This window comes from Emydura macquarii, unplaced genomic scaffold, assembly GCF_026122565.2.
Source record: "Emydura macquarii macquarii isolate MOO-44397 ecotype Brisbane River unplaced genomic scaffold, CSIRO-AGI_Emac_v2 contig_2531, whole genome shotgun sequence".
Taxonomy (NCBI): domain Eukaryota; kingdom Metazoa; phylum Chordata; order Testudines; family Chelidae; genus Emydura; species Emydura macquarii.
In genome coordinates this window covers 1,119,626-1,407,983 of record NW_027132668.1, presented here as the reverse complement: position 1 = coordinate 1,407,983, position 288,358 = coordinate 1,119,626, and the positions used below count along the sequence as shown (strand labels likewise).

At 40.8% G+C, this 288,358-nt stretch overlaps 4 protein-coding genes across 6 annotated transcripts; 1 reads left to right on the top strand and 3 right to left on the bottom strand.

Moving 5' to 3' along the window:
- Positions 1 to 4,807: 4,807 nt before the first annotated feature.
- Positions 4,808 to 25,831, bottom strand: CNOT11 (CCR4-NOT transcription complex subunit 11). 2 transcript variants are annotated; one of them, XR_010922705.1, is made up of 8 exons: positions 25,179 to 25,831; positions 20,241 to 20,405; positions 15,324 to 15,476; positions 14,750 to 14,952; positions 12,719 to 12,921; positions 10,859 to 10,927; positions 6,424 to 6,520; positions 5,132 to 5,170 (listed from the first exon to the last, which is right to left on the bottom strand). XR_010922705.1 is itself a non-coding variant. In XM_067563571.1 (7 exons), the coding sequence occupies exons 1-7, from the start codon at positions 25,615 to 25,617 to the stop codon at positions 4,973 to 4,975; spliced, it is 1,458 nt and encodes a 485-aa protein (XP_067419672.1). In that variant the 5' UTR covers positions 25,618 to 25,759; the 3' UTR covers positions 4,808 to 4,972. The 2 variants fall into 2 exon arrangements, 1 of the variants encoding a protein (XP_067419672.1); XM_067563571.1 differs by lacking the exon at positions 10,859 to 10,927 and having other exon boundaries at positions 4,808 to 5,170; positions 25,179 to 25,759.
- A 24,599-nt stretch (positions 25,832 to 50,430) lies between these two features.
- Positions 50,431 to 121,933, top strand: TBC1D8 (TBC1 domain family member 8). Of its 2 annotated transcripts, none has more exons than XM_067563569.1 (20): positions 50,431 to 50,782; positions 66,769 to 66,879; positions 78,343 to 78,461; positions 80,791 to 81,019; positions 86,398 to 86,638; positions 99,769 to 99,976; positions 101,928 to 102,122; positions 104,664 to 104,843; positions 106,110 to 106,260; positions 107,224 to 107,438; positions 108,394 to 108,511; positions 115,426 to 115,711; positions 116,239 to 116,368; positions 116,644 to 116,742; positions 117,061 to 117,129; positions 118,143 to 118,383; positions 119,064 to 119,129; positions 119,831 to 119,920; positions 120,099 to 120,199; positions 120,976 to 121,933. In XM_067563569.1, exons 1-20 carry the CDS (start codon positions 50,656 to 50,658, stop codon positions 121,432 to 121,434), a joined length of 3,435 nt encoding a protein of 1,144 aa, XP_067419670.1. In that variant the 5' UTR covers positions 50,431 to 50,655; the 3' UTR covers positions 121,435 to 121,933. The 2 variants fall into 2 exon arrangements, with proteins under 2 accessions (XP_067419670.1, XP_067419669.1); XM_067563568.1 differs by having other exon boundaries at positions 66,769 to 66,924.
- Positions 121,934 to 122,724: 791 nt separating this feature from the next.
- Positions 122,725 to 129,280, bottom strand: RPL31 (ribosomal protein L31). The gene is made up of 5 exons (XM_067563570.1): positions 129,246 to 129,280; positions 128,465 to 128,581; positions 127,046 to 127,171; positions 123,499 to 123,611; positions 122,725 to 122,796 (listed from the first exon to the last, which is right to left on the bottom strand). Exons 2-5 carry the CDS (start codon positions 128,569 to 128,571, stop codon positions 122,765 to 122,767), a joined length of 378 nt encoding a protein of 125 aa, XP_067419671.1. The 5' UTR covers positions 128,572 to 128,581; positions 129,246 to 129,280; the 3' UTR covers positions 122,725 to 122,764.
- A 4,640-nt stretch (positions 129,281 to 133,920) lies between these two features.
- On the bottom strand, positions 133,921 to 284,832 carry NPAS2 (neuronal PAS domain protein 2). Its single transcript, XM_067563513.1, has 21 exons — positions 284,678 to 284,832; positions 222,674 to 222,727; positions 216,340 to 216,488; positions 211,472 to 211,563; positions 202,829 to 202,918; positions 188,366 to 188,486; positions 186,286 to 186,399; positions 169,934 to 170,052; positions 166,580 to 166,662; positions 164,876 to 164,982; positions 163,071 to 163,218; positions 161,592 to 161,673; positions 159,967 to 160,108; positions 157,305 to 157,414; positions 157,014 to 157,106; positions 151,935 to 152,081; positions 143,048 to 143,245; positions 141,277 to 141,464; positions 140,776 to 140,865; positions 139,663 to 139,843; positions 133,921 to 135,380 (listed from the first exon to the last, which is right to left on the bottom strand). Exons 2-21 carry the CDS (start codon positions 222,703 to 222,705, stop codon positions 135,207 to 135,209), a joined length of 2,460 nt encoding a protein of 819 aa, XP_067419614.1. The 5' UTR covers positions 222,706 to 222,727; positions 284,678 to 284,832; the 3' UTR covers positions 133,921 to 135,206.
- Between the last annotated feature and the right edge of the window lie 3,526 nt (positions 284,833 to 288,358).

Here is a 288,358-nt window from a genome sequence, read left to right as displayed (position 1 = left end):
AGGCATACCTGTCTCAGGAGAGGTTCCAAAATTTCTCATGGAATTTCAAGTCTGTTGTTCCCAAGCACTCCAAAGATTAAACTGTTTGATGATCTCATGTACTCAGGTCATGCTCTTCACCAGACTGAGTGAGATTTCTTCAATCCTGGGTACGGTCAGTTTACCATCCAAACAGCCACAGCATTAGCAATTAGTTCCGTTGAAGGCCCTTTCATCCCTTCATCAGTAGCTACAATTAGGCACTGTGTCAGGATGTGCCTTTCACTGATAGCTCCTACTCAAATATTAGTCTCCTATGCATCCACAAAGGGCTGTGATACTCATCTGGGTTGATCACAAATCCATGCACTCCTGTGGCTTGTTCAGATCACACAAATGTGTTAGAATTGAGAGCAATTCCCTTGGTTATTCCTTTGAGAAAGAACTAAACAGTACATTGACAGTGTTTCAGCGATGTACTATATGAACAGACAGAAGTGAGCAAAACCAAGCCCTCTCTGTCAAGAGGCCACATTGCTGTGGCAATAGTGCATCAATCATCACATAGAGTTGATAGCTCTACCTCTCCAATACATCATTCCTCAAGGATACAGTATTAATAAATGTTTCAAAACAGATTCTCAAAAATAGATTTTTGTAACCAATGACAAGCAGTACCCCATTTTGCTCTCAAGGAGGTCAGGGCCAAGATGCTCTAGCATCTGCGTTTCTAATCCCTTGGTCAGATGATCTACTCTACACATTTCCTTCCTCTCCTCTACTCCCCAAAGTACTAAGGAAAGTAAGACAGAACAAGGCTCAGATGATATTTGTGTCTCCAGCATAACTTCATCAATTTTGGTATGTAGACCTGCTGCAGCACTCTAGTCACAGCAACCTACAACTCCCTCACCTACCAGACATGCTCTCAAAATTCCAGACACATAATTTAGCCAGATTCAAAGTCTTTTCATTTTACATCTTGGAGACTTAACTTCCCTGGCTAGAGTGTTCTGATAAGATCCAGAGGATTATAATGGAATGTAGAAAGCCATCTACCAGGAAAACAAACACTACTAAGTAAAAGCTTTTCTTTTGAGATAAACCAGGTTGTTTCCCCTACAAGCCTCTGTTCCATTAATTCTGGATGAATTTACTATCATTAAGCCAATCAGAACTATTGTTCAACTCATCTAGCTGCCATTTTTGCCTTTCATGCCCCTGTTCAAGGTTTTCTCCACATCCTACACTCAAGGGGTTTTTAAAAAGGATTATTGCACAGCTTTCCACCAAATAAGGATATTTCCCCTTATCATGAAATTTAAACCTAGTTCTCTCTTCACTAATGCAACCTCCATTTGAGCCTCAACTTGCTCCCTTCACTTTTTATCAAAATGGCATTTTTAATAGCCATCACTTGTGTGCAGTAAGCTCCAGGCACTTCTGTCCAATCCTCTGTGGAGTTTTCCATGCAGAGTAACTCTGAGCTTGCCCCAAATTTACTCCAAAAGTTGTCTGCCTTTCATATTAGCCAGTATATACACTTAGTGCGTTTTCAAAGACCTCATTCATCTCCTGATGAGGTAAAGTTACTCTGTATGTCTCATATCTTAGAGCAGTGGTTCTTTTTGTATTGGTGACTCCTTTCACACAGCAAGCCTCTGAGAGTGACCCTCCCAGGCAGCAGGGGCTGTCAGCCCTGCCATCCACAGGGTTAAGAGCCCCAGCCCTGCCACCTGGGGGCTGACAGTTTGTAACAAGGGTTGTGATCCCTGTCTTAGAACAGGACTAGCTCAGGAAATACTAGACTTTTTTTTTGCATATGGCCATGTTTCAAAGGGCAAACCAGTCTCCTATAAAAATTATCTAAACTGATTGCATAACATTTTTTTAAGAATAATCTACAGCCTCCAGCTCAAGTTACTGCTTATTCCACCAGATCATAAGCTGCCTCAGTAGTGTACTTCAGCAAGGAACCAAGTGCTGAAATTTGTAGAGCAGCAACTTGGTCTTCAGTGCATACATTTACCAGCTATTACTTGGTATCAGCCTCCAGAGCAAATGGGAAAAGCTGTCCTACAATCTCTTTTTAAATGAGCTCCTAGTTTCCATCTGAACTACTGCTTGTTAATCACCATGAGGGGGAGCCACATGCACAGGAATGCAAAGAAAACATTTACAGGGATCCCAGACCCACTCTCCATCCCTCACAGTTCAGAAGCAGACTCTGGGTAGTGAGAAGGAACTAAAGGGATGATCATGGTCATGGTGTCCTTTATGCCCTGAGGAGAGGAAGTGTGAGGAGAGGAAGTGTGCATTTGTGACCACTACTGGACTCTACTTTTGAAGCTTCTGAATTCCTGCCCTGGGGAGTGTGACCATAAAATCATAGAGTTGGAAGGGCCCTCAGGAGGTCATCTAGTCCAACCTGCTGCTCAAAGCAGGACTAACCTCAGCTAAATCATCCCAGCCAGGGCTTTGTCAAGCCACAGCTTAAAAACCTCTAAAGATCAAGATTCCACCACCTCCCTAGTAACCCATTTCAGTGCTTCACCACCCTCCTAGTGAAAAACTTTTTCCTAATATCCAACCTAGACTCCCCCACTGCAACTTGAGACCATTGCTCCTAGTTCTGTCATCTACTACCACTGAGAACAGCCTAGCTCCATCCTCCCTGGAACCCCCTTTCAGGTAGTAAAGGCTGCTATCAAATTCCCCCTCATTCTTCTCTTCTGCAGACTAAACAAACCTAGTTCCCTCAGCCTCTCCCCATAAGTCTTGTGCTCCAGCCCCCTAATCATTTTTGTTGCCCTCCGCTGGACTCTCTCCAACATGTCCACATCCTTTTTGTAGCAGGGGGCCCAAAACTGGACACAGTACTCCAAATGCGGCCTCACCAATGCCGAATAGAGGGGAATAATCACTTCCCGCGATCTGCTGGCAATGCTCCTACTAATGCAGCCCAATATGCTATTAGTCTTCTTGGCAACCAGGGCACACTGCTGACTCATATCCAACTTCTTATCCACTGTAAACCCCAGGTCCTTTCTGCAGAACTGCTGCCTAGCTCATCGGTCCCCAGTCTGTAGCTGTGCATGGGATTCTTCCGTCCTAAGTGCAGGACTCTGCACTTGTTGAACCTCATCAGATTTCTTTTGGTCCAATCCTCCAATTGCGTAGGTCACTCTATATCCTATCCCTACCTCCCAGGGTATCTACCATTCCCCCTCGCTTAGTGTCATCTGCAAACTTGCTGAGGGTGCAATCTACCCCATCCTCCAGATCATTAATGAAGATGTTGAACAAAACCGGCCCCTGGGGCACTCCGCTTGTGACCGGCTGCCAGCTAGACATCAAGCCATTGATCACTACCGGTTGAGCCTGATAATCTAGCCAGCTCCCTATCCATTTTATAGTCCATTCATCCAACCTATACTTCTTTAACTTACTGATAAGAATACAGTGGGAGACTGTATCAAAAGCTTGCTAAAGTCAAATTATATCACATCCACCGCTTTTCCCACATCCACAGAACCAGTCACCTCTTCATAAAAGGCAGGTTGATCAGGCATGACTTACCCTTGGTGAATCCATGTTGACTGTTCCTGATCATCTTCCTCTCTTCTAAGTGCCTTAAAATGGATTCCTTGAGGACCTGCTCCATGATTTTTCCAGGGATTGAGGTGAGGCTGTGAGTGGTCAACACCCTGAAGAACTAGAGCTATAAGATAAATAAACTTTCCTTTATCTGTCGATTTTGGAGCCTTAGAGCACTGTCGGTCGGCACTCAAATGGAAAGGATCAGTATGAAACAATTTCATATTAGGCACTGTAGAGATGTGTGTAGTGACCTGAGCAACTTTGACTTATAGTCAAGATATGGGAAGAGAGGTTCTTCCCAATTGCAAAATATTTGACCACTTATAATGCAAAGATAGCATGGCTGTTAAAAACCCATTCATCAGTATCAGTTGGTTCATCTTTAAGTCAAATTTTTTCAGTTGATCACCTTGTACATTTAAAAACACCTTATGCTTAGCCAGTTTGCATCTCATTTAGGTCATTCAGTCAGCAAAATGAAATAAACTTTTTAATCCTTCTATATCCAAATGTATCTAGAAACACTTAACTTTAACTTCCCATCCTTGGCATTCTTGAAAGATTAGCAACAACAACAACAAAAAAAAGATGTAGGGCAAAGCTCAACTGCAGAAGTTTTCCTATGATCTGCTATCCATCAATCATAATCACTCAATTTCATGCTTCTGTGCCGCACTGTGCTGCAGCAGGCCAGAGACTGAGGAGGAAGCAGACACAGTAGAAAGCCAAGAATTGTTGACCGAGTTACCCTTCTTGATCACTTTAAAGATTAAAAGGGAAGTGATCTAGTATGTTGCATCTGTATTTTCCCCCAGAAATGGAATTTTTTTATTTTTATTTTTTATGTAAAGCTTTACAGGTACCATGAGTTTATTAAAAAGAAATGCAGAATGGAATCTGGAGTGACATCACTCCCTCAGTTTCAGTTGGTAGTAGCAATTCTAATCTTGCTTAGTATGATTTGAAACAAGTCACTGAACGTGTTGAACATTCTCATCCTTACTCTCCCCTCCACACTTACTCATTTTGCTTGGATCTGGGCATCACAATTGTCCAGTGAAATTTAAGTCCATCTTTGGAAGTAAGCAATGCTTGCACTTTAGAAGATTCTACCATTAAGGGTTGATGTTCCTCAGGCTTAATGGAGTAGGGTCAGAACCAGTTAGCCAAGGACAGAAGATATGGAACGTCCAGTGTCAAAAGTCAAAACAAATTCAAGATTTTCTAGTATCAGAAAAGCAAGATTTATTGCCTTGCTTATATGCATAAAATGCTATTTATACAGTATTAAACCAAGCAATCCACTGATTTAAGTTTAAAATTTATACACAAAAAATTAATGATACAGAACACCATTCAGCTGATGGCTGTTTTGCCAGATTTTGAAAGGGTCTTATTTTGAAGCTTTTGTCTCTGAAGGATTTTCCCCAGTATCCAGTGTCTTCAGCAATCTGAAAAGGCCAGCTGCTTCTCGTATCCGACTGAACTCAATACAAAATGCCTGCACTTCTATAAACAAGTCCTGTACATTAATAATTTTGTTTCGGATCAAAGACTGGAGAAACACACAAACAAGACGTACCAGGCGGTTCTGAAACAGAAAAGGTCTGGCTTTAATATATGAAAATACAACCAAGCAAGTCTGTTAGAATCTGACCCTTTGGGACTTTGTGAGCGTCAATTCAACAGGAATTATTTACAATCAGTTAATCTATCTTTTCACTTCAAGATTTATATGATCTGCTTTTAGCCTTCTATTTTCCATGTTTGCTGCCCTATAGAATTGAGAAATGTTAAGGATAGGGAGCTGGTCATACGCTTCACTCCTGTCATCAGTATTTTTTACTCATTGCAGGAACTACGTCCTATCACTGTACAATTGCTTGATGTGTAGGTAGCATGGTTATTCCTTTAGGGCAAAAGCTTACATCCTAACAAAATTTCCCATAACAGAGTGACTCAGGAGAATATTAAATAAATGTACTAAGTATTAAAGGTAACTCTTAAAATCAGTCATTACCTTTAGAAAAAAAGAGCGCATTTTAAGAGTAATGTTTCCTTAAAGAAATTATTGCAGAATAGTTTATCCATGTGCTAGAGGAAGTAGTAGTTGCAGGGTTTTTTTTAGACTGGGAGGAATTTTAAAAAGCTGGAAGCCATGCCAAATTCAGGGCAAGAAGGTTGCAAACACAAAAACTTTGCAAAGGTTTTAGAAATACTACCAATTAGCCCTGACAGCAATGTTGTTTCCACTTCAAGTGTAATTCTTTTCTGCACAGCATCTCCTCAAATAGAATGCCTTCTGTTTGTTTTGGTTACTGTGGGCACTTCCTTTACAGTACTGAAAAGTGCAAGAGATTCTGGAGCATTTCTCTGATGGCAAAGCACATAGCTATGCAGAAACAAAAAAATCAGAAGTGGAAGGATCTGGAAGCTTGAGGACAAGCAGAAAAGACAAAACACCTAATGTGTGGATGGAGAGAAGGGTACCAAGTGAGAAATACCTCTGACACAATATATAGACCTGAATCATGTAATAGAAGCACTGTACAATTACTTTGCTACTGAATGCATGAAGTACTTTAGAGAAAATTAAGACTGTTACCTGTGCTCCTATAAAAATGCTGAAGGAACAGCTCCTACTTAACCATATGCTTATAAAACATTAGAATTTCATTAAACCACTATTTGCTTCTTGAAGCCACAACTTGTAAAGAGGAAATATCTGAATTCCCAGTATAGTCACCTTATTAAATCTCAGTACCTAAATATGCCTCCATCTTGCCTTTACCATTTAGAAACACCTAATTTTATTTCCTAACCAAGTCATTATCAAACACCCACCTGCATGTATTTATCCTTAATCTGTTCACAGGTAGAGATGCAATTGGAGATATATAGGTGAATAAATTCAGGAGGGAGATCAACTGCTGTAGTAAGCCTGTTTAACATAAAATCAGCTGATTAATGTATAGATAAACTAGGAAGTTAATCATCCATAGTACCATTAAACAATGGACAAGGACAGTTAACCTTATAATTCAAATTTGTATAGGATTCACCACCAATCCACCATAATGTCTAAGGGAATTGTCAAAAGCCCACAACTCCAAACATTTTAGTTATGTTCAATAGGTGTGTTGCACTAGTCAGACACCAACGCCAAAACGCAAATCTGTTTTTACATTGAGTGCAATACAGAAACTGGTTTTATTTAAAGTTACTCTCTCTGTGTCTTCATGCAGGAGGGCTACATTAAAAGCACCAATGTGATCTTTATTCCCTGTCTAATAAGCAGATACACTTGTTACATACTACAGGAGTTAGTGATAGGTACTGCTTGCAGATCAACAGAAACTCTGGAGTTGGTTATTTGAGTAGAGTGAAGATTTCATACTGTAGCAAGCTTCAAATGCAACTGTGTATTTCAGCTTCAGATATCAAGTCTAGAAGCTGGAGCATTTCTTCTGAAGTACACAACTGGAATAACATTATTTTGTGCTTCAAAACATTAATTTGCTTTAGTTTCTTTCAGGGCCCTACATTTAGAAGTCATGGGAATTAGAACATCATTAATATCTGGATTTCAAAATAAGTGCAGAAGAGTTTAAATGACTATACATGTTAATCACACCAATAGTGTGATTAACGAGAAGTGTCTCACCACAGAAAAAGGTAGAGAACATATTTTTAATATGCCAAAAAGCAACAGGGCATATCATAACCCATTAACATACTAACTTGTGCTTTCAGGAAGAGTGCTATAGACAGAACACCTTCAATCATCCAATACATGTACTAATGAATCATTAAGGTGTACAACTGCCATCTTGTTTGAAGGGGGCTTTCAGTGGTCTTTGAGTTGTTTGAATGCCCACATACAAAGTAAAAGGGGTATATGATTTATGAATGAGCTTGCATCACATTTGAGGTGCACCAGTTAGATGCCAACTCTACAAGATGCTCCAGCTTGCACTGGACTGCCACACAACCAGCATGGAAGTTGGCTGGATCACAAAGGTTTTGGGTTTTTTAAGGAAGTGGTCAGGAGCAAGTAGGCCAATAGGTGTCTTATGATAAAAAACCTCTTCCAAAGTCTTTTTTTTTTTAAATAATCCACAGGACATTTACTTTACCTGATCTCCCTGACCTCAAATTGCCCTTTTGGGACTGCCAACCATTTTAAATTTTATAAAAAACTCTTGCCTTGTATCTTTTGTGGAGAGGACCCTACCTACACCTGAACTGGTGTGATTTTCATTGTGCAGGGGGGACCAAAACACCTGTGATCTTCTGTGGTTGTAATAGACGGGAGTGGGAACCATTTACCTACTGCCATTCCTCCCTAAAGCAGAGCAAGGACTCCAGCAGCCTGATGGCTACTACAAGCACAGAGTGGTTGGAGCTGTCACTCTACAGCCTTAGGGAAGGATCTATTTTTCCTATGCTCCAGCGAGGCTTGGTACTTATACTATGCAACTGAGGCAGGATTCATCCCTATTGCAGAGAGGGAACGAGGTGTTGAACAATTCCTTTAACAACAATAGGTAGTTTCTTCAGCCTCTTATGAATAGTTGAAAGACCAAGGGATGGGGAGTAAGCTCCAACTACTTCTCACTTCACTTATGGCCTTTGGGAAACTTTCAGATTCAAGCACCTAAACATTTTACTCATGAGACTACTGCAGATCAATGTTAGCAGTTTTGGTTTTTTAAACATCCAGAAAAGCAGTCTGCTCAGTGCTGAAGTGGGAGCAAGAAGGTAGAAAACTACAGTATTGGCATGTGGGGAAGAAGAATTATGCTTCTTGTCCAAAAATAGTTGCTTAATGAGTGAACATACAAGCAAGCTAGTTGTCACTACAATAACATTTAATCATGGGTATGAAACCCAACTGGCCAATTAAAACAGATCTGGAAGTCAGCATCCAAGCCTATTATAACATACTTAAGATGTTTTCACATCACTATCTGGCAGTGGTTTATCTTAACTAAGCAAATCTGAGTGCATTGCTGATGCCAGAAGAAAAGCAGTTGTATTACAGCTGGGGCTCGTAGCATTTCCCATTAAGACCCTGTTTTCAGTTGCTTATAACTTTGCCAGTCTTTAATCTTTTGGGCTGAAATTTTACATGCTGGATGTCTACACCTCAGGTTGATTTTTTTGTAAAAATATTAACAAAAATAATTCAGTCATTTCCAAGAATGAGGCTAGGGAAAAATAAGTTTTGTCCATGTTAAAATACTCTGGTGACCTTTTCTCTGAAGAAACCCCATCTCCCTGAAATTCTTTGGAGCAGGGATTTGAAATTGTGGAAGGGGGTGGCCTTAATTTCACGGATGTGCCTCCTGCTGCCTCTGAAAAACCACCCAAATTTGGCTAAGTGATGAGTCTAAAAAAAAATTGCAGTTTGCACACGCTCAGTAAAGACCTGCTAGAGTTTAAGACCTAAAACCTCTGAATATTCCATCCTCACTGATCATGCTTCATCCCCTCAGAGCATCTCCTATGGCCAGACTAAGCCTGTGTCATTCCCAGAGAAACTGCGAATACTCCAGCTCAGGGCTACCAGGACAAAGCCAGACTTCTCCTAAAGCTAACATTACGTAAGTTATTTTAGCTTTGTCCTAGAACAGGAAATATCATACCAACTAAACGCTCCCCAAATGTAGGAAATTCTTTGCAACCCCTGTATTATATAAAGCAAATCGTATACAAAAATACCACAGTAAGCCTTTCACATAAACCAGAACAGGTACAATGCAGAAAACCCAGACATTTTTCAAAGCAAATCTCTAAAGAAAGATCTCATATTGTATATTACACACAAAAATCTAGATTGAAAGAACATTAAGAGGTTGCAAAGTCAAACATTCAAGAGTTAGGAAATGCTTGAATTAAGGTTGCTTATACAGCCTTAATTTAGCTCCCTTGTGTGTTTGCATTATGATACAGTATTGTTTTCTACAAGACCTCTGGTTCATTTAGTGCACAGGATTGATGATGCTCACTAAACGAGCAGCTATTCAATATTTTGTTTTATACTCATTGTTCAGTATGTGGCCCTTGGGCCTTAAGTCTTATTTACTGCACACTATTCAAACACTGCTCTGAAGGCAGAATCATAAATTTCCTCAAGGGCTTTTCTGTGGCGGACATCACTATATAATACGAGAGATTCGCAAACATTAACTTCACAACACCACAGTGACGTGAAGGGGGGTGGTATAATCCCTCTTTTACAGATGGGGAGTTGAGGCACAAAGACTAGACAAACACGTCCACTAATTTTGGTTGCTCAAGCTGAGACGACGAGAACCTAATTTTCAGAGTACTGAGCATAATACAATACGTCATATGTTCAAAGGAACAACTCCCATTGACCTCAGTTGCAACTGAATGCTCAGCACTTCTGCAAATCAGACCCTCGTGTCTCAAGTGTTTCTCATTTCTGAGTGCCTGACACAATTAGTGACCACATATGAAGGGTTTGGTTCAAGTGACTTGTGTAGCATCACACAGGAACTCTGTGGCAGAGGTGGTATACAATTCTCCAGGGCAGCATTCAACTACCTTAACCATGAGGTCATCCTTTCTCTTCACCTTTCCAGTTCTGCAACAAACGAGGCAGGGGTCTACTGATGGCCTCCTTTACTACACAACCCTGATTCATCCCCAGAGTAAGTACATCCTGTGCACTGAAGGAGGCAGGGATCCTGTAGAAAAATTGTATGTGATAGTCTTTATTTACATGATCAATGTACAGACACAAGGGGACCAAATTAAAGCTGCATAGACAACATTTATTCTGATATTTCCCAACTCTCAAGTGTAACTTCACAATTTAATATTTTTAAATCTAGTTTATGTGTAATATAAATAAAAGCAAAGAAATGCCTCTACATAACAGTTCTTTTGTACCCATCGTATGCAATGGAGCTTTTGCTCTAGACGTTTACAGCATCTGTAAGTATAGCATTATTCAGAAGCATCAAAATCCATTTCTATCAGGGTCTCTAAGTAATTTTTAAAAGTAACGCATGATCTAGCAGAACCTTCCATAAAAGAGTCACTGCACTAACTCCAAATAAAGGGCTTTTCCCTCTACGGCAGGTGGCACCACTCTACAGCTGACTGAATGAACAAAAAATGCTCGTTTCTTGCTGCTCTTGTTCATTCTGCTTGCTGCAAAACAGAAGAGATAACTACCGCGAGGGGAGGAAGAGGAGGGAAGGGATTTGAGAAAGTGAGAAACAAGGAAACGAGATCCTGAGTTTACCCTGGCAGAAGCAGTACTTCCTCAGAGCGTCACTAGTAGTAGTTTTGGATTAAAATACTCCCAGATTGCCTAGAGTTTATGGAAATACAAAGAAGTCAATATCTCACCCTTCACATGCTCTTCTTGACATCTTCTGATTCTTCCCTTCCACCCCAAGAGTCATTCCAGTTAAGATGTGCTGCTGTAACACCCCCCTATTAGTGCTTTCCCATAGGCCTTAGAAGCATCAGTGCAGTACTATTCTAAGAGGACTAAAAGTGGCATTGAATATCTGTCTTCAGTTTTAGTATTAAAAGTGCTCAGTTTACAAGTGAAGTTTTTTCACTCCTCCTCTACAAACTTAACCTAGACCATAAGTGTATGTCTACATAGCAACTAGACACCCACAAGTGGCTTGTGCCAGCCAACTCAGGCTTGGGCTGCAAGATGGTTTCATTGCTGTGTAGACTTCCTGGTTCAGGCTTCAGCCACGGGTGTCTAGTTGCTGTGTAGACATACCCTAAGAGAAAAGTTAAGTTCTTTATTATGTGCGTGCGCATACACACACGTACATTTAAAAAAAAATGGTCAGTGAGCTAGATTAACCCCAATGAAAGCAATGGTACCTGATGTAAGTAACTGGAATAATTCCGATGCATAACACGAAATAGAATTTGGCTTACTCAGTCTTACCTGCACAGGACTAAATAGTAAAAAGGTGAATATTTACCATCAGGTACAAGGTATACAAGTGGAACCGATTGTTAAATAAGCTAGTGCCATTTCGACAGTCTACTATGGAAAGCAACGATAACTAATACTACCTTCTAAACCTAATAGCTTCAAGACCCCAGAAGTGCAGACACTGTTCTGTCATTTTGTATACCCTGTAACAGATAATTAAGGCAATATTAAAAGTTTAAGGCTTATTGATTGAAATGTGAAAGGTAAGGGTATTTTTGTTTTTACATACACTCATTCATATGAGTGCTTTATTCATAGAACTGGCTGCTCTCTAATAAGGATGCTTTTGTATACTAGGCACGGTTATTAGGAAATAAAACATGTAAGAACAGTTTTTAAAAGGTTTGTGGTGATCAGAAAAGGTTTTATAAAGCTGTGAAGACTGAAAAAAGCTTATTCCTACTAAAGATGTTCTCTTGAAGTACACAGACAATATACAAAGAAATATTTACATATAATTGTCAAATTCCACATGAAAATGAGAGAAGCCACAAGTAAAACTATTCAAACTACATTCATTGGCACATGATCTGATTTACACAGCGCCTCTCATTTTAATGGCATTTCATGCAGAAGTGTTTATTAGCAATATTACGCCTTTCATATGACTAAACCCATAAAAGGGTTGAAACTAACTTGGCATACAGGCAGTTTTGAGTGATACTGCTCAGAATTCTTTTGCCAAGAGGCCAGGTAATTCAAACCTGCTGCACTGCATTTCAGTGAGTCTGCTTATACAGTATCAATTGATATATTTACTCAGATGAGCTCAGCATCTTTCCAGCCGATGACCATATCCTGTGGTCATGGAGTCTTTCCTGCCCCTTTCTTGTTTTAACAGGTCTGATTTGTGTGCACAGACCATCTTTTTCAGGCCAAAACCTATTTCAATGAAATTTGACAGCTGTTTCCTCAACTTCTGCCACCTTCTGTAGCCTTTAGGACCATAGTGAAACAAGCTACTTTTCAAATCTGACTATATCACTATGGATAAAGCCATGATCACTAAAACTCATCAGGCTCTCTGATAGTAACATTCTGCTTTCATTTTCTTTTTTAAAGACACATTGATAAGAGCAGTCTAGTGAGAGAACTCATGGAGATGAGTTTAGATTTAAGATGACAAGAAACACTTACCGATTTACAACTTCCATTGAATGTAAAGACATGTCCATGTTGACCAAGACAGAAAAATACTCTGTTATCTGACTGGACTGCATTAATTTAAGCAACATTTCTATAGCAACTAAAGGATTATTTTCCACCAGGTCAGGCAGTTTGGCAGGAGTGAGGCCTATGTGGTAAACAAGCTTGGGGTCCTTTTCTAATTCTCCAAGAAGCTATTAAAAAAACAAACAAACAAAAAAACATCTTAAATTTGAGTTAAACTGTACATGTTTGATCACAAAAGCAAGTGAACTAGAAACCCAACCTGGATTTTATTATGACCTATTTTAATAAGAGATGCTCTGCCTTGTGTGTAATTTCAGTGATACGAAGAACTACTCAAAGTTTCCTACAATAGTCAATAAGTTATGTATTTTTTATAAAAAATGCTGTAGCCTGCAAAATAAAAGCAATAATCCATCTAAATTAAACAAAAGGAGAATAATGCCACTTGGATTTAAGAATTTCTTCTTATACATATTTTGTTTTCTTCTAATACTTCTGTTTCTAATCAAGAGCAAGTGTTCCGAACAAGAAGCTAGAGTTTTGAAACACATGGCATTTAGTAGCCTTGTTCATTGGGGGAAAATTAAACCCACATAATCCAAGTTTCATTTTTGTGTCTTTCTCTAGCTCTGACATGAAGTTAATCCCCTTTCACTAAACTGATAAATACACTGTTAAACTGAGCTGACCAACAACTCAGACAAGTTATCTTAGACAGAAAGAGACAGATGTACCAGAATATCAACCTCCTTATACAGTACATTGTTAAGATTAAGGCCCACTGAAGTCAGTAGTAACACTCCTACTAACTTCAACAAGACAAGAGTAGATCCTTATCATTTTTAAATAACCATCCTATTGAACATCTCTGCCAAACCTGAAACAGCATTATTTTAACAAGTTTCTCCTAGTAGGGAAATACTGTTGCTAGTTACTATTCACACTTTGCATTTGTTCAGCTAATGTCTATCTGCTGTTTCTGCACATACCCCACCAAGTTTTAAAAATACTTTCCTTATCTGAGCACACACAAGCAAAGACTCTGGAATTTTGGTATTGAGACAGGACAACTCAATAACCAATATTAAGATGTTCCTAAATTTTGAGACCGTTTTAAGCAAGTCCACTCCTTGGCAGGACAAGTTTTCAAGCGTCCGGAATGCCCACAGACAGAGTGGTGTTCTACTCAGGAATTTATAGTTTTTTAATCTTTTAGTGACATTTCTACCTTAGCACCTCATACTGCAGTTTTTTCTGAGTCCCACCATCCTGCTTCACTGGCCTGGCTACGTGATTATTTTAATTTTATATAATATAATTAAGCTTGGAAGGATTAGATTTTATCTGTATATGAAGGTTGATTTGACCATAATATCAATGAAAAATATTTCCATCAATGATAACAGAAATGTACAGATAGGCAAACTAAGAACAATGCTGCTTGAGAATTTAAAAGTTTGATTTAAGAATATTTACTTTGTATATTTTGACATGTGATGTTGACAATTTGTTCTGAATTGTGTTGTGAATCTCAACATCTGTCATTAAATAAGTTCCAGAGGGGTAGCCATGTTAGTCTGTATACAGCAAAAACAACGCGAGTCCTGTAGCACCTTAAAGACTAACAAATTTCTGCGGGCATAAGCTTTCGTGGGCTGCAACTCACTTCGTCAGATGCAGCCCACGAAAGCTTATGCCCGCAGAAATTTGTTAGTCTTTAAGGTGCTACAGGACTCTCGCTCTTTTTGCTGTCATTAAATAATTGTTGTCTGACCCCAAATGTTCACAAACTACAGAAAATTATAAATTGATATAAATTGAAAAAAATGCTTAAAAACATACATATTGGTTGAAATTATTTAAAAAGTTGAATTCTGCCAAACCTAAACAGGTAATTCTCATCTTATTGTTTGACCCGTTTTCTAAAAATGTATGAAATAGAAGAATATATATTGTAAAGATCAGAAGGGAGGGCAGATGGCACATAGCACCCACCTGTGTTTGCTGTGGGGAGGACAAAGGACTTTTGAAAGCCTTAGCCATGATGCGTTTGATCTCCACTCCAGTGCTGTTTTTAACGCACATTGACTTATCCCACTGAATAGCATGATCCGGCTCTATTGGGTTTAGCCAAGCCAGCTCATCCTCACAAATATGAAGTGGAGGTGGTGGCCGGATAAATTCTGGTCGAAAGTGACCTGAAAGACAACATTGTGAAGATTTCTTTCAAAGGAAAAGAGAAAAGGTGAAATCCTTTTCATATTACTCAGTGAAAAATAATTTTAAATTTAGAAGGCTACTATACTGTATATTTTAATATAATGGTGACAACAGAAGTCCGAGGAGTGGTCCTCTCTCCTTCCCACCACTGTAATATTTTTGCAATGTACAATTAGATTAATTTGTTTGTATTTGACTTTTGTACTATCATGTATGTACTATGATGTATGAGCTTGGCCATATACTTTTCTCTAGATTGGATTGTAACTCAACACATCAGTTATATCACTCCTTAAGTAATTGTGCCAAAGATTACAGAAATGTAAGAATAAAACAAAGATGCACATACTTTCTATAGGGGGTTTTGGTCCACTCACTAAAGCTTCAGTGATCTGGGAGGCAACAGAGCTGTCAAAACCGGAATTTGAGGAATCTGGGTCAGGATCGCTGAGAATGCTGGGGAAACTAGCTTTGCTTTGTGTTGGCAACTCAGACTGACGCTCTGGAAAAAAGTTCAGTTAGTGAGTGATATTAAAAGCATACAACCAAAATACAGATGTCAGGATTACTAAAAGTAGCAGGAGACAATCTTTAATTTTAGAACAGTATTGGTTTAAAGAGACAGTGTCAACTTGAAATCTAGTTTAGGTTTGTAAACAGTGGACCATGGAGCACTTGCAGGTGATGTGCTAAGACTTGGCTGGCTACATGGTGTTGGCTCTCCTTTCCACCTCCTAAAATTGCATTCAATAGCTAAAAATACTAACACTTTCCCAATATTACATTATTGCAATGTAAATAGCAACTGTATTTGTCACGAAGGTTTACAAGATTGCAAATGGGAGCAATGCAGTGATTGACTGTGAATGGGAGTGAACATAAGTGATCTGTGAGAATCCACTAGCCTATGGAAAGAGTGAGAACCCTTCATCTAGTCAATTTCAAAAGATGAGTTAGAACTAGTTTTACATGCACTATTCCTGCCAATTGTGCATTTATATCAGATTTTTCTCTCCTCCTCCCCTCTGCTGCTCTGTGAAGAGTCACACAAATGCAGGCAGACTCCATAATGATGGGGGCCACATGAAAACCTAAATCAGAAGTTCAAGATTTTTCTACAGCATGGACCACATTTTTAGCATGTTGCATAAGCCAACTACCCTCCCCCATTTGTTGTCACAACAACCCAATACGAACTATGGCAATTGCTTACATGGAAAAATATTTCAGGTGTCTAATGGAAATTAAAATTAATTGAATGCAGCTGGAAGTGAACCAGCAGCATGGGACATCCAGCGCTATCAGAACTACAATAGTAAGCAAGAACAATTCACAAAGAGGTGGATAGTGCCCCTAAAAAGGCCAAAATATACAGCATAGGAAACAAATTACATAGTAATACTACTAAATCCAGTAGACATTCTTTGTTATTGCAAAGCTGGTTACAGAGAAAGGAAAATAAGTTTTAAACGCGTGGACACATTCTGAGAAACCATAACATGGCTTCTTTTATAGGAGCTTTCAAAGAAGCTGAGGACCGGGAGTGGCTGACTCTTTATTCCTTGCCCTAAATTTCAGGCTCCAAGTCTTATAACCTCTGTAGTACTGTGAGAAAATGTCCTTACCTCCTGTCACCCTGAGCAGTTCATTTAAAAATAGGTCAATCTTACTGCATGCAAGTCAGTAGCTGACTAGCAGATGCCTAGAGCATTGCTAATAGACTTCCCCATTGCAGATGGAATCCAAGTATGTGCTTATATATAGTCATTCAAGGAGTTTTCACACTTTTATAGGCATGCTCCTCAACAGTCTCAGTCTCTGATAATTTGAAGCTTAAAATCTTGGTCCCGTAACTAATGCAGCTCTTGTTTCAGGCCCAGTAGTCACTAAAGAGAGAGACACTAAGCTGAAATTAAACCACCATTTCATTTTCTGTGTAATTTAGCTTGTATGCTGCCTCTACCACACTGAAGCTATTTATACTTGCTACTTTTCTTAGAACCTGGTGAGCTACTACTCAGCGCTTTTTCTGCAGAAATGTTCTTCATGCTATTTATGGTACCCTAATTATCTAGTGTTCACAATTTTAACTGAAGCTCTTCTCAATAACAGACTCAATGTTAGATAACAGAATAATGGTAGCCTCCCGTGTCCGAGGGTTTTCTCTAGATGTGTTTCCTATGGCTAGCAAGGGGGCGAGGAGGTACCTTTGCCATCAAAGCAAAGGAATAAGCAAAAGGTATTTAATCTGCAAAGTACTCAGTGGTTTTCTGTTCTATTTTATCTGAATATTGACTGCCTGAAGGAAAAATATCCTACCAAGTTAGTTCAATGATATATATTATATACGTGATTACTACTTTAGCAGTTTCCAAGAAAAGATATTTGATTTTAAAAAAAATAAAATAAAAATCCAATTTCACTAATGTTCTAAATGCTTCTAATGATTTATAAACTGTTTAGAACTCCTGTATACAATCCTAAGGATAGAAAGATTTTTGTAATATTCTTGACCAACTCCTGCACATTACAATTAATCCAACAGGCCAAATGTCACATATAAAAGACCAGTAGCTATCATTTCAATCTGGTGGCACTATAATATGCAATTCAAGGCCATAGCTGAACAACAGTTGCTGGTAAATTGTAGGTTTGCTTTGGACCCTTCTACTTCCAGCCAATAAATTACCATCAAATATTAGTCTGAGATCTACAACAGGTTTAGGCCCCAGTCCTGCAATTCAGTGCACACAAGAAGACTCTTGGGCCTGCATGGAGCCTCAGCTGAACTCAGTGAAGCTCCATGTGGGCACTGCAGTCTGCCCACATGCAGAAGGTTACAGGATCAGGGCCAAATCGATCTTAGGGATCAGAGGAAAGCAAAAGGTCTATTTAAAGCCAAATCCTGAATAAAAGGGCTATAAGATGAATTTGTTTGTGGGAAGAGCATAAGCTCCTAAACCCAAGCCACTTACAGTAAAAAAGCTATTCAAAAGCAAGTGGTTGTTGGAGATCTGTTGTGGTGCTATATTTTTCCTCTTCTGTAAATTGAAGGAAGCTTCCTTTGATTCCTAACGGAAGGTGCTGCAATGTACTGGAAAAAGCAGCTTTGACTGCAAGCCAATTACCCTTAACCAAAGTAGTCTTCTATCAGGCAAACATTATTGAGTAAAGGCATTATTTTCCCAGAAAACTTCCTTTTTCCACCAGCATCAGCAAATGATATTTTTGGCAGAATAACTATCCAAACAGACAGAAGTACAACTAAAGAAACAGAAGCAAATAGGGCAAATTTTGCAAAAACGTTTTGCAAGTCAGCAGGTTGAGAAGATAATACTGAACAAAAAAAAAATCTAAACTAAGTCCTTATGAAACTGTATTCCTGCTCTTTAAAAAAGCAATTACAGCTACAAATCAAATTATTTGTATTTAAATTCTGATGGTTACTTAGTATAATTACTTAAAGATGACTAAATACTGGATACATCAGTTATCTTTCCCTTATGAAATTTAAGGTTCAAGATAGAATGCTTTAAAATTTTCTGAATAACATTAATTATTTGTGAGGTACCTTCTAGAACAAGGTCCAAACTTGTCCCTAAAATGAATCCAGGTATATTCAGAATAAGTGAACACCTTTACAGAAGCCATCAAGATTTACAACTCTTACACAACAAGATCAGCAAGAAAAAGAGGGACAAATATAAAATACAGATCTTACTTGCTTTTAAGTTTAAGCATTTTTGCTTCACTCTATTTATATTTTATGCTAACTTCTTTTCTATATCTTGGACTACTGGGAGAAATATGGACTTGAAACTAGTTATTTTATAAATGGAGAACCCAATCAAAAAGGTGATTCCTAGGTGTCAAGACTACAGCAAGAGGAGTTGCCTTCAGATGAGGCACAGACAATGGCAGGCATTTATTCCAAGACACAAAGCTCATCTCTCTCACCAACAGAACTTGGTCCAATAAAAGATATTACCTGACCCACTTTGTCTCTCTTATGAAAATGTCAGATCAGAGATAGCTTAAGGTCTTTATGTAGCCAAGTTAGCATGCATGTGATTTTGTTGTATCCACTGCATATAGAATCAGCATTGCACATTCACTTATTTTGAAAAGTAACCAATATTAATTAATTTGTTCTATTTTCAAAAATATTACTGGGGTTGTATTTTAATGATCAGACAAACAAAATGTATGGAACCTCCAACAAAAACAGTGAAGTTTAGTCATGTTGGAGTCTTAATTTAACACCTTCAAAAAAGGACCTGATTTTCAGATGGCAAGAACACAGCCCTTGTGAAAAATCAGACCCTTCAACGCATCGTAAGTTGGGCACCCAAAGCGTCAAGTCTTCTTGAAAGTTTAAGTCAAAGAATACAGAATTCACAAATATGCTCAGAAAGAGTCAAAAGAGGGAGACAGGGGACTAAGGCAGGAAAAGTCAGGCAATAGGTTTAACAGAACATTAATATTTGTCTAATTATCCCCACTACTTATTAAAAATGTAGTTCTCAAACAATGAAATACACCCAGTCTGGAAATCATAACCAATGGTTATCAATATCCTTATAAGGCCATACTTGGATTTTTGGTGCTCAAACTGGACCCCATTCACTATATCAATCTTTCCTATTGTTTTAATCAGTAGCTCCAAAAAGCGACTCCAAAAAGAGGAGGTTCATGAACAACACCCTTTTTTCTCCTTCTTCTCTGAAGTGGTCCAAAAGTATCACTTTTACTAGATACAACCAGCCAAATGAGCCACCTTTCCAACCTGGAGGCAAAACTTAGGCAGTAACAAAGATCCGAATAATCTTAGATGTATAAAAACTACCAAACAGTCAGTTACAACAGCTAGTCTGCCAAAATATATAACTGAAGAAGGAGGCTTAATGGCTGCCGGATAGTAAGTTATCCTGTTTCTGAATCTGGAAACATTGCACAAAATAGGGGATAAATCTAAGCCTAAAAACTGCCAACAGAATAGAAGAAATGTTTCATATGCAAAGACTTTTCATATGTTGTAAAAAGTGTCTTCACTGCCTCAAAGAAGAAAATTCCACGTATAAAACTTGCTTTTTTAGCCAAATATAAGGCAGTTAAAAAATGCCCTGTGCTTGCAGTTTCTACAGCCTAGAATTACAGCTTAACTCATTTTACACTTCAAAAAAAAAAAAAAAAAAAAATCTCACCTTTACTATTATCTCAAGGAAAAGCTGTCAGAATATACATAAAATAGTTTGTTATGTCTTACCTGCTAATGTTAGCTGAAGTCCACTTATATCCACTGACTGGGCCATGTTTCCTATATCCATTAAGGCAATCTGTCGAGGAGTCTTTTTGAAGAGTTCTCTAGGAGGAGCCAACATCAATTGGGAAAGGAAGAATTTTTCTGGTGGAGTTATGGGAGGTAAGAAACCTGTGAAAAACAGTTTTCCTCACTTGTTATATAGTGGCAATTAATACTTTGCACCTCTCTGTTATGAAGGAGCAATGTTTACCAAACAAATTATGGCTTCTTATTATAATGCATGAATTAGGCTGACACTAAGAATATTAAATTGTGTTAATATTTTAAATTAAATCAATGCCTCTGCCTATATAGCATAAATGTGGGCTATACAGAATAATTTTGCTTGAACGGTCTGCTGAACTAAATCCAAACAAGGTTTTTTGGGTTTTTAACTATTAAATAGTTTTATTTAGACTTCCTTCTACAGCCCTATGTCTGCATTTTTGTGTTCAAGGCTAGATTACAGCATAATCTAAGGGCCAAGAAAGCCATCTAAAATTAGTTTAATTATTACAATTAAAAAAACCTAGTTCTTCAGCCATGTGTTAGTGAAATGCAAGCCCTTATACTGCAATTGCATCCATGAGGAGACCCATGCAGTCACAACAAGCTCTGTTACACTTTGGGGAATAGTTTGAATTTGGATGCTACAGCAAAAAAGGCAATTTGATTAAAACTAGGCAAATACAAGGAAAGCTGAACATTGGATACAAATAGGCACTCAGGAAGAGAAAAATATGACAAAAGTAATGAACAGCTCCCAACCCTTCTCCACACAACTTTCTAAATTTGGTTTTGAATGTCAACCAGTCTAGATGCATCATTTTGTTTTCTAATTTAGCCCAATGATCAATCCTTAATGAATAACAGGCACAGCGGTAGTCTCAGCCATAATATTCATTGTAATTTGTAGCCACAGAATTCACTGTAGTTTGTGATGAACAAAGTTGTTATAAAAACTACAAATTATTCAAAGTGGAAAACTTTTAGAATTCAGTTTATCTATTATTATTTATAGTTGGCTTTGAAATGAAGATTGAAGAAATACAAATCACATTTTCTCTTTCAAGTTCTTAATGCTGCTGAGTTTGGGCTTCAGACACTGCAGTGGAATGTTTGTTTCAAAACAGGGTTAAAATTGTGGAAACATTTCTGTTAGTCTTGAAAATTTTTAAACAAAGTTTTATGAAACTGTATTTTGGGACCAAGTGAAAGAGACAGTGTCTCTTTACCACTGACAGCTATAATCTTTTAAAAACAGGCAAGTTTTGCTAAAAAATATTAAACAAGATCGCTATTTGTTGTTAAAGCAGAATTTACTATAAGTTTTGAATTTTGTACTTTTATTTACATTGAAAACTAAAAGGGCTAAATTTAAACTCAGCACATCCATCTTAACAAGCACAATAGTTTTAGTAGATTTTAAAATTTCCACTTTTTCAAAAGACATTTAAATATTTAAGTCATTTTGAAGCGTATTATAAATACTCTACTGAAATACATACCAAAGGACAATATTCCAAGTATCACATCAAAGATAAACCATTCCAATAGCCATCAGTGAGTCCATAGAATTTTATTTTCAGTTGAGGGGAAGTTTGCATTTGAGAATCATTTGGTCTTAAATGAGTGGAATACAGCAAGCTTATATACCCTCTAAATAGCAGAGTTTGCAAAGTTCAATACCCTTTACTCCACATTCTAAGGCCTGCTCTACACTTAAAAAATAAATTGAGCTAACATAGGTCGACTTACAGACACTGCTGTAATTACAACGGTGGCTGATGTGTCCACACTGCCCTCCTTGGGTCGGTGGAGTGAGTCGAGCTGAGAGAGCCATCGGCTCCCAGGTTCCCTCCCTACTCCCTGGTCCCAGCTGGGAGCCTGGGAAAGCCGCTGGGGACTTCTCCCCTTCCCTTTCCCTGCCAGAAGCTGGGGGAAGCGGCCCTGGGCTTCTCCATTCCCGGCTCTCTTCCAGAACCGGCAGCCATATCAATTTCATGGCTCAGCCATATAATTAACAAGGGTGCCCAGGTGGGGAGCAGGTGGAGAAGCACCTGGATTTCTCACCCTAGCTCCCAGTGAAGAGGGGAGACCAGCCGCCCTGGCTTTCATCAGCCCGGGGTTGGGCTTCCATGTCAATTTCACCGCTCTGAGAGAAGAATGACAGCCCCACACTGATGTAAGCCGACTAATTAAGCCGACAAAAGCCCTACACCTCTTGTCGAGGTGGTTTTATTTTGTTGAAAAAATGGGGGGTTGATTGCAGTGTGCACTTCTGTTTTGTTGACCAAAGCCAACATTGGTCAACAAAACTCTCTAGTGTAGACCAGGCCTAATCCCAACAGAGCTTGGAAAATATTGCAAAAATATTAAAGCAAACTTTTTTAAGTGTTCAAACAATTCTAATTTGACTCCGCTGCTTTCAGTAAATGTTCTTGAAAATATTAATGAGGTGAAAGTTTTGCCATAAAAGTTTTAAACTATTAAAACTCAAAGAATCCCAAATTCATTTGTATTTGTTCCAGAAGTCAGACACTAAAATTAATTCATCCAATCAGAGATGAAACATTTTACATGTGACCAAGCAACAGGTATAAGTAGTTCATGTTTTGAATACTCACAATGAGCTCTCTCTCTTTTTTTTTTTTTTTCTTCAAAGAAAGAGTAAGAAGTTCTTTGGCAAAAAATGTACTTTTTCCTTGTTTGTTTTTACATTAAAAATACAAGAAATAGCAAAGTTTGGCCTGTTTTTTCTAAAAACCTTGACTGGGTGCTTTCTCAGCACTCAAATGTAGCAAAGGGGGATCGGGAACTGAATCTCTCAAAGAACTTTTTTGTCCTCCCCAGTGTTTTTCATGAACTTAAATTAAATAGATGTTAATCAAATAACACTCCCCCCAAATCTCTTTCCTTCAGTTCCTCTGGTTTCAGAAGAGGTTCTGAAGTGATATTAATTCCTCCTATTCTTCAAAGAAGCAAAACACACCCTGATGATTCTCATTAAATCAAACTTAAAAATAAACCTTTCAGACCTTCTTTAAACAGCAAAAAACACCACATCCCCTTTTTCTTTACAGTGCAATTTCAAAGACAAAATATTTAAAAGCAACTCTCAACAGGGGTCATGAACCATTAAGCATACCTCACTCTGATCTAATGCCCCCCCAAACTGGGAACCAAAGAAGTGAGGTTTTTCTATCCCTTGCCCCCCCACCCCAAAAACAAATACATCCCTGGATCAGAGGGTCCCCTTTTGGCCTTGGATCACACAGAGGGGGCCCTATGCGCCAAGAATTTGTTTATACTGGAAGGAGGATTTGTAAGGGACCGGAAAGCCTCACTTCTTGCAAATTCCCACACATACAAACACACATCGAGCCATCTCTTACCTAACTTCAAACATCCAATAGCTCTCCAGTGTTGAGGAATGAAGTTGAGCATGCCCATTTCCCTGCAGTTTACCTTACTATCTGCTATGTATATTAGTTACCTGAGTCAGAATCCTTCTGATCTTGGAGTGGAAATTTAGCCTTCAGCACAGTCTCTGGGTTTTCATGGCTTTAATCTAATTCCCCCAAAACTGGGAGCCAGAGTAATGTACACTACCATTTGAGCAGAAAGGTGCATAGAGCTAGGCTGTTCTCAGTGGTGGCAGATGACAGAACAAGGAGCAACGGTCTCAAGTTGCAGTGGGGGAGGTCTAGGTTGGACATTAGGAAAAAGTTTTTCACTAGGAGGGTGGTGAAGCACTGGAATGGGTTACCTAGGGAGGTGGTGGAATCTCCATCTTTGGAGGTTTTTAAAATGCGGCTTGACAAAGCCCTGACTGGGATGATTTAGCTGAGGTTAGTCCTGCTTTGAGCAGGGGATTGGACTATATGACCTTCTGAGGTCCCTTCCAACTCTAATATTCTATGACCCCTGTTCAGATGTGCTTTTAAACTGAACTACAAAGGAAAATGATGTGTGGTATATTATGATGTGTGAAGAAGGTCTGAAAGGTTTATTCTGAAGTGTTTAACATGAGAATGATCAGGGTTTCTTTGGCTGCTTTGCTAGAGGCTGGTTTAGATGAGTGAAGAACTAAGGGGATAGGTACTGAAAAAGCCAGAGGAACTGAAGGAAAAGGATTTGGAAAAGAAGTGTTCTTTGACTAACAGAGATTTGACTTAATCTCCTGACAAACACTAGGGAGAAAACATCTTTGTGAAAGATTCAGCCCTCCTCCCCTCCAAATTTGGGAGTTGAGTGAGGACCCTCTCCAAGCCTAGGGCGGACGCTGGGGCAGACACACCAGGGGCACGCAGGGTTGCTGTAAGTTATGGACGGTCAGTTACAAAAAAGGAACAATTTTAACACTGTTTGTAAACACGTAAATAAATGAAAATGTCCATAAAATTGGGCAGAAATAAAATATATTGTATTTTGACATTGTCGTCGTTCAGAATCACTTCTTGCAGCCTAAAACTACACTGACCATGACTTCATCCATTTCCTGTTTTCTATTATTGCACACGCCCAACGAGCCCGCTTGATCAATTAAACTGCAGCTACGACAATTGCATCATTCCGAATTCCTGTGTACAGAATACGGCACGCCACGCCACTCTTTTGGGACACGACTGTACTGTTTATGGTATTTTTCATGATGTCAGTGAAAAGTTCACTGTGTCAGTACAACAAAAACAAAACGTCAACGTCAGATCTTCATGTCAGTAAAAACTAAAATGCCAGGCTGGCAACCCTGGGGCAGCGCGGAGAAGAACCGAAGCATCACTCAGAGCGGGCAGCCCCGAGAGCCACATCAAGGGCGCAGCCCCCCACCCTCCCCCATCGACCCCAGCGGGGCCCGCAGCTCGTCGCCGGTTACTCAGACGCAGCCACCCCGGTCGGTACCTGAGAGCGGAGGCCGCTCGGCCTCGTCGCCGCGCTCGGGCGCGGGGTTGAGCAGGTGGGCGAAGATGGCGGCGAAGGGGTTGGCCGGCAGGGGCTCGGTGCGGTACATCTCCCAGAGCAGGTAGAGCGCGGTGAGGCGCTGCGGGGGGCTGGGCAGCAGGTCGGGCTGTTGCAGCAGCAGCACCAGCACCGAGCCCAGGCGGAAGTGCTCGGCCTTGCCGAAGTAGTGGTGGAAGGCGCTGGACAGGCCCTCGAAGGTGCTGCCGCCCGCCTCCTCCGACACGATGCTCAGCAGGCTGGAGAGCTCCTTCGGCGACAGGCTCATCCTGCCCCCCGGGGCCGCCCCCGCGCCGCCGCCCGCCTCCCCGCCGCCGCCGGGGGCCGCCGCCTCCGCTCCCACCAGAGTGCAGGGCGCCGGGCTCCCCCCGCCCCCGGGCATCCAGCTCCCCACGCGCACCCGGGCGGCTCAGCACCGCCGCTGCCTCCTGCGCTGCGCTCCCCTCCCCCTCTAGTTCCCGGCCCGCGTCGGTCGAGCTCTCCCTCGGCCTGCTGCTGCTGCTGCTGCTGCCGTCGTAAAGTACGAGCCGGCGCGTGCCGGCTCCACTACGGCGTTTTTGCGACACTGTCGCTCAACATCAACAACACGCCGGCGACCGTTGGATAGGGGGAGGAGGGAGTTTGATATAGCGGCAGAGGATTGGCCAGCGGCTGGCCAATCGCATGGGAGGCGGCGGGACGCAAGGGATTGGTGGCTGCAGCCGCCCGTAGGCGGGGACCGGGATTGGCTGCTGCCAATGGGGAGGTGGTAGGAGGCGGGCTGGTCCGCCTAGGGTGGCGGTGTAGTCCAGTGTGGGGGGAGGGGCTTTGTACGGGGTCTGTCAGCCTCCAGCCAGCAAGGGCCCTGGGCCGGGCGGGCACGTTCTGTGCGCTGCTGGGCTGGGGCTGCTGCTGCTCTCGCGGGGGATAAACAGACTCGGGGGGGGGCAGAGAGACAAACACACTCTCTTCATAGAGAGAGATGGGTGGGGGGAGAGATACACACATTCTGTGTGTGTGTGTGTGTGTGTGTGGAGACAGAGAGACACACACTTTTTCTTCTGGGCTGACCACCAGCTGCAGAGCGGCTGAGAATCAGGGCATGATTTGGTCAGCCTTGGTGCAGCTGGAACGACATTGATGGGTTATTGCAACCTGGGATTGCCAGACTGGGCCTGAAGGACTTGAGCTCACCTTACAAATAACTTGGAAACAGAAACTAGGAGTCTTGCTTCACAGGCCCCTGGTATGGTTGTTAGACCACATGCCTGGCTGCCTTCTGGTTCAGAAGTTTGGGGGCGGGGGCGTCGTGGCTTCTCAGCGTTCATGTCCCGGCGCTCCACATCAGTACCGTTCCCGGGGCTGGAGAAGCTAATGATCCAACCAATGGGCAGACCAAATTTTGTGATGAATCCTAGTCACGTGCCATTCAAGGGTTGCCACCCATATGGTTTTTACCCAAGCAGTCTGGGTTTCAGCTTGTGTCCAGGTACCATTTGACAAGCCCCATTGTCTGTTTGTTTTTTAATCTGTGGCAATCTTAAACAAAAGGAAGGAGGCAGCACAGCAGCCAGAGTCGTAGCCTTGGGAGCCAGGCTGCTGTGAGGCTCATAGTGGCGCATGGTGTATAGGGGTGCAGCCTTGGGGGGAGAGGCAGGACAGGGCCTTGAGGGAAGAAGTGGGGCCTTGGGGTCTGGTTACTAGCCATTAGAAAGGTGGCAAGCCTAGGCACTTTGCACATATGCTAAGAAGCTCTAATACAAATGCCCACTGCAGACTAAAAAGTGTCATAGACAGTCTAGTTTGGTAAGATAACCCTTTGGCAACATATTTGACTGGTAGTGTAGTATTGGTTTAGTAATTTAAAAGGATGTCAATATTCCAGAACTCTTTCTAATTGTTAATGCCATAATTAGATCATGATACAAAGTATATTAGATTAATTTACTAACAGTAGGTTAAGCTAAAGTAAAAGCCCTATGACTTAATTGTAGAAGTTGCTTTTCTTTCTTTCCTTGCTAAAATGTTATTGTTTGCAACCACACTTTCAAATGAATCAGAGGACAAGGGAACAAAAATATCACTGGACAGGTTAGCCCCCAATATATTTTGCAAGGGAGGAGGCAGAAGAGAGAGAAGGAAAGAGACTGAAAAAATAAAATGTTATAGCAAGTTGTTTTATTTGCTACAGAGATTGTATTTTAGTTTTTTTCAGCAACCAGGCTAAATAATTAAAAATAGAAGAAACTCCCCACTCAATATTTTTTAGATTCCCCCATTTTATTCGGAAGAACATGCTCGGGAGGGGTGAGATTCACCCTACAGAAAAAATGAAATTAAAGCAATGCCAAATTCTATTATTCTCATGAGTCTTTCCTCTATAGATACAAATTCCTTTCCTTGACAGTTTGTGTTCCATCCCATTTGGGATGTCTTTATATAGTAACATTTATGGAACTGGAAGATGTCGTCCATCTGGGTCTAATCACACGTATCTTTCTAGCATTCATACCTTGTAATGATTTTTTCCTCTAAAAAAGGAAATCTTTCTTTCTCTAAAAAAAGTCTGTCTTTTATACGTTTTTTGATAAGTCTAAAACTAGACGTATCAGTGGCAATAATGAATGAGACCACTATAGCAGAAATAGATTTTTTTTTTAATGTTATCTTGAATTCCTCGTAAAGAGAAACATAGACATATTGGCATAGCGTCAATACTACCAGAGACACTACAAGCCTTACTGGATAATCATATAAAATAAATCTTGAGTTAGTAGTTAGTTTTTAAAAATGCCCGTTTGTACATTTGGCCATGACTCCAGGCCCAGCCATTATGGTACAATAGCTGCATAAGTGTGCTGAAAACTGGTTGACAGAAACATGAACACATCTACAGAGAGAGGTATTGTTGAGCCCACTAGCTGCTGTACATTTTAATGAGAGTTCCCTTTTTCAACCAATTTTCGAATGTCAGAAGTCCACATAAATAGGCGTGCTAAAATTCGTGTGGCTTTTCCTATTCACTTTCCACAGCATAGTAGACACCTTCATTAGGGCTGGAATCCTGGCCCCATTGAAATCAATGGCAAAACTTCCACTGACTTCAGTGGAGTCAGGATTTCACCCTAGATGGGTAAAAAACAATGTACAAGCTGCGTATAAGAAGGTCAATGATCCTTTATACCTGTCTGGTTACCAACCCCTTCTCTCACATCTTGGGTAAAATTTCCTCTAGAATAGGGCTGGATTGCGAACAATTTGCAAAAAACAATTCACTCAATTAATGTTTCCTTTTTTCTTATTGCTTAATCAGACTATGATTTTTACGTATTTGTTTGTAATTTTAAATGTTTTGTGTGAAAAAACTTCAGCATGTGGATTATTTGTGAACACTGTGAGCAATACTTTGAGTACTCAGTATTTGCAACTTAATATCTGAGCTGTACGATTGCTCATCTAAGTCAAATTGTGTTATTTCTGTTCCCCAACTGGATGACCTATCCTTAAAGGCTAAATTAATTTTGATCCATGCAGATCCAGAATCAGAGGCTGAAATTAATTTTGACTTTTCAAGAATCTTACAAACAAAATGTTGTTTGTATGGATGTTCAGGAAAAGTGAATAAAAAGGACTATAAATATGGTTGAAGGGAACATCTATATAGAAGCAGCCAAATTGTTTGTGAATCATTTTTCTCCTTATCTGCCTGACTCTGTTCCATAGTAAGGAAAACAGTTTTTCCTATTTGTTACTCACAAAACTAAGTAGCCTTCAAGACTTTTTTTTCCCTGAGCTATGACAAAGTGCCAAATTAAAAGGATTGTTTTAATAAGTATCAATCAATTAAATCAATGTGAAAAAAGTTATTGTCTGTCAGTTATCATCATGAGATGTCAATTTCTGCAGCATACCTTGAAATCCTTATTACTCCTTAAACTGGCAAAGAAGTTTTGCCTGCATAAGGACTCTATCAAAACAATATTTGCCGTTGAAAATTCCATTTATATATTTTGGTGCCTAACTGAACATGACTGTAACCGACCCCATATTTTAACATACAGATTTTGGTATCCAAGGAACTTCTTGTTAGGCACCCCAGCTATAAACTCAAGGTTTGATGCAGATGGTATTCTGAGTCTGTTTTTGATCTGTAAGTCCCATTCTAAGGGAGGTAATTCTTCAAAAATTGTACCTTAAATGGAAGCTTCCTCCTTCCCCATATAGTTAAGAAAATGTTAACCTTGGTGTAACTCCATTTTACTTCAGTAGAGTTACATCTTGCTTACACCACAGCTGATGTTGGTCCATAATGTTTTGTTGAAAATTAATTTGAAAAAAAGTCATCTCAATCCAGACAAAAGATCAGAATAAATAAGCAGAACACAGAGATCCTGTCCATGTGCACAATAGTTGTTCAGCTGACAAGGAATTTTTGCTTTAAAAACAATTGTTCCTATCCCATTCTCCATACCAGAAAGGGAATTTTATTTTTTCAGTATTTTATTTTTTGTTTAAAGGTTAAACCACAAAGTTCTGATTATTTATCTGCTATTTGAGACAGAAGAAGCAGTTTACACACTGTTTGAATCTGGGCCCCACATTATCACAAATGATGTCACTTTTCAACAAGGTGGTGACAACCTGGAAGAGGCTCTGAAATATTAATTTTTAAACTTGCTTTTAGGATTCTTCTCTGCAAAGAAAGTAAGTGTGAATGGTATTTTTAGATACACTACTTAGCATTGTGGAGCAGTAGTATTTATAGATCAAACAAAGAGAAGATGACAAGCGCCATAAGCCCATTTATAAAAGTATCTTTTAAAATGTTTTATTACTTTGTTTTCCTCAGCAGTTGGCTCATCTCCATTGACATGCTGCTGCCCTCACACAGATCTTTCTTGTTCATTTGATAATGTTTTCTAAGTGCTCTGCACACCCAGTGAATGCTTTGCTGGACATTCTTTTCAACTCCCTCGGAAGTTTCCCATTTGATTCCTTACTGCCTTTTAAGTATGCTGCACATCCTCAGAGTGTCTCATTATTCTTTCCATTTATGTTAAAAGCTTTTAAAATACATTTTAATGATGCATAAGAGCAACATGGTGAACCTAATAGCATACTATTGATTTTCATCCAAAACAGACATTTGAACATTTCAATACCATTTAGCAATGTGTATATTTAATATGATTTGCAAACAAGGAAAGTACAACACATTACTTTTCTACTAAAATTAGATACAAATTAAGTAGTTGCAGTAAGCTACCTCAAAAGTCTATTTTTTTCAGTGTCTTCAAAATACCAGTGTCAGTAATGATCACTGGTACAGGGAGTAGAAGAAAAAACCACAGGATTACTGTATTTGCACACCGCTTCCACTTATCTGCCAGTAACAGTCATGAACAGGATATTAAGAATTCAGACACCGGTGTCGCTGGTGGAAAATATGCTGTGTTAGATACTGTGATTTGCAGTTTATCTAGCTGTGTGACATCCCAATTGCTATATGGATACCTTCTGGGCAAGCCGTAGCCGGGCACAGAATAGACAGTAAAGCAAGATGTTATTTGGCCATAATTCAGACTCAGTGGGCAGACTAGAAAGGAAAACAAGAAAGAAGTATAAAACAGGCACACATATCAACATAAGGTATTTTTTTAAAAAGTGGCAAATCCATAGCAATCCCTGATTGCCACACAAGCTGGTAGTTTTGCCCTTTTAAATGTGCCATGTTCAGGAGAGGTTTACAATCAATTCCATAAGAAAACTGTGAAGCATCCATAATTTCTGCTAAGTATACCATGTGTCTAGATGCCATGAGGTAACATTAACAATAGTGTCATCTAGTTGCACCAAGTGATATATCACTGCTGCATCCCTTGTGTATTAACTAGGGGACTTTATGCTAGGGCTGTTACATCCTTTTTCCTGCAATTGTCAACCACATATAGATGCAAGCCCATTTTACACCAAACACAAACAACCCTATCCAACTTGGCCAGTCTTCTTTTAGTTTGCACACCACCTCTTGCATGCATGTAATTGCTTTTATCTGTACAGCCATTTAAATGTGCATGACACTTTGCAGACAAATGGGAGACATGGTTCCTGCCTCAAGAAATTTATAGTCTAGGTTAGACAGGATATAATAGAATAAAGGGAGAGAGAATAGGTAAGAGAGTGGGGATAGGAGGAAGACGTACACAACATAAGGTCTTAAATTTACTAATTTTCACATTATCCATATTGGTTTGTAACCACATCAATTAGCCAGGACCAACTAACAAGTAATGACTCAGACTAAACAGCAATAAAGAATAAGCAGACACAGGGCCAGATTTAGGGGCAGGCCACCGCCTGGGGTGCTGGACTTGGGGGACACTAGGCTCAGGGTACTGTTTTTGTTGTTAGAGACAAAAGGAAAAATAGAATGAAGTAAAATGTTTCAGATATTCTGTATGTGGATTCATTTTTCTCTAACCTCCTAGAATGTTCTGACCTTTGTAGAATCTTGTGGAACCTTCCAGATTTACTGAGAACTACATTTTCCTCAAACCTCCTAGAATGTTGTCATCCATGCCCTCGAGGGTATAGAAGGGATGGAGCGTCGCCAGTCAGTCAGTGAGATATAAGAACGAACTGAAGTGAAGTGAGAGCCCAGCTGCAATATTGTGAACCTTGTTTTACTGTGTAATTGTGAAAGTGTACTTGTGTTTTAAGATTTGTAGAGTATAAGTAGCAACTAATAAAGGACATATTTAATGAGATGCCAGAGATATTTATCGAACTCTTATCTATGCAATATAAAAGAAATACTGTTACTTCTTTTGCCCTGCTTAACACATAATGTTTGATGACTATCTAAGACTGCGGAACATAGACTTTTGTAATTTCCTCGGTTTGGTAGAGCCTCTTGGGAAATAAGACAATGTCATGCGTGAGCACCTATGTCAAGTAGCTTGTAAAGAAGCTATGGACCGTTACTGCAGTAAAACAAATCAAAACAAATTGATTGACCTTATGGCAAGGAAGGTCCTTGTTAACATATTGATGTGGTTCAGCAAAGCAGAGTATCACATCGTAATAATGGACTGCATTCCCAACATCAGTCAAAGTGAAAAGATGTCATTTACAGTATAAGATTTGTTGACAAAGAGGATGCTGTATCCAAGTAAAAGAAAACTTTATCTGTTTCCAGTCTGTGGACACTTTTACTGGAAAAGGTCTAAGAGAATTGTTTATGAACTTTTTGAATGAGAATAAAATGGAGTTTCAGGACTGCTGCGGCCAAGGCTATGACAATGGCGCGAACATGAAGGGAAGAAACAGTGGCATCCAGGCAAGGATCCTTGTGCTGAATCCAAGAGCTTCCTTCATGCCTTGTGTCTGCCGTTCCCTCAACCTGGTTGTGTCAGATGCAGCATCATTGTCTTTAGATTCAGTATCTCTCTTTGGAGTACTGCAAAGGGTATATGTCATGTTTTCAGCATCAACTATCAGGTGGAAGAGCCTCATGGACAATGTTACAAATCTGACCATGAAGCTGCTAAATGACACTCCCTAGGAGAGCCACATTGACAGCATAAGGCCAGTGAGATACCAACTGACTGAGGTTTATGACGCCCTGATGGAACTGGCGTAGTCAAGTAAAGCCAAGGCCGGAATCCAACACAAGGCGCAAAGCCTGGCAAATCAGATCATTGACTTCAAATTTCTGGTCTCAGTTGTGGTTTGGCATGATATCTTGTTCCAAATAAATGTTATAAGCAAGGCATTACAAACTCAGTTGATGAAGATCACGACTGCAACCACTTTGATGAAAAGCTGCCTTGATTTCATTGTGGCCTACAGAGATATTGGATTTGAAGATGCCATCACTGCTGCCAAAGAAATGATGGAAAACTTGAGTTGAGCCTGTCTTCAAGGAAACTCGTATTCAGGGAAAGAAGAGACAGTTTGGTTACAAGGGCAGAGCTGAGGTAATGGACAGCTTGGGAAAAAAAATTCAAAAGGGAGTTTTTTGCTCACTTGTTGACACTACTCGAGTTTCCATTGAAGAAAGGTTTGGATAAATGAAGCACACACAAAAGATCTGGGGGTTTTTGTATGGCCTTAATAAGCTGCAGGCAGACAGGAAAACACTCTTGAACAATTGTACAGACCTTCACCGGACGCTGATACAAGGGGAATGTTCAGACATCAATGATAAAGACCTCTATGTCAAATTGGACAACATCCGTGACATTTTGCAAAATGGGAAGCACTCTCCACTCCAAGTTCTCCAATTCATTCGTGATGCAGAGCTGAAGAACACTTTTCCTAATGTATGGATAATTTTGAGGATTCTGCTTATGCTGCCGGTCACAGTCACGAAGAGGTGCCTATCTTTGCTTACAATCCTTGGCTGGGAACCTCTCCCATAGAGGGTGGTTTATGTACCTGAGCTGTTATTGCTAGAATGAGTTATGCACCTACGTAGCTCCACACAAAATGGTCAGGTGGGGAAGAGGAATCCCTTCAGCCTACTGGTTAGGATTTTCATCTGGGCTATAGGAGACCCTAGGTCAATTCCCCACTGTGCCTGATGAGGAGAAAGGTTTGAACAGGGGCTCCCCACCTCTTAGGTGAGTGCTCTGGCAACAGGCATTGAGTAATTGTGATGTGGGTCTCTTTGGATCTCTACTATTAACATCATTATTATACTTAAATTAAATAATTACATGTTAATTGGGTCAGAAAAAGAGTGTGAATTATTCTGTTGTCCAGTGATTAGGGCACTCAGTTGGGCAGTGGGCAATCCCTGTTCAAATTCCTTCTCCTTATCTGGCAGAGGGGAAATTGAAGCAGGGTCTCCTGTGTCCTGGATGAATACTCGAACTACTTAGCTAAAGTTTATAAGAGAGGCATCTTCTGGCTACCTTGTGTGGAGCTAGGCAGGTGCCCTGCTTTCATATGGGTGCAAATAATGAGTAATGCTGTTGAAGTCAATGGAGTTACACAGGTATAAAACCAATATGAGTGGATACTCAGACCTTGTATTAGTGGAGGAGGAAGGAGCTACCACTATCTCTTCTTCAGACTAAGGGCTAGTTTACACTTAAAATTTACAAGAGTACAGCTGTATCGGTACCACTGTAAGAGAGCATGTGTAGCGTGTAATTTCAACGGGAGAGAGCTCTCCTGCTGACATCATAAAACCACCTAAATGAGTGGCGGAAGCTGTGTCAGCAGGAGAGCGTCTCCTGCTGACATAGTGCTGCCCACACAAGCACTTATACCAGCAAAACTTATGTCACTCAGGGGAAACGCCAAACAAGTGTTGTTTCTTTCAGTCTGAACAAAGAGACATTAGGAAATCTTTTCTACAGAAACCATCAAGGTATAGATTAACAAGCCTGTGCTCTCTATTATTTTCCTAAGCCCTTCTGATAGGAGAAATGGGGTGTGAGGGGGAACCACAAAACATCATGAAAACTATAGTGTTCTTTCTGGTCTGAGATAAAAGTGTAGAAAACAGAATGCTATTATGCGCTGCAGAAGTGAGAGAAAAAAGAAATAAATATTAATCATATTTATCCATATCACATTCACACTAGAAATTATTACCAGCATAAAACAGAAGAAGACTACACTAAAAAGAGGGAGATATCAAGTTAATCCACACTTTGCTCTAACTGTTAACTTAGAGGCCTACAAAATAAAATTCAAAGCTTTAATCTGCTCCTCAGGAAGGTCTCATCATAATCAAGACTGTCTTCACCTTGGAGAAGTATAAGATTTTATATCCTTTCAACAACTGTTTTTAGAGTTAACTGTTATAACCCTGGATATTCTTGTTATCCATATAATGTCCAGTTCCTCTCTGAATCCTGTTATGTTCTTGGCCTCAATGATATCCTGTGGCAACAAGTTCCACAATTTAATTACACGTTATGTGGAAAAAATAGTCCTTTTATCAGTTTTGAACTTATTCCTTTCAATTTAATTGAATGGTAAGATTTTGTACATCATCTTTGTTTTGTTCATAGTTATACCTCACAGATTAACAAACTACTCACAGAAACAGGGAGTGAAGTTAGATGTTTCACATCCTATAAAAACTTCTGATTGTGGTAAGCCAGAAGTGTAAGCTTAAGGTCAAGGAAGAAATAATAGTTCATACTGTAGGAGTAAGCGAAGGGGAATTTCTGTCACTGTAGTTATGCGGAACTGAAAACATTCTGTTCTCTACCTACTTGCCTTTTGCATTGTCCTTTTGCTTCCCCAGGCAACCCCTTTAGACTTCTTTCTGGGACATTATTATTATGATTATTTCTAATACAGTTGTGCTTACAGCCGCTCACAAAACAAATGGAGTAGCTCCAGACATGCTCAGTATCAGCAAATATGCTAAATGAGACAGTCCTACCTCTGAAGAGCTTAAGTTCTAAATAAGCAAGAAAGGCACAAAGTGCGAGAAATAGATACATAAGAACACACAAATGGCCATACTGGGTCAGACCAATGGTCCATCTGGCCCAGTATCCTGTCTACTGACAGTGGCCAGTGCCAGATGCTTCAGAGGGAATGAACAGAACAGGACAATTATTAAGTGATCCACCCCCTGTCATCCAGGCCTTGTCTACACTAGAAAGTTTTGTCAATGAAGGTTACATTGGTGATCAAAAAGTGCTGTACACAGCACTCGTGTCACTAAAGCACATCCACACTTGGTGCTGTAGCATTGACAGTGAGAGCAGTGCACTGTGGGCAGCTATCCCACTGTACAGCTCGCCCCCTTGTGCCACTAGAGGTTGTCAGAAGGCGGAGAGGATCGCAGTGCATCATGGGTTTGGGCTCAACATCCCATGACGCAGTGATTTCCATCCCGTCATTCCATGGGTTTCCAACTGTGCTTCATGGCATTTTTCAATGGCCCCAGTTTCCTGAGCACCTGCCATCTCTATATGAAAGGATGGATCCTGCACTGCTCTCCACTGTTGCTGTCAGTGTTTTGAACACATCGTGACTGGTTGCACAGTATATCATGAGCTCCCAGTCGGAACAGAAATCCCAGGTGGCTGACCTGCTGTGTTCCATGCAAACAAACAGCACCAGATTACAGTTTGCATTCACGGAGCATCTGCACACACGGCGCACCACCGCTTTTGGGTGCGTGAAACAAACACTGAGTGGTGGGATCGCATCGTTATGCAGGTCTGGGATGGTGAGCAGTGGTTGCAGAACTTTCAAATGCGCAAAGGCACCTTCATGGAACTCTGTGTGGAGGTCACCCCTGCCTTGCGGTGTAAGGACACCTGAATGAGAGCTGCACTCTTGGTGAAAAAGCAGGTGATGATCACCGTGAGAAAGCTGGCAACTCCAGACTGCTATCAGTCGGTCGCTAATCAGTTTGGAGTTGGGAAGTCCACTGTTGGAGTTGTATTATCGTAAGTGTGCAGTGTCATTAATGGAATTCTGTTATAAAGGAGACTCTGGGAAATGTTCATGAAATAGTGGATGGCTTCATATTGGCTTCCCAATAGTGGATGGGATTTCCTAACTGGTGGGGCGATGGATGGCACACATATCCCAATTTTGGCCCCGGACCATCTTGCAGCTGAGTACATCAATAGAAAGGGGTACTTCTCTATGGTCCTTCAGGCACTTGTGGATCACTGTGGGCATTTCACTGACATCAGTGTGAGTTGGTCAGGGAAGGTGCATGACGCAGGAACACTGGCCTGTACAGGAAGCTGCAAGAAGGAACTCTCTTTCCAGACTAAAAGATTCCAATGGGGGTTGTTGAGATGCCCATAGTGATTGTTGGAGACCCAGCCTGCTCATTAATGCCATGGTTCATGAAGCCTTATACAGGCAATTTGTATAGCAACAAGGAGCACTTCAATAACAGGCTGAGCAGGTGCTGAATGACCGTGTGTTTGGCAGATTAAAGTCTCGCTGGAGATGGCTTTATGGCAGGCTAGACCTAAATGAGGACAATATTCCCGTGGTTATTGTGGCCTGCTGTGTGCTCCATAATTTATGTGAAGATAAGGGTGAAATGTTTGCCCCTGGGTGGACTGCAGAGTTGGATCACCTTGCATCTGAATATGAACAGTCATATGTTAGGGGTATTAGAGGGGCACAACAGGGGGCCATTCGGATCAGGGAGGCATTGAGGGCCCATTTTGAGAATGAGAACCAATAAGGTGTTTTTGTGAACAATGCTGTGCCATGCCATGACTGTTATCCAGCTTGAGCTGTGCATCAATGACAGGTGCAAGTACCATACGCAACACAGAAATAGAGAGTCTTATGGTTCTCACAGCTTGTCTTTATTAAATGAAAAAACCTGACAACACAAACAAAAGACTGGGTTGGAGGGGAGAAAGCAGTGAGGGCGGTGTGAGCTATGACAGCTGGGTGTAAGTCCAGTCCAGCTGTCGCTCTCAGAGCTGTCTGAAGGGGTGGAGTGAAAGGGGTAATGAGATGGGCTGAAAGTTTGGTAGGAATGGGTGTGGGGAGTTTGGGCAGTGCATGGAAAACAGTTCTGTCGTTGCTGCGAGGGGGGACAAGCATGCATGAACTTTGTCTGCAGTGTTACCATTGTCTTTAGCAGCTCCATCTGCTCCTCCATGGCTCATGATGTGCCAGCACTCGATCATGGTTTTCCCTCCTTTCCCGTCTATCAACTTTCAGACACAGATTATCTCCAGGGCCTTTTTTCTCTTTTTTACCACCTCAAAGGACTAGAGGAGTTCTTGAAACATCTCTTCTTTGCTTCTCCGAGGTCATTTCCTTAGCAGCTGTAGGCTCTCTGGAGGTGGGGGGTTTTTGCTGTGAAGGCCACCTCTGTAGAAGCACAATAAACAGTGAATAGAAGCATTATTGTGGGTGCCCTAACACTATAGATGCATTGTTGTTAAATACACCTCTTTCTGACTGTCCCCTGGGAAGAGCACAGCTCTGTGATCAGCCTGCGCATGATGAGTTTTGCGGGGGGTGGGTCATCATACTGGGTAAGAGGTTCTGGGTGAGTGGTTGGTTGGGGCATAAATGCAGGTAGATAGGGATAAAATTTTTAATTGTACAACCATTTTCCACAGGCGGGGGCCATAAAAGCTGATATCTTGCTCCTGAGAGTACACAGGGATGCTAGGATGCATCTCCTCCATGTGAGCAGCTTCAAATCGAGTCCCTGTGTTGCTCACCTGTGTGCCGCTTTGGTCACTGCACAAGTGATTGCCAATTGGCGTGGGAAAGTGTCCTACTATCGAGGGAGAAACAAAGCTGCTCTGCCGAGGAATCTGAGACAGAGGATTGCCGAGTACCTACAGGAAAGTTTCCTAGAGATCTCACCAGAGGATACCCATGAAATCTTGGTTTGCATTAACATGCTTCTCAGCCGCGTTGCCTACTGCTCAAGGGAATCGGAAGCAAATGAAAACACAGCTACTTTTGTGCATTTCTACCCTTCAACTACCTCTATCATTTAACAAACCAAAGGACACCTGTGCCTCCTGTACACAAGGAGCATCGACTCTGAAAAACATTTACCAGAGCTCCACTCTCCTGCATGCCAGAGCTGCAGGGCTGGGACTCACTAGAACCCTCCGGAATCGCAAAGAGATCCTGGCTCCCCACATCACCAAATGACCTGGTCCCTGGCTCCGGTTCCTCATCCAAACCCACCTCCTCATCAATGACTACTTTGTTGGGGTTGAGTCTGGTATCTGCTGCCTCTGGGCATGCAGAGGTGTGCATGGGTGTCTTGGGGGTGGAGGTGGGATTGCCACTGAGGATGGCTTCCAGCTCCTTAGAGAAGCAGCAGGTCTTTGGCTCGCCACCACAGTGACTGTTTGCCTCCCTGGCCTTTTGGTTGCCTGCCACAGCTCCTTGATTTTTCTCTCAGCATTGCAGTGTGTCCCATTCATAGCCCTTCTCCACCATGGCATGAGAAATCTGACCATAAGTATCAAAGTTCCTTTAGCTGGAGCACAGCTGGGACTCCACGGCTGACTCTCCCCAAATGCCAATGAAATCCAGAAGCTCCAGTGTGCTCCAAGCGGGAGAGCTTTTGGTGCATGGAGCTGACGTGATCAGCTGAGAAGATGCGATGTGAGATCTCCACACCGACCAAGCAAGAAGTGGAATTTCAAAAATTCCTGGGACTTTGAAGGGGGAGTGGTGGTTGGCTGCAGAGCAACGGAGTTCAAACTGATGGCCAGAGTGGTCGGGATGGGCACTGTGGGACACTTTCAGAGGCAGTTATTGCAACATAAACAAGCGCGGTGTTTATACTGACCCTTTGTTGATTTCAGTTGTGCGAAAAAAGCTCTACGCCTCTCTTCGAGGTGGTTCTATTGTGTCGAAAAAGCAGGGCAGTTTTGTCGGCAGGGGAGTGATAGTAGTGTGTATACCAGCACTGTTTTGTTGAAAAAAGCTGACTTTGGTTGACAGAATAGTCTAGTGTAGACCAAGCCCCAGTCTCAGCTTCTGGCAATCAGAAGTTTAGGGACATCCAGAGCATGGGTTTGCATCCATGACCATCTTGGCTAATAGCCATTGATGGACCTAACCTCCAGGAATTTAGCTAATTCTTTTTTCAGTCCAGTTATTCTTTTGGCCTTCACAACATCCCCTGGCAATGAACTCCACAGGTTGATTGTGTGTTGTATGAAGAAGTACTTCTTTATGTTTCTGCTTATTAATTTCATTGGGTGACCCCTGGTTCTAGTGTTATGTGAAGGGGTAAATAATATTTCCCTATTCACTTTCTCCACACCATTCATGATTTTATAGACTTCCTTAGTCCATATCCCTCTTTAGTCATCTCTTTTCTAAAATGAACAATCCCAGTCTTTTTAATCTTTCCTCATTTTTGTTGTCTTTCTCTGTAGCTTTTCCAATTTTAATATATACCTTTTGAGATGGGGCAACTAGAACTGCATGCAACATTCAAAGTGTGGGCATGCCATGGATTCATATAGTGGCATTATGATATTTTCTGTCTTCTTATCTATCCTTTTTCTAACCGTTCCTCCTAACATTCTGTTAGCTTTTTTGACTGCCGATGCACATTGAGCAGATGTTTTCAGAGATCTACCCATTATGACTCCAGAATACAATGCACAAAAGGCAGATTGGGAACTGAGAGACAGAGGTGTTATGTGATTTGCATAATGTTACACTAGAAATCTGAGGCAGAGCTAGGAACCTAAAGTCGGTCTTCTGAGTCCAAGTCCTATGCCTTAACTACAGGAGTATTCTTAGTGCAAAAGGACAGCATATCCCAATAAGCTCCTCAATTTACTTTCCTCATGTGCAGTGTGGTAGATCACACAGCTACAGTTGTCATCAATTCCATTGTATAGATCAGTTGGCAAAATGATCCAGGAACAGAGCAGTTAACACCTGTCCCACATCTGGAAACAAGGTGTGTTAGATTGACTACATCCCAAATTTCCACTTGCTACAGGAGTCTTGAAGTTATTTCCACTTTCACAGTAAATGCCAAAATTAAGGACATTTTATGTCAAGTTTGGTAACAGTCATCTAGATATGATACATCAACTGGGAACTATGTTATGATAGTTTGATGTTATGGGAATGTTTCTGCAAACACACAGGATCTCTGTATCACTTTGTTGCTATTGTCATGATGATTGTCAGTAAAGAAGAACATCTAAGATAACACTTCTCTGACAAACAATTATATATGTTGTGTAACTGTAACATGAAGGCATGAGCTCACATACACGCCACAGTAAATAGCAACCTTGTAAAAAAAAGATCATTGTGAAATGCTGACGTTGTATCAGAAAATTCTGTATTCACAGTAAAAAGCTATATAGTTTGTTCATACAAATTGGTTGTGGTCAGAATATTACTTCTGAATATTTAAAATTTCTAATATTACAACTTTCTCAACAAAGGGAGAAAGCTACTTTTTTTACATGTGAAAGGGTGAAAAGGTGCAAAGACAGCCTGATATTTAAAAAGTAAAAACAATAATACTTAGTACTTTCCAGTTTTTTGAAGTGCTTTATAAACGTTAATTAATCTTCAGACCCAACTTTAAGATTGTGTTCAAGTAGTATCCCCATTTTACAGATGAGGAAACCAAGGCATTGGCTTAAGTGCAGAGTTTTAAAAAATGTGCACTGATTTTTTGTGCTGAACTTGATACCTTGAGCCGGACTTTCCAGGGTGTTGAGTACCCATAACTGACATTGACTTCAGTTGAAACTGAGTGCTGAGCACCTATGGAAAATTAGGAACTAGTTGTCTAAATTTACTCAAAATTAACAGATATGTCTGAAAATTTGCAGTGTGTTGACTTGATGTGTCGATATATGTCAGAAGCGATCAGTTCCTGAAAGAAATGGATAATTTTAAACTTCCAAAGCCTTTCAGTTTTGTCACCATTGCAGAGTAGCAAGAATGGAAACAAGATTTTCCAGATTTTAAGACAGCAATTGTAAAGTACAAAGCAAAACAAAGGAAGAAAGAGATGTCCAAATAAACACACTATTCTGTGCAATTGGGGTGGGAAGCAGAGCATGTTTCCAAATCATTCTACTTCTCTAATAAAGAGCACACAGATGGTTCTGAGGCATTTCTGTGAAAGCGTGATGAATATTTTCTCCCTGAAAAGAATATAAAACATGAAAGAGCATGTTGTTATCAGCATTGCCAAAATGAAGGAGAGACAACTCAGGCCTTTATTAGAAACCTATGTGAATCGCCTGAATACAATAAGCTTGAGGAGAGCAAAGATAGAAATCAGAGACAGATTTTTAGAAGGGATACATGAGAAACAGCAATTGACCATTCTTTCTTTTTTACTTTTTTTATTACCTTGATATTTTCTCTTGGAATCATATAATCTCAATTTCACTTTTTTGTGTCCACATTAAAAGAAAAAAGACCATATTGTTCATCATCACAAACAGGAAAAAAGTCTGAAAATTCTGTACAAATGGAGACAGTCAGAGACTTACATTAGACTGCTGCCAGGACAGGAAGAAATCAGACAGTGCTAGCACATAGAAAAGCATGGGGGTATAGTAATTGTAAGATAGAAACCGAAATATAGTATCCATCAAAGAGAGCTGCAAACACAACCATATGCAGAGTGATTGCTTGCCAGGAAAAACGGCCATGTGCTGAAAGTGTAAAAAGAAAGGCCATTGAGCTAGAGTTTGTCACATCAAAACAATGCAAGAAGTAATAACAGAAACTTTTTTTGGAGATCCCTAGAGTGTGAGAATGACTCAAAACCTGATTAGAAAATTATCTTAAAGGAGAGCCACACGAATATTAGTTTTAGCATTGACTCAGATGCTGCTGACACTTCTCTGCTATCAGAATTGATTTATGATACCGTTTTGCCACTCTGGCTGCTTCTGTCTACCAGTGCCACTTTGAAATCCCCAGGAGGTGTGCCACAATGCAAAAGGCAGTTTATTGAATGAGTGGAATCAAAGGGCAAGCCATACATTTTCCATATTGTTGTGGTCTGCAGTGACAACATGGATGTGAACCAAATGAATTTGAACGCTGTTCAGTATATAAAGATTGCACTGAAACCCAATGTAGAGTTCTATTGTGTACTGAGTATTACTCAGAGAATATCTGCTCCACGGCTGCCAAAAGGCTGGCAGAATTAGAAAGAATGGAGAGTAATGGTGTTATTGTGAGAATTTCTGAACAGCTGAGGGGTGTGTGCTCCTATTGTTTCTGTCATAAGGGAAAAAAGAGAAGATACAGATGTATGTTGATTGTCCATTTTGAAATCCAAAAATTCTGAGGAAAAAGCATATTTAGCATACACTTGTAAACATCCTTCAGAAGCTGGATAGGAGGTATGCTCAAGCCTACATGCTTCTAAAGGGTTGTGAGAAATCCCAGTAGAAGAATATTGCTAAATTAGGCTGTGATCCTGCATGTTCCTCTGCATAGGCATACCCAGAACCCCTGCACTGAGCTGCTTTCAGGATGGGGACATAATAGCTTGAGTGGATAAACAACATTTCATGTGTTTTCTATTTTGCATTTGTAATATGTCTGATATTTTTCACTGAGAAAGGGCTCAGCTATTACAAGACTCTAAGAGGGCGTTACTGTCTACATGGACGATATTCCGGTGTGTGGATGTTCAGAGGAAGAACACAATAAGCACCTAGAGGAAATCTTTAAAACAATAAGCACTTCTGGTCTGAAACTCAACAAAGAAAAATGCAAACTGTGCCAAAATATTTCCACTTTCTTGGCCATCAGATTAGTCAAGATGGACTTTATTCAGATCCAGAAAAAGACAACCATCTTAGAAATGCAGTCTCTTAATCTATGCAAAGCCACAAATAAGGGGCATAATAAACAATCTTGGAAATCTTTTTACAGAAGCACCTAGTTATTGCTGAGCCACTGAGGGACTCTTCGAGCTTGAAAGTCGAATGAACATGGGGAATTTGAATAAGGAATTAGTCTTGAAGGAAGCAGTAACTAGCATTGGGGGCTCCAGTCTGAGCTTTCTTTGATACTGCATATCAAATAATTGTGTGCATGGATGCCAGCAGTTGCAGTGCTGGGAGGGTATTACTGCCATAATGAGTTTTCATATTTAAGCCATTACCTTTCTCTTCCAAAACATTGCTACTGCACAGGCAATTGCAAATAGAAAAATGTCAGGCCTGTGCCTCAATTTATGAAAGCTTTCTTATTTCTGGACTTTTCACGTAGCCAAATTATTTATACCTTTAAGCCTACTTCTGCCACCATTCCTCATGATTAGTAGGATTCACTCATGTGAGAAGGTCCATTGATGTAAGGCCAGCTCACCATGAGTAAGGGAATCAGGTCCTCAGGGAAAAACAATTTGCAGTCTGTAACTGGATGAAAAGATATGTTAGCGTTAACGTAGAGGGTAAGAACCAGTGGAGCAAGCCAGCAGAAGTTAAAAAAAACCCCAAAAAACACTTTTTCTCTAAGATTTTATGTCATTGAGATTAACAAAGGAAATTTCAGAAGGAATTAAAGATGCCTGCAACTTGTTCTAAATTCCTTAAAGGATGAAGATAAGACTTTGCAGGCAGACTCTTTAATTCCTGATAAGAAACCAAACTTTAAAATTCACACACACAAAAACAACTAAACAAACCACTCTTCCCCCTCCCACCAAAAACACTCCCCTTCAGATTGTTGGAATTCTAGTTCTAATTTGGGGATGGGCTTTAATGTCATACTACACCAGCATAACTTCAGTGCATTAGTCCTATGTAAGCAGGATCAGAATCAGGCATCTAAAAGGAGGGTATGTAGTAGTACAATACTGTATTGTGTTTTTCCTGCTCGAACCAGTCCATTCACCACAGTGTCTTGGACAATGGTCAATGCCTTCCCCTAAAACGCACAGACTTGTGTAATTACATAATATGGGGGGATGGGAAAGTCAGACCTTGTGCCTAGCAGAGGATCACCTTACACCTTGAAACTTGATAGTATTGTATCCTAACTAGTGTAACAAGAAAATCTGTTATTTGAAGTTCTTCCCATCAAAATATAGAGATACTCATATGTATTGTACTGCCAGAAGGGGAAAAGCATGCTAGATTACTGGGCAAAGCTGTGAGTCAAACAAATTGAAACACTTAATTGTGCGATTTTCATAATTGCATTATTATGCATGAGTATTTCTATACTTTGACAGGAAGAACTTCTTCAGATAACAACATTTCTTGTTACTCTAGTTAGGATAAAATAAAAGGACAGTCAAATTTCAAGGTATAAGGTGATCCTCTGCTAGGCACAGGGAGAGTCTGTCTTTCCCATCCCCCATATTATGTAATTACACAGGTATGTGTATTTGAGGGTTAGGCATTGACCATTGTCCAAGACACTGTGGTGAATGGACTGGTTCTAGCAGGAAAAATACAATACACAACTATGCAAAACACAAAATATAATAGTTGCTGATCATACTGTAACGTTGTGGGTTGAGTTAAACCTTGTTGAAGATGGTGAGTGTAAAAGAAACCTTTCATTTAGGATAGGTTTAAAAAGCAGCTGAGTTCCTTTTTTAGAACCACATAGCTGAAGCAACAGGAGCACCACCTAAAAGACTTGACATGGCAAGACTTGAGAAAAAGCTGAACGATGTGGCCCATGGAGTTTCCCTGGGGACTGATATAGCAAATGCAGAGGCTTGGGCATTGATTGTTGGAGCTGTGAGTGTGAGAGTAAGAGCAAGAAACAACAGAGAAACTGAGAGAGAAGCAGCAGAAAGCCAACCAGACAGACAGAACAAGCATTAGGGGCATGGTCCTGAGAAAAAGACTAGAGCAGGGGTTGCCACTGGCAGTATTTGAGCTTGATGTCCCATCAATTAGCTTCACAAGACTTTTTAAAGAAGGTTGTATGTGAACCAGTGAAGCTTGGGTGTCATTGGCCTAAAGAGAGAGATTTTGGGGCAGAGTGCTGGCTGAAAGTGACTTGGAATTGCGAGCAAAGAAACTGTCCAACTGTTTGACTCCGACTGTGTTCAGGGAAACAGGATTTTATGTACATTCTTGGTAAATAAACAGGATTGCACCAAAGAAATACCTGACTCCATCATCAATGTCTCTCCCTAACAGAAACAACATGCAAGACCCCAAGTATTGGCTACCAGCTTGAGTCAAAAGGGATAACAAAATATACTTTTATGTTGTCATTTACAAAGTCATTGTTAACTTGATCAGAGTCAATGAACTCAAGCACTAAGATTTATTGCAAATATCTATGAGTTTGTTACTTCACTGGCGCAGGAGTGAAGATAAAACCTTGTAGAACGCTATAAATATGTACTTTGTTGTTAACTGCCATTTGCAATCTAGTCAGACATGACAATGGACATGTACTTCAGTCTCTTGGGCATTTCCACTGAGATCCATACAAGGAAGGATCATCCACATATGTGGACCAGGTCTGTACAAGCCTGAGTCAGTTGACCAGCATGGAAGGGAGTCTCAGGTCCCTTTGTTGCACTGTTTCCTTCACCTTCATTCTGGCCCCTTCAAACCCATGTATTTTGCAATAATAAGTTGATACAGACCTAGGTTTATTAACTTATTTTTGCAGATTCCCAAGAGCTGGTGTGGCCAGAGTGGAGGGACCCTGGCAGCATGGTCTCAATGGAACCAGAGCCTGGCTCAACTGATTCAAGCTTGCACAGCTGTGTGGCTAAAAACAGGAGTGCAGACATTCAAGGTTGGGCTGGAGCCTGAGCTCTGAAACCCAGAGAGAGGGGAGGGTCTCTTAGCCTGGGCTCCAGTCTGGGCCTGAATGTCTATACTGCTATTTTTAGCCCTGCAGAGCGAGCTTCATGAGCCTAAGTCAGTTGACTCGGGCTCTGAGACTTGCTGCTGCTGCTGCAGGTTTTTGTTTTTTTTTGCTGTGCAGATGTACCCAAAGCAAGTCAGGAATAGAAGATCACACTTACTCTATCTACATGACATATTGCTTGCCTTTACTGCCTCAATGTACAATGCCACATTCCAAGCATATTCAGGACCACTCCTTTTTGAAATTTTCCATGGAGCTCTTTGCTAATCCTAGATGCTTGCATGTAGTCTGAACTGCAAATTCAATATCTTGTGCTATTTGATATTTAAATCCAGAAATGATATGGTTGATCATAAATAACCCAGAGCCATTTTCAGAAGGCATATTTTGGATAGAAGGAACCCAGAAACCTTACTTTCTTTCAGTCTATTCCTTCCAAATAAAGCTTTGCCTTATTGAAAGTTACCTTCTCCTGCTTCCTGGCTTGACTTGAGCTGAGGATATTGAGTAATACAGTTTGAGATATTCCTATCCTTTTACAGAATTTATAAGAGAACACCTGCAAAGCTAATATATCTTCAGAGACCTCAGGCAGGTACTTGGAATTTATCCAGTAATATGGATGGATCACTATTTATTCCCTTTTTGTTTACCTGTGCATATCACCAGTGTAAGATTGTAGGTGAGATTCCTAAGAAAGAGTCTTAGACTATACAAGTCCCATTCAAACCTTGATTGCTGGACACAACCACTAAAGAATTGGTTATTTAGTTAGTTATTGCCTATAGCCAGCTGGTTGCCAACCAGAGGTGGCTGCATTTTATTTCTTGAGTGCTTTGAACTGAAAGGTGATGTAAAAATGTAAAACTTTTTCTTCTTGCATCATTATTTAGCCTTTGTCAGATGTCAGTGGACTCAACATGCAACTCTGCTCCTAGAAAATTTTTATTCTCCAGCTTGAAAAAGAATCAGATTGTTATTTTCAATTTATGTGGAATATTTATTACAGTATGTACCACATAAAACTTTGTTTTACTATATTGTCCTTGAGACAAGATGGGTGAGGTAATATCTTTTATTGGACCTACTTCTGTTGGTGAGAGACAAGCTTTTGAGCTTACATAGACCTCTTCTTTAGGTCTCTGATAGTTTTCAGTTGTCTTATCCTCCACAGCCATTTATAAATGGTGTTTTGTGTTAATTTCCTTCCACAGATTCCATATGCCAGAAAAACAGCAAATTGCACGTCTTCTGATTGTATGATTTTTTAACCAACTTTGATGTGGTTAAAAAGCCTGAGACTTTGAAGGAGTACTGTTGATTAGGCTCAACCAGAGGCAAGTCTCAAGGAATAACCAATAATGGCATGTGTGTATGATGTGATACTAAAATAGAAGGAAGCTTATTTTACTCTCATCTTGCTATCTTTCTTTAAATCTCTAGTTCTAGGAAAAGTTTTCCTCATACAGAAATCCCATTTTAAAGACCAACAACTCAATCAGTCTTCTTTTCAAGTACTGTTCAAATCACTTTTCACCTGTCAAGGGTGAGTATTAAAAAAAACCATTTTACGAAGGGAAAAAACACCACCCTGCTCACTACCTCAAATCATACTCTAGAATACCCATGTTCTGAAAGAGTATTTTAAATAACATCTTATCATTCAATAATTAATATTTAAAAAGATATTATTGCTCCTCCATCCCTCATCTGTTCCCTTTAATATTTCAGTAGTACATTCACTTTTTCCTTCTGCTTGCCATTCTGTTGTATGAAAACAAAATTCTGGCACTTGTGTAGATCATGCACATACTGAGAGGAAAATAAAGTTGAATAAACTACAGTCAGATTACAGTGTTTGGCCTGACCAACTATTTCATTGGTACCTAAAAAGCAATCAAAACAGTCATCTTCAGGTATTCCAAATGCCAGTTACCAATTACCATTGGCCATGTCATGTAGCTGGCTGCGGGTGTTGGAATTTTCAGAATTCAGAATACATATAACATCTTGGGCATTGAAAGCAGAGGGCCAAATCCTTTGTTTATTAATCAAAATGCTCCATTAATAGGGAACTTTGCCCAATTTAGCAGTATATGATTTAGTCCACATTGATTGAGTCTCTAGAGAGGGAATGAGATCCTGATCTCAGTTACTCCGCTGGTTGTAATGGAATCACTTCAGATTGACTATTATTTGTGATCAGAATCTGACCAAGAGATAGAACTCTGGACATGGAATTAGACATTCATATTTCAGTGGGCATCAGGATTACCAGTGTAAAATAATACCAGGCTTTACAGTAGTACTGCTTGGTTTTCAAAATCCTTTCTTTAAAACTATTTAAAATGACCAAGGGTATGCATGCCTATCCCACTGCATTTTCTTAACAAAAACTAGTGAAGATCTACCTCATCTGCTTAGCCTCCAAGGTTTGGACCTTCAATAGGGAAACCTCCATCAAGTTATTGTTTTGTTTTTTGTTTTAACTTCTGATGCCAGGTGGGTTTCACAAAGGTCAAAGAGATTTAGAGTGTAAACTGTTTGGGGCAAGGACCATCTTTTTAAACTATTTGTAGAGAACCTCACACAATGGGGTCCTAGTCCTTGACTAGGATCTCCTAGGTATTACAGTAATACAAATGATAAATAGTAATTTGTGTGTGCTGAGAAAGAATCCTAACACTAAGCCATTTCAGTCATGTTCAGCCAGCTCCTGATTTTTCTTATACTTTAGAGGATTAAGTGATAATCAAGTCCCTGATTCTGTAAACATTTACACAGTTACATATCTTTAAGCATGTGAATAGTTCCATTGATTTAAAAGTTAAGCAGGTACTTAAGAGTTTGGAGGCTCAGGATGTAAATCAGTAGGTCTGCACAATTGTGATCCAGAAAAGAAAACATTTGGTATTCCTTCCTCCCCAATCTTTTTATGACTTGTGAACATGAAAATTAGTAGGATCAATATGGAAACTATTGATCCTGCTCATGAACACTAATTATCTATTGTATGTGTATACAGTATATGGAACCTAGCAAGCAATCTAGTTGTTACAGCAAAAACAACGAGAGTTCTGTGACACTTTAAAGACTGCTACAGAACTCTTGTTTTTGCTGTATACAGACTAACACCGCTAACCCTCTGGAACTAGTTGTTACAGAGTGACTTTAAAATACGAAGGAACTTGCACATGGCTTGTATCTGAACTGATGCAAATATATGCCAAAAATTTGCAATACACTATGTATGAACGGCAGAGGAGGTGGCAGATATGGTATGCTAGTGCCCTGGCACGTTTAGGAGTGTTGACTAGGGTTGATTTTTGATGCTGAGAGAGGGCTCTGAGTTTCTGAACATCTCTCATCAGGGAGCAGTATGGTATTTAACATATACCATACTGGCCTTGCCTTCCCGGAGGGGTAAAAAAGGGAGACCTGTCCTGGAATGTGCAGGCCCTGTCTCTCTGAGGGGAACAGGAGGGGATGATGAGGGAAGAGGAGAACCTGGTTCCTGACTCCTAGCAGTGGGGATGGGTGGAGGGCATGGAGTGGATGAGTGCAGAGGAGTCAATGATTTTATTTCTCTCTCAGCAGGAATGAAGGGAAGGGGGGAGTCAGTGCTGGTACTAGCCCATTGGGAGCCCTGAGCAGGAATGTTTTTGCTCCACGCCCCATAACACATACCAATAATTACTAGGGGATCCCCTTGCGCTGCTGGGGCCCTAAGCAATTGCTGAGTCTGATGACTCGAACAAGGCTGAGGGGAATTAGTGACACCCCCAGGACAGGGGTGGGAGGCGCTGCCGCTCCCGGGGCAGGTTCTCTCTCCCCGCAGATGGGGATCCGGGCTTTTCTCTCTCGGAACCGGCTCTAAGAGCCTGATCCATGCGGGGTCCCGGGCGGGCAGCCAGGGGAGGCGCGACTGCGGGCTGGGGCGTGGCTGGGGACGGGGATTGGGGGAGTGTCTCCTGCAGCCCGGCACCGGCCGCAGCGCGAATCCCAGCTGCGGTGTGCCCGGGGAGGGAGCGGCGGCGGCAGCGGCGGCAGCTCCGCGTCCAGGCTCCTCCCCCGCGGCCGGGCCGGGTCGGGCCGCGAACGATGCGAGCAGACGGCCGGGCCGGGCGGCGGCAAGATGTGGCTGCGGCCCGAGGAGGTGCTGCTGAAGAACGCGCTCAAGCTGTGGGTCACCCAGAAGAGCAGCGGCTACTTCGTCCTGCAGCGGCGGCGCGGCCACGGGGACGGCGGGGGCCGCTTCACCGGTACCGGCCCGGGGCTGGGGAGGGAGGCGCCCAGGTGGGGCCCCCGCGCACCGCACCGCACCGCCCCGGGCTGGGAAGCGGGAGCTCCCCCCGTGCCCCACCTGCCCGGCGTCGCGGGGGCTCAGCCAGGAGGAGCGAGCTGGCTCCGGCCGGGGCCGCGGGGAAGTTGTCCGGCAGGGAGCGGCTGCTGGTGCCGGAGGAGCCCGGAGCAGGCTCTTTGTTCAGTGCCCTGGCGGGGCCTGATGGAGGCTGATGCTGGGTGCAGCGCGGAGGCAGGGCCTCCCTCCTCCGCCCTCCAGCGGTGCCCCTGCGAGCGGGCCGGGGGGCGGCTGCGGCGCGGCTCGCTGCCGGGGAAACTCCGGCGTCCAGCTGCGGCGGGTTCCTGAGCCGCCTGCCAGGGGCTGCACAGGGGCTCTGCGGGCGGCCCTCCCAGAGCCACTCACTGGGCTCGGGGTGGCTTGTTCTAGGGGCGGCTGGATAAATGACTGGCAAAATGCTCCTCGCTTCTGGAAAATCCCTCTCTGTAGGGTGAGAAAAAGTTTGTGAGGATGGTTGTGGGCCGGGCGCGGGCACTGAAACCGCGGGCCGTTTATTCAGCCGCAGTCGGAAGGAAAACAAAACAAACAAACAAAAAAATCCGATTGTCCTTTTGCTTCAGGAGTATCTCGCTTTATGAAGTGCTTGTTTAGCTGCGTTTGAACTCATGCGTACAGTACTGGTCACCCTGCTATCAGCATTTTAGTTATTGCCTTGAAGAGAAAGTGTGGCCTTTGTCTTCTATGAATGTTAGCAGGTTTAAATAATCCAGAGGACAAGGAGAGGTTAAGGAATTAGGTTTTTTTTTCTCTCAGTGATCTTCTTAAAGGTCATCAAATATATTAAGTCAGTGTTTAGACTCCGAAGTAATGGGCAGTGTAGAAAAACTAAGAAAAATGGAAGTTTTCAAAATAGGTGGATTAACCTAGAATGAAAGGAGAGGTGTGCTGGTCAGAAGAGTGAGCCAAAAACAACAACAAAAAACCCTCATGCTGTTCTTTTACAAGTGTTGAGTGAGAAAACCACACAATCATGGTGGTTTAAATTTCCTTCATGTGCATGTTGCAATATATTAAGTGCCAGATGATCTGTATTTCCTTTTTTAAATAAAGGATTGATTCTTCAGAGTTTGTGTTCTGACTCTGACGAAGAACTTGACACTTGATAAATTCAACTCAAAGGGAGCTGTACTGGTATAACAAAAGTGATATGTTAGCATTTATCTTAAAATTTCACATCTTTGAGCTACTACAAGTGCAACTTTAGTACAGACTGGCTGCAATCATTTTAATGGCCATGTTATCCAATTCTGCTTAAAGCAGGTCTAGACTTTATGGTGGTTAATATGGTGTTGGCCTATCTACTGCTTCATATACACACCAAAAGCAGCAGTGATAATACAGATGGCTGTAGTAGACCAGTTACCGAGAGCTACCCTCCGGGACTTCTAAAAATGAAAGGAGCAGAGCCCCTCAAGATTGAGTCTATCAATGCCCGCTGAGAACCGCAAATAAATCAGCAAAAGCCTTGCAGTCAGTAATAAAGATAGATAAATAAAGGAAATTCATGCGTGCTCTCTTTCTACATCTGTGGCTAGAACATGATTAACCAATGAAACAGGTGGAGTGTCACAAATCCAGGACTAAAACTGATTGAGTAGGACCAAGAAAATGATTTAGTGGTAGCTATCTGCATATACTTTCTTAACGTTCATAGGATTTCTGTCATCCTATCAATAAATATTGCGGAAAATCAGATTTAATAGTGCATTTGCTGCTTCGTATTTTCATTAAATAGCTTCCAATTTACCTTTGCATTTTTATTTCATTTAACTGTACAAGATTGTTTATTTAGCACCTTAGTTGTGCATAGTTTCTTTTAGAAGAAAACATGAAGACAGTAGACCTTACAGTGTAAATCTGGAGTAACTTCACTGGGATCAGTGAGTTACACCAGGTTAACTCTAGAGTAACTGAACAGAATTTGGTCCAAAGTCCCTGCTCTGAGAAGATTATAATCCAAATTGGACAAAAACATAAAGAAAATGATAATACACCATGTTGGGTATGGTGAAAGACCGAGGTAAGCAAAAAGAGGAAGGAATACTGCTCTTCAATGAGTCTGACTTCTGTAGAGAGAAGATTGTATTACACACCTGGATTTTTTTTAATTCAAATTTCTTATAATGGATTGTAATTTAAAGAAAGATGAGATATTTAAATCTCACAATCTTTTTTGTTCCTTAATAGACACTTTTAAATGCTACTATGGTTTATTTGATATAGCAAAGGTAGAATTTTTCTATGATTCTTGTCAGTACGTGGCATTTTATCTCCATTTTATCTGGAGTTTGCGCATGTCCTGGCTGTGTAGGCAGGCATTCACTGTTTGTCACTATGAAAGCTTAATTCTGATTCAGTAGACCAAGAGATTGGCATGTTCCAACTGTGTAACGTTCGTGAAATCTTGGCCCAGTTGAAGTCAAGGGGATTGGGCCAAGATTTAACCCCTAGGGTTTATATTTTGTTTTATCCCTCCTCCTTGTATGGAACATACAGCCCACTCTTCATTCCTTGATTGCTGGGATGAGTGAGATTAATTTCCACATCTAAAAATAGCCTCTACAGCTGTTAGTTTTAGGTCCAGGTTGATCATGTGCCTGAAATTCACAAATGTGAAGTCTCTGAGCTTTCCATGGCAGACATCTGCAAGTTTAAAATAAAAAATGGGTGTTTGCTGTCTAGCTAAATTCCTGGTTTATCATGTTGGCTAAATGCAGAAGCTAAATCTGCAGTGCGTACAGGTTTTTATATAAGGCTAGCATAGATCTGTTTTCTCTGACTAACTGAAAACACCCTTTCTCTTTCTATCCTTTACTTTTCTCCCCTTCATAACCTCTCCCATCTTAAGAAAATTAGACATATTTCTTTAATCAGCTTTTGTTTGTTGTTTGTACTGTATAAGGGCCTAGATGTTAGATACATCTTACAGATGGAAAAAAATAAATAGAAAAAATTAAGTGCACTTCATATAAACATAAAGAGAATTGTAACATTTTGCTTTACTTGGGACAGTAAAAAATGAGCACAATGTTGAGAACCAAAGTGAAAAAAAATAGTTAAAACCAGTGTAAAACTTTCAGTGAAAATGCTTGAAGTTCATTCAGTGTTGGGGAAAAATGGCTTGAAATGTCTAGGATTTTTAAAGTAGATTCTAAAAACAGATGAAAATCTCTTCCCATTTGGGTGACATTACTAACTACTTATTTTTTAGAGCAGGTGTCTGAGTCAAGAGTTCTGGGTTTTGTTTCTAGCTCCATCCTTAACTTAGTGAAAAGTGGCTTTAAGAGTGCCTACTTCACAAGGTTTGATAGGTGTTATGTTTCTAGATGAAAGATTCAATAAAAATGCAAAGTACTATAATATTTTTAGTTCAGTGCAAACCTACCAAATAGCAGAGACATCTTTGACTTTAAAATTCTATAACTGTGACCCCCCAAAGTTCATGGTCCTAACTTTGATAAATCGTGGAGGTTTTTTGTTTGTTTTTTAAAGGAGGGATCAGATGCCACTTAATACATTTTAATGTGTGCGAAGGAGTATAAGCCACCATGATAGTACATGGTGCTTTCACTGCCCCTGTGCAAGAAGAACTGTTTTTGGGTCTGTTCTTTATTTACTCACTCTTCCCTGCAACCAATTTCACCCTTCTTTCCAGATTAATCTGTCCAAAAGGTACAAGTAAACCTAACACAGACAGCACAGGGGAAGAATATATTTTGTTTAGGTATATTCTCATTTCATCCCCAAAGGATTGAACTATAGGGCAATAGTCTTTCATGTCTGTTTCTGTCATCAGGATAGTGTATTTGCATTGAACTTTGAACTGGTGTGTATATATGAGAAACATATAACCTCTAGAGTCACTTAAACTGCTAGCAAAGTTCACTGATACCAGTTGCGGTTGCAGATGGTGTGGAAAACTGGTCTACTGTCATACAAGAGAAGGTGAGGAGAAATCTTTAAATCATTGTCTATCATCCACTCTGCGTAATTGGTTTCGTAGACTCGTAAGGGACCTGATGCAGCAAAGCGCTTAACCAGATGCTTAACCCTGACCATGTGAATAATCTCATGGACTTCAGTGGGACTACTCACATGCTTATTAAGTGCTTTGCTGGGTCAGGGATATAGGCAGGAAATCTGAAATGCTTTCTGCAAAGCATATGTTTCAGGATGAAATTATTCACAAATTAACTTTTATCAAGATGTAATTCAGTAGCTCCGGCTGATTCTGGGGTTGTATATACATATAACTGAAGAAATCCTTTTGTAGTAGATCACTAACATTGTAGCTCTGCAAAAGGTAGGGAGTTGGTTGAACTTGTTCAGTTCTGTAATAACTAAGATACGTGCTGGTATCTTTCTATAGTCCCTGTAAGTAATCTGTGGTCCCCTTAGGTAAATGGTAATCTCTGTTGTCCATAAGAAATATAATCGAGAGTAGTGTCAAATCCTTCTAATTTATAATAATATAAAGTCAGAGCTCTTTTGTCACACAGAGTGAGGCTGTGACACTACTGTAATTTTGGGAGGCTGTGAATGTTGGAAGTTTCAGCCTCCTTGTTTGATTTGATTAGTGCTGTGTATTCTTTTCAAAGCAAAAGCATACCTTCCGCACTTTTAATGTCTAGTTTAACTTTTTCTATTTTAAGATTTGGACAGTTGGATTAATAACGTTCAATGCACCCTCGAGCCAAAAATAATGTCAATTATGATAAAATCAAGTCCAAACGATATCCTCATTCCTCAGAAACACCAGCCCTTATCATGCCTGTTCCTCCCCCAACACCTGGGCAAATAATTAGGTGTGTTTAGCATACTCCAAAATCCAAGCTATTTCAGACCAAAAGGGTGAGTAGGCCACAAAGTTGAGGGCCCCTCCTGGAAAACATTGTTCTGTTAACAGCCTCTTATGCTAAGGGACACCGTATTAAATGTCTCCATTGATTGCAGCTGTTGCAGTATGCCTCAGGGAGAGGTCTCGAGTAGGGAGGTACTAAGCCATCGAGGCTTCATAAGTCACAACCAACATCTTGAACTCAAATTGGGAACCGATGTGTGGATGAGACAATGGTATTCAGAGGAGGGATTTAGGTTTATTAGGAACTGGGGAGCCTTTTGAAAAAGGAGAAGCCTATACAGGAAGGATGAGCTCCATCTAAACCAAAACAGAACCAGATTGCTGGCATATTTAATTAAAAGGGTCACGGAGGGGTTTTTAAACTAAGGGCTGAGGGAAAGCTGACAGGTGCGGAGGAGCATGTGGTTTGGACGGACACATGCCTAGCGGGAGAATTTATTAAAGGGGGTTCTCTTCTATAGCCCACTAAAGAGGAGAGGATAGAAGTTGATAAAGTACAGGTAGGAGCTGAAGAGAAACAGTCAAACGAAAGAGTCCCGTTCAGTTACATCACAAAAAGGCAGACAAATATTGACAAATTTTATAAGTGCTTCTATACAAGTGCAAGATGTCTAAATACGAAGATGGGTGAACTAAGTGCCTGGTATTAAATTAAGATATTGATATAATAGTTATCACAGAAGCTTGGTGGAACAATGATAACCAATGGGACATGGTAATAACAGGGTACAAAATATGTAGGAATGACACTGGTGGGAGAATGGCATTATATGTGAAAGAAAGCAGAGTCAAATAGGATGAAAATCTGAAATAAATCAAACTGTACCATACAGTCTCTATGGATAGACATCCCATGCTTGAATTATAAGAGCATAGCAGTGGGAATATATTACTGACCACCCATCCGGGATATGGACGGTGATTGTGAAATGTTTAGGGAGATAAGAGAGGCTACAGAGAAACCTAATAATCCCCATATTGACTGGGTACGTCACCTCTGAACAGGATGCAGAGATAAAATTTCTAGACACCATTAAATACTGCTTTTTGGAGCAGCTTAGTCCTGGAACCCATGAGGAGAGGCAGTTTTTGATTTAGTCCTAAGTGGCACATAGGATCTGGTCCAAGAAGAGAATATAACTGAACCACTCAGTAATAGTGACCTATAATATAATTTAATTAAACATCCTTGGAGGGTGGAGGGAATACCAAAGAAATGCACCACAGTAGCATTTAATTTCAAAAAGGGGAGCTACACAGAAATGAGGAAGCTAGTAAAATGGAAATTAAAAGAAACCGTGACAAGTGAAATGTTGCCAAGCTGCATGAAATTTTTTTAAAAACACCATAATAGAGGCTCAAACTAAACATATACCCAAATTTAAAAAACAAAACAGTAAGAAGACCAAAAAAATGTCACCGTGTCGAAACAAGAGACTAAAAGAGGTGGTTAGAGACAGAAAAGACATCCTTTAAAAATTAGAAGTTAAATCCTACTAGGGAAAATAGAAAGGAACATAAAGTCTGGCAAATCAAGTATAAAAGTATAATTAGGCAGGCCTAAAAAGTATTTGAAGAGCAGCTAGCCAAAGAGACAAAAACTAACACTGAATCTTTTTTTAAGTACATCAGAAACAGGAAGCGTGCCAAACAATCAGTGGAGCTACAGGATGTTTAAGGTGCTAAAGGAGTACTCAAGGAAGAAGGGCCTTGCAAAGAAACTAAATGAATTCTTTGCATTGGTTTTCACTGTGGAGGATGTGAGGTAGATTCCCAGACCTGAGCCGTTCTTTCTGGGTGACAATTCTGAGGAACTGTGCCAGATTGAGGTGTCAATAGGTAAGGTTTTGGAGCAAATTGATAAATTAAACTAATAAGTTATCAGGATCAGATGGTATTCACCCAAGAGTTTTGAAGGAACTCAGACAGGAATTGCAGAACTACAATTGTGGTATGTAAACTAACCCTTAAATCAGTCTCTGTACTAGATGACTGGAGGATAGCCAATGTAACGCTGATTTTTAAAACAGGCTGCAGAGGTGATCCTGGCAATTTCAGGCTGGTAAGTCTAACTTCAGTAACAGGCAAACTGGTTGATCCTGTAGTGAAAAACAGAATTATCAGACACATAGATGAACATGATACATAGGGGAAGAGTCCACATGGATTCTGTAAAGGGAAATCATGCCTCACCAATCTATTAAAATTCTTTGAGGGGTGGTCAGTAAAGGTGAACCAGGGTGATCCAGTAGATGTAATGTACATGGACTTTCAGAAAGCCTTTGACAAGGTGTCTCACCAAAGGCTCTTAAGCAAAGTAAGCAATCTTGGGATAAGAGGGGAGCCCCCTTATGGATCAGGAACTGGTTAAAAGATAGGAAACAAAAGATAGGAGTAAATGGTCAGTTTTCACAGTGGTGAGAGGTAAATAGCAGGGTCCTCCAAGGATCTGTACTGGGACAATTATTTTTCAATATATTTGTAAATGATCTGGAAAAATGGATAAACAATGAGGGGGCAAAGTTTGCTGATGATACAAAATTACTCAAGATAGTTCAAACCAAAATTGACTTCAAAGAGTTAGTGATCTCACAAAACTGGATGACTGGTCAAGAAAAAGACATGCCACTATATAAATCCATGGTACGCCCACACCTTGAATACTGTGTGCAGTTCTGGTTGCCCCATCTAAAAAAACAATATATTAGAAGTAGAAAAAGTACAGAGAAGGACCACAAACATGATTAGGGGTATGGAACAACTTTCATAGAATAGGCTTTATAGTTATCACTACTCCCCCTCATAGAAGAAAATGATTCTTTCTAACCAATGTATTATTCAATTACTTAGGCCAAGTCTACACTATGAACTTACATCGGTATAACTATGTCACTCAGGGTGTGAAAAATCCACACCTGACTGACACGGTTATATTGACCTAACTGCTGGTGTTGACAGCACTGTGTCGACAGGAAGGCTTCTTTTGTTGATATAGGTACTGCCTCTCGTGGAGGAGGATTAACTACACCGATGGGAGAAGCTCTCCCACTGGTGTAGTAGCGTCTTAACTGAAGTGCTGCAGCAGCCTGCTCTTAGACTTTAATCAAAATGTTTTTGTATCCTTGCACACAACTGGAATTCAGATATCATATTTCTCTCCCTCCCTCTTATTTTGTTATTTAACTGTAACATCTTAAAAGGTCTCTCTTAAAAAAAACATGTTTTTCTTAAATTGTCCCAGAAGAAGGTGACCCCTCCATAAGTGAATTTGGACTGCAAATGACTTAAAGCATGTAATCACATGTATGAATAAACTCTCGATCCTCAACAAAGGCTGTAATATGAATGCCCAGTTCCTCAGCTGGACCACAGCACTGACAACATTTTGTGGTTTTGATGTGTGCAGGTGGCATTATCTATTTGCTTTGCCTGCTCTCTTCTTAGGCGCCTAAAGGTTCTAAAGCAAAATGGAACCGGCAAACAGCGTGGAGGAGCAGCATGTTATAAATCCCCGGAGATAATACAGTGATTTGTGTTTATAAATGCCTTGAAAGTCAAGAATGCACCTGCAAATCAAAACAGAGTTTTCTGGTTTAATGTTTAGCCTACAAGCATGGATGGTATCTGTTTAAATTTTGAACATCAGCTTCTTTAACACTGAAAATCACTTACCAGCTAAAATGAGATTGGACTAAATATAGAGGGAATACGTTTTTATTTGTGGCTATTGTATTGTAGTGGCCAGACTCCACAGAAAAACAAGATAGGTAATTTCTAAAGAATTTTTTGTGGTTACTAGAATTATGTAATACTACAAAGCTCCTAATAACTTGTTTGGACATTGTACAGAACCAACAAAACGTATGAGATATTCTTTTTAGACAGTATTCACCAGAATTTATATTGTGGCAATTTAGAGACTATCAAAGGCAGCATGTAAGTCTAATAAAACATATTTATTGGGTACATTAATTTTTAGGTTGGAAACTGTTTTCCTCGATTAGTAGTGTGACAGAGCTTTAGCTCTGTGGACTTTAGAACCAAGATGGGCTGCAGCCTTATCTTAGTATATCTTAGGCTGCTGTCATGCTGACTGCTGTTAAATAACATGACAACCTGCTGCAAGAATTATGTGGACAAAACGTACTCGGAAAAATGGCCTGAGGAGAAGAGGGGAGTCATGGCAAATATTTTTTCTTTCATAATATGCTAGGAGAAGTACAGTATGGCGTTTTAGGATGTGGGGAAAGCATGTGCACACTCCTTCCTTATTTCCTGTTCTATATCACATCCCTTTCACCCTCCTACAGCACTCCAGTGACAACAGATCCCCTGATTGTAACTTGAATTTCCAAGGATATTAGCTTTTGAAGCTTATGGGTAGCTAAACTTCAGAGTAGAATAAACCCAAAGAAAATGTTTAAAACAAAAAACCAAAAACAAAACAAAAAAACAACAACTTGTGAAAGAATACCATTAAAAGTAAAAGCTTACCTTGATGGGCTATAACTTCCAACTTCACAAAGAACATAATGCTGGATGCTCAGTTTAAGAAATAACACAAACAGTATAGCCTGCTATACTAAGTCCCTGCTAACCAGAACCGAGTTTTTTGCCTGTATTTAACCCACAAGGATAGGGGCCAGATTCTGGGCCGTGCCTGAAATGAGCTCAGTGCAGATCAGAAGTAGGGGGTGTAAAGATGCTTTAAGCCATCTTTACGCTTCTCCTGCTCCTATCCTGTCCTGGAGCTGGACCAGCCGTAGACTGCTACAATTAGTTATGTTCAGCTGCCTGTGAACCTAATGGAATGTTCTGACAGCTGGAGCTTGGCAGTTGAACACAGCAATTTCCATCCATATGCCTTTTTTCCCAGGCATATCACTTGTGCTAAGAGGTTCAGCTGGGTGGTATAGAGCTGGTAAGAATATAAGAATGGCCATAACTGGGTCAGACCAGTGGTCCATCTAGCCCAGTATTCTGTCTTTTGACACTGGCCAGTGGCAGATGCTTCAGAGGGAATCAGCAGAGCAAGGCAGTTATAATAGCTCTACCCCATCAAAGTGAATACTGAGCGGGGGCCAATTAAACTAACCATAAAGCAGCTAGAGCATAAGGGAAAAATTGGGATCTAGGAGTTGGAAGTTTTGGGTTCTCTTCTTGGCTCTGCTGAGTTTCTATGATAACAGGCAAGTTGCTTATCCACTTTGCCCATCTGTAACGTACAGATACCTGTCTACCTCACAGTGTATTGTAACTTTCTGATAGACTGTTTGCAAAGTGCCATGAGCTGTTCAGATGGAGGGAGTTATAGAATTGCAATTATTATGCAACAAAAATTCTAAGGTGTAGTTTGAGGAAACTAGGTGAATAATACTTAATTCCAGTCAGAAGTTATTTCATTGTTAATATTTATTTCTATAAAGTTTTAGAAAAGACATAACTTCTGTATTTTCTTGTGATTTTTTTTTTCATGTATTACTTCTTGCCCAAAGTCTCATCCTTGTTGTCTGGCATATAAAGCAGAAAGTGTTTCTCACAACCATTATCTGTCTTCCCGAATTTGAACCTCACTCATGTTGCAACAGGTGGAAGCATCCTGTTTTAATTCAGTGTATTTAGTGTCCTTTTTATAAACCGTTTTTTTACCTGACCACTTGTTTTGCTCTCAGATTCCTGTTTTGATTATGCTTATAAGCCTCTGGATGAGAGAGGATATGAGAAGCAGGGATGACACAGGGCACTAAAATGTTTCATGAGCCATGGAGTATGGATATATCAGAACAAAATAGTACTATTCCCTAATGCACTAGTGGAGCAAGAATTTTATAGCAAGCTAGGCTCTATTATAAACCCTTGAATCTAGAATCTGATGCTAGATTAGTTAACATTTTCAAAAGCACCTGAGGAATATGCCTACAGAGCAATCAGGAGGTGTCATTACAGCATGTATAGCCATAATTTTAATCGAGCTGCGTAGCTCAATACAAATTACAGCGTAGCAGCAGTCTGAGGGCACGTCTATGCTGACGGCGGCAAAGTTGCCGCCGCCAGATCGATCTTTCTGGATCGATTGAGCGGTCAGTGTAGACCCGCTCAATTGATCAGGAAGTCAACTGAGTAAAACCACGCCCTCAAGTAGCGTAGCGCTGCGTTGATGGGAATGCTGGTCCCGTTGGCACAGCACAGTAAAGACACCGCGCAGAAGGGAAGCCCAGCAGTCGACGTGAGTTATGCAAGCTACTCTGCGTAGTTTGCGTAACTCCCATTGACTGCCGCCGAATCTCCAGGTAAGTGTAGACCAGGGCTGAATTAGCTGCCCGAGTATATACCCAGGGTCCTAGATGGGATTGTACTGAGTGGCTAGTCCATGCTGCTGTGGTTATATTGCTGTTTTTTAGTGAGCTAACTCAATCAAAGTTAGCTGGGGTATGCCTAGACATGCTGCAGTCACACCTTCCCGTTGTAGTGTAGATACAACCTAAGTGACTTTCTCAGAAGTGACTTGAGCACTTAGGCTTCCAAGTCCCATTGACTTTCAAAAGACTCTTAGGATCCTAACTGCCTAGGTCACCTCTGTATATGGGACAAAAGCGCTTTTGAAAACTTTACCTTAGTTTTACATAAAGGCGTGTTAGGTGCAGTGCAGATGGACAAAGAGAGCCATTTGTTCTTTGAAGAGAGATCTTTGTGTCAGGTGCTGCCTGACCTGTTATAATTAATTACATCTTAGATGACTTCCCCAAAATCTTGAATTGACAGGTGGAAAGAAAAAATATTTTTTACAAACCTAGATTTCAAGTTTCTAATTTTGAGTCTAGCTTTAATTTTCTAACATCTAGTCTCTTAAAGTTTAGTGGAATTCTTCAAATATCACATGGATAATTCACACCATTTTAGAGAAATCTACATTCCTGAGAGTATGAATAAATATGTTTACATAGAAATCAGTGTTTCTCACTGATTTTTATTGTAATTGGTCCTTTTCTAGACTGCAGCTGTGAGTTGTGGTACACAAAGTATAGGGTCACATCACAAATTGCAATTTATCTTCTCTTTGAGGTTTCAGGTAAATACAGATTAAGCTCTAATGGTGGATCATACTTCTGCAAGTTTATTTGATAACCAGAAAGTGTTTATAAGGTATCCCTAATTTCCAAAAGCCCCCCCCCCCCCCCCCCCCCCCCCAAAAAAAAAAAAAAAACAAAAACAAAAAAAACCAAAAACCAACAACAACAACAAAAAAGAGTTGTGTTGCACACAGGATTGGAATTAACCTGAATAAAAACAACGAATTATGCAGTTATGTAGTGTGCTGCTTCCAAGCTGATTAGGTAGCAGTGTGATCTTGGTAAAGCAAAAATACTATTTGTCAAAGGATCTGAAAATAGTGCTTCAGTCTCCTGCTAGTTTGTACTTGGATTTATTTATTTATTGAACTGGTGTGCATAAAATAACTGTGAACTCTATAAAATGGATTTCTGATTTGGAAGTTTTATTGTAATTCTAATTTGGTTGTACTTTCCATATAAGGTATAACTTTGCAGCATTTGATTTGCAGTATTTAGGTTGTATAATATGTCCATAAAGGTAGACATTTGAAATGTAACTAAACAAAAATTGTAGTTGAGTGCAAATTTTGTCTTGGAGAGCTGTTCATTTCCATAATACAAGTAAAACATTTCCCCTCTTGCTTTGAAATCCCGTGTCCGTGTTACTGAGCACAAACTGATTTTAGAACAGAAAAGCGATTTCTTTCCCCTCCCCTTCATGCCCCCTCCCCCCCACTGTTGTCTGACATCCATATTGGACTTGGACCTTTACCTTGCATTTCTGCATATTTTGTAATCTTGATAAAATCATGAAAAGACTTGTAATGCTCATGAGATGATCTGTTACTGGACTCTGAAGTCTGACTAGAAAACCTGTGGCGGCAGCTTTCTATAGTGCAATATAAAATCAGCTGCATCTTATTCTCGGTAGCTTTATTTTTTCCCGCTGAAATGGTTTTGTGTTGTGTTTGAAGCTGAAAAATTGAGATGGGGCTGTCAGTATTATTGTTTAAAAAATGCAATGAACTTGAAAATCATATTTACTTCTGTCATTTTTGTTCCGTACATAGTATCAAGACAGATCTATGATTACTGTAACAAAGTTAGTAAAACATATTTTTCTATTTTTCCCCCTAGTTTGTTTATTTTGATAGGTCTTTAAGGATAGTAAATTTTGCTTTTTACTGTAAAAGTCAGTCAGTTTCTTCATGGTTAAAAAGATCCTTAAACATCAACAGGGGAGTGATGTATATTTTGTGTGTGTGTAATGTATAGGAAAAATAATTTAAAAATATATATGGACATGCTATTTAAAGGGTGCTCTATCAGAAACTTAAAAAAAAACCAAAACCCTAAAGGAAAAGTTAATTTTAAAATTCAAATTGTGTCCCTTTAGAAAGTTACTTTTTTTGCATGTTTGTTACTGGTTCCTTCAATGGGAAGCACTGTGCAGTTTGTTGTATGTTACAAATATTGTGCCGAGTTCAGAGTTTATATGATACAAAAAGCACTAGGAAAGCAGCACCATTTGAATCATTTAAGTAGATTTCATCCTTTCTTTAATATTAAACTTTTTACTTAATCTTCACCAGATTCATGTACAAATGTTGGTTAATGTTGCATAGTTTTTATAGATTTATAGTTAATTATTGAAAGACTTATTTTTGTTCAATTAAATTTCAAACTATGCTACTGCTGTAACACCTCAAAAACAGATGTGTTAAAGCATAGGAATTAGGCTACCTCAAAAAGATTATTGATATCCTTTTATGTCAAACTAGGAAATTGTTACGGCCTGCACTAAATATTTAATATTTTTCTCTTGGAGAAAATAATCAAAATATAGGTGTGAAACATGCATTAATTGCTTATTCTTCTTTACTGATGCACCTTTGTTTTATCGCTCTGGAATCAGCAGCATATATGTGAGATCAGAAATCTAGACCACACTCTTACTTGTAAAACTAGAAAGTGCTTTCCGTCCTACCCACATTAAAAATAGATTGGGGCCTAATCTAAATCCCACATAAATGTATGAGAGCCTTTTCATAGATACTAATTGAACTTCAGGCAGGCCCCTCATGTATGATATGGATTATGAAAATATAAAACTAATGTAAAAAGGAGACTTCAAAGATACATTCCAGTGAATCATTGGAGTTTGTGTATGAACCTGGCTCAGATTTTTTTAAAAAATATAATAGTATATTAAAAGGATTCTTCTGAGTTTTGGCATCTCAATATTTTGTCTTTATAATATTTAAACCATTGCTAACTTGGCTAATCAGAGGATGGGTGGCATTTATTATTTTAATTATTTCATACTTGTGTTTAGTTGGAAACTGTTCATTACAGTTAGTGAACACTATGGAACAGTTAAGCAGAAGTAGAGAGTGGAAAGAGGAATTGGCTGCTGTGATCAGTCATTCAGGGACAGAAAAGGGAATTTAATTTGCACAAACTGAGAAACAAGATCAATACCCTTCATTTTCCATGTACTTATATGGCTTCATTGTAGGAGTGCATTTCTTGTGTATTCTCAGCAAATAACCATATTTCACAAGTCTGACCTTTATCAGGATTTTCTGAAGAGCTTTAACACTTGCCAATGACTTAAATGGGACTGTGTCAGGCCTACACTAAATGTTTTAAAAAATTTCTTTTCATAGGTTTATTATCAGGATAAAAAAATTAGTCTCTGGGCTGCTGCTTTCTTTGTTGATCACATGATCTTCAATATTTTGAAATTTGCAGGCTAGACTGTGTTATGCCATTGTCTTACAGTTCCCTCTGATGACAGGATGTGGACTCATAGAGCGCTTCTAATTGTATTATTGTTGTTGGCAAAATACAGAATTTTAAGACCATCTTACAGAATTAGAACTTTTTATGAGGCAAGGAGGGAATACACATTTTAAGTGCTCATCTTTTGTAGTCGGAGAAATTTTGATTTTTTTTCCTGATAGTTTTTCCTAAATCATTGGAGAAGGTTTGGTATTTTCTTTGTGTTATATTTTCGCCTGCAAATCCATGACTTCAGTTCAAACAGTGAGCGATAATATGCTAAGACTTCTTTTACTCAGGAGCCAATTATTATGGAATAGAATCTGAGACACAATGCATTTGAGACTGTTCTAAATAATACATGTTTATGTATTCTAAGTATAGCTTGGGTTTCAAAGCTTCTGTCAGAGATATGTATATATGGCATGATAAACCATCTAGAAGCATAAAAACTTGGTCGTCTGTTTGGTTTGCCTGACCCTTTAGTCCAGTGGTTCCCAACCTTTTTGAGTGAAAGCCCCACTAGTTAACACTAGATAAACATGCAATCCCCACCCCGTCTGCCCCGCCCCCTCGCTGGCTACAAACGTATATAATGATGATGATAATGACATTAAATGACATAATAAATTACTACTACTTGAGTAAGAAGCTAAGCCTTCCCTGGTGTAGCCTCCACTGCATGCCCCGGGTGGCCCTGCCTTTTCCTATCCCTCATGGACTGAGGGTAATGAAGGTGGGTTCTGGCAGGTTGGCTGGGGCTGCTCCAGCTGGACACTTGGCTGGTAAGGGGCTGGGGAGGCTGCTCCTCCACTCTGTCCTTCATGGATCTCGGGGGGGGGGGCTGCTCCGGCCAGCACAGAGCTCGAGGCTGTTGTGCCCAGCGCGGAGCTCATGGGGCTAATTGACATCAATATTACTGAAGCCTCTTGGACCCTCTGGAATCTTTGGCGCCCCTCCCCCTCAAGGGGGTCCCACCGTCCCGGGCTGAGAACCATTGCTCCAGTCTCTGGTGCATTTGAATGCTTCTTCATTTTAAAAGCCAATGTTAGAGAGCTTTGTTACAGTTTTGTTCTGTGCTTAATTTCATGGTTTTAAATGTGGATAGGTCTGTTAGTGATAAACAGGTCTCTGAGAGTTGGTGCTGCTGTTATTAAAACATGTCATTCTCCTTTTTTTGTGTGTGTTCAGGTCGTTTGGTAGGTGCCCTGGATGCAGTGCTAGATTCTAATGCACGTGTTGCTCCGTTTCGAATTTTACTTCAAGTTCCGGGATCACCAGTTTACTCTGCCATAGCATGTGGTGAGTTATTGAATGGATCAGAAGTTTACTGGGCCATAGCCACTGGTGAGTTACATACCAATTTAAAAAAATCCCCAAAGCTAAATTCTGAGCATGCTCAGTGTCTGCATGTCCAAGAAGCTGAAGGTAACCAAAATTAGTAACATTTTGTGTGTGTAAAGGCTACTGGCTGTGCCTTGTTTAACAATCAGAATACCTGTTGGTTATAATTCCAGGTATTAATAACATAAGGGAATGTTTTCTTTTATTAAGCAGGAAAAAAAATCTGCCTGGTGCTGCCTTGCATTATTTTTATGTTTGTTGCAAAATGTCATTCTGAAATGATAAATATGTGAATGGAATATAGTAGCCTATGCAGGTCTCTTGCAGCAGGAGGTTTTTTGTTCTGGTCTTTCATCAACACGTATATCAGCAGTTAATTTTTACTTGCAGTTTATTTAAAATAAACAGTCTCCCAGCTCTTCTGATCACAATAAAATGTCACAGAAGAAAGAATTTTAAAAATACTGAATGTTTTAAAAGTATCATAGTGCTAGTGACCCATTAGTTTAGTACACTCTGAAGACTTGAATTTGGTAGTCTTTAAACTAATTCTTAATGCAGTGTTGCCAATGCTTTTCGAAGCTGAACACCCCTTCCGAAAAATAAACCAGTTGTAAATCTTAGCAACCCATTGTGTGGTGTTAAAGGCCTACCCATTTTAATGTATGCATTTTTATACGCTTTCTGTGCTCTCCTGGCTAGTCCATCTTGCTTCCTCCTGCTTTGGAAAATGCTAGTGTAGATCTTCATAAGGTATTTCCTCTCCTTTCTTACATGGATTGAGCAGTGAAATGGTTAACAACGTTGACATGTAAAATATCACTAATGGTGTTAGATTTAGTATTCATTGAAATTAGTGGGGCAGTTCACACATTAGAGTTGTTGTTTATGGCTTATTCATCAGCTGCGCTCATTTCACATTGTGAAGGTGCGTGGGTGCTCTCCATTCCTCTTCCTTGAGGAAGTGCACCATGCATTGGAGAATGCTGCCCTGTTGGGTGCCTAGCCGTATTGCAAAACCACTGTGATTTTTAGTGTATTTTGAAGATATGAGACTGGAGCGAAGGGTAGTAGGTCATGATTGAGTGGGGAGAGTCTGTTCTTTGTGTTGTTTTTGGCTGTGGTTAGGTACTACCATTTCCTCATTTTCATAATTGCTGTTCACTTGATACTCTTTATTTGAAAGAGAAGAACACACCACTAGAGAGAGAATGTTGTGTGAAGAGAATACTTCATGCTCTTAAATGTTGCTTTTGTAACTAAGAAAATGAGTTTGGCATTTTAAAATGCAAATTGAATATTCATCTCAAAGAATGCTAAAGTTCCTTGCTCAGTAACATATAGGCAATATTCTTCTTTGGGATTGATCATTACTCTTCTCTGTGCAGACTTCTTCAGTTTGCTAAGTCAGCTGTTGTCTTTCGCTTTGAGGGGAACCACATGGGTGGTTGGAATGGCTAAGATTTTTTTTATAGATGTTTTAGAAAGCCTTTAACAAATAACACAATACGTTCTTGAATTTCCCCCTTCTCCCAAATGGATTTTCAAGATGCACTATTTTAAGAAACAGTTAATTTTTCCAAGGCAGTAGAAGATAATTCTGGTTGTGTAAATCAATATTGCATTTATGTACACAATGTGGATTCAGCAGCGCTGGGGAGGGGAGGGAGGGGAAGAGGCAGATGTGGCGGCTATCCCGTTTATTGCACTGAATGCAGCATATATGATTGCTTGCCTTGTGGGCAGTTGATGTATGTGTGCATTTGGTGCAAGCATCTCGTGGCCCTCAGAGACCGAGTACAGGCTCTTGAGACCAGAGTGGCTGAGCAGGCTAAGAGAGACAGAGATGTACATAGACAAAACTTTCTGGGACAGAGTAGCGCAGTCCCACTCCCAGTCTGACAGCCTCTATGGTATTGAGGAGGATGAAAGTTTCAGGGAAGCAGAACATCAAGCTGGCATGGAGGGGAAACGATTGCATAGCTGGGACCGTCCTTCCAGATGATGTCATGGTATCGTCTCGCACTGAGGATACCCCTCCAAGGCAGGAGACTTATTAGGAAGAGACATAGTAATAGTAATGGGGGATTTGATTATTAGAAATATTGATAGTTGGGTTTGTGATGACTGGGAGAACCACATGGTGTATTGCCTGCCAGGTGCGAAGGTTGTGGCTCTCTTGAGACATCTAGACCGACTTATGTGCAGTGCAGGGGAGGAGCTGGTGGTCATGGTACATGTAGGTACCTGTGACATAGGGAAGGGTAGGAGAGAAGTCCTGGAGGCCAAACTTAGGCTGCTATGTGAGGGATTGAGGTCCAGATCTTCCATGGTAGCATTCTCTGAAATGCTTCCAGTTCCACACGCAGGGCCAGTTAGACAGGCAGAACTTCAGGGTCTCAATGCGTGCATGAGATGATGGAATAGGGAGGAGGGTTTTAGGGAACTGGAGATTGTTTTGGAAAAGGAAGAACCTGTACAGGAAGGATGGGTTCCACCTAAACCAAAAGGGAACGGGATTGCTGGCATGTAAAATTAGAGGTTTTAGAGAGTTTTTCTACTAAAGCTGGGGGGACAGTCGACAGGTGCAGAGGAGCACACGGGAGAATTCTCCTTACGGGAGAATCTATTAACAGGGATTTTCTGTATCCTACTAAAGAGGGTAGAAGTTAAAGTATATGAAAAAATCAAACGAAAGAGTCCCATTCAATTGCATCACATGAAGGCTAAATGTGAACAAATTTTATAAGTGCTTGTATACAAATGCTAGAAGTCTAAATACAAAGATGGATGAACTTTAGTGCCTCGTATTAAATGAGAAGGTTGATAAAATAGGCATCACAGAAACTTGGTGGAATGATGATAATCAATGGGACTCAGTAATACCAGGGTACAAAATACACAGGAATGATAGAATAGCCCGTTCTGGTGGGAGAGTGGTACTATATGGGAAAGAAAGCATAGAGTCAAATAAGATGAGAATCTGAAATGAATCAAACTGTACAACAGAATCTCTATGGATAGGCTTAAATAAGAAGAGTATAGCAATAGGAATATACTACCAACCACCTGACCAAGGTCGTGATGGTGATTGTGAAATGCTCAGGGCTATTAGAGAGGCTACAAACACAGAAAACCCAATAATAATGGGGAATTTTAACTACCCCATATTGACTGGGGGGGTACATGTCACCTCCAGATGGGATGCTGAGATAAAATTTCTAGACACCATTAATGACTGCTTCTTGGAGCAATTAGTCTTGGAATTGAGGCAATTCTTGATTTAGTACTAATTGGCATGCAGGATCGGGTTCAAGAGGTAAATGTAGCTGAATCACTAAGTAGTAATGACTGTCACGTAATTAAATTTAACATCCTTATGTGAGGAGAAAATACCAAAGAAACCCACCACAGTAGCATTTAACTTCAAAAAGGGGAACTGCACAAAAACGAGGAAGCTAGTTAAATGGAAATTAAAAGCAACAGTCACAAGAGTGAAATGTTGGCAAATGCTGGTATTTTTTAACAACACCATAATAGTAGCTCAAATTAAATATGTACCCCAAATAAAAAAAATAGTAAGAGGACCAAAAACTGCCACCATGGCTAAACAGCAGAGTAAAAGAGGTGTTTAGAGGCAAAAAGGCATCCTTTACCATTTGGAAATCAAATCCTAGTGAGGAAAATAGAAAGTGTAGTGCAAAAGTAGAATTAGGCAGGCCAAAAGTATTTGAAGAGGAACTATCAAAAGAAGAAAAATGTAACACCAAAGATTATTTTAATTGCATCTGAAACAAGAAGTCTGCCGGTCAGTGAGGCCACTAGATGATTGAGGTGTTAAAGGACCACTCAAGGAAGACCAGGCTGTTGTGGAGATGCTAAATTAATTCTGTGCCTTGGGCTTCATTGCAGAGGACGTGAGGGAGATTCCCACAGCTGAGCCATTCTTTTTAGATGGTTGATCTGAGGAACTGTCCCAGACTGAGGTGTCGATAGAGGTGGTTTTGGAACAAATTGAGAAATTAAACAGTAATAAGTCAACTGGCCCAGGTGATATTCACTTAGTTATGGTATTGCAGAACTACTAACTGTGATGTATACCTATCATTTAAATCAGCCTCTGTACCAGATGACTGGAGGGTAGCTAATGTAATGCTGATTTATTTATTTATTTATTTTTAAAGTCTCCAGAGGCGATCCTAGCAATTACAGGTTAGTAAGCCTAACTTCAGTACTAAGCAAATTGGTTGAACCCATAGTAAAAAACAGAATTATCAGACACATAAATGAACATGCATTTTTGGGGTAGAGTCAACATAGCTTTTGTAAAGGGAAATCATGCCTCACCAATCTATCAGAACTCTTCCAGGGGGATCAGTAAATGTGGAAAAGAATGATTCAATTGATATGGTGTATTTAGACTTTCAGAAAACTTTTAACAAAGTCACTCATCAAAGGCTCTTAAGTGAAGGAAGGAGTTGTAGGATAAGAGGGAAGGTCCTCTTATGGATCACCAACTGTTTCCTGTCTTTTAACCAAAGAGTAGGAATAAATGATCAGTTTTCAGAATGGAGAGAGGTAAATAGGGAGAGGTTCCCCAGGGTTATCTGTACTGGGACCTGTGCTATTCAACATATTCATAAATGATCTAGAAAAAGGGGTAAATAGTGAGATGGCAAAATTTGCAGATGATACAAAATTAGTCATGATAGATACATCCAAAGCTGACTGCGAAGAATTACAAAGGGATCTCTCAAAACTGGGTGACTGGTCAAGAAAATGGCAGATGAAACTCAGTGTTGATAAATGCACAGGAAAACATAACCCCAACTATACATATGAAATGATGGGGTCTAACTTAGCTGTTACCACTCAAGAAAGAGATCTTGGAGTCATTGTGGATAGTTCTCTGAAAACATCTGCTCGATGTGGAGCGTCAGTCAAAAGAGCTAACAGAACGTTAGAAGCCATTAGGAAAGGGGTGGATAATAAGTCGGCAAAAATCATAATGCCACTATAGAAATCCATGGTACACCCACACCTTGAATACAGTGTGCAGTTCTGTTTGCCCCATCTGAAAAAAAAATCTATTAGAACTGGAAAAGGTACAGAGAAGGGCAACATAAATGATTAGGGGCATGGAACAGCTTCCGTATGAGGAGAGATTAAAAAGACTGGGAGTGTTCAGCTTGGAAAAGAGATGTCTATGGGGCAATTCAATAGAGGTCTATAAAATCATGAATGGAGTGGAGAAAATGAATAAGGAAATGTTACTTACCCCTTCATATATCAAGAACCAGGGGTCACCCAATGAAATTAAGAGGCAGCAGGTTTAAAACAAACAGTAAGAATCATATAATAGAATATTAGGAATAGAAGAGACCTCAGGAGGTCATTTAGTCCAATCCCCTGCTCAAATCAGGATCAACCCCAACTAAATCATCCCAGCCAGGGCTTTGTCGAGTCGCACCTTAAAAACCACTAAGGATGGAGATTCCACCACATCCCTGGGTAACCTATTCCAGTGCTTCACCACCCTCCTAGTGAAAACCTTTTCCTAATATCCAATCTAGACCTCCCCCACTGCAACCTGAGACCATTTCTCCTAGTTCTGTCATTTACTACCACTGAGAACAGCCTAGCTCTGTCCTTCCTGGAACCCCCTTTCAGGTAGTTAAAGGCTGCTATCAAATCCCCCCTCATTCTTTTCTGCAGACTGAACAAGCCTAGTTCCTTTAGCCTCTCCTCATAAGTCATATGCTCTAGCCCCCTAATCATTTTTGTTGCACTCCTCTGGGCTCTTTCCAATTTGTCCACATCCTTTCTGTAGTGGGGGGCCCAAAACTGGACACAGTACTCCAAATGTGGCCTCACTAGTGCCGTATAGAGGGAAATAATCCCTTCCCTCGATCTGCTGGTAGTGCTCTTACTAATGCAGCCCAATATGCCGTTAGCCTTCTTGGCAATACGGGCACACTGTTGACTCATATCCAGCTTCTTGTCCCAGCTTCTTGTAACCCCCAGGTCCTTTTCTGCAGAACTGCTGCCTAGCCAGTCGGTCCCCAGTCTGTAGCAGTGCATGGGATTCTTCCGTCCTAAGTGCAGGATTCTGCACTTGTCCTTGTTGAACCTCATCAGATTTATTTTAGCCCAATCCTCCAATTTGGGCTGCTCACCTCTTCCCCATTCTGTGCTGCACAGTGCAGTAGTCTGGGAGGTGACCTTGACTGTGAAGACAGAGGCAAAATAAGCATTGAGTACTTCAGTTTTTTCCACATCATCTGTCAATAAGTTGCCTCCCCCATTCTGTAAGGGGCCCACACTTTCCCTCACCACCTTCTTGTTGCTAACATACCTGTAGAAAAACCCTTCACGTCCCTTGCTAGCTGTAACTCTAGTTGTGCTTTGGCCTTTCTGATTTCACTCCTGCATGCTGGAGCAGTATTTTTATACTCCTCCCTAGTCATCTGTTCAAGCTTCCACTTCTTGTAAGCTTCCTTTTTGTGTTTAAGCTCACCGAAGATTTCTTTGTTAAGCCAGGCTAGTTGCCTGCCATATTTGCTATTCTTTCTGCACATTGGGATGGTTTGTTCCTGTGCCCTCAATAAGGTTTCTTTAAAATACAGCCAGCTCTCTTAGACTCCTTTCCCTCTCATATTAGCCTCCCAGGGGGTCCTGCCCAACAGTTCCCAGAGGGAGTCAAAGTTGCTTTTCTGAAGTCTAGGGTCTGTATCCTGCTGTTCTCCTTTCTTCCTTTTGTCACGATCTTGAATTCTACCATCTCATGGTCACTGCTGCCCATCTTACCATCCACTTCTACTTCCCCTGCCAATTCTTCCCGATTTGTGAGCAGCAGGTCAAGAGGAGCACAGCACCTAGTACGTTCTTCCAGCATTTGCACCAGGAAGTTGTCCGCAACACTCTACAGAAACTTCCTGGATTGTCTCGTCTCTGCTGTAGTGCTCTCCCAGTAGATGTCAGGGTGATTGAAGTCCCCCATGAGAACCAGGTACTGTGATCTGGAAACTTTCACTAGTTGTCTGAAGAAAGCTTCATCTACCTCATCCTCCTGGTCTGGTTATCTATAACAGATGCCCACCATGACATCACCCTTGTTGCTCTCACCTCTAAACTTAACCCAGAGACTCTCAACAGTCTTTTCTCCAGTTTCATACTGGAGCTCTGAGCAATCATATTGCTCTCTTAAATATAGTGCAACTCCTCCACCTTTTCTCCCCTTCCTGTCCTTTCTGAACAGTTTATACCCATCCATGACAGTGCTCCAGTTGTGTGAGTTACCCTACCAAGTCTCGGTTATTCCAGTCACATCATAGTTCCTTGACTGTGCCAGGACTTCCAGTTCCTCCTGCTCATTTCCCAGGCTTCTTGCGTTCGTGTACAGGCACTTAAGATAACTAGCTGATTGCCCTACTTTCTCATAGTTACAGTACAAATTAGGAGGCCTCCTCTGTTTCACCCTCCTCCTTGCGCTTCCTCTTGGTGTCCCACTTCCCCACATACCTCTGGGCTGAGATCCCCCTCCCCCGGCGAACCTAATTTAAAGCCCTCCTCACTAGGTTAGCCAGCCTGCCTGTGAATATGCTCTTCCCTCTCTCTGTTAGGTGGATCCCATCTCTTCCTAGCAATCCTTCTTCCTGGAACAACATACCATGGTCAAAGAATCCAAAGCCCTGTCTCCGACACCACCTGCGTAACCACACATTTACTTCCACAATTCGATGGTCCCTACCTGGGCCTTTTCCTTCAACAGGAAGGATGGACAAGAACACCACTTGCACCTCAAACTCCTTTATCCTTCTTCCCAGAGCTACGTAGTCTGCAGTGATCTGCTTAAGGTCGTTCCTGGCAGTGTCATTGGTGCATATATGGAGAAATAGGAAGGGGTAGCAGTCTGAGGGCTTGATAAGTCTTGGCAGTAGTTCTTCACACAACGCACAGTCATTCTTTGGAACTCATTGCTAGGAAATGTTGTGAAGGCCAAAAGTATAACTGGGTTGAAAAAATAATTAGATAAGTTCATGAAGGATAGGTCGATCTATGGGTGTTAGTCAAGATGGCTAAGCCTATGACTGATGCTGTATTGGATGACGGGATGGATCACTTGATAAATCACCCTCTTCTGTTTATTCCCTCTGAAGCATCTGGCATTGGCCACTGTCGGAAGACAGGATACTGGGCTAAATGGTCTGGGCATTGGTCTGACCTACTGTGACCATTCTTATTTCTTAAGTGTCTTTTGTAGTCAAAGCATGTTTGTGGTTTTATGAGCAAAAAATCCATGAAGATATTAAGAACAATACAAATGAAAGGTGCTTCTAACTAATAATTCTCTTGTTGGGAAATGCTGCCATCAGTCGCTGGGGAAGAAGCAGGCTTCCTGCTAAGGCTGGCAATAGCAGACAGAAGCACAGCAGAACCCGACTTTCTTTAGCAGAGTGTTGAAATTTTCTAAGCTGCCTTTTCTGTTGTGCTTCTTTTCTTATCCTCCTTCCCCAATGGCTGATACTTGAACTTACTTAGCGAAGGGGCTGGGGAAAAGCTGCTGAGACTCTGCCTCTCCTAAGTTCCTACGAAGCCAGAGCCTTGGAACAGAAAAACAGTGTTAGGGTTTTACTGTAGAAACTGAGCGACTCTGCCTATTAATTTCTCCCTGCACTAGTGACATGCTGGAGGGGGTTCTCAAGATTCCCAAGATTGTTTTGGGTTGACAGGATTACAGGAAGTTTCTACTGCAGTAAAAGTTGGAAATGCAGGCAAGGAGCAGCTCCTGTGCCTCCTAGCAATCCTCATGGGAGCACATAATTTTGTGTTTCCACCATATTGCTGGATAGTAAACATACTGTTGAAAAATGGAATATTAATTATTAATGGTTCACTTAGGTAGGATCTGTTGGCTTAAATGGCAGCTTTCATGCAAAGACTATTCTCTACCTTTTCAGATTGCTTACAAGGATAATAAGATGGACAAATTGAAGGAAAGATGGGTGAGGTCATGTCTTTTATTGGATCAACTTTTGTTGATGAAAGAGACAAGCTTTTGAGCAACACAGAGCTCTTCTTCAGGTCTGGAAAAAGTCATCAGAGTGTCACAGCTAATTATAAGTTGGGGCAAATTGTACTGTGACTGTGGAGGTGTCAATTGCCCACTTCATTTTAACTTGTCTCCTACAACATGTGTTAACCCCTTTTGCTTAACAATCTGTCTCACCTTGTGTTTAGCTGTGTCACTCTGATGACTTTTTCCAGACCCGAAGAAAAGCTCTGTGTAGCTCAAAAGCTTGTCTGAGTCTCCCTTTCCGCAACAGAAGTTGCTCCAATAAAAGACATGACCTCACCCATCTTGTCTCTCTGATATCCTGGGACCAACATGGCTACAGCAATGCTGGAAAAAATACAAGGCAAGACACCTGAAGATGGTTTAGGAGAGGGTGGGTGTGGGAATTACTGAAGAAGTGGGCTCAAAGGAGAGAAGAAGAAGAGTGAGAGGGTGCTTGGCAGGTGGGGACGAGAGACTCTAGGCACAGGGCAATATTAAAAAAAAGAAAGCCATGAAGCAGTATGAGAAGGGGAAACAAAGGGAGGAATAAGGCAAAAAGATTGGGAAGAGCGTAGGGGGCATGAGGAGGAATGGGGGAGTAACAGCAGAAATGGAAGGGGTGAGTAAAATCATGCTTGTATCTGAAGACAAGGAGCTTGAATTTAGGGAGTAAGAGATGGGGAGATCAAGGAGCAGAGGGAGTCAAGAAGTGGTGAGGTGACATTGTCAGAGAGGAGGAAGATAACTTGAGCAGCATTTTGAACAGAGTGAGTGGGGAGACTCTAAGGCAGAGAGGAGAAGATTACAGCAGTCCAGGTGAGAGATGACCAGTGCGTGGACAAGGTGTCTCGCAAAAAGGAAAATGTGGCAACTACCGTGGAACACTCAATCCTTACTATGGTCTGTCATTCCAGTCTGCATGCACAAAGACAGCCTGATTCACCACCACTATGTTTACCGTCTATCTACATTGTCCAGGCTTAAAAGTCCAATTTAATAAATTGTCATTTCATATTAGAACAGCTCCTGTGAAGAAGTAGGCCTAGTGTTCTTAATTAATATTCTGAGCATGTGGTCCTCCTAAACATTAGCAAAGGCCATCTAAATGGCTGTCTTCTTTCGTCATGATTTCTTCTTTTTTTGTGTGTGCATGCCTTGATTGATGGTATTTATGAAGTTCCATCACAAGACCTTCCTGTTGAGGAAGTTAAATCTTGGAAAATTTCTCTGCCAGTTGGCATTCTTTGTGGGAAACCTAGCAGAGGAAGGTGGAAAATGTTTAGCTAAATTTATAATCTCTCCTGTGTGAGGCGACATGCAGTATCTTTGATGTTTACAAAACTCAGTTTTTGCGATAATGAGATTTGTACTTGAATTTTCTTCCTCCATGCTCTGTTCTTCCATTTTTGTTCACTCTCATCTTTCTTTCCAGCAGGGCACTGAAAAGAACACATCATGTCGTCTTTACCTGTTTAATGACTGACCCGCAGGACCTATCTTGTAGTGTGGCTAGCTTTTCTCCTAATAGTGCTGTTTTACGACTTGCCTCTATTCCTTGCCCTGGCCCTTCTGTTCTTATGTTGTTATGACACACAACTGCAGCTTTTTTGCAGCAGTGGAGCTCAACAAGCATTTTGCCTGAAGCAAACTGCCTGAGATTAAAATCCCATTTTTGGAGTTCATAAGTATTTAGTAAGAATTAGTTGTATCACTTTTTAAAGAAATCCCATCATGTTTCCAAACCTATTCTATTAATTTACTTCTCCCCAAAACTGCAGACATTCTCATTTTAGGCTTGTCAAGGAGTGTTAAAACAGCCAAAAAACAAACTCCTTCGTTGTCAGACATCTTGATTATTACAAAAGCCTTCACCAGCGGCGTACCAAATTAAAGTTCACATAACCTTCTCCCAAAGGCAGTACACCTGTGTGTGCATGAGAGAGAGCATGTGTTTGTGGGGGAGGGGAGGAGAGTTAAACCCTAAATCTGCAGTTTTCTTATTGCTGCTAAAGGAACATTATGGCAAAATGAGCCACCTCCTGACAACGCAGTAAGAAGCTTTGTTGTGTTTTTCGGCTTGAAAAGTCAGAACAGCATTTGTCTGCAGAGAACTTGTATTCAAATCTTGAAAACTAAAAGTACTAACAATTACTACTAAAAACATTACTTTTGTTTTCTAGTTATGCCTTGAAATGTAACATCTTACTGACCTATTTGCTATTAATAGTTTTCATTTGTGACATCAGAGACTTAATTTCTCTTAATACAGTATGTCATAAGTGCATTTAATTCCTTTTTTTTATTTAGAAGAAATAGTTTCTTTTGCAATGTGGGTTTTAATTAGCTCTTTTTTGAATTTTTAGGTGCCACTTTAGAGGAGATAAATCAACACTGGGAGTGGCTGGAGCAAAACTTACTTCATACTTTGTCTGTTTTTGACAATAAAGAAGATATTGTTAGTTTTGTCAAAGGGAAAGTAAAGGTAAGAAAAGTTGTCTTGCTTTTGTCTTTCCCCCGCCCACTGTTAAAGGAATTGGTAGAAATAACTCTTGATATTGTGAAACTATATCAATCTACCTGCTGTTCATGGCCATAATAGCTTTTGCCCATCTAGACACTGTTTTTGAGAAAATGAGGTGACTTCTCAGCTGTATTTATTCTGAACACAATTATATTTGTCATGAAATGTACATAGCTTTTTTTTTTTCAAGTCTTAATTTCCACATTCTGTATCAGTGGTCTCACTAGTTTGCCGTCGTCTAGCATTGGAAAGAGTTGGAAAGTATGTCTACATGGTATTTTCATCTGATATCCACATGACTAGGTGCCTCCTAGCTATGGTGAAAAATACCTCTTCCACCAGGCCTCAGGACGCTACGGAAATAACAGCTGTGTAGTCTGTCATGTACTGTAGTTAAATGTAACGTACTGCCAATCACCTTTCCATGTGTTACTTGCAGGGCCTGATTTTCAGAGGGGCTGAGCTCATGCACCTCCAGCTGAAGTCAGTGGGAGCTGCAGGTCCTCAGAACCTCTGCAAATGAGATGTTATAATGGAAGGGAGAAAGATGAAGTTATAAATTCTTTCCCATTCTGGCTTCACTCCAATTTTATTTCCTGTAACAGATCGTGATGTATTGTTTCTTGAGTTTTCTTCGATACGTATTTATTCTCTTTTCTTGATCCTACACCACACACGCATTGTGTTCCTGTAATTGTGTATATTCTCCATTATAGTCTTTTCTTTTCCTGCTTCCTTCCTTCTCCCCTAGTGTCTCTGTCTCTCTCATACTTTCTTAATATATCCCATTAGTCTCTCCTGTCCAGCTCTATCCATGCACTCAATCTCTCAGACCCATCCACTCAAGATTGGAAATTTTTACCAGACACGTAATTGACAGATGACTTGAACTTACTCGCACAAGACCCATGTAAGATGTGATGGAGTTCCACTGTCCAGGGACAGTGCTTATGTGAGAAGCCAGCCTTGATCCCACACACTTTGAAGAAGAAGGTTGCTTGGATTTCTAAGAGGGTACTGCCCCTGCTCAAGGAGCTCAATCTTTTAATTTGGAGAGGTTAGTCAGAACAGCAATGCTCTGACATCCTAGTCTACATGAATCTCTAACATCAGTGATATCATTGGTCCCATGGACTGCAGTTAGACTCTTGATTATCTGTGATGTTACAGAAATAGATAGCATGAAAAGGCATTCAGGTAGAATTCTAAAAGTAGGGGAATCTAGGGACTGAAGGCCATTCAGAACATCTGGGTTTAAAAGACTAGTTCCAAATGGTCTGTTGCTATATCTAGATTTTATCCCTATGTGGGAAAAAATGGCACCATCACTTGCTTGATCCTTGATGCAACATCTATACAGAGTGCACCTTGTTGAGAAGCTCTGTTTTTCTTTTTTTAAATTCCTATTTCTGGCAGTAGTTCAGTGATCTATCTTTCCTTTCTACACCCTGTACATCCAAGTGCACTGAAAGGCTTGAATAAAACTCACATCTTTTGATAATTCTGTGGCCATGAAAGTGAAAGCAGGACACCTAGAATTCTGCAGGTTTCATAATGAATAATGGGCCCATATTTTTATTGTCACATCAGGTCTCATGTTTATGCTATAGACATTTGGCATACGGGTTTACAGTATTCCAGTAGGACTAATTTGTATTTTGTAGCAGTTGAAGTAAATTTGCATTTAGCCAAGCAATTTGCATTTAACCGTCTTTCTCTCATCATTATTTATTGTAGAACTATAATGGAAAGACACAGTACTTAATTAGCTTGGTATAAACGTACTTCAAGTCTTAAAAACAATTGTTAAACGCTTATTTCAAGTTATCATATACTTTGCTGCACTGTTTCTTGGTGGTAGTGCTGATCAATATAAAAAATTGTTACTGTAGCTTTGTGCTGTGTAAGCCAAATAAAAGCTTCTACAGCCATCATATGTTGAGTGGTATTCCGGTAATGTTTATTGCTTTCTCTTGGTTATTTGAAATAATTGTGGTGATCGAAGCAAGCCATTATTGGTATCAAGACTTCAGTTATAAATAATATTCTGAACAATTTTTTTCTGAACATTTTTTTTCTGTTATAACCTCAGGCCAAAAAGAAGGCTGGGTTTGGAAGTGAGGGTAAACAGACTACAAATATTGTGTGAATGTCTGTGTAACTTGCAGATCAACTTGGATACCTTTCTAAGAGAGAATCAGGATTTAAAAAAAACGTGCTGACATCTTGTAATAACTAGTTTGGGCAAACTACCAGTATGCCATAATAAATTATCTTGTCGTTGAATCAGGCACTGATAGCAGAAGAGACCAGAAGTAAACTAGCAGAGCAGGAGGAGGATCCGGAGAAGTTTCGAGAGGCGCTAGTAAAATTTGAAGCCAGATTTAACTTCCCTGAAGCAGAGAAGTTAATTACCTATTATTCATGCTGCTGCTGGAAGGGTAAAGTTCCTCGCCAAGGCTGGCTTTATCTGAGTATCAATCACCTCTGTTTTTATTCCTTCTTCCTGGGCAAAGAATGTAAGTGTAAACATACCATATGCAGACTTGTAAACTTAGATATAACTTTTTGGGTAGTTTTTAAGTTGATCTATTGAAGTCTAATCTTATTCTATGACATTTGGCTAATGTAACAGTGAAGAGTTCTTAAACTTGCTATCCTGTTTAATTTGCTTTTAAAAATTCCATGCTTTAAGTAAAATATAAAAATGGATGACAAATGATAACAAACTCTTTCCTTACTATTGTACAAAAATGATAATTGCTTTAAACCGTTGGGTTTTTTAAGTGTGAAGTGGCCCCAGTGATGTTTGTCAGCAAAACAGTCTGCTCTCAAGGCCAGCATGCTAAATAGTTCAGATCCCAAAGTAGATCTGCCTTAAAATGTATCTGATGTGACAGATTCTTAAATACCTATTTTAATACAGAACTTAGTCATTCAGAAACAGTCCCTTTGCTATAGGTGTGCACACACGCACACATACAAAAATAGCACTGTTAGCTGCAGTTAGTGCAGAGACAGACAATAAAGGAAGTGTAAGTTGGCTAAAAACCTCTCTTCTTAGAACTGTGTGATATCATTTATATACTTTAAAGTAATGTGAGCAGTAAAAATAATGAAGCTTATATCTAATGCTCCAATTGACAAAGTGGAAGGGGAAAATCAGTATTTTCAACTGAAAAGGAATGATTTTTTTTAAGCTTCTGAACAAGTTTTACAAATAAGGGAGAGTTAAAACAAACAACCCCCAAATATCAAAACTTTCATCTTCCCTTTTTCAACCTTTAAATTTTTTACAGAGGTGACAAGTTAAGTTTTAAGAGTAGCTTTAAAAAATGTACCAGATAGTCACTACTAAGAAGCCAGTCCAAAAGATATGGTCTCATGTGTCCATTGGAGCCCCTGGGGCTGTTCTTATAAGATGCCCTCCATATTCAGTCTTGGATGATTGAAATTATAAATGAGGACAGCCTTTTAATTGTTTTTTCTTTTCAGGGTGTTTGTGTTTCTCATACACACTTACTTACTTACTTTACCAGGATTATACCTTTGAGTAACAATGTAGGGATTGCTGTATTTCCTACCATAACTCTAGCAGGAACAGCAGAATGAAACTTAGTTAGTTATACTCTAATGATCAGGGTGACTTTACCATTTATGCATAGGAGAGTTATTTTGTCAAGTCAAATCTGATTGTGTGATTATTCAATTATTATATTTATAGATTTAAATTAAAGATGAATTAGAGTACAATATAATATGCAAAATGTTAACTCTTAATTTCTACGATTAGCAATTAATGTCTCTTTTTTCCTTCTACTTTATTACAACCCGGTTTTCCTACTGCACTTGCAACAAGTGTCAATAACAGAGCTAAGATTTGAAGTACAAGTAAATTTGCTGCTGATTATAATACAGAAATTGCATATGACTTGGAAAAATGTAATTGGTATTTTGATGCATAGTTAGCTCAGTCTCTGTTTAAATATTGTGTTGACTGTACACTAATATATGATGCACATATGAAATCTTTTTTGTTGTGGATGACTTCCTCTCACCATAGTTTCCCACAGTTAAGTCTCAAAGTTACCTGTTATACAGTAACAGGTAGCGCACACAGTAAAATGGATCCTTACAAATCAAAGCAAAAAGATGCCTTAATATTATTCGCAAAGGTTCATTGTAATACTGGCGATGGCTAAAGGATAATGAAGGGACATGATCAAATATTATACTACATATCAAGAAATAGCCCCATATCTCTGTTAATAAGACTTTAGACTATTAAAGTGCAAAATTGAAATAAATCTAATTTACATTTATGCTCATTTTTCATCTTGGACCGTGAAAATAAACTGCTCATTCACTTTTGTTTATAGTCCGTTTCACTTCCTGGGTCTCATGCATTAATTAGTCCAATATTTGGGAATGTAAATAAAAAAGCAAAACAGTCTTCATTAACAGTTTTTCTCTTGAACTATATTCTGAACAGCCCCAAAAAAACCCTCAACACACCATCTTTCCTAAATTTTGATCCTAAACTTAATTGATGGTATTTAATGTAGATACAATTTTTTTTCTCATCTCCGATATTGGTGACAGATACGATCTGAACACAAATTATTTGTCGTGTTTGTCAATTGACAGTGAATTAATTAATTAATTTATAGTTGTGAAAGATTAATATTGGAGAATATTGACACTTATTGTGAAGCAAGGAATTTGTCATTCTGGTTTTCATGTCATAGTCAGTAAGGAGTAGATCCACAAAGGGAATTTAGTCTCAGCATTGCAAGGCTTAACTTAACTCTGTTGCCTAATGGAATGCACAGCCCTGAGTTAGACACCCAGGCTCCCTGAACGATGCATGGGGAGAGTTAGGTGCTGAAGAATGGGATCCGCAAAAGCCAGCGTGGGGGTGAAGAGCCGCTTAAACTAGCCAATAGGAAATGCCAAAGAGAGGCGTGTGACCAGTCCCCAATGGGATTTAAATGCCTAAGACTGGGTCAGAGGGAGGCGCTATCTCTGCTTGGGATCCACAGTCAGGAAGCCTGTCCTGGAGTTTGGCACCTAAGCCCTTCCTCACGAAAAACAGGAGGTGGTGGCTGCTTTTGGTTCAGAGCACTCAGCCAGTATGTAGGAGGCCTCCTCTGTTTGATTGGGAGCACGTCTCCCACCTCTCAATACAGCGCCCTAACTACTATGCCATGGGATATTCTGGGGTAGGTCTCCGTTTTCAGTGTTCCAATGACTAATTATTTGTACCCAGTGGAATGGCTTCAACAAGAGAGACATTTCATTGGGTACAAATAATTAGTCATTGGAACAGGGAATTGAACTTGGGTCTCCCACATTCCAGATGAGCCACTGGGCTGTAGAGTTATTCAGTCTTTCTCTTGCATAGTTCCCACTTGGGTTTAGGCATGAGTTAGGCACTTGGGTGTCAGGGCTGAAGTGGCTGTGCTTATTCCCTGCAGCAGATTTTTAGGTGACTAAAGGACTTTATTGGTGGAAATTTAGCTGCTTACAGAATTAGGCAGCAACTGAGTGGGAGTTTTGAGGATCTAAGTTTTGGATTCGGGCAGTTAAAGTGACAGTTGCGCTTGATCCACAAAAGGATGTAGGCACTTTAAGTAGCATTGCTGAAGTCTTACGACTTTAGAAAATAATGCCAGTGGAAACATGGTTCTTACACACCCAGATACAACTGCTAGGAGAAAATGATGCATGAATTACAAACCAGAAATAAATGAGTCTCGGTAGACATTTTAATTCTATTTTATTGAAATGCCAGTGCTGTTGGAGGCAAAGTGCTAAATCTTCTGGTTCTGCTACTTGACCAAAACATTCCTTAGATTATTTCTGGTCATGATATTAGTTTTATGTGAGGTCACAGTACTTTGACAAGAGAAGGGCTCTTTCACTGAAACGTGTTCCAAGATACTCCCAGAAGGGAGAGGTATGAAAAGATAATAGACTTTTGAAAAGATGGAATGTTCAGTTTCTTAAAGGGACACTGTCAGGTTTTCATAGTTCTTAATTAAGTGTTCATTGTTCCTAAACTCTGAAAATAAGTTATATTTTTTACTACAGGTTTTGACCATTTTGCAATTTGCCATGGTGGTCCTGTTTCTTACAGAATGTAAGCCATTATGGCATACTTGGCTGACTTGTTTGATAACAACTTTAATAATAATAATGTTAGCACAACTCTAGATAGTTAGTCTTTGGTTCCTTGGCTGTCTGGCTTTGCTGAATAAAAATATTTTACAGCCATTCATAAACAATTTATGTGACATTAATATGCTATATTTAAATAGAAAAACTTAAAATCAGGGAACCCTCTTGACAGGATTATAGTTATAGAATAACACAGTAAACTCACTTATAAATGTAATTAATTATCATGGACATGTTTTATATAACAAAACAAATAAAGGTAATGCTTTAAATTGCTGCCTCGTTATGACTTCATTGTCAACAAGAAATTGGCCTGGGATATTGATAGATTAGAATATTAGAACATAGAATAATCCCTATGTTTGTTGGCAAGGAGAGTCCTGGGTAAGCTTCCAGCAGTTGTTAACTCAGGTGGAAATCTAATATAGCTTCAAGTGCTTTTCAGTAAACAGCAGTCAGATTTGTTAGTCTTGGAACTTGTATAAAAGGCAAATGATCTCCTTCCATAGCCATCCAATATAGCTGATTCTTTTTCTCTTCTTCAGGTAGTGACTTACATGATTTAGCAGAATATCAATATCAAAAATGCTATCTTGTACTCTTTCTTAATTGTAGTTGGGCTTTGTAACGTGCAGTTAGATGTTTCTGGACAAAATGTACAGCTGTCAGTTATTTAAAAAATATTAAAATGGGAAGATTAAATTAATATGCATAGTAATTTTCTTCAGAGTTCTATTTATGGGTGACATTGCAGCCTTCTTCATATTTTCATGTGGATCTGTTATCTCGTGTGTGTGTGTGTGGGTGTGTGTGTGTATGTAGCTTTTGTATTTCATATGTGGTATTTCTCACTCTTCTTTTCTACCTCATTATACTATATAGGTAATAGAAATGGGTCTCTGAAACTGGACAGAGACAGAAAAGCACACAATTGTTTTCTGATGACATGGTCTCCACAGTAGTTAAACTAATTTGTGAGCCTTTAGTTTTATTGCTATTTTCAGCCTTGTTAAAGGGTGATGTCAGTCTCTTCCTCCTCAGAGGATACTTCTGATATGTAGATATAATAATTTATGTATATAAAACTGTTAGCTAAGTATTTATGCCACATGATAGTGTGAGGGGGACCATCCCATAGAATGCACTGATAAGTACCCTAGTGCAACTGTTTCCACATTGTGTTGCATAGTCATTCAGTTTATTTCTGTTTCCAGACTCTGGATCTCGTTTCCACCCAAATAACATCCATTACGGAAGCAAGCTAGCCTGCTGCTTCCCTGAAACTATCCTAAGTGAATAGGAGGCCAATTTCTCATGTTTCTCAAAGTCTTCTTCCAGCAGGGTAGATGGCCTTGGAACCTTTTGTCACGTTCTTGCCACCCCCTAATGAATGAAATATATCCTGTTTTGTGGGAGAAGATGCCTTTCTAGGTTACTTAGTGATTTAGCATCTTCCATGAAAACTAAAAGAGCCTTATGAGAGAAATCCCTCAAAAGAGAAGCTTTCGGTTTGGAACATGGGAGAATGAAGAGTGGGCACGTATTAGGCATTTATGGTTTTTGTGGTTTTGTATTTTAATATACAGAAAGATATTTTTCTTCCCCTTTGTACTGGTTTAAAGTCCGTTCTGAATTTTAATATGTTTGCATATTTCTGAAGTCTATGAAAAGTTTAAACTCAGTTCCTAAGAGGCTTGTGCTCTTTTTCAAATGGCAGTAAAACTTCTAGTTCCCTGGGTTGATGTCCAGAAACTGGAAAGAACCTCCAATGTCTTTATGACTGATATCATCCGCATCACCACTTCAAGTAAAGAACGAGACTTCTCCATGTTCCTTAATATTGATGAGGCGTTCAGGATAATGGAGCAGCTGGCAGATATAACACTCCGAAGGCTACTAGATAATGAAGTCTTTGAACTGGATCCAAGTCTCCAGGATCCTACTCAGATTACAAAGAGGTAAAAAGCAAATAATAGAAGTACATTTCCCATTTTTCAGTATTTTATTAGCTTGGTAATATTTAAATATAGAACAAACTGTGTCTTGAAGAAAAGCAGATTTTATAATATATTCAATCTTCTGAAATAGAATATTGCAATGTTTGCTCCTCATCTGGAGTAGGTATTCAACTCACACAGCAACATTTTCTGTGTTTTCTGAAGCAACACCACTATTTTTTTGTCTTTTAAAAGTACCATTTCACTGCCCAAAAGTAAATTCCAATAAGCAAGAATTCCACCTTCCTTGAACAAAAGCACTCTTTTTGTTATGCTCTTTGTTCTGTGTAAGCTTTCCAAGCGCTGATATCGCAGGAAATTATTGCTTGTGTTCACAGCTTTGTAAACATCTGACAGATGGAAAGTCCCCACTGCTATTATTCTCATAGTTGACTTAACAAGAAGTTCTGGGAATCAAAACACAAGACTGTAGTGAGAGATTAATATGCTATTGTCTGTACTACACTTTGCCTTTCATTTGAAAGAATCCCAAAATGTATAGTCTCCATGTGTATGGATTCCTTCCCCACCACTGAAATGCAGTTGACTCCTAGGGAGGGACGTGGTAGCCATTCTGTGCCGGTACCAACACACTCACTGACTGACTGTATGTATGTATTTTTAAGGAAAGTGAAAGTGCAGAGAGAATTTTAGGTGGGCAGAATATAATTACCAAAATTGGAATTCACCTAGGACACCCATGTTGACATCATCATGTCAAATACTTCTACTCTGGGGGGTCATTCCAGGAGTTTAGGTTGTGGTTTTCCCAATTATACATCCAAGCCCCTGGACCCTGCATTGAGAACTGTGTACACCCTCATACATGTAGATCACTCATGCTACATAAATGAATGATCTGTGAATGGTTTCTAGTTAGGGAGAAGAGGCTCTGCTGATGAGAATACAGGTGCACAATAACTGTGTTCCCTTATTTACATGCTTCAGTTTTGGTGGCATTTCTGCAATGGTGCTGAAATTACAACCCCTTTTCCAAACTCTTTGTGAATAGTGCCATAGGATTTAATAGCAGTTGAAGATTCCGACACGCTATTATTTTTCCCAAGCATTTTAAATTTATACTTAATAGGTGAAATCTTGGCTCTGCTGAAATCACTGTAGCTAGGATTTTGCCTATTATGTCACTGAAGAATATATTTTGGGCAGTCTTTAAAGTAATGTAGGAAGTAAGCAGTAACAATTATATACTCCTATTCTGTGATGCCAGAGGTTTCTTGAAACAGCTACAAGGTTTGGGCCTGATTTTTAAAAAAATGCTTAAAAGAATATTGTAGAGGTTGCTGGCTTAAAAAAACAACAACTTTGTGTTGGTAATCGTGTGTGCAAGCACGCTCTTACTTTGAAGAGTGAATTCTATTTCTAAACCCTCTTTCTGCTTTCCATTCACTCTTCTACCCCCTCCCCACCGCCTCCAAACAAAAACATCCTCCAATCCTCACCTTTTGGACTAAACATTTATTATGTCTTGAAGTAAAGAAACTAATGCACAGGACCTATGATACAAATTGCACACAAGGTTTTTCTGGGGATTCCTAATTTATAATTTTTTCAGTTCTCCTTTTCCCAGCAAAAAGACTCCTTGAATTAAAAATCTTAAGTGAAAGACCAGCTTAACACCCTCAACCCCCACAGATGTAATTATTAAACTTAACAGATGTCTGCAATACTGTTGCAGGGCCGTCAACAGAGTCAAAGTACAAATTATGTCCTGAAGCGAGTTTGAAAAGCAGTATGTATATTAATGAACCAGTAACAGGAGCACAAATCACCCCACACCTATAATCACACAGATTTTTCCCTCCCCTCCTTTTTATTATTATTATTCCTTTAAAGAAAAAAGAGAGAAAATATAGCTTGCAAGAGAATTCCTGAACCTAAACATGCTGGGAGTGGTAACTTGAGAGCTTGAACAGAAAGGAAGATACAAAAGATGTTGAAATCGCATTTCCTGTACACAGGTTAGACAGGTAGTGGCTAGACTGGTTGATAATTTGATGTAGTATGGTTTAGCAAGTTTGTAATCTGAATAGTGGATAAACGAGTTTCTAATACTAACTTTTTTCCCCCTGCTGTTGTTGTCATAGTTTAGGAAATACTAGTTCTCACTTAATTTTTCCTTGTGTTCTCTCCTCATAATTCCTGTTTGTGTCTTGGAAGCAAATATGCAAGTGTGTTATAAAATAATGCCAGAATCAATGTAAGAGGCCATATGAGGGTGGATACAAATTGATTTAAAAAAATAAATCTGATATTTTTCCTTAAATGTAAGTTATTCTTTTTGGAAAAACATTTAAGATTTTAAATGTAAAAATCTATGTTAAAGCCTACATTTACTATGATCTATTAAAATAATTTCAATTAAATTTAAATAATAGACAAGCTGTACATGTTTGCTGCCAAATCAAACCACTGACCTGGGGGAAGTCACTGGTTAAGCACTGGAACTGCAATTTGTTGAAGTTCTAAACCAGCTTTTGACAAAAGTAACCTCTTCTGCAGGTTTCGAGAGAATATTTTCTTCATTTAAAATTGTTCAACTAGTTCAGAGTAGTTCATTTGTAGTTGAGAAACCAATTGAGTGTTGGAAAAGGAGGGGAAGAAAGAAGCTTTTCTCCTTTTTTCAAACTATGAATGAGAATGAGATGAGAGAATGAGATTTACTAGTTCTAAAAGCTTGAAGGACTCGGTGACCAGAAACAACCAATTAGTTCAATTCACTAACTGCAGATACTTCCTTTGTTTATAAATCCATTAGTTTTAAATGCAAATCACATTTTGATAAACTGACTATTTTTCTTATGTATCCAGTACATTTAAGATCATTTTACTAATTAAATACAGCTGTTTTAAAATGCTATTTTTGTGCATTCCAACTGAATTCTAGTTTGCATCCAAGTGCAGCTTGACACAAATCATGAGTAAAAAAATTAATCATTTAGTAAATAAGATGTCATTCACCATTTTCTAACAGGAGATGTAAAAATTAAGCATCTGAATAAAAGTATGTTAAGCTATAAATAAATGTGCATAGATCCTGGTTAGCAAAAAAGAGGACCAAATTGCACCAACCAATGAGAATTAATCTTTCTTTAGGAAAAGAACTAAAAAGTATAAATGCAAAACAAGATTAAAATGGATATTTAAATCATGATTTCCTGTCTGATTTTTAAATCATGATTAAAATCAGTAATTTAAAGCATTTCTATTTAAATGAGTCCACTCCAGGCCATATATTGTAAAAATGACTCCTTTACCCCTCAGTTAGTATTGTTGATGGATTGGACGCTACGTTACAGGGAGTTTATAGCAATCTTTTTTAAAAGATGCATTTATTTATCTGAAAGAATGAGATACATTTGTGTGGAAGATCTTTATGTCCTTTATAAACTACACATGGAAAATAGAAGCTTTTAATTATCATTGATATTTCAGAGTCTCTTGTCATCTTGTTGAAAAATAATATAGGGCGCAGCCCTGAAATCCTTTACTCATGTGGGTAGGTCTGTAATTTCAATGGAATTACATGTGTAGGGGCTGCAAGATCAGGGCCATAATTTGTGACGAGCAATATTGGTGCCTTGTGTTAAAGCAGATAGTAAATCAGTTTCCTTCCTGCTTAATGTAGTGATGATGTTCATAGACCTGGATTTCAAATGGACTAATGGCCATTTAAGTGCCCTGAAAAGCAAAGTGAAGCTGAGGCATTTGGTAACCAAAAAAGCTATTTATTGCAAATGCAGTTCAATGCCATGACTGCACTATTACATACATAACTTTTTTACCAAGAGATTAGATTTTCTTGCTTTGTGAGGGTTTGAAAATGCTATTTTACTGCTTTTTTTGCGGGGGTGGTTTTCTCCTTCCATCTCATTCAGGATGTGCATAGGACAAAAATGTATTGAGGAAATTGCCTGCGTGGAAATGTAATTGAGTGTATGTGATGCCAATAAGGTTTGAAGAGGATAATAATTTCTCTGGGTTGTAACTGGCTTAAATCCTTTTTCTTGTTGTGTAATGATGGAATATCTAGCCGTAGAACTTGAAGCAAAATATTTAAAGCAAAAAAGTTCTTTTGATTGTTAAACCAGTGTCAAAACTGAATGGAAACTGATGAAATAGCTTGCATCACAAATGTTGCTTTCATCCATGTTGTTGCTTCTGACAGGGAGGCTCATAATATCAATGTTTTTTTAATAAAATGACAAACTTCTACAAACACTTCCCAGTTTATACGTTTCAAGTACTTCTCACCCTATAAGAAGGAAAAATAGTGAGTAACCTTTCTCTAAAAGTAAGATGTCATCTAGCTATCTACCAAGAGAACATTGCATTTAGATGTTTTATTCTGTAGCTACATGTTGTTTTAGTTCTTTGAATATGAACAGGCAATGTGACTCAACAAAGCTGAGATCCTGCCAAGATGACCCTTGTTGGTTTTGAAGTATAGAAAACACTTTTGAAAGTCTGAAGCATTGAAATACTGTCCAGGAATTGTTTTGTCAGCCATATGTGTATTATTTCCTTTAATCAAAAGCCTTGTTAAAGGTAACTTTTAGGTCACACATGGGTGATCATAGATCAGTCTTACTAGTCACTCACTGTGCTGGAAACAAAGATAATCCTAGAATCCAATAAGGTGCAAATTGGGAACCCATGCTAAAAAAGAGGGGGAGTAGTCTGCTGATTGTTCTGGAAAACAAGAGGTAAAACAACTTTTGTGTGGGTGGGTGGGTTTTTTTTCCTCTCCTTCTTTGGGGGGAATATTTTTCTTAACTGTCATCATATCTTCTCACTGGTACATATGAAAATAATGCTATTTGTTTCAGTCGCCTGTTGATTCATAAATATGGAACTACCAATCCCAAGAAGAAAAGAGGGGAGTTACTTGAGTTTAGCAGACCCAGCAGATTAGGACATTGCACTCATGTTTCAATGCTGGAGGGATTTTGAAACTCAGAATGGAATCTTTGGATTCCCCCTTTTTTATTTGGAAGGGGAAGATAACCGAGAGAGCAAGTTCTTTAGAACAGGGAGCTTATCTTAATTTGTCAAACACTGTTCATGCTCCTCTGTAAATAATAAACCTTGAATTTATAAGTGTCCTTTTTTCAGCACAGCTCATGCCTCATTGCTTGAGTCCACCAACTTAGATGAGTCATTTCAACTTGTCTCCAGAGTAATACCGTTTTTATTACTGACAAATTTACAGCTGATATCATGGGCCCATAGATCTCAATCCTTGCTGTATCGCATTTGAAGGGTTGCCTTTCATGGTTCAGCAACTAACTACAGAGGTACCTTTTTTAACTGTCATAGATATTTTACATGCTGAGTTTTGCTGGGATATATTTATGAGGGCATGCAATTGCTGAGAGGCAGAAATGCAGAGCGTTTCTTTTTGGGTAGCCGAATTCTGCTCTTCTGTTCCACTTTTGACTCTTTTTAATATAAGTTTTCATCTCAGCCCACAGTTAGGTGAGTACTGACTGTATTTCATTCTTGTGCTGCCACTTATTCTCAGTCTTTTCCAGGCCCCACAAAGCTGACATCTATCTCAGCACTTTTTTTTAGGGCAATAGTGGAGAAGGTGTGGCCTCCTCCGGTGCCACTGTCTGATCCTGCTTCGTGAGTCATTCAAAATAGGCAATTCCAGAGATGTTAGGATTGGCATCCTTTCCTAATGACAGGAGGCTGAGGCTGTGTCTATACTTAAACTGCTACATTGGCACATTGCAGCACTGCAGTTGCGCCACTGTAGAGCTTCAGTGTAGACCAGTGACACTCAGACCTCAGTGGTTCAGGAGCCAAATTAGCAATGAACATTACCCAAAAAAGCCACAGTAGTGTGAATCCATTGTTTCATTTACTGTAGTGCTGTATAGTCATATTTATACAGTATGATGGGAAATATTTAGTGGTTTTTATATAGATAGATACAGTATTATTCTCCCAGCAAAATGACTGATCAAGTATTATTATTTTATCAACTACAATTGGTTAATGATCTAGTAAAAGCAGCCTGATTAGTTACTAACTTCGATTGGTTAATAATTAAATCACACAGGGTTTTAATATCAAGCGCTGCAGAGAGCTGCAGGAGACCCATTAAAGAGCTACTTGCAGCTCCTGAGCCTCAGTCTGAGTATCTGTGGTGTAGACACTCACTACAGTGATGGAAGGGGTTCTTCTGTTGCTGTAGTTAATCCACCTCCCCAAGAGACGGTAGCTGCAATTCTTTCGTTGACCTTATGCTTGCTACACTCAGGCTTAGGTCAGTTTAACTATGTTGTGCAGGGGCCTGGATTTTTCACACCCCTGAGAAACGTAGCAAGGTCGACTTAACTTTTTAATGTAGATCTGACCTAATAATGTTACCTTCTTTTTCCCCTAAAAAACCTTCACATGGTGTTGCAGTGCTTGTCGTCATGCCAAAAGGAAAGCACTTACTTTGCGAATTTATATATATTTTAACATACATTTTTGTTAGCTCCAAGAGAGGTGAGGCTAATGAGTTAGGGTATTGTGGCAAAATATGATTTTTAGATACTTTTAAGACCTGTTCTGGCTGAAACATGATATGTATCTGTCTAGTGTTGTTACTTTACTAGCTATAAGTTGCTGTCCTTCCTCCGCAGTAACGGAAATCCAGTCAGATGAAAAAAAACTTAAAAGGAAACAAGCATAAATGTTCTTATTTTAATATAGCAGATATTGGTGAGCATCATCAGCCATTGCAAGATGCCGAAGTTACAGCAGTATTTTTTCTTGTTTCCTGTTCCATGAAATTCTTAAATGCATCAGATTATATTTCCTTCTTAACTGAGCATTGTCTGTACACGCCTCCCCCCACCTTTTAATTCTGGTATATTCAAAGATGCATCTGTGTCTAGACTAGAGAACACCCATATTTGACTTCTGAGAGGGAGAAAGGTTGCTCTTGTGAAGTATAAGACTAGGATTTGGGAGAGATTTGGATTCAGTTTCCAGTTCTGTCACAGATTTCCTCTGGGACTGTGAGCAAATCTCATAATTGCTCTCTATCCCAGTTCTCCATTGTAAAATGGGAATGATGATGCTCTCTTGCACAGACATGCTTCCCTCTCCCCCACCAAAAAAAAAGACAAAAGGAGTATTCAGAAACACTTGTTCTTTTGGTATAGAGAGGCCACTATATTCAACCCCTACTGAAAGTATGCTCATCGTCTAGTTCTAATGCATGTTGTACTCACCTTCTAAACCAGGTATTGAGCACCATTATGCCATATTCATAGTGGCCATGCAGCATTCAACCAGAGTTTAGGGGAGAGGGATGAAAATATGCAAAGCAGTGTTTGACAGCCAGTGTTAAACATAGCCAGTTTAAGATTTTCAGCATTTTTCTTGGATCCTGTCTGTAACATTTTATAAATGCTCAGAAGTCAGGTTTGTAGGAGACAAGGCACAGCACTTCTTAATCGCATGAACACTCCTCTCAGTGTGAGAAGCTCAGGCTTGTGCGCGTTGCTCAGAGGCAAAGTATTGCATATTCCTGAACTCACATCTTACTAGTATTGACATTTGATACTTGTCCCTACGCTGCCCACAATGCAGGGTGGAACTCTGTTTGTTTGTTTGTTTTTGGGGAACGTGTTTTGAAGAAGGGGAACAGTAAAGATCACATCTAGAAAACTGGTTCCAAGGCACTTCTCTGGTTTACGCTAAAGCAGGGCACAGGGAGCCCGTGTTAGCCAAAGCCTGATTTTAAAATGGGTTCAGCTAGTGCTGCCTTTTCCTTTGTGGATAAGGATCCTAATGTTCCAGGCATCAAAGTGGTCTTTGTTAAATTCCAAGGAATAGTTGTTCAGATTACAGCTCTGAATGAACATTTATGGTGTGTGTGTGTGTGTGTGTGTGTGTGTGTGTGTAAACACAGTTATGTAGTGGGGGAGTGCATATACATAGCTATATAATCTCTAAATACACAGAGACTGCACGCACCATGTAATACTTTCTCAAACTCATGCAATTTAAATGCCCCAAAACTTCATTAATACATAGTTAAGGTTGCCTCATGCCTATCCCTAATGTGGAAAGTGGTGGCTAAACTTCCAAAAATCAGGAAATCCAAAGTTAAGGTACCCTCAACCCCTGCAATGCAAATTTAACTCTGCCCCCTTTAAGCACTGCCCCACATACTAGCAATTGACCCAGTAACAGTTGCTACAGAACACTTGGGGAACAGAGCGTGTGAGCACTGTAGGACAGCCTAACACATCCTCTTTACTAAGTTAGGTTCATGTAGCTCTGAGCTCCATAGTTAAGCCAACCTAACCCCAGTGTAGATACTGCTAGGCCGATGGAAGAATTCTTTTGTCAACCTAGCTACCACTGCTCAGAGAGGTAAAGGTGGCAACTTCTAAGTAGAAAGAAATTAACACTTGATCACTCTGGACAAGTAACCTAAAAATAATGTTACTACCTGTTAAGAAAGAGAAACACAAATTAATTGAACCTGTCCCATGTGCCATAGGGTTTTGTACCGTAAATGTAAAAGTGCACTGAAGGTGCAGGGGAAAGGAGAAAGGGTAAAGGATGTAACAGCTAGAACTTGCCATTCAGGGAAGCAGTTTTGGGTTTGGGCACCCAGAAGGCACCAAAGGTTTTCAAGTACATTCTCCCCCTTCTGTCCATTTTTATTCTCTTTACTGTGAATGAGTTTTTCCAACAAAACTCACCTAAGGGGGGTGGGGGGGGAAGTTTTGTTCCACAGAAGAAAGGCAAAGCATGGGCTGACCTATGGAGTGTGGAGTTCCCCACTGCTATGCTTTGGCAAGCCAAGGAACAGCAGGCTTCCCTCTCTTTGGGTTACTTCGGAATAAAGGCTATAGTATAGAATCTGTTTCAATAAATAACCCAACTTCCCTTTTTATTGAATGTTTGACTGTAGAAAAAATGAAGCCCTATGAAGTGAGGAGACAGAGCTGGGAACAAGTTGGAAAAGGGGAAAGGAATCTTTACAGCTAGTAAACAATAGAAATGACCAAATGGATTTGACCAGTGTTTCTGACCCATTATCTTCATTAAGAAAGTTATCCAAGGAAAACAGACAAAAGGGTTCCATTTTATTAAAAAGAATACAGAGAAGCATTATTTACAAAGCAAGACAAAAGCGTTCTTGAGATCTAAATTTCCATAGCAAAAGAAACTCGAACAAGTGCATGCAAGTACATGCAAAGATCTGCTATTGTGACTAAGCTGGATCAGGATATGCTTCTCTTAGCTCAGCACAAAAATATTTTCCACTTCTGCACAACACAGCGGAGTGTTAATGATAACATCTACAGTCCATTCTATATAAGGTTGTTTTCTCCAGTTATTGTGCTGAGAAGGTAAGTTCCCTCCTGATGCTATCAGTTCTTATGCTTTGGGAATTGTTGTATTAAAGTATACTGTAGCAAAGTGACAGCTTTACTGTGCTTATAGCTGAGAGTTGCTTACTGTTTAAAAGACGACCTTTCTAAGTGCTCTACAATCCACATGATGACTAAGATGGTCTTGAAATTTCTTATGCTTCATGGAGATGAGAGAGGGTTAGTTGTCCAAACCTGGGGTCATTTGAGCAAAGAATTCTAGAGATCACAATCACCCTAAAAAAGCCAACATTTTATAAAATCACCTGGTTCCTACATATTTTCCACACACCTGGGGCTCAAACCATTACTCTAATCCTCCTCAAACTGATCTCAACCACCCAGGATTTATCCCACCTAACGCATGGCATCCACTGCCTCACAGGAGATAGACTGAAGGACACAGTTTGTAAATCCAGATGGGCATGTGCCAAACTGATGTGCCTAAAACGGTGAAATGTGCATTATGCAGCAAGCTTAGAGCTCGGTTGAAGCCAGAATGTTTGCAGGCAGTCTAGTCACAATAACTAGGTGCTCAGGGTAACCTGCTTGCGGTCACTGAACCTGAGCTGCACCCATGCAGCGTGAGTACAAGACCTACCAATTGGTCGTTGTCAGAGAATGTTTCTTCTACACATTCTTTGCTCTCTCCCTTCTTGAAGGTTTGCCCAAGACCAATATTTGGGGAAGAGGCCACCAAGCACCAAAACCAAAGAAATCAATTATTCTCTTAGCTCTAGTTCACATGGCTTAGAGGTATTATTTCAGGCCATGTGAATCTCATTCAGCTGCCATTGCCATCTTGAGATCAGCGAGCCCCTTCACGACTCCCTGAGCCTCCCGATGCAGACAGATGTATAGACCCCTTCCCCGTAAACTCAGCCTACATTTGGGGTAGGGACTCAGCATCTCCACTTTCCTCACCCCTCTCTGCCTCCAGCTGATACACACCTTCTTCACAGCCCCACCACATTCTCACCTCCCTGTGACCCCTCCAAACTTACCAGAAAAACCGACTGCCAAGGAAGGGGTTGCAGCCAGTGTATAGGGGTGCACAATACAGTAGGAGTGTATGTGTGGGAGCTTGGAGCGGTTGGGGGGGGTGTTACCTGCTCACTCTAGGGCACCACGCCTTCACTCTTCTGTGGGCTCAAGGCATAACCTGGTTAATTTAGGCACCCCCCATTTTTCCCAGTTGTGGCTGCAGAGAAGGACCTCAGGCCTTACAAGTGGGGGTGTTCAGAGCCAGGATCATGATAGAAGGAGTGTTGGAACAGTCATGGGGGAGTCTGAACAGTTGGAGGGAAATGGGGGGGCGTGTCAAAGCAGAGAAGGGAAATGTGGGGGATGTCAAAGCGGTGAAGGAAAGAATGGCAAGAAAATAAGGGTGTCAGAGCTGCACAGTGTGGAGTGCTGGAGAAGTTCATCTGTCCCTCAAAGCCACCTACATCCATGCACCCCCAATGTCTCTTCCTCCCCCTCTTCAAAACATGTTCCCAACCACTGCATGCTAGTCCCTGAATCCTCTTTCCAGCTCCTCAATTTGTGAGTCCTATGCCAACACCTTCTTTTCGGTGTGAAAGAGGGAGAACCAGCCCTGGTGTACAGGCAGAGAGATGGGAGAGGATTCAGGGACAGTGAAGGGACTAATATGGAGCCAATGCGTTCTGTGCCAAGATAATCATTGCCAAGGAGCTAGAGGCACTGGACGGGTACTGCTGGGCTATGGCACACAGTGGTGCTGAGATTTTTTTTTTTTTTTTAAACTATGGAAATTAAATGCCTAAAAACTTCATTAATGCATAGTGAAGGTTGCCTGGTGGTGGCTTGTGCCCTTCCAGAATGTGGAGAGCAGCTAAACTTCTAGAAACCAGGAAATACTAAATTAAGTAATATGGACCACCCCTGCAATGCAATCTTAACTGTGCTGCCCCTCTCCCACCTCCCAGAGATGGCAAGAACCACTGTAAGGAGGGTGCAAAGGTTAAACTATCAAGAGAAGTGGTAGATTCTTCATCTCTTCAAATCAAGACTGGGAGCTTTAGTCCATCACATATACTAGGCTCAATACAGGAGTAACTGGATTATATTCTCTGGCCTGTGTTATACATGAGATTAAGCTAGACGATCAAATGGTCTCTTCTGGCCTTAAAAATCTAGAGGTATACAATAAGTAGACATGAGGAAGGACAAAGAGCATCCACTGTTGTTTGGGTTGGGGTCTACAGATTTGAATCCCAGCATTTATCTGCATGCACTCCAGCTACATTCACTGTGCTAGGTGTAATTGTATTGAATGGTGGAGGGATTAGTTGCAGTAGTTTGACAAGAGTTGTCACTATGACATGAAGAGAGCCATATGTATACAGAGAGAGATCAATTATGCTTTATTTCAATCGTGAATTTTGTAGGTTGTGTCAGCAGAGGTGCACAGGGGTGTCTTCTTTCCCATGGGGATTTTCAGCAGTCTGACATACACAACAATGGTCTCTAGGCCTTAATAAGGGGGAAGTGAAGACAAGGTCTTGGGCCTGGTCTACACTACACGGTTAGATCAACATAACTCAGCTTACGTCGATGTAATTATGTCAGGGTCTACACTACAGCCTTGTCCCACTGATGGAAGTGCCCTACTACACCGACATAACTCCACCTCCACAAGAGGCACAGGGCTTATGTCAGTGTAGTTAGCGTGACGCAGGGTCTGTATAGACACTGTTACTTACTGTGGATGTTAGCTCTTTTGTCAGTTTCATGGCAAGAAAGCTGGAAGCGAGAGCCCAGCTGTCCCTGTGCCCCTTTCTCCCCTGGAGAGCTGGGTGGCTGGACCCTGTTCCCGACTGGAAGAAGAGATGAAAAAGGACCCCACTCCTGGCTGGGAATGTTGGTTGTCTTGTCAATTTCATGGCTCTGTTCTGGAGCCATGAAATTGACAAGGCTGCCCAGCTCCCAGCTGGGAGGAGGCTAGGAGGAGAAGAGAGGCAGAAGCTCCAGACGACTTCTCCCCACTCCGAGCAGGGAATGAGGAGCTGAGAGGTGTGGGCAGCCCATCGGGAGTCCAAGAGCCTGTGGGGTAGGTGGGCTCCCGGTAGGGAGCTGCCACAGAGCTCCCACACTGCCCCTCTTAGGTCTGTGGAAGGGCCCCACTCATCCAAGGAGGGTAGTGTGGACACGCACCACCACAGTTATTACTTTGGCTGTAAATCTGCCTAATGCAGGTCGACTTGAGCTTTTTAGTGTAGACGTGGCCTGAAGATTCCTTCTGAGGGTAAGGGGGCAGAAGTTGCAACATTTAGCAAATTTTGAGTGGAGTAGGCTCAGTGTATGAGTGTAGGCCAGAAGTCGGTAGCTCCTGTTTGTGACACTTGACCTAAACCCAAGTTTTGCCTCAGGCCACGCCTACACTACAGGCATTACAGCGACACAGCTACAACACTACAGCTGTGCTGCGGTAGCTTAGACATTTCTTACAGTGACGGAAAGGGTTTTTCCCATTGCTCTAAGTAATCCACATATAAAGAAATGGTTAGCAAGATTGCTGTGTGTAGCAGTTGTACTCTACACATGACTTATTTTTAATGATTATTTCTTTTTTAATGTTGCATTTGGAAAAGAAGCTCAGATGTTTAGGTTCCGAGATCTTTGATTTCCTCCCTCTGTCCCCCTTTTTCTGTTTACAAGGGATCTCGAAGCCAGAGCACAGAAGGAGTTCTTTCGAGCCTTCTTCAGACTGCCGGGGAAGGAGAAGCTACATGAAGTTGCTGACTGTTCTCTGTGGACTCCATTTAATCGCTGTCACACAGCGGGAAGGATGTATACTTCAGACAGCTATATCTGTTTTGCCAGCAAAGAAAGTGGGTGCTGCAATGTTCTCATCCCACTTAGAGAGGTAGTCTGCCATTTTATTTTAATTTTACACTGACTGGTTTTTGCTGATCCAAACCACTGCTGTCAATTAACTTAGCTGAAAACCAGTCGTTTTCAGTAGGGAGGAGATGTGCATGTGTGGAAGAGGGTTGCAAAACGTTTTGTTCTGGTCTTTGTTAGCAGATGAATTCCTATAAGGCAGTTGGGTGAGGCAACACAGTTCTCAAAGTAGTATTGCTGACTAATAGTGTGAGGTAACAAAAAGGTACTTTGCAAAACAAGGTATTGATCTATCCAATGAATGATTGCTATTGACAGTATCTGTAGCCCAAGTTCTCCCAATACTCTCAGTAGGCAGAGGGAAGAGAACTGGGAAAGTACCAAAATGGAAATATGGAAAGTGGGAGTGCCACTTCTATTTATTTTTATTTTCAATGGTAGCACCTGAAGGTTTCAAGGATTGGGACCCCATTGCTCTGGGTGCTGAACACGCATGCAGATAAGATGCAGTGGCATTTTGCCCTCCCATCTTGCAGGGATCTGAATCAGTACAGGAGTATAGACACATTCCATACACAGGCCTGGTCTACACTGCTGTGCCGTGTCAATGGGAGATACCAAGCTATGTACCGTAGGATGTGTATCTCTCATCGACTTAATTATGCTCCCTTACCGCAACGTCTTCACTGCGCTGCGCCAACGGGAGATGCCTTTTGGTCGATGCAGCGTTACTCTTTTCCGGGGGGTGGTGTTACTGCATCGAATGGAGAGCACTTCCGGGAGTATCCAGTCGATCCCGTTGTGTCAATCCGTGGAGCCCAGCCCAGCGGAATCAGTATAGACATACCCACAATCTTCCCTCATCAAGCCTGTGGGGATTCCACACACAAGTGACTAGTGATTAGCAGTGGATTGTCCGATGGAGCTGAGGGAAGTAGGGGCTCTGCAGGCAGTGCTGACACACAGGTCTCCAACACAAACACGATAGTCCAGTCTTTTAAATGACTTGTAAGTTTTTATCTAATGGAGATTTTTGTAGCCAAAATGAACTGCCTGAGACTCTGAAATGTTGACTCAATAGAATTTGGTTTCTGCTTTCAGCAGAACTAAGTGGCATTTTCTTCTCACCATAAGAAGTCTGGCCTTCAAGTATTATGAACTTTTCAATATTTTTAATTAGCCTTTGTCTGGCTTATTGATGGCAAGCTGCTGGTCACCTATTTTAAATGCACTCTAGTAGTATACTGTTTTGGTTTTTAAAGATCTTTTTCAATCCCTCTGCCTGCAGTTATGATCTCTTAATGACGAAGCTCTCTTTTCATCCTGAACCAATAACTGTGCAACTTCTAAATGATATCCTGACTCTAGCCGTGACTTGTAGTGACACAGTGTCTGCAGACTTTTAAAAAAACAAGTGGTGTAATGTACATTATCAGAGACAACAGCTTTTTAATTCATAACTATCGGAAATGGTTATGGTCACAGGGTAAAAACTGAATTCAGTGCTGTTGGGTAGAAACTCCTAATTTCCTCAAGAATTTGGTTATGTTGATCCCATTCCACCTCTTGTTTTAAATGTCCAAAACTATAGCTGGATTGCCAAGATTTTCAAAAATAGTGCAATGATTTTGAGTGCTCAGTTTCAGGTACCTTAATGGGTCAGAAGGTGATTGCTCAGATTTCCAAAAATCAGGACTCTTTAAGCTGTCTTAAGTTGAGCACTCAAAATCACAAGTTACCCTTGAAAATCTTTAGAATGAAACACATAAGGTCATCTGTCTAAAGTAAAGAAAATTTAATCAATCTTGATCTGTAGGATGTATCTGGCCATTAAGACAATCTGAATAGTCATCATTAAAATCTGTGCGCAAAGAAATGTAGCCCATTATGTACATTTCAATGCATGTGCAGTATATCAGGGAGCCTTTTTGAATGTGGTGAATAATACCTTTTCTGTCCTGTTTTTGAAATAGGTGGCTAGTATAGAGAAGATGGAGGACACCAGTCTCCTTCCCAATCCCATCATTATAAGTATAAGGAGTAAGATGGCCTTTCAGTTCATTGAGTTGAAGGACAGGGATAGCTTGGTGGAGAACCTGCTTCTGAGACTAAAACAAGTCAACGCCAGCAACCCGGTGCACTATAACTGCTTGGAAAAAAAAGAAACGGTACTAAACTTTTGATCTTTTTCAGATTGAATGCTGATGATGATGCTTAGCCATTTGTACTTTGTCCTGCATCTTCTAAAATCATAACTAGAGCAGAAAATTGGTCAGAAGCCTGTGGTTAAAGACATGATTAGAATTCAAAATGACCTTGACAAACTGGAAAAATGGTCTTAAATACATAGCATGAAATTCTATAAGGGCAAATGTAAAGTACTGCATTTAGGAAGGAATAATCAACTGCATAAATACAAAATGGGAAATGCCCGCCTAAGGAAGAGTATTGGAAAGAAAGGATCTGAGGGTTATAGTGGGTCACCAATTAAATATGAATCAACAATGTAATAGTATTGCAAAAAAAGTGAATATCATTCTGGGATGTATTAGCAGGGGTTGTAAGCAAGACATAGGAAGTAGTTCTTCCACTCTACACAGTGCTGATAAGGCCTCAACTGGAGTATTGTGTCCAGTTCTGGGCACCACACTTCGGGCAATGTGTGGACAAATTGGAGAAAGTCCAGAGGAGAACAACAAAAATGATTAAGAGTCTAGAAAATGTAGCTTCTGAAGAAAGATTGAAAACCCTGGATTTGTTTAGTCTGGAGAAGAGAGGACTGAGAGGACAAGTCTTCAAATACATAAAAATTGTGATAAACGGGGATGGCAAATTGTTCTCCTTAACCAATGAGGACAGGACAAGAAGCAATGGGCTTAAAATGCAACAAGGGAGATTTAGATTGGACATTCCATCCTTAGAGGTTTTTAAGGTGAGGCTTGACAAAGCCCTGGTTGGGATGATATAGCTGAGGTTAGTCCTGCTTTGAGCAGGGGGTTGGACTAGATGACCTCCTGAGGTCCCTTCCAACTCTAATATTCTATGATTCTATGATTTGGAAAAGCTTCCTAACTGTCAGGGCTGTTAAGCTCTGGAACAAATTGCCTGGGGAGGCTAGGGAATCTCTCTCATTGGAGATTTTTTAAGAACAGGTTAGACAAACACCTCTCAGGGATGGTCTAGATAATATTTAGTTCTGCCTTGGTGCAGGGGGCTGGACTAGATGACCTCTCGAGATCCTCGCCAATCCTGCATTTCTATGATTCTCTGATTTACAATTTACTAGTAACTTCTTACGTTGTAAGGTAACAAGCTGTGGTGTTTATAAACCACTAGCTAATGAAGTGTATTTGGTACACTATCTTTTCAACTAATCTGTAGTAAATTATTTTCTATTGTCTAGTGTAAAACCATCAGGGCACTTTATGCTTTGTGCAGGACCAACAATGCTCAGTATTTTAACCATGAAGCTAAGAAACCCTGTAGTCCTGCAGTGACGCAGAACAGTGACAGATAACTAGTACTTGCTGAAATGAGAGCATAGCTGCCTATATTTCAAAAGGTTTTCCTGGGACAGTCTTGAGGGAAAAAAGTTGGGACTCCAGAAATCCCCAGGGGGAGGGCAAGGCAGAGCATGGCATATTATGACATCCTTGAAAATTACAGGCAATTTCAATAGGAGTGTCAGTTCTCATGACCTCAAAGACTTGAGATTCAACTAAGCCGCCAGGAGCCCACTATCTTCAGGAAGTAGCGTTTCCACCTGGTCCCTTCACGTTTCTAGGAGGTAATCTCCCCACTGAGGAGTAAGGCTGTGGAGAACTTCCCTCTCCTCACATCAGGGGACCCTTCAGGCTTCTCCTTGGTAACTTTCCTGTGGTAATCCCTCCCCCATCCCAATCTCTTTGGTGGCTCCTTTCGTGCTCCTTGCACATTTCCTATTCCATATGTGAAAAACCTGTCTTTTCCTTAAAGTAATTCTCTCTCTGTTTCAAAAATCAGACCTCTTTCCCCACCCCCTCAATGAATTAAGTACTTGTTTCTGGTACTCCAAAAATTCACTAATTATTTGATGTGATAACTGACATATCACAGGCTGAATCCTGGGCTGCTGCTCTGTTACCAAATCCCATGCCAGCCTCCTCGGGCCTCACCATAGCTAACCTTCCACTACCTGCTGAATAATCCCCCTTGGAACTCAGCCCCAGGAGATGCAGAATGATCTGTATGTGTCTGTCCCGGAGCTCTGGCTACCACATTAGGCTGCCGGGGCAGATTATAAAAACCTGGGAGTGTTCCTGCTAAATCCAGACTACGGAAGAGCACAGTTGTCAAGGCTACTAGCTAACTTGTCTATTAAAAAAAAAAATAGAAAAACACTTGCTGCTCTTTCCTAAAAAATATGAGGGGTGGTGGCAATGGAGACCTGATCTAGAGGTGCTCAGCACCTACAGCCCCTGTTGACTTTAAGTAGTGATTGCAAGTGCTCAGCAAAACTACTAATTAGGCCATTATTAATTAGGTGCCTAACTATGGATTTTGGTATTTAATTTTAGGAGAAAATTTTCAAATTTGGGCTAAAATTAAGACTATAACAAAGTAACCTGCTTCACTATTTTGTGCTGGTTCTTGATGTCTTGAACACTGTGCCTACAGTACAGGTTTGAACTCTTTCCAAAAATAATTTTTCTTCAATTCTATGTTGCAAGCACTCTCTTGTGTTTCGTTCGACGTGTGTGTTCAGTGACTGTGAATCCCGGGATTTGGTAATAGCGGCTTCCCAAAGCGAAGACAAGAGTGACGGTGAAAAGAACAGTCACTTGTTAAATGCAGAGGCACTGAGATCTGTCTTTCACCGGTCCGAGTCTGAAAGTTTTGACTTCAGAATGGTATGTATAGTGAGGGTGCAATTGTACAGTAGCTTTTTAAAATAAGTCTTAAAAATAACTATGGTAACTCATATAGCCAAATGTTTTTTTTTTTTTTTAAATAAAGTGTACTACATGTTGTCAGGGAAGTGTGGTTGTGTGTGCTGGAGTTTAATCTTTAATAAGCTTCTTTCTTTCTTTGTTCGTCTCCTTGCTTGCCTGGCTCTTCTCTCATCCCACCCCCAAAATATTTATTTACTGCCCCTCACACAATAAGTAGAAAGTGGTGTCTCTTTACAACATGCCTTTTCACCTGCTGTCATGATCACAAAAGTCTTACTTGTGTTGATTTTTAAAACTGATACTTTGATAGAGAGAGGTGTCAGATTCTGTCTGCATAGTTGCAGCAGTTGTACTTTATCAGGCTTTGTTGTTAGCATTGTTGAGAGGCAGTACTATCTTATCAGAGTTGTAATGATCTAGCCAATTGAGCCCAGCATTCGTGGCAGCAGTGCAGCTCTTTCTTTTAAAAAACAAAACAAAACGGGCTTTATGAGCCTGTGGAGCCCTCAGTTGTCCCTCCTCCCTCAGACTCCCAATTGATTTGGGGACCCTGGTAACCTGTCATTTAAAATAAGTTGTTTGCTTTTTCACTTGTGATCTTTAGGATAATCGTGGTTATTCACTGTCCCCAAACAGCCAAAGAACTAATCTTTCGGGCCTGAGGGAACCATGGCTGTAAGTTTCTGAAAGGTGTTTTTGGAGGCCTTCAGTTCAGTTCATGACTGTGGGAAGAGGGCCCAGCTGCCCAGGCTTCCCCTGATGAATGCAGAGCTGCTGCAAGCTCCCTCTGAGAAGTAATTGAGACTTCTGACAGCTTAGAGAGGAAGCATGAAGTAGTGGACAGAGCACAAAGCATAGCACTGGCACCTCCTCTTCCCAGCTGCAGAGTGGAGCTGCTTCAGCCTAAAGGCCGAGAGAGGAAAAAGGGACCCGTGCTAACTCATAGGGAGTCCCGATGGAGCTGAGCTCTGGTGCACAGCGGGGCTCTCCTTGTCTTGCCCTGTGTTGCTCTTCCCTTATGCTGTGGGACTGCATAGGTTCATCCTTAAGGGCAGAACGGGGCAGGATTTGCTCCTTAAAGCAGATCTTCCATGTCTATTTCCACATTTTCTGGTCCAAAAGAAATCCTTATAAAAGGGGAAGATCTAGGTTATTTAGTATTTTCTGTATATTAGACCTTGAAAAGCACAATGCTTGTTTTAAAATGTATTCTCTGATTTCCAGTCAAGGGAACAAATAAAAGAGAGACTGTGGAATGACCATTTTGCAGAATATGGCAGAACTGTGTGTATGTTTCGCACAGAGAAGATAAGAAAGCTTGTTGCAATGGGAATCCCAGAATCTTTACGAGGCAAACTCTGGCTCCTCTTTTCAGGTGAGAACTCTGTAATACATCTTAGATATAGCCAGGGTCCAGAGCGGAACGCAGCTACATTTGCAGTTAGGCAAGAAAGCTCCAGAAGATCATTCTTCAGCAAAGGAAAACTGTGTACAAGCTGGGTTTTTCGGCACGTAATCCCATCACATTCTCTGGTGGAAGGGGAGGGAGGAGAGGTGCTCAGATACTGTGGGAATAGTCTCCGTATAAATACCTAGCTAGAAAAATAAGAGCTTTTTATTGTGTGTCTCATAACTCTTCAGTGATGTACAAAAATAGCTAAACAAAGGCAATTTTGTCAATGTAATTAGCATAAAAATGCCATTTTGTCTTTATGAAATAATGTTCTTCTTAAGGCAACAATTAGATTGTAATATAAATGTTGGTTTAATCTTAGCTAAACTGAACTGTTGTGAAATTATGGTATCTTTAGGTCTGAGGTGCTGCTGCTTCTCATAGAACATTGTCAGGAATCTTAGATACTATCGCTGGAAAAGACTTAAGTAATTTCATTCATTACTATGTCAGAGCAGCGTTGTTCCCTACAATATGATCTCCAGTCTGTCTAGTCCAGTTTCAGACACATTAAACATTTGCAAAGATTAGATCCTTTTATTTTTGGAGTTTTTTCTCTTTGAACATTACGTTCAGTATTGAATACATTTATCCCAGTGATGCTTTTAGCAGGGGATGCTTCAGAGAATGATGTTTAATACCAAGCTGGTTTTTCTTCTACTGTCTGATTTAGGCTTTTATAATAGCTATTTCATTTTCTATGCAAACATTGTATCTTGGGGAAATCTCTGCTAGTATTTTATCTCCTTTTTAGGTTCAGGGGTTCACTAAATGCAAGTAAGGTCTAATTTCATAGACCTTGGGGAAAACAACACCTTCACGCTTGTTCTTCTGACAAATAATTCACTTAATGACCTCATGTTTTCTTCTTACTACTGTCTTCAGACGCTGTAACTGATCTTGACTCCCATCCTGGTTACTACGGAAATTTAGTGGAGGCATCAATGGGCAAGTGTTGCATGGCAACAGAGGAGATAGAACGTGACCTGCATCGCTCATTACCTGAACACCCTGCCTTCCAGAATGAAACTGGGATAGCTGCCCTGAGGAGAGTTCTGACAGCTTATGCCCACAGGAACCCCAAAATAGGATACTGCCAGGTGAAGAATTATTAGCACATGGAGAAGTGGGTTAATGCTCTCTTTCTAGAGGAATTCTCTGCTGTCTCTGGATTGTTATCCCCCTCTGTGTTTTGTGGTGATTGTAATTCTAGATAACATGCTTTGCTTTGTTGCATGTGTCATGAAAGAATAATTTACACGTTGTGTGGTTTTACTCTGAAAAATGAGCATGTGAAAATGGCACTTTCTGACTCAGACTTGTTCCCTGTGTATGTTCAGAATTTTCACTGCCAGTCCAAAATAAGTTCCCACTATTCTTGTTAGTGCTGAGTGCAAGTTTTCTCATGCGGTGCTCAGAGAGTGAACAAAGCAAACTGGCCTGTGTAGATGAGCTTCACATAGGGGACCTGCGCGGGGGTTCGATGAACTGAAATCCTCCTCTTCCCAGGTTGGTGGCAAGTACATAGCACCAGTGCAGTGTAATTACAGCCTATTGGCTCAGATAATGTCTCCACCTCCCCTCCAGCCTCCTGAATTCTGACCGGGGAGTAGTGTAGCTCTAAACGCATGAGCCAGCTCCCTTATCTTCCATGCAGACCCATCTATAGAGGCAGAAAAATGATGCTTTGACACATTTGGTTGCCCATTTTGCATCCTGCTGTGTTTTGCATAGTTGGTTCATGTTGCCCGTACGAAGAGTGGCATATATGAATTTGCAAATCCTCCTATGGCTTAAAGTCTTATCTAGATTGCAATGATGTAATCACTTCCGCCCCCCAATTGATATCTTCACAGTATTTTGTGGTAAGCTATCAGATTGGGGCTGCTCAGGAGTGGAAGGCATTTCTCCTGCCAAATTAATTGGTGTTCTATAGGAAAAGTTTTATTTATTTATTTATTTTTTTAAAGCAGCCCTGCCTGCATTAGGAGTTTTTGGAGAAAGGGGTGGTGCTGCAACTAATACATCTCATTTTCTTCTTTGACCTCATAACAGTCAATGAATATTTTGACCTCAGTGTTGTTGTTGTATGCCAAAGAAGAGGAAGCTTTTTGGCTGCTGGTTGCTGTATGTGAGAGGATGCTGCCAGATTACTTTAATCACCGAGTGATAGGTAAGCTTGTGTCTCTTCCACTCCTCTCATTGAAATACTACACTGGGAATGAAGGGGTGAAATACTGCTTGGCACCAGGATGGAAAAAACCTTGCAATTCTGAGCTTGTTTACAACTGTCCAGAATACCATGTGTGAATTGGTTTGTGAGGGCACCGTTCATACTTGTGTCATGTGTGGAGCTTTTGCTGTTTGCTTGTTACAGATTTCACTGAGTCTGTCTGAAATATTTGAAGACTAGTAAAAAAAACTGCTAATGTACAGCGTGGCTTTGCACTCATTTTCTTTTACTGATCAGATGTTCCATTTATACCTGCAGCGTTAAACCTTTCACGTGTTTTGTTAAAACCAGGCTAGCTACTTGCTAATCTTTGTTACTGTAAAGTATTATTGTGTTGCCTACCCCAGCTGTTTGGATGGCATATGGAAGAATATGTTGTGGTAACTATTTCTTATCTGGCATGCCAATGATATCAGGATGCTGGAGGAATATAGGCTTGTATCTAAAAGCACCCTGGAGAAAGAGCTGATCTCAGCCCCTTAACTGTTTCTCAGGCTTCAGAGTATACAGATGTGGGAGATTCAATGTTGGGAAATGGTAACTTGCACCCTTTTTGCATTTTATGCCATACAGTGTGTCATACAGGGTGTGTCTAGTTGTTCTGCAGTATAGGTACCTTTAAGACACAGTAGGCTAAACTTTCAGAAACGTGCATTTAAGTTGCTTGTGTGAAAAGATGTAGCTGCATGCACAGTGCTTGGCTGCAGATGCAATGATCTGTTTTATATACTTATCTTAGGCGTGTATTTGAAAAAAATTAATCTACCGTTTGCACTCACTTGTTTCTTCCCTAACTGTTTTAAATGGAAGCTATTTGCTTTATGTTGAGTTTTACTCCATTTTTCTGTCTTTACTGCTAGTCTTAGTGCTTAGCTACCCCATGTGCCATTGTATTCCCACTGAATAGTGGTAAGTGCAGGCGGCTAGTTTAAGTTAGAGGAGTATTGTTCTATGGTCAGCTAATAAAAAGTTAAGTGATGTGGTAGTTGATACCACTATACAGTGGCAATGTATTTCATTTTGAGCTGGTGATTAGGCACTATTGTATCCCATCACTCAGAACCTGCTTTTCAACTGCAAACATGGCTTTCACTACCATTCAGATACTGATGACTCACAAATCTACCTCTCAATTCTAGATCCATCTCCTTCCATTCAAACTAAAATTTCAGCTTTTCTTTCTGATATTTACTTGTGGACCTCCAGTCATCAATTAAGGGCTTGTCTTCACCGCAGAGTTAACTTGGGCTTTTACTCAGATGTTGCCCCTAAATTGGTTCCTGTCCATGCAAAATCCTGTCACCCTGTTAAGAGAAAACTGGACTTAACATAACCCCCAGCCATCTTGTGCACTTAGCCACCATAAGCTAGAATTGAGGACACACCATAGCAAGAGGAAATTCGGCCTTGCTTAGGCAGACAAAAACAGCTAGACTACTGCAGTGTTACTAACAAGAACAGCTGATCTTGGTCTGGGTGCCTGTGTCTGTACATTTCTTGCTAGAGCTGCTTTGCTGCTAAGTAAAGATTGAGGTTTTGGGTTTGTTTTTTTTTTTTTTTGCTATTGCTAGTGAAATCGTTAGTCTATTAGAAGTTACTTTGAGTTGTGCTTTGTTTTGAGTTACTTATAAAAAGATTAGTTAGAGAGTGTACTTTGGAGAAGCCTGGAAGAAGTTCTTTTGAGAGGATTTCTACAAGCTTGAAGTCTGACAGCTATCTCCCCAGCGGCTAGGAGGAAGGCCAACCACCGGAACCCTGCTGCTGCCACTCAATACCACCTCAGACTTTGGGTAACTATCTGGAGTGCTTCTAGCTTATTGCTAGTTTTGATTTGTGCTTTAGATTCAAGAAAACCAAGGATTTTTGAGTGGAAGCACTCTTGTGCGTACCAGTCATTTATCAGATGGAGGTGCTGTGTCCCCCCCCCCCCGTGATTTATTTCCTGACACCACCTGGAAAACCGAGATTAGTTACTGTAGCTTTGGGTTCAGATAACCCTGGGTAACAGATTTAGTGAGCCAGTTGGCAGGAGTTGGTGGAGAGGAAGGAGACAATTAGTACACCCACAGTTTGCTGCAATAGGGATAAGAGGATGGCGGGACAGGTTTGCAACCTGTAATTCCCGTGTCGTAGTCCACAAGTCAATTTATGGATACATTCTGTTACTGGGAGTCAGGCTGGCAGCCTGGTTGAGTGAACAAATCTGTCAAAAGGAAAGGGAATGTTTGGAAAGATGGAAATGGTTTTGGATAACAGCCTGATGGATTTTGTACAGAAATATGGTAATGGTCCTTGGAAACTTGGAGTCTTCAGCAGCCCCTGAAGCTGTGTAAGCAACGGGAAACCTAGGTCAGAGTGGGAAAATGGAAAGCTCCAAATGTGAAGAGAAAGAAGAAGACGACATTGTAAGGACTGTGGATGGTAGTGATGGTATTAGATAAAGAGAGAGATCAGTTAAAGGCAAAAGTGGAGGGGTTAGAGAGAGATAAAGTTAAGAGAGAAAAGAAAGCAGCTAGCCTGAAGGCTATGTCCTATACCTTTAGGGTGACAACACTGACTCAGGCAGCACACATAGTGGCAATGCAGAAGCAAGTGTGTGACAGTGAGAGAGCGAGTGACGGGCTGGAGCAGGAAGTGGTGCTTTACATCCAAGCTTAGCTTGCCCATGCAGCCCTGAGGCTAAAACTCAAGTGTCTCAACCAGCCTAACATTCAGGCTGCTGACCTGCTCACTTTGCATCGTGGACATAGGCTAAACCACTTGTGTTGATCGTCTTCTAGTGCCTTCCCACAGTTCTTCCTGTGTGCCCAGAAGGACAGATAAGTTCTCCCACAATTCATTGGGAAAGAATTGCTGCTTATTTTACTGCAGCCCTAAGAGCCCTGGGGCATGTTCCTGGAAGTCCCAGTGCCTCACCATAGTGAGTGCAGTGGCAGTGTGGATGCAGTTGTGTGGACACTCCTGGGTCTGGGTTTGCAGTGTGGCTGGCCGCACCTGAGCTCTAGGAGTTTTCTAAAATATATTAGGAATAAAAAAGAATCCTGACCAATGGTATTGGTCCATTACTAGGTGGAAAGGGTAGAATTATCAATAATAACGCAGAAACATAAACGTGTTCAATTAATATTTTTGTTTTGTATTTTGGGGAAAAACAGATGAGTCTCGTCAGGTGGTGATAGCACTCTGCATTCTACTGGTATCGCTGAAGGATATTAAAAAGGAGCTACTAAAGTTAGACATTGTAAAATCAGCAGGTCCAGATAACTTGCATCCAAGAGTTTTAAAAGAGTTGGCTGCAGAGCTCGCTGAACCATTAATGTTGATTTTCAAAAAGTCTTGGAGCGCTGGGGAAGTTAGACAGTTAGTTGACAGAAGACAGTTAATGTTGTGCCAATTGTTAAACGGGATGACCCTGGCTAATTTATAGGCCTGTCAGCCTGACATCGATTCTAGGCAAGATGATGGAGCAGCTGATAGAACGCCCAATTGATAAAGAACTAAAACGGGGTAAAATAATTAATATAAATCAACATGAGTGTATGGAACATAGATCCTGTCAAACTAACTTGATATTTTTTTGATAAGATTATAAATGTGGTTGATAAAGGTAACAATATTGACAGAATATACTTCTGTAAAACATTTGACTTGGCTTTTTTAGTAGAAAACTAGAATGATGTAAAATTAACATGGCACACATAAAAGGGATTAAAAACTGGCTAATGTGACACTGTGGCCAAAAGAGCTAACACAATTCTGGGATGCATAAACAGGCGTAAATGTTTAATGGTGAAAGTAATTAACCATTGGAACAATTTCCCAAGGATCATGATGGTTTCTCCATCACTGACAATTGTTAAATCAAGATTGGATATTTTTCTAAAAGACATGCTTAAGGAATTATTATGAGGACGTTCTCTGTCCTGTGTTATGCAGGTGGACAGATTAGATGATCATAATGGTCCCTTCTGGCCTTGGAATCTGTGAAAAACCTTGGTGCTCAGACCCAGGTGCCAGTAGCCTGAGTTCACTCCGCATTGAAGATGTGCTCTAACACTTAACATGGCCGAAGGGGAACTCCTAATTTTCCTCTGCCCTTCCCCCTCAGATATGTCCAACAACACTGTTATTCTTCCTGTTGCTCAATTTTGTAATCTTGGCTTCCTCTTTCACTTGGCCCTCTCTTCTGACCATCACATCCAGGCCTTGTCTAAATGTTATTTCGTCTTCCTGTACAACATTTCCAAGATCCCAACTTTTCTCTCAGCCCACGGCTGCCAAACTCCTGTCCAAGCTTTGATCATCCCGCCTCATAAATTCTGTAATCTCCTTCTCTCTGACCTTGATACCCAAAAGCTCTTCTCCTGGCATGTGACCGTAACATGTCCAGTCAAAATGTAGCTGCTAAAATCATTGCACTGACTATGCCACACACATCCCTTCCTCCCTCGGCTAGCTCTCCCTGTTTGACAGCACCAGACACACTTCTTGTTCTTTCAGAAGTTCTCGACAGTTTAGCCCTGCCTTGTGTTCCGGACCTATTATCTTTATTGCAAGGGCCTTTCCCTCCTACTCTCCTCTACTGATGGCAGCCTTGATCGCTTGATTCTCCTACAAGATGTATATTTAGTTAGGGTTGGTCCTGCTTTGAGCAGGGATTGGACTCCATGACCTCCTGGGGTCCCTTCCAATCCTGATTTTCTATGATTCTAAGCCCTTTTCTTCATGCCACCCCTTACAAATGGGAAAAGCCTCCAAGCAAAATTCATAAAGCCACAGCAACCACCTCCTCCAAGTACTTCCTCCAAACTCCCCTCTTCTGCGATGCATACAGGCAACAGTAACCCTATAATGGCTAGGCAGGTGGCGAGCTGTGAACACTGCTCCTGATTGGTTAAGAATTGTGCATATCCTATTATTTTTTGTTACCTTGTCTCTCCCACCATGACCTGTTTGTTTCCCCTACCTGTTATGTCTTGTCTCTTTGACTTTCATTTTCTGTTTGTACGGTGCTTTAACACAGGGAGGACCTGGGTTCAATTCTTGGCTGTGTCACAGCCTTCCTGCATGACCTTGGGCAAGCCACTTTGCCTTTCTGTGTCTCATTTCCCCATTTGTAAAATGGGGATACTAGCACTTCCCTACCTCATGGAGTGTGATACGGATAAATACATTGAAGGTGCTCAGATACTAGTTATCAGAGCCATAAAAGTACCTAAGATAGACCTGGCTGGCCACTTCCACAATTTAAACATTATTAATAACATGGCCTTTTGTCAAATGTCTGTACAGTGATTTATGTGTGTCTAATATTAAACTTCTGACTTCACATATCTGATATCTATCTTCCATGCTATGTTTCAGGCATGAAATGCCTTATCTACACCTGTTTGCCAAGCTACCTCTGCCTCCTCATTCAGGTCCTTCCTAAAAACTCACTCTGCCTCATTGCCTGAGAGTTCGGTTAAACAAACAAAAACTTAACGGGACAATCAAGTGGAGTCCATGTTTTGCTGAGAAACCACGTGAACTTATTGTCACTCTGTCCCTTCCTCTATTCTTTTTCCTTCTTTTTGTCTGTTTATGATCCTCACGTAATGAATCATGTCTGAATTAGATGTTATGTGCTGTCAAGTGGGGACCATGTCTGTCTTGTTTCTCAAAAGCTCTTAGCATTCAAATTATTATAATCATCTTGGGATCAGTGTTGGATCTGGCGCTCTCACTTGGTAACATAATTTGCCTACTCCTCATGTCCGTTAGGGTGTCGTCTTATGACTCGAAGTAGAAAGTGCTAAAAAACAAAATTTCTGTGTCCAGTACTTTCGGATTTGGGTCTGATAACTGAAGCTTTGAGCTTCCTCTCAAGGTGATGCATTTGGGCAGCAGTTGTGTTCTGCCTTTGGGCAGCAGAAGTTTCGAGTGATGTGTATCCATGTGTCATGGAGATTTGTATAACTTGATTTTTAAATCAGGAATTCCATAGCATGTAAAACTTTATAATAATCTCGAGAATCTGGGCTGTGAGGAGAAACATGGTTGTGTGAAATAACTAGAGAGGGAATACAGAAAATGACTGACAAAGAGAACTACTTTTTGTATACAGTAAACATCTTTAATCCAAGGCCCTGATCTCGCACATCTAATTTGTGACCATGGATTTCCTTACGCATGTGAAGTCACACTGACTCCATTGGGGCTTTTTGTGTACACGGGTTTATGCTAGTGGGTAAGATTGCAGGATCAGGGCCTGAATGTGCTCCACTTGGAAAGATTGTCTTTAAGGCACCAAGGAAAACTTACATCTGGGAATAATAGTAAATTATAATTTTTTTAAACATCCTACTTTTTAACCAAATAAATACTTCCTTCAAGAGCAGTTTTACATTTTCCACTCTAGCAGAGGTGCTCCCCTGCTCATTTTTTGCAGTTGTTTTGTATGTTGAGTGTTGAAGTATATGTACCAGAAGAAAGGTTTTGTTTTGTTTTGTTTTTTTGCTTTATTTTTATTGCGTAAATCTGAAGTTGAACAGTAAGCAGCTTTTAAAATTGTTCTTGCTACCACTTAATTACGAAGCTGCTGCTGCTATTATTTTATAGCACCCTAAAGGATGCTAGGCACTTAACAGAAAATGACAGTCCTTGTGCAAAGGAACTTAAAATAAGTAGTATAGGCATGACACAATGGGTGAGGATGAGAATTTATCACGGTAGGATAATGTGGTTACTCATTTCAGGGGTGTATACATTTTAGTGGTTCAGATTTTGTTTTGTTTATTTGTCAACTGATGAATTGAACTGTAGAAAAAATCCTTTAGCCTCAGCTCACACTGTTGTTTTATTGTGACTTACAGGTGCTCAGGTAGACCAGTCAGTATTCGAAGAGCTTATAAAAGAGCGACTTCCAGAACTGGCTGAACACATGAAAGATCTATCCACCTTGGCTTCCATTTCCCTTTCATGGTTCCTTACCTTGTTCCTCAATATCATGCCTCTAGAAAGTGCTGTGAATGTTGTAGACTGCTTCTTCTATGATGGAATCAAAGCCATTTTCCAGTTGGGCTTGGCTATTCTTGAAGCCAATGCAGTAGAACTATGTAACAGCAAGGATGATGGGCATGCCCTGATGATTCTTAGCAGGTATTTTACTCTGTCTGAACTTAAAATTATACAGTGCTTTCAAATTGCTCTGCTTCAAAACTAATACAAAGGAATGTGGCTACTGCATCAGCAGTAAGAAAAGAACAAGCATATGCAGCAGCATCTAACTCCGTCTGTCTTGCTGCTGCTGTCCCATCTCAACAAAAGGTTAAGGAAATTTGGCTGATAGATGTCATCTGAAATTTCCTGGCAATACTGAGAGCAGGGGACTGTGCCAATGTGCACTATTTACTGCTACTCTTAGCTTCTTTCCTAGAGCGAGGAGCTTCTTGTCCCAGACTTCATGGAGACAGAAATGTTCTTCCTTGCGTGGCGTCTGCCTTTAGTTATTGGCTAGATCACAATTATAGTGAGAGTAATAATCAAGGCATTTTGAAAAGCTTAGTAGCATAAAAAAACCTGTATATTTCCACTAACTTTGAGCCAGCAGACCATGCTTATATATTATTCTGATCACAGCATACACAGTGAAGTAATCTGTGTTTGTATCACTTTTTTCCCTTTAGGTTTTTAGATCATGTTAAAAATGAGGAAAGTCCTCTACCACCAATTGGTAATCACCAGGCCTTTTTCATTGATGATCAGGAGCCCTGTCAAGTGACTGAAATAGCTGACCTACTCCGTGATTCCTACGAGGTAAAATAAAACTGGATATCTCCTGGGTTTTATAGTCAGATAGCTTTTTAAATGTTTCTCAGTGATATTTAAGTAAAAGTGGTGAGTTTCCATAGCTTAACCTTCTGGTAACTCGACCCCTTGATAAGGTGTTCAGATACCACAGAGATGGGCATGGTATAAATACCTAGTTAGGTAGATAAACTAGAGACTAAATATATAGAAATACTTTCATTTTTCTAGAACTAACTTTTTACATTTTCAAAAAAGTTAAAATACCTATTCCTATATTCTAGAAATTTGGAGACCAGTCTGTGGAACAGATAGAGCATATGCGCTATAAACACAGGATTCGTGTTCTACAAAGCCATGAGGATACAACCAAACAAAATGTGGTGAGCAGAATTTTCTTTCGCTTAGGATTTTTTTTAAACTACTTTAATTAAGCTTGCTTTAAACTTTTAAAAAGACATGAGTTAAGGAGGATCTGTTATCTGACATTTTTAGCCTCAATGCTTTTTTGCATTTGTATTCATAATGTCCCTAAGGATTTAAACAGGGAAGGTTAGAAATATGGAACCATAAATGTTTCAGTTCTTGGCTATCCTTTATCACTGTGTAGTAGAGTACAGTGTGGGAGGGCATGTTTCTTGTCCATGCTATTTATACAGTGCTAGTATTCACCAGTGTGCTTTTCCCTTCTTTCCCTTAAGCTCAGAGTTGTAATCCCAGATGTTTCTATTCTTCCTGAAGAATTGGAGGAACTATATGACTTGTTTAAGGTTGGTGTGTTTGGAAAATAGAGGGATGAACGCAGAAAACTGCAGTGTTATGGGTTTAGTTTGCTTTGCAGACCATTATTTGGGCTTATCCTGGACCTTCAGTGAAAAACTGCAGGAAGAGGGAGTTACTGTCATTTGGATAAGATGTTAAACTGCACCTTGCTGTTTCTTCTTTCAGTTGGCTGTTCAGAGAGATTATAAGTAGCAAATTTAATGACCATTTAAAACAGTGGGGCATGGATTGGGCCTTGAGGACCTCATACCACATCTTAAAAGAGCAAAGAATAACCTCACAAAACTTAAGAGCAAAAGATAATCAGCATGCCTCCTTTAATCTGTAGTACATAAAAGGACTGCGTGAAATCTGGTTCTATTGTATTCTAGCAACTTTAATCTGCACACAGGTTTAATAATGCACAGCTCTGCAAACTGTTCTCTGTGCTTTGCAGCAAAAAACTTAAGTACCAAAAAAACCCACAACCCTTTAATTTCTTAGTCTTGCATTTCTAATGTTCTTTAGAGGCTGGTCCTCACTTCTCAGCAAAATATTAACCCAGAATCCTTTCCATTCACTTACAATTTCCTGGGCTTTGACCATTTTATTTTACCAATAACTTATGTCTTGTTTCTAATTTAATTTCCTGGCTCCAGGATCTTTCTTTGAAACAGTTTTTTTTAGTAACAATGTGAAATTTACCTGACTCTTTTGTCTGTGTATTGTTTACCTTACAGCAATAACTACTAGGCAATTGGAGAAAATATTGTAAAACTCTTCTTAGTTTTGAAAATTTTACCTACTAATTACCCATTGGAAATCATGAGACAACTTGTCTGATTTGAGACTTGTACAATGGTTTTTTCCTTAGGAACTGTCTTGGTAGTTAGTATTATACCTGTAAAAAGAGGTTTCAACAGCTCCAGCATACCTTGATATGAATGTGTCTGAATCAACTACTATTCTTGAAAATCTATGTAATAATGCATTCTTCTATATTGCTTCTGATTTCTCTCAGAGAGAACATCTAATGAGCTGCTACTGGCAATGGATGAGTCCAGGAATTCAGCGACATGACCCAAGTCGACCTTATGCCGAGCAGTACAGAATAGACTCTCAGCAGTTCACTAACCTTTATAAACTTGTCTCGCCGTGGACGTGTGGGGAACACACTAAAGTTTTAGCTGAAAGGACATTCCGCCTCCTGGATGAAAATATGGATTCTCTCATCGAATTCAAAGGATTTGCTAGCTGCTTAGGTAGCTACCTCTGCGACAGTGCAGCTGGGCCGGTGGCGGGATGGGGAGCAGGGTGGTCTGGCTTCAATTAGCATGCCAAAGTATGAGATGCAGTATGTATGTAGCAGGATGTCAAATCCAGTATTCAAACAGATCTCCTCACTTAATGCCTAGAACTCATTTTTGATACAGAGCTGAGCCACTGTATAACTCTTAACATGAGCTGATTATGAATAGTTTAAAAACCTTTCACAACGTTTTGAGTGAATTAAACATAAGTATCTTGTCTTCATTGGTTATTTAAATAAAATAGGGGAGCCCTCACTGTTCTACCACTATGCTTATCCTACAACACTGTAGTGGTGGTGTCTAGGAAGCATTAATAGGAAAACGGGGGCCCCCTAAGTGAGGACATGGTTTTGTTCAGATGTGACAATATATAGCCTCTGCCTTCTTTGCACTCTCGCTGGTATTTCTAAACTGCAGATATGTTTCATAGGCCAGTAACCCTAGGGCTATACACAAGACCAAACTAGCTGGTTCTTACTTGCTTTTACTGGCTGGTCAGGTGCAGCTTAAATATTTCATTTTAATAACATTGGCTCCATGTACATATGAACATTCCATTGTGCTTAAAAGAACTCGTTATTTTAAACTGTGGAAGTAAATATTGTGATGCACTGTTTGTTTTTCTCTTGCAGATGTTATGTATAATGGAGAAATGAATGAAAAGATAAATCTGTTATACAGGCTGCACATCCCTCCTGGTAAGAAATCTGAAAGGAAAAGATCATCCTTTCTTCCTCTCCCAATGCCCATAATCACACTTTGGGAAGCAGCAGTTTCTGAATATACACAGCTGCCCTCGGCTGAAAGGATGTGCACTCTACATTTCTAATTGTGCTAGTCAGTTAACAATTTTTTTAAAAATTCCAGTCTAAGCTCTTCTTAGTTTAATATTGAAATTTCTGGGTGTCTTACTGTAAACAAGGTGGCTTATAACTACTATACACTGAGATGTCTTGCAATCAATTCTGGGCCTTTTTCCATACATGAGGTGGTATTCCTAGGGGTTGGTACTTACTCCTATTTTTATTGAAAAGATATACTGCGTACAGGCACTGGTTTGACCTTGCAGAGTTGCAATCCCAGTCTCATTTTAATTGGGTGACTAAAATTTGAGTGACATTTTCTACAGTGGGCAAAGCTTTTTGTTAATGTACTACTCTTGGCAACATTTCCTGCTACTCCACTACAATAAGGTTTTTGTTTTAACACAAGCATAGTTAAAGTCTGCCGTAACTAGGCAAAGTTTAAATAACATTCACCTGTAAATATCACCTTTAACATAAATGATGCTAGTCTTCTTGCTGAGCTCAGATGATTAAAATGTGATAAAGCTCTTAGTTATTAATGTACCATTTCAAGGACCACTGACTATCTCAATTTGTTTGATTTTTTTGGTTAGCTCTTACAGAAAATGAGAGAGACAGTCAGTCACCACTAAAGAATCCTCTATTGTCTACTTCGAGGCCACTAGTATTTGGAAAAGCAAATGGTATGTACAGTCAGATTTATAAAACTGTGTGTTAGTATAACTATGTACATAATAGCTATCCAGCTGTAGGCTGATTATTAGTCAAGTTTTTTCTCCTCTCCAGGTTTCTGGTTTTATTTGAATTTGTTGCAATGGACTTGAAACTAATTTCTGCTTCTGTCTTTTTCCCCCACTCAAGGTGATGCAATAGATTACCAGAAGCAACTGAAGCAGATGCTTAAAGATTTAGCCAAAGAGAAGGATGCTAAAACTGAAAAAGAAATGCCAAAAATGAGCCAGGTATTATTTTTAAAAATGTCTGAGCGCAACTGTGCAACCCTTTCTATAATGGCAGGTACCACAAGTCTAAAATTACTTGGTGTATTAGATCCAAAATTTGAACTACTTTAGACCAGGTGAAGTGAATCCAAAAGATATGGGGCCCTTAAGCATCCTGCCAGCAACTCTCTCTTCTGAATTGAGTCCAGGTGCCTACAATGGCTGCAAACTGGCACAGGGAAAGAGGTAATTTCTCAAAGAGCTAAGTCCAAGCCATATCAACGTTTTCTACAGGCCAAAACCACAAGCAGCTCATGCAGATCCTCAATTGCGTGGTGCTTCCATCTAGATACAGCACTGTCTGTTCTTGCTGACTGAAGATGTCACCCTATCCCAATGCTAATCACACATTGCCCAATCCTGTGAGATCCTAATCCCTTTCTGTAGACCAACCACCAAGAGAAACTCTTCTAGTCAGCCCCCTTGTTTTTTTTTAAAAAAAAACCCAAAAACTAATATCACAGCCCTTTATTAGCACATGGATTGGAGGCTTATATGAAATCCAGTCTCTGGCATTTTAAATTAGGCAAGAATTACTAACTGCCAGAGTACCACCTGGTAACTTTCTTTGGGCATTTTACCAAATTGCTAAAAATCTTAAATTTGTAGCAAGAGTTTATGAATGAGGGTTTCTGCATGGTACTCTAAAATCCTGTCACCTTATACTCGCTGCCAAACTTTTACAGCTGTTGTAATCAATAACTTTTGACATGTTACAATTTCCCCTTGCCTATTAGAGGGAATTCATCCAGTTCTGCAAAACCTTGTACAGCATGTTTCATGAAGATCCTGAGGAAAACTATTTGTATCAAGCCATTGCCACTGTGACCACTTTACTACTTCAGATTGGAGAAGTGGGTCAAAGAAGTAGCAGCTCGGGGAGTGGATCAGATGAATTTACTGAGGACCTACAGCCTGAAGCCTCTGCCTCTGACCAGGATACCGTTTTTACTGACACTGTGAAGACTACTCAGAAAGAAACTCAATCCTTACCTGTTACTGAAGGGAACTGGATTATCTCCTTAGAACAAATTTTAGCATCACTCTTGACTGAACAGTCATTAGTTAATTTCTTTGAAAAGCCTTTAGAACTGAAATCAAAACTTGAGAATGCAAAGCTAAATCAATACAGTCTCAAAACAAATGGAATGAGCTACCAGTCACTAGCTGAACAGCTGAAACTAAATACAGAGTAGCAGATTTACCTAAAATTGAGTGCACTGAAGTTACACCAAAGCACATGTTGCAAAGGAAGGTTTTTGGTTAGCAGTGGAATGTTTTGATAAGCAATGTTACTCTTCAGTTTGAGAGCTTTAAAAGCTAAAGCGTATATCGTTTGGTTTGTGCCATTGATTTATTAAATGTTCTTATTTGGAATGTAAAAGGAAACATCTGTCTGCACTGTGAAGACACTGCAGACCCCATTACATATTGGGAGAACAGAAGCGCTGACTCCAGTTTTGTTACAGAGCTTGTTTTTTTTAATTGGTGAAACCCTCCTGTCTTTTTTTTTTTTTTTTTTTTTTTTTTTTTTTTTTTGCACTAATCCTGAAGACTTGTTTCAATGCTGGTAATTGAAACTATTTTTGATTGTAGTCAGATTTGTATGTCTTGCTAATATGTTACGTGTACATGGACTGTGCTTCTGATGTTCTGTGAAAACATGCACTTTTCAATTAAAAAAATCCTTTTGTACTAGACTTTTACGTATCTTCAAAGTAGAGTTAGTGTGTCAGCTTTTCAACTAAGGAATACCTCATGAGGTAAGTGCAGGACATTCACTCCAACCCTCCTCTGTAGAGTATTTTTCAAAGTGGGGTTTTGTTGACTATAGTGCATAAAAAGAGCAACCCCCATGTCTACGTAAGTTATTCTTCATGTTTTTCTAGTGATGTTTTTAACAGACCTAATTTAAAAAAGGAAGTACCCTCAGCCATCACAACTGTATGAATGCTGTTTTTACAAACACAGAAATTTCCATACAGCATTGAAGCAGAGGTCCATGTAATTGAATTATGGACTAAAGAACCAGATGTTTCAAAGGATATAGGTGAGAGAATCTCTCCACACTACAGTAGAGAGAAGAGTTTAAGCTGTCAAATACAAAATTTAATATCACTACTAAAAATTTGTCATTAAGCATGGATACTCCTAAAATAACCCCATCCTCTTTTGAATCCTGCTAAGATTCTTGGTCTCCACCACTTCCTGCAGCAGTTTAACTACAGGTTGGGTGAAAAATCTTTCCTTTTCTGTTGTGAATTTCCTTGTTCTTGTTTTGAGATGGGTACAAGCTGCTGCTCTGTTTTCTAATGTAAACAATACCTTTAAAAAAACACGTTTCATAGTAAAAGGATGATAAAAGTAATACCTCCATAAAGTAAGCAAAATTTCAAATGCCTAGCCCCACCACATGCTGATTTGGATATGTTGTAGTTCTTAGAGCATTACAGGATACCATAGTGAGTAGTATATCTTAGTCAGAATAAGTGTCACTTTTATAACTTTATTGTATTGAAAATCAGTTTAGTTTTCATCCACATTGACTGTCTGTAGACCTGCAAAAAAAATATTACAAAGTAAGTTGTATTAATAGTCAAGATAATGACCAAGAAAGTCTGCTTTAAATCTCAGAATGCACTTAATGAGATTTACTCAAAGCCTAGTTAGTTAAATTAAAAGATATCAGCATTCTTAACACAGCAACTAGACTGCCATCATTAAGGGACAACTTCATTTATGAAGCTTTTTTATCTACAACTGTATACACTTAAGATTAATGTGAAAATCAGAGACTTCTGTTTGCCTGGGGGCAAGAGAAGTCCCTCTTCTTCTTCCTTCACAGCAGGCATTTAAGAGTAAAAGCTCTTGGACAAGAACTAGTTTAGCTAGCTAGCAAGCTACTGCTATCTTCTGGTTATAACGTGAAGATACCCAGCAGAATCTCCATTGTAGCAGATGCTTATAGGGCAGGTCTACATTGCCAGCAAAATTTGGCGGCAGTCGACAGAAGTTACACAAGCTACGCTGAATAGCTTGCATAACTCCCATTGACGCAGCGCTACGCTTTTTGAGGAGGTAGTGTTATTAGATCAACTTCTGGATCGATTGAGCATGTCTTCACTGCTGCTCAATCAAACTGAAAAAATCGATGTGATGGTGGCGAATTTGCTGACATCAGTGTGTACAGTCTTAGTAGGCTTGTCTTTACCAACCGTCTTGCTCAGAAAATGTGCAATGAGAAGAGTATGCAAACTTACTTTTGAAAGTGGTGACTGGCACATAGGTAACTAGTGTGTATAGTTTGTTGGGTGAATCTTCATCCTCATTGCGTTTTCTGGATAAACGTACACGGATACGGTAGGGAACATTCCTATAATGAAAATATTGCATAAGTTTACATAGTTTCATTTTCAATGCAATTTTAGTCTCACTGTAGAATTTAATTCTAGAGAGGCAGCGTGTTAGTCTGTATACAGCAAAAATTTAAGATAGACAATTTGAGTTTCTGTGGAATGCAGGTAGTAGAGCATCCTTAAAATCAGCCTAATTCTATCTGCACACTAGTACGTAAAATGAGTTCCTAGCTGTCTCAGCCAAGAAAATAATGAAAACAAGTGGCTATAGCCATCACAGAACAGGGGTGTTTATACTATCACTGCCAATTCTGCATCTGAGTGCAGATAGGGAACATTTCATAAGCTTCTTAAAGTGAGCAGCTCAGGCACTCCCAAGAAGCAATTAGTGGGACCATAAAAATGGAAAACATTTAGAAATAAAGATAGTGAAGTCTGCTTTGAGGAACAAGCACTTGTTGTGCCACTAAGTGTTTCCCCCATGACTAACAGGAATATTGGACAGCCAGAATTTTAGGTGTTAATGCACTCTGGAAGCTTGAAATCTCATCCTGGGACACAGTATAAAGCACTGTTTTCTAGCCTTAACTGCTCACGTGTCAACAGCTAACCTCATTAGTGTTTGAGGAGTAAAAGCAAGATCTACCTACTTATGGTCATCAGAACCATGTAATAGAGCATGCCAGCAGGAATGTGGTTTTAAAAAAAGGGTATCTGAACACACTGCATGTAACAAAAGGATAAAACATTTAGAGCCGCAGTGGCCTAAGGGACACATTAACTGTACTAAAACATCAGTTCTTCAAAGCTAGTTCCAGCTTAGTATCCCTGTAGGTCTGGTTTGTTATTTTAGTATGGAACACAGTTGAGAAAGGGAGGTACAAAATGATCTGTCCACACTCTTTTTGAGGAGAACCTACATAGCTACTGCCCAGAGTACAGAATTCAAGATTTTGAAAACCCCCTGCTAAGAGAATCTACTCAAAGGAGTAAGGGTAGAGATGTAAGGAAGGGGTTTGAGTCTGAACAGATTGATGGGCTAAGTAGTGCCTTCAGGCCCTCTTTTCTACCAGTCTCCTCCCTAGCGCTGCAAAGATGATTTATGTTTTGTTTACACTCGAAAAATAAGTTGACCTAACATAGGTCAACTTACAGCTACCACAGTAATTAATGGGGTGCGTCAGTGAAGTACAACCTCACCAGGAGCACTTCCACTGACCTTAGAAGGGCAGCGTGGGAGACACCAGGCTCTCAGCTACCTGACAGAAACCCCTTGCCCACACCCCACTGGGAGCCAGGAGAAGCCGCATAGTGCTTCTCATCCCTAGAGAGGGGGGTCCAGCTGCCACAGCTTCTTGGCCCCCCCACCCATGCCGGCTCCCTGCGGGGACCAGGTGGAGAAGCCACCTGGGACTTCTCCCTTCGCAGTCCTGCCCCCTCAGCTGGGGGAAGCTGCCCAGGGCTTCTGGCTTCCCGCTCCTGACCAGCTCTTCAGGGGAGCGGTGAAACTGACAAGAATGACAGCTCCACAGCGGATGCAAGGGACAGTGTCTACATTGACCCTGCGTCACCCTAACTAAACCAGCATAAACCCCACATTTCTCATTGAGGTGGTTTTATGATGGCGGCATAGCAGGGGCGTTACATTGGTGGGAGGAGCATTTTAGGCTGTACACCTCCCCTGTTTTGTCAGCAAAACTCTTTAATGTAGACCAGCCTTAAGACCTACATTCACAAAGGGATTGAGGCAGCAGTGTGATAAAACACCCAGTCAGCTGCTGCGCAACCTCACTCAGACTATGTTTTTGATTTAAAAGTTCCCTAGGCACCAAGTTTCTGCCTCTGGGCATACATAGGTCTCAATTTAAATTAAAAAACAGGTTTATTTTTTAAAAAAATCTTAAAATTAAATATGAAACCGACAAGTTAAGGCCTAAACTTCTTGTACTCAATTGTTTAAATACTAAAAATAATATTAAACAATACATATTTGCTACCCAGTTTTAAGAAAATCAAACCACTGAACTAAGCACCTGGAACTAAGTTTGCACCTACTATTGATGTCAAAAAGCTAGTTTAGCACTTCAGTAGAGAGAGTATTTCCTTCATTTCTGTTTATCGAAACAAAATTCTGTTTAGTTCAGCTCAATGAGTAGCTCCTTAAAAGTTAAGGAACTGATTGGGAGTTGAAAAAGCAGGAAAGCTTGTTTTCCTCTTCCAATCTATGAATAAAAACTGGATATGACACAGTGACCAGAAATAACCAGTTCAATTAATTAACTACAGGTAATACTTCTTTTGTTTAATAAATCAAAGTTTTGAATGCAAAACATATATTGCTAAACTTTGTTCTTACTTATGCACCATATTTAATGTAAATTTATATAAAAATTAAAATTCTGTTTTTTGCATTTTTAATTAATTTCAATCCAAATAGATCCTGACAAATCAAGCTAGTAAATCAAGCAACAAAGTCATTTAGTAAATTAAGAAATGCATCATTGATCATTTTCTAACATAATAAAAAAAGTAAAATTAAGAATCTGAATAAATGTATGTTACGCTATATAACTGCTTAAATACATGGGTAGAGAAGCAGTATATCCTCCCAGTTAGCAAAAAGAAGCACCAAATTTAGTGTAAAGACTATATTTAGTTGCAAGTCAACATATTTTAATGGTTTACCAACCAATGAGAATCAACTTTTCTTTAGGAAAAGAACTAAAAAGTACAAATGCAAAATACATTATCAATTATTTAAATCAATCCACCCTGCTAGAGTCACTCACTGTGGCTCAATTAATATTTAATTACAAAGTAGAATGACTTCAAGAGTCATTGAGGGAGCCCTATAGTAAATTATTGCTTAGTCCACTGGTGAGGCACTCACCAGAGGAACCCCCCTTCAAATCCTCTCTCAGCAGGAAGAGGGGAAATTGAACTGGTCTCTCCTAAATCTGGGAGAGTACTTTAGCCACCACGCTGAAGGTTAAAAAAGAGGCCTACTCCCCCCTCTCTATTATGTGAAGAGAGGGTTCCTAGCTGCATATGGCAAACAGAGATAGAACTTCCTTTGCAGACCAGACTTAGCCATGAGAAGGGCAGGGTAGGCATCTCTCACTGGCTAGTTTAGGCAGCTCCCCACCTAGTGTACTGGCTTGTTTGGATGCCATTCTCAGGTACCTCTCTCCCCCCCCCCCATTCATTATATACTCTAGGTGCCTAACCCAGAGTTGGTGGCTCCCAGTGATTTTTCTAGGCACCTAAATCTCTTTGTGGATTTGGGCCTTAAGCCTAAGATCTCACCCACCCACTTATAATACCAGAAAGGAAACATTTGCAAGCGAAAAGCAAATACTGGTGAATGGAAAGGATACTTAAGAGATTCTCTCACATGTGTGTTTGTGAAATTCTTCCTCCCTCACCCATGATTAAAGCACTTGGAACATACCTTATCCCTTTAGCCCAAACTGCTTTGTTCAATCTGGTGTCAATGCGTACATCAGGAGTACCCATCTCTTTCATTGCAAATTTACGGATCTCCTTGAGAGCACGGGGTGCTCGTTTCTTGAATCCCCTGAGAACAGAGAAAACGGTAATTTAGCTACGATTTAACAAATATCCCCAGCACTGGAAACTTGCCATGGATCTAGCCAGACTGTCATTCCGTAAGCATATAAGACAAAAGATTTTGTTGGACTGTACTAACGTTAATCTTTTCTCAAAAGTCAGTAATAGTTATTTCTAAATAGATACAGATGTGCAATGTACATACAATTTCAATAAAATTTCACTACAAGCCTGTTGTACTAATTGACTCCCAGGGCTTATTTCAAGTTGCTCCTTGGATGTGATTTTTAACCTAACGTAGCACAGCACACATCAGAACACTATTTGTAATATCACTGACAGATTAACATCTAATGCTCCGTGTCAGTGGGAAAAGAGAGGTCAGGAGCAAGATGGCAGGAAGACTAAACAAGAGGGCGACACAAACAGTATTTCAGACCCAGTATTTCCTGCTAGCAAGAGAAAAAAAAGCAAAGCCTCAAAAAAGTAAATACAATCTATAATAAACCCAAGTTAAAAAAAATTTTTCTACCCACTGAACGTAACTATATATCTACAGCCAACACCCAAGTCAAATGACAGAGCTCCTGTACAAGTCTTCTCCCAGACTGTGTTGACAAGGATTGCTCCATACTATTTTCAGAACAGACATGGTAAACTAAGAATTGTCTTATCCAACTCAGTACTACCAGTGTATACATATACATCCTACACTTAAAAATGAGATGTTAACCTATCTGTACATTGAAAATCTTCGTAGATTGCACTTGTTTTTCCCCTCCTAGAGCAGTACACTTGTGGTCACCAAGATGTAATAATTAGCTCTGTCTGTTCACAGGTTCCAGCATCCTAATATCACAGTTCTGGCATTCTGTCATACATAAAGCTACTCATATCTAACAGTAATGATACTCAAATTGTATTAATATAGTGTGTTAGAAAGCAGCAAGCAGCCTTAATATCAGTATTTGGCATCAATACTGTTTACTTTCTATAAACTGAATAGCAGTGTATGAAACCTAGGAAGAGTTACATAAATTGAGAAAAACTTCTTAAGAACTGCATTTTCCAGAAACCATAACCACTCAGGCCTTAATGTTGCAATTGGATCTGCTCGGTCTAAGGCACTGCAGAACTGAGGCCTAATACACATCATTACCCTAAAGTCAGCATCTTTGATGACAACCATCCATTGCCAACAGTTTGAAAGCTTACGTGAAAATTTCCGAACACTGGCCACTTAAGTAGGTAAAGTAAGGACATCATTAGCACAAACAAGGCATGAAAAAGCCCCACTCACACTCCATGGATCCGTTTGTGAATGTTGATGGTATATTCCCTAGTCACCACCTCATTGATGGCAGATCTCCCCTTCTTCTTTTCTCCACCTTTCTTTGCTGGAGCCATCTGTGCAACACTGAAAATCACACATGCGTGTAAGTCCGTGTGGGCTTTTCCACCAAGTCACCCCTAACCTTTTTCCCCTCACAGATTACGGTTTCTACGGTCAGAACTAAAGTCTAGTTCATCTTAACCAGCCTTTTGCAGAGCACTAACCTTGCAGGAGGTTTCAAAACGTGCAGCTTCAATGCTACAACTCCATCACCCCGCCTCCCCAGGGCTACAGCAACTGCTGCTGTGCTGCGCTGCACCGCCTTCGGTTTTCTCACCCCTTTCCCCCCATACGCTAGCAGGACACCCCGAAGCCCAGCACCAGGTTTTTATCCTTGGCTCCAGCTTTTGGGGCCACCGAAACCGCCTGGCCCTGCCCATAAAACCCGGGGCAGATCCTCGCGCTAGAGATGCCCCCTGCGGCTAAACAAGGCCTGGGTCACTCCTCGATCCCCTCCCACCTGCCCCTATACAAGGCCTGGGTTCTGGCCCGGCCCCGGCCCCGTGCGGACCGGGCCCTTCTGCCCACGTCGCTTGGTCCTTCCCCGCTCAGCGGCGCCGGGCAATAGCCGGTGCACCGGGCGCGGAATCCCCTCGCCACTCGGGCCGGGCGGGGCGCGGGGCCCAGCGGGACCCGGCGGGGCGGATGGCAGCGGATGGGCGGGCGGGCCCCGCAACGGGCCACTCACCCTGGCCGGCAGCGCAGGCTGGAAAGGAAGGAACGCGCGGGGGATTGTGGGACAAACCCACAGCAGGCCGAGAGGAGCGACGAGCACTTCCGGGTGAGGGTAAAAGGCGGGATTGCGCCTGCGCGGCCTGCCTCGACGTCACGACAACCCCGCCCCGTGGGGGGGCAGTGGGTGGGAGGCAGAGGGGAGGGCTGCGGCGCGCAGCAGGATCCGGCCCCTCGTGGCCCGTCCGCCTGCCTCGAAGGCCAAAGCGCGCGCTGGCTGTCGGGGGGAGGGGCGCGCCCATCCTGGGGCCGGGCTTTAAACCAGGGGGGAATGGAATGCGTGTGCGCGCGCGCGCTGTGCTGTGCGCCGCTGCGCCTCTAGGGGGCCCTCGGGGCGCGTTGTCTCTTGTCTGGCCTTTCTCTCAGCCCGCAGGAACCGGGAGCAATTCCCTGCTGTGGCAAACGGAAGAAGGGAAGCTGAGCGTCTCCTGGCCTGCCTCCCTGCAGTGTGACGTGTGCAGCGTCTGAGGCTTTAAGAGAAACACCATGAGACTTTCAATAACGCTGTGGTAGTCGGCGCCACTCGTCAGCCAGCAGCTCTTTAACAGCAATCCAGTGCAGTTACCCTGCAGCAACAATGCACCCCAGAACTTTGCAATAACCAAGTCATCCTACAGTAACCGTACAGTGGTGCAACCTAGTAACTTTAACCCAGTAATCTTACAGTAACAACACAGTGGAATAACCCTGTCACCCTACAATAAGAATCCAGTAACCCTACAATAACAATCGTGTAATAAGCCAGTAACCCTACAGTAACAGCAGGGCACTGCAACACTGAGAATAGTACCGATCATCTGCTATAAGCTATAGTCTGTCTCAGTCCAGCTGGGTACAATAAATCGACCCACAGTAATAAACACTGTCCTACAGTTAACATAGCACAGCCTAAGTGCTGTATAAGATCAGCATGTACAAAATAGCATTCTTACAGTAATAACCCAGTTTAGGCCTACAATAATACACAGCATGACTACCTACAATAATAGCCCATACTGCATTACGACCTTACAACAATAAGCCAGTGCAATATGCCTGCTCTGCAATAATAAACCAGTGCGGTGCGACAGCCCTACAGCAGTAAATTGGCATAGGATGTGACAATTCAAAATGGGACTAGGATGTGCAGGAGAAGTGAGACCAATAGTGTTTGAGAAAGGATGGATGTTCGCCCCAATTTATTCTTATGAGCATCATGTCCCTGTATAACAGCTGACTGGAAATCAAATATGGCAAGTTTACTGTTTCCTCCTGTAAACAGGTTTTTGCCCATGGCTATAGGACACCAACAAACATAAGATTATTGACTGCAAAAATGAACTGGTTCAGGGGAACACTGAGAGTGTCAAGGCTACAGCAAATTAAAAAAAAGATGAAGTGATAAGAAAATGGCTAGGGCAAGAAATAACACGCTTACAGAACATTTATGAAAGATAACTGTGATCGTTTTGACGTGTGAAGAGCGGATCCAGAAATCACATACATGGTGATATATAACAGAGTGCAAAGAACTAGAAACAGAGGAAGACTACGGATGCATTGGATAGACACACATAGAACAAAAAAGGATTAAAGATGAATTAAGCTCTGAAGCTGGTTCAAGACAGAAAGTGGTGGAAAGACTTCATCACCCCATCGTTGTTGTTGATCTGACAGACAAGGAATCAAAAAAGAAAGACATTATAGGATGCTGGGCTCAGTTTGGGCAGATTGTGTGTGAAATCAGAGAGCTGTATATATTAAGAACTAGTCCTGGTAATAAATGCTTTCTAAGCAATCTTCTATTTCCCTGACTTCCTTCATTTAATTATCCTAATGCTGATTCCCTGGGTCCTCTCACAAGACAGAATTCTAAGCAAATATTTATTCTCTCTCTTTTTATAGTGGCTTACTTTGTCAGCTTTCTCATGTAACCCCATCTGAATTTGAAATTTGCTATAAGAAGTTCTTGGCTTAAAAATAAGTAACTTATGCCACCTTCCTAACTGAAGTCCCTAGAAAAAAGACAGCTTTCACAGCTGTGCGTAACTCCAGCTTTCATTGTGAAACCAGTGCGTAGGGGTGGAGTGCACGGGGTACTGAGGAGGACTGGGAACGTGAGGAAAGTGGTGGGAGAGTTTGGGGAGGACATGGAACAGAGTTCTGTATTGGCTGTAGGGGGAATCTCAGACTGCAGTGTAATGAGGGACTTGAGCATCTCTGTCTGGCCTTCCAGTAGCTTTATCATCTGCTCCTACCCGTGTCCTTTCCAGGCTATCCAGCCTGAGTTTTTCATTAATTATCTCTCTCCACGCTCTTGTTTCACTATGTGCAGTATCTGCTGACTGCAGCACTTTGTGAAACTTACCCTCCTGACTACTCCTGGTTTGCTGTCTTATCTGACAGAGGTGCTCTGCTGATGTGGAGTGGGTGCTGAAGGGCCATAGAAACAATGAATAGAGACAGTATTGTGCGTGCGCTCAAAGCCATGAATCACAAACGTTATACTTACCTCTTTCTCACTGTCCCTTGGCTACTGCACAGCTCGGCCCAAGTCCTAAATAGTGTGAATTTGCCAGGGCGGGGTGGGAAGGGGAGAGTTTAAGAGGGAATAGGCAAGCAGGGACAAAGTGTCTGGGTGGTTTGCAAAAGGGTTTCCTACAATTGCCTAGGGAGACTATTCCAAATATTGGTACCCTTTTCCATAGGCTGTGGTAATCAAACCCAATCTCTCTCTCCTGAGGGTAACCAGGATGCAAGGGTGCATTTCCTGCATGCATGTGGCTTCAGACCAGCTCCACATGCTGCTCGCCAGTGTGCTGCTCTGGTCCCTGCAGAAATAATTGCCAGTTGGTGCGGCAAAGTTTCCTACAGCAGGGGGCGAAACAAGGCAGCTCTGCCAAGGAACCTTTGGCAGAGGATTGCAGAAAAATTACAGGATCACAGGAAAGTTTTGTAGAGATCTCTATGGAGGATTCCCGGGACATCTTGGTGTACATTAACAAACTTTTCTGCTGGGCCTTCACTGCGTAGCTGAATAAGCTCTGTTGTTAATTTCTGTCCATTATCCAACCTCTACCATATAACAAAGTACATGAGAGCTCAATTTTCTCTCACCATGCAGTATCAAAGCAAAAACACATGCTTACCAGAGCTTGCCTCCCCTGCTTCATGTGTGCTGGAGCTGGCGTGCTGGGATTGGCTAGACCCCTCCGAAGTCAAAAGGTGGTTCTGACTCCCTGTGCCACCAGACAACCCTGTTATGTGTTCTGCATCCTCCTTCAACTCCACTTCCTCGTCCACCACTTCATCCTCGGGGTTGACTCCACTGGCTTCCAGTCCCCTGAAGTATTCACAGGGTTCTTGTTGGTGGAGATCATATTGTCACCGAGGAAGTTGTGTAGCTCCTCGTAGAAGTGGCAGGTCTTTGGCACTGCACCAGAGCAATGGTTGACCTCCCTTGCCTTCTAGTACGCCTGCCTCACTCAGTCCTTGATGTTAGCACAGCACTGCTACATTCCCTTTTGTGTTCCTTCTCCTGCATGCCACTAGCAATCAGCCCGTAGGTATCAAATTCCTATGGCTGGAGCAAAGCTGCAACTGCACTGCCTCCTCTTCCCACAGATCCAAGAGCTCTAGTGTACTCCATGCGGGAGTGCGTCTGCTGTGGAAAGACGGCATGGTCAGCTGTGAAAATGCTGCATGAACTGTCTATGCTGAGCAAACAGGAAGAGGAATTAAAAAAATTCCAGGGCCTTTAAATGGGGGAGGGGTGCATACCTGTGTACCTTCAGGGCAGCGGAGTTCAAACTGCTGACCAGAGTGTTCATGATGGGCATTGTGGGACACTGCCTGGTGACATAAGCAAGCACAGTGGCTACCCCAGTGGTCCCCAAACTCAGCGGATTCTGGACCCTGCTCTTGGTGCCGGTCACCAGTCTTGGCTGTTGGCCCCCACTCTTGTCCACTGGTCGCCGATCCCGCATTCGGCTGTTGGCCCCTGCTCTTGGCTACCACTCTCAGCCCCTGCTCCCAGCTGCGGCCCCCAGCCCAGCTGCGACTCCGCTCCTGGCCCGGATGGGCGCAGACACATTCTATTACTTGCAAGGGAGATGTGAGAGGAAAACTTTGGGGACCACTGGTCTTCACTGATGCTGCATCTCTCTAACTACGTCACAAAAAGTGGTATGCCTCTCGTTGAAGTGGTTTTATGATATCACCATGGCAGGGGAGTTACACTGGTGGGAAGAGCGTTTCAGTGTGTACACCTCCACTGTTTTGTTGACGAAAGCTGACTTTTGTCAACAAAGCTGTGTAGTGTACACAAGGCCTAAGCCTCTGGCCCATAGCCTCTTGAAAATTTTAAGTGAAACGATATTTCCTGATGAGGAACTAGATACCTATAAGTACAGTTTAATGTTATCTTTTGTGGCTCCTTAGAGCAATATTATTCTGGTTACCTGTGATGAAATAAAGAGAGGAACAATTGTCAAAATAATTTTTTTTGTAAACCAACATTAAACAGTTTGTAAGGTGACAGTGCGTGTTTCAAGTCTAAATTGAATTACATAGTTAAAGATCCATAGGAAGGAGAATGTGTGTAAATTCTGTAGTACAGCCTTTCAGCTACTTTATTATGCGCCAGAGCAAATACAAATGTGCATTATTAAATGGAAAGAAAAAATAATTTGAGGATGTATATAGCATGAGACAAGAGCTCCCTTCACAACAGTGTTAATAATTCATTAATGTATTACTAAATACCCACTCACAAAAATAAATAAATAAAAAGCACAAGAAAAACCTGTATACTTGTGAAATGAGTTGATATTTAGTATACAAAATAATTTCCACATAATTCCATATAATTTTATTTGATATAGAAATAGGTCATTATTACAACAGCTGTACAATACACTACTTTTTATTTTATAATTACATAAAATCTTTCTTAGAAACATAAAACATACAAAAAAGCGAAAAGTGCATTTTTAAAGGAAAATTCAAATGTTATCATGAAAAAGATATGAGATAATAATTTGCAGCATCCCCAGTCAATGGGCCAAAATACAGTGCATATTCTTCAGATACTTGTTGCTATGAACAGCTGTTCATTTCTGCAGGACCCACTTTATATTATCAGAGCATCTACTAGAATTCTGGAATAATATAGCTGCATGATTGTGCTTATATTTTTAGTTCTCTTTTGCAGTCACAATTCACAGAGTAAACAGGAAACAGTTCAGTCTTTTTTGTTTTTGATCAAAAAGAGCAGGTAGGGTAAACTGCTTAATACTCTTAGGTTTCAGGTTATAAATCAAGGGCTATGGATTGTATAGCATTTTTAACTATGACTGGGCTTTCCATTTAATTTAGATGTTCTAGTTTGGCCACCAGAATAATGAAACAAACTTCTCTTTATAGAAAGTGCCTAGGTTATATCTTCTGTGCAGTTGTGCAAAACAAGAAAATAATAATAATCATCATAATAAAATAATCTCTTGTTCTCTCCTCTATAGATTTTTGTCTCAGTGCTTTTCATACACAGAAGATGAACTGAAACAGTGTAGGTCAAGTACCTCATGTGCCTGTCCATAGTCTTTAGGAATCGGAGTGCTCTCAGAAGGATGTACCAACAAGAATCTTCTGCTGCACATCAATCAGTAATGGAGTTGGCAGAGGATAGCATTCATGTTTATTTTACTCAGCCTAATGATACATAATATTATCATGAAACAGTGCAAATTGAATCCAACACCTTTTCTGTTGCATCGTCTGCTGCAGTCTGCACTCTGTGGTCAGTTACTGTCATGAAGATTTGAAATGAATGCATGTGCAAAAGTCAAAATTGTAGGTTCAAAGTCATTTCTTCTCTCCTGCCCCACAGGCCTATTGGTTATAGCTAATTGTGCATTGATTGTGCTGGTGTGGGACTCTATCATAGTGGCTGGGATAGATTTGATGATTCTGACAAGCTATTGGTTCTTCTTGAAGCAAGTGGCAGCAGCTGCTGCTGCATATGATGGTATCCTATACTTCCTTCCTGTTGTGAGTAGGACGGCAGGAGCAAAGAATCTGGTTGCTCACTGTGCAAAGAACTTGGTGTCTGCACCTATAGATAAAAAAAAATTCATTTGCGTGATTGGATACTATCACAAATAAATTCAAATTTTTGTTTCTTAATGTGAAGGGTATTTTACAAAATTATTAGTTTGCAGACTTATTCTTAGGCTAAATATTTCACAGGCTGGTTAGCTTAGCTAATAGGGCCTGATCCTGAAGTCAATGGGAGTTCTAAAATTGATTTTAATGGGAATAGGATCTGGCTGATAGTGCAGAAGTGGCTTTTCCATCAGTTCCTGTCTACAATACAGGTTTAATTCCATGCTTTTTGAAATCGATGGGAATTTTTCCATTGATTTCTCCTTGGGTTTGGGATCAAGCTTTACAGGCTCAAGTCAGCTGTCTTAGAAGTTAATAGGAAGACTCCCATTGACTTCAATATGGGTTGAATGAAGTCCAAAGGATAAATCAACTGGCTGGTTCATATCACCTGGTTCTTTAGACAATCTTCCGGACAACCTCTTGAGGAGGAAATAGGGTTAAAACAAAATAATGTGGTTTGTTTATTTATTTAAATAGGAATTACAGTGAAAGAAGAAATGCTATTCTGTCCAGGGTGGGGAAAAAAAGCACAGAAGACGTTAGAGTTCATGAAACAAGAATAAATCCTCTGGAGGGCATTTAAGATTTAGAAATTGGCTTTTGGCTTTAATATGTGATCAACCCATTTCCAGTCCAATCCACCTGCACTTTATACTAGTATATATGTATTCCTGAGAGTGGTAGTTCTTTGATGACTTATTTAATAACTATAATACTTTGCTCTTCCATCTCATCTTTCATACAAGGATTTGAGATCATTTTACAAATATTAATTACTACTTAGAGCACTCCTTTGCAGTAAGTACCCTGAGACCCATTTTGCAGATGGGCAGAAATTAAACAGTTTGCTCAAGTCACACAGGGAGACAGTGGCAGGGTGAGGAGCAGAATCCCAGAATCCAAACCTAGTTCCCATCTAATCATTGTAAAATGCTGTTTCTCACCATCCTTGACATCCTTTGCCTGACATGCATCTAAAACTATGAAATTAAGTGAGCTGATGCTTCATATACAATCATTTCCACAGTGTTGCACTCAGCTCAATGGAAGTTGCAGACATGTGCAGAGTGTTGAATTTGGCCTGTAGGCTCCATTCTGTCTCCTTTTTTCCCCTTTCAGCTTATTGCTTGTGACACCCTGTAACCCATGATCACCACTTTTATATGGTTATGATATATATTTTTTACAAAGTATGCCTTGTGAGGTATTATTTGAAAACTCAATCTACTGAACATCACTGTCCTTTTAAAATGTGTGTAACATTGTATATGGATCTATGAGATTTTACTATATGATTGTTACTGAAATATGCTGTAGTTCTGGGTAACACCCTGAGACAATTTTCTCAAAGACAAAGGCACAGGCATGCCAGCAAGGTGCTAAAAGGCGTGTTTTGCTAATGAACAACAAACCTCTCCAGGCGCTGATCACTCCCAGCCACCAGCATGCAAAGTCACTCCCGGCTGAGTACATGAATGCTAGGCCCAGCCGTCCATGAATAGATACAGGGCGACACCGCATATACCTCTCATCCCCAGCCTTGCCTCCCCCCAAAATGTGCGTCTTGTACCATTCGGTAGCACACTGGACCATACAAGCTCATAAATAAGTTTGTCATTCTAACAAGGGTAATGAATACGCACCAGCCTTGTTGTCCCGGGTGGAGGCTTCCCAAACACTTCAATCAAACACACGGGTTTAGATAAAACCAGTTTATTAACTAGAGAAAGATAGATAAACCACTTCATCAGGTTCACTAGCAGGGGAGTTGTAAGCAAGAAATTTACAAGTCACCTGAAGGACAGTTGGCAGCTCACCTACGCCATGGAACTGCATGACCTCATGACCCAGCAAAGACTCTTCCAGTGAAAAGCGTCAGAGTATAAAAAGGAGAGACAGCGACCTTCTCATCACCTCTCCTCCCCCATCTCTACTCACAGCACCTACAACACTTGACAGAACAAAGGAAGCTTTTGGAACCAGGGGAAGGGTTTCTAGCTGGAAGGTTTTCCAGCTAGCAGGGACCGATGTCAGCTTTTGGGTGAGAAAAACCTTTTTGCTTATTAGTCTTGGTAAAGTTGGGGAATTAGCTAGCATGTTTATCTATCTTTCTCTAGTTAATAAACCTGTTTTACTGTTTTACCTAAACCAGTGTGTTTGATTGAAGCGTTTGGGAAGCCTCCACCCGGGACAACAAAGCTGGTGCATATTTATTACCCTTTGTTGGATATAACGAACTTATTTATGAGCTTGTACAGTCCAGTGTGCTACTGAATGGTTCAAGATGCACATTTCGGGGGGAGGCAAGGCTGGGGCTGAGGGGTATGTGGGTGTCGCCCTGTATCTATTCATGCAGAGCATGCATCTACGCAGCTCGGAGTGACTTTGCATGCTGGTGGCTGGGAGTAATCAGCGCCTGAAGAAATGCGTTGTTCACTAGGAAAACAGTGCAAAAGGCCTCCCAGGCTTGAGAGCTAAGGGGACATCATGCAGTTCAGCAGTTCAGGTTGCATCCTGGGGAATGTCACACCAGTTCAGGCAATGGTCTGAACTTTCTTAAGACTTCAATAGGAGGTGGACCTGAGAATAAAATTTGGCCTTACTTATTTAACGTCTTTTAAAATTGGTAAAATTATATGGGACAAACAAATTGATGATACCAGCACTGTCATTCAACCTTTTTCAAGCTTAATCTTATCTTTTTACTTAATGTACCGTTATGATAAAAATGTGGCTATATTAAAAAAATAACACCTTCCTATTCCTCATATCTTCTTCTGATGAATCTTTCAGTCATATTTTCTTACTTTATTGCCACAAGTTTTTATTCCGATTAGCCCTGTAGCAGCAATACAACTACGGTAGCTGGATTCTGTTTTGGCTACCAAATCAGCAACAACATTGTCATCTAAGTTCTGTTGATACCGGACGCTTAGTGATCAGTGTGGATACTAGTAAGACACGGTATGCAGATCGATAAGGTTTAATGTGCAAGGTTTCTATAAATGTACTAGTTAAATATAAAGCCTAAAATTAACTACAATATATTATACTCATTAAATCTGGAGAGCTAAGCAGTTACTCAGAAGGCTGTATATAGGAATGGGGTTTTTTTAGGGGCCCTGCCAGGGAGTTAGTGGATCCTTCGGTCCAACCAGCAGCACCTTTGGTGGAATCAGGCATTGATGGAGTGCGCCCCTTTGTTTAAGTAGTGACTTTTTAAAATTTTTTATGTATACTTTTTATTTTATTATTTATTTATTAATTATTATACATTTTATTATTTACACTGGGTTTTTACTCTTAATTACATTTTGTTTTTATTATAATAATTGGGGTTGTTAAAACAACATTTGGTAACAAGAGGGGCAGTAATGTGTCCCTTGGCAGTGGAAAAATGTTCCCCCAGAAATTCAAGGATAGCTTGTTATTCCCCTCACTGTTATCTATGTGCAGCTGAAAGCATACATGTTATGTATTTCGTCTTATTACGTGCCGTGCTATGCAGAAAGTGAGACATCTGCAAGGTTACTCGGTATTCCTATTCGTCTCTGTCAATCGGAAGATGTCAGGCTGCTGAGGCCAGAATGGTCAAGCAAGCAACTTAAGCTATGCTAGGCCCCAAAACAGTGGTCAAGCAATTCAAATTGCACTGGTCCTCCAACAGTTTCACCTTCAGAAACTTTAATGCAGAATGTGATGATATAAAAGACAACAAAAAAACCCTGGATTTTCAGATCTCCTTTCAAATATGTGGTATTGGCAGCTAGAAAAATCATCTTTTGACTTGTAAACTGAGGAAATTTGATACAGAGTCAATGAGAGACTAAAGTGTAACTCCATGATGACAATTTTCTGACTGCAACTGTGCTTTAAGTACATTTGGGATTGTCATATTAATTTTTGAAATTACACTATCGGTATTTTTTAAAAACATATTCTGATTTACCTTAATGCTTAGTTGGTGTGTTTGAAAGGTTCACATAACATTTCAGGTCCTGAATCAATTTCCATGATATTTGCAAAATTTAACATCTTTAGTGCAGAAAACTATGGAGCACATGCCCTGTCATGTTCCCAATTAAGTTTATGGCAAAACTTCCACTGACTTTGGCGAGAGCATGATCAGATCCCATTTGTTCTGCCATCTAAAGATGGCAAGTTCTTTACTACTTTGCATATTATTACACAGATACAAATTGTATATTATCTTTTCTGTTCTAGCCCACCTGAAGGTAGCAATGCGGCTGATGTTGCTGGAGTTGCATAGGTTGCAGAGATGATGTCTGAGAAGACTGTGTTGCAGAAAACCCTGGATGTAACACTGCTTGTCCCATCAGCACTATAGGCGAACTGCTGCTGGAAGTTTGCAGTTCCAGATTTTGAAACATTCGCTGGTTTTGAGAATATCTATTTAAAAAAAAAATCAATTATAAACTGTTGAAAACTGAGATGTTCTGTCAGGATACTAGGGCTAAAATTCTTCTTCTTAAAATAGTCTCATTGGACCTTTAATGACAGGGACCTCAATTTCAAATCTCATCTGAATGACAGTGTCTCAAGTTGCACAGGTTCCCTGAGCAATATGTTGGGGAACTGGTTAATTACTGACTCAGAGGGAAGAATGGCAGCTAATGAATTATCTGCCTAAAATCCTGCAGCAGTTTAAGTTTCCTGAGACATCTCCTATTAACAGAGAGTTCAGTTTTGAGCCACTTTACAGGATTAGGGCTGGCACAGAATAAGGGAGAGGGAGTGGGAAGGGAAGACAATCAGGAACAAGATTGTAACTGAGATATTAAGCACAACTATATTTTCCCCTTTGGTTTTGAAGGAATGAGCCATTAATTTAGTTCAGTTAGCAGCTTTTCATGTAGCACTGAGATGTTAGGGGTCTGGTTCTCCTTTCACTCGTGTAAATCAGGAGTAACACTGATGTCAGACTAGAGTGAAAGGAGAATCAGGCCCTGGCAATTCAAGGTGGGTCCGTACTGAAGCTGAGCTCATATATTACATTATATTTCATATAGTATATTTCTTCTCTTACTCATCTTGGTGAATCAGAAATTCAGCACTGTGATAAGTACTAAGTGAGAGAGAGAGAAAAACAAAGAAAACCCTATTCTTGGTTTGCTGAAATCCCATTAACACATTCTATTTCTCACCATAGTAATTTTAGACACTGAACTGACCAGAAAAGGTAAGGTTAATCCTAGAAGCCTCTGACTCAAGGAGAATCAGGACAATAATGCATTACCGATGCTTACTAGTACTGGCTGATCTCATTCTAAAAGGCTTTCTCAAAAATCACTTCAGTGCTTTATTTTTCACAAGTAACATACTTAGTCTGGCGTCCGGCCATGCTATCTGAAGCGAGTCTTGAATTACAGGAACCAGGCATCATTGGCTGAATAGGCTGGCTGAGCAGCAGTCTTGCATGGAAAAGAGAAGAACTAATGTTACTCTGCTGCATGAATATGTATTCAGAGTCACAACCTAGTTCTAAGTGGTCTATTCATTTTTTGTAACCTGTTTTTTCTTTCAAGCCCATAGGAATGTTCATTCTAGTAAAGTGATTTTCAACCTTTTTTCATTTGCGGACCCCTAAAAATTGTGAATGGAGGTGTGGACCCCTTTGGAAATCTCAGACATCGTCTGTGGATCCTCAAGGGTCTGCGGGCCACAGGTTGAAAACCACTGTTCTAGTATCTTCCATTCCCCAACTTTTTAACATACCTCACCATCCTTAGTGTTCAGAATCCTCATCTGTCATGTAGTAGAATGATAAATGGACAGCTTTTTTGTTAGGGCAGAATTAATCAATTTATTAAAAAATCATTTACCTCAGTTGTCGGTCATGGCTAAAATCTGGACTAGCATGACACTGGCTGCTATCCTGTGCTATAGCAGCAGATGGAGCCATGTTCACAGCCTGTGTGAGCAGAGCAGAACTGCTAAATTGTGAAGTTAAGCTGCTGGGTGAGTGACTGTTGTTCTGCATTACTTGTGCACTTCTTATTGATTTCTGACCCTGGAACAGAGGGGTTTAAAAAAAAAAAAATATATATATATATATACACACACACACACATGTATTAATACTGTAGATTTGTATTAGGGCAGGGAATATATGAGCAAATCCTAAAGTGGGTCACAGGAGGTAGCCATGTTGATATATTCTGATTGGACTTCAGGATAGAAAAAGCAGTAGAAGTGAATGGCTGACATGTCCTGATCTGGTACATTACAATTGTTTTCCTGGATGTCTGGGGGGCAGACTGAGATCTGAGTACAAGTGCACAGAATAATGAGGGGAAAGACAGAGAAAGTAGACAAGGAAATTTTAAGTAATTGATTACTAGTTTTTGGAGAAAGACTTAAAATCACAGACTATGACCATATGACACAAGCACAGGCTTAATTATTACATGGTGTGGTGTGCCCCGTACGTATAGATGTGTACATGTGTGTACGCACATGCAGGTGCTATCGCAGTACAAATAATACATTTAAAAAATCTGCGGCAGCGTGGGGAAGTAGGCAAAGACAGAACAAGTGTTGGAGAAGAATGTTATTACACTCACATACGCACGGCATCTATTTCACAATGTTTTATTTTGTATCTTTTTCAGAGTACTTGACTCTGAAATCAGAGTACTGTGAAAGCAAAGCAGGCCCTGTAAGTCTATGAACCAGTTCTGGAGGCACAGAAAACCAGAAGACAATACCAAAGCAAAATTAGACGGGATCGTTATTGTCATCAAAGCCCTGTCATGGGAATAAACCTTACTATGTACTAAAGGATTTTTTATTATTATAATCCATGGTACCATTTTATTTCAATAGACTCATATAATACAGGGCATAGAGGTTAAGAGGTACGACTGCATGATTTGAAAGTAAAGTTGTAAATGTGTTCACCAAAGAGCAGTAGCAGGTTCACAAAAATAGGGGTGTGCGCTGGGATTCAATGGAAATGCAGAGAAAGCTCTGCAATAAGGAAGAAAGATAACTATGCTGGTCATACTCGCAGAATCACAGTTATTAATAATTAGAGTTTGATTTTATTTCTCTGGGCTGGAGTCGGTTGCTCTTGTAAAATGGTCTCCGTTCAGTTTCTTGTGGGCAAGCCCCACACATCAACAATACACCATTACAACTGGCCATAAATAGGCTCTGTTGATGGTCTGAGTTCCACGGCTGACTGGGCGTGCTCAGCGAACAACCCACCAGGACCAGGCTAAAGCACATTTTTGGTGCTGGAAAGGTTGTCCTGCAGTTGCCCATACTGTCAGTCTCCAGGGTTGTCAATCTGGCACCTCTCATGAACAATAAAAGAAAAATAGGTCACCTCCTCCTCTCCACACCCTCCCCTGTTCAGCTTTAAAACAGAAACAAGCTGGCTGCATAATGCTCCTGATTTAGATCTCTAAAAAAACAGATCTCACAGTCAAGTTGAAAGCTGTGGGAAGACGCTTTTGTTTAGAAAGAAAGATAAAAAAGGCCACACGTTTCTCTTTACAACACTGATGAAGTTTTCTGCAATCGTTCAGTAATGACTTCAGTGGCTTGTATCCACAGTAATTTTATTGTATTCAAAAATAATAGGTTTACCTGGCTTGATATCACATTTGCTTCTCTTATTATTTGTTGGTTTGCTGGTTGAGAAGATGCAATTTGCCCTTGAAGTGGAGGACTGGGGATAAGCTGCTGCTGTTGAGAAATGACCCCGGACCTCTGCTGTAGCTGCTGAGGATCTGGCTGCTGTATATTGCTAAAACTCAGGGACACCGTTGGCTGCTGTAAAAACATCTGGAAAAGAGCAGATAAGATTTTCTTTTTTTCTTTTTTTTTTTTTTTTTTTTAACAAAATGTCATATCCTAAAAGGGAGATCATAATATTTCTAGATTAATTACAATTATGCTATAATTAGTTGTGAATCAGATGCCCCTTTTTTAGACTATACATTATGCAGTCTATTTTTTGTTTTGAAGTATATTCACTGTTCATGAATGGTGCCTGAAGGCTGAAGTCCTCTCTCCACAGAGAAAAGCACAGGACTTGTAACAGCAGTTCAGTGGACATTAATTCTGTTCTGGAGGGGTTGTCTGGAGGGATAGAAGTATAATTCCATGGCCATTGAATCCTTGGCCTCTCTTTTTAGAAAAGAAAGCTGCCTTCAAATTTGTCTCTGATAGTTCAACACCACATCTGATGGTCTGTAGTCTTTTTAATGATGACACAGCCAGGCATAAGCTCCCAATGTTGCATGCCTGGGCCCTTGTCACTGAAAAGATATGTAAGGCTTTGTCTACTCTATGGAGCCTATGGCAGCATAGTTATGCTGTCATAGCTCCTAGTGTGGACACAGCTTACACAGATAGAAAGAAATCCCTCCCGACCCCAACAATGTCAGCTACATTGACAGAAACACTCTTCCCTCAACATAGCTGCATTTACACTGGAGGTTACATCAATTTAGCTATGCTGGCCAGGGATGTGGTGTTTTCATACCCCTGATGAACACAGCTATGTCAACATAACTTCTAAGTGTAGACCAAAGCTTTATAAACTGGTGATCACTATACTTTGGTCTAACTTCCAGTCAGATAACTATCTCCTAGTGTGACTCTTAGCCAGTCATGAGGGGCATATAATACCATGACAAAAAGCTAACAGAGCACCTGCTACCTACTCAATACTTCTGTAAACAATTTGATGCTACTTATTTTACTTCAGTTTCTTTTGTTTTTCTAGGCCTATTTCTTCTGTTATAGTAATATGAGAAAAAAGCCATTATTTAGACAATATCTTATTAATATCTTATTAATTGTCTTTGTAGCATTTAAAACTTAGCCAGCATGCCACATCAGAGTCTACATAGCTGCACTCATGTAGCAGAAGGCATTCTTGGGTCAGATTCTGATTTCACACCAGTTTTACACTTAATGTAACTCTATTAACTTCAGTGGAGTTACTCATGATTTACCTTGGTTTAAGTGAAATGAGATTCAATCCTTCTTCAGCATCATGCCTCAAAATGCATCTGAGGTATGTCCAGTAACATATATCTTGTATTACCAATTTCCTAAACTGTCACGACCCTTACAATTTCTTTTTGGAAAGATAACACACCTTTCTTCAACAGAGCTGACACGGTAAATTGTGTTTCCTTTGTGTAAGTATGTTTTGATGCATTGTATAAGTACATATTTACCTAATTTTAAAAATACATAGTTTGTTCATTAAATTACAACGTAAGTTTTAAAATGTCTATATTATTTTAATTGAAAAAAGATCTCTTCCCAGGTTGACCCATTTTATGCCAAGTTTAAGCTCAGAAAAAAAGTCAAGTTACAAACACCTAAATTAAAAGCAAGAAGCAGTTAATGGAAATGTTGATGGACAGTGAAGTAAGGGTCCTAGTGGCAGTTTTTCTATAGGCTGATGAGACCCCTTCAAAAAAGTTTGTATTAAATAAATAGGTCACGTAATGGAGTTGTGGCTGCTCATAAGAAGTCTGAATTTAGCTTACAGGGTTTTCTTTTTGAAACATACTTCATTAAAAGATGCTAAATTAATTTGGAGTACTTACTCATCAATACAAAGGGGTTCACTAAAAAGAGGATCAGAACACTGGTCATGCAGGTGTGTAGCCTATATGGTTAACTAGCAAATTGGGTATTTCAATTTGCTAGCTAAACTTAAGAACAAGAAAACATTATATACTAGGTACAACATTTACCAGTAATTTTTCACAAAATATTTAATTTATGGTAACCCTATCTGGGTTCTTTTTAAATACAATGATACCACAGCTTAAAATAACTACTAAAATCTCACAAAGTAGAAAGAAACCCTCCTCTGGGTCGGTCTACACTAGAAATGTAAGTCGACCTATATTAGGCTGACTTACAGCCACCGCAGTAATTACTGCTGTGGTTCGTGTCCACACTACCCTCCTTGGGTTGGTGGTGCGCGTTCTTATCAGCAGCGCTTCCACAAACATAAGAGGGGCAGTGTGGTGAGCTGATAGCACGGTCTCTCCGCTCCACAAGCAGCTCCCTGTCAGGAGCCCGGTTGCCCCACAGGCTCCCAGTGGGCTGCCCCCTCCTGTCCTCTCCCCATTCCGCACGGGAGTGGAGGAAGCCATCAGGGCTTCTCCCCTCCCTATTCCCACTGGGAGCCAGGGGAAGCTGCCTGGGGCTTCTTGGTCCTGGGGAGCAGGGTTCAGCTGCCATGGATTCTCAACCCCGCCCCCCAGCCCACTTCCCGCTAGGAGATAAGGATGCCCCGCTCCTGGTGGGGAGCACACGGGGGTAAGGGGGCACCTGGGACTATAAAAAGGACGCAGCATCTACACAGACTCTGCGTCACCCTAACCACAGTGACATAAGCCTTACACCTCTTTGGGAGATGGAATTTTTATGTCAGTGTAAAAGGGCACTTACCTCAGCAGGAGGCAGGTTGTAGTGTAGACAGTGACATGCTTACTGTGTAGTGTAGCCCAGCCCTCAGACTGAGCATATCCAAACAGATACAATAGCAACCACATCTCTCAATGGCTCACTTGATGATTACCTCTTCTATTCATTCCCTCTGAAGCACCTGGCACTGGCCACTGTCAGAAGACAGGATGCTGGGCGAGATGGACCATTGGTCTGACCCAGTGTGTCCGTTCTTATGTAACTGGATATGATGACTTGTCTCAGGACTGTTTTGCCTAAATGCGAGGTCAGGAGAAGCATTGTGCAAATCTTTCTTAATTAGCCACCTGGTTAGCATTCTCAGCCAATCAGCCAGGGAACGAATGGACATGAAGGCACAGCTGCCCTCTCATTCCTAGAGGCATACCCTCCACTTCATGGCTGAATCACATTGGCCAGGCAATACGAGAAAGCTTGAACCGCTGCTGTTCGACTCTCGCTGTTCTGTAGAAAACCAGAAGTTTTTACCCTGCAGGTCTATCAAGCCGGCATCTTTTATCAACACTATTTTTTCTGTAAAATGGATGCTGATGAAAGGCATAGCACTAAGAGTCGAAGATTCATTTACTTTCAAAAGAGCCTGGCTTGTAAATTATTTGTGGGTATGGATGTTCTCATTTGTAATTCTAGCATGCTGGTCAGATTCAGCCCTTCTGCCTTTCTAGTGATGCGCTAGTCATTAACTGGACTATTTTTAAATCTGGAGCAGGCACTGCATCCTTTCAGACATCTGAGATTATACTTACTGCTCCTGGCTTAATACTTCATTTGTCAGTAAAAGCAGCAAAAGAGACTTAATGGGTTTTTGAACACTTTTGTTCAAGGACCAGAGCCCCCCTGCTAGTTTCATCTTTCATCACACAGGGCTCTTGGAAACAGTTACCAATACAGAGTACTGTGCTCAACATCTCTCCAGTTGGGAGAGTATTTCTTGTCTGACTTCTGCACTCCACTTCTGAAGATCCTGTGTATGAAAGGAAAACAGGGCTAGTTTCTCCACAGAACTATCTGTGCTATTCATCATGCTGAGGAGTGAAAATGGGGAAGGAATGCCAGTAAAATAGCTGAAGGGAGAAAGTGGAGGCTGTATTATAGGCTCCCTTCCTTCCAGGGAGCATAAGGAAGTCCCTCTATACTTACATCATGCACGTCTGTGTTCTCTATTTGGCATATTCTCCTCAAAGAGATACAGAAATCTGAGAGATAGTAACTCCCCTCTATTTGCATCCCAATTTTATGGGTACAATCAATGATGGACAGAGAGAATTGAAATCAAACATCTCACTACCTGACCTATTGGAACAAATGAAATTGACACTGCAAAGCAAGCCGTTAGCTTCTAATTTTTGAACCTGTAATTTTGTTCCTACAAATTTTGTTCCACTTGTAGAGTAAACTGTTAATTTAGAACACTATTTTTTTTCAAATTTGATCTATTGGGTGTGAATAACATTAGCATAATTCCTGTTATTGCTAGTTTGTTCCTTTAGTTAAGGACAGAGCCCTCTGTTAATCTTTAGAGAAAACAGAAGAACACGCCTGCACAAAGCCAGCCTCAGCAGCAGCATGGGCACAGGTATTACTGTTATCATTGCAGCTGCACTCAAAAGCAAATGCCCCAGTCACAGTTCAGTGGTACTGCACACATCTCAAGTGTGTGTGTGTGTTTGTATTGAGGGATTGAAGGGCAGTGGAAACCTGAAAAAACAGTTACTAACTTTCTGTAACTGTTGTTGTTCGAGATGTGTTGCTCATTGTCCATTCCAACGGAGGTGTGTGAGCACCCCAAGCACCACTGCCAGGAAGTTTTCCCTCAGTGGTATCTGTTAGATCAGCTCTGTGCCCCCTGGAGTTGCACGCTCATGGTGCTGGTATAAAGTGCCCACTGCCCCCTCAGTTTCTTCTTGCCGGCAAACTCTGACAGAGGGGTAGGCGGGTGGGTCTTGGAATGGACATGAGCAACGCATCTCAAAGAACAATAGTTATGGAAGGTCAGTAACCGGTTTTTCTTCTTTGAGGGCTTGCTCGTGTCCATTCCAATGTAGGTGACTCCCAAGCAGTTGCGCAGGTGGAGGGTTCGGAGTTTAACGGCATGCTGATTGTAACATTGCTCGGCGAAACCCAGCATCATCTCTAGCCTGTTGGGCAATGGCGTAGTGAGACACGAAAGTGTGAACAGAAGACCATGTTGCCACTCTACAACTGTCCTGGCTAGGGACCTGTGCCACAACAGCTTCTGAGGATCCTTGGGACCTTGTGGAATGGGCTGTTAGGGCAGGGGGAGCAGAGACCTTCACCAGGTCATAACATGAGTGGATACAGGCAGTGATCCATGATGAAATTCTCTGGGCTGAGACTGGGAGACCTTTCATCCTGTCTGCAATGGCTACAAATAGCTGAGTAGATCTCTGAAATGATTTCGTCCTTTCTATGTAGAAGGCTAGTGCGCTTCCAGCAAGTGGAGCCTCTGTTCCTCTCCGTTGGCATGTGATTTTGGGTAGAAGACTGGAAGGAAGATATCTTGGTTACTATGGAATTGGGAGACCACCTTTGGAAGGAAGGCTGGATGTGGATGCAATTGGACCTTGTCCTTGAAGAATACCATGTAAAGGGTTCCGAAGTGAGGGCCTGGATCTTGAAACCCTTGTGGCAGAGATAATAGCCACCAGGAAGGCCACTTTCCATGACAGGTGGAGAAGCAAGCAGGTTGCCAGTGGTTCGAATGGAGGTCCTGTTAGTCTTGCCAACACGAAGTTGAGGTCCCAGGGAGGGATTGGTTGGTGTCCCTGGGGGTGCAGTCTCTCAAGGCCCTTAAGAAACTGACAGCACATGGAGTTCAAGAAAACAGAGCAACCATTCATGTAGGGGTGGAAAGCCAAGATTGTGGCCAGATGGACCCTAATAAATGACACAGTTAGTCCTTGCTGTTTCAGATGAAGTACATAGTCTAAAATGAATGGCAGTTGACTGCGTAGGTGAGATATCTTTCTGCATAGACCAGATAGAGAACCTTCTCCACTTTGCCGGGTAGGTGGCTCTGGTGGATGGTTTTCTACTCTTTGAAAGCACCTCGCAAACGGGCTCCAAGCATGCTAGCTCCACATCCTCTGCATTTGATCTCTGTTGGCACAGTTGAGAAATTGGCCCATGGTCTTTTGGTTACCACAATCTTCCTCCTCACTTTGGAAGCATCATGTTGTGTATTGAAAAATTCTAGTGCAAATAATATCAGTTTCCTATATGTGAGGAAACTGTGTTGCGATCTGCCAGTTTTTTCTAAGTTACGCAAAACCTGGATCAGTGAATATGAATATTGAGGACTTGTCCATGAGAGAGTAATGCAATGTGCCCAATTAAAGAGAGAAAGGGAGATCATCTCTTTTGCTATGTATAACAACAACTTTCAGAAGTGTGACATGATTCTGAACTGAAAGACCAGCTAATTGCAGAGAGACTTTCCATTTCCATTTATCAAAATCAATGCACAGTCAATGGAAAATGTACACTGATATATGCCTTCCTATATGCTTGTGCAGTTCTAAGAACAAAGGGCTCCAATCTTGGATGGGGCCTATGGTTGCTATGTAAATATATTTACAACAATAAAAACATCACCACCACCTAGATGGAATGACTTAAATAACAAGATTTCTGATTTGGCTGTCTGAATCCTTTAATCACATAATCATACAAACCCAAATTTATTTAATGTGTGATGTTGTATGAAGTGATTTTTAACAGTTACTGACTATGGGTCAAATCCAAAACTCCCACTGACTTCAACAGGGCCAAGATTTCACCCTGTATGTTTACAATGCTACTTGGATATTAATTGATTTTATTATTTGAGTTTGGGATTTGTGTGCCCCTAATCCTATCAATATGATAATCACAGTGGGACAAATTAATCCACAGTGCAATCCCAATACCAAGGATTCTTTGACCCAATATTCTTAGTTAAATTATCTGGGAGATAGCAGTTATTCCTCCTGCCTTTAGAAACCTGCAGAAACAATCTGAGATGCTAGGGATGTCTTCACTAGTAGTAGTCAATGATACATGAGTTGTACTGTATTATTTATATGGTACAGTAGATACAGGTAAAGATAAGAGTCTCAGGTCCAGTGAAATTTCAGTCTGAAGGCTTGAGCTGGGTCAGTAAAGAACAAACACAAACTGGGGTGTGCACTTTACAGATGGAAGATTTTGTGGGACAAGTGGTTTCTTCAGCAGTTTTTTGAAGGCCAGGGAAGGTGTTTGGCAAACGTTATTTGTAATACACTGCAGAGGAGTGTACATCAAAGTAGCACATTGGTAGACCCTTGCACAGATACACAAATGTGGATCCACATCCGCCCCAATCATCTTACCTCCGACCATCATCTGCAGTCTAGTCATCTGCCCCCACAGCTCTGGGGCCACCAATCAGCTGTTTGGAGGCCAGCCTGGCCACAGCCTCTGCCGCTGATTAGCTGTTCAGGGGCCAACCCCTCCAGGCAACTGCCTAGCAGCTGATGGAAGGCAGGGGAATCCTATGGAACAGCTGATTGAGTGCCTCTACCCCCGTCTCAAAGGTGGGGAAGTAGCCTCAAACGCTATGAGCTGCAGACAGCTGCTTCCCTGCCTTTGAGAGCCGCATCCGATTCACCATCCACAAAAAAATGATCCCTGGATATCCACATCTCCATCTGCGAATGCGTTTATTCTGAGGATATAATGGATTTGCAGGGCTCTACACACTGGAATCCCCATATTCACCACTATGATATGTTTTGTACAAAGCATTTTAAAAGTCTTGATCTGTTGAACATTAATATCCTGTTGGACTGTATGTGCTACCACTGTATGTGGAGTTATGAAGTATTGCCATATGTGTTACTGAACTATGTTGTGAGGCTTGGAACACCCACAACTAGCCTTTCTGGTACAACAATGGAGTAACCAGACAGTGCTGATGGGCCATTAAAAGGAATCCACTCTCCTGAGGGCCACCCCAGAGACTTCTCAGATGGAGCATGTAGACATTTCAGACTGCCTGACCAATGGGGGCTGCCTGACCTCCATGTAACAGCCAGGATCTTTCCAGCAATTGGGAAGAAAGTATAAAAAGAGAGACAGTGACATCATTACTTGGCCTCTCCCCCCATCTCTCAACACCTGGAATAACATCTGGAAGATAAAGACTTTGAATTGGGGGAGGATAGTCCCAGCATAGAAGGTAATCCTAGCCTGTGCATTAAGGAACAGAAACCTGCTTGTACCATCCGTCAGGGTGAGACACTGCTTGATTCAAACCCTGCAAGACTATACAGTTCTGGGGCACAAGACCGGGGAACTGGGGGGGGAGTTGGCTGGAGCCTCCCTATTGATGGTTTAGGAGTGGCTGGGAGATCATTCATGTAACTCAGTTGGGTGTGTCCCTGCCTCTGGATGTCTGTGTAAGTGCAGTGCCTATCAGAGGTTTGTAGCTTGACATCAGCATCACAGTGTGAGAGGCAACCCAGGTTAGTGGGTTTGGGGGGGGCTCAGCGGTCCCACAGTGCAGGTTGCACCCTGGGGACCCCGTCACAGTGGCATGCAAGTAGTCACAAATTTGGGAGTAAGTGAAAGAGACAAACTGGGTGGAACATATGGAGTTGTGTGGGGTGCAGAAGAGTAGGGAAGGAATGTAGGTAGAGGTAGAGGCAGAGCTTCAGAGACTTGATACTGAGTTAGTAGCTTTAGCTTGAAGCAAAAAGTGGGTGGAAGCGAGTGAAATGAAATCCTCACCAAAGCAGTGGTGATTTCGTTGTCACAGCCTGAACATCCTTCGATTAGAGCTGTTCCTTCTGAAGTCTCAGTAGATAAAATACTCCAATATGGAGTTATGATGCTGTCTAGATTAGGGGAACCCTTTAGAATATTATTTAATATCAATATTGCAAGATCACAATAATTCATGGGTGATATGCCATGTCAGGTACCATTAGAAAGGTTCTGTTTGGTCTGTTGTGATGACACTGACATTACCCACCTGTATACTGGAATCCTGGACCAAGCAGAGCTGTTCCTGTATTTTATGGAGCTCTTCCTGCTGCCACCGAATGTTGGCCTGCAGGATCCGAGTTCGCTGCTCCAGCTGTTCCTTGATGGTCTGGAACATGTTAAATTGTGCCGAGAACTTAAAAAGAGAAAACAAACAAACATGTTATCTTTCCTGTCATTATGGTAAGAACTGTGCTCTGTGCTACTGTACACTGTAAGCAGTGCTTGGTTTCCGGTTTGCAAAATATATTTTTGATATATGCTAACATCTGGGCACCATGGAATCGTCTTCTCTATTTTCCATTTTAGGCATATCTGTTCAAATGATAGAGCTTCACCGACATTACCCCAAATTACATTGATCTCCTCCTGGAGGGGGTTCTTTGTTATATAATTAATCATCAGATGGTACTTAAGTGTCACCTTAATCGGATGAGGAATTAGTGCAATGCTGTATACCAGCTTATAACACTGATGAGCAGTCCCTAAAAGATAGTATCATCCCACAAAGGTAAGTTTAAGAGCACTTTGGGCATGTTTACACTACAAACACTACAGCGGCACAGCTGTGGCGTGACAGCTACACTGCTGTAGCATTTGGAGTTTAGAAACTTGCTACAGCAACAGAAGGGGGTTTTCTATCGCTATAGTAAATCCATCCCCTGCTCCCTCCCCCACCGAGGAGTGGTAACTAGGTTGATGGAAGAATTCTTTTGTCAACCCTAGCGGTCTCTACACTGGGGCTGAGGTTGGTTTAACAATGTCTCTCGGGGAGGGGATGGGGGGAGGGGTAAATTCTTCACACCCATGAGCAATGTAGCTAGGTTGATCGAAGCTTAGGTGTAGACCAGGTCTTAGCATGGAGAGTTATTTATCCCAAAGGAGCTACACTAATAGAAACATTGCCCTTTTTTCCCCCCAGTAGAAATAATGGTGTCATACCAGGTTTTTCTATTGATTGCTTTGTACCATAATGCAATTTCCAATTATATTAGTTGGGAATACCTTCTGTATTTATACATCAGAGTGGTATTCTGAGTTATTTTAATTTTTTTATTATATTCCTTCCACACGTGAAATAACTTTACTAGCTACCATCAACTCATTAGCAGGACAGCAGTTCTAAATATTATATAAAACAGAGGGATTCAACAAAAGAGTATATCATCAAATATTAGTTACATAGCACAAAATGAACTCATTCAATAATTGTGGAAGATTGTATCACATGATAACATAAAAATACTTATATTTAGCTGGTGTTTAGGGTCTGATCCAAAGCACATTGAAGTCAACTGAAAGATTACCATTGACTTCTGTGGGCACTGGCTCAGTCCCTGAGTGACCTTTATGTGATAAATTCATTCATATTCTAAAAATAGGAGCTCCATTTTGGAAAAAGCTACTGGGTAATTCTTTAAAATCAGTAAACTTTTCCATAATTAGTATATCTCACACCTTTCTGAAACATGCAGAACTACTTGGGGGAATCTTCTCAGCTCGAAAACACTCTCAAAATTCCTTGGAGGGCAGGGCTAGCTCTAACACTTATTCTATCCCACATATAAAATATTAACCTGGGTCATGGGTGAGTGCAAACCTCTGATATTTGGGGAACAAGATAAGTGACTCTAAAAGAGCATCAAACTCCATTTGCTCAACGGTGACCCAATGCTTCTCTGGATCCCCTTGGTAGGAGGCCATTAGGAAGTGGAACTGTGCTATCCAGCAGTACAAGATTGGATTAGGCAAAACTAATCCCTGCTCTACTGTGGGACTATAGAGATGGGATTTTTTTTTAAAACTACCTCATGGAAACTAGTCCCCCCTCCATATGAATTCTATTACTGAGGCTTGAAATATCTCTCAATCCTATCAGAAAGTTTTGAAAGAAAAAACAATTTTAGGCAAATAGTTCATTCTGGCTGCCTAATCCGGCTGTAACAGTGGTTCCCAACTTGTGGCCTGGGGGCCAAAAGTGGCCCGCGAGGACTTTCAAAGTGGCTCGCAGCTCCCCTCCTGCTGGCTGCAGAAGGGAGCCACTGCCTAAGGACCCAGGCGGAGCGCATTTCTGTAGGGCTAAAAGACCGATGCAGGCTTCTTGCTGCAGCCAAAGGGATGGGTGATCAGCACACAAAGTGCTCCACCTAGGTCATAGGCACTGAGGTCCCTTCTGGAGCCAGAGGGATGGAAGATCAGCGCTCCCCTTCCCTGGCTCCAGCAGAGAGCAAAGCGCTCTGCCTGGGTCCTTCGATGCTGGGGTCCCTGATGGAGCCAGAGGAAGGGGAGCACTGATCTTCCGTCCCCCTAGCTGCAGAAGGGAGCCACTGCCTAGGGATCCAGGTGGAGCGCACAGGGCTACAGGATGCATGTGGGTTTCCCTGCTGCAGCCAGGGAGATGGGAGATCTGAACTCCTTCCATCTGGCTGAAGAGAGAGGGGCCTGCTGGTGGAGACTGGTGGCCCTTCATGGTTGTAAAAATGATATTTGTGGCCCTCAAGCCAAAATGGTTGGGAACCATTGGGCTATAACATGCTCATTCCAATTCACTTAGACTCTTTTTTAAATGCTTTGGGAAAGGAATGTGGTTTTCCTCAAATAATTTTCTAAGAAGAAATAATTTGTATGCCTAGATATTAGTTTTAAAATTGTTGTCCAAATCAAAACCAAAAGACATTTGTTCTGATTTAAATAAAATATTCAAAATTGTTTTTAATCAGTATGTTCTCATATTTAGCTAGATTCACTTTTAGTATTTCATTGTAGATTTTCCTCTTTGTGTTTTTTCCCCCCTTCTATTAGCACTTTTAAACAAAAACAATTAACTGGTTTGTCAAACATATGTCACTAAAGGAAGAAATTTAGAAACATTTTTTTTTTGGTTAAATGATCTTTCTGCAATCCCGTGATTCAGTGTAGAGAACACAGTTACACTACAGCCTAGCGATGGCACCTACCAGGAAAAGCTTCCATTGTTTTCCTAAGAGGATAGGCTAGCAACCTTGGAGCTCTACCTTACAATATTTACCTCAAGATCCTTAGCTGTTCAACCAATTAGGAAACAAGCTGCAAGCCTATAACAAATGACAGAGCTTAACTCAAGGTATTCCACATACTATTCTAACTCTATCATTAGTGCCTTTAAAATTACTGATCATCTCACTGTAACAATTCTAAGTTTCTGTGGTGTACTCAGACAAGTAAAAATCATAGAAGTTCCAGCTTTCCAGACAATATTAAATAACAAATATGGCTAAATGTCAATGACAAAATCTGTGAGATATTTGGATAATTTTGTTCAGGATTTGTTGTGTTAACATGAAAGACAGCAACACTTTGTACTCTTTCTTATTGCCTTTTGAGTAGCACCTGTGCATTTTCAGACACAATTAGTATCACTATTGTTCGTTCATGAGCATACACTGTGTTTTGATGGGCTTTTTTTTTAGTGTATTACTGAGAAAAAGACAAATCAACTAATATTTTAATAGATAGGATTTTGTTTTTATGATGATCATTAACATTCAAACTACATTTAGTCATAACTGTGTTTTAGGTTTCATTTAAAAACCATAGGTTAACAAGCAAGTCAGACATAAAGCTGTAGCTCTCCAAAGGATGATTTCCAGATAATAGTGTTGAACAGGTTTGCTTCCATTTAATCAAAATTCAGCCAGTCCAAAGGCATGCTGGTACTGAATCAATAACTGATCTATCAATCTGTGGCAGGGGAAAAAGAGGTGAGAGTTGTAGGAGGAGAAGGAAAGGCAAGGCAAGTTGAGGGGAGGTAGATGGTCACATTGAATTTTGTCAGTTTTCTCTTGGCGAGCTCCTATGCAGAGAAAGTGGAGGTGGGAGAAGAGGAGGGTTTGAGCAATAAGTCCAAAATGAGACACTTCACTGCGCTTGCTTCTCCCGTCGGGAGAGGATAAGAGAACAAACGTGATGGATAACTGTCAAATTGCTTAATGCATAACTGGATGGTGCTCAGACATCGTGATGGGCATGAACAGAACAGAACAGAACAGAATAGATTATACTCTGAATTGCAGTGGGAGGGAACGGAATTGGGATCCCAGTAATTATTCAAATGGGAAGAGGTGGAACAGTTGTGGATTGTGGGAAACAACTATGAAGGCATCTCTCCAGATTCACTTCTGAAGGCAGAGAAGAAATGTGAATACAGAAAGTCGAGGGAAATACACTCAAATTTATATAAAAATAAACCTGAATAAACTAACAAGTTTCAAAATGTATTTGAGAATAGCAGAGAAGAACATCTGCGAAAGAAATTAATGCTAAGAACTGATAAATTGGGATGTTATTTACTTATTTACTATACACTGTCACAGAGACATGGCCGCAAATTAAACTTAAAGAAGAAATGGGATATTGTTATTTTAAATCAGTGGTCCTCCAGAACCTCTTGGGCACAAGCCATAAGGGAACAACATATACTTCTTACAAGGAGTAGAGGTGTGCACTAGAGCCAGGAGAGACATAGGACTCTATCTCTGGGAAACTGTGAAAGGACAGAAACAATGTTATGAGAACACACAGAACTAAAGTTCTTTATTCCTTCTAATCAAGGACCAAGGAAACCTATATTGTTATTAGATCAGTTGGGTATTCAGAGCAAAAACCAAACCCACTTCTTGGATCCATGCTGGTGGATTCCGATGGAAGAGTTAGTCCTTCATCTGATATTGGCATGACTCAGGGAATGGAATGTATTGAATGTGTGTCTCTTTTTATGCTGTTTTTCTCTGCATCAGCAGACCAAAACAGATATAAAGGGTCTTGGTAAAAGAGAGATTAATGTTTTGTTGCTCTTTTAATAAAACTTCTCAGCAACTGATTGGTAGGTGAGTGAGTGAGTGTATGTGTGTGTATGTTTAATCCACAGGACATTCCCACTACATGTTACAGTTTCCGGTAGAGTTTTAGGTCAAAACTACTTGAGAGGGTCCCTATAACCTTGGACTATATTATTTGCTTTGACTGGTGAAGTGGGAAAATATCATGAGATGGTTAAGTAACCTATTCCAGGTTCAAGCCCCCAACTAACCTGTGCCATAGATGTAGGCTGATTTTGCAAAGCTACTTGGGGAAGCAGCTGCTGTGGGAGAAGCTCACATGATGGCTGAGAAGGCAAAGACGCCTAGGTTAAAAAAAATAGAACAAAACTTTATTCATATGCATGGCTACTTTAAATCTCAGGTCTTCTCCTGAGGCAATGGTCTTTGTAGAGCTCTTTCTTTACTTGTTGAATTGAACCTGTGGCATAGTTTACATGTGACTTTTTATCTAACTCCTCCTGGTAAATTCTATTTATTTTTATGCTCATTTGTAAACCTACCTGAATAGTGACAGGTTGACTGAGTCTTTGCATGGATGAATCCTGCTGCATGCTGGGTGTTCTTTGCAAGGAGGGAACATTAGAATCTGTGATCAGCTTTGCTGGTGTGGCTGTAAGAGAAAAATTATTAAGTTTTTACAAATTTAATATCACCGCCATATAAAATCAGAAATGACGGTTAGTAGTAATGTAGGGTCTGATCAAAATTCAACTGGAGTCAAGGGGAAGCAATGACTCCAGTGATATGTGACAGTTGATAATGAGGATCTAGGCAAATGTAAACATATATACTGAGCCAGGCTCTCAGCCTATGCTTCAGCCAGTGCAGTAAAGGATCCAAAAAGCAGTCCTAAAAGGGCAGATGGGAGTTCCCCTTTCATAGATAAATCCTTGGCTGGAGTAGAATTGGCATAGCTGGCACCCTGTTCCAGCCCACATGGCAGGAGGGGTATACCAGATGTGTCAGGGGCGCGACTAAAGGGACTTCAGCTCCAGTGATCCTGGGCCAGCAGAATGTCACCCGTGGGCTGTTACAGCTGACCTAAGTCAGAGTGATCTGATGCTGCCCTAACTCAGGGGTTCCTAAACTTTTTCCCCTGAGGCCCATCTGCAATAGGCACTGTGGCCCACTATTAACACCCATCTGTCAGGGAGAAGGACACTGTGGGGCATGTGCGGCCTCTCATCTGAGCAGGGACCAGGGCCAACAAGAGGGAAAGGGCCAAGGCAGGTGCCACAGCCAGTCCCTGCCAACGTCCTCCGCTGAGTGCCTTGAGCTGGTCCCCTGGCAACCCTGGCCCAGTCACTCACCCAGCACCCTGGCATGCCTCACGGGCACTCCCTGCCCAGGAACGAGGGAAGGACTCAGGGGCCACCAAGTGCTGGGCAGAGGCAGGTACTTGGGCTGGGCCTGGCTGTTAGCTGACGGTCCCGATCATGGCGTTCTCCAGGCAGAAACTGAGCCCTGGTTCCTAAGGGGGGGCCACAGGGCTGATACACCAGGGGGCCTGACAGCCACGGATGGTGGGATGTGGTGGCTTAGAGCAGGAAAGGCTGTGAACCATCCAGCCTCCTCCAGCTGCTCTGGGAGCCACCACCTCTCAGGGTCGGCCCTTTCTCCTCACCTCTGCCCAGTGGCTCCACTTTGCCCCCTGCTGCCCATTGGGGGCGCTGGGCTCCTCCCGCTCTAGGGGGCCATCAACACTCCACCCCTGTAAACCGTTTGACCCCCCAAACTCCACGCATGGCGGACCACCTGGGGCTGTATTGTGGCCCACCTTTGGGCCATGGGTCCACAGTTTGGGAACCACTGCTCTAACTCATGCCCTCAAAACTGGAGAGCACAAACCTAGCATTTAAAGGCACCTTTGTGCCACGTTTTGGGCTCTGCCCTCAGAAGTTTACAGGATACATAAGTGTGTGCATGTGTGCAGCTATGGAGTCTGAGTGAACGTATGGGAGTCTAAGTACACCACTTGATAGATTTAAAAGTCACGAGGGAACATTATAATCCTCTAGTTTGACATTCTGCATAATACAGGTGATTGAATTTCATCTAATAATTCCTGCATCAAGTCCATAACTTCTGTTTGAGCTAGAACATCTCTTTTAGAAAGATAGCCAATACAGATTTAAAGACTTCAGGTGATGGTGAATACACCACATCCCTGAGTCAATTGTTTCAATGGTTGACTACGCTAATAAAAATCTGTACTTTATTTCTAGTCTATATTTATTTAGCTTTAACTTCCAGTCGTTAGAACTCATTATACCTTTGTCCTGCTAGATTAAAGAGCCCTCTCTCAGAATTTTTCTCCCCCATAGGTACTCACACACCACGAACAATTCACTTCTTAATTTCTCTTTGACAAGCTAAACAGATTGAGCTTTTAAAGTCTCTCACTATAGGGAATGTTTTCCAGACCTTGAATTGTTCTTATAGCTCTTTTCGGAACCCATTCCAACTTTTCAACATTCTTTTCTGACGTGCAGACACCACAACTGGACACAGTAATGTAGTAATGGTCTCACCAATGCCATATACAGAGGTAATACCACCTCCCTACTCTGACTCAAAATTCCCCCATTTGTACTTCCAAAAATTGTATTAACTCTCTTAGCCACAGCATTGCACTGGGAGTTTTTATTCAGTTGGATAGCCATCATGACTCCTAAATCCCTTCAGCATCATTGCTTTCCACAATGCAGTCTTCCACCCGGCCAGTGTGAACATTTTTTATTCCTGGATGTATCACCATGCATTTGGCTGTAATAAAACCATATGCGTCACTTTCTGAATTTAGTCTTGAGTTTCAGAACTTTCCAGCTGTTGATCTTACTAACTTCCAGGACAACACAGTATATTATAGCTGGGAACTGTGCCTAGCAACTGTAAACTTAATCTTCATAGAACTCAAGAGCAGCTGGTATCATAACTAGCCCCCTTTATTCCAAAGATATAGATGATTACATCAGCCCATTTTACCCACTTCAATTACATACTTACCTGTCCATGAGCGATGGAATTAATGGACGTGTCCTCATTACCATCAGTATCCCACCACTAACTAGTATACCATCAAGAATGATACACTCACTTTTTTGGCAAGTTGACGAATTTTAAAATAAAGTATTGATACAGTAGTTCAATAACAACACTTACATGCAGAGTCAGACATGGGTGTGTTGGAAGATTTGTGTGAGCTTCTAGATGATACAGAGGGTGTCCGACTAGTGTGGAGAACCGAGGCACCTATTTCAAGTGCATTAAAGTGCTGTTCTCGATCCAAGCTTAAGCCCCTGTCCTAAAATTAAAAAAACATCATATTACATCGGACAGGGTATGGTGTTTTGTCATGTACCTAATAGTATGTGGAGGTCCAGATCTTCAGCTGGTATAAATTGACTTCCACGGAGCTATCCAATCTACAGCAGCAGAGGACTTGGGCAGAATGTCTATGACATTTACTTTTCCTATCCCTTCCAATTGCATAGAAAATAGCTTTTACTGTTGTGGAAAGCCTTTGGAGGCTATTGCCTTGTTCATTTTCTGTCCGGTCTTATGAGTTGCAGAATCTCTTTCTTCCTTCAGTGGTAAGTGACGACACTCAGAACCACTCAGCAATGTACAAAATTGGACCCTTTGTTCTTCAGGCAGTAAATTTTGGACGGGTACAGACATATGCATATCAGTGTGTTATTAAGGGTGAATTGGCATTTTCATTTAAACCCTGTTTTTTAGGTTGTAATAAACATAACCCTTTGAGCCACGCTCAGCAGGAATTTGGCAGACAAGTCAACACAGGAGTGAATTTTTCCTCCTAAAACTTGCTTATATTGGCATCACCATGTGTTGCACTAGGGAGATTTTAGATGCTTTTTGTGATATGTGACATGAAAGACTCAGGTATTATCATGACAGGGTACTGCTTATAAATAACTTTTGTATGCTCTGCATTAATATGCAGGGTGCAGTATTCTTGTGCATGAAAAATGATCCAAGATGATTGTTCCAAAAGGAATTTCATTCTTAGAACTGGTTCCTCTTGGTCAGGGGACCTCAAACTGTGCAGTGTGCCCCCTTGGGGGGCAAGAAGGAATGTTTGGGCACCATTGCATGGTGGGGCCCAGGCCAGCCCCCCAGGCGGGCAGGGAGCTCCACCCAGCTCCACTCCAGCCCAAGCCGCAGCTCTGCTCCGCCCCCCAGCCACATCTCTGCTCTGCCCTGATCCGTCCAGCTCCGGCCCCAACCACAGTTCTGCTCTGCCTTCTTCTCTGCCCCCAGCTGCAGCTCTGCCCTACCCTGATTTCCTCTCCACCTTCAGGCCAGCTCCACCTCTTGCCCCAGCTCCTTCCTCCATCCCCAGTTCTGCCCCCAGTTCTGCCTTCAGCTCAAACTCCTCTGCTGAGCCAACTGTGCAGTAATGTGGGGGGAGGGAAGGGGAAGAGAGCACAGACAAAATCCATTACTGGTAAGGGGGGCATGACAGGAAAAGTTTGGGCACCATTGCTCTAGGTTAAATCATAGCACTTGACAAGGAAGCCTGGTGAAGATTGCAATGCCACTGCCCATGCTTTATGTGTTTCACCGCTCTCTCTGATCTCTAAGTTTGTCCTTTTATGAGCATCTCCAATTCACTTAAATAATTGTTCAAGAGCTGATTGAATTCTGAAGTATAAGATTCAGGGAATATGTCTAGATCAGTAATGCTATTAGAACTTTGAAGATATTAACCCAAGAACGAGTCACAATTACTGCATGTTTATGAAAAACACATCTGGTTATACCTTTAGTGCTGAAGAAACAACTTCTGCAGGTGCATCTTCCAATGCCAGTTCTTGTTTCCTTTCCACTCGAACATCTGCATAACTAATTGAAAAATGTACTTCCACATGAGTAACATTTCATTATTTTATTTCATAAAATGCATTTTAAATAAATGGAGCAACATTACATAGTAAATGAAATCAAGTCACATTTAGTGCATATAATTTGAAGGACTGTGTTTTTATTTTCAATTTCTGATGAACTTCTATATATCCATTCACAAACAAAAAAATTGTTAAAGCATTAAGACTGAAAGTGTGTTTTGTTAGAGTCCACCCCAAAACACTGTTACAATTTCTTTACAAAAGTTCCATACTTTTAAAACCCCCAAATATTAGAATATCTGGAAATGAATGTTAAATGATCAGCCTATTTCCCCACTGCCATATAATCCTTCATCACTCACTTCCACCCCACCCCATTCTGAAGCTGGTTGCCTATGGGCTACATCCCCATTCTCTGTGTGCTACAACCACTCCTAACACACCTCTTATGCTGGATCCTACAGGGCCTGGGCAGCCTGAGTCCACTTATAGCAGCCCTATGCTTCTTCTGCCTAGCCTACTGTGACCTGTGACCCTGAGGGGTGTCAGGGCTGGAACAGGGGACAGAATAAGGATCTCAGTGGCTTGTATTTGTCTAATTCCCCAAAACATCAGAATTTTACTTGCTCTGAGACACGTTCGAAGCTTTATTATTTTCTTGTTCTTTATGTTAACACTGTGTAGGAAGTGACGCCTCCTCTTTATGGGGGTCTGTTTCAAAAGCAATACTTCAAATGTCCTGTCACCTACATTGCATTTACATCCATAAACTATATTGTACCATTTTATACAGTTTAATGTCCTGATTCTCTAGTCCAGCTGAGCAAAGGGGATGGGGTGAAAGGTAGCTTTAAGACAACTTTGCACTTCCCCTATTTGTGAGCTGGTCAAGTGCTTTAACCTACTCCTGAGCACCTATGGCCCAAGGGGCCACTCCACCAGCCAAGAGCAGCTGGAATGCATCAATTCTCTGGCCTCATTCTCTTTCCTTCAGCTTTGCCCCTTGTGTCAGAGAGGTGGCCTACTGTCATTACAGTTGCCATACGCCATGCATGGATGACCCCTACAAAGGGGAATTCTCCAGGGGCTGTAATGTGATACTTCACAGCCTCTTTCTAACATGGGATTGGCAGAAAGGGGCCCAAATGCAACCTGACTTTAAGATTCTGATGATCGACAGATGAACTTTGTTCTCATCTGGTACATGCACATGAAGACAGACTTAATCTGATTTTATTTGTTTAATGAAGCGAATTTTCTCTTCGAAAGACACGATCAGATTCTTAAGGGGACTTTATAAAATCATAAAAAGGTCCAAATACTCTTGTCACTTTTAGGTCTCTAGAGTCTGACTTGATTACAGTGGTGACAAACATAAAGGAGTCTTTTCCATACCTCACTACGGTGTGGGTGCAAACAATGAACTCTGGCTTGGAGTTCCATTGATGGTAGGTGATATAGTAATGAGTCTGCAGCCAGATCCACTGCTGCCCTTTGGTCAGAAACCGGTAACAACATGACTTTCCCTTGCCAAACTGCATCACTGTTAGTAGAAAACGGACAATGCACATAACAAATTTTAAAATGGAAAAATAATTTTTTAAAAGTATCGTAAGAAATTGCTCTGAGACTTATGGTAAAATCAAATATTGTGTATGTCATCAGGTATCCCTTTCTGAAATTTTAAATATACAACAGTATACTTATAAACAGTACAAAAATGATGCATGCTAACAATGGACATTTATTAATGGATTAATAACAACTACGACTCACTTATAACTCTTTCCATGTTCTGAGTGCTGGTCACATATTAGTTAATTAAGCACCTGGCATTGATTTCTAAGACTATAAGACTGTTTGTGAAAGGTCTGAGTTCCATCTCAGAGAAATACAGCATGTGAATGCCTTAAAAGGTGGACCAAATCCTGTGCAGACTTACACCCTATGCAAATCCACTGGCTTCTATGATATCGTATAAATCAGTGCAGAATTTGGCCTTAAGTCTCTCCACTGAAATAACATGAGGAAAGATGAAAATCATTTGAAATTGAACAGAATTCCCCAGCCAATCAAGACTTCAGAGATGACATGACTGAGGCCTGGTCTATACTACAGAGTTAGGTCGACGTAAGGCAGCTTGTGTCGACCTAACTCTGTCAACATCTACACTAAAATGTAGCTCCCACTGATGTAACTTGCCCACTACACCAGCTTAGTAACTCCACATCAACGAGAGGCATAGCGCTTCAGTTGACGTATTTAGGGTGATGCAGGGTCAGTGTAGACACTGTGTTGCTTACCTGGACTGTTGTTGACTTTCAGAAGCCATCCCACAATGCCCCACAGTTAAATCTGTGCAAGTACTCCTGGTGAGGATGCGCACCACCAACACAAGGAGAATAGTGTGGACATGCAAAAGTGATTTAATTACTATGGTGTCGTAAGTTGATGTAACTTAGGTTGACTTAATTTTGTGGTTTAGACTTGCCCTGAATGTTTTAAACCCTCATGGGCCAAATTCACTCCTGCTTTAGCTCCATTAACATCAAGGGTCTCACACTTCGATGCATTTAGCATTATATTTTAATGTTAACATCCCAAAACTAATTTTGACTGGAGGCGTTCACTCCATAGTGGTAATAAGACTGAGACATTACCATCAATGCTATAAGCAGATATTTGAATAAGATTTATATTTCTTCACTTAGCAAATGGTGTTTTAAAAAAATCCTAATAGACAACATTTAAATAATCCCTGATTTTAAATATACATTGAACAACACCAGGAATAATAATCTAATAATAATGTAATGTAATAATAATTACAAAGTGTGAACCTTTTCCAAGACTGTGTGAGTTAGTAAAAAATTTACTGGAATAATAGAATGTGGAACAAATCCTGGTTGCCAAACTCACCCACTGAGTCCCACTGACTACTTGTCATTGGCACTACTTGTGTGAATAACAAGAGCAGGATTTGGCCTTTTAAGGGCTAAAGAACTCTGGGCCAAAGTCTTAACAGTTACCCCACACTCAATCTGAAACGAGTCCATTAAAGTCAGTTCACAGGTTTATAAAGATGTGACAGAGGTAAGAACCTGGCTTGCCAAGTTTACACCTATCTTAACTGAAGCTGCATTTTACTGAGAACAGGCGTTCCAATGAATTCACATGCGCTTACACTATGCAGTACTTACAGTGTTCATGGCACCTTGCTAAGAGTTCTAGGTCATCTATGTGGTAATAATCATAGCCAGAAGTACCCAGCACTTCAAAAGGCAAGTATCCTATAATCGGCGGCGCTCTGCATATGGGCACAATACAAATAATTTCATCAAAACAATGAAACAAACAGCAACTGTTTCTATGTTAAACACTTCCAGAGGGGTAGCCGTGTTAGTCTGTATACAGCAAAAACAATGAGAGTCCTGTAGCACCTTAAAGACTAACCCACTTCATTAGATGCAGCCCACCAAAGCTTATGCCCGCAGGAATTTGTTAGTCTTAAGGTGCTACAGGCCTCTCGTTGTTTATGTTAAACAGGAAATTCAGAATGCCAGCTGGGCCAAATTCTGCTCTCATAACTCCCACTGAAATCAATGGGCCAAATCCTGACTTCCCCGCTCTATGGTCATGGAGCCCAGCTCTAGCTCAGCTCCCCAACTGGACTCCACATCTGTAGCATGGCACTGGCATCCTGAAAGGGGAAGTCCCGTTGGAGAGCAACCATGGAATTGCTCTACAGCAATTCCTTCCCCCTCACGGCACTGCCTGTGACTTCAGTCCCCATCCAGCTGCCTTATACGGCAGTGGTGCCACCAAGGAATGGTGACAGGAGGGAAGTGGTGTCACTCCAGTGTTCCTGTTGGGGGGATGCAGCATCTCCCTGGCTGAGTTACACCTGGGGAGACAGCAAAGGAGCTGAGCAACATCTCTCCCTACCTAGTGCCAGAGCTAGCTAGCAGCTGTTGCACCAAGTCACCAGCCAGGGAGGTCATCGACCCAAAAGACAGAGATCTCCCTTGCAGGAAAAGGGTAACTGGGAAAATACAGCTGAATGTCCAATATCCTCTCAAGAACCTGCTTTGAGGAGCATCCCCCATTCTCAGGGCCTTCCTTGTTTCTCCCGTGAGCAAGTGACTTCACTAGAGCCACAACTGCTCTAGGCAACAGCAGCCTGTATGGCGCCTGCATGGTGAAGAGTACCCACTGACACTGGAGGAAGAGGCAGGGAGAACTTGCATAAGCTTTTGTCCATTGCGGGCCTTCGCAGGGCCTGACGGTGGAATGTCTGAGCAGTCATTTTGCACCTTTAACCTTGCCAGCCTGATTGCCTCAAGACTGGTCAAACCAGCACAGAGCTTCCCTCCATGACCCTTGGCAATGGATCCAGTGGGAGTTGCACACATAACCAGTTTGGAAAGTAATATTTTCATGGCATATTTTTCTAAAATACACAGGTCACACACAAAACTCTATCCTCCTTCAGTCTTTTCTAGATTTTTTACCTCTGATTTCCAGATTTGCTAATTAGCTGTCTAATAGTTAGAAATCATTATTGTTGTTAGAGATCACAATCTACTGATATTTTAATACAGATAATGACTGACTATTCAAAAATACTCTCAGGAAAAAACCCATTTTTAATACACAGTATTTATGTAAAAAAGATTGATGAAAAATAACCGCAGCCAAAACCAGCCAGCACCAGAATCAGTTGAAATCAAGCTGAAATTAAACATCAGCTTTTCCAACAATTTTATACATAACAGTGCTGATAACCAGGCTCTTCAAACTATTTAGATGTGAAGCACAGTATTATTTGACAAATCTAGCTAATAAAAATAGAGTAGCAATAAACAGGCACAAACAAAACCAAGTATGTTTTTCTGCTCACAAACCTGTGATCCAGAAATAAAAATTTCCATTCCAGACTATGTCTTGACGTGAATTCCTCTAAAGGTTCTTCAACTATGCACATTTCCTGTATTGGGAAGAAGATCTGTTTACTGAGATTGTTAACTTTATCTCTCGGCTTCATCTGCTTCCTGTTAAATAGGAATACACAGCAGGTATGAGGAATATAATCAAATAGAAAATAGAAATGTCAACCAGTAATGCTGAATAGGAATCTAATGTTTATACTAACTGATACTAATGTTATTGCATAGGGGTAAGAAACGAATACTTTGCAATATATGCCAAGTTAATAATCATATTTTTTCTTACAATATATAGGATGTTATGTTTTTAAAGCACTGGACAGATATCAAGAGCACAGCTGCTGCATCATAACAGCGCCCACAGTAGGGCATAGGGCAGAGGTGCACAACTCAGGCAGGAACTCAGAAGATATGTCTATACTGCAATTAGAGACCCACGGCTGGCCCCTGCCAGCTGACACGGGCTAAATAGCTTGGGCTAAGGGGCTGTTTAATTGCAGTGTAGATCATAGAATCATAGAATATTAGAGTTGGAAGTGACCTCAGGAGGTCATCTAGTCCAACCCCCTGATCAAAGCAGGACTCACCTCAGCTAAATAATCCCAGCCAGGGTTTTGTCAAGCTGCAGCTTCAAAACCTCTAAAGATGGAGATTCCACCACCTCCCAGGACAACCCATTCCAGTCCTTCACCACCCTCCTACTGAAAAACTTTTTCCTAATATCCAACCTAGACCTCCCCCAATGCAACTTGAGACCATTGCTCCTTGTTCTGCCATCTACTACCATTGAGAACAGCCTAGCTCCATCCTCCCTGGAACCCCCTTTCAGGTAGTTAAAGGCTGCTATCAAATCCCCCTCATTCTTCTCTTCTGCAGACTAAACAAGCCTAGTTCTCTCAGCCTCTCCCCATAAGTCTTGTGCTCCAGCCCCCTAATCATTTTTGTTGCCCTCCGCTGGACTCTCTCCAACTTGTCCACATCCTTTTTGTAGTGGGGGCCCAAAACTGTACACACTACTCCAAATGTGGCCTCACCAATGCCGAATAGAGAGGAATAATCACTTCCCTCGATCTGCTGGCAATGCTCCTACTAATGCAGCCCAATATGCTATTAGTCTTCTTGGCAACCAGGGCACACTGCTGACTCATATCCAGCTTCTTATCCACAGGTCCTTTTCTGCAGAACTGCTGCCTAGCTCTAAGACTCTAGGGCTCTGCAACACGGGAGGGCCCCACAGCTTGGGCTGCAGCCTGAGCCCAAACATCTATACTGAATTTAAACAGCCGCGTAGCCTAAGCCCCAGTCAGCTAGCTTGGGCCAGCCGCGGGTGTCTAACTGCAGTGTAGACACATGTTAAGAGGCATTGTGCTTTTGGCAGGCATATCGTGCTTTTGGCAGGCACATTGCCTCCAGGAGCCCTTATCTGCTGTTACACCCTGGGACATGGTGCAGTGTGCTCTCTCCTCCTGCAGACATTCAGCACCACTGGCCCATGTGATGGCACATGATTATGGCCCCACCTGTGAGGGGGCAACACGCCTCTGTGTATCTATCTAAACTACATATATGGCCCCTTGTTACCACTGTATCTGAGCACTGTGCATTCCTTTAATACATTCATCCTCATAGCATCCGTGAGGGATAGGGAAGTCCTATTATTCCCATTTTTCAGCTAAGGAACAGAGGGAGTATATGACTTGTGCAAGGTCACACAGGAACAGGGAACTGAACCTGGGTATCCTAAGTCCCAGGCTCACATGCTAACCAGTAGACCATGCTATCTGGCAGCACAGTACTTGGGCTTCCTGAGAGCACAGAGCAAGGACTGCAACTCTGCCAGTCTTTGTACAGGGGCATAAGGACGTAGGTTCCTTTCACCTTCCTTCTCACATGCTACCCCTACATGCATTCGTGCCAGAGCCAGGAACAATCTGGCCCTAATTCATTCAGCCTCCCAATACCCTTAGTGATAATAATAATTAGTAAACATATTATGGTAGATAGGATTAGGGCCTCTTTATGAAAAAGAAAATCTCTGACCCATAGGGATGATGGTAATAATAATAATATTAGAGAGTTGCACACTTTGTTGCATCATTAGGCAGAACTCATTGCACACACCAGGGGCTCCTTGCATTCCTCCATGCCTCCTCACAAGCGCCCTGTGTGCCACCCTCCAATCTCCCTCTATTTCAGGGGCTCCTTGCAATGCAAACCCCCATGTCAGGAAGGGGATGTCTCCCATGTCTCCCATTCTTCTCTTCCCCCATGGGTCCCTCATTCTTCCCGTTTGTGCCCCCCCCCCCAATTGATCAGATGTGGCATTTAAATATTATCATGTTACAGACAACAAGACAGAGAGCTGAGTGTTAGACATCGCTTTGCTCAGATAATCAGAACAGTAAGTATTTTAGAGTGGGAAACTGAGACACAGAGGTTTGAATTGTCCCAGGGCACAGCAAATAAATTGAGGAGCCAAGATTAGTATTCAGCAGTTCCTGGCTCCCAAAGCCTTGTCCAGGTCCAAGTAATGGACTGGCTATTGTCATATTCAATTTATGTTAATGCAACATTAATGTTTCGAATTTTAACTACACAAAGGACAGGAAATTCAGAGTAAAGGTTCCCACAGCAATATTAACACTATTCCTGTTAGTGGGAATACTACAGTTGGGGTTTATAAGAAGTATTCTCACTTTTCCAGAAGAGACTGTCCAGTAGTGCTGTGAATCAGTCAAGAATCCCTTTAAAAATCCCTGTGCAGTATTGGAGTGAGGCTGAGTGACCAAGGTTGTCAAATGGGATTTGTCTCCATTATATTTCTTAATCTCAGAGGATAGAACAGCCAATGCAGCAGTTTACATTTGCCAGCAAAGGAACGGCAGTGGCAGGCGCTGGGCTGAATGCACTGTCCGTGTTCCCAAAAAGTGAATTTCCTACTGTCATGACTGGAGAAGAGAAGGATTGGAAGGGTCATTTAAATGCACCTACCTAGCCAAGTGAGAACATGGTGTCAGCATCTCTATTCTGCTCCATCTCAGTGAATAGGAAATACAGCTAAGGAATGCCACACTAGGAATCCTAATACCCAAGTGGCATTCTCTGCCCAGTATAAGGAAGCAGAGATAACACCATTTCCATCAACAGACCAATAACCCAAATCACAGGATACATATTGGATTTCAATGAAGTAAATGTGAAATCTCGATATGCTGATCAACTCTGTTAGTAAAATTTGGAATTTTGCATGTACAGAGATTGAAAGAATATACGGTACCTCTAAGACTAATGTACTCCGTTACATGCACTTACCTTTAAAAACTGAGGTGTTGCCAATCGAACAGTAGCAACAAAACAGAGTTGTTTTCCCAGAGGTGTTCTATAAGCCCTTGGAACAGCACCATCGAAGCAATTACAAGTGGAATTAGGCACTGGGAAGGGAAAAAGCAAGATTAGTTGATTTGCCCTGACTGAATATTTTACACATTTGAAAAACACTAATAACAAATCTTATTCAGAGGAGTGTCTCAAAACCTTTTTAGATTATATGCATATATTTGAATCAAAGTCAGTCATGTTAGGCAAAAAGATATCAGAGCTTAACTGAAAGTAAGTAGTATAATAGCTTAATGGTTATAAAAAGTAAGGCCAAACCTAGCGAATTTACTACAGCTTTCTGGAAAGAAACCCTACACATACAGTTTCTCCTTTTCACCGTTCATACTAACAATATACATTTCAGCGAGCTTACTGCATTACTTGTATGCAGCAGATGAAAGAAGTGTGTGAGGTTGATGAGTGTTATTCAAGTCATTGGTGGCAAAACATTTAGAACCAATATCACCAAGGCTTTCATGAATTAGCCGGCATGTTTCTTCAGATACTAAAAGAAAAGCTTAAGAAAAGCAGGCCCAACAGCACTGAGGTTTAAAAATTATATTTATTTTAAGCAAAGGAAAAGCAGGATCTATCAGGCTTTGGCATGCAGTGCTAGTCTTCAGAGTTGGGCATCTTTTGAGAGTCCCTGCCCCATTCTCTTTGGGAACAGCAGCTGAAAAGGATGAGTTACAGACACAATTTTTTTATGCTGGCCTGATAACTGTGTCTTTCATGATTCCACAGCTCTGATGTTGTGTTCAGGGTCCACTGGTACCTGCATGACCCTCTGGCCCTCATATCTCAGCAATGGCTTGCAAAGTTATCATGTTGCCTCTAGGTAGCCGATGATCCCAATGTACATTAACACCATGGAGGATGAATTCCTGCTCTTCAGAGCACTTGTAGTAATGAAAATGATACCCCACGTTATGCTGCATGGAGATCACAGTCCTGCTGCCTCTGAAGTCAGTGTGATGGACTTCAGTGGGAACTGGAACAGTCCTGGAGAACCTGCCTGGTGGGGAGCTATTTCCTGACTCCTGCATTCTACAGCTGACCATGCCCCTTGACGCATAGAGTTCCTCCTGCATAGCAATTGCAAGTGGGGAGATGTTACCTTAGAGCTTTCTCTCCTCTTTCTGTAGCCCTGAACCCTATTTCCTCAAGTTTCCCACAATCTGTCTCCTTTCCGGACCACACAGCAGAGGCAAATGTGCCCTTTGATGAGGAGAGGCTGATTTTCAGCCAATTTGTATCTTAGTATATATGGGTAATTCCCTAGCATTTCTTATTTTGGGTATCTACTGTACTGGTTTTTATAATGGACTTCTCTTCACTAGCATAACGTACACAGCTTTATGTATTAAGCCAGCTTATTACACATGCTCTTTGAACCCAGTCCAAACTATTGTAAAGCCACAGTATACCAATACATAGCTGATAACAAGAATAACAGTGACAAAAAGAAAAATCAGTAATCTGTAGAGAATTCACATCTGTGATTAATCAGTTCAGACCATTGTGGATCCATATATATACTGAGCCAAAAGCACTACAAAGGGGAAGAAAAATTCCACATGTAAGAAAGTAGCGCCGATGTGAACATCTGTATAATTTAAAAAACATCTCTAGACATGAAACATCCTCTTCATGAGTCTTAAGGACATGATTGACTGGATTATTAACATAACAATTAAGAGAAATATGCTCCTCCTCCCATAAGCAAGCATGAATTTGCTGTTTCTCTTGAGACTTCCTAAGAATTTGTATCTCAGTTATGCTGTTGCGTTTGTGGGCATATCTGAGGGCTTCTGTGGGACTAATATAAAAGAGGTGGGAAAAATGGAAAAGCGGTATGAACTGCAGGAATATAGGAAGACCCTGCATAAACAGCAATTAGCATTGCTCTGCAAGGGCTTTATCATGCCACTGACTATTATACAGAACTCTGTGAACTTCAGAAGGGACTTCTATTTAAAAAACAGTGGCATGATTCACACCCATATTAAGGGCACTGTAAAAAGTTACTTCCAGGCATACTGCTCAATACCATGAGCAGTCACATGTGAAGTCAGCAGGACCATGCCCAGTCGTAACCCTTAACTCTTGTAGTTAAATGTGTGCAGGGGGGAGCCTAGAAGGCCAAAAGGGCCTAATCAAAGTAAGTTTCCTAAATGCAGGTGTGACAAGTTAAAAAACCAGTGTGTTATTAACTTGTGGGAAGCTCCTGCTCAGTGCGGGAAGACATGATAGAAAAGCTGTTGTGCTGAGGAATACCACTGGCATTTTCCCTGGAGCATCTTAGGCTGTTTGGTACAAACAAGCTCAAATGAGAGAGACTTCTGTGTTTGTACAAAAAAAGGCAGAACACAGACCTAAATTTTGCATTTGCAAAATGTAATAGTGCATTATATTCCCAAAAGGAAAATGTAATCCAGAAAGGATAAGAATTCCTATACTATAAATTATCTGTCAAATTGAGAATTTTGCTAATGGCAGTGTTGATTGAGTTTAAAAAAATCAGGAACAGGAATATTAGAGGCATAGACGTTACAAACTAATTATTTTAAAAAAGAATCCAAGCCCTAAAATTCATGGATAAAAATATTTCTACCTTTGGGGACAGAGATCACTGCATGTGAAAAGAATGGAAAATATTTATGAAATAAAAAGGCTTCTTTGTCTAGTTGAGAATGACACACAGCAGGCAACTTAACTACCCATGCTTTTTATTTTAATTTAGAATGTTTAAGATCATTTGTTTCTTGTACAACTGCAACCCACTAATTTAGGCTGTTTATATTGTGTGTATCTGTGTGTGTGTGTACAAGACTTATTTTTTTATTGCTTATCTTAACACAGATGATAAACCTAACAAAAACAGCAAAGAGAAAAAAGGAATCTAACCCGGCGTGGAGTCCATTATCAGCTTTTACAACAAGATAAGACCAAACATCTGTACCATTAAGGGCAAAATGTAATGTAACAAAGACAATCTTGGACTGGTTAAAGAGATTTGTAACTATGGTCATATTGTTATTCAGCCCCAGTCTGGGGTTCCTTGTAAAATAAAATCATAGACTATTCCACAGAATTATTCCCTTTCAGTACAAGTGAGACACGGAAGAGAAAGAGGAAGACTGTAGAGAATGAGAAAATGACCAGGCAAATGCCTGGAAGGTAAGTAAAAGAGGGCAGGAGAGGGATGATAGGTTAGAGAGGAGCGGGAGGGGAAGGGGACTGAAGACGGGATGAGTTGGAAAGAGGGGAGGCAACTAGGGTCTTGGGGAGCACCATAAAAACAAAAGGGTTACCCAATGGGCAATTTAACTGATTATTCCAATACTTCCAAAAGTGAGGACCATCTATCCATAAATCTATCTTGCTCGTTTCTACTGCAAAACATTATTCATTCCATTGCTGCCAAGCTCAACACGTCAGGGTACCATTCTTCAACAGTTTGGCACAATTGGCACTTCCACTCTTGTATAATTAGGCATTTGGCTATGATCAGAGCTCTCTCCAACCAAAGTTTTATGAAGGATTTCAGTTCCCAAGACAGACTGGTAGAGAGAAAGAAATTGGCCCGAATATCTACCTTGGTCCACAAAAGATGGGTTACAGGGCAATACCATAGCATGTGGTATAAATTGGTGCTGCTGCATTGCAGTACCAGCATTTGTCACAAGTTATTACTTTGGATCAATCGATCTGGAAGTCGATCTAATAAAACCACCTCCCCAAAAAGGGTAGCGCTGCGTCGACAGGTACGCATTTCCCATCGGTGCAGCACAGTGGAGACAGAATGCTAAATGGAAGTTACGAAGTTGACAGGAGTTACGCAAGCTACGCAGAGTTTCGCCAGCAGTGTAGACCAGGCCTGAGTGTACTAAGGGATGACACACATTTAGAAGCAACCAGATACCAGGTTTTCCTAGCAGCCAAAATTGCAACAGGTTTCTCTTTACAAAAATGGTGGAAGTCTGAGTTCAGGACTGATTTTAGTGGCAGTGAGGTTACAATTCCTTCCTCTATGCCTGGTGTCATAGAATCAGAGAAATGTAGAGCTGGAAAGGACCTCAGGAAGTCATCAAGTCTAGCTCCCTGCACTGTGGCAGGCCCATGTACAGCTAGACCATCCCTGACAAGTGTTTGTCTAAACTGTTCTTAAAAACCTCCAATGATGGAGATTCCAAAACCTCCCTGGGAAGCCTATTCCAGTGCTTAACTACCCATATAGTTAGAAAGTTTTCCCTAACATCTTACCTAAATCTCCTTGCTGCCGACTAAGCCCATTATTTTTTGTCTTACCTTCAGTGAACATGGAGAACAATTGGTCACCATTCTCTCCATAACAGCAGTTAACATATTTGAAGATGTTATCAAGTCCCCCAACGTCAGGTTGCTTTTCTCAGACTAAATTCGGGGATAAGCTTTTGTGTTGTTTAGCTTAAAATTGAGGATATATACTAAAACCTAAGATTGGTCTGATGAAAGCCTCTTGATTTAATAGGCAGCTGCATTTTTTCAAAGGATATTCTGGGCTTGTTGCCCACACCCCGCAATATAGTCTTAAAAACGTTGTTTATTCTGAAAAAAAATATAAGGGGGAATATAAACTGGCAAGGAGCTAAGAACAAACAGACATCTCAGGAGGACATTCATCTTTAATATATTAACTCTGCACAAAATGGATAGAGGGAGGGCCACCCATCTATGTAAATCCAAATCGATCTGTGTGATAAAAGGCTTGAGATTAATTTTTTACTATTTCTTTTATGTTCCCAGGAAAGAAGACTCCCAAGTACCTGATTTGCACCTGCTGCCAGGAAAAAGTATTATCTAAAAGGCGTTATGCACCCCTTGAGAGAAAGATAGAGCCTCCAACTTGTGCCAGTTAATTTTGTACCCTGAGATCTTTCCAAACAATTCAATAATTTGTAATATATTAGGGATGGTCTGAAGGGGCTGGTGATGAATAAAAGTATATCAGCATATAAGAATATTTTTGTCTCCTGGGATCCTAGTTTTATATCCTGTTTCCTCTGATGTGCCCTTGTTTGTATTGCCCAGCAGCTCTAAACCCAAATCAAAGGGAGGTGGGGGTGGACAGGGGACAGCCCTGTCTAGTATTACGGTGGAGACTGAAAGAAAAGGAGATATAGTTATTGGTTAAGACATGGCAGCTAAGATTGGAATACAAAAGTCTAATCCAGGAAATGAAAGAGGGACCAAATCCAAATTTTTGTACAATGAGGACCAAATATCTCCACATTACTCTACTGAAGGCTTTTTTTCACATCCAGCAACACAACTGCCATCATCTCCAAAGGGTTTTGATAGTGGGACAGCACAGTAATAAGCTGACAAGTGCTTTCCAACCCATGTCTTTTTTGTATGGAACCCACCTGGCCTGGGTGTATTATGTTCCTCATTATTTTTTTCTGATTGTCAAGCTAGGATTTTAGATAATATTTTAATGTCTGATTTGATTAAACATATTGGTTGAGAGCTAGCACATTCCTGAGCATCTTTTCCAGGCTGAAGTGTAACTGAGATTAGTGCTTCATTCATTGAGGGGTACAGGGTTCTTCTACCAAAAGCTTCCATATATAATTCAGTCAGTCTGGGAACTAGGGTGTCTGAACTGGGCATAAAATTCAACTGGATAGCCATCTAGGCCCAGGGCCAAACCTTATTTCATGTTGCCTAGAGCAACCATAATTTCAGAGGTGTGTAATAGGAAATCAAGCCAATTTGTTGTTCTTCTGTTAGTTGGGGGAGCTGCAGATTTTGGGTGTATTCCTCAAACAACTGGTTGATAGGTGAGGTGTTCCCCTAAATACAATCTTTGGTAAAATATGGAGAATTGTTCATTAATACTTTTATGACCAGTGATGATCTGGCCGTGACTAGAGTAAATTGAGTGGATTTTAGCTTTTTAGTGAATTTACTCTAAATCCCGCGTGCTAATAGTTTCCCAGCTTTATTACCAGATTCCCAGTATATCCATGTTAGTCTAAACAAAGCAAATTCAGCCTGCACCAAGGTTATTTTATTAATTTCATATCTGACACTGGTTGCCTCTCGGAGTTTAAACAAAATGAGTGAATCAATATAGTTGAGGTTTGCCTCCTTGAGCATTTCCATTAAATTCACCCTCAGCTTCTTTGGCTCTCTTCATCTGTGAGGAGTAGGATATCAACCTACCCTGTAAGTATGCCTTGAAAGTGTACCACAAGGTTGCTTGCTAGACCAAGGAGGTGTTGTCAGTCTCAAAGAAAAAATTTATTTATTTCCCCGCAAACTTTTTAAATTGTGTGTCAAGTAGTACAGAGGAGTTTAGCCTCCATCTTCTGGTAGTTGCTTGTTTTTCAGGAGACAAGACTTTGCAATACTACAGGTGCATGATCAGAGGTCAGAATCACTTTTATCTCATTGTTAATTACAGGGCTCACCAAACCACCTATTACTAAAAAATAACTGATTGGTTAGTCTGTAAAAAACAGGGGTGAGAAAAAGGTGTAGTTTCTACCTGTAGGATGCTGCAGTCTCCATATGTCCTTTAAACTCAATTCCTGCATCTGGGCAATAATGGTCTGCCTAGCAGAGGATTAGGATTGCTGGAGTCAGCTTCATCTATCCAAAAGTGGGTCTAACACTTTCTTGAAGTCACCACTATAATCAAATTTTCTAGGGAGGAGCAATTTAATCTTGAAAATAACTGATTGTAAAAGGAGGAATCATCTTCGTTGGGAGCATAGAAGTTTACAAGAGTATGTAGCATAGGTATGTAGCATAGGTGTGCGCAGCACATTTCATTAGGGTGTGCACCCAGGGAATTTCCATTAGGGTGTACACCCAGGGAATCTTTATCGGGGTGTCAAACTCAATTCCGCCAGTGGGCAACATTTGAATTACCCGCCGGCGGAATTCTCGCCGCGTCATAGCCTCCGTGTGCACGCCTATGCATCGAAGATATGAACTTTAACAATTAGGACTCTACTCTCCTTATCTTTATAAGTTGACAGGATTTGGGTATTCAGTTTTTACTGAACAGGAATGTCACACGCCTGGACTTGGCCAATTAATTACTAACTAGCCCAGCCTTTTTTAAGCTTTTAAGTCTCTGACTTAATGAGGTGGGTTTCCTAGAGCAGTGGTTCCCAACCTTTTTGAGTGAAAGCTCCACTAGTTAATACTAGGTAAAACACACGCCCCCGCCCCACCCCTCACCATCCATAAACAAACACATATAATGGTAATAATAATAAAACTAAATTACAGAAATAATACTAATAAACTATTTTTACCTGAGTAAGAAGCTAAAGCCTTCCCTGGCGCAGCTGCCACCGCACGCCCTGTGTGGCCCTGCCTCTTCCCAACTCTCATGGACTGAGAGTAATGGAGGTAGGCCCTGGCAGGTTGGCCGAGGCTGCTCCAGGCCCCCACCGGCACGGGGCTGCTCCTTTCCAGCCAGGCACCTGGCCGGTGTGGGGCTGGGGGGCCTCTTCTTCCCTTCAACTGGCATGGAGCTCAGGGGAGGGAGGGTTGCTCTTCTGCTCTGGCTGGTGTGGAGATTGAGGCTGCTGTGCCTGGTGCAGAGCTCAGGGGGCTAAATGATGTCAATATTACTGAAGCCTCATGGACCCCCGGGAATCTTTGGCACTCCAGCCTCAAGGGGGTCCCGCACCCCAGGTTGGGACCCGTTGTCCTAGAGGAATGTTAGATCAGCTTTTAACTTTCTAAAGTGAGATACGATTTTTTTCCTTTTTGTAGGGTTACCAATTCCTTTTATTTCCAAGAAACACAAAGTGAGTTAGCCACAGGTATTCACAGGGGAAAGCATCCCAACAAGCATGTCATGTTATGCTCCCTGAGACCCAGGGGTATGGGGAGGGAGAGGAGTCCTGGGTAATGGGTAGCTAGGGGAACTCATAAGGATTTTAGATAGAGAAGTGGATGAAGAAAGGATAGAGTGGCAATAGGTTAAGTACTAAGTGGGTAAGAGAAAGTTGAGAGGAGGTAGGAGGACCTCCAGGTGAGGCCCCATCAGTGACACGTAGAGCAGGACAATAATCTCCTGTGTTTTACATATAACACTCCTGTTAATACATTCCAGATTATTATATTCTCGCAACTTCATCGCACTTTTGACTCATATTCAATTTGTGATCCACTATAACCCCCAGCTCCTTTTGAGCAGTACTACCACTATTCCCCATTTTATATTTGTGCATTGATTTTCCTTCCTAAATGAAGTACTTTTCACTTGTCTTTTTTGAATTTCATTTTGTTGAATTCAGACCAATTATCCAATTTATCAAGGTCATTTTTAATTCTTATCCTGTCCTCCAAAGTGTTTGCATCTCCTCCCAGCTTGGTCTCATCTGCAAATTTTATAAGGATAATTCTCCATTCAATTATCCAAGTCATTAATGAAAATATTTAGTTGTATTGGACCTAGGACTGACCCCTGTGGACCTCACTATATATGCCCCCCAGTTTGATAGTGAACCATTGATAACTACTCTTTGAGTACAGTCTTTCAACCAGTTGTGCACCCACTTTGTAGTATTTTATTTAGACCTCATTTTTCTGTATCATTGATCCTTCCTTGTAGTTTGTGGATTAGATTTTGTTCCTGTCTGTAGTGATTCTAACAGAGTCCATATTGTCCTCTAATGTAGAGATTCCAGGTTCTGCCTCTCTGATTCTGGAAGATAGGCCCTGCAAACTGACCTGGTATGGTGCAATCATGGCTTTCATTTCAGAGATATCTTCTGATATTTTCTTAAGCAGGATCTGCTCTTCAAATATCTGTTTTAGCATTTTATAGATTTGCTCCAGACCTATGAGGGCCTCATCTTCAGGTGGTGCCATGAAGCTCTGTCCAGGGCTGACAGAGCACTTCTGCTTCTTTGCAATTTTGGGGAGGTTCAGGGAGAAAAGGAGGGTGTCCAAAAATGCATTTTTCTGCTATTGTAATGTTAAACAGCAGGATAAACCCACCCAGAGATTAAAAAAAAACTAACCTTAGTATAGCAGATGTTGGCATATTTGTGCGGGGAGGTGGGGAAGGTCAAGCAAGATTTCCAAACCTAGGCAGCCACCTTCCCCTAATGGCTCCCAGAAATCCTAAAATATTTTTAAAGTCTTTTGTTGTTGTTTTATCAATGACGGTTGTTAACATTTAAAGAGCTAATCTTGAGAGACTGTGGACTCACAAGGATTTTCTTGCAATGCTTGTCTTCACTGTAGAGTTACCTCCAGTTATCACTTGAGTGTTGCCCCTAAGTTGAGTCTCATCCACACACACAAGCATGGCAGTGTTTTTAACTTGAACTGGCTGGCCTGTTGGGGTGACAGCTTAAGTTAGCACAATTCGTCAGCTGCCAACACAATCACTCTTGCACTGCTCAGACAGTCACTCTGCAGCGTTATTTCACAGTGCGGTCATGCTCGCTCAAGCAAGGCTAATTTGAGAGGTGACTTCATTGTAGATAACTCAAATTAACCCCGTGGTGAAGACACAGTTGCAGAGATTTCCTGGCAGCATATCTTCAGGGGTCAGGGTTTGGCTCCTCGTGGTCAAAGCCATGGAACCTGTCTCCAAACCTAGTGTTCCTCTGCTCTGGCTCCTGGCATCCCCTTTGCTCTCTGTTAGTACAGCTCCATTACAGCTGTGCTGCCAGGGATCTCCTCTAGCTGTGGCTAATCCCAAAGGCCCTAGGGGAAGGGAATCCATAGAAGAGTGAATAAGTGCATTTGGCTATATTAACTTTTCTGGGTAACTTCCACTGAGCCATATGCATCTCCTTGTCCTGTTCCACCTCCATCTCTTCCCTACTGCATGGATTCACAAAGCACCCTCTACAAAGTCTGGGGATAGAGGTGGGGAAAAGGTGCTAGGGAGGTGTCCTGAGCCTTCCTTCTGCATATAGGAGGGATGTTCAGTGAGTGGAGCACCCTTACATGGGTGGAGCTATGGGTGTATGATCCGGTTCGCTGAAAAATGAAAATATTGTCAAACAATCACCCTGTTACATGCATGTATTACTGGAAGACTCTCGGTAGCAACTCAGAGGTACCAAAAAAAAAAAAAAGGCTAATGGCTGAGACTTATAGAGCTGCCAGCCAGACAACCCAGTGAAATTAGTAAGGATTGTGTGGGTAAAACCTCTATTTGACTTTGAAAATCTCAACCTTCAGAATTAGAGCACTAAAGCCCATCTTTACATGCTGCTCTAAGACAAAACATATGTCACAGGGAGGCAGCATGGTCTACTGTATACAGCACAGGACTGGGAATCAGGGGGTGTGTTGTTGTACAATGGCTAACACAATGGGATTTTCATCTCCGTTGGGGTATTACACACTACTGTAATATAAATAAATAAAAATTATAAATGTACCTTTGAGGCTAATGAGCAGATGCTTTGCGGAAGGTCACATGAAAGAAAGCTAGTGATTTTTAAAAAAAAAGTTTTGAATAAAAGTATGTGAGTAAACATGGACCTATTGAAACTTCCGAACATTAGTGAAGGTTAAATTAAAAGGAAAGAGGGAAAAGATTAGTTAGATTGTTCCGATCATGAATGTGTCTGATATTACATGAATCAGAACTTAACAATTATTCTGATCAGATACAGCCTGCATGGAATAAGCTGAAGGGGAACTCATATTAATGTAGTAGAAACATGAGGTCAAAGTACATTCAGTGAGCGTTTCCCAGAAAGAACCAAAACAAATTGCTAACAACTTAGGTCAGAAATGGCATCAAAGGACTAAAAAGAATGAGAGAGATCTGTATTAAAGGAAGAACATCCTGTACCAAATCCCATGAAAAACATGTTTCACTGCTGCGAAATACTACAGGGAAAAGCTTTCTTGCATGCATTCCTGAGGAATTCTCTCCTGCTAATTAAACTTAATTTTTTTCTTCTTCCTTCACAGCATACTTGGCTAATTGTTTTCCTATTCCTAACCTCATTATTTTTTCCTTCAAGAACAACTTTCAAAGGCAGATTCTTGGGCCAGTGGATCCTCTGCACATTACACGCATACTACAGTGCAAGTCTTTGGAATGTCTACCCCCTCCCACTCCTCACACCAGGCTATCCTGGACATTTTGTTCAGAAGTGCTGACATCACACCCTGCTGAGGTGCCAACATGTGGTTGGCAGAGAACGGGAAAAGGGAAATTGGATGGAAAATTGATATTTATTTAATGGAAAAAAGAACAATTAATCATTAGACCAGCAGGTCACAACCCTGTGGTGAGCTGCAGAGCAGTCTGAGTGGGTCACTGAAGCCACTGTGTTTCCTTTACACTCCTGCTCATACAGGGCTGAGAGAACAGCACCAACCAAACAGCACTGCCTACTGATTCATAGATTCCCAGGCCAGAAGGGACCCCTGTGATCATCTATTCTGACCTCCTGTGTAACACAAGCCATACATACAACTTCCCCTAAATAATTCTGGACCATATTTTTTAGACAAACATCCAATCTTGATTAAAAATTGCCCTTGACGAAGAATCCACAACGAAACTTGGTGAACTGTTCCAATGGTCAATTACCCTCACTGTTAAAAATGTACACCTTACTTCCAGTCTGAATTTGTCCAGCTTCAGCTTCCAGCCACTGGACTGTGTCACACCTTTGTGTGTCGGACTGAAGAGACAATTATCAAATATTTGTTCCCGTGTAGTTACTTACAAACTGTGTTCAAATCGCCCCTTAACCTTCTCTTTGTTAAGCTAACTAGATAGAGCTCCTTGAGTCTATCAATATAAGGCATGTTTTCTAATCCTTTAATCATTCTTGTGGCTCTTCTCTGAACCCTCTCCAGTGTATCATCATCCTTCTTGAATTGCAGCACCAGAACTGGACAGTGCTCCAGCAGTGTTTGCGCCAGTGCCAAATACAGAGGTAAAAAACCTCTCTACTCCTACTCGAGATTCTCCTATGTATGCCCAGAAGGATCACATTAGCCCTTTTGGCCACAGTGTTGAACTGAGATCCTGTTCAGTGTTGATCCTGTTCAGCTGATTATCCAGCACAACCCCCAATTTTTTTTCAGAGTCCCTGCTTCCCAGGATAGCGTCCCCCTCCTGTAAGTGCGGCCTACATTCTTTGTTCCTAGATATACACATTTACCTTTAGCGCCATTAAAACATGTTTGTTTGTGCCCAATTTACCAAGCGATCCAGATCACTCTGAATCAGTGACCTGTCCTCGTCCTTATTTACTCCTCCCCCAATTTTTGTATCCTTTGCCAGCTTTATCAGTGATGATTTTATGTCTTGTTCCAGGTCATTGACCCATGTTGACTGGCATTAATTATATTATTCTCCTTTAATTCTTTATTAATGGAGTCCTGCATTAGCCATTCCATTATCTTGCCTGTGATCAATGTCATACTGACAGGCCTATAATTACCTGGGTCATCCTGTTTGCCCTTTTAAATTTGGCACAACATTAGTTTTCTTCAAGTCTTCTGGAACTTGCCCAGTGCGCCAAGTCTTAGTGAAAATCAACATTAGTGCTCTGGAGAGCTAATCAGCCAGCTCTTTTAAAACTCTTGGATGCAAGCAGAGATGACTGGTGCCTGCTGAGAGTGGGGGAGGTCACAATTTAAAGGTTTGGCCTTGCCCCCCCTCAGCAGCCTGAGTCACAGCCCCCCTTTTACCCTCAGCAGCCACTCCGTGCAGCTCCCAGGTGTTAGCTCTGTGGGAAGAGGCAGCAGCAAACACTTGGGAGCTGCAGGGACGGGCTGCTGCTTTAGCTCTACTGGGAGAGGCAGCAGCAAAAGCAGCAGCTCTCCCTGCAGCTCCCGGTTATTTGCCATTGCCTGTCTCCGTGGCTGCAACTCCCAGCTTGCCAGCTCCAGCAACTGCTATGCAGGGAGGTGGCCTGGCCGCACCATGTGACCAAGCAGGGCCAGCAAACCCTGGCGAAAATCGGGGGTGGGGGGAAGCATGTGACCCCCGGGCCCCCCCACGCATCACCTCTGGATGCCAAGTTATCTGGATTTGCTTATTTAAAAATGTCTCATTGTCGTAACTGCTGTTTAACATCCTTCCGAGATACTAGTGGAACGGAATGAATGTTATCATCATTATCATCATAAAATATGACTACATCTCCTATTTTCTTCCCAAATACAGAACAGAAATATTTATTGAACACTTCTGCCTCTTCTATATTATTACTGACAATCCCACCATTTCCATCTGGTAGTCACATTCGGCTCCCTCTGTTCCAGGGAAGCAACAGCTTGGTAGCCCTCCAAGGAACAGAAGAGAGTCTTGCTAGAGCCTGAATCTTGGGAGCACTACTCCCTGCCTGCTGGAGCCCTCCCCCAATGGAGCACAGCAGGAAACCCGGCTCACTTCTGTTCACGCCAAAAACTCAACGGCACCGGAGCTGCTGGGCTCAGAGGCAACTCAGAGGCCACCCAAAATCAAGACTAGAACGCTGCAGTTCTCCCCTTGACACAGATGCCGGTGAATGAGGACAGACATTGGGATGGATTTAAGCAGCGGATCTCAACTTTATTAAACTTGACACAGGGGCAGGACACCCTGTCACTATACTCTCACCTACCAGGCATTTTAAGAGGTTACGTACAGGGATGACAGGGCTCCTACAATACAACCCATCACTTGGGGTAGACTCTCCTCAGCCTACCCCTAGGACTCAGCTTGCTCTTCTGAACCCTTTTGTATACACGCATGCCCACACTCCTGTGATGGGGACAGAGAGTACTAAGGGGGAAAGGGGGATCTTGGTCCACAAACACCACAGCTCCCATGAGCACAAGGCCCATCAGCAAATTTCCAGGTCTTTTACTTCTGGGAACTGGCCCTTTTAGCCTTGTAACCACACGGGAAACCTGCGATGAACTAACAACCCTACTAAGTATTGCCAGTAATTACTAAACCCTATGCCTGTTTAACCTAACTATGCTTCCAAGAAGCTGTGAGGAAGGTGAAAAAGCCCATCAGGCCTCTGCCAATTTGGCCTCAATGGGAATAAAAATTCCTTCCTGACCCTCTAAAACAGGTAAATCAGTCAGACCTGCTGCATCTGCTAAACACAGCTCCAAACCTACAGTTTAAGAGAGGGAAGGAGAGAGGCGGGACTGCTGAAAAAGAGCAAAAAGAGACTCCTAAGGACCCAGGCTAAGGTTTAAATTAAATTAAAGGGGAGAGTGAGAAACCAATCACCTCCCCCTCCCCTCCTCTGGCTGATCAATGTGTGAACAGAGCCTCTTGAGGATGTAGGGCCACCCCATGTTCTCCAACATGTGCCCTCTCCCCCTTCCCAATCACCACTGGTCCCATCAAGTTTCCCACCCTTTGAGGTAAGTGGGTGGCATTTTCATGATCCCACCTCTCTGCCATATGGAAGAAAAGAAAGATTCCAGGAGATGAAACCTCATCACGTGGAGATAGAGAGAGGCAATTCTGAGCCTGTCAACCAGAACGGTCCGAGACAGATGAGAAGTTGAAAGGAAAAAGAACGGTGGGAGAGATTTATAAAAAGGAGCTACGAAAGGTGAAGGAGAAAGTTCTATATTTTTCAGCACTGGAACCTGCCTGGATTTAAATTTTAGCTAGGTCAGAAATAAAAGAAAGAGGAAGAACAAAAATGAATTAAAGCACAAAACATACATGCCAATATCTGAAAGCTATAAATTGGGGCATTTGGGGTCTGATTCAATGCCCACTGACATCAGTGGAGATACCCCCATTGATTTTAATGGACATCGAATCAGGCCCTTAAAGAGAACTTTTAACACAATAAACTAGGGGAGAATTTTCCAGGGGCAAACTTTTAAAAAGTTTTTTTTCTGAATAACAACTGCCCTTCACTAAAGAGCTAAGTCTGTGCACTGCTATATGGAGTCCTGATAGGAAAATAGAGGGCAGTTTTAGGATCATGAATGGAGAAAGGTTGCAAATCCCCGTAGAAGATCGACCAAACACTCTCCAAGTGAGAAATGTGTCCTTATAGGTCATCACTTGAAATCAAGCTTCTGTTCTAGAAAGGCACACAGTTCAATTTGTGTGTGTATCATTCTGCTAAATTTCACATAATTCCTCATAGTAAAAAGAATAAAAACAGAAAGACAGTTTTATGTTTTTATACAAATAACCCCACAAATCACATGAAACTAAGAAATAAATAAATTTTACCACACTCTATGTGCATTTCTATTTTAGTCATATGGATCAAGACCAGAAAGTTAAATGGGGCAGGAAAGCTTTTTATAATGTGGTGTGTGGTTTTTGGAAAGCATGGTGAGGAATTTTTGCTGAGGATGACCCATTTGGAATTATAATAGCAACTTTTGAAATACTAATCTCTGGAGTTCAGTCAGGCAAATACTTAAGGCAAACTCTGAGAGACAGGTGAAGAAGTAATAAAGGAGTGTTTCTTTTCTGTCTCTGAATAGCTGTACAACAATCTATTTGTTAGAACACATTATATACAAATGATTCTTCATCCCTTGAAAAATTATCTCCTCAGTATGAATATACCATATTAAGGCTTGCTGAATTTAATTCCACCCTTTTTATTCTATGAATATAGGGTACTGGGGATGGAATCCAAAACTCAACAGTTTGGGATTTATAGATCTGTTTCTATGAGATTGACAGCAATGGGAGTTGAGCGTGCTTGAAACCCCAGAGGATCCAGTCTAAATGCTTTAGTGGCCACAGTGGCACATTCCCCAAAAGAAGCAAATCTAACAATATGTCTGGGATTTCTTGGGAGCCTACAATATCATATGCTTTGTCATGAGGTGCTACAACACTTAACAAAAATTCCCTGCAGAGGCAGAGAAGGGGAGGGTTCAGCAGTTTTTTTCAAGCAATGGAACCTGCCTTGAGTCACATTTTCAGAGATGAAAATGAGCTTAGGGATCTTAATTTTGTCCATAGTGTTAGTCAACATAAGCCAACTATCCCCAAGCCTGTCACCGTCGGACAAAAGTGCCTGGAACAGGATAATGGGTGCTCAGAACAGGATAACATAACGGGTCACAATCTAGAAGTGAAGTGCATTAACAGGGAGAGTTTACACAGCTCCTGATTTTACTGATATACATCTGACTCGTACTAATCAGTTGCTAACTTTCATGTGAACTAAAATTCACCCCATAATGTTAGAAATAACCCTTTCAGTTAAAGTCTGTTTGTTCTACGTAACCACATATATTTTTGCACAAATAAAATGTTTAGTGACATTCATACAAAATTTAAGGCTTACCATTGCTGTAAGATCGAAAATTTCCTACAAATTTTATGTATTCATATGTTGGAAATTCCTTCGGGTTCAAACTTCCTCTCAGAAGATGACAGTAAAACTCTAAATCATTGTCAGCTGGATTATTAGAAGGAGGAGAAATAAATAAATAAGTAAATAAATAGGCTATTTAAACTAAACACAATGAGTGTTCTACAACTGGTAATGTGGTAGACTGTACTTGCGCACAGCCCCACCAACTGCTAATTGCAGGATTGAAGCCTTTGTGAAAAGAACCCATAAATAAATTCAGAATGTTCAACTCTACTAACAGATTTTTCTCTTGGCTGACTTGCAGAACTAGGGCCTGACTCTACACTACATTACACCAATTTTATGAAAGGAATTTCACTGCCATGAAACTGGTATTATGTCATGTAGAATCAGGCCCTTCATTTATTTATAACCTTTATTTATTTGGGTTTTTCTTTCCATAATTCACAGATTTTTCATATCTTCCGTTTGAAAAAAACCTCCAGTCAATTTCCTTGTAAATATCTGTTGAATTAACATTGGGATAACTAAGGGTTTTCTATATAGTAGATTTTTTTTAAATGGTGTAGATTCTATTGTCATGTGTTCCATGTTTTTTGTCTCCCCCATTCTTAGAGCTAATTTGGATGAAGTATGTAAAAAGTTATTTATGAAAAATAAATTAAGTGATAAAATAAATTCTAAATAATTTATACATTTTTCAAATGTAATGTAACACAAAGGTGTGCATCACTAGAGTATCTATAAACAGAATATAGCTTTACTAGGTTGAAATATCAATTAAGATGTGATTTGCTTCAGCTGAATTTTTCTAAATTTCCAAGGCCCAATCTATTTTCCTTAGCTATTCCCTAAGACACAATATTTTATAATTAACATAACTGCAAGTAGCTTTTGCTCTAGTAAATAAATGTAATGCGTCTAGTTTGAAATTGAACAGAAGGGTCATTCTTGGTGGCAACATTTATTTGAAAATGAAAATATAGCTAAAGAAATATTCATACTGACACATCACATACAGACTCCATCCTTTTAAGAGAAGATCATAGAATCGTAGGACTGCAAGGGACCTTGACATCTAGTCCAGTCCCCTGCACTTATGGCAGGACTAAGTATTATTCAAACCATCCCTGGCAGGTGTTTGTCTAACCTGCTCTTAAAAATCTACAGTGATGGAGATTCCACAACCTCCCTAGGCAATTTATACCAGTGCTTAACTACCCTGACAGTTAGGAAGTTTTTCCTAATGTCAACATAAACTGCCCTCGCTGCAATTTAAGCCCATTGCTTCTTGTCCTATCCTCAGAGGTTAAGGAGAACAATTTTTCTCCCGCCTCCTTGTAATAACTTCTTATGTACTTGAAAACTGTTATCATGTCCACCCTCAGACTAAACAAACCCAATTCTTTAGTCTTCTCCAGACTAAACAAACCCAATTCTTTCAATCTTTCTTCATAGGTTGTGTATTCTAGACCTTTAATAATTTTTGTTGCTCTTCTCTGGTCTTTCTGCAATTTGTCCACATTCTTCCTGAAATGTGGCACCCAGAACTGGACACAAAACTCCAGTTGAGGCCTAATCAGCGCAGAGTAGAGCAGAAGGATTATTTCTCGTGTCTTGCTTACAACACTCCTGCTAATGCATCCCAGAATGTTCACTTTTTTTACTGTTGACTCATATTTAGCTTGTGATCCACTATGACCCCCAGACCCCTTTCTGCATTACTCTTTCCTAAGGAGTCATTTCCCATTTTCTATGTGTGCAACTGATTGTTCCTTCCTAAGTGAAGTACTTTGCATTTGTCCTTATAGAATTTCATCCCATTTTTTCAGTTTATCCAGATCATTTTGAATTTTAATCCTATCATCCATAGCTCTTGCAACCCCTCCCAGCTTGGTATCGTCCAAAAACTTTATAAATGTACTCTCTGTGCCATTATCTATATCACTGATGAAGACATTGAACAGAACTGGAACCAGAACTGATCCCTGCAGGAAATCTTCTCTCTCCCATGCTTTTAATTTAGTGGGAATGATAAAACAAAACTTACTTTTTAGGTAATCTGTTGAGGCAGAGTCCGCCATAAGCATATGAGAAGATAATATTTTATAAACTTCTGAATGTTCCTGTTCTGGGAGGAAATTTAACAAATTCTGATCCATTATGTCACACTGCAAAGAAAAAGAAAGAAGGTACAAATTATCAAAACAAAAAAAAGTGGCATTCACATTCTCCACAAATGTGCCATTTTCTGCAATTGGGACTGAATTTTATTTGTGAAACCAAAAAGAGGGTCCAATTTTCATAAACAGCTGTCTGAACTTTCCATATACATACGCACATAAATACATAAAGGGCCAGTTCCAGGAGTTTTTCCATTGACTTCCATGGGCTGTTGTTCAGGTCTAAAATGGTAACTGGGTACACAAGTCACTTCTTAAAATTGTGCTCCGTATAATCTTCATCAGATATTATACTGAACAAAAACAATACACACTGAGCAAATTCATCTTTGGTGTAACTCCAGTCACACCTGTGAAGTTCCACTAAGCTTGAGTTTTCCATATTAGAATTAAACCCCTAAAAGTAACCCATTCGAAAGGAGGTCGTTGCTGCTCAGATAGGGACAGACTGTGGACAGAGAGGGTGTAGTGAGCCTTCCCGCATGAAAGCACAACTTCTGTGTTTCTGAGCTTCAGGAAGTACTGAGACTGTTTCCTCTTACTGCCTCCAGAAGCACAAACCAGCAAAAGGTGGGGAGCAGGGATGAAGTGGGGCCATGGCTTTGCCCCTGCCTATGTACCAGCTAGAGCTGGTCAAGCACACAGGAGAGGAGTACTACACCATCCAAAGGGATAGTGCAGCATGTGAACTCCCCCTTGTGTCCATAGGGGAGCTTTGGTAGGGATTGTGCATCCTCAGGCACAATCCTTTCTGGCTTGGTGGGGCTCTGTACTGCCACCAATGGGAGCCGCTGTCTTAACTGCAAAGTCTGGCCAGAATGTGCCCGGATGAAACAGCACTGCAGCTCGTGCCCTGCGAGCCTGTGTCAGCTGGCAGGGGCCAGCCATGGGTTTTCTTTTGCTATATAGACATACCCACTGTGGGCTAATTATGGGAGTAGTGTAAATGGATATACCTCTGCAGTTAGTTGGTGTAAATGGTTACACCTCTGCTGTTAGTTAGCAAAAAACAATCCTAAATGGGGGGGAGGAAGGAATAGCTTAAAATCTTGTTGAGATCCGTGGTAGTGCAAATGGAGAGAAGCATTGCATAGTAACCTAGAGATGGAAGATGAGGTGTCAGGGGAGGGGAAAAATGTCATTCCATGGGCTTGCAAAGGGAAAATTGCCACTAAATGAACTATGGTGGCTTTAGCTGGAAAAGTGACTAAAAGGAAGTTGTAAGATTAAGTAGTTCCCTAACAGCTTTAATTTGTAGCCGCCGAGATCTCTCTAGACAACCCCACTCTGAGCCAGCATGCTGACACAGCTTCATGTGTTGTGAGAAAGATTGCTTTCAGACCAAAAAGTATTCCATGATGGAAATGTGTTCTCAATGTTAAGAAACTGGAAAGTTATTAATCATTAATTTTTGTATGTATTTATTTACACTGTGGTAGCACTTGCAGTGTGCTTTCCAAATCTGGCCCCAGCTCTGCATGCCAACGATATTTAAATTGTGGTCAGTTGAAAAAAAACCTTGTAAACTATAGCTTACGTGTATAAATCTGATGGAATAATATATTTTAATATTTTCCTTTCTTTACTTGACTGTATTAATTATATAACTTACTATACAGACACTATTGACATTACACTTGGGTGAATTGTATATATTTGCATCAGGTTTATATGCACATGAACTATATTTTCATATAATTTCATACATAAGAAAAGCGATAGACAGTGTGGTCTACAGGAGGGAGCGTAGAGTTGGGAAGCAGACAGCTGAGACCTACCCCTGGTTCCATCTGTCTGACAAGGATATTGTGAGGGTTAATTAGTTAATGTCCATGTAATTATTGCAACATGGAAAGTGTTACTAAAATACTAACTATACTTAATTCATTCTGTGTGTGAGTTGGTTTAAATTGTCGCAGTTCCTTGAACATAATAGATCTACACCTATTTACTCAAGTTGAGGATCTGGCCCTGCTTATTTTTGATATTGTAACAAGGTTCCAATTTAAAGGATATTATCCAGGCTGACAATATTTTCTGGAAGATTATAAATATGGTGGTCCTAGACTATCTGTATGACCTTCTGTGGGTCTCCTTTACATAGCTGCAAGGGATCCCCTTTTTTGTTCTACTCTGGTTCTTCTGAGTTCAGCTGCCTGCCCGCCACAAACATCACCATGCTCACTTGTTCTGCCGATACACCTGCCCTGTCATTCATATTCCTCTGCCCTGGCCACCCAGAACTTGGATCTGGCACTTACGGCTGTTTTGTGATTTTTGCATTGAGGAATATCCACTTATTTTTATGTCAATAAACAAATGTACCAAGTTACACTTCGTGGTGTATTTAAAACTCCTGTTCCCTGTGGCATTTAACCCTGTATATGCATGAGAACAAAAAATGAATTTTCTTGATTTGCTAAATCAAATATGAATTAGGAAGCAAATATCTCAGTCCTGTACCAGACCCAGTCCTGTACCAGACCCAAAAGGCAGGTAATCATTGCAGGTAGATGACTACAGAGACCATCCAAGAATTTGCTCATTAAGCCAGCTATACACACAGATACCTCAGTTGGAGAAGTACAATCTACAGAAATTTCCTAGCAATGAGGGTGGTTAGATATTTAATCCAGTTTCTACAGCCTGTATGTGCCAGGGTCAAGTTGGATGCTCATGGGGGTCCCTTCTGGCCTTGGAGTTTAGGAATCCCCATTCATTTCTCCCCTTCCTGGTCTATGGAGAGACCAGCAGGCTCTTTATTGCCCTCAACAGGCTCATAACACTTGCAGCCTCATATTAAGACAATGACTATAATCATATCCCATGCTGCAGAGCTTCAGCTGGTCACCTGCAGGGGTCAGGATGGAATTCTCTCCTCAATATACAATTGGCCCGATTTATTCTGAGATTTTTTTCCCTGCCTTTTTCTGAAGCATCAGGGATTGGCCACAGCTGCAGATGGGATGCTAGACATGGTGGAACAGTGCTCTGAGGTGGTACAGATAATCCTCTTTCTTAGAGGCCTGGCTGATGTGACACAACAGTAAGATCCATTGCTGAATGAGGCAGGCAAAATAGACAAAAGCTATATCATAGCAACCATCAGCAGTGCGCCAAGTGAACTATATTACTGCATGTCTGCACTGCTACGCTTTGCATCCAATGCTGCGTTTTCTAAACTGCAGATCCTGCCAACAGAAAATCCTGGGTTTTTATCCATAGCTTGTGTCGCAGAAACAGTAACACCAACTTTGCATGAATGGGTCACGAATGGTTTAATCCAAAAATAGTATATAGTAAAACTACCTCCAAAATAAAGGGCTTTATTCAGTACGCTGTGCATAGCTCATATATTTGTATAATTTGAATGAAACAGCTGCATTAAACTCTGTGGCTCTTTTCTCTTTCTCTCTATTTTTTTTTAGTTTTGGAAGATTTGGATGCATAATTTAAACTGCTTCAAGGCAAGAAATGAATGAGAGAAAAAGAGGGTTTCCCTAATGTTGAGGGTGAAGATGTGGAATAGACAGGCCTCCCATGCAGCACCTTGCTCAGCACCTCTTGGAATTTAGCCCTTTATATTTTGATACTAATCTATCTTGTAATGATGCCGTTGTTTCACTACAGCAAGAATACAGTGGGCACAAGTTTTGTACATGAGGATCTACATGAAAACCTGTTTTGGCACACCTGGAAATCTAGTCCTAAAATTCTAATCTTTGCTTGTGAAGATCATCTTAGTAGACTAGTTGTAAACTAATGTAGTGATTTCTGCCTGAGTCTGCAGACAGCAGCAAATCAATACATCAGTGGTGTGTGCTACCCCCCTTAATTATTTCAAGTGAGTGTCCATTCTGAAGCCTGGCATTTGCTAACTATTTCACTACTCACCAAAGAACAGAATCATAAGGTTGTAGGGTTGGAAGGGACCTCAAAGGTCATCTAGTCCAGCTCCCCGTGCTGAGACAGGACCATATATACCTAGACCATCACTGACAGGTGGTTACCTAACCTGTTCTTATAAACTTCCAATGATGGGATTCCACAGCCTCCCATGCAAGCCTATTTATCCTTATAGTTACAAAAATTTTCCTAACGTCTAACCTAAATCTCCCTTGCTCCATATTAAGCCTATTACTTCTTGTCCTACTTCCACAGCACATGGAGAACAACTGTTCACCATCCTCTTTATAACAGCCCTTGACATATTTGAAGACTATTACCAGGTCCCCCCATAGTCTTCTCTTCTCAAGACCACACATGCCCAATTTTATTAACCTTTCTCATAGGTCATGTTTTCTAAACCTTTTATCATTTTAGTTGCTCTCCTCTGGACTCTCTCCTATTTGGCCACATCTTTCTAAAGCGTGGTGTCCAGAATTGGACACTGCATTCCAGCTGAGACCTCACCAGTGCTGAGTACAGTGGGCCAATTATAATCTCATGTGTTACAAATACACTCCTGTTATTACACCCCAGAAAGATATTAGCCTTTTTTGCAACTGCATCACCTTGTTGACTCATGATGAATTTGTGAGTCACTATAACCTCCAGATCCTTTGCAGCAGTACCACTACCTAGCCAATTATTACCCATTTTGTAGTTGTGCATTTGATTTTTCTTTCCTAAGTGCAGTAATTTGCACTTGACTTTATTGAATGTCATCTAGTTGATTTCAGACCAGTTCTCCAATTTATCAAGGTAATTTTGAATTCTAACCCTGTCTTTCAAAGTACATGTAACCCCTCCCAGCTTGGTGTTATCCACAAATTTTATAAGCATACTCTCCACCACTCATTATCCGAGTCATTAATGAAATTATTGAATAGTATCAAACCCAGGACAGACCCCTGCAGGACCCAACTAGATAGATCCTTCCAATTTGACAGGGAACCATTGATAACTACTCTTTGAGTATGTTTTTTCAAACAGTTGTGCACCCACTTAATAGTAATTTCATTTAGACCACATTTCCCTAGTTTGCTTATGGGAATATTATGTGAGGCTGTGTCAAAAGCATATAAGAAAAGAGAGTGAAGATTATATTACAAAGATCTACACAATCTATTATGAATAGTATCTCATTTTGTTGTCATGCACATTGGGCTATGACCAGAACTAGGAGAATACCATCATTCAATTTTCAGTCTTAGCATAGGAGATAAATAGAACTTTGTTCAGTAACTGGAATTCTACGAGATGTGTGGTTCCTGTGTGTATTCCACTCTGGATGTGCATGTGCTCCATGTGCCCGAGACCAGAAGATTCTTTAATAGCAACATCTGTTGGTCTGCACCTGTGCCTCCTCGTGCTCCAAACCGAGGGCATAAGGGGTGATGGCATGGACCAACTACCTCTCTAGTTCCTATTCTACCATGAATCACAACTGGAAAGAATCCAAAGCATAGGAAAAGGATGGTGGTAGTGGAATACAAATAGGGACTACACATCTTGAAGAACTACAGTTTACTGTACAAGGTAAATACAATAACCTTTCTTTCTTCTTTGAATTATGGTCCCCATGTGTATTCCCACTCTGGTGACTTCCAAGCAGTACTCATTAATGAGGAGGGTACAAGGACTCCTGCTTTACCACCAATTGGAGAATGACTTTGTTGAAAGATGCATCAGCCAAAGAAGCTTGCACAAGCGCGTAATGTCTGCTAAAGGTGTGGACCAAATCTCAAGTGGTTACTTTACAAATGTCTATGGGAGGTATGCCCTAAAGAGAAGCCATGGAAGTAGCCCGTGCTCTGGTGGAGAATTCCCCATTATTCATACCAAAAGAGAATGCAGCTCTAAATCCATTTCTAGAGTCTTTGAGACGAGACAGTTTCCCTTGTCATACGCTCAGCGATGGAAACAGATAGCTTTGGGTTTTTTTCTAAAGGTCTTTCCCCTTTGTAGGTAGAATGCCAGGACTCTATGGATGTCCAAAGAATGTAGCTTCTTATCCTCTCTAGTGATATGATCCTTGGGATAGAGAACAGGCAGCTGTATGGTTTGGTTCAGACGCAAATGAGAAATAATCTTTGTGATGAATTTGGGGTGTAATCTCAAAGACAAATTTATTGCTATGGACCTCCGTATATGGAGGGTCCATCCTAAGGGCTCCAAGCTAGCCATAGTGATTGCCATCAGGCAGGCTACTTTCATAAAAAGATGCAGAAGTGAGCAGGAAGGAGCTTAAAAAGTGGATCATGAGTATTGAAAGCACCAGAATGAGGTCCCAGTTAGGGGATGGTATCAGTACTGGAAGAAAGATTCTGATGATGCCCTTCAGGAATCTCACTGTCAGAGGGTGGGTGAACATCAAGTAGTTTTCTTTCAATAGATGAAAGGCATTAATGGCTGCCATATGGACATGCTGCGTGCTGTCAGACAAACCAGATGTCTTTACAGATAATAGATACTCCAAGATGGCAGGGACATCTGCTGCTTCTGGGGTATGTGTTGATGCTGACACCAAAAGGAGACACATTTCTATTTGGCCATGTAACATTTTACTGTGGAGAATTTTCTGCTGTGATTGAGGATGGACTGGACCTCCATTGAGCAAGTCTTTTCTAAATTAGTCATCCATCCACAAACCATGCAGTGAGGTGGAGGGATGCCAGATTGACATGGATGGTCCTTCCCTCGGCCTGAGTTAGTAGGTTTGGAAACAGTTGCACGTATAAAGCTGGGTGAGAAGTCAGATGAAGTATGGTGGTGAACCAGAATTGCCTTGGCCACTATGGTACCACTAAAATTGCTGTCACTTTGTCCTGACTGATTTTGTTGAGGACCTGGAGAAAGAGGAGAATGGGCTGGAATGCATACATACACCAGTGGTTCCGACCAATGAACCAGGAACGTGAATCCTCTGGAAATGTAGTGTAGAGATGCACAGGAGCAATAGGTTGGACAATTCTTGTTTATCTGTGATACAAAGAGGACCCATGATGGAAAACTCCATTGTTGGAAGCTTGTCTAATATACTGACTTGTGGAGCTTCCACTTGTGACCTCTGTAGAAATATCTGCTGAGGCTGTCAGCTTATGTGTTCGGTATCCCTGGAAGGTGTGCCGCTGAAAGGACAATTTGTTACTAGGTACACTAATTCTAGAGCTTGACTGCCTCCACGCAAAGAGAGGTGGACCTTGGTCCTCCTGGCTTGTTTATATAGTGTTCTGTGGTCATGTTGTCTAATATAATCTGAATATGCAGGTTGTGTATGAAAGGAAGAAAACTCTTTTAAACCTTGTGTACTGCTTGAAACTTGAGAACACTGATATGTAGGCTGGATTCCTGCTGGGTCCTGAGTCAGGGGAGGGTAAGGCAGGGCAAAGAGGCATCTGTAATCCATTTCTTTGTGGGTTGAGGGGGAACAAAGGGAACTCTCCCCCTTCTTTGCTTTCCCACCAGGTGAGAGATGCCAGGATGCTCTGAGGAATCAAAACTAGTTTGTCTAGAGAATCACTGTTTGGCATGTAGACCATCTTTAGCCAGGCCTGAAGGCACTGATGGAGTTTTGTAAATGGTGTGACATATATGCAGGCAACCATGTGCCCCAAAACTGACCAAACATGACTGAACTGTTGTCTGCAGGCTCAGGCAGAATTGGGAGATGATGTGCTTTGTCATGAGGAGTTTGTCCTGGGATAGGCTCTGGCCAAAGTCAGTTTCAAAGTTGCTTCCATAAGTCTATAGTCTATCTGAGGGATAAGGTGGACATTTCTAGATTAACCTCGGGTCCTAGGGCTCGCAGGAGGCTGAGGAAAGCAGCAACCCATGACTGAATTTTCTGGGATGACCTTCCCATGAACAGTCAGTTGTTGAGGTAAGGATACACTGGACTTTTGTGGCAATGGAAGTGTACCACTACCAAGAACATCTTTGTAAATGCTCTTGGGACTATCGAGAGACAGAAGGGAAAGACTCTGCTGTACTGATAATGTTTCAGGCCAATGTGAAACACTGGAACCTCCTGTGTACTGGGTGAATGTCTACATGAAAACAGGCATCTTTCAAATCAGAAACTACAAACCAGCTACTTTCACTGGAGGCGGGTATTACAGGGGGTCATCCTGAAGCTCATGTGGTGTATGAAGACAGTCAGTTGTCTGAAGTCCAGGTTTGGCCTCCACTCCCCCTTCTTCTTGGGGAAAAGGAATAACCTCATACAGAAGCCCTCCCAATTGTGTGTGTGAGGTACAGGCTCTTTAGCTCCTAGCTGGAGAATGGAGTCCACCTCTTGTCTAAGAGGTCAGAGAACAGGTTTTTGGAGCAGGTAATGGAAAGGAATTCTACAGAGTAGCCAGAGAAGATGATCTCTGGGACCCATCTGTCCAATGTGATAAATTGCCCCACCGGGAAGAAATAGGCCAAGTGTCCACCAAGAGCGTGGGGGTATCCAGTGGTGTGGAGACTGGCTGGCAGCTCTCAGAGATCCTGTCAGAATGAGTTTTTGGCAGGGGGTTGGGAGTGGGTTGGAAGAGACAGTGGGGCCTTCTCTCTGCTGCTGTTTACCTCTGATGCTTCCTGGCAGTTTGCAAGCCCTCTGATAGTAAAAGGGCTGAGTTACAGGACATTGTCTATATAAGAACGAGGTTTGCCTTACTTCCTTCAAGGCGCCAGGGTGTAAATTTTCAGAGTGGAGGGTCACCTGGGAGTCTGTAAGAGTGTGTAATGACTCGTCCATCTTTCCACTAAATAGATTGTTGCCCTGGAAGGTCCCCCACCATAGCTTGAACTTACTTGGGGAACCCAGAGGAGTGAAGGCATGAAGCCCGCCCCGTGATCACTGAGATTGCCATGAGTGGGATGCTGTGTCAGCTGTGTCTAAGGATGCTTGCAAGGAGGGTCTGGCTATGAGCTTGCCTTCTTTGAGGATAGCCTGGAACTGAGGCCTGAGCTCCGGGGGAAGCTTGCTGGCAAACTCCAATAATTTACTCTAGTTAATAAAGTCATATTTGGATATGAGTGCCTGATAATTCACTATGAGAAATTGTAGGCTAGCAGAGGAGAAGCTCATTCTTCCCAGTAGGTCCAGATTCTTGGCCTCTCTCTGAAGGAGGTGCACATGGCGGGGGAGGGGGGAACACAAGGGTCCTGAGCCCAGTAATATGGCATGAAATAGAAGGATGCCAATGAGGCTCTCAAAACTCTCTCAGGGCTTATTCTGCATCTCACTATGGGTCAGAGAGCCATTGGTCTGGCCTCAGAGTCATTGGAAGAATCTGAATCCACTACTTCCACTGGTGGGGCTGTTGGTACCGCTTGCCTGGTTGTGAGATGGGATAAATGGAACCAGCAAACACTGTACTCATGGTGTAGGTAGCTCAGCACTGTGGCTGGTGGCTGGGATTGGTAATTAACGTACCAACAGTGTGGGCATGTCTTGGCTCTGAGAGTATCCGCCACTCTGGATCTGTATAAATTGCTAGGTCCTCAAGAATAATAAAGGGTCTAAGAAGCAGATGGGGAAGGGCTTCCACCCCTAGGAGGAGCCAACGGGGCAGACCTGGTGGTGGGAGCCAGTACTCCTTGACCTTTCTTCCCACGGTGCACTACCAACTGTACAGACAGCGAGAGCTCCCTCCATTCCCTAACAGGTGTTGGAGTTGGTTCTATCCCCCGCATAAATGGCTTTGGAGTGTTCTGGATCTTTGGTACTATTGGTGTGGAGCTTTTTGGTACCAACCAGGAATCAGGCTGCAAAATCTCACCCAGGCATACCTCTTCTTGGAGACCTCCAAAGGAGATTTTTCCCATCTTTTTTGGGACTGTTTGTCCTTTCTATGCTCTCCTCTCTGCCTCAGAGAGTCCTTAGGCCTGGGGTCTGAAGGTCTGGATCTAGAGAGCACTTGGTCCAAAGGAACTCTTCTAGGTGACTCCAAACAACATACAGGGAGGTCAGGGACCCGGAGAGCAGGCTGGGGCTTCATGGAGAGTTCCATCAAGCGTCTTTGGAGATGGACCTCAAGGATTGTCATGTTTGCGGAGGAAAGAAATGACAAGTCTCACACCTGAACCCAAGGCAATCCAAACAGGAGTTATGTGGATTGCTAACCAGGAAGACCCAGGGGCAAGTCACATGGAATTTGAAGCCCGGGATCTTGGGCTTACTAAGGCCCCAAATGGGAGGCAGAGGGACAAAAAGGAGAAAAAAGACTCCCTTAGCCCCAAAAGAAATCTACCAACTAACTAACTGTACTAGTAAACTAACCAACTGTACAAAAAGGCAGAACTATTTACATGAAGTAAAACCTGACTGAACAGGAGAATGGTAACAAGGCAGTGGACACTGAGACATTCTGTCTCAGACCACAAGAATTAGAAAGGAACTGGAGAGCTGGTCAGTCTGCACTGCCCCTTATGCCCTTGGTTTGGAGCATGAGGAGATGCAGAGTACAGACATGGACCAATGGACACTACTGTGGAAGAATAACCCAGTCTCAAGCACATGCACACCTAGAATGGAATACACATAGGGACCATCACTTGAAAAACAACAGAAATAATTTGTTGAAGTCACTGGAGTTACATGAGTGTAAAACTGGTGCAAATGAGTGGAGAATCAGGCCTATTATCTTCTCTAAAATCTTGCCAGAATAGCTTCATTTTAGCTTTATTATTTTCTAATCTGCAAGAATATTTCATAGTTACTAGTTTAACATTTCAGGTTTTCTTCTTACGATCTCTCTTCTCTGTAGTTTTCCCTTTCCGCCTGTATGAGCATCCTAGTACTCAGCTGTGTAAAGTATTCTCTCTATACTCTGTCTCTGTTTCAACCAATCCTGAAAGTGGTCTCCAGAGTCTGTAGAATGAGCAAATTAGAAATATCAGATCAGTTAGGGAGTTCCTTGCAAAAAGTAATTGCAGGTCAAGTTCTTACTGTAAAATATTCCAGGATACTTCATGTAATGGAAATAGGATTGGTTCTATCTATTCTGATCTTATGAATGTGCAAAACCAACATGCCCTCTCACAATTCTGGTAAAAGAAAAGTATTTCAGTAGTAGCCCCAGGGATCCCTGCACTGCATGCTGTCCACTCAGACCTACATTTTGCCCCCCAGAACAGCAGAACTGCAGCGGTTCTTTCTGCAGGCATGTAGGAGGGAGGTTGGATTTCACCTTTAAACAATGGATGAAAATAGCTTACGAATAGTTCCAGGAAGTGGACAAAATATGCCATAAGTACTTTTCAAATAGCACTTTGATCAGTTTTACAATTAAAAAATAAAACAGATAGCAGGGACTAAATTAGCAAACATTAAGTTGCACGTGCACAATATGTCAGCTAACTGCACATGTAGATGGATTTTTGTATATGTATGTATCCATTTGTACACTTTATGCATGCAAATGCATGTGTTGTATACTCAGATGTCTTTTGTGGGTACACAAACATGTTTTGCAAGTGGGGTTTAGATGCTGATTTTTAAAAATTTAACTCGTATGAGCTAAGTATATCAAAAAGAATAAAATCCTGACAAATTGGAAAAAAAAATTGACCCAGTGTGACTATGATGGGTAGTTTTTAACCGTAAATATCTCATCATTCCTTAGCCTGTAAACTCCTTGGGGTGGAACCATCTTTTTGTTTTGTGTTTATATAGGGCCTAGTGTATTAAGGTCCTAGTCCATCATTAGAGCTCCTAGGAGCTACCACAATAAAAATAATAATGACCCATATCCCTGTTTGGGATTGGATATCATACAAGGTTATCGTGCTAGAGACTAATATGGTAAGGAAAGAATAACCAGTTTACAGTTTTAGACCTCCGTTCAGGTCTAACATACATGCCTAAATATGCCCTTATTGAAATGGGGTTTAAGGCTCATTGACTTCAACAGGACATAAGCACATGCTTAAGTCCAAGAAGGGCACATGCTTAAGTGCCCTTCCCGAATAGGAATGCTTTCCTGAACTGGATCCCTAGCTTCCACTAGGATTTAAGAAAAGAGGGGAAAGCAATGCAAAAGTTCCCTTAACACTGAGACAAACATCTGAAAAATCTTGGAAACTGAAGAAATTCTGTGGAAATCATTGGGCCCAACAGATGGTAGGACAGCAAGAGGCGATCTTTCTGCCCACAAATGACAGAAAGATTACTGACCTCCTGCACTGCGGAGGACTAAAGAAAAATTAAGTAGATGGTTTTAGTTTGAGCTATTTCGTTACTGTTGCATAGCAATATTCCTACAATCACCCTCAGCTTCCTTATTTCATGACATTGTTTCACCTAAGAAGAAAATAATTACTGATCATATTATAGCTTAGTGGAATATGTTAGATATATTTGGTGGGATGGAGCATATTTAACATATTTACATATTTGGTCGAATGGTGAATGAGGGAAGAGCATAATTACAATTTTACTAAGCAAAAAAACAAATGGGGAAGAAAAGCGTTTCCTGTTGCTTCTGGCTATGTATTTATATGGAGACTGAATGACTAAAAATGAGTGAGGATTAATGCCATAATTATCATACCATCTGTCCCAGACCAGTATCACCAGCAGGAGCAGAAATAAAACAACTCTTCTCCTGCTCCTCAGGCAAGACAAAGCATAGCAGAGGAGCTTCTTCAGGACACAAGACCCCATAATCTACCCCCAGGACACAGGGCCACAGGGAGCAGCAGCTCAATCACTACCATCTTAGAATCATAGAATCATAGAGTTGGAAGGGACCTCAGGAGGTCATCTAGTCCAACCCTCTGCTCAAAGCAGGACTAACCTCAGCTATATCATCCCAGCAAGGGCTTTGTCAAGCCGTACCTTAAAAACCTCTAAAGATGGAGATTCCACCACCTCCCTAGGTAACCCATTCCAGTGCTTCACCACCCTCCTAGTGAAAAACTTTTTCCTAATGTCCAACCTAGACCTCCCCCACTGCAACTTGAGACCGTTGCTCCTTGTTCTGTCATCTGCCACCACTGAGAACAGCCTAGCTCCATCCTCCCTGGAACCCCCTTTCAGGTAGTTAAAGGCTGCTATCAAATCCCCCCTCGTTCATCTCTTCTGAAGACTAAACAAGCCTAGTTTCTTCAGCCTCTCCTCATAAGTCTTGTGCTCCAGCCCCCTAATCATTTTTGTTGCCCTCCGTTGGACTCTCCAACTTGTCCACATCCTTTTTGTAGTGGGGGGTCCAAAACTGGACACACTACTCTAAATGCGGCCTCACCAATGCCGAATAGAGGGGAATAATCACTTCCCGCGATCTGCTGGCAATGCTCCTACTAATGCAGCCCAATATGCTATTAGCCTTCTTGGCAACCAGGGCACACTGCTGACTCATATCCAGCTTCTTATCCACTGTTACCCCCAGGTCCTTTTCTGCAGAACTGCTGCCTAGCTCATCGGTCCCCAGTCTGTAGCTGTGCATGGGATTCTTCTGTCCTAAGAACTCTGCACTTGTCCTTGTTGTACCTCCTCAGATTTCTTTTGGCCCAATCCTCCAGATCATTAATGAATTAATTTGTTTAGGTCCTTCTGTATCCTATCCCTACCTTCCAGGGTATCTACCACTCCCCCTAGTTTAGTGTCATCTGCAAACTTGCTGAGGGTGCAATCTACCCCATCCTCCAGATCATTAATGAAGATGTTGAACAAAACCGGCCCCAGGACCGACCCCTGGGGCACTCCGCTTGTGACTGGCTGCCAGCTAGACATGGAGCCATTTATCACTACTCGTTGATGGGGAATGGCACTGGGAACAGTCCTTAAAAGGCTGCATTCTGTTGAAAGGCACCAGACCAGCAGCCTGGTGACATCACTCAACCAATTCAGGGTCTGATCCTATTCTGTTGAAGCCTACAGGAGTTTTGCCTTTTATTTCAAAGGAGTAGAACCAGGCCCTCAGCACACACCTCAGAAGGCCACCAGCACCAGCAGTACCATTCCCCATCAACTATAAACCATTTCATATTTTTCCGAGAAATCAAAGATGGAGAAAAACACTTGTGTCATCTTGTCCCTCCGCACACCAGGATATCCTTCAGAGCTTTATCCTGTCTAGTTTTAAATGCTTCACAGCAACAGGGAACCGAAGTGTATGAATCATACTCAAAGAAAACAAGCAGAGCTGGCTGGATTTTTTTTTTAAATTAAATTTGTCATTTTGATGGGAAAAAAATTCACAGCGTTTTCATGAAATCTCCCCCTCCCACTTTTTAACCAATGCTAGAAATAAATTGGGGTCCCATTCCTGCACCCAGAGTGAATATTCCTAGAAGTCAATGGGACTACTCACAAGAATAAGCATTACATGCAGATGTTGGTGTTTACAGGATTGACCCATAATTTGTAACTGAAAGAGTGTGCATGAATTACTCACGGGTAAATGTCCAAGAAGAGGTGTAATGCTGTCAGAAACATATATGATGCTTCCATCTGTGGTTACTGCTATAATGAAGCCATCTAGTGCCTAAGAGAAATACACAAGTGAAGAGTTTTTTAACAGTACTATGGGTTTTTATCAGTGATTCTCATTGTACATTGATTAAAACCTTTTTACCTCACCACTGTATTGTTATTGGGTTGTAGGAACATTATCTCAAGTTGCACAACAGTAATTCTCTAATTTTACAGTCTTATCTCACTTATACAGTGTTCTTCGCAGTCTAGTAAAATATACTAGCTGATGCAACAAAAGGCTTACAGGAACATTTCAAATATCAGTTTTTAAATTAATCACACATTTTAATACTGCAAAATGACTAAGCCTGGATCCTTGGAAATTATTTTATAAAGTTAGTTCTGTGTAAATATCAAAGCATCATGAAAGGATGCAGTTCTATCTCAAATAATAATTCCTCACAAAATAATCTGTTTATATTAATGTAATGTATATTACTATGCTTTCATGTAAATAAAAGCAACAGAAATGATCAAATAATCTTTAGCTTCAGGTTTAACTGAGTGACTTATTTTAAAGATCATAGTATTAGATTATTCATTAGTGATAAAATTCACCTTTGTGCAGAGAGCCAGTACTGCAGTTAGGCATTACTTAAAACCCACACAGCAGCAGATTCTCCAGCCCTGGGATTTAAATGGGGCACTGGCCTTGCACCAGCCCTCTGCATAGAAGAGAATATCACCCTAAAATATTTTATCACATACAAATATTTTCCTCCATACCCGTATCTGAAATCAACAGCCTACTTCATCTTCAGCTAAACATCCCAAGTGGACCTAAAGCAAGGTCTCATCTTCTGCTCCAACAAGGAGAACCAAACAAATTAAGAAGCACTTACAGTATTTGCTCAAGTATTTTATTAAATTCATAGCGCTAGCCCTGCACCCACTTAAGTTGATGAGTCAATGGCAAAACTCCCATTGTCTTCAGTAGGAGCAAGTCTAGACACATAAGTCAATCGATCTAAGTTCTGATATTGGTGCCGATCATTGTAGTATCCGAGTAACACAAATGTTACAAACTAATAAATGTTAAATAATAAGAATAGAGCTCCTACATATGCTACTGGAGAAACCTGTTCACAGCACAGGTGTATTGTGAACAGTCAGATTATTGTGACATTGAGGTCATAGGTTAAATGCAAGATCTTATTGCAAATCTAGGGAATATTACCTTCTAATGATGTTATACTGCATGACCTCCAAATCATGACAGTCTAGGGGTTGATCCTGTGAGATGTTGAGCATCTTTACTTCCCATTGACTCCAATGAGAATTGAGGGTGACCTGACACCTCTCAGGAATTCCCATATTATTCAAGACATTTTTAAAAATGATCAATATTTTTCAATAAACAAACATGTCTTGGTTGCTAGAAGGGCTCAGCATCCACACCTGCTTACATAAATGAGATCTGCAGGTGCTCCAAACCTTTGAAAATCAGGTCAATAATTTACACCTCAGTGGAAGATTATACCCACTAGCTCTTATAGTTAGTTTGGTTTTGTTAATTTTAGGTGCAGATAATATTTTTCTGTACTCCATTTAAAATATTTTCTAAAAGCTTTATAGCAATTAACCCATGAAGGACAAGAGTGGCCTTGCGGGGCAGCTGGGTTATGCCTGTTACTATGATGAGGTTTATGTATTAAGTCTTTATTTAATATCTGATGCAAATCATACAAATTAACTCATAGCAGAATTCTGTGGGGAAATCAAATTAAGCTATGCATATATAATTCTATTTTATTTGTTTATTTGAAAACAATCCATCCAACACTAAGATGATGTATCTCTCATCAAAGATTATTCAGCTGTAAAAATCACATTTGTACAGACAGAGCCTAATACTTTTCCTGTTTATGTCACTGACAAAATTCCTATGGTGCTTAAACTTAGACTCTCCTGTGCCCAGTGGCACATGAGGCAACCCATTTTCCCCACCGCTGTCTGTCCAAAGCAAGGTGTTTGATTTCTTCGTAGGATGTCTCCTTGATGGTGTAGCCTGATTTTGGAGTGTATTAATATTTGATAGGGTTGCTGGTGTGCCAAATGATCTGATTGGGTTCTTGTCCCTGAACCAGGCTCCAGTTTATTTTATAGGGACCCCGGGTGCACAACAGGAAGGCTCTTAGTGATAGCCAAATTGTATAATTTATAAACTTTTATTAAGATAACATAAAATAATAGACAAATGACAAATGATAGACAAATAATATAGAGAAAATTAACAATCAAATGGATAATGGATAAACCAATCTTAATTTAGAGACATATGATATATATATTTCCTATATGCTTTTGATTAATATACTCACACCCTTCCCTGGTGAACTGGTTGAGAGAGATGTCAGGTTCCCCAATTCAGGAGTAGAGGGATGGAGTAGGCAGTGCTTGAGAGCTGAGAGCTATAGCTAAGAGCTATACTACAAATAATTCTAAGTATAGATGAAAAAGAAATCTTAACACTAACTAAAGAAACTTCAAAAAGGAGTAGCTGATGAAGGCGAACACGCCAAATAGCATGATTTGCCCCTTCTTATACCCCAAGAATATGAGTCCTCCTTCTAAGTCCAAACTTGGATTTTCACCTCCAAACTTTTAGGGTACACATATTCTATAGGCTGACAGGTTCATGCGTATTAATGACGTATCCACATCCTTCCAAATGGGCTAGGTCTCTCACCTTTGTTATTTTTAGCCTTTTGTAGGTTTTATGGTGTACTTGTGAAGTTTCTTGGGCATAACCGGGGACAGCCCGTTCCCCTTTTAATGTCTCTTGACTTGTCTAGGGTAAAGGTTATGACCATATATGTCTTATCCTGTTATACATTGATACTTATCTAAGCCAAAGGTTGAATATATATATACACTAACGGTAGCTGTCATCCAGGATGTGGCCTGGAAGGTACTTTGCATTACAGCTGAATAAAATATCTAATTTTATTATTTAATCACACAATCATATCAAAATATATATGAAAAATATCTCTAATAATAATAATGCAAACAAGCAGGCTAGTTCTATAGGCTACAATGGTAGCATTGTTTTTGATCCTCTTGTAATAGGTCATTTTTTGTCCTCCACGTCTTCTCTTCCCTCCAAGTGGAATCCAATCTGAGATGTACCTTGTCCTTCTGCCAAAGAGTAGCATGATGACATGGCCAATTAGCTGTAGCTGTCTCTGTCTAATAACTTAGTCCACAGTCTGCTAACCCGGGGGCACATACTTCCATGTTGTTTACAATCTCTCCAATGAATTCCCAGGATTCTTCTTAAACAACGCTGGTGGAATGTATTCAACTTTCTGTTGTGTACTTCTACATCTGCCACATTTCTGAGGTGGATAGTAGTGTTGGATGGACAATAACATTGTACAATCTCTTTGCAGCGGGTAGATGTATGTTCTTACTCTTCCAGAGCTTTGACGGATGGGGAAATGAACTTCTGGCTTTACCAGTTCTTGCCTTCATTTCTTTAGTGAGCTGGTCATTGGCAGATATGGTACTTCCAAGATAGAGTGTTATCAACCCTTTTGTACTCTTCTCCTTCAATTTCACATCTGCCAGTGTTGACAGCATTCTCACCTATCTCCATGGTCTTGGTCTTATGTGTACTGATACAAAGTTCCACTTCACTTTTATGTTCTCAAGAGTGGTGCAGGATCAGGTCACTATCAGGATAGCAGCCATTTCACTGCAGTCAAATATACTTTGGTTCCTTTGAGCCTATGCTTGCAAAAAGCAAGCTTTTATAGCTCAACAAAGACATATTGTCCACATGTAAATAAATTAGGACTTGTTTGGGCGACCAAGACTAGAGAGAGAAAATAGTTCAACCGGACCTCTCAATGTCTACAAAGCATTCGCTCATGAAGAATCATAGTATTATCTTCTATTGGCAATTATCATACAAGAAAGTTACTTGCCTTGTACTAACTGGAATTCTTCAAGATGTGTAGTCCTTGTGGGTATTCACTGTGGGTGTACATGCGCTCCGTGTGCCTGAGACTAGAAGATTTTTCAGTAGCAGTGTCCGTTTGCCTGCACCTATGCCATGCCCTTGCTCCAAACCACCTCTCCAGTTCCTGCTCTATTGGGAATTCAGAGAAGATCCAAGCAGAGGGGCAGGAGGACTGGTCCTGGAATACCCACAGGGAACATACATTTTGAAGAACTCCAGTTATTATAAGGTAAGTAATCTTCCTTTCTTCTTTGAGTGCCAGTCCCCATGGTTATTCACTGTGGGCCACGCCCAAGCAGTATTTATTGAGGAATTATGCTGCACCCCAGACCATAGGACCAATGAAAAAGGAGGCATCTGAGCATGAAGCTTGAACAAGGGCATAATGTCTAGTAAAAATGCGTACAGAACCCCAACTCATCACTCTGCAGGTCTCCAAGAGAGGAATTCCTTGCAGGGAAGCTGGCAAGACAGCTTGTGTGCAGTTGAGTGGGCCCTGATACCTTGTAGGGAAAGGGCTTCCTTAAATTCACAGCTCAGGAGGATGCAGCTCAAGTTCCATTTACAGAGTCTCTGTGATGAGATTTCTTTTCCTTTCACTCTCAGCGATAGAAACAAATAGTCTCAGAGGTTTTGTCCTTTGCAAGCAGAAGGCTAGAGCTCTGTGGACATCCAATGAATAGAGCCTCTTGTCATCCCTATAATTATGAGTTTTCAGGTAGAAGAACAACTTGATTCAGGTGAAATTCAGATAGAATTTTTGGGATGAACTTGAAATGCAATCTCAAGGACATTTTGTTCCTGTGGGACACCAGGGAGGGTTCACCGTAAGTGCCCCAACCTCACCCACTCTCCAGCCAGAGGTGATTGCTGTTAGGAAGGCCATTTTCATAGAAAAGGGTAATAGAAAGCAGAAGGCAGGAGGCTAGAGGCTTGAATGGCATGTTCATAAGTGCTGAGAGTACCCAGTTCAGATCCCAGGCAGGTTTACGTTTTAATATGGGGAAAGGTTCTGATGATACCTTTCAGAAACTTCACGGTTGTGGGATGTGTGAAAACCAAGCAATTCTCCACCAGAGGAGGGAAGGCATTAATAGATTCTAAATGTATGTGCAGTGAACTGATGTATAGACCTGATGTCTTCAAGGAAATAAGACAGTCCAATATAAGAGAGCTCTGACTCCTCTGGAGGTAAGTGATGCTGCTGACACCAGAGGGAAAACGGCTTCCATTCGGCAGCATAGCACTTCCTGGTTGAGGGTTTCCTGCTGTTATTAAGAATTGATTGGACCTCTTCTGAACGTGCACTTTCTAAGATTTCTGTCCATCCAAAAACCAGATGGAGGGAAGTTGGTGGGGATGGTTGGTTCTGCCCCCATTCTGAGACAGTAGGCTCAGGAAGGGTTGCGAGTACATGCATGGGCAAGAAGCCATCTGTGGGATGGTGGTGAACCAAAGTTGTCTTGGCCAGCAAGGTGCTAACAGGATTACTTGTTGTCTTGTCCTGCTTCATCTCCCTGAGGACACAAGGGAATAAGGGAATGGGAGGGAAGGCATATGTTGGTGGGTCCAACCACTGTACCAAGAAGGAATCCCTCTGGAGTCATGCCTGTGGGCAGCTTGGGAGCAGCAGGCTGGCCACTTATTCTTTGCTTGGGTCTCAAAGAGGTCCCAGGATGGAGAGTTCCACTGCCAGAAGATGTATTGCACTGCCGAAGAGTGATCTCCCACTCAGGATCCCTGTGGAAAAGCCTGCAATTGGTTTCTCCTGCTGAAGAGATTTAGTCTCTTGTCATCCTTGTTTGAAGGGGTGGGCTTAGGCTGGAGCAATTTGTTATGGCTGGACCCGAGGTGGATGTAGCCTCAGAGTGGATGCAGCCTTCGATAGCAGCACTGTACTAACCTGCCACGGAGTCACCAACCACCCGCAGCAACACCCTCTGCCCAGGCACTGCAAGCCTAATCCCACCGCAGTGAGGAGGGGAAGTCCCAGAGAAAGGGGGGCTGAAGAGTGAACTCACCCCACAGCAGCAGTCCTGTTCCAAGGGGCTGGGCCCAGCTTCCCACTCCAGACATTGCAACCTGCTGCTGTGACCCCAGGTGCCAGGTTGCACTGCTACTCATGCAAATTTGGCCCAGCTACACAAAGTGCTGGCTGGATCAAACCTGAGACGGGGGTCCTGTGCAAATGCAAATTAATTTAGGCCTGATTTCTGAGGGTGCAACTGCACCCATAGACCCTGGCTAAAGCCTCCCTTGGGCGGGACCACTACAGAGTTCAGGATGGGGTGGGAAAACAAATATTCCGCCCCTTTGGCCAGGACAAAGTACTTTTTCTCCACCATTTTTAGGGTCAGAGTATATTAGCTGGGGGCGGGGGAGTCAGATATTGGCAATGACATGCCTTCCCTGCCTGCAGCCCCACAAACTGCCAGCAGCAGGGAGGAGGGCTGCAGCTTGGATGCTGTGACTTTCCAGGGGCAGTGGAAGCTATGGCAGGGCAGCAGCAGAGAGCCGTGCAGCTCCTTGCACCTCTAGCTGAAAGCCCTGACACCTGGACTGCTGCCCCTCTCCCTGTTGCTGTCGTCCTGCCCACAACTCCCCAACCAAGCCTACAGCACCAGTACTCCAGCAGGGGCTCCCCCACTGGGCAGGGATGTGGGTGCTCCATCCCCTTACCTCCTGTGTGGCCCCTGAGCGCATACAGGTTTGCAGGGCTGCTGCCAAGGAAGGCATGTCCCAGTCCTTCTTTCCCTGGCTCCAGCCTTGCACACCTGCCTGTGGCCAGGGCTTCTCTTCTAAGAGTTCTCAACAAGTGGCATGTCATTGCCAATATCCGAATCCTGTTAACATTAAAGTCAATGGGATGGAATGGGATTGGTTCCTGCCAAAATGTTGCTATTAACTGGAAGTAGTTGATATCAGGATTGCTATTAAGTGGCATCCACTGTACCTTAGAAAAAAGAAAATCTATTTACAATACAAGAAGATGGGTGGGAACACTCACAAATGTTCCAGTCTCTGAGTTCCCTCTCAGACCATGAGTGGTAGAAAGGAACTGGAGAGGCATTTGGTCCACAGCACTCCTTATACCCTCAGTTTACAGCATGAGGTGGGGGGTAGCACGCAGGCACAGATCAGTGGACACTGCTACTGAAAAATCTTCCAGTCTCAGGCGCAAGGAGTGCATTCCAACCCACAGAGAATAACCACAGGAACCAGCACTCGAAGAAGAACCCAAGTCATCAGCCCATGCATTTGTTTCCACCTCAAGGGAATATTTTTAATTCAATGTGAAGGGAGTTACATGTGTAAATTCTTGCGCACTGAAATGAGAATCTACCATCATGTCAGGCAAGTGCAAATGAAGTGTCTTAAAAAATTGTAAAAACTGGCTTGCAACATTGAGGAGTGCCACGTAAAAACCAAAGACCTAAGATAGAATAGACACAAACAAATAGCTGGATCAAACGTAGCTATTAGTTAATTGTTTCCATTTGCTTCAAAGCATGAGCATTAACAGAAAGGGACGTTAAATACTTAACAAGAAAATGTATCATGAAAAACTAAGAGGTAATGGTGACTGAATAGTGGAGCCTTAGAGATAATTTACAGCTATCCACCCCCAGCATAGGGCAGCAGCTGTCTGTCCTCCTCGCAGGGGCTAATGCTGCCATTGATGCAGTTCCTCCTGCTGACTATTTGCATCTCCCTGCACCCACAGAGTGAATGATGTCCATTCACACTATTTTCTTCAGACGAATGTTCATAAATCACAGCAAAGGAAACAAATAAGCAGAGAAAACATATTACTAAACGTTGCTCCAGAACCAAGTAATCTTTACCTTTTTAGTATCAGAAAAGACAATTAACAAGGCTGTAGTTATTTTTAAGATAGAAAATTACATTTTGACAGCTGACTTGGATTTCATATCAAACCTACACAAACATCGAGTCATTTCCCTAAAAATCTCTGCTAGTTTTAGAAACTCCCATGGTATGATTTATATGTAATTTAATAGAATAAAATTGCAAAGTGATTGTGCTCCGTATTATAATAAAGATGTCTTTGATAGGAACTTTGGAAATGATTGCACTGGAAGTACTAATGACACTAATGGTGTCAAGTCAACAGGGACTGTCATTTTCTGTTTGTATAGCACCTAGCACAATAGGGATGTGGCGTGGATGACCTTTAAGTGCTAATGCAGTATAAATGTTAAATAAAATAATAATGACAATAATATACATGCAAAAAAAGGAGAGAAATGGCAAGCTTTCCCTTTCCCTATCTTATATTTTTATCAATAAAATGTAAATCATTATTTGAATTTATTCTATGTATTATCTTTAATGTGTGTCTGTGGCATTTTTTAAAAGTTGAGGATTTTTATTGACTGCATACTTCAGTTACTGCAGTGTCCAAGCACAGAATGGAACACGTATTGGTTTCCGACCTTTTTTTTTTTTTAAATGGTGGCTCTGCTTTATGGTCAAATACAATAAAATCTAAAGTTCTTCTCTTTTTGAGATCACAGACATATTTTTGCTCTAGAACAATGTGCACATACATAGCAAAATTATATGGCTTTTTACCTCCAACATCAGCTGGGTGAATTCTTCATTGCTGAGAAACGAAGGCTTCCAGTCTTGTGGAATTTCACAAATCTCTGTCTGTGCTGAGACTTCTAAACAAATAACATGACCATTTTGTTTTAAATCCAAAGAAAAGTATATTTTGCAAAACTAAATACAAATTGCTGCTAAGGGATATCAATACTTTGTATAATTTGAAATGAATAGAGATTTTTCAAGCATGGGACATGCATGCAGTGTGAGAATATGGATGATCTCCTCATTGAACCATATTCTGAGATCCTTATTCAGTTTTTATTCAGCCAAATCCCATTGTCTTCAATGGGAGTTTGCAGTCAAATGGCCATTGTTTTCAATCAGTGTATTGCCTAGGTGAATATTGAGTTTAAAAAAAAAAAAAAAAAAGTAAGGCCTGAGCAAAATTAAAATGAGCATGAGGATTAGCCTATATCAAATATGTAATTGCATTTTACTGAGTTTCAGATTTAGGATGGGAATGACAAAGGGCTAGATATTGGCCACAACACCAAGTAGGTGCAGTGAGAAGTGTCCTTGAGGAAGCTGCAACAGGGACTGTGCCTCAGAAGCCACAATTGCTCCACCAGTTGCTTGGTGCACATGGAAAATGCACAAATTCCAACAACGTCTCTTGTGACAGAGCATCCTTTTCCTCTCACGGCATCACCAGCCAGCACCACAGGGCAGTGCAAAGGATGGGGGATCAAACCAGAGCTTTCCTCACACAAATCTGTTGGAAATGCAATCTCCTATCCTTTAAAATAAAAATCTGACTGTGAACCTGTTCTGTGGTTTGATGGCCATATTCTGTTCTGCCACATGGAAGACCGTGTCTATTAAGCACTCATAGGGTACTCGTCCCTTGTCAGCTTTCCCTTGGAGGAGTGCAAGTGCATCATAATTATGAATTATGGTTCTGTAGTTAAGAGTGAACCCAAATTAGAACTGGTTGAATCATATGTGTTGAATAATTTATTTCAAATAACATTTCCAATTAGTACTGGTACATTATTCACCTCAGCGGGTAATTAATGCAAGAATGTATTTTGTCAGATACATTATTTGATTCATTTCACAAAATTTTAAACGTATTTGCCTAATATTCTGTTCAGTATTCACCCAGCTCTAATAAAAATGTCCTGGAGCACTAGCACTGGAGGTGGAGGTCGAGGATAAATATGGCCTCTCTACTCTACTCAGATTAATCTAATCTATCAACATTTATAGCGCACTTAACACCACATTCTCTCTGTTCCAAGAGACTGACCACAAAAATAAAAATGGCTGACTGATATAAAAGGCAGCAAACCTATAACAGTGTCTGTGTGAAGTGCCTCATGGAAGTAAATCAAAGCGCACACACAAGCGTAGGTTAGTGCTTTTATCAGTGGAGCTGCAGCAGTCTGTTTCCCACTAAATTAAATTTTTCAGCATGCTGGGGTTGTCCTGATACCACAATGCAGTGGCTTTACAGGCCCAGAACGTTTAGCAGATGGCTGGGGGAAGAAAGGATCAGCTCCAATCAGCTCTTTATTACGTACTCTGCAAAATGTGAAATATTTTACAGTAGATACTAGCATGGAGAAACTGGCATATTTGAAACATAAATTTCTGGAAGAATTATTTGAATTTTGGCAAGCTTCCTTGGATTAATAAAAGAGACTGTTTATTGAACAGGAAACCTCAAAATTGATCTGTTTTTCTGTTATAATTAAATTCTTGGTTTAGAAAGCTGAATGTAAGAGAAAATACTACTGAATACAACAAATAAAAAGTATTATCTACAGTGGAGAAAAAACAATGTTTTTAAACTGTATTATTTGTTTTGTAGTATTTTGCACATCTACTATTGATTTAAATTTTTAAATAATGGATTTTTGTCTGAAATGTTTTTCCTTCCTTCCTTCCTAAACAAGAGCAAAAAACCAATAGCAATTCAGTCCAACCTCTACATGCAATCATAGGTTGTTTACTAAATGAAGAACAATCAGGTAAAAGAAAGTCAAGTGTCTTTTTTGAGTAAATTACTGGCACTATCAGCTGCTCCATCTACACTTATTCAGTTCCTATGTGGAATGTGGTTGTTCTTTAGTTGACTTTTTAAGTGGGCATATTAACATAATCCTTTACTCTGCCTTGGCCAGCTAAAAAGAAAGATACCTCATTACTGTCACATTTTAAATAAGTATATACAATTATCAAAGAAGCTGTAAAAGAATAACAGGTACAATGAAACGTTCAGATGTCCCAGTCATGTGCTCTTGCATGAAATCATCTTATCTATGGCAAAAATTAATTAAAAGAGAAATATCACTGCAATGACCAAATAACTATAGTTCTTCCCTCAATTATTTTGACATTTGTGACTTCATTATGTTGGTGTCATGATGTAAGAGTTTTTATGTGCTTTTTCATTACACCCATCTCTCTCAACTCTGAGCAGATGGAAAGGTTGTACAAGGAATATAGGAGAGCAAAGTGGCATAGTACACTAATTCACTAGGCCCCAGTCCTGCAAGCTGCTCTGTGAGATTGGACCCCTTCACCCATATGGAGTCCCACTGAACTCACTGGGGTTCCGTGTGGGCTGGGGACTGTCATCTCTGGAGATGTGGCCCATTTACACTGCTCCACAGCTGTGCATACACTGCCTGAGCAGTGTAAAGAGGCCTTATCAAATGAGAATCAGCCCCTGCTATCAAAGTTGGTTCGGGTTATAAGTGATAAAGTATCCTGGTGGACTTAGTCTGGTTCCTGATATTCCTTTGTGCAGATGTTCCCCTACTGCACGGAGCCACCCTACCAGGAAGTTGGAGCCTGGGCAAAGCCTTCAAGTGAATGGTCATGACTTCTAGATAATTCTCCAAGATCTCTCAAGGGATCTATGATTTGTGGGGGCTAAAGCATCTGCCCATTCCATGGGGTGGGAGGCAGGGGCAAACCCCACACTTCTGGTGGAGAAATCTGGTGAAAACTCTGCAAGGCAAAATTTGCAGCATTCCACCCTAAACTCAGGGTTCCTTCAGCATGAGGTGATCTGTCTCTAAAGTTTGCTCACATCACAGAAGAATGGTATAATTTAGCACATTTGAAGTTTTTGCTCAGAGAGGCCCCCAAAGTTTGGAACAGCAGGGGTTAAAGTTCAAGACTAAAATATAATGGTAGAGCTGACACATTTTTATGAGAATAAACATTCTCCCTTCAGATATATTTTAAAATAAATGTCTGGTCTTCATCACTATTCAGCAGCTGTCTTTGTTCTACTCTTCTATGCCAATTTGCAAGTGGCCCCAAAACCAAACTAAAATTGAACATGCAAGTTATGCAAATGCAAAACTGGTATTTGCCTGTGCAAATCGGGTAGAAGTTCACCAGATTTATGCAAGCAAATATTTGTGAATGCAATTTATGAAACCAACTTTAAAAATTTGGCCCTTAACATCAGAATTTCCTACTGTGGTACAGTATGCACACATCAGTTCTGAGCTCCCCTCCTTCAGCCACCCTTCAGCCTGCTTGGTGTGATGGTACATGGACCAAATGCCAGAGAAATAATGATTGATATTTTAAAGCCAGAAAGTATGCCATGCCATTTACTTTAAGGTATTTTCTGTATAGAAAATTACTTAAATTTGCAACTTTGAGCCTTTACGGTCCACAATTTTTAATTTAAAAAAAAAATCCCTGATGAATTTTCATCTGTTAAAATGTATAGTGAGCATGATGCAGTAGAAACTGAAACCTAGGCTAGACGAGACCCACACGGCTATGGTTGCTGGCTGCTAGCAGGTTGGCTTATCCAGGGAAAACAACCCCACTTCAAACCTACCAGCTTTACACCAGGGATGTGCAGAGGTGCACAGGCAAGCATCTCATATGATAACTCTCCCATCCCCTGTCCTCAGAAGCAGATTCCTTTTCAGACTCAGGGCCCACAGTATGTAGAATCACCACCTCCTTTCACAATATCCCATTAGGGACTAGATTGGCTCTCTACATCTTCTTTTAGAGAAGCTAAGAAAAATATTTCCCCCTCCAGTCGGAAGTCTGTTGGTGTCAGGATAGGGGAGCTTCTTCTTTCCTCCCGAGCACTTTTTTGTTCAGAGTGCATGTCCCTCCTCTGCTTAGCTCACAGGTCCATTTCAGAGCTCTGCTGCCCTTCGCATTTCTTCCCTGGCTGCCTGATATTCAGTCAGCTAGGGAGGCACACATCCTCTGCATTAGAACATCAGAGGACTGACTGGCTTCATTCATTTGAGCCCAACAGCCAAAAGATGCATTGTGATCAAGAAAGGCAGCCTTGATCAAGCCCATCAGGTCTGAACAGGCATTATACTACAGAGCAAGTAGGACCCTGTCTACACTTACCTGTGAGATTCGGTGGCAGTCGACGGGAGTTACACAAAGTACGCAAAAAACTTGCGTAACTCCCGTTGACTGCTGAGCTTCTCTTCTGAGCTCTGTCTTCACTGCATTGTGCCGACGGGAACAGTGTTCCCATCAACGCAGCGCTACGCTACTTGTGTTGCTGGTCTTAGTATGTCAATTTCTGGATCGACTGAGCAGGTCTGCGCTGACCACTCAGTCAATCCAGATAAATCGATCTGACGGTGGCGAATTTGCTGCCATCAGTGTAGCCGTAGCCTAGGATAAGTACTACCCTGTACCAAGGAGCAGCTGAGAAGGCTGATTTGGGTTGCCTATTGCCCTTAAGTTTTCTCATTATAAATTATAACTTGGAAGAAATCTTACTATGAAATTTTTGACCACTTGAGCCACTCTGACCATCACTGGCATAACAAGGATATTGTACAGTATGACTGTGAATGGATAGGATTAGTAATTTTTACCGTTGTGTTTCTGCAGAAAGCCAATGACTTTTTCAAGCACCGTAGTTTTGTCCATTTTACGGGTGTTGCCTGGAAGCATGGAGCTGAGCTCTTTGATGAGTACATTGAATTGGTCACGCCTCTTCTTTTCAGACTTATTACGTGAAGCCCTATAAATATCAAAAAAAAAAAAAAAAAAAGGACCTAGAAAAAGTAATCATTACATATTCTTCTTGCAACATATTATTTAGAAAATTAACTCTCTATGCATCAGTGTGTGAAGACTGGGCAAAACTACATAAGCAACCAAGAACTGACCTTTCTCACTCTCATCTTTGTGACCTGTTTAGTGGCCCACCTTGAAAAGCAGAATAGCCCTATAGATGGAGTGCTGGGTTGTGAAGTAATGGAGCAGGATTCTACTCCCCTCTCTGCTCTGTGACTTTATTATCTTATTCCTGTGCTCGCTCAGTGACCACATGCTGGTTCTTCTGTCCTTCCCCTATTATTCCAGCAGCAGGCCTACGTGTGGAGGAATCTCAGGTCCTTGTTTTCTGACAAATCATAAAGCTTGTCTTGTGAGCACAGCTTTTCAGGTGTGTGTGTTCTCAAAATTCATGCATTCTGTGATGAGGTATGTTGGACGCCCAGTACAATTTGAGTTGCTTGACCACTGTCCTACAGGCCTAGCATAGCTTCAGTTGCTTGCTTGGCTATTCTGACCCCTGTAGCATGACATCCTCCAGTTGGCAGAGACTGAATAACTTTATAGATGTCTCAGTTTCTGTACACCATAGCACATAACAAAACAAAATACAGATACTGTATTGTTTGCAGCTGCACATAAATAACGGTGATGAGAACAAGAAGTTATCCTTAAACGTCTGGGGGTACACTGTTTTACTGCCAAGGGGCAGACTTTTACTCTGCCCTTCCTATCACCAGATGTTGTTTTAATGACCCCAATTATTATAGTAAAAACAAAATATAATTAAAAGTAAAAACCCAATATAAGTAATTAGCATATATAATAATAAGAAAAAATAATTAAGTGAAGGTTATTTATAAAAAAGTATAAGTAGTCACCACTTAGACAAAGGGGGACGCTCCATCAACACCTGACTCCGAAGGAGGTGCTGCTGGTTGGACCAGAGGCCACTGACTCCCTGGCGGGGCCCCTGAAGAAAGCCGTTCCTTTATACAGCCTTCTGAGTGACTGCTTAGCTCTCCAGGCTTAGTGAGTATGATATTTTGTAGTTAATTTTAGGCTTTGTATCTAACTAGTATATTTATAAAAACCTTGCACATTAAACCTTATCAATCTGCAAATCAGGTGTACCATGTCTCACTGGTATTCACACTAATCACAAAGTGTCCAAAACCAACAAGGTACTTTCAGTAAGGGACGATAGTAAGTAGACAAGATAAATAACATGATGACACTTTTGTTGGTCCAGAAAACAATTTATAATGCTCAAACTTTTGGGCTGATCAAAACACTTGGGTATCCTGCATTATTTCTTGGGCAGATAAAAAAGTAAAAAACTGACAGGTTACAACCATCCTTTACCAGTTTAATTGTAAAAAGGAAAGTTGGTCTTGTGGTTTAGTTGGTGGACTGGGGTTTCAGGTGATCTAGGTTCAAATCCCAGTTTTGTCACAGACTCTATATGTGCCATTGGATAAGTCACTTAATTTCACTGTGCCTCAATTCTCTCTCCATAAAATGGGGATACTACTACTCCCCTTGTGGGTCTTGTCTATTTAAACTGTAAGTTCTTCAGGGCAGGGACTGTCTCTTAATAAAAATTAAAATACAGCTACCGAAAAGATTATTAGGAACAGTAATAGTAGCTGTATTTTAATTTTTATTTATTGTAGACGAGTCTGTAAACTAAGAATTGTACTCTTCAGTGCACTCTTCATCTCCCAGTATGAACATTTTTATATGTATGCTAATGGACCTTTTACTAGGAAGGTATCACCTGGGTTTATATGACTAGGCAAAAAATGAACTGTAAAATATGCCAAACATTCTGCTTACTTCTTGGAAAGGGTCAAGGCAAACAAGAACATCATAAGCTAATATTTACTTGGTTTAAATGTATGAAGAGCTAAAATTCTGGTTAGAAATAGACAGGATTTAATAAATAACAGGCCAACTTCTACTCAAAGTAACAACAGTGTCAAACCACAGTAATTCCACTGTAGTTAACAAGGAACTCTGGGCGTACACTGATGTAAATGAGAACAGAATTTAACCCAATTTTTACATTCTTCTGAGCACCAATAAGCATTTTCAGCAAAGATATCACAATGGAGGGTTCCATATGTCACTAGTGACAGGGGAGGTAATTTTTGTTTGTCTTGCTCTCAAGCCTGAATACACTTTGATATGCACTGGAAAGAAGCCAATCTATGGTTATTTTACAGCTCTGAACACAAACGATTGAGTTGATGTTGTCTGACTGATTTCAGCCTACTGTTACAAGTGCAGAAAACTGACAGGACAAGATTTGAATCCATCTTCATCATATTTCTGAACAATTCAAGTGGATTTAAAGAAAATCAAAATTTTATTTTCACCTAATTCAGTTCTCAGCCCTTGTCAGCTTGAAAGCCCCCTGTGACGCTGGCTGGATTGGGGGAGAGTGCATTTATTATATTATTTAACATAAATATGTCAAAATCGTAATAATTAATATGAGATATGCCATATCAGGTACCATTAGAAAGGCTGTAACATGCTAACTAAGATGATAATGTTTATGTTCATGTGTTATATGTGTAATGGAAGTTATGGATATGTTTGTATCTATATTTCCATTTGTACTGTGTTTCTGAGCGACACCACAGACAGGATGGCTGCAGCACGAGCCTGCTTAATGGCCCATTAAGGAAATTCACAGGTACAATGGGCTCAAGGGGAGAAGCCAGGAATATACCTGATGAGTCACCAGTCACTCATGTGACCCTGGACTCCACCTTATTCCTGTAAATTTCCAGAAGCAGCATGGCAAAGACCAAAGGACATAAGGCAAAGGCAAAGGCCAAAGCTGCACCACATCCATTTTCTCTTCAGTCTTCAGCCTCCTCTGGATCAACTCATCTACAACTGAACTGAAGCTGTGAAACAAAGGACTGAGACCCATCCAGGTACTGGATGTACACTAGAGGGACTATACAAGCCTGCAAACTCCACAATTCTATTATATATGGACTTTCAAATCAATTGTATGTATCTGATTGCTTTAATTATTTAACATTTCTCTTACAGTTTGTTTCTTTCTTTTTATAATAAACCTTTAGTTTTAGTTACTAAAGGATTGGCTGGCAGCATGAGATTTTGGGTAAGATCCAAACTTATATTGATCTGGTACTGTGGTTGACCCTTTGGGGTCAGGAGAAACCTTTGTGGTAAAGAGCACAGAGTTTTAAATAACTGATCTCTTTACTGGACCTAGTGGCCGATTGGGAGCCAGAGACTGAAATGCAGTAAAGGGGGCTGTGTGTATTTGTATTTTGGCTTCTTGATAACCAGTGTGTGTGGAATCAGAAGCACTGCTTGTGGCTGGTTGGGAAGTCTGACTTCAGTGTCACCACCAGTGCTCGGAGAATCTTGCTCTCCTGCCCTGACCTTGGCATTTTCAGGTGGCTACCCTGGGCATGGACGGTTCACACCCCCATCCCTCCAAAAACTGAAACAACCCTCCAGCATATATAGAGTATGTGTTGCTTGCCTGGAAAGTAAAAGATGTTTTGACAGAAACCAGAAAGTGCCTATTTTTAACACTTGACATTTTATTCACAAAGGAAATCTGAAAACTTCTCTAGTGGAAATAACTCTACCAAGATCCAAATCAATGATCAGAGTAGAATAAAGGAAGAAAAGAGAAAACCTTATTAGGTCATCTAATCTGTCTATTTGCCAATGCAGGACTCTATATTTGCTAGTGCTTTGTTCAGTCCAGTTTTAAATGTCTTGAACAAAGCTTCCTTTGAAAGCTTATTCAATAGTCTGTAGATCTCACTATTAGGGCATTCATTATCCCTGATATTCTCCTGAAGCTGTCCTTATCTTAATTTCATACCATTAATCCTAGTTATGTACCCCCTGGTTACCTCCAAAGAATATGGCATACGATGATGGGAAAAAGAGACCCAATATGAATGGAATTTTGATTATTAGAAATGTTAATAAAGCTTTGTCCCAGTGTATCACCACATATGCCCCTTACCAAAAAAAAAAAAAGAAAAAGAAAAAGAAAAAAAGAGGCATTAAAATGTCAGTAGATGGTAATGACAACTACTGCTATTTAAGATATGTGTTATCCTGTGTCCATTCTGTCTGTATGTTGCTCACTAAACTTTCTTTTGAATGGTTGCCTGGCATGCATCATAAAAGTAATTTGGACCTAAGTGTGTGAACTGGTAGCGACAGTTAAACCTGGAACTCCTCTTTCTATTCTCCCCTTTGCTTCATTCCCCACACCAAGAAAACAACACCACATTCCAGCAATGCTGTAATTCTTGACACTTTGTATGACACTTTCAGTTGTGATATCGTCAAAGATATCTTTTCGTGACATAATATGGCATGAGGCATCCATTTCCTTTATCCTGCTCCTCCATTCACAGGTGTCTACATTGTTTACAGATGGTTTGGCACATCCTTACATAGTACTTTGTACTGTGCACGAATAATACTATGTTTAGCAACATTCATGTGCATTAAGTCCCTTGTGAAGAGTGTTGGCACAGTTGCTTTGGGGAAACTTTGATAGACCCTTTGCCTCAGAAGACATCCCTTGCAGTCCTAAGTGTTGGCAGCAGTTAGGTCAGCACTTTCTCTTGGTATCAAACAGTGGGCTTCTGTATCTTGAGCATGCACGAATTAGAAAAGGAAGCAAAGGAGAACAATTGAGTGAGTGTTCTGACCTATCTTAGTGAAAACAAACAAACAAACAAAACTGCAGGGAGGGAAGAGCAAGAAAAGAATCAAAAGAGATGAGACTGGATCAACTAGTTGTGCCTGGACTGGAAATACTTTCATTAAAAAGAACCAAACAAAAAAAATACATGCAACCTAAGGCTCCCTCTACACCAATTAAACTGCTGGTTTCAGTACTGATAACACTTTCAAAATAACCTGCTAGCAAACAGCTTCTGTGACACTCCTGTCCAGTCAATTATTATGGAGTTTTACTGCAACAAATATTTTTCTACCTCAAAAGGCACCCCCTATAAAGTGTTAGTAGCAATTTCCTGTATATGTATTAACTGTGACTTTACCACTGTAGTGAACAGCACGTTACCCCTTTAGACCCAATTAGTTAGCCAAAAATTCAGGATCTTGTGGTTGTTCCTTTGCTCACAGTTGCAGGCACCTTTTCCAATCAGCACTCAGCTCAAAAGCTGTCTCTCTTACCTCTTTTTCTCTCTTCCTTTTCCCTAAGCTCCCTCTCTTAGGGACCACATTCCCAGTGCTTGTTCTGACTGTCCTTGGCTTTTTCTGCCCCTGCTCTTTGGTGTTTTCTCCTGTTTTCCTCAAAAACACAGACATACACAGCTCCATCATCAATACACTAACCCCTGCATTTGCTATATCAGTCCTGGTAAATCCCTCACTCCACATGGCATACGTCTGCTCAGCTTTGTCACATAGGTCAGTATTTTAGGTGGTGGTTTCTACTGTTTTGGCTTCTGCTAAACAAAGGAGTATTTAACTATGCCATCGTTTAGTCTAGTTTCAATGGGGTTTAACCCACTGCATAATAAGCACATATGAAAGCAGATTATGTTTAGGTCTGAACTAATGTTTGTAATATTGTTATTTCTTTGTTATTAAGGTGATTTGAAAGTATTAGGTGTTTTTTTGTTTGTTTTTTTCAAAATCACTATGAGATAATTACCCATGTATAAACTGAGTAACATAGTAAGAAAACCTCAATGTTTTCAATGAACAATCTGTATTTCCTTTACAAAGTGTTTGTTATAAAATATTATAATACAACATGTATATTTTATACACACGGTGGACGAGGAAGTTGTATTGTGGCAGAAATGAGCATTCTGTAGGTTCCTCAGTTGACAATAATAATGTGCAGTAACATGAAAAACAACCCTTGAATTTGGGTTGCTTATATTTTTCAGAGGAAGCACTACTGACACGCTTTTATTCTTAAAGGATGGCTAATAATAGTGCTTGTGATTCAACAGTTTTTCAAGTTGTGTTTGGCTTTGTTTTTCTCTCCCTTCTGATAAATTAGGATGGAAAAAACAGGTTCAGCAACAACATATAATATTAGGTTCACCACAAAATGAACAGTGTCATAAGAGAAAAAGAAGTGCTCACCTCTTTGCCCTGTCTTTCTCATTTTCATCCATGAGACTGTCTAAACAGCTTTTTCTGTTGAAAGAATGCAGAGTTATTATAACTTGTCATGTCATTAGCTCTACCTTCAGGTTAATCTCAGAGTCACTTCTGCTTTACTGTAATAACAGAGTGACAGTACCCAAGCCAACTAAATGTGTCAGCAGGGTTTTAAACTCAGTCCTTAATTTTAAGAAACATATATTGTAGATGTTATTATTTATTATTAATGATTTGTACTGCATCCAAGGGCTCCAATCAGAAATCAAGGCCCCTTTGTGGTAGGCAAAGTACAAACACATAGCAAAAAGGCAGTCCCTCCTCTGAAAAGTTTACAATCTAATCTGTCTACTGTGGACTCTGTCTCCAAATTATTAAGTTAGAGCAGTGGCTTTCAACCTTTTTTTCGTTTGCTGATCCTTAAAACATTTCAAATGGAGATGCAGACCCCTCTGGAAATCTTAGACATAGTCTGCAGACCCCCAGGGATCCATGGACTACAGGTCGAAAACCACTGGGCTAGATGAACCCCAAGAGATGCAGGGAGGTAAATTGGTACTCCTCTGCACACTCAAGGCCCCCTATGTCCCAAAGAGGATTCACCCCTGGGGAAAAGCAGGCATTATTACAATTGCTGCCCTTCCAGGTGGATCCTCCAGTTGGGGGAAGCTTAAAGTTCCTCCAAGGGCTCCACAGGATTCCCAAAGGCAAAGTAATATGGGGATGCATTTTGGGCCCAATTCCACATAGCTCTTAATCATGTGCTTACGTCCTATTGACACAGCCTTGTTCCTAAAGAACAGGTTTCCATGTTGTAAAAACCAGCCTTGCAACATCTGATACCCTTGCTGATAGTCTCAGCCGAGAGTTATGGGGTTGAACGGGACAGGAGACCAAACTGCCTTCTCATGATCTCACTTGAGCTTAATTTTTAGAGTTTAACAGGTTTTTAAACAGTGCAGCTATCAGTCCTACGTTAAACCAACTTGACTTGCCACACACATAAAAATGCAATCCCTGTGAACATGTACCTTACTTGTCAGTATTAACCTTTTTGGAATAGACTGGCCAGATACTGACTAAATGCATGATCTGCCGTAAGACATATGTCCATTGCTCAAGCAATTAGTTCCATAAGAATGAGCAATTTTGAGCACACAATAGGTACGTACAAGTGCCAGCCATAGCTCATAAGAAGAGTAGGTAAAATAGGTAAATCATGTAGGCAAGACAAGAAAAAAGTCATGTAAGTTTTGTCTCCTTAGATACATTCATTCTCTGTTCACTATCTGTCCCTCTTTTTCCAAGTGCTCTTTTGAATAAGGGAGACTTGAGATTTAATACCAACCAGTGAGAAGAATACAGCCTCGCATTTATCATTGCCTGTGCCCATTCAAGGCATGTACTCACACGTATATAAGACCATTATAGCCTTGTGCACCTACTGCTTGCCACATAAGGATTTACAGTATCAATAGCACAACGTTTCAAACTTTAGACTTCCTACGCTGTGATTGGCAAAGTGGTATTCCTTGTCAATATTCCTTCCATTCAATGATTCCTCAAAATTTAGGAAGCATGATACAACAAAAAGTTAAAAAAGGAGGGTCAGGTTAATGAATATGCATTACTTAGGCCTAATACAATTTCAATAAATGATTTTGCACAGGAATTTTTTTTGTGCCAAGAATATTTGTTTAAAAACAATAATGAAAACTGATCAATGGGAAGAATTATGGAAATTCTGTTAGCAGCTAATATGTAGTTGTCCTACATTGGCTCATGAGACATTAGCTAGCTAAGAAATAGGAGATATACGTGCAAATTATCCTGTTAATTTTTTGTAACAATACAAGTGCAGCAGCAGGTTAAAAGCTACTGTTTGTTGGTCTGAGGATAAAGCCACTATAGGTGAGAACTTAATGGGATTTGAATTAGGTAGCAGAGGAGCATAAATAGTAAATATAGAGGACGTGTTGGATCTTATTGATGACTGGCACATTGGAATTGCTGTGTTCAGAAATCCAGAATACAGACAAAAAAATAATACTAACTAGTGCTTATAAAGATTTCATATATTGCTTAATCAGGCTTCACAGCACCTCCATGAGGCAAGTCAGTATCATCATCCACATTTCATAATGGGGAAACTGATACAGCAGGTTGAATATTATTGATCAAAAATGTATTTGACAAAATTCATTATAGTTTCTAAATTAATCAACAAATACTTTTAAAAATTATTCACTCAGCCATAGAGCCAGGCTGATTAACTGAACTGACAAATATTTCTCAAATAAGATACTGTATAAATATAGTAACATTTCCAAATAAAAAAATCAATAGTTTTTTAATTATTTGCCCATTGGTAGGAAGGGAGGCCAAGTGGTTAAATGTCTTGTCCAAGAACACAGAAGAAGTCATAGAAGCAAGTACTAGAACCCAGAAGCTACATACCTTAAATTTCTAGGCCTTTGCTCAAATCACTAGGTTAGGCCTCTCCATTTCAGGATAACACAAATTCTGATTTTGAGTATTGCAGTAATTGTTACCATTTTGTACTTTTTTATTAATGATGAGAAAAAAAATATTGTTTTACTGGATATCTACAGAATACATGGAATTATACAATGGGCATAGGCCCATACTCACTGGCAATAGGCATAATTCCTCCACTCTGTCCAAGATATGTCTCTCTTAGACATGTCAAATCCAGGACCTGCTGTGATGCTGCCAATATCAGACACTATCCAACTGACACTTTGATTCCACATCCATTTGTTGACACTAACAAATCTTTGGAGCATCTTAAGTGTTGCTAATAATTTTTGTGAGTGTGTACTTAGCATATGAAATTAGAATACTATGCTCAATAAAATAGGTATGGCAGAACAAATTATATTTGTTGCTAACTAGTTCTGTCACTCCTCTGATGAGCAGTAGAATATGTCTGGGCCTTGAAGGCCAGCTTCCCGTTGGAGGAGAAATCAGTGATATGAAGTCTGGGTATATTCCTAGTGCTACTTGTTTATTTTATATTATACCAGCCAGACTTTGAACAGAAGGAAGGTCACAAAAAGCACACGGCAGCACCTTCTTTCAGAATTCTCATCCCAAACATCAATGCCTGGGTTCCAGGGAGCAACTCTGGTTCAAGATTTCACTTGAGTGATTAAGGCAGACAGCAAATTCCCTTGCTCCTTGCCACAGCTCACCCCCCAAAAGAACCTGCATCACCAATAATAATAATGCAGTATTTCTTCAAAGACTGAACAATGTTCTCACATTAAGAACTTGTAACACTATGAACAACAGGGCCACCTGATAACCCCTGCCATAAGAGTACTTAGCAATGACAATCATGTTTGTGCCTTTACTAATATCATCATCATTAGAGATGAGTAAAGTGCAAAGAAAATACATTATACTAAAAAAATGATAAGCAGCTAGAATCAGCAGAGAGGACCATCTCTCACTGGAGTGAGCCAGCAATAATTCAGCATTTGAAATTGATGGTCCACAATGAGAACATATTTGAAGAGAGAGAAAGAAACCCTCAGCTCACCACATGTATGTATTGGGACTGATCTTTTGCCAAAAAGCTGCCTGACTAGGCTGCTGAGGAATCCCCAGCTTGGAGGAATCTGAAGAAGCACAGAGCCAGGGAAGTTCACTCTAAGCCACCACTCTTCATAGTCTCCACTGGAGAAAGCATGTGAGAGGCACGTCCAGGGAAGGAGTGTGGTTGCAGTGCTCTTGGACTCCAGCAATCCCCAGATGGCATAATGGCCCTTGGGTATCTCCGTTTTTAGATGCCCAACTTGAGATGACTTGGGCCTGATTTTCAGGGAGCAGTGTAAGGATTTGGGTAATTTGTCAATTTACAATTTGTTAATTCAGCGTGCGATTATGAACTCTCTGTATGCATCGTTATCGAGGTGCAAACTCCATTTTCAATGTGCAGCCCTTTGCCTTCTCCATTGTATTTTAATGGTTTGTCTGGGGACAGGTCACCTGACAGCCGACTCACCTGGTAGGCTGATCTGGGAATCACTAGAGAGAGGGACTGGAAGATTATAAAAGGCAGGAGATGATCTATTTGGTGTCTTTGGCCACTTTCACCACCTCAAGAAGGATGATGCTGCAAGAGTCTGATGAAGTGGGGGGAACTCAGACAGTCCCACAAGAGAAGGGTGATCTGGAGTTGTGTTTTAACTCTTAAGTAAAGAGCACTAGTGTTTTATAATCCTGTGCAAAGTCTGTCTCTCTGTGTTATGTGCAACATCCATCATATGTCCCTGAAGAGTTAGCATGTGACCCCAGAGCAGTCACATGGTTTTAGTTTGGGAGAGGCTGCAATACGGGAAAGGGGTCAGGAGCTAGGCAGTTGAACCATGAGGTCTAAGCTCTCAGGAACAGGTGCTAGATTGAAGATCTGCATGTCAAGAGTTGGTCTAAGGATCCCAAACCAGAGCAGTGCATAGAGTCTGTTCAGACTCTGGAGGTTTAAAGCACATGGGTGATTTTATAATCAGAGCCCCTCACAGCAGCTTGGTCAGTGCACATGAAGGGGTGCTTAACTAGACCTGTGACAGGAGAGTCACTGTTTTCCCTGCTTAGCAGCTCTAATTCAGAGTTGGGAGAGCTCAGCACTTGTAAAACTAAGGCCTGAATTGCTTCAAGTCAATGGCCACTTGCGAAAATGTTGGCCAAGGCCTTTGTCAGACAAAGTTCTGAATTCCTGAAGGATTTGTTAAAAATGTAAAATGTTGAAGCTTGCTAAAATCAAGTTAAAGGCTAAAAGCTGTCTCTGCTCAAAACGTCTTGGTGAATGGACATAGCAGCTGGTATGCTGAGTTCCAAATGAGTCTTGCCACTACAGGGCAAGATTCAGAGTGGCCTGACTCACAGTGCTCTTTCCAGCAGCTGCCAATTGCTTGCTGGCTGTAGACATGCCCACTGGCTTGGGAGCTAGCCCTTCCCCTTATCTTAGCTAACTACACTTTCTCAAACCTCTTTGCACATTAGCCAGGTGTGCTTACTAGCGTCTATTCTTGTTCCATGCAGGGATTATGGCTGGCCCACCGATCCATCATCCCTGAGGTCTCTATGTCTGATAAACAGAGTGTTTTACTTGTTTGCTCAAAGCAAAAGGCAAGGTGAAAAATAATAAATTTTTGTATCCATTTTTACTGACAATATCTGAAACGAATAATCTGCATTATTACTGAAATAGTTAAATCATGTTCTTGATGGTTATATGTGTGTTGCATTTATTAGGGAAAGAGGAGTATTTGGGAAACAAAAGAACAGCTAGTAGCAGCAGTTCTATATCCTCTGATCAGTTATCAGACAGCATCTCTCTATCACCCCACATTCATACATACAATAGTAGCTGCTTGGGAGAGAAGTAATTCAGACACAATGCCAGCTTGCTCCAGGGAGTCTGCTGAATAAAGGTTGTATGCGTTTATTCTGAGACAGTCTATTCCCAGTAGAAATGGAGCTCAAAATACAAAACTCATCTGGCCTTGATCCCCTTGTGGTACATATGAAACATGTTTTTTAGCAAGTTGCGCTACTGCTTTGCTATACCTGCTAAGCTAGATCTCCCTCCCCACAGCTCTTGTGCCTGTGACCCTTGCCCCATGCGGCAGAGGAAGGCGAAAAAACCCCAGGGCCTCTGCCAATCTGCCCTGGGGGAAAATTCCTTCCCAACCACAAATATAGTGATCAGCTAAACACTGAGCATGTGGGCAAGACTCACCAGCCAGACACCAAAGAAAGAATTCTCTGGAATAACTCACAACCCCCCCATCAAACATCCCTTCACAGGCCATTAGGCATATTTATTGCTAGTAGTCTAAGATCAGTTAAATGGTGGAACAGTGGAGCACAGTCTCCTCAAGTGACTGTCCAACTCTGCTAGCTGGCAAGTTAAAGCCAGCAGGGCCTATCTATTCCCTACCTCTCTTTCCAGCAACTAGCTTCCTAAGGAACTAGGTAACCACAGCCCCTGCTCTCCCCTGCATGCAGGGACTATTATGCTCATCAGCCAGCATAAGGCCCACTTAATGCTGTGGAGAAGCTTCCCCCCTCCCTCCCCAAAAACAAAAAAAACCTGCTCCTCGATGTTACAGGGGTCACTATGTTTATGGTGTACATATGCATCCTAAATTAGATCTCCTGGGTAGCAATACTGTACCTGGAAAACAATACTGTATCTGGTCAAGGTGTGGATAAGAGATGTATACTGAATTCAGAAATATGGAAGAGGTATCTCTGATGAATCAGGTTCACATCTGAGCCATGGGCAGGCCCTGAACAACAGCTGCTATTTTATTGGACATCAAAGAGGAAATACAGGAAGGAATGGATGGGAATGCTCGTATCTGGTGGAGGGATGGAAGCAGGTAATGGTAATACACATAATAAATTAATAAATAAATTGCGGGAATCAGGGACAATGCTGCCAGATTGCTACAGTGGCACAACTATCAAGCCTCCTGCTTGATAAGGGTTAGCTCCTCTAATCTGCATCAAGGGGTCAGACAATGTTCTCTGTCTCACAGCTGCTCCATAGTAGGTCTTCAAAGTGAACCTTACCAATACTTGGTGAGCTTCATAATGTCTCTGAGCTGGCAGCTGTTCTCTTTTCTTCTGAGTTGTGAGACTGCTCCAAAGCAAGTAAAACTTATTAATATTTATTAAACTTCACTTCAAAGTCCTGCTGTGTAACCAGGTGCAAGGTTAACGAATGAGGAGTAAGAGGTGACAGAGCCGCAAGACAGCAGTGACCATGTTAGGCACCTGATTCTAATTTTTTTTTTTTTTTTTTTTTTGGATGAAGCACTTAGATACTCCTGCCATGCTGGGTGCCACAGAATATCAAAATAAGACTATTAGGTTGGATTTGTATGAATACAAATAAATCAGAATAAATGATCAGATTTGAGAGCAAATCAAATTTGAATCAGGAATTCATCCTATCACTACATCTTGGCCAAATATAACCCTCTGAACTGTTACAAAAACATGCTAAAGTTGATCGCTAAAAATAGCACACCAAAGGGAAAAGAAAAGTTTACGAAAAATTACAAATTGAATTACAGAACTGAAAACACGGAGTTTGTCTATAGCACAATTGCCTGAAAATAACTAACAAATATAAGAAAATCCCTTTTCATTCTAACGTGCATTTTATTTTGAGAAGGCACTGTGATATTTTGTGGCAGAATAGCAGCATACAGAGCTACCAGGTTCACGTAATGCACCAATTGCTGTGGGAATTACTGTATTTAAGCACAAAGGTAAAATCCAGTGGAATGGTAAGTGTGCTACTTTAGAGTTATTTTTGCCCAAGCATGTCTAACTTAATCCTCCTCCTTTCAATAGCTGTCTGAATTTTGTTTTTACTAGAAAAGATAATGTTTTGGGCTTTCAAAACAGGACAAGACACAGTAAAAGGAAAACTATACTTTCCAGACTTGATGAAGGCTAATGATTCTTGGCAGAGAATATTTTGTTTTACTGTTTTAAAATATTTAAATTTTCAATATTTATGAATGCTCTTTACATAAAAAGGATTGCATTTAAAACCAAACACAGAACAACAAGATTACAAAAACAGAGAAGGTATTCATCAAAATTTTCAAAATAGACTTACACATGTCCTTAAATATACCTTGCATTTATATTTAAATGGAGTGATAATATTTCTAAATTTGTTATTTCACTGAGTTTCATGTTTCAGTTTATAATGGCTCTTCAGAAGTTTTCAGGATTAAAGCAAAACAAAAATTTCTAAAGAAAACAAATACAGGAATTGAAATTATGGAGTCTGACATATTAATGTTCCATTGGCCTGCCTTGGGGATGAGGTGATGTTTGTAGGTAACACCCCTGAGGATTATGGGATTATAATAAAAGAAGAAAATGCACATAATGTATCTTGGTTATGCTCCTTACATTCTGCCTACTTAAAATGGTTAGTTGGAAAAAAGAATCATTTTTATCTGTTGAAACTGTTGTATGGCATAGCTTTGCACTGTTAAACAGCTTCTCCACTCTATCCTGGAGATGTTTGTACTTCAGTGTTGAGTGAACTGAGCCCTAAATGTACATAGCATAACTCTCCTTTCACCAGGGTAAATCAGAGACTACCCCTGTGAAGCTGGTAGACCAGATGCCAGCTCACAGCAAGGCCCAGGGCCTCACTGAACACTGATAAATGCATGGCTGGAAACCAGTCTGGCTTACCTGTGGGTTAGTATCATTAAAACATACATTAGTGTTATAAGAATGCATTTAGTGTTTGGACTTTATGGAATCCTTGTTAGGTGCTGCATGTTTTAATCCTGTTTATAATATCTGTATCCCATGGTATAAAGTTATATTGAGTGTGTGCACTGTAAACTTCTATAACTGTGTAACTCACCAAACAGGAAAAGAAGCATTGATTAAGGTAAAGTGCTCGTCCTGCACACAAGATGACACGCTGAAGGCAAATGAGGTATTGTGTAGCATCAAAGGACAGAAACCTTGTTGACTGCATTCCTCACTCACTCCCTCCAGGAAGGGGAAACCTGCACAAGAACTCATCGAATCAGCTTGGAATATGAGTTGAAGGGGATAAAAAAAATCCGTGAAAAGGCGAAACTTGGTCTCTTTAGGCTGCCTGGAGTTTGAGGGGCAAAAAACCTAAGCAAGAGATTCCCATGCTGCTTAGCCTGGGACAGCCCTAAAGGTCCTATAAAGCTGCTTTTATAGTATCTTATATTACCTTTTTAAAATCTAAGACTGTAACTCATTTGTGTGTGCACGTTTCCTGTTTTAACCTTGTAAATAACTCTCATTTATTTTCTTAGTTAATAAATCTTTTGTTAGTTCATTACAGCAACGGTTCCCAAACTGGGAGGGGGGCGGGACCCCCTTCGGGGAGGCACCAAAGATTCTAGGGTGTCCATGAGGCTTCAGTAATATTGAGGTCATTTAGCCCCGAGCTCCGTGCCAGGCATGGCAGCCCCGAGCTCCACGCCAAGCATGGCAGCCTCGAGCTCCACGCTGGCCAGAGTGGAGGAGCAGCTCCCCTGAGGGAGCAGCAGGCCAGAGCAGAGGAGCAGCTCTGCCCCAGCCAGGCACCCAGCTGGAGAGGGGCAGCTTTGAACCAGTGGGGGCCTGGAGCAGCCCTGGCCAACACGCCAGATCCTGTCTTCATTATCATTAGTCCATGAGGGATAGGAAGAGGCGGGGCCACATGTGGCATGTGGTGGCAGCCACGCCAGGGAAGGCTTCCCTTCTTACTCAGGTCAGCGTAATGTATTATTATTATTATGTAATTTAGTGTTATTAATTATGATATGTGTTTATAGGGGTCATATGTGTTTATGGCCAGTGAGGGGCCGGGGCAGGGGAATGAGGAGGGCACATGTTTTACGTAGTATTAACTAGGTAGGCTTTCACTCAAAAAGGTTGGGAACCAGGATTGGCTACAGGTGTTGTCTTTGGTTTGAAGATCTGAATACAAATGACCTGGGGTAAGTGACTGGTCCTTTGGGACTGACAGTGACCTGAATATTTTTGTGATTTTTGGCGTAAAGTGACCATCTATCCCATAGTTCAGCCTGCCTGGATGGCAAGATAGACTGGAATGATTAAGGGGACTGTCTGACAGTCCATGGTAAGACTGTTTTAGCACTTCAGGAGTTCACACTTGTTACTGGGTTGGTGAAATCTAATTATAAAACATACTAACAATTTGGGGTCTCTGCCCTGCTTGTTGATAATGTGCCTTGAGGTCAGTACTCAGCGTCCTGAGCCACTCCAGACCTCACTAAAGTCAAGAGAGCTACACAGGTATAAATGAGAAGAGTCATATCCAAAGGTTTTAATCAGTTTGTAAAGTTTGTCCAGTGCTTTGGGGTCTCTGATGGAAGGTCACTATAGAAATGTTTTTTTATTTTTACTTTTATTATTAATAAAAGTTAATCTTTCATGAATGGGCCAAATATATCATGTGACTTAAATTTTGCCCTGATCACTACTAACACTCTAGAAAACAGACAATCTAACAAATTAAAGTAACATTCATCAGTGAAGGCTGCCATCTGTACAACTCGGAATGCTCCTTAGTGCGGCTGTCCCCTTCCAGCAATGCTAAACAGGATTAGCGTTCCGTAGGCGTACAGGAAAAGTAGGTCAGTTCAGTAACACTGTTCCATGTGATGAACTGATGATGTGATTGTAACGGTCTGATCACAGTCACCTCTCATTCAGAGCTGACTACAGTGATGATGCACCTGGGTTTGTCACAAGACACATAATAACTTAGCTCATTGCACACTTTGTGGGGAAAAACGTGTCCAGTTGGGAAAAATAATAATGCTTAGCATTTATACAGCCAGACATTTTCAAAGGAACACACTCTCACATGAATATCCTCTGCAGTAAAGTAGTATTATCATCTGCATTTTAGAAAAAGAAATTGAGGCACAGAGCAGTTAAAGGCTACATTCTGGCTCGTTTTGCACAGATACTCCACCTTACTTGCACAACTATGCAAATTGTTACAACTAGCATTCCTGAAAGCAGGGGAGGCAGAGAGGTCCAGCATGTCTGGAAATACTTCACAGTCCCAAGGATGTGTAGTCAACCAGGTCTGTCAGCTAGCATGCATCAACAAAGGCAGAAGGTACATGCTGCACTTCTTCAAGCAGAAGTAAGTGCAACTACAAAGAATAACTTTGCCAACCCCCTGCCATTAAGGTACTGTATCTGCATTTGCTCTGCCCAAATAGAATGTCTCAGAAAACAAATATTTGATTACTACATGTGTTCCCAAGAGCTCTTCCAAGTGTTTTTAAAACACTGTCCCTAATTGCCTTTACCAAGCTGGTGCAGTGAACCAGTGACATAACTGTAATTAGAAATCAGGACTCTATGGGGCCCAGCCCCACACTCTGTGAACTACACAAAAGATTTCCAGATAATACAAAAGTGTCCTGAGAAGACTGAGGACACACCGAGAAACACTTTTTCTTTTCTATAGCAAAAATTAAATAATTACTATAACATGGTTTGAAGTTAAGAAAAAATATCCAGATTGACTGATTGATACATCTATTCATGTGTGAATAATTAGGCTACAACCACGGATACATTTATTCAAATTATATTTTAAAAAAAGACAATGTGTAATTCATTATTTTTTTCTAGCTGGGAAATTTCTTAATAAATGCTTATCTACAAAGGCTTAAGTTGTATCACTTTATAAAAAGCTAGATCCTGCACCAATGAAGTGAATGGAAGTTTTGCCATTGACTTCAGTAGGAATATTAAAAGCGCATTTAGGTCTTGCTCCTCCATCAAAGTCAATGGAAGCTTTGCTATTTACTTCAGTGGGTGCAGGATCACGCCCTTACAATTCAATTGCTTTTGTAGAGAGAAGTACTGTTTACAAAAACCCAACTGAACCAAGTGTTTACTCACACAACATACTAGAGCCCTGCTGTCTGACAAGAAGATATACTGATTTGTTCGTCAGTTCTGAATATTCAAAACTCATCATCAGAACACCTTAAGCATGTCAGTTACGTTAGATATGTTCACACACTAGATATACTCCCGAGACTATTTTACTAAGTTTTTGCTATTCTGCAGTGAATATAGTACACCCCCCACACTGACCTGTCTCTCCTGTTTTATAAACTTGTCATTCAAGAGAAAGGAATGCAAGACACACATCTTAATATAGACTGGGTCTAAACATCGTGTGTTCATCATGTCATTTTTAGAAAATGATTTAAAAAAGATAGATCTCTTTATGATAACAGCAAACAAACTCTCCTGAGAAAGGCCCTCAATTGCAAAGATGTATAATTTTTGATAACCTTATGCACCCCTCTACCTGTCTGTCTTTCTGTCTTAGGTATTTTATAATATACTAATCACTGCGGTATCTAGGACTCTGATCAGACAAAGACTTATGAATATGCTTAACTTCACACACTCTGAGTAGTCCCATAGGGTTAAGATAAGCATGTGTGTAAATCTTTGCAGGACTGGGGCTTAAGTGTTGAGACATGACTTCATGCATAGATCTCATGGTGACTGGCAATTAGATTGGTAGATAAAAATTTGAAGAAATAGTGTAATAGCAGCCCAAAAACCTTGCCTTGAAAATAGTCTCAACTGTAAGACACTCAGAGTTCTGAAATCCCCCAAAAATTTCTTTATTTTTGCAACCATTTCATATTACGTAGCAAAACTGTATGTGTCCTTCTGATTGTCAAACACTAAGCCAGTGCATACACACCAACAGAATGTATGTGCACTGGTTCTGTAATGGTTAGTTTGACAAAAACCTCAGAGGCTACTTTTTCGTTGCTTTGGCCCACACGGGCAGGAAAACACTAACACTGGCAGTGAGTCCACAAAGTAAGCCTTCCCAGATGAGACTACCATCAAGGTAAGTCTATTTTTCTGGTATAGCAATAAACTTGACAGGATCTTTTTAATCCTATCCACACAATTTTCTCCCTTGTGTGCAACGATATAACAGGAGAGATTGTTTGTTAATATTACCATAAAGAGAATATGCTTTAAATCAACAATTTACAGTGGCACTAAATTCAAAACAAGACATCCATGAGCTGAAATAGATAGAACTCATTTCCCCTTTTTCTAGTAAATCATTTGTATATGGCTTGCAAAGGACCTAATAATTTGTGGGGTTTTAAGTTTATGGGGCACATTAATCCCCGGTGTAACTCTACTGACTTTAAAGACATTTACACCAGGAAAGAATCTGGTTTCAATGGACCTATGACAATTTATACCAGCTGAGTACCTGCCCCAGTAAATATATTTCCAAACATGAAGCCATATTCCTGATCCAAGGGAAACACCTCAGGAAGGGAAAAAAGTACATAGGAAACTCAGTGAAGTTCATCTCCTTTCAAAACTCAGAGGTTTGAAGGTTCATGGAGCCCTACCCTCTGCAGGGAACTCAGGCTCCATCTGTGCAGATCCCAGGACTGCTGTAGATGAAGATTGGCCCTTTCATGTTGCCCCAGCATCCTGCATCCTCAGGTGGGAGCAGTATCATTGCGGTCCTCCATTGCCAAAAACATACCTGAGCCATAGGTGGAAGGCACAGAGGGGAATCACACAGCCCTGACACAGATCATGCTACTCTGTCCCCCACATGCAATCATGGAACTACAACAGAGGAGAGGCAAAACCAAACCCTAATTCAGGTTAGGCTACAGAAAAAAGATTTATTTTCCTATCTGAAGTATGAAAACAAGTAGGAAGGGAAACAATGGCTCAAGATAAACCACTCCTTGGTAAACACTTAAAGGCTGTTAAAAGACAATGCCCAAATATCAGCTTTGAAGATTCTACCTTGGGGCTCCAGCCAACTGACAAAATTGGTTTTGACAAGCAGGGCTAAGGTCTGGGAGTAATGGTACCTCTTGGTGCTGGCTGTGGGATGGTGCAGCAATTTGCACAATTTAACCCATAAAGACAATGAGAGTTTTACTATTAACTTCAAATGGAACAGGATGGAACCGTTTGTTTGAAAGTGTGCAGTAAGGCATGCGAGGTATATGTTTTTACACGACAGATGCAGTCTGTGGCTCAAATTCATCCCCAGAATAACTCAATTGATTCCAATGATCTTACAGTGGGGAGGAGTTGGGCTCCATATCAGTATGTCTTCTTCAAAGTTTTAGCTGTAAGACGTTCTTATTTGCTGAAAATATTGAGTGTTGCTTAAATACGTTGTTGTAATATATCTGAGAAACACATTGCTGTTCAGTAGAAGACTCTCTTTTAATCAGGTGATGGAAGAATCTGTCTTTCTGACTCACCCTCAGCAGTGTGATACTCAGCAAGCAGTACCATTGAAATGAAGGGTGGCTCAATCTGTCATCTTCATGAGTTCTTTCTTCACTTCACAACCAAATTAAGAGCCAGATTGTGGCTTTCCTTGCATGAGTGCACATGGAAGAGGAGACTGTGGGTACAAGGAACACTCCACACAGATGAAAGCTGCAACTGCAGTCCCTGTGCTCTACCCAGGGCCCTGGCACTGAGTCAGTGGGGCTCCAAACGAAACATGCTGACCCGGCTACCAGTCATAACACAGCCAGACAGGTGTCTGGCTTCCCTGGGCTCCTTCCTTCCCCCCTTTCCCTGGAGTGTCTTGTCCCCCGAGTCACCCTCCATCTCCTTGGGGTACTCTGCCAGGGGGAGATTCCACAACCCTTTGGCCTCGTCGATTGGCGGCAGGTTCGGCAGCTCCTCGGGGCTGTCTGCAGAGGGCAGCTCCTTCAGGGCGCAAGGCCCAAGGGTCTTCTCTGGCTCCCAGGGCTCCAGTAGCTCCAGCAGGTCCTCAGGCCCTAGCCAGTTGGCAGCCCTGGCAGCCTCTCCTCAGGATAATGGTCAGGCCCAGGCCCCAGCACCAAGGGAGAGATGTCCTTCTTTCTCAGCTGCCTTCTCCCAACTGAGCTGGAAGGCCTGCCCTTTATACTTCCTCTTCCCGTCTCACCTCTCTGCTTCCAGTCAGGTGGGGGTGGACTTCCGGGTTCTGCACCCCGGAGGGGTTTGGCCCTCCCTCACCATCAATCTCTGAGGGAGGCCACACCTTCTGGCCTCTACACAGCCTAACAGACCAAAATAAACTCCAGGTGATCTGGGGAAGGACACAGCTCTGCTCCCAATAATCTCTCCTTCTTATATACCAATTTGTTGTTTAAATTTTGGAGACTTGCCTGGTCCTTCTCTGTCTCCCCCATGAGGGATATTAGAGGCAATCCAAGATCTGCAGGAATTTCTTAGTGCAAAGAGAACAAGGAACCAGGAATTACATCTGCATGAGCTGCCCTCCCTGCCAAGCAACTCCCTAGTCCTAAATGAGGAGCACCGCTATCCATCCCACCCAGGCACTGGGCTTCACTGTCCCCGACACAGCCATAATAATACAGAGCCTTCATTCATGGTCTCCATTTTACAATGCCAGAGTTTTCTCAATGTCATATAAAATTCAAATCAGGTTTGCAAAGTAAATCTATGAGGGAAAGGGGTAACAGTTACAGAACTTCATTAGTACTTTGCAATAATAATTATATTTATATAGCTAATATAACCAAACTCTTTGCTTCTGAGTCCCATTAACAAATATTTTAATCCCTCTGTTACTGGGCTAACAAACTTTATACTTTCAAAGGGCACATTCCTAATAAAATTGTGCATTGTTTATTCAAGATTTTCATGTACTTTATTGCACCTCAGAAAGTACAGGTCTTACCAAGACAAGACAAATGGAGTAGACAGAACATTAAAGATGAACTGGACCTCTTTGGCTTGATTCATCTCCTTGGACTCAAGGGAATGCAATTTGCAGCTCCCTATACCCAAGAAGGCAGCTGCGTTAAGTTACGCACCCAATGAAGGGCAGTCTGTGGTACTTTTGCTCCACTCGCCTGGAATTCTGCCAGGCAGTAAAGCTTTAAAGATCCTGATCCTGCACAGAGTTACACAAGTGCTTAACTTTATGCACTGTGAGTTGTTGCATTTGACTTCAATGAGACTATTCACCATGCATAAAGTTAAGCACATGTACAAGTCTTTGCAGAATCAGAAACATCATTTTAAGTAGGGGGCAATAGCAGCCTTGCTAGAAAGGTTATGGGAGAGAGGAAAGACTTGGGTAACAATAACAAGATCATGTGGTTGCACAGTAAGAAATGGATATATCATGTTGGTTTCACAGAAAAATACATCTTTTGTTATTTTTACATTTCCTCTCACCTCCATTCGTAGTCAAAGTGACAGAAGGGAGTATTTAGGAAGAATTTAAATTAGTCAGGGCAAATGGCTTGATGAATGGGTTTGCGGAAAGCATTCCAATCAGACAGGGCAGCACAGAAAAAGGCACATTGATGTGTGGTAGGAGGAGATGAAAGAGTATTGGGACTAGAATGGAGAGGGCATACTGGGGCATACTGGGGTTTGATTCAGGGAGTTTCATAAGGAAAGGATGAAAGCTCCCTCCCATTTTCCACCATCTGTTCCCCTGACCAGACCAAACCTTTCCCTCTGTCAGGTTGGTAGTTGCGTATCTACTCCATAGAGAGGAAAGGAATACAGAAAGCCTCTTACTGGTTCTTCACCTGAGCTACCCTTTTTCTTGTGCAGAGGGCCAAACTGTGGCATTCAGGCAACAATTCATCTTGAATGTGGTGCAGACCTGCACAAATCTAGAGGGATCTTGGGAGTTATTGTGCACCCAGGATTATGTCTGCCTCACCTGCTCTGTGAAAGACTGCATTTGTGATAAACCTTTGCACAGAGTGTGGAAGTGGAAAAGGCTCCGTGCACCCTCCTCACTACACCCCCAGATGGGCCCATCAAATCTGCCCCATATTGTGCATAGTTCCATGTTAGGAATTTTTTACATCTGTCAGCTGCAGGGTTTCTTACGCCTTCCTCTGAAGTATCTGGTGCTGGCCAGTCAAACATAAGATAGTGGACTAGATGGATCAAAAGTCTGATTCAATACAGCAATTCTTGTATTATTTTCTTGTATGTTGTTGAATGTTCAATTGTAACCCTATGTACAGTGGAATTTATCATTGCTAAGGTCTATATAAAATAAGCTTTCGGTAACAACTGCAATGGACTAATGGAATTTTTATATTAAAGTCTATTTGCACTCAAATATTTTTCAATTACTAATGCAAAGAAAGAGTAAAAGGTAGAGCTGAATACAAATACAGACATCTCAATAAAGATAAACGAAAACAATAAAGCATCTTTTATCTACCCATTAATCTTTGGATAAAATTCAGAAAACTAATTAAAAGCTTCCTCACAGATAAGTGATAAACTTCTTTTTTCAATGAGCTCAACATATAAACACTCATAGGTCTGTGCTGATATCATGGTTATTAGCAATTGCATTAAGACATAATGCAGTACTACCAAGAATGCAGTGATTTGAAAAACAAAACAGTTGTAGTAACTAAGGCCCCAAAATTACGAGTTATTACTATTTCAGAATTGCTCAGGCATCAATGCTGTTTAAAAAAGACAGGACAGAGGACTGAGAGAAAAAACAAAGTTTAACAGCAAGATTTCTTCAGACTGTTTGAGGAAATGGAGTCACTGTAACCTTTTACAAGAATGCATGGTTACTGCAGCCAAGGAGACCTCCCTTTCACCCACCACCTGTGAATGAATGAATTAAAAATTGATATTAAATATTAATTTACTATATGATGTGTCCGATACAGAAGTGAAAATAGATTGAACCTAATATGATTAAATGAAATTGTATGTATAAAAGGGAAGTTAACTAAGTGACTCTGCTTTGGGTGGTGTTTTCACTGTAAACTTTAATGACAGAGTTTACCTTATGGGCAATCCTATTAGGGAAAGAAAGAGGTTGCATTCCTATTGATTTCTTTTAGTAGAGACTGTGACCCGTCCATGCCCAGGGTAGCCACCTGAAAATGCTAAGGTCAGGGCAGGCTGCAAAAGGAGAGCAGATTCTCCCAACATCGGTGGGTGACACTGAAGTCAGACTTCCCAACCAGCCACAAACAGTGCTTCTGATTCCCCACACACTGGTTATCAAGAAGCCAAAATAAAAAGATGCACAGCCCCCTTTACTGCATTTCAGTCTCTGGCTCCCAATCAGCCACTAGGTCCAGTAAAGAGACCAGTTATTTAAAACTCTATGCTCTTTACCAAAAAGGTTTCTCCTGACCCCAAAAGGTCAGACACAGTACCAGATCAATATAAGTTCGGATCTTACCCAAAATCCCATGCTGCCAGCCAATCCTTTAGTAACCAAAATTAAAGGTTTATTATAAAAAGAAAGAAACAAACTATAAGAGAAGTGTTAAAGGATTAAATCAATCAGACACATACAAATGATTTGAAAGTCCATATATATCAGGTTTTTAGAAGAATTGTGGAGTTTGCAGGCTTGTATAGTCCCTCTGGTATACATCCAATACCTGGATGGGTCTCAGTCCTTTGTTTCACAGCTTCAGTTCAGTTCAGTTGTAGATGAGTTGATCCAGAGGTAGGTGAAGACTGAAGACAAAAGACACACTAAAGACAAAATGGATGTCGTGCAGCTGCCTTTTATGTCCTTTGGCCTAGGCCATGCTGCTTGTGGAATTTTACAGGAATAAAATGGAGTCCAAAGTCACATGAGTAAGTCCTGTTAACTCATCAGGTATATCCCTGGCTTCTCCCCCTGGGCCCCTTATACCTGTGAATTTCCCAATGGGCCATTAAGCAGGTTATTGCTGCAGCCATCCTTTCTGGGTGTCACCCAAACACAACATAGTTTGAAATACAGATATATCAAACATATCCATAACTTCCATTACACATATAACACATGAACATAAACATTATAATCTTACTTAGCACATTATAGCCTTTCTAACAGTACCTGACAGGGCATATCTCACATGAATTATTATGATTTTGACATACTGCTGTTAAATAATAACATAAATGCCCCCCTTCTCCAGCATGACCGAGACAAAGTGAAGAAATAATACTAATATTTGCAATCAAGCATGCTTATGCTACCAAGTTAGTGAAAGACACCTGGGCTGAAAGAGGTAGTAAATAAAAGGAACTGAAACCAAATAGTGCATTTATAAGGACACTTGATCACAGAGTGAAATCATCCAAAATGTAACTGTTTGATTAATAATACAAAGACTCAGCTTCTTAGCCACACATATCAAGGTCCCACCATTGTTGTTAAAACAAACAGAAAAGAAATGGAAGAAATGTTCTGGCTTGCCGGAGGACAACCGTTCTCAAAGTGACTTTGCATTGTATAATGGACTGTTAAAACAAGTTTAAAGAGCATCAAAGAATATGGAAGTGCTTTTATTAAATTATATGAACTTTAACTGGACATTTCAACAGCTAGCAAAGTGTTGACAGAGAAACTGTAACTTGAGCAAGCATAACAGGAAAAACAATGAGAGTCCTGTAGCACTTTAACAAATTTAATTTCTGCAGGCGTAAGCTTTCGTGGGTTGTAACCCACTTCGTCAGATGTAAGGAATAGAAATCACATAGGAGGTATATATATACATATCCAAGTGTAAGGAACAACAATGGGGAAGCTAGATATAAGCAAAGTCCATTCAGTTAGAGTAGTTGAGGTCTATTCACAACCATTGATTAGGAGGTGAGAATGTGTGAACAATGACAATTACTTCTTGTAATGAGAGAACCATTCCAAGTCAGAAAAGTTGACCAAGGGATGTACCGCAGAGGGATCCATGGAAAGTGACTTGTGGAGGAGGTCATACCAACAGCAATGGATTAATTTGTTTTACACAAACTGGTGTGACAAGATGTGTTGAACTAGGAGACTGGAAAATTCCAGCCCCAGTTGCAAGAACTCAGAAGGTGATGTCACGTTCCCTGATTGGCTGGTGAGAGAGGACAATTATCATTTTGGTTGAACATTTTGAATCTTTGGCAGAAGTACGGGTCACCATCTGATTGATCCATGCTAGCACCTTCAAGAAGAGGAACCCAAGTTGGACCACCTAGAAGAAATGGGATAAAACGGCCTATCTCCTTTGGTACATCACTTCCTGAAAGATGGAAATGTGGAAAGGTGAAGACTGAGGTCGTGGGCCAGCCACCTGGGAGTCCTTCTGTTGACATCAAGTACCTATCTTGGATAGACATCTTTAATTGTCTCTATTTTCCAGCAATTCAGGTTGCCTGCTAGCACACTGGGAAAAGACAATAGTCGTTTCCGTCTTTTCCTACACTATGTTTGCAGTGTCAACTCCCACTGTGAACAATAACTGAGCTGAAAGCTGATGGCTGAGCAAAGATCTGTTGACAAGTAACATGCAGACCTTCTCTTGGGTGACAACACAAATCAGTCAACTGACCACTTTCTGAAACTAGGAACCTAATTAATAAGGGAATGTACATGCATGTGGTATGTGCTTTAAGATCATTGCAGAGTTACAGTATGTGTCCTTATTTTGTAATAGGTTCCAGTCAAGATTGTTGTAAAGTAACTTTGAAACTGAGCAAGTTACTGTTATTAACTAAGACTGCAGAACACTGCATATGTGTCTACTATAATTAACAGTTTCATATTGCCTTTCAAGTTCTAGGTGCATACAAATATAAAACAGAACAAGTGTACAAGCCTCTTGAACTGCATTCATTCTATACAATCTGTCCTAAATATTTAACAGTAGCCCATACTTTTATGAGTGCTAGTCAGATGCTGTGGCTAGTATAATTTGTTGGGAAGTAGGTTAACTATTAGAGATCCATTGGGAAGGAGACCTTGGTGAACTGGCATGTAAGTAATTGACTAAATTTTCTTATGCTTTAGTTTTGGATTTCCCCCTCCTCCCCCCCGTTATGTTGGCAACACCAGAATTAATAACCACTTTGGCACAAATGAGGCCCTATTTTGAGGGACTCTGAGTCAAAAATCCAAACAAAGTCACCTTCCCAAGATAGTGATTGAGCACAAGTGTTATTTTCTATTATGGCTGTGTGATTTGATTCTGAAAACCTGGATGGTTGGATCAACCAGTGTTCTAGTTTATGTTAGCCAAATCATGGTCCAATACTATTTTTATCTTCCTATATCGTATACTATTAGATGCTGTTGTTAAGGATATTTAATAAAACTCTACAAAACTAAATTCAACATTTGGGTCCTTTTCTTTAGCTAAGCAAGCAAAATTAAAAGAACCCTAAGAAAGGTGGTACGGGTAATCAATTAAGCAGTTACTTAACTAAGGTTTGTTTTATACCATATCTTTCTTACGCAGTATAACACACAAAATCCAAACTTTCAGCATGCTGAGGTAGATATCACAATTCTTGTATTTTTTGTCTATTCAAGGTAATAATAACTCTTAAGAGTCAGTTCAGCAGAATACATAACCAGGATCCTCACAACTCTAGTCTGCACAAAACCAGGAAAATCCCTCCATAATAATTTTGCATGGCCTTACAAAATGTATATGTAACCTCAAGGGATAGCAACTTCTTCTTGGTGGCTAGGCTCTCCATTTCATTTTTTTTTTTAAATTGTACCTCCTATTTAGGAACAAAGCATAATTCAGCACTTGGTATTTAGAAAATAATTTCCAGGGGACAAGTCCATTGTTGAAATTTTTAACATGTCACAGGAACAATAGAGAACGGACTATATCAGCCTTATAAAGAGAAAGGAACATCTACCAGCCTAGAAACAAAAATCTATTTGTCTGTTCCTTACCATGATGATGGTTAAAGTGAAAAAGCTTATACAATTTTGCTCACTGATTAAAAAGAAAATTATTTGTTTTAGGTTGAGTAGAATTTTGCAGATCTGGTCTACATTGTACCCTAGTGTTTAACAACATCATTAATTAGTAAACAACATCAATTATTCTAATTATTATGTTGGGTAACCATGAATATTTCTGAGTGACAATTTTAAAATATTTAAAATTATTTAAAAAACTCTTGTTTTCTTTTGAGTCTTTTAAAATCCTGTATCTTTTCAACTGTTTGAAAAGTCTAGGAATCTTTAAAAAAAAAACAAAAAACAAAAAAACAACAAAACACACAGGAAAACATATATGGTCTATTACTCTATATAATTTGCTTAAATCCAAAAATCTATTTATTGACTCCACCCTAATGCTTTTCATCCAAAATCCTCTTAACTGCCTCATTAACCATTTACAATTCTACTTTCTATTCTATTGTTGAGTTTGAGAGTTTGTTCCATATTTCATCACCCTTTTTATAAAAAGATTGTACCCACATTTATATATTTTATATATGTTTGTCTCCTTAACATTACTTGCTAGAACCTTTCATTTTAAATTTTACCATCACAAACAGTGTAAATCTTTCTTTTTCCTTCAGTCTTCTGTATTACAGCTAGCAAGATTCCTCTTTCTAACCATCTACACTCTTCTTAAGGCCAGTTCTTTGTTGCCTGAGTGTTGTGTAATCATTTTCTGCCAGTGCAAAGTGAATGCAAAATACTCCCAAATCAAAATGGCAATGTTTTACATCTATTTTGTATATGTTTTGCATTGGTATAAATGACTAACACATGGTGCAGAACAACAATGAATAAGGCACCTATTTCCTACCCTGTGGAGGGCAGATGTGCTGGTTAATTGTTCCTCACAATTATATAACTGATAGCACAGACATCCTGAGTTATAAACGTTGCCCTCTGCTGCACCAATTCAGTCTCTGCAGTGTTGGTTCTAGAATGCAATTGCGATGATAGCACATTTGCGCATGGTATTTGAAAACCAGATTACTTTTCATTTACAATTTACAGGAACAGTAATCTCAAGGGCTAAATGAAATCTGTCATCTGTATAATATCCTATGCCTATCAGTGCAGAATACACTTGACTTGGTGCTTCCAAGCAAAGCACAGCATGTACCACAGAAATCCAAGAGTTCACACTCTTTATTATATAGTTTAATTGTTCAGGGGTTTCATTTTTATTACTTAGGGCAGGAAAGCAGATGGTGGTGTTGATGTATATGTATGGTTCCATCGTGCAGATGATGGGCGGTTAAACAGTTAAAAGGGATACTGCAAATGAGAATTGTTAATTTGTTAATGATGCTCCTGCATCCGCTTAGAAAAACACACACTTGCAAGTCTCAGAATCCTCATTAATTACAATCTTTGTTTTATTTGCATTCAGGTTTTTTCTTTCCATGGGTTTGACTGTGGCATTTAGTCACAACTCTGCCTTGGTGTGCTGGGGAGCATACCACTCCAGGAAAAGCATCGGGAAATGCTGAGGACCATACCTCCCTTAGCTCCACAGTTGTACAGGGGTAGACCAATCTGAGACATCCTTTTAAGGCATGCAGCACACTCTGCACCCCAACTCCTATTCCTTTAAAATGAGTTGCTCCTGTTTCCTGTTCATTTTGAAACTCTGGAGAGGAGAGTGATCCTTGGAGAACTTTCAATAGAACAAAGTTCCATGGATTTATTTATACATTTAATTTAAATATATAATCTGAAGTAAAAACCACATGAGTCAGATAGTTCTGGACCAGCTCTAGAATTCATATTATTTTCTGTTCCTCATTGTACTACAAATTTTATCTGAAGTGATAGGTAGAAATACAATTGATTTTACCATCACTAGTGCAATTTAGCAACATATTAAATATCTACACACAGCAGTTTTAAGGCTGTGACTATTGGGCAATGAAACAGAATTATAACCATTCTTTTCAATGTTTAACATTCATATTGAAGCATTCACTTATTTCATAGTGTATACTAAATTCTTCCTATCAACTAATCTGAAACACAGATTTCAAGAAGCCTTAGTCTGACCTCCTCCCATGCATGAATTGAGAGCAGGATGTGGTCCATAAAGTGTACACAGAACTTAATTTTAGTGTGTTCTCTCAATTGCTGTGTTTTAATAAAGAGACGTTACTAACAGTTCAGACCTTGCTCTTAGCCAACAGAAAAATACTGTTGCTCCTTTTTGACCTGAGTAGCTAGTCAAATGTCAGGGCTCTTGGGATGTTCCTGTTGGAAGAAGAAATAGATGGAGGCTGATATTTTAAGAACTTGCAGGACTAGAACCTGGGACCAGGGCAGTTCTGGGCTGCTGATGCTTCCACATCTCCCTTTGCTTAGGCTAGGCTGGGCTGGGCTAGGCTCCTGCAGGGGGACCCTAGGAGGCTAGGCTCAGCAGGAAGTGCCACCCAGCAGGACCTGAGTGGCAGTTCCTTGCAGCCCACTGATTAGGTGGCACCACTATGTCAGCCAAGAAGCCATGATGGGAAGCTGTCTGAGCAACAACACAAACTGCCTGCCTATCTGTCTGTGCTTCAGACCCTGGGTGTAAGAGACCCCAGAGTGCAGTATCCAACTCTGCCTGCTTCCTGACACCTGGCTCTTGATTTGTCCTCTAACCTATCCTGAACTCTGGCTCGGCCTAACTCCCGCTCTGACCATTTGGTTTGACCACCACATCCCCAGTCGTGACAGACATTTTCTCTGATGCAATCTCGTTTATTTACAAGGAATGTACAAACTCCTGCTTCTCTGAAAGCAGGAGGAATAAAGAACAAAAGGGGCTGTTTCTTAGCTTACTGCCCCAAGCCCTAGTCAACAGACCCAAAAGCTCTCTTGCTTTTTCCAGGGTCACGCTGTGCTCACAGGCTACTACTTGGCTTTCTTGCTTTTTGGCCTCTGCCTTTCTCTCAGCCTGTTCTTCTCTGTTCTCAGTTTCTGTATGTTCTCTCACATACACACACCTGGACACAACACCCAGTGGACCCCCCTGCCCCCATGGTGCTAGTTTCAGGGCAGATTCTATTAGACCTTGTTTTAGGTGTGGCCCTTTAAGTGTTTCTTACAACTATTTTAAATGAAAGGTGCATTCACATCTCATCTTGAATGAGGGTTAAACTCAGCCTATAACGAAGTTTAATCCAGGTCACAATACTACTGAACTATGCCTCTGCCAGGTATTAAAAAACACTGGAAAAATTAAAAAAAAAATAGCATTGCAAAAACTTTAGTTAAATATTGCTGTGCTAGCGCACAAATATGAAAAACATCCCAGTCTTAAGCATTGTGCAAAATAAAGTAGGCCAAACACACTGGGTCCCAAACCTACTGCAAATTAATTCATTGACTTTAGTGGGAGCCTACTCCAATTCCAAATATGACATTTATCTCATTCACCACAATGAAAAATAGACGTCACTAGTACGTCAAGCCAGCTTGACATTTGTATGCCAACAATTTCAAAATTCATACAGAAATATTAAGTATGTGCCTATATCCCTGAACTCCAACATGAAAAGTTAGTGTTGCACAATGCTGCATATTTTTAACAATTACTGAGAACAAAAATAGTTATGGACAAAAACAGTGCCAGATTTTGATATCCTTACTCAAAGAGAATAGCACTTTACTTCAAAAGTAGTCCATGGATTTTAATGGCCCTTCATAGAGAGTAAAACATTATTCAGTGAATAAAGTTCTGGAATCTGAACCTCCAATGGCCTCAGTGAAATGGAAAGGCAATTTGATCAATCAGGATATAATTATGTAGTAAAAAGTAAGGCATCTTATACCCTGTAACAAAAACTAGTACAAGCCTACTGACATCAAAGCATTCTGCTTTAAATGACTTATACTTTTTTTTCTTCTGTTCCATCTCTACATGTTTGTTTGGATTTTTTTTTAACAACATGTGATTCAATGTGGGTGTTTGTTCCTCAACCTTTCCTTTAGACACTTCAAAGGGTAAATTCCTGAGAGCTTTTATGCCAGTTCCAATTGTTTCATACTTAAATTTAAAAAAAAAAAAACACATGATGTTTAATCTGAACACCAAGACCTTGTGAATATATAAAATCCAGAAATCCTAAACCTTTCAGATGTTGCCAATGTAAACTACCTAAAATACAGAGAATGAACTACACTTATTCCTCTCTGTCTATGACTGAACATGTTACAGTATCTCAAAAATATGCAGTAGGGAGCCTCTAAAATCCCAGAAATTAGAGCTGGAATTTTCCAGCGGGCCCAAGGGTATTAGGCACCAAAATCTCAATCCTTTGATCCCCTGTGAAAATCCATTCCAATGCAGAATGTTAAATTACTTCACTCTTAGTATAATGATACACCAAAAAAAAAAAAAAAAAAAAGACATTTGCCAAATGAATTTGGACTTAGTCCCCTCTGCTCCTTATTTCAGATACTGTATCAGAGCATATTATTTGTTCCTTTATTCACTGCAACAAACTTCTGGTAAGATTACACTGAAGTTTAATAAACACTCTTGCAATTGGGTCAGATCTTCAGCTGTGTAAATCTGCATAGTTCCATTGTCGTCGATGTTGTTACACCAATTTACATCTGCTTCAGATCTGACCCATCTTCTAGGAAAAGAAACGAGACATCTTAAAAGCTAGACTCAATTCTAATGGATAAATTGATCAACACTCTGTATTATCATATATAATCCATTCATATTTCTCAGGTGCTGAAGTCAGTTGCATCTGGGATGGCCTAAGTAACCCCTGATGAATTTTGGTACTCTATGAAAGCCTAACAGATGCATTGGCCTTTAGGAAACTGAACTCTCCTGAGTGGGTGGGTGTGGCAGCCCAAAGCACAGCCCCTCACCTCAGTTTCCCTTCTTGGATCCCCAAATAAACTCCACACTGGACTTTTCTAGTCCAATCACAACAACTCTCCTTAGGGTAGTAAAGTTAAAAACTTAACACAAAAGTCTTCCCTCCAGCCTTCAGCTGGGTACAATCCAAACACCCCTGGTATGGTCAGAGTCCTTCTACCCCTGGTATGGTCACAGTCCTTCCTCCCTTAGCAAGCTACTCCCAGCCCTTCCTAGCCTGAGCAGTTCCTCCGGTCTCAGAGCCTTCCTTGGAGGAGGCTCTCTCACACTCCGCAGTCTCACTACAGCCTCCTGAGCTTTCCCCTTGCTGCAGTCACCTTATGCTCTTTATAGAAAATTGCCTGGTTCTCCTCAAGATGGGCGTCCATTCTGTAATCAGGATTGTCTTGGCCCCTGGCTTTTCAGCCCAAGAGCAAGTCATGCTGTTACAGTGGGCCAACAAAAAAAAAAAGTTTACTTTGCCATGTTTTTGATGAAAGACAGGCATTGCAGAAAAGCCAATTTTTTTTTAGTAAAATGGCAGTATTCTTTAAATTTATTCTTAGGTCTTTATAACTCAGAAAACATTTGACTAGAATGAGCTACTTATTTAATCACAGGAATGTCAAACGGTCCATGTCGAAAATCCAACCCACGTTAACACAGAGATGATCTTGAAAGATGTTACAGGTCTTAAGTACTGTAAGGCTTGCAATAAATTTCTAGTCAGTTAAAGAGAAAGAAAAGATAGCAGGGTAAAATATTAGAGAATTTTTCTATTTCTTTCAGACTTTTCAGTTGGAAATATTGATATCAGGGATGGTAATATAGCTACTAAATTCAGACTCATGTGGTCATAAAGATGTATTACTCACATCAATGTATCAGACAGCTTCTCAATCTTGCTTATTTTGTAAATCCAGTTATCTTGTTCTGGCACTATGCAAAATCCTCTAAATTACTAACAAATCAAATACTCCTAATTTATGGAGGACTGCATCTTAACCTATATTTTTGCCACTAATTATAATTATAAAACATTTTTGCTGATGGTGTGAAAAACACAACACTATTAGATTGTGCTCTTGGCATTTCTTCATATCCTCATCAAAATATAGAATACTTTGTGCTGTGCTTTTTGTCTGATAGATAAATGATGGAATGACCGTAAGTTTGTGACAAACATTACAGAAAGCAAGTGACCTGTGTTTTGAAGATTATTGCCAGTCCTTTTATGCAATATGCAGAATATACCATTATTCATAATGTTTAGTACTGCAGTTTTACTTTTTAAAATAACACAATCTTTGATTATGGAAGTCCTAACATTTGTCAAAGCCCCTTTTCTCCATTTCCCCCCCATTGTTTTAAGAATAAATTCTAAAGCAGGTAATTGTATATGTGCTGAATTAACACATTGATAATAATTTTCAAAGTTCAGGTCACTTGCTTTTAGCTGAATGCATTACTTTTTCATTAGAAAAAAATATGGGTTCTCAACTAGAGTTTCTGGATCAGAGCTCTGGCAGAATGTCCTCAGAGAAATATTCCACTGTACCCTTTCTGAAATACTAAAAGATTCTACCATCCCCATTATCCAAAGAAGGAGAACAAATCTTTAAATTATTAAAACAGATCCCTAATTTCATAGCTAGCTGGCAGCTATGATATGTTATATTCTGATGCCATGATTGTTGGGATGCTTTCTGATCTCACAAGATAACAGGGGCAGGCTGGGTGATGGCTTGGATGTGAGACCTCGAAGAAAAACCCAAGCACTGCTGGAAATGACACTGATTATTCAGCAGATGGCACTCTACCTTTGACTCAACATCCCAGAATGTTGATAAGCGGCCCTAAGGGGAGGAGAGGAGTCAGAGGTTCCATGTAAATAAAGTCTCATTGCCCCTTTCTCCTATCAACCAGGGCTACTTCTAGGGGTGGGCGAGTAGGATAGTCACCCTCAGCACCAACTTCCAGGGGAAGCCAGACAGCTGTGCTGCTGCTTGGCTTTTTTTTTTTTAATTTCTGCTCTTCTATTTGGGTGCAGGGAGGGGCATTTTCCACCCTGGTTGGCAAAACAGCTAGGGCCACTCCTATATGCATTCTCTCTCTCCATGCTCTTCTTGAGGTGGCAACAACTTCCACCTAGGGCCTATGAAGAAAAAGGAGGGTCAAGATCTGGCGTCCCTAAAAGAGATTTTTTTTTTTTTTTTTTTTTAAATTGCAGCTTTTTGTCAGGTCACAGAAGGTTGGTCTATCTTTCTCCCTCAGCCCCGATCACTATGGGTCAAATCTTTTACCTGATGGCCCTGTCGTGTCCTCGGGGACAGCTGCTTTTCCATATTCTGAATCTATCAAGCCTGAAGACTTTTGGCTCAGTCTGAACTTTAACCTACTCTGGGTTGCACCAAAACCATTCAATCTTCACTCCCAACCTGTTATTCTAGCAGGAGTGCCCACTCCAGCCCTTCCAATAGTGATGTTGTGGAATCACTGTCTCCCCTAACACACCCTGCAGCACCCCATATGATGCAGACATGCAAGGCCTGACTGCTCTCATTCCCAATAATGTAAATCAAAAGTAACTACTTTAAGATCAACAGAGTTATACCAGTATAAAACTGATGTGAAATTAGAATCAGGCCTACACATTCTAACTCTGGCCACGGCATGTACCATAGTGTGGATCAGAATATGGCCTAATGATTTAAACCCCTGTAAGAACACAGTTACAACTACTTGTATCACAGTGGGTGCAGTATTTGCTCCAGAGTCAATTCCAAGGAACTCCCTGGTGAGTTTATAACATTTTTTTAATACTGTGTTTTGGTCTCTCCATGTCACAAGACCACCTATTTGTGCCAGAATTTTCTCTTGTTCCTCCATCAGCAATTCTCAAACTGCCAGACAGGCATTATTACAAAACCTGATATTAGATTCTAATTCAATTCACATTTACCTGTCTCCCACTGGAAGTGTAACGTGTTTAGAAAGCTGTAGCTGATTCCCTGTCTTACGGGTTTTTGCAGATCTGCCAACTTATGTAAAAGAAAATGTTGGTCCCCATATATTAGATTAAATATATTGGTTGCTTTGTGTCTTTTCACTGTAAGACTGACAATTCTTTTTGCAGCTGTGCATTAAAATAGGTTTTCTCTGAGGCATAATAAAAATATCACAGTAGCAACATACATCATCTTCTGGATGTCATGTTATGTGATGCAATTTTTCATGGTACAGTAAGTTTGCACTGGCCTAAAATAACTGGAAGTGAGAATGTGCATTGACCTGCTCCAGAGCAATCACATTATCCACCAATAGTGTGGAAGATCACATGGGTCAATGCGACTCAGTGCTCTACTGTAAGCTTATCTATTTCTTCTTCTGTAAATTGCCGCAGAGAATAAATTGGTGAAAGCAGTTCACTGATGTCTGATAAAACTGCAATACATTCCTGCTGATATTACTGAAAGAGAGCACATGTATGATTCTTTCCACTCTAGGGGTGTTGTCCTAACTGCATAAGAACAAGATACTGCATATTTTTTTCTGATGCAAAAAGAATAATGGCTTGTCTACAGTTGAAACACTACAGCAGCACAGCTACAGCTGTGCCACTATTGCGCTTTAGTGTAGACACTGCTTAAACCAACAGGAGAGGTTCTCCCATCGGTGTAGGTAATCCACCTCCCTGAGAGGTGATAGCCAGGTCAAAGGAAGAATTCCTCTATCAACCTAGTGCTGTCTACACCGAGGGTTACGTTGACTTCACTACACCACTCAGGGATGTGGATTTTTCACACCCTGAGTGACGTAGCTAAGTCAATGTAACTTTGTAGTGTAGATCAGGCCTCCGTCCCATAGTGCAAAAATCTGCCTATGAGTAAAATTCATTCATACACCCTGCACGAAGCCTAAGTAAGCAGGCTTTGTCCAGGAAACAACACAGGATCCTGGAGAGATGGATCCCACCCAACCTCAATCCGGTCAGGCCACAGAACTGCAAAGCAACCCTTCTGTAGTCCTGTATGGGGTTGTAGGACCACTGGATTCACATAAGAGTGGATCTTGCAGCTCCTCCCTGCTCCCAATCACCCCCCTCATGCCAGTCTATTTGGGGCCAGTGCATGTGGTGCTATTGGGATGCAGGGACACATGTGCAGCCCCTCTGACTATCCTCACCACCCTGCATAACATTAATACGGGACTTAAGTGGTACAGAGGGTACTGTACAGGACCTCTGTATATGGGTGAAGTTCACTCTTAGTGAATAAAGTATATTAATTTTTTTTAAGACATGAATACTCCACTCTTAAAGAATAGATATTGATGCAACAATGTACCCTGATAAAACCTATTACTGGCTATATTCCCACAAGGAAAGAGTTAAACTAACATAGTTATGACAGAGAAGGTTTCTGATAATATATACAAATTTTTTATCAAACACTTTGTGTCATCATCGTCATCATCATTTTAACTAAACCCTTTGCAATCATTACACTGTGAGTTAGCTTTTCAGTACCACTTTCCTTGTTGCCAAGACAGTTGCTCTTAACTCTCTTCTCTTTTATTTAATGAAGTCAGATATTGGTTCAGAATCTGTCTGGATGCCTGAAAGATATCTATTTTTTTGCAGATGAAAGGAATTATTGGCGTGATTTTTCTAATTAATTTATGAATATCCTTTATTCTTCAGGAGATGTAATTCTCTCTACCCAGCAAAGTGTAGGGGTATGTGGACTGAAGATGTAAGGACAGGGGAGACAGGGACTATATATACCTTGATGTTTCAACACCTCTACATACAGGAATTTAGGAACCTGCCATAATTGAGAACATAATCAGAATGTTTCTGGAAGTGGACATTTGGACCTGAAGGTTCTGCTAATAGGCTGCTGCCCTTTGGAATAAAGAAAATGTGATTCCCACCCTCCACCCCAAAAAAGGACCCTGAAGTGAGACACAGAATTTTATTCTTCTGGAAAAAGACACCACAGAGAGGCCAATGAGTGCATCAAATGAAAAACAATCTTGTCTGGGGCAGTGGGGGTGGGAAGGTGGGGAGGAAAAAGGATAAGAGAAAGCATGATCAACGTTGGCCTCTATTCCAGAACGATCTTGAGACACAGGAGGGAACTGGTAAGCTGTCCAAAAGATTTTGAAAAGGCAATGCTCCTGGGAGCTTTGTGATGGTTGTTTCTTTCCACAATACGCAAGGGTTTGTGGATACTTCTTTTGCCACTTTGTGCATGTTTCAAGCTTTGTCTTCATAGAAAATAAAGATATTTAACATGAAACCAGAGGCACAAAACATCCCCAATTTAGGGTTGTATTTTTAAAAATTGTAAGTGAAACAAAATCTAACAATGAAGATTGCCACAAAGAGAGAGAGAAAGCAAAATTAATAAATTCATAAAGTCCAAGGCCAGAAGGGCCTACTGTGAACATGTAATCTGACCTCCTGTATACCACAGGAGATAGAAATTCCCCAAAATAATTCCTTTTGAACTGCAGCATATCTTTTAAAAAAAATCCAATCTTGATTTAAAAATGGTTGGTGTTAGAGAATCCACCACAATGCTTAGTATGTTGTTCCAATGGTTAATTACCCACCGTTTAAAACGTATGCATTATTTCCAGTGTGAATTTGTCCATCTTCACCTGCCAGCCATTGTATCATGTTATACCTTTTTTTGCTAGACTCAAGAAACAATTTTGAAATATTTGCTCCCCATGTAGATACTTATAGATTATGACCAAATCACTCCTTTTTATAGACGCCTTCACTTCCTTTCTAAGCCAGATACATTTTTTAACCTTCTTCCTTGATTGTGGCTTTTTAAGTATCTAGTAAAGTCCCAATTATCATCCACATTTTCCTGATTAAATTCTTCCTCCCTGCTGGTTTGGCTCACAATTGTTTTCAGCTTTGCGACATTGGGCCTTTTAAAGCACCAACTTTATTACTGGTTTGGACTTTATTTTGTTGACACATTACAAATGTGATCAAATCACAATCATTTGAATCTAAGCTACCACTAATTTTTGGTTCTGTGATCAGTGCTGTTGTACAAATAAAATAATTAATGGGATTCCTATATATTATTTCCTTTTGGAATTGATGACTTTTCATAACTCACTACTTTCTCCCCCACTCTGTCATTAGTGAATTATAAAGCCATCAAGAAAGCAATAGAAATAATGTATCAGCCAATTAATTACATTCATATATCTCCATGGGGAGGAGGGTAGGTACCATGTATGCTAAAGTTGGAACTAGCTTTCTTAGTTCAGCTTTGACTTCACTTCTGACTTCATAGAATCGTAAGACTGGAAAGGACCTCGAGAGTTCATCTAATCCAGTCTCCTGCATTCATAGCAGGACCGAGCATTATCTAGACCACCCCTGACAGGTGTTTGTCTAACCTGCTCTTAAAAATCTCCAATGATGGAGATTCCACAACCTCCCTAGGCAATTTATTCCAGCACTTAACTACCCTGACAGCTAGGAAATTTTTCCTACTGTCCAACCTAAACCACCCTGGCTGCAATTTAAGCCCATTGCTATCCTCAGAGGTTAAGGAGAACAATTTGTCTCCCTCCTTGTAACAGCCTTTTATGTACTAACTCTTATCACGTCCCCCCTCAGTCTTCTCTTCTCCAAACTAAACAAAACCAATTTTTTCAATCTTTTTCATACGTCATATTTTCTAAACCTTTAATCATTTTTGTTGCTCTTCCCAGGACTTTCTCCAATTCGTCCACATCTTTCCTGAAATGTGGCACCCAGACCTGGACAAAATACTCCAGTTGAGGCCTAATCCGCACGGAGTAAAGCAGAAGAAATATTTCTCATGTCTTGCTTACAACACTTCTGCTAATACATCCCAGTTGCTTTTTTTTGCAACAGTGTAACACTGTTGACTCCTATTTAGCTTGTGATTCATTATGACCCCTAGATTCCTTTCTGCAGTACTCTTTCCTAAGGAGTCATTTTCCATTTTGTACATGTTCAACTGATTGTTCCTTCCTAAGTGAAGTACTTTGCATTTGTCCTTATTGAATTTCATCCCATTTATTTTGAGACCATTTCTCCAGTTTGCCCAGATCATTTTGAATTTTAATTCTATCCGCCAAAGCTCTTGCAACCCCTCTCAGCTTGCTATCATCCACAAACTTTATAAGCGTACTCTCTATGCCATTATCTATATAATTGATGAAGATATAGAACAGAACTGGACCTAGAACCAAATCCTGTGGGACCCCACTTGATATGCCCTTCCAACTTGACTGTGAACTACTGACTACTCTCTGGGAATGTCTTCAAAAAATCCAGCAGAAATTTCTCATATACACTTAGCAGCCAGTAAAGATACTTCTAAAGTTTGCAGGGAATTGGAAAAGGCATTGTGAGATATAGTTGCTTATAAAATTGGAGTATTTCATTGTTCAAAAATTTCTTCTTTTTATTTTTTGAGATGAATAGGGGGTGGGAGGAACATAATACCTCAAAAAATGTTTGGGCCCAGAATCTCCAAATGTATTAAATGTATTAGGCCCCAAAGAGGACTGGTGCCTTTAATTATTTTTGAAAGGTTGATTTGCTATTTTTAGAGGTATTTAGTTCGGAATGTGCAAATCTAATATCACTATAAATGGCCCAATAGAGATAATGTATGCAGTGAACTGACTGTGAGACAGAAAGGCGCTCACTGACTGGGCTGAGGGCTGGCAGCCAGGAACTCTTGAACTATATTCCTGGCACTGCCACATCGTGTGGTCTTGACAATACCTCACATTTATCACTGCAGAGCAACTTCTATCCAAGGATATTACAGTGTTTTACAAACACTGAAGTAAGGCACAAGGCACCTATTGCAAGTACTTATATACACACACACTCTCTCTCTCTGATCGGAATACCAGAAAAGATAATTCTTCCTCTGATGTCTGACTACACTGGTGATATCAATGGTGGAATTATTCTCATTATGAAGAGTAGTTGACTTGAAAAGGAAAAGGGAGGTAGTAATTAAGTTCCCATAATAGTCACACTGGGACCTCCTGTAGCATGAGATCTGATGTTAATAATATATTTTTCCCTATAATTAATGTTCATGTTCTGTTCTCATGGGACTCTTTTCCCCTATCCTCAGCATTATCATTACTTTAATACACACAAGCAACATTATCACTCCACTCTATGCAACAGCTACTAAGCACTGCTAAACCAACCGTATGTACCTCCCTACCAGGTGGATGGAAACAGGAACAGGAAATCTCAGCAGAGTGGGAGTTAGCTTTCGAGGAGTTTTGTACTGTATAAGAAGGAAGCTAAAATGTTAAATAAGACGTTGGAGATTTATTAAAAAACAAAACCTAAGACAACTAGTTTTCCAAGAAGCTTTGAGGCACAGAAATGGGGAGTCAAACACAAAGCTCAATTCTCCCATACTCTGTGGTAGCTTTGGAACACCCTGCTGGCACACTGAGCAGGGAAATCCTTAGCTTTCATAAAGCCCACTGGCTCCCGTATCGGCCTCCTGCGGGCAGCAGAATGGAGTAGTCAAGAATAAAGGCCACACATCAGGGGCTCTTTTATGCCCAGCTGATCTCTGGTATAAAGTAAAACAACTTCCAGATTTCTCTAACGTCTGACGAAGATTGACCCAGCACCTGAAAGATGAAGGTAAGTGTAGGTCTTTTACTTAGAGGTGAAGAAGAGCTAATAAAGGGGACATCAAGAAGGCTGAGGTGTTTGATGCCTATTTTGCTTTAGTCTTCTCTAAACAGGTTAATGTAACAAGATACTTAACACAATTAATATGAACAACAAGGGGGAAGGCATGCAAGCCAAAACAGGGAAAGAACAGGTTAAAGAACATTTAGATAAATTAGATATATTCAGATCAGCAGGGCTCGATGAAATTCACCCTAGGGCAGTGTTTCTTAACCTGGAGTTTTAGAGGGGTCGCAAGTGCAGAGCTGGTATTGTGGGTGGCAAGAAAGGTAATTGCCTGGAGCCACAGGGGCGCCATGAAACTAAGTTACATGCCTCAGCCCCGTGGGGGTGGGACTCAGGCTTCAGGGGTACAGTAGTTTGGAAAGGTTAAGAACCACTGCCCTAGGGCTTCATAAGGAACTAGCTGAAGCAACCTCAGAACTGTTAGTGTGAACTCATGGAGGACGGGAAAGGTCCTAGAGGACTGGGGAAGGGCAAACATGATACCTGTCTTTTAAAAAGGGAAACAAAGAGGACCAGGAGAATTATAGCCCAGTCAGCCTAACTTCAATACCTGGAGCAAATTATTAAACAATCCATTTGTAAGCATTTGTCAACAACAAACCATGCCAAATGAACCTAATTTCCCTCTTCGATAGGATTACTGGCCTACTGGATGGGGAGAAGCTGCACATGTAATATATATAGTCCCACATGACAGTCTCATAAGCAAACTACACAAATGCAGTCTAGATAAAATTACTATATATAAAGTGTGCAAAACTGATTGAAAGACCATACTTAAAAAGTAATTATCAACGGTTTCCTATCATACTGGGGGGATGTATCTAGTGGGGTCCTACAGGGATTTGTCCTGGATCTAGTTCTAGTCAATATTTTCATTAATGACTTGAATAATGATGTGGAGAGTATGCTTGTAAAATTTGCAGATGACACCAAGTTGGCTAGGAGGGCTTGCAGGCACTTTAGAGGACAGGATTAGAATTTAAAATGACCTTGATTAATTGGAGAATTGGTCTGAAATCAATAAGATGAAATTCAATAAACAACAAATACAAAGTACTACACTTAGGAAGAAAAAATCAAATTCACAAATACAAAATGTGGAATAACTGACCAGCATGTAGCAGTACTGCACAAAAAGGATCTGGGAGTTATAGTGTGTTACAAAATGAACATGAGCCAACAATGTGATGCAGTGGTGAAAAAGATTAACAACATTCTGGATTATATTAACAGGAGTTTTGTATGTAAGACATGGGAGGTAATTGTCTTGCTCTACACAGCACTGGTGAGGCCTCAACTGTAGTACTGTGTCCAGTTCTGGATGCCATACTTTAAGAAAGATGTGGACAAAATGGAGAGTGTCCAGAAAAGAGCAACAAAAAAATGATAAGAACATAAAAACATAAGAACAGCCATACTGGGTCAGACCAATGGTCCATGCAGCCCAGTATTCTCTCTTCCAACAGTGGCCAATGCCAGGTGCTTCAGAGGGAATGAATAGAACAGGTAATCAACAAGTGATTCATCCATCAGTCATTCCCAGCCTCTGGCAAAGAGCAATCCTTGCCCATTCTGGCTAATAGCCATTGTTGGACCTGTCTATCCTCCATTAACTTATCTTGTTCTTTTTTTGAACCCCGTTAAAGTCTTGACCTTCACAATAGCCTCTGGCAAGGAGTTTCACAAGTTGACTGTGTGCTGTGTGAAGAAATATTTCCTTTTGTTCATTTTGAACCTGCAGCCTATTACATTTCATTTGATTAAAGGATTACAAAACACAACTATGAAGAAAGGTTAAAAAATTGGGTATGTTTAATCTTAAGAAAAGAAGTCTAAGGGGGGAACCTGATAACAATTTTCAAATATTTTAAGGGCTGTTATAAAGAAGACAGTGATCAACTGTTCACCATGTGCACTGGAGGTGGGACAAGAAGTAATGGTTTTAATTTGCAGGAAGGGAGATTTAGGTTAGATATTAGGAAAATCTTTCTTACTAGAAGGATAATTAAGCACTGGAATAGGCTTCCAAAGAAGGTTGTAGAATTCCCATCACCAGAAGTTTTTAAGAACAGTTTAAAGAAGTTTTCAAGCCAAACACCTGTCAGGAAAGGTCTAGGTATACTTGGTCCTGCCTCAGTTCAGGGGGCTGGACTAGATGACCTCTCGATGTCTCTTCCAGCCTTACAATTCTATGATTTTATAATGAAGACTGAAATATATATATATATATATATATATATATACTCTATTTCAGAGTGATGACTAAGGTACATTTAGCAGAGCACTGTAAATTTAAATGAACTTAAACACATAAATAGGGATCTACTTAAATCACAGAGAAATCAAACATTTTTCGAGGATTGGTCGGGACATAAATAACAAATTTTTGCAGATGTGTTCATACAGTTTTATATTTCGTGCCACCCTTACCTCTGAGCTGCTTCTGGCAGTGGTGCTGCCTTCAGAGCTGGGGACCCAGCTAGCAGCTGCCACTCTTTGGCGGACAGCTCTGAAGACAGCGCAGAAGTAAGGGTGGCAATACCATGATCCCCCCTACAATAGGCTTGTGACCTCCTTTTGGGTTGGGACCCCCATTTTGAGAACTGCTGTGTACTTTTGTGTACCTTTACCCTATAATATATTTTATAGTATAGGATAAAAGTACATAAAAGCACGCAAAAGTACACAAAAGACCAGATTTCACAGGGGAGACCAGATTTCACAGTCTGTGACACATTTTTCATGGCCGCAAATTTGGTAGACCCTTACTGATAAAGATTTCCTACCAGTTGTACGCGCTAAAATCTTCATGCACAGCTACATATTTTAATAGTGTGGATAACTTGACAAAACACTTCCAAAACCAAAAGTTCCCAGATGTCCTCCATTTCCTTCCCAATCCTCAGCTGTCACCGCCAGTCATGCCAAATGAACAATCACCACTCCCAATGTCCCACATTTCTTTCCTACTGCAAATACCTACTTGGATGCTAAAAACAGAAATCACGTATGCCTCAAAAATTAGATTATGCTCAATTCTATATAGTTTGTACTTTGTTTCTTTGTATTGCGCAAGCAGCCTTAAATTTTTCATTTTCTGATTTCTGAATGCTTCACTTTGAAACCTTAGCAATCTTTTAATGTATTATTTTAATGGAATTATACACACACATCTGGAAGTTGTTGAGTGAGAGAGACTTAATTTTACTGATTATTTTAAAGAAACAGGGAAATTCACACACACACACACACACACACACACAAATCATTAAATTAGAGCTAAGCTTACTCAAATACATTTCCCATTAAAACAATAACTAAAAATCAAGGAAATCACCAGTTACAAGAATATTAACGTTTGGAACAATCATAATTCACATATTTCACCTAGACATCATAACACCCAAACTCTCCTATAGATGCCTCACCTCTGCAATAAATTCCTTTTCACATTCAACTTACAACAGCCCACAACACACATGTCCCATTTCTCAAAAACATATAAAAGCACACAAACCTTGACTCTGATCTCAGCCTTTTTGGGGGAGAGAGGAAGAGCAGCATAGCACTATCAGGGGACTATTGTTTCAAAATAAAGATTGAGGACACTTTTGTGAGAACAATTTTTATGGCTTCAAAATACTCGATCTCATTCTGGTTCCTTTCTTTGGTCTGCTCCATCTGGGTTGGAAAGGCTCCCCGTGGGCAGTAGAGAAGAACAAAGAAAGCCTGAGTTCTACCCCTTCTCCCTGTGCTCCTCTGAGCCTTGCTGCCCTCTTCTCTTTGGTTAGGGAAGCCATCGAGAGGAGAGAAGAACCACCAAATATTCCACCTCTCTTCTCAAACCTCTACTCTTCTTCACTATCAGGAGCCCAGAGCAGAGGCTTTGCACTGACTAGACTCGGCCATCAATTCATCAGATTCATAGTGCAATGTCATGGCCTGGCACATTTCACAAATGTCACCCTGAGCAATGATCAGTGTGAAACACACACTAGCTACGTGATGTGGGTGAAGAAGGGGCATACTAAACATTTGATATCAGGGTAGCAAAACATCTTTTACAAAGTTTTTGTAGTTGCAAAAACCTTTGGTTGATGAAATGTATAACTGGGATATTTCAGGTGCCCTAAATGAAATCCTTGGGACACTTGGACATCACCTGAAAAACTGGGACACATGTCCCTTTATGGAAATAACACATGGGCTTTTAGATTTTTACAGTAAAAGTATAACTAATCGTAAGATATCTTAGCATTCCCAAGGTTCATAGGAGAACAGCATCTCTTGCACACAAGCTCAAAAGCTTTTCGCAAACAGAGTCCATTGGCATGGCTTGCCTCTTCTCCCTAGTGCAGGTCTCCCAGGGTATAAAATGCTTCAAATCACCCTTTAGTTCCTTCCACCAATTCAGGAATCATTAACCTGAAACTCCGAGGAAGTGGGGAAGGTGGGAGAGGAGTGAGGGTCTATAAATATAATAATCTTGGAGAAACACAGCTACTATGATTAGTGATCATTTTTCTCCTTCGAGAATTGTCCATACAGATTTCCAGTTTTGGGAGATGAACAGGCAGTAGAGATCCTCCAAAGGTGAGTCATTGCTTTTAGTTGACTTATTTCCTGAACTGGCATCAGATCTAGAGGCATCGCCTGTATAGTATTAGTACTTTGTAAAGGTGTTCCTAGAGCTCTAAGTCTTACATATTTCTATGAGGACATCACTGTGAAGGTATGCTACGAGGCTGCTTTAAACCTAATGGAATTTGCATAGGTGGCTCAAGACCTGCTAGGCCATATATAAAGTATGATCCATCTGGACAGTTCTTGTGTTGAGATGGACTGGCTGCAGGTCTTATCCCCAAATGTCAAAAAAAAGCCAGAGGGACTTTAGGATTGATTTGGTTCTATTTAGGTGATAACGAACAGCCCTTTTTACAATATACTGTGCAGCTTTTAATATTAATATAATCCTATTTCAGGTATGTAATCCTAAATTGTTTTTTTTTTTTCTTTTGGTCCCATAGCTAGTCAGTCATAGCTAATTTAACTCCATCAGGGTAAGCGGCATTAAATTGAATGTCTAAATGGAATTGATTTAAAGAGCTCATCAAATAATTGTAATATCAAATTCCGATGGTGGGACAATTAACGTACACTAACTGGAATCAAATCAACTGATTCAGCTTTATTGTAAAAACATAGCTTGGAGGTAAATAGCATTGTAATTATTTGCTCAGAAAAGTAGATATCATCTTAGTGGAACGGTTCTAATGACCTAAATTAAACTAACTGTGTTTTTACTGTTCTCAAAATCAGTGCAAGAAACACCAATAGTAGTGTGAATTGTAATCATGTTTTTGTTATGTATCCACCAGGATCCCAGGTGGATCAAGTACTGAGATCCAGATAATTTTATATAAGCCACTGAACAACCAGCAGGAGGAGTCTTTTGATCACCACTAATCCGAACTTAATTTGAACTAGTGACGTGGAAGTGAAAGACTCCTTAAGTCTTTTTGGATACTTACACACATATCTACACACATACAGCTAAGGCTTCATTTTTTCATGAAGCAAAATAGCAAATAGAGGACAACCTGAAGGGCAAGATTCTTTGGGTATGATTCAAGGGTATGTTCAAGCTCTTTGCATTGAGCCACTGGCATTTTCTAGCAGTAAAGGTAAACCTAATGATCCTCCAGGGGTACAGTACCAATGTAGAGGCTCTTACCCTAGATACTCTCCTTGCTGCCAGTATAGCAGGGAAAAGAGGAATGGTCAGAGAAGAGGGGACATGGCCAGGTCACCCTTCCTTGTGCCAATCCTTAGCAGCATTTTCAGCTCCCTGGAGCCATGGTAGCCTGGTGTAAGTTATAGCATCCCTCAGGCTGCTCTAACATATGGCAAAGGGGGACTGGCACACACAACAGGAAGACTGAGGTGTGCAAAGGTGGACTTTAAGTCACTTTCATGCACATGCACACACACACCTCCTACTTGTACCCTTTGCAGTGTGACTACAGTGGAGGATTTGGCCATACATTGAACAAAAACATAATTTAAAATCTAGCACAAGCCAAAGAGTGCTGGAAATGCATCAGTGCAAACCTGAAGGAAGAATCACAGAATCTGCCCTCACTTTTTAATTTGTAGGAGCGTCTCTTTGAAACAGTCAAAGGTCCACATCCTCCAGTGCAGTGCGTCTGCCTGATACTCCATTGCCTGCAGATCATGGCCCTAAAGCCGGCTTTATTGGCCATAAGAGTGTAGAGCCAGCGTTGTGGGTTTTACACTGCCCCACCTCCACACACACTTCCTCCCTACAGCTAGTGTAGGCCATGGAAAAGTGGTGTGGTGAGGCATCCGTACGGCCCTGCTAATGCCCCTTTGACATATTGATTGTCGTATTGGCTGCCACAGGCAGTGGACAGGACAAGCCTGATTTACGTCAGGCTCAGGAACAGAAGAGTAAAAAGCCCATCCCCCTACCCCTGAGCTATGCTGTGCGATCCTCAGCAGCTACCAAGAATCTGGGTCCAAGAATCAAAGGGTAACTTATGAACAACATATGTTATTAAAATTTGTTATGTTTTTTAACCAAAATAAATAATATTCTAGGCCTTCCATTCTAGAAAAGTAGATTTAAGGTTTGTTTTCAGGTAGGAAATGTAGAGTGATGTTACTCAGAGCACTGAGTGGAATATTAGCAAATGCAAATGTTTCCAACAAATTAATAAGAACTGCTTTTTTTGTTGCTCATTGCACTGTTTTTGTGCCAAACACCACTTTCCAAGTCACCTTGTTTCCCAGTGAATGGCTGTAGCACAATCAATGTTTCTCACTCATTATGTGACCAAGCTTCTATGTGGCAATTACAACACAGTTTTTATTTTAGGATCAACTGGAATAATGCATGGACAGTACAAAATAGCACAATCACCTAACACATGAAATGGCATGGTTCTATATAGCAGCTGCTGAAGTTTGGCAGGAGGAATATTTCCTACTTTAGAATCTACTTTTGTCCATCTCAACATTTTACACTCCATGCACAGTAACTCCAGGTTTAAAGTCAGTCTGGCTTTTCTACTGTAATGATTCATCTAGGATAGCGTTTCTCAGTTGGTGTTCCGCGGAACCCTGTTAGGGTTCCGCAAGAAAGTGACATTGCACCGCTGAGAAGCAGCTGTTCTCTGCGCCGCCGAAAAAGGGAAGATGTCCTGGATTTTTCGGCGGAGGGTATCGAGTATGAGTGTAATTTCCCTGTGGAGCCTAAAGGGTTCTGCGGGGAAATTTAATTGAGAAACGCTGATCTAGGACAATCAGGGTTATCCTAAGCCATCCAGTCCCTCACAGTTCATATATATTTTCTTTCTTGGCTACTGTTTTAATGATATTTTTCTTTTAAAAACTGTATACATAAAAGATGGTGATCTTATTCACTATGGATCCAATCCAAAGGCCACTGAAATCAGTGAGATAACTTTCCATTAACTTCATTAGGCTTCGGATCAGGCCCTTGGACTCACTGTGGATGGAAAACTGTAGTTTCCACTGATTTCAATAGGGCTTTGCCTAGACACAAGGGTCTGTCCACGTGAAACCAACAGGGCCTGGTCTTGTAACAAACTAACTGTAACAGAGAACAGGTCCATTTCATCCTTACTCTTGTAACACAACTAAGGGTTCAATAAACCACATCTATATCATATTTCAAGTATGTAATATGCCATGAGGCAAACTGCAAACTTGGATACTTATTTTAGACAACTCACTGATGACTTAGGCATACAAACCCCTATTAAATCCTCATCTGAAAGGAAAGGTCATAACCCCCTAGAGCCAGGTCTAAACAGAAAAATGCATTCTTGGTTACTGCTTCCATCTGGACTTCCAAAAGCAGAAAGGTTCCAATAGAACCCCTAGACTGCAAACATTAGTGACAAAAACATACTTCCTCAGTCAAAAGTTCCTGCAGATGCTTCTGTCACCCAACCAGCTTCACCTCTTTCTTATCCAGGCTGATCCTCAGGCTGCAAAATCTCATCCAAGACCTGATCTCCAACACACTCTTGGAAAACACCTTCAGCATCCAGTGAAACACACGTGTACTGGAGAATTGAATGTCATCAGAATAAGGATGGCATAGCAGGCAACCCAAACCATCTCACTTAGCTACCTCGGATATATCTTGAACAGGAGTGACAGACTAGAACCCTGTAGTACTCCACACGAGAGCCCTTGAAGCAGAAAAGCAGCAGGATAATACTATCTTCCAACAGCAATCAAAGAAAATTAAGAGGAAGTTTTAAAATATACAGAATCCCTTGTTTCATTCACGCCTACTGAAGCCAACAGAAGCTTTTTGATTTAAAAGGGTTGTGGATCATGTCCTCTATGCACATCTTTCATTGACTCCCTTTGTCTGGCATACACAGAGTAATATAGAGTAAAAAATTATGGATACCTAAGGTTGTCAAAAATTGGATGGTATTTGACAAATAGTATGCACCAAATCAGTGTAATTAAAGACTGTGTTTAAATGCATGCATACCAGGGAAAAATTAAAGTTTTTGCAAGCAGAACTTAAGGGACACTGTCAACTTAAAAAAACAAAACACTTCCGTCTGCAAATATATTACATACTGTTATAAGTAACATTTCAGATTACAACTGAAACAGAAAAGAAAAAATTATTTCCCTCTTTTTTTGTTTGTTTATACATTTGACAACTCTTTGTCTACAATTAGTTCCACCATTTTTCATGCATATAGTCTGTCATCTACGCTCACATATTGTTTGTGTGGGAATTTTACACACTTAAGAGAGAAAAACTTTTTTTTTAAATTAGAAAATTACTAAAAATTAGTAAAACCACAAAAGTTGGCATGGAGACTCAGGAACAGGTATAGTTCCTGAAATTACTTTCAACTCATTTTTAAAAACCAAATAGCTTTCAAACTGAGAGTGTTCTTTTGACATTGCCATATCCTGACTTCTGAATGTTTAACTATGGAACACTAATATTCTCCTGCTGTATTTTTGTAAGGAACATATTACTGTTGAGTACAGTCTCCTTTGTCTCTGAAGTTATGGCCTTTTCCTTTGGATATATGATATTTTACAAGGTTAAATGCTGCTTTAGGACTGTTGAAGACTTCATTCTTGCCCATATACTCTACTTATAGTCTGTCTGCAGGGTATCCTGATTCATTTAACACTCTAATTTTTTTGTTTCATTTTGTTTTCTTATAGTTATTTTTGATTTTTTGCACATCCAGACTGTAGTTCAGGAAAAAAAAGCAAACTGTGGAATATATCTAAGGTCATTTTTAATTACCCTAGCCCCATAGTATCTAGCGGCTTGTCTATGCAGAGACTTAGTGTGTGAAAGACGAGAGTGTGAACGTACATCGCACTAGCCTGTCATGCACTAAGTCGCCATGTGGATCCTGCTACCACACACTAAAAGTTCCATAATGCACTTTGACATACTGCCCCCTTACTCCCCTGCATGGCCACATATGGGCAAGTGTCAATCTTGTTCAAAATAACTGAGAGAAATGGATTTCAGATATATAATACTTTCCCATCAAAAACTGCCTTTTCATGATCATGTTGACATACATAATATTGAGTACTGACTATACTTTGAATAAGTATATGAAATCACATGGTTATTTTGAAATAGTTTAATTTAAAATTCAAATGCAATATGCCTTTCTGGAATGATGGAAAATCAACTTGAACTAAATGCTTATCAATTCTATTTTATTTCTAGTCAGGCCATCCTTTCATCTCACACTATGAAGCATAACAACGTCTGAGTTTTTTTCTTCAGACTTTGATCAGTGCATTACCATGACAACAGTGTATTTACTGTAGTTATAATGGCTGGACTACAGAAAATATTAACTGGGTCCCTTGAAAGTTCATGGAAGAGCTTTTGGTTTACACACTCTACATGAAAGAATGATTCTCTTAACTGAATTTATGGATAGATCATTTAAATTCACCTTCAAATTATCCATGCTGTTTGTAACAACGTCCAGTGCCTCTAGTGTGGTTCTAAGTGTATTTTATACTTTTAAACATGAAAAAACAAATCAAACTTTTAATTATGAGCTTGCTCACTTTTTTGCTGACTAAAGGCCGTAAACCATGAAGTTAATGCATCAGGCTGACAGGATTTGAAGTATGTACACAATGAAGGTTTTTACTCTTCTTGTTTACATCATTATTCTTTTTTAGAGTTCTGGAGCCTTGCAAAGTGACAGAAAAAGATGTAGGGCTCTGTTTCTATACAATTCTCACCACAGTGTCAGACTAATTGCCACTGATTTTAGATTATGTGCATCACCTATAACATTGGTCAATCTCTAGTGTTTCCTGCATAATTTTTATGCTCTTTAGTAATAGAAAAAGACAAGTTTATTATTCAGAAATAGTTACATTCGCTGATCCTTGCACATGCAAATATCTGTAAACACACTGTAGTTGATTGATACATATGCCTCTGTCCTTCAAGCTTTTAAGCACAACATAGTTTACATACTGATTTTTCTGTTTATTATATCTGATTATCAGCAATATACTATAAAATCTGATGCATAAATTAAGTCCCTGCAGCTAGAAAAATAATTTATTAAACCATATGGTAAAAGGGGCATAAAGGGTGATATTTTGTAGGCATACTGGATGGGAGGAAGAAAATATACATTAACAACAAAAGATAGGGCACCATTAGATTATTATAAAAACCTAGGTTCTGATTCAGCAGAGTAATTAAGTGTGTGCTTAACTTTAAGCATGCATTTAAATCCATTCCTATTCAGCAAAAGGGCCCTGAGCATGAGTTCAAAGATAACCCTGAATTTGTCAAATCAGGGACATACTGCCAGACAGCACAAGTGAGAAGAGAGAAAATATTTTGTAATAGCAAGATTCCTAAAGTTTATTTTTTCCTGTTACAAAGAACAAATGAATAAGAATAAAATTTCTTTTTCACTAGGTTTTGTCAGTGTATGATTTAAAATGTGTACATAAAACGTTTCTTTCATGTCTGTTGATCTGTTTGTAAGAGATGGAATTAGATTATGAGAAACTAATTACAAAACCTGTTCCAACTTAAGTTTTGTTACATATGGATGATTTTTAAAATCGTTCATATTAAATATATATTTGTAATAATTTTAAATAAATAAATATGAACAACTAATATTCAATCAGATACAATACACTGTTTTTTTTTAAAGCCATGTATATTATTTATGGCCGTCAGTAACATGACTTCACCTATGCTATCGCTAAGAAAAAATCTTGACAAATTTGATTTGATTTGACTCCCACACCAAAATGGATGTAATTTAATTTAACAAATGCCTCCTAAACTGTGGTTCTCTTCTGAAAAGTGACTGTAAAGATTACATTGTGGGATTCAATATTTATTTTGTTTCTCAATTATTTACACATCAAATTTACTCAGATTACAATTTCCAAGCCAAATTTAATCTTTCTACTCTACCTTTTTTTAGCTGCATGGACATTCAGAAACAACGTTGTCAGAATTGTTTTATAATGAAGAAAATATTTTTTCATCTGTTTCAAACATTGAAACCATTTTTATTATTATTTTTAATACACCTTGGGACAGACACCAAGCCTGAAAAATTTCTGCCCAATAGGTGAAAATTTCAGACAGTTATGAGCAGCTGAAACAGAGATAGAATGGAAACTGTTACACAACCTTAATTTATAAATTGGTCATAGTGAGCACCCTAATGGTAGTCCTAAACACTCCAGTACACTGAAGGAGAAATCTTGATTACACTGAAACCAAAGAGGCCAGGATTTCACCCTAAATCTGCTTTGCACAGTTTGCCTGGCGCAAAGCAGACTTAAACCCAGTGGACACAGTTACTTGAGGGATTCCCCTTGGCTCAAGTGCCATAGAGCCACTGTAGTGAGTTTTATGTCGTCCCCTATCTTGGCCATCGGTATAGGGGATGTGACTGGGGAACAGGGACATAGCCAGGGCATCCTTCTACCCTACCAATACCCTATTCTCAGAATGTCTCCTGGGGGGTTGTTAGTAGCCAGCACAATTTAACTTTGGACTACTGTATGCTGTACCTGCTAACCAGCTCAACTTAAAGTCACCTTTGGATCCCTGAACTATGCCAGACCTTCTTCAGGTATAATTCTGGATTTAGCCCACAATGTTCCTGTAATTCAACTTCTCTTTCATGTTTTGGTATATATACATATTGGTAGTCTGTTGATTTTAGATCTCAGAGTTACGAATAAATGTGACTTTTAAATTTTTCCTCACCTTAAATATTTATAGTTAAAAGAAATTTGAGAAGAAAGGAAGACTCTGCCCTCAATGCACTGTACTATGATATCACAGATGACCAAGGAGAAAGCCATTAGCCTTGAGAATTTTATAGAAGTAAAAGAAGGGTGTTTGATTTTGATTGTTTAGACCTTTATACCTTATTATGGGCAGAACAACTAGCACCACCTATTATTAAGTTATATAGTTAAGGATACATGACATTTCCCATTATAAGACCCTGTTTTCAGTTGCTTATAACTTTGCCCAACTTTAGGTATTCATTAATGCTTAAGCAAACTTTAATCATTCAGATTGAAATTTTCCATGCTAGGTGTCTGCCTTGGGCTGAATATTTTAGAAAATTTCAGTTATAACTGTTCAGCCATTTCCAAGAAAAAGGTTAGTAGAAAATACATTGTTTGTCTGTTTAAAAAAATTCTTGTGCCATTTTCTTTGAAAAAATCTAGTGCCCCCTGTTCTTTGGAGCAGGAATTTGAAATTTGGCAGGGGGTGGCCTTTGTGTCAGGGATATGCCCTTGCTGTCCCTGTAAAAATCCATCCGAATTTGGCCAAGTTATAAAGCCTTTGAAAAAAAATCATAGTTCACCAATGCTCAGTAGAGATTGAAATTGGATGAAGAATTAGGGTTGGCTGGGACTGATAACCAGTGGGGTAGAGGAAAGTAGCTGAGGAGGGTGGAAGACAGATCTGATGAGGAGCCAGCGTGCACAGGGAGAATTAGGACTGGCTGGACAAAAACACTGGAACATGGACATGGGGGGGGGGGAGGCAGGATGACACTGAGATTAGATGAGGACCCCAGGGAGGGAGACTGGGTCTGGGAGCCAGTTGGGATGGGAAACGTGGACAGGGAAATATAGTATGTCATCATGTAATTAAAAGACTATCATAATGCATATGCACAAGAGGGCTAAATTAAGGGTCTGACACTTTCTAAATTTTGAGTGCTTGACTTTGCAACCTTAATGTTCTTTTAATTTAACTTTTTCTGGGTAATTTCCTAGGTTTTTAAGAAAGCAAATGAAAAAGACAGAAATTATAACATGTGGCAACATATTGACACCCACAGGGTTCATTAGCATCACTGGAAACTTTAGATCTGCTACACAGACCTCTGCCACTTCAGCTAATGAAGTAACTGAGAGCAGTAATAGGTTTTCATTTGCTATGTGGACCTGTGCTAGATGGAAATGGGACACTTTGCCAGGGTGTCTCACAGGTATCTCCTGGCAGTGGAGGAATGGTGAGACTCAGAACTCATGGGTTTCATTTCAGGTTCTGGAGCGATGTGTTCTCGAGTGGGCAGACTCTTCTGCTCATTCCCCACAAGTGAGACACCTTCTGCACCATCCCCTCCAATCTGCCCCATCCCTATCCCGTCTCTTCCACACCCATGGCTCCTCATTCCAGTTCCATTCTCCTTACCTAGCTAGGCCCAGTCTCAACTCCTCAGGCTTCTCATCCCAGTCCTATTCTTCTTGTCCAGCAAGGCCTAGTCTCATCCCTTCAAACTCCCCATCCCAGTCTCTCTCCCCAACTCCAAATCTCCTTATCCAGCCATTCCCAGATCCATCCCCAACCTCAGTGCTCCTTGCCCCGGTCTGCTTGCCCAGGTTTTTCCTGAATATCCAACCTAGACCTCTCCCACTGCAACTTGAGTCCATCACTCCTAGTTCAGTCATCTACTACCACTGAGAACAGCCTAGCTCCATCCTCCGTGGAACTCTCTTTCAGATAGATAAAGGTTGCTATCAAATCCCCCCTCATTCTTTTCTTCTGCATGCTAAACAAGCCTGGTTCCCTCAGCCTCTCCTCACATGTGCTCCAGCCCCCTGATCATTTAATTTTAGTTGCCCTACTCTGGACTCTCTCCAATTTGTCCACATCCTTTTTGTAGTGGGGGGCCCAAAACTGGACACAATACTCCAAATGTGGCCTCACCAGTGCAAATAGAGGGAAATAATTACTTCCCTTGATCTGCTGGCAATGTTCCTACTAATGCAGCCCAATATGCCGTTAGTCTTCTTGACAGTAAGGACACGCTGTTGACTCATATCCAGCTTCTTGTCCACTGTAACCCCCAGGTCCTTTTCTGAAGACCTGCTGCCTAGCCAGTCGGTCCCCAGTCTGCAACTGTGCATGGGATTCTTCTGTCCTAAGTGCAGGACTCTGCATTTGTCCTTGTTGAACCTCATTAAATTTTTTTTGGCTCAATCCTCCAATTTGTCTAGGTCACTCTGTATCCTATCCCTACCCTCCAGCATATCTATCACTCTCCCCAGCTTAGTGTCATCTGCAGACTTGCTGAGGGTATAATCCACCCCATCCTCCAGATCATGAAGATGTTGAACAAAACCGGGCCCAGCACCGACCCCTGGGGCACTCCGCTTGTTACTGGCTGCCAGCTAGATATTAAGCCATTGATCACTACCTGTTGAGCCCGATGATCTAGCCAGCTTTCTATCCAATTTATAGTCCATTCATCCAACCCATACTTCAACTTGCTGATCAGAATACTCTGGGAGACTGTATCAAAAGCTTTGCTAAAGTCAAGGTATATCACATCCACGGCTTTCGAGCTTACACAGAGCTCTTCTTCAGATCAGAAGACCTTCAGATCCTGAAGAAGAGCTCTCTGTAAGCTCAAAAGCTTGTCTCTCTCACCAGCAGAAGTTGGTCCAATAAAAGATATTACCTCACCCACTTTATCTCTCTATTTCGTCAATAGCAGACAAAGAAGTAAAAAATTGCTGCCTCTTTTGACTGCTGTTATAGTCCTTTTATTCAAGGAAAAAAGGCACCTTCACAGTTCAGTCTGCAAAACTTAAATTGATTCAGATGCCAAAATGATCTTTTCACCTCTTCCTTGGAGCTGAGATGTGTTTGGGCTCTAGTGAATAAAAATGAATGTTTTGCATGGTGTAGAGATAGACATATTGTAAGGCCTCTGAGGAGCTAGTTTAAAACATGGTTCTGCCGGATGGTCAGTTTTTGACTGACTAAGTAGAAAATAAGTAAACGAGTTCCATTGCCTGGTATGTTGAATAGTCTTAATTGTTGGTTTCATTCTCATGCTTAGATCAGCAGTAGGGTTTATAGAAAACAAAACGTTCCTCCAAAGCTTATATTGTACACCTTATTGAGGAGAGCTCACATTAAGCCCTGCATTTTAACCATTCTGAATTTTAACCATTCTGAACCAGTCTCTTTGCCCAGCCATTCTGGAGGTTTACTTGGTGATGACAAAAATCTCTTATTCTGTCACTCTTTTGATCTGCCATTTCTTGGATGACAGTGTCACAGTTGCCTAAGAGATCTCAAAACAAAACAATAACTAGGAAACTGTCAATTATTTTAGAGTAATTATGGTCAGGACTGGTAGCAAGACCTATTATTAAGGTTGCCAACACTTCCCATTATAAGACCCTATTTTCAGTTACTTATAACTTTACCAATTTTAACCATTTGGCTGAAATTTTATATGCCAAATGTGTTCCACAGGCTAATTTTTGTTCTTTAATTCCAGTGAAAATGGTTCAGGCATTTCCAAGAATGAGGCTAAGGTAGAATACATTGTTTTTCTATTTATAAAATTTCTGGTAACCTTTTCTTTGAAAAATTGTAGCACCCCAATGGTTTGGAGCAGAGATTTGAAATTTGGGAGAGGGGTGACTTTTGAGTCAGAGATGTGTCTTTTTCTGCCCCCGTGAAAATCCACCTAAATTCAGACAAATTATAAGTCTCTGAAATGCTCTGTAGCAATTTCTTGGATTTTAGCAGAAATTTTCCTGAAGATTCCTTTTGCACTGAGCATGTTCCATTCCAGGGCTCAGCAGGAATTTCCCTGCAATTGCAACTCTGGGCTGATGCTGGCCATGCTGGGTCCCAGCACGTGAACTGAGAACTGGGAGACAGTCTCGTCTGTGCTCTCATGAGCTCCCTGCTGGGCCCAGGCAGAGTAGAGGATGAAGCTTCCTCATTCAGATAGACAAGAGCTGGACTTGCAGGGAGGGCAGGGGGAGTAAACTGGGACAGTGAGCACGGAAGTGAAGTTGCGGGTTACAGAAACTAGGGCTGGAGACTTGCAGGGGGAGAGGAGGGAAACGGGCTGGGAGAGAGTGGGAGGGCTGGCACTGGCTGAATGAAGAAACTGAGACTGAGAACCAGTGAGGTGAGGGGAGACTGATCTGACAAGGAGCCAAGATGTGGGGGGAGAACTCTGACTGGGCAAAGAGACTGAGACAAGGAGCTGATATGGGAGGAGGGGGGTATTGAGATTGAAAAAGGAGTTTGGGGAGGGAGATTGGGACTAGGAGACAGTGGGAATAGGGAATGTGGGCAGGAGTATGACTGCTGGCTGTGGGGACTGAGAAAGACCAGATGACGAGCTGGGAATGGGGGAACTGGGACTGGCTAGACAAGCAGACTAGGGAAAGAAAATCAGCTATCTTCCAACAACCAGACTAGAAACTAGTCTATAGCATATTTCACACTGAGTTAAAACCTGTAAAGAAATATGGCAAGTCAAATGCCAGTTAAGACCTTGACAAAAATATACATTATAGACCATGAAAATTAAATATAGAATTCTAAGTAAAAAATTAAACATATCTTCTTAAGTTCTTTGAAAAGGAACCTACTTTTTATAAAGACTGAAAAGATTATCTTAATCAAATTTGCCATTTAACTGATAATAAGTCTATAGTTCAAATGTCATTTAGATTTTTATTTAAGAAAATAAGAGCTGCCATACTGGCTCACCTATTTGGGCTTTGTGCAAAGCCATGAATTTCAGCCTCATAACACCTTGTAAAGTGTTTTCCCCATTTTACAGATTGGGGAAGTGACGCACAGGTAGGGTAAGTAATTTGTCTAAGAACATACAATACATCAGTGGTGGATCTTGGAATAAAACCAATGTCTCTTGTTTTCCAGTCCACAGCTCTATATTCATTGTCAATACACCTTTTATATTGACTTTAAGGGCTAGTCTACACAGTGCATTGGTCTGCACTAAGAGGGGTGTAAATTCTAGTGTGCACTAGTGTGTTGTGCTCTAACTGGCTCATGTGGATCCTGCTAGCGCACACTAGAGGTTCTCTAGTGCATGTTAATGTAGTACTGTTTGAAATGGGACCCCATTAACATGCATTAGGGAACTTTTATTGCAAACCAGCAGAATCTACAGATGCCAGTTAGTGTGCAATATGCTAGTATTCACTAAAATTTACACACACTAGTGCAGACTAATGCACCATGTAGACAAGCCCTAAGATCTCAAAAAAGGCTAAATGCTTCCTAGATGAAACACTCTTGTCAAATACTCATTTCATAAATTTCCAAATTTCAATTTACCATTTAAACTGCTAGTCAATACTTCAGAGGGACATGTAAGAGACTACTTAACATGGGAATAAACTATAAGAAATGTATATTGTAGGAACCCATCTCCCTCTCATACGTATGTATGTACACACACACACACACAGTGGCACAAAACCAAAAAGACTAATTACTTAACTATAATTTAGGAACCCGAACGTTTTGCACCCATATTTAGAAGTTGTCTGATAAGCTAAATATTATTCTTTGATTGTCTGTTATTGCAATAGGGGCCAAATTTGACTACTTGGGCACAACTGTATATGGGAACAGAAGGAGTCACAGAGATAGAATAGAGAAAGGAAAAAAAAGAGATGACATGAGACAAGGAGACAAGAAAGAAGGAGATGGAAAGGAAAAAGGGGAGAAACAGAAGGTTTCATGGATTGGATGAAGTAATACAGAAGAGAATACAGAAGAAGAAAACAAGAAATAAGAACGATTGGAGACAGAATGAAGAAGAGGAAAGAAAAGAGTTGAAGAGCAACAAAAAGTAAAAGATAAGGAAAATGAGGTATGAGATAATTGGTTAGAAGGAAAAGTATGAGTGAAACTTTTGTTAATCTATATGCTTAGAATTTTCAGATGCACTCAGTGTTAGTAACTTTGCTCCCACTGAAATCAATTATTATTAATTATTATTAATAATAACAACATCTAGCTTTTATATAGCATTTTCCATCGGCAGATCTCGAAGCACTTTACAAAAGAGGCAGGTATCATTGAAGTGACATGAGGTGAAGTGACTTGCCCAAGGTCACCAGCAGGCCAATGGCCAAACCAGGATTCAAGCCCTGATCTCCTGCGTCCTAGCCCAGTACTCTTTTCTAGGCCACTGGGACCAAAGTGAGGCCAATGTTGAATACTTTTGAAAATCTAGACTTACATACCTGTAGCTTCTATCATTTCTTCCCCTCCATAGCTTTTCAAAGACCACTCCCACTTTCCATGACACAATGGGCCAAATTCTACACTGATTCACACACTACACAAATTAACTGACATGATGGAATGGGGCATAAATCTTGGATACAGCACACTGCTTGAGCACAGCTAAACCTTGAGCATGTTAGTAGTCTCAGTGACTCATTGACTATTTACATACTTCAAGTTAAGATGGTGCTTAAGTGCTTTGCTGGATCAGGGCACATATCAGCACAAACACTGATCCACTGTGTGGGTGTTTCAGGGGGAAAAGAAGAGTCTTCGTCTTATTAGGTACTTAGGAATTGCCCATACTGAGAGTTTCAACAGGTAAAGTTTCCACTCCCTTATGCAGATTATTTGCATTTAAAGGAGATTGGGGCTCATGCCCAGGATCCCCATAAGAACTCATTGTCCATGGTAATATATGGTTGAATAATTTTCTAAAATTCAAAAGAAAACCTATATAATCTTACTTTGGCAGATTTATAAAAGGAACAGGCTGAATTCTTACTTTGCTCTGTTTTTAACTCAGATAACACCTACTTAAGAAGCTGAGGACGGAGATGTTCAAAAGCCCAAACCTATAGTCCTTTGTCATGCAGAACTCTCTTTGACTTCACTGGAAGCTTTGTTTAAGGACTGCAGGATCAGGCACCAAATGAAATTCTGCTTCCTAAGGTTGAATACTGGCAAATTTAAATATCTGCAAGGTACTTGGTTGTTGAACTGTATATTTTTAGGGAAACTGTGGATATTAGGGGCCTGATCCTCAGCAGTTTTTTCATTTCAGTAATTGTAGTTGAAATCTACTAAACTATGCCAATTGACTGCAGCTGAGCTGGCCTTTGTGCTTGAGAGAAATAGGAAAGATTAAATTGATTATTATCACTCTGAGACCAATCAAATTGAAGGCTGAGTATTATGGATCTTATTCAAGCAAAATTTCCAATGACTTCAATGGAAATCAAAAGAATTTAGTGACAGTATATAGCGTAATTGGATTTTTCTAGTCTTCATTGTACAAACAACACAATTATTAAAATAATAACTTGTATGTCTAATCTTTGTGCTCTGCATTACTCTTCCTGAAACTGTTGGAAATACACCAGCATGTTTCAATTAGAAAAGAACTATTGTTTGATCGGGATATCTAGCTGGACATACTACACTGTAGAAACACTGAGGAAATACCATATGCAAATAAAAAAATGATTTTTAAAAGGCTTATCAGTGTATCTGAAAATGTAGCACAGGATCACTAAAATATGAAGAACAGAAAATCTTTTGACCTTTGTAATTGAAGAGGAAGCAAACTGAAGAGGAAGCAATATAGACGTTGGTCTCGAACAGAATGGAGTTATTGAAAAGATAAGGAATGCCCTTGGACCATACAGAAATAATAAAACAAACCTTTTCTATAACCATAAATTAAAGAAACTTTCACTAGAAGTATAAATGCCATATGGATTTGTCAAATGTAAAGCCTCTAATTTAAAAACATCTTTGGTTTTGAATGAGAAAACTAGAAATAGACAAAATGCCAGAAGTAGAATCTGCAGACTTATTCCAAAAGGCCCAATGAAGAAGATACATCTATTTAGAAGAGAAAAAATATCCTGCTCTCCAACTGATAACGTTGCAAAAACCGAGTTAATAAATAATGAGATGCAATATCCATCAAGTCCTGCAACTGGAAAATGAATTCCAATCTTCTGTACAATACAAGAGATAATGTTCAATACTGTAAGTCAGCCTCCTTTAATTTTTTTTACAGTACACTACTGTACTGTAGTTGGAATCCAAAAACTGGGTTCATTATGGTTGGAGGTTCATAATAATGAAGGGCGTTATAGCGAGGATGTTCTGTATCTAAAATATAAAAGGGTTGGATCCTGATGGGTTTGTTACAGCGAGGCTGCATTGTATTTTGTTTTCCCTCAGCTGCTTATACAACGATGCTCTAACATGAAAAAGTATGACAGTCTGCTTGCTATTTTATTTTATAACATCATGATGAATAAAAATCAATTATTTAAAAATATTGGCTTTTTCATTCAGATATTTTTATTTAAATTAAATATAGGGTTTTTAAAAAAAACTATTTAAAATTAAATTTGAAATTGACAATTTATGTTAAAGTCTAAACTATTAAAATCATTTAAATTAAATACAACAAATATTGAGCAGTACCTCTGCCAAGTTTAAAATAGAATCAAACCACTGAACTGGTTAAAGTCACTGACTAAGCACCTGTAACGAGTAAGTAAGTTCTAAACCAGCTTTTGATAGCAGTAGTCTTTTCTGCAGGTATAGGGAGAATTTTTTTTTCATTTCCGTTTATTCAGCTAATTCAGTTCAATGACTAGTTCATTCAAAGTTAAGAAATGAAGTAGGAGTTGAAAAAAAAATCAGGAAAACACCTCTTCTAATCTATGAATAAAACTAGGGATGAGATCTACTGGTTCTAAAATCTTGAAGGACATGGTGATTAAAAACAACCAGGTCAATTTACTAATTACAGATTTTTTTATGTGTAGTAAATCAATTAGTTTTAAATGTAAAATACGTTTTGATCAACTTTTTTTCTTATGTATCCAGAACATTTAAGTTTGATTTTAAGAAATTTAAATTGTGTTTTTGTGCATTTTTTATTAAATTTGAATTTCCATTTACACAGAGCTTGACACAAAGTACAAGTAAAAAAATTAGTCGTCATCTGGTAAATAAGAAATGCATATTTCACTATTTTCAAACATACTAAAAATATCTAAAAATTAAGCATCTGAATAAATGTTGGTTTAGCTATATCATTGCTTCAGTGATATATACATACGTAGTATATCCTTCTGATTAGCAAAAAGAAGCACCAAATTTAGAGTAAAGGATATATTTAGTTGCAATGCAACATGTTTTAATTAACCAGTGAGAATCTTTCTTTAGGACATTAAAAAGTACAAACACAACACATGATTAAAATTGATCATTTAAATCAAGGTTTTCTGCTTGTTGATTTAAATCGTTATTAAAATCAGTGATTTAAATCTCTTTGATTTAAATCAGTCCAGCCCCGGTATAATATAGTCCTGTGTGTGTGTATTTGGTAGTTTGAAAAACTGCCAACTTTGCTGCCTGTAACAGGAAACAGAGTAGTGCTAGCAACTGATTAAAAATAGTGAGAAACTATTTTTTTTTTACAATCTGGATGAATTTGTCTAAAAGCTAGCAAATATTATCAGAATGACTTTAATTTTAAAATATTACTATTTCACCATCAAGAAGCTTAGCAGGCAATAATATAAAGTCATCAGATAAAAAAGGTAAATTTTGTACATTATGATAAAAATAGTCTAAGATTTAAAAATATACAGGTCCCTGCATAGGTTACAGTGCATGGGCCTTGCCTAAACAGATTGCTGCTGGAGATGCGCATCACCCAGAGCCACATTGGCTCACATGTTTTGGGACTGTCCCAGGATACAAACCTTTAGGACTGAAGTAGGTTGGAGGTTAATATAATAACAACAGCTCCTTGAAAATGATTTCCCAGATCTGTGTTTTGGGATATATCCCTTCATCTCAGAAACTCTTCAACTCAAGGAAAGCTTAGTTCTCCAGAACAATGCTTATAGCCAAATGACTCATATTGCTTAGATGGAAGAGCAGATTGCCTCCAGGGATAGAAGCTTGGCACAATGACTTGGCTGACCTGGCACCCAAAGAGCAGGTAACGTTTCAAAGAGGGACCTCACACAAATTTGAAAAGATTTGGTATGACTTTTTAGAAATCTTTGCTTAATTTCTAACAATGGAAACCAAGCTGTCACTCTCCATTCCCTTCCTGCCCCCTCCTTTCCCTTCCTTTCCTTTCGCATTCGCTAGCTTTTTTGTTCTTATTGTCTTTCTCCTCACCCCTCATTTTTGGGGAGGGAAAATACTCAAAATATAAATAAAAAGCCTTTCAAATTAGTAAATCAACTAATTATTTATTCCACAGTAGTCCACCCATTATTATTTTTTGTTCAGTGTTTAGATGTACCAAATTAATCAGCAATGCTCCTTTGGAATATACCCTTTTATTTGAATTCTAAATTATTCTGTGCTGAAGATAATCCTAATAATAATAATCCTTTAGGGTTGGAGGACTGGAATTTAAAAAAAAAAAATCTTGTCTATTACTATGTGATAAAGTTTCTACTGTAAGAATGCCGATTAAAATAGACAAACTGTTAATTTGGGTCCAATCTTGCAGTACCCTAGTGAGGCAAAACACCACCGATTTATCTGGGAGTTATGCCAGAAGAAGGAACGTATGTCCCTTATATGTCCACTCAAGTGACCTTTAGGTAAAAAAACATGATATATCATTATCAAATTAATGTTAAGAACTTTAAATTATCTTTTATTTAGACAGCACTGTATTTCATGGTTTTTATAAGATGATAAAACACACTGAATGTTGATTAGTTTAGTCTTCGATCCTGCAACTTCTTCCATGTAAGTAGACTGCTGGGCCCACACCAGTGAAGTCAACTGAGCTTCATGCAGGCACAGCAGTCCACAATGAATCACAGAGCAGGACCAGAGCCTTATACTGTGAATAAATACTGTGAAATACCAGATACTAACGTGTTACTAACAAGACTAATATCTCCATATTCTGTTTAAATCAGACAATAAACCATCTCTTTTTTAAAACTTCAATAAGCGGTCTCATAACAAATCTGTTAAAAGGGTGATGTCAGCTTGAATTGACTTCCACAGAACTACTTGTGTGAGAAAAGTTATTCACAAAAATAAATATCTGAAGGATCTGACCCTAATTTTATAATAAATAAATGTTTATGAAACTTAAGACCAACAGGAGAACAAAATCAAACCAAGAGAAACTGCTATTATTACACAAATAAATACTCCTCTGTAGAATCTGAAAGTCAAAACTGCAGCAGTAGGAACCTGAAAGTGAAACTAACTATAAACAAAGTGAAACCAAATTCATTAAAATTCTACATTATTCAGGATGAGAGGAGAGAAATACAGAAAGTAAACATAGAAAATACATAGTGACAAATATATTGGATTTTTTAAATTCTTTCACTTTTAATAATTATTTATTTAACTAACAGTATCTCTTCAAATCTTTATGCTTATTATATAAAAACCTTACATGAAAAGAATGTTAAGGTTATGAAGTGCTCAAAAGGTAGGAAATGCCAAAATTAAGGCTGGCCATATAACCTTAATTCAGCCCCTTGTACGTATGAATTGTGATACAGTCTTTAATTACGTGATCACATACTATTTTTCCATAGGCTTTTGCAAGTTTAATGTTCTTTTAATGTATTTTATGTAATTTCCTAAGATTTTAAAAACTTAAAAATTGAAAAAACAAAAATTTCATCATGAAGCATATTGAGCCCCATATGGGTCATCAGCAGGGTTGGGATCTTCAGGTCCACAGCACAGTCCTGTAACACTTACCAGAGTAACTGGTAGCAATAGAAGGTTGTTATCTTTGTGGACCTGCCAGTATAAGGGGATGGAGACGCGCACTTTGCCAGCAGCTTTCACAACAAATTGCTATCAGCAAAGGAATGTTATGACTCCAGAATAATGGGTTCAATACTACGTTCTGGAAGGGAATGTGATTTAATCATTAAAGATTCTTCTGCTCTTGTCCCCCTCACTCCCTAGCTTCTGCCCCTGCCTCTTCCCCTGTTGCTTTCCATTCTGGTTCCTATCCCTGCTCCTATCCTTCCCCTCCTCTGGCTCCTGACCTTGCCCTGTTCTGCTACTCCCAACCCATTTTCATTTCTATCCTTCCCTATTCCCAGCTCCTACCCATCTCCACCACTTTTTCCCATTTCCCCATCTTCTGACCCTTCAGCTCCTGCCCTGTTCCACACTTCTGTTCCTAACTCCTGCATGACCAAATCCTCCCTCCCTGTATCTCTTTCCCCTCCCTCCATCCTTCATCCCCCTCTGCATCTGCACATAGCTGTTTCCTCCTCTTCTTCCACGGGCCCTGGGCACCAGCAGGGGAGCACTAACAGCACACAAGAGACAGCCTCCCTCTTCTCAATTCTGATGCTCAGCACCACAGCAGCTTCTGGAGGAGCTACCACAGGAAAAGGCCTGCTCAGTCCCTGCAGCTTCAGGCTGGAGGATGCTCAGTCACTCTCTGGAGATGGCACATGCACAGTCTGGTCAACATACTGGAGCAGTGAGGAGATGGTGCTTGCTCAGCGCAGAGGCTTCAGAAAATTTAGCTTCAGAACTCTAACAAGTCTCCACTGAACATGTGCAAACTGAGGTTTTTCAGAAGCTTATAACTTGGCCAAATTTGTGTACATTTTCACAGAAGCAACAAAAGGGACATCCTTGCCACCGGAGTGACATCCCTGCCAAATTTCAATTCCCTGCTCCAAGTCACGGAGGCACTACAGCTTCCCAAACAAATGGTTGTAAGAATTTTTTTTAATATGGGCAAAGCAATGTATTTTTCCCTAACATCATTCTTTAGAAGTGACTGGACCACTTTAGCTCAAAATTTTTAAAAATCAGCCATAGGCGGACACCAACATGGAAAGTTTCAGCCCAAAACTCTTACTTCAGACAAAGTTAATGGGAAGTGTTGGGCAACCTTAATTACAGACATCACTACCTGATCTGCTATATAATAAAGTTACAGAAAAACTTGATGAAATCATAGCTCTGTATCTTAAAATGTAAGAACAGACCAACAGTGTTAGTGTTAACTTCATGAAGTGTATTATTGGCCCCAAGCTCTCATGCATGCAGGTATCTTCAGTCATGTGGATACTCACATGAGTAACATTACTCATAAATGCGCTCCAGTTGTTTGGGCCCTTAGTTAGCCAGCCAATAAGTTCAGAAACAGACACAGATCAGTGGATGAGCTGATTCCATCATGAAACTGCAATCACTAATTATTTAATCTCACTAAATAAACATCACTATGGGATACAAATAAGCATTTCATACATGAGTGAAGGAGACAATTTTCCACTTCAAGGTACATCCACAGTGGACACTTGTTGAATTCGTACACTTAAAGCTCATTTTATGCACACCCACGCTAAGGAGTTTTAAAGCCTTTCTGGAGATATAGTATGATAAAAAAATTAAAGTTCCTCGGCTGGCTATAATATTTATACCAGCTAATTATTTCTAAATCACTTGAGTGTAAGGAAGATATCATCCTGTAAGCGGTTAAAGAATATCAAGTAAAGTTTTTGGATTAGCATCCTCACTAATTGCTAAATCACTCCAATGACTGACAGGAACTACACAACTCTTTATGAAAGAAGTACTGTGTTGTTAAAAGTCTATTTAGCAACTTTTTTCTAGTCTGCAAACTAAAGGAAATCTAGAAGAAAACTGACAAATGGTTTAGATTACAGGAAGCTCTCTACAAATGACAGCCCTGTGGCCCAGTCCAGGAATCCTTCTTCAGGCAAAACTCCCATTGATCTTAATGGGGCTTTTGTTCGAATAAGGACTGCAGCATCAATGCCCAGGTCACTGTTCAACCCTGTATGAATATAGCCACAAAATAAGATGACAAATTGTGTCAAAATAGCCATTTTGATGACACAATGGGACCGTCACCGCTTTCCCAATTCACTTTCAAGTCAAATACTCAAAAAGCAAAACAAACACCTCCCTGTGTGTGTGTGTGTGTTTTCTGAATGGACAGTAGCTGACAACCCACATTCCTGTTGAAAGGTTCCACTGACAGAGATGCTGTCTGGGAGAGGACAGCATTAAACTGCAAACCATTTGTATACAGTGAGCTGGCATGACTGAGTAATCTAGGAAGGACCACAGCGGGTCAGACCCATGGTCCATCTAGCCCAGTATCTTGTCTTCCCCCAGAGGCCGGCGCCAATGTCCATCCCGCTGGCAGGATCCCCGGCCAGGAAGGGAAGCTGGCGTGTGAGGCTGCGTACACGTGCCTCTGACAGAGGGGCCCCAGCGCTGGCTCCAGCCCCCGAACACGGCATGAGACCCTGGCTGCGCTAGTGTGGGTGAAGCCGGTCGTGGCGGCCGGGCGGGCCAGGCTGAGGGAGCGCAGCCGGCGGGAGTGTGCGTGGCCGGGTTGTGTGTGTGTGTGTGTGTGCCCCTGAGGCTGCGGGAAAGGCGCGGGTTGTGAGAGGGGCTGACCCAGCGACGCGTGTGCCCGGGTGTCCCCCCCCCCCACGCAGACACACACACACACACACACACACACACACACAGGCTGAAGCCAGCTCCCCCCGCTAGCGGGCTGGCTCCCACCCCCACCCGCCTGGAGCGGCGCCCGGCGGGCTGCGCCTTACCTGGGGTGCTGCTCAGGGAGGCGGGCCGGCTTTGCCGGGGAGCCCCAGCTCCCGCCGCTGCTGCAGCTGCAGCTGTCCGCTGTGGCGACCCGAGCGCGGGAGCGGCACCGGCTGCTGCTGGGCTTGATGCCGCCGCTTTTCGGGCGGCTGCTCCACCCGTGCAGGAGGCCGGGCTCGGGAGCCGGCGAACTCGTCCTCGCACACGACGAGCCCGGGGGTCTGGCCGCCGCCGCCTTCCTGCTGCTGCTGCTGCGGCCGCCGCCGCCGTATCTCATGGTGCGAGGGGACGCCGCATGCCGGGCTCCCGCTTCCCCGCCGCACCGCACGGACACACGCGGCAGCGCGGGCTCCAGCCGGACCGCCAACCAGCCGGCACCCCGGGCTGCTGCTGCTGCTGCTGCTGGGGGGCGAGGAGGAGGAAATCGGGGGCCAGGTGAGCTGCTGGCCGGGGCCAGTCCTGGCGCCTTAAGTGAAATGCACCGAGGGGAGAGGCAGGGCGGCTGCAATCCCAGGAGTTCTCCTTAAAGTTGGCGCCCCGGGGGCGAGGAAGGAGCATCCTCCCAGCAAATCCTGCATCGTCCCCTCCCCGCCCCCACCTCCACTCAGCAGAGCTTTTGGGGCGCAGCGATCATCGGGGTGCCGCTCCCGTGGGCGTGTTAAGTTAGTGGTTGCAGAATTCACGGGGGGTGGGGGGAGGCAGCGGCTGCTTGGAGATAATCGGGCTCTCTTGCCAGGGAAATAGAGCTGGGCTGCAAAATTGGTCAGGGCTGAAAGGGGACCCGCTGATCGCTTCCCGTCTCGCCTCCCCCCCCCCCTTTTTGAAGAGCGGGTGGTTTTGCTTTTGGTAGGAAAGGGTGGCGGGGAGAAAGCTGCAGAGAGAAAAGGAGAGGAGCGCTCCCTCCCCTGCCTCCCTTTGCACAAGTGCAGGAAATGTTCTACTGACCTACATATTTTTCCAAACATACGTGACCTTTTTTTTTCTTCCCCTCTCTCTCTTTCTGTGGGAGGAGACGGGCGAGGATCCAAGACAAGGAGGCGCTGGAGAGAGAGAGAAAAAAAAAGCAAAAACAAACAAACCAAACCAACCCTCCTCCTCCCCCCCCCCCCCCCCCCCCAAAAAAAACCCCTCAGGGGGGATTTCTTCATAAAGCGGAGAGCAAAAATATCAGTGTGTATAACTGTACATATGCACAGCACAGTGAACGACAGGAGATAAAGCAGCAATTGATCTTTGCTACTTCTGCAGTGTTCCTGACTCTAAGGAACGATCACAGTTTAAGCTGGCCAGAAAATGGAGAGTGTGGGTTTAAAACTCTCTAGGTATGCCTCACTCCTGCCATATGTGACCAAGTTAGATAGGGTAAGATCGCTGTACCCTATAACCCTCTGCTATATGCCCACCTTAAAAACAATAATACCCTGAGTCTTCGGTGTGATGATCCCCTTTATAAATGTGAACGATTTAAGCCCCCCAACACCAAGGAGAGATGTAAATATCATTTCCCCAGCCCGTTTTCTAATTGAGGAAACAGAAGCACAGAGAAGCTAGGTGATCACAATGGGTGTCTGTTGTAGAGCCAGGAACAGAACCGGTACATCACAAGCTCCCAGGCCCATGACTCAACTACAAGACCATTCTTTCCATTCCCACCCCTTAGAGGAAGTAAGGATCCTCCGTTTAGCCAACTAAAACCCAACAAGCTATCTAAGCATAAGTGTTAAATACCATATTTGCATTAACGTCCCAATCTTCCAAAGGTACACTTCTTAAACTGAAGAGTAACACCACAAAGCAGTGATCCACAACTAGGAGAAATATTCCAATCCCATGGAAAGGTGTAGCCGCAGCAAACATTGTCCCCTTGCCTCCTCCATGTCTAAATCTTGATGGCTATCTTTCAGTCCATGAGATCAGTTCACTCTCCCATAACCTGAGGATAACTGGGGAAGAGGGGGGGGGGGTCCAAAATGGGGACTATTGGCCCTGCCTCCATTTAAATTAATAGAGCTTTGCTATAGATTTCTGTGGGAGCAGTTTCAGGGCATACAACTCCATTACCTAAAGCAAGGTTCTCAGCTACTACAAGCATAAACAGTAACTCCTTATTTGGTTATGCAACTCCACACCTCAATTAGAGCAAAACCTTTACAGAGAGCTCTTTTTTGTAAAGTAGGTCATTCTTTTTATTTCCCACTTGTATTATTTTTGTCTAATCTGTTTATTTTTAGACTTGCTCCTGATTTGCACCACTTTGTGATGCTGAGTATGATATATTTAAAATGTTAGTTTGAATTGCCTGTCTACAGTTTCAAACTATGGAAAATTTTTGTACTCTTTAGTCAGGCACTTTTGTACTCTATCTTCTAGCACAGACATGACTAATGTTAAAAGGGTGACATGTATTTATAGTCAGATTAAATACAAAACTTTTAAAGGCTCCTCCCTTTCTTTGGCTGTAACCCAACATTTTTCCCTCTTTGGAAATTGCCAAACAATGGTTAAATGATCCTTTGGCAAACTAAATGTGTGTGAGGGAATAAAGTATCACATGTGGAGTGGAGCAAAAGACATTTTTTGTTTCTGATGTATTTCTCCCTGTATTGCACAATAAGGTATGGCATAAAGTCTGCAGGCTTGGTATGACTTCCCATGATTACATACCACATGATTTGGTATTCCAGTCCTTTTGCACAAATACCCAAATCTCTCCAGAGCATGGCCATGTATTTTCAAAATCTGTAGAACACAATTCTTTGTGGAATATGCACCCACACCATTGAGCTGGGAAGGGCAATCTGCAAGACACAAGTGGATATACACAAAATTAGAATGCAGATCTTAATTAACATTATCCTGCAAAAGGTGATAACTGTTATTGCACACATAAAAAAGTGAAGCTGGTTTAAATTTGTTTTCTAATTTATACATTACATCTGTTACACTGGGGTAACTAGCAAATTGCAGATTTGCCAAAAGTAGAGCAAAAATCTCTCTTGATATATTTATTTACTGATATTTTAAATTGCATTGTGAAAACAATAACCATTAAAAAACAAATTAGAACTTGTATTAAGGTAATTATAAATTGTTATAAGTTAATTATGGAAAGTACATTTACTGCTTAGACTTGATACCATATGTGAGAACTCCAGAAAATAAGCAGACTTCTTAATAAAAAACATTTCCAATAAATCATTTTGTAGTCATAAAATAGTAAATTGCTTTCCAGACATGAGAGATGCATAATCCAAAGTAGCAATCCCATTTGTTTCAACTAGAAGTTGGTTCATAAGAGTCTGATTCAGAGGTTAGGCTAAAAGGGACCATCATGATCTAGTCTGCCTTCCTTCACATTGCCGGCCACAGAACCTCACCCACCCACTCCTGTTGTAGTCCCATAACCTCTGGCTGAGTTACTGAAGCCCTCAAATCTTGATTTAAAGATATTGAGTTCCAGAGAGTCCACTATTCACTCTAGTTCAAACCAGCAAATGACCTCTGCCCCACGCTGCAGAAGAAGGCCAAAAAAACCCAGGGTCTCTTTCAATCTGATGTGGGGGGAAATTCTTCCTGACTCCAAATATGGAGATCAATTAGACCCTGAGCACGTGGGCAAGACCCACCAGACACACACCTGGGAAAGAATTCTCTGTAGTAACTCAAAGCCCTCCCCGTCTAGT

What these genes read in the sequence shown, in the direction of transcription:
- NPAS2 (XM_067563513.1), bottom strand. Translation starts at nt 222,705, where the DNA reads ATGGATGAAAATGAGAAAGACAGGGCAAAGAG. An exon ending in GTCAACCTGTCACTATTCAG is followed by an intron (nt 157,107 to 157,304) that starts GTAGGTTTACAA and finishes TTTTTAACCTAG; the next exon opens with GCGTCTTTGCCTTCTCAGCC. An exon ending in AGCCATGACCGACAACTGAG is followed by an intron (nt 140,866 to 141,276) that starts GTAAATGATTTT and finishes TTTCCATGCAAG; the next exon opens with ACTGCTGCTCAGCCAGCCTA.
- TBC1D8 (XM_067563568.1), top strand. Translation starts at nt 50,656, where the DNA reads ATGTGGCTGCGGCCCGAGGAGGTGCTGCTGAAGAACGCGCTCAAGCTG. An exon ending in CCTACTCAGATTACAAAGAG is followed by an intron (nt 86,639 to 99,768) that starts GTAAAAAGCAAA and finishes TCTGTTTACAAG; the next exon opens with GGATCTCGAAGCCAGAGCAC. An exon ending in GCTTGGAAAAAAAAGAAACG is followed by an intron (nt 102,123 to 104,663) that starts GTACTAAACTTT and finishes CTATGTTGCAAG; the next exon opens with CACTCTCTTGTGTTTCGTTC.
- RPL31 (XM_067563570.1), bottom strand. Translation starts at nt 128,571, where the DNA reads ATGGCTCCAGCAAAGAAAGGTGGAGAAAAGAAGAAGGGGAGATCTGCC. An exon ending in CACAAACGGATCCATGGAGT is followed by an intron (nt 127,172 to 128,464) that starts GTGAGTGGGGCT and finishes CTCTGTTCTCAG; the next exon opens with GGGATTCAAGAAACGAGCAC. An exon ending in GCCAGTCACCACTTTCAAAA is followed by an intron (nt 122,797 to 123,498) that starts GTAAGTTTGCAT and finishes TTTTTTTTGCAG; the next exon opens with GTCTACAGACAGTCAATGTG.
- CNOT11 (XM_067563571.1), bottom strand. Translation starts at nt 25,617, where the DNA reads ATGCCCGGGGGCGGGGGGAGCCCGGCGCCCTGCACTCTGGTGGGAGCG. An exon ending in ACCAAAACCCCCTATAGAAA is followed by an intron (nt 14,953 to 15,323) that starts GTATGTGCATCT and finishes GTTGTCTTTCAG; the next exon opens with GTCACTTTCGACCAGAATTT. An exon ending in TTAAGGATAAATACATGCAG is followed by an intron (nt 5,171 to 6,423) that starts GTGGGTGTTTGA and finishes TTTCTGTTTCAG; the next exon opens with AACCGCCTGGTACGTCTTGT.